At 38.5% G+C, this 288,358-nt stretch overlaps 2 protein-coding genes across 3 annotated transcripts; one reads left to right on the top strand and one right to left on the bottom strand.

Moving 5' to 3' along the window:
- The first annotated feature begins 72,757 nt into the window (after positions 1-72,757).
- On the top strand, positions 72,758-95,731 carry EIF3M (eukaryotic translation initiation factor 3 subunit M). 2 transcript variants are annotated; one of them, NM_001132681.1, is given in 12 exon segments: positions 72,819-72,902; positions 75,989-76,121; positions 77,566-77,704; positions 78,327-78,450; positions 78,865-78,959; positions 83,177-83,260; positions 84,224-84,323; positions 85,273-85,354; positions 90,180-90,323; positions 91,244-91,304; positions 91,760-93,301; positions 94,485-95,731. In NM_001132681.1, coding segments are annotated over 11 exon segments (1,125 nt in total). In that variant the 5' UTR covers positions 72,819-72,860; the 3' UTR covers positions 91,881-93,301; positions 94,485-95,731.
- Positions 92,190-278,461, bottom strand: CCDC73 (coiled-coil domain containing 73). Its single transcript, XM_054524520.2, has 18 exons — positions 277,874-278,461; positions 243,391-243,540; positions 206,974-207,045; positions 191,728-191,799; positions 189,646-189,681; positions 188,109-188,183; positions 172,377-172,415; positions 164,701-164,836; positions 164,380-164,459; positions 143,603-143,731; positions 142,738-142,797; positions 141,867-141,971; positions 130,655-130,765; positions 124,329-124,463; positions 105,116-105,302; positions 102,605-104,125; positions 100,269-100,402; positions 92,190-92,499 (listed from the first exon to the last, which is right to left on the bottom strand). The coding sequence occupies exons 2-18, from the start codon at positions 243,523-243,525 to the stop codon at positions 92,311-92,313; spliced, it is 3,216 nt and encodes a 1,071-aa protein (XP_054380495.1). The 5' UTR covers positions 243,526-243,540; positions 277,874-278,461; the 3' UTR covers positions 92,190-92,310.
- Between the last annotated feature and the right edge of the window lie 9,897 nt (positions 278,462-288,358).

Raw genomic sequence — 288,358 nt, 5'->3', positions numbered from 1 at the left:
GGGTTCAAGCAATTCTCCTGCCTCAGCCTTCCAAGTAGCTGGGACTACAGACGAGTGCCACCAGAGCAGGCTGATTTTTGTATTTTTAGTAGAGACGCGGTTTCACTATTTTGGCCAGGCTGGTCTGGAACTCCTGACCTCGTGATCCACCCACCTCAGCCTCCTCAAGTGCTGGGATTAGAGGCATGAGCCACTGTGCCCGGCCCCCATATTAATTCCTTTTTTCACATTAGAATCACCCAGAAGGCTTTTATTTTTCTCTTAGCCTTATTGAGGTATAGGTAACAAATAAAATTGTATAAATTTCAATTGTACGATGTGATGATTTGATATACATATACACTGTGTAATAATTACCACAATCAAATTAATTAACACATCCATCTCCAAGCATAGTTACGTGTGTGTATGTGTAGTATGTGTAGTACACTTAAGATATACTCTTAATAAATTTCAAGTAAACAATACATTAATTGATTCTTTTATTCTATACATAGTAATTGAATTTCCAAGTACTGTGTCAATAACTGAGTTTTAAAAGATTAATAACATCTCTGAATCCACCCAGATATAGAGAGAATTTAGGCTGGGCACGGTGGTTCATGCCTGTAATCCCAGAACTTTGGGAGGCCGAGGTGGGAGGATTGCTTGAGCCCAGGAGTTCCAGCCTACAGTGAGCTGTGATTGTTCCACTGTACTCCAGCCTGAGTGCAATGAAAACTCAGGTAACTGTGGAAAACAGTGTCTTGACTGAATATTGTCAGGGTAAAGACAAAAAGAACTATACATAAATGCTGTACTCTATTTAGTAAATGTGTTCCTCATTAAGCATTTACACGACACGAACAAATAAGTAAACAGATTGTAAATAATTGCAGCCAGGTTTCTCACTGTTGGAGAAGGAAGTTTTAAACAAGGAAAGGAGAAAGGTTAAAATGAACTCTCTGATGTTGGACTGGAATCGAAGGAATCAGTATTAACTCATCATTATCATTACATATATAAATTGCATATTAATATATGAAATTATGTTAGTATATATTAATAACAGATACTAATATATTTATATATACATATGTATACACAAATACAGAAAGATAGGTGGCACTGATGGGTATATATGCATAGTTTATACATAGTTTTATAGCTTTGTCTGCTGGAAGTGTCTAGAAGCAATGATACCCAGTCTCATGTCTAGATCTCAGTTTCTTTCTTTTTTTTTTTTTTTTTTTTTGAGACGAAGTCTCACTCTGTCATCCAGTCTGGAGTGCAGTGGCGCAATCTTGGCTCACTGCAACCTCCGCCTCCCCAGTTCAAGCGATTCTCCCGCCTTAGTCTCCTGAGTAGCTGGGACTACAGGCACCTGCCACCACGCCTGGCTAATTTTTTGTATTTTTAGTAGAGACAGGTTTTCACCATGTTAGCCAGGATGGTCTTGATCTCCTGACCTCATGATCCACCCGCCTCGGCCCCCCAAAGCTCTGGGATTACAGGTGTGAGCCACAGCGCCCAGCCCCAGATCTCAGTTTCTAAACACCATCCTTCAGTAAAAGGAACCAGAGCTCCTTGGAAAAGTGGCAAGCCAGGAGTAGGGAAAACACAAGATGAGTCTGGAAAAATCTGTAAAGCCAGAAAGTAAGAATGTGCTCAAAATCAGATGAGGCATAGCAAAAGAAAACACAAACCAAGCTGAGGAGCTCCTTATGGACAAATTAGAACAATTTGAGCAACAAAATAAAATTTGATACTATTGAATTTTGCCTACAGAATAAAATAAACTTTCATGAGTCCATACTGATATAAATGTATAATTGAATAAACAGATGGCTGATCTTAGTGCAGTGGCTCATGCCTGTAATCCCAGCATGTTGGGAGGCCAAGGCAGGAGGATCACCTGAAGTCAGGAATTGGAAGTGAGACCTCATCTGTATACAAAATTTTAAAAATTAGTCAGGTGTGGTGGCACACACCTGTAGTCCTAGCTACTCAGGAGACTGAAATGGGAAGATTGCTGGAGTCCAGGAGTTGGAGATTGTAGTGAGCTATGATCGTGCCACTGCACTCCAGATTGGTCGACACAGTGAGGCTCTGTCTCTTTAAAAAAAAAAAAAAAAAAAAATACAGTTAATCATTTTCAGGCTGCAATGCTGCAGAACACCAGAACTTATTTCTTCTATCTAGCTGTAATTTTGTATCCATTAATCAACCTCTCCCCATCCTCCTCTCCCGCTCCCTTTCCCAGCCTCTATCACCCACAATTCTACTCCCTACTTCTACGAGCTCAATTTTTGTTTAGCTCCTACATATGAGCAAGGATATGCAGTCTTTGTTCTCTGTGCCTTACTTATTTTACTTTAACGTAATGTGCTCCAGGCTCATCCATGTTGCCACAAATGACAGGATGTTTTTCCTTTTTATGGCTGAGTAGTATTCCATTAAGTATATATACCACATTTTCTTTATCCATTTATCTGTTGATAGACCTTTAGGCTGATTCCGTGTCTTAGCTATTGTGAACAGTGCTGTAATAAACATGGGAGTTTTTTTGATATGCTAATTTCCTTTCCTTCAGATAAATATCCAGTAGTGAGTAGGATTGCTGGATCGTATGTTAGTTCTATTTTTAGTTTTTTGAGAAACCTCCACACTGTTTTCCATAATGGTTGAGACAGCTCTTCTTTACAGTAGAATTCCAACAAAGAAGGGAAGAAGGAAGTAGAAAATCACCATTAGTCAAATATCACAATAATACTTGCTGCAGACAACATCCACAAATGGATGCCATAAGCAGCAGGCAAGAGTGTGAGGTGTTTCAAAGTTTCAAAGTGTCTCTCCCAAGATATTTATTAACTACAAAGGGAAAGATAGTAACTCTACAATGGAGAAATCTCGCAGACAACGCCTTAACCAAATGAACCAAGCTTAAGTCACCAACAATAAGAACTGACATCCTGAACCCTTTGATATTAGAAGGCACGACATCATTTCTGAAGTATTCTGGCCAAAAATGAATAACGTCATTCCAATCATGAGAAAACATCCGAAAGCCAAATGGCGGGACACTGCATAATGGTAGGATAGGCTTCAAGAGTATTGAGGTCACGAAAGCCATGGAAAGAGCAAGAAATTTACAGACTGGAGGAGACTGAGGAGACCAAATAACTCGATATGACGGGCCTGTTGGGTAAGAACTTGGAACAGAAAAAGAAATTAGAGAAAAAAACTGGTGAAAATTAAATTGTCTCAATGTTAATTTCCTGGTTTTGATAACTGTGCTATGGTTATATAAGACATTAACAATCTGGCTGGGCACAGTGGTTCCCACCTGTATTCCCAGCACTTTGGGAGGCCAAGGCAAGTGGATCACTTGACGTCAGGAGTTCGAGACCAGCCTGGCCAACATGGTGAAACCCCGTCTCTACTAAAAATACAAAAATTAGCCAGGCGTGGTGGAGTTCCATGACTTATCAATAGATATATCTATATTGACTTATACAACACTAAAGGTGCATAAAACTAAATTTATTTGTTAGCTACTCGGGAGGCTGAGGCAGGAGAATCACTTCAACCTGGGAGGCAGAGGTTGCAGTGAACAGAGATGGTGCCACTGCACTCCAGCCTGGGTGACAGAGAGAGACACCATCTCAAAAATAAAAATAAAAAATAAAAAAATCGGTGTTAAGATGCCCCACTTACATATCCCACTGCCACTGACTGCTCCCCACCGTTTTCCCATAGCACTTACCATCTTTTTTTTTTTTTTTTTTTTGAGACAGAGTCTCGCTCTGTCACCAGGCTGGATGGAATGCAGTGGCAGGGTCTCGGCTCACAGCAACCTCCGCCTCCCAGGTTCAAGTGATTCTCCTGCCTCAACCTCCCAAGTACTGGGACTATAGGAACATGCCACCATGCCCAGCTAATTTTTGTATTTTTAGTAGAGACAGGGTTTCACCATGTTGGCCAGGATGGTATCGATCTCTTGACCTCACGATCCACCTGCCTCAGCCTTCCAAAGTGCTGGTATTACAGGCGTGAGCTACCGCGCCCAGCCGCACTTACCATCTTCTAACATATTATATAATGCACTGCTTTGTCATGTGTATGTTTTACTGTATGCTCCCCCACTAGAAGACAAATTTCCTGAGGTTCTTTGTTTTGTTTACTGGTTTATCCTGAGCTCCCAGAAAAATATCTGGCACAGCGTGAGCAATCAATATATATGTGTTTAATAGATGAATGAGTAAACATTTGCAAAAAAAATAAATACAAGAAAACATATGTATAGAAAAATGCTGCAAAGTCAAATGCCTTCAGGGCTTGGCCTGGTAACTTAAGTATGTGAAGGGCTGTTTTGTTCACTGATACATCTCATGTGGCCCAAATAGTGCCTGCTACATAGGAGACATGCAATAAATATTTGCTGAAAGAATTAATATAAAATATTTTTGTTAAATGGGTACAAATTACACATCTGAAGTTTTAGTAGTGTTTTAATTGTATAAACACTGCTATGTTGACTTATACAACACTAAAGGTGCGTAAAACTAAATTTACTTGTCAAGGCAAAGATATTCTAAATATCTCTTATTTTATTTGATCCACACTAAATAGTTCACTTTTTTTTTTTTTTTTTTTTTTTGGAGATGGAATTTCACTCTTGTTGCCCAGCCTGGAGTGCAATGGTTTGATCTCAGCTCACCACAACCTCCGCCTCCCGGGTTCAAGCAATTCTGCCTCAGCCTCCCGAGTAGCTGGGATTACAGGTATGCACCACCACGCCCAGCTAATTTTGTATTTTTAGTAGAGACAGGGTTTCTCCATGTTGGTTAGGCTGGTCTGGAACTCCTGACCTCAGGTGATCTGCCTGCCTCGGCCTCCCAAAGTGCTGGTATTACTGTCATGAGTCACAGGACCTGGACTAAATTTTACTTTCTTAAAAAAAAAAAAAAAAGTTTGTTGGAAGAAGATATTTTCAAAAATGCTATAGTAGGCCAGGCATGGTAGTTCATGCCTGTAATCCTAGCACTTTGGGAGGCCGAGGTGGGAGGATCGCTTGAAGCCAGGAGTAACCAACCTGGGCAACAGAGCAAGACTCTGTCTCTACAAAAAAAAAAAAAAGAAAAAAAATAGTAGGACATGATGGCATGCACCTGTAGTTCCCAGCTACTAGGAGGCTGAGGCAGGAGGATTTCTTGAGCCCAGGAGTTCAAGGCTGCAGTGAGCAAGGATGCACCACTGCAATCCAACCTGGGGGACAGAGCAAGACCTTGTCTCAGAAAAAGAAAATGCTTTACTAAGGTGTGGTGACAGTATCATATATTGCTGGTGGCAATATTAATTGCTACTGCCTTTCTAGAGCACAATCCAGCCCAATGTAAAAGATCCTTTAAAAAAATGTGTTTAAGCTTTCACAAAGCAATTCCTCTTCTGGAATCTATCTTCTGAATTGAATCACCCAGCTATAGTCATCTCAGAGTTATACAAATGAGTGACCAAAAAAGTGAATTGACAATGTGAAAATCGGTAAGTAAATAATAATATATCTGAATTATGGACCATTTTGCAGGTGCTAAAATGCATGTCTGTAAAGAGCTTTTAGTACCATGAGAAAGTGCTTGTACTAGAATGTTAAGCGATAAAGAGGAGGATGTACAATTGTATAAGGAGTATTATCATCATAACGTAAAATATGATTTTAAAAAATTGAAATATGCAGGTATGTAAAACCTTTGGAATTTTTTTCTGCTTCTTTTTACTTTTACTTTTCGTTCATCTATAATTAACATATAACACTTAAATTCAGAAGTGACATCAATGATAAAATATGAAAACACTGAATGGATTAATCCTGAAATATGAAATAAACATCAAATGCCAAAATAAAATTTGTTTGAAAAGTTACAGTATTACTGAAATAAATGCTAAATGGATCCAAGACCTAAATGTAACAAATAAAATCAGAGAATTACTAAAAGGAAACACAGGCAAATTGCTTCATAACCTTTCTAACTATGACTCAAAGCCTAGAAACAATAAAAAAATGATAAATTTAAATGCATTAAAAACTTCTTATGGAGAAACAAAAGAACACCATATGCAAACAGCGGCAATAACAACAAAAGACAAATGGTGGGAGGTATTTGCAACTCTTATTACAAAGGGTCAATTTCCCTAATACATACAGGCCTCTTAAAATTGAGAGGAAAAACCGCAAAACCTTATAGAAATATGAACATAAAACATGACCATTCAGTTTATAGAGAAAGATATACAAACAGCTCTTTAATATATGAAAAGATGCTCATCCTCTTTCATAGTAACAAGTCTGCAAATTAAAACTACACTGAGGCTGGGCGTGGAGGCTCACACCTCCAATCCCAGCACTTTGGGAGGCCGAGGCCAGAGGATCTCTTGAAGCCAGGAGTTCCAGACCAGCCTAGTGAACATAGCGAAACCCGTCTCTACTAAAAAATACAAAAATTAGCTGGGCATGGTGGCGAGCCAAGATGGCACCTCTGCACTCCAGCCTGGGCGACAGAGCGAGACTCCATCTCAAAAACAATAATAGTAATAATAAAAGAAAAACAAAAAATAGTTCTGATGGGTTCAGTGTCTCACACCTGTAATCCTAGCACTTTGGAAGGTCCAGATTGGCGGGTCACTTGAGCACAGGAGTTTGAGACCAGCCTGGGCAACATGGCGAGACCTCTTCTTTACAAAAAATACAAAAATTAGCTGGGCATGGGGGTGCAGCCTGTAGTCCCAGCTACTCAGGGGGCTGAGGCAGGCAGATTGCTTGAGCCTGGGAGGTTGAGGCTGCAGTGAGCCATGATTTCACCACTCCACTCCAGCTTAGGTGACAGAGCGAGACCTCGTTTCAAAAAAAAAGACGACTTCATCCCATTTTGCTAAACAGGAAACTGAGTCTCAGGCAGGAAGCCAAGTGATGAAAGCAGAGACTAAGAACCACCAGCTCTGGCTGTGACAGTCTTGGGGACCCTGGATGCATCTCTCCACACACTTGGGGCAAAGCTCACCCTTCCCCAGTCATTCCAGCCCTGCTGCCCCCTTGCCTACAGGTCTGATATGCTCAAGAGCCATTACAACTCACTGCAGCCTTTTATTCCCAGGTTCAGGTGATCCTCCCACCTCAGGCTCCTGAGTAGCTGGGACTACAGGTGCACGCCACCATGCCCAGTTAATTTTTGTATTTTTGTAGAGATGGGATTTCACCATGTTGCCCAGGCTGGGATGAGGTTTTATTATATATATATACACACACACACACACACACATACATATATATTTTATATATATATGTATATAAATATTTTATTATACTTTAAGTTTTAGGGTACATGTGCACAACGTGCAGGTTTGTTACATATGTATATATGTGCCATGTTGGTGTGCTGCACACATTAACTCATCACTTAACATTAGGTATATCTCCTAATGCTATCCCTCCCCCCTCCCCCCACGCCACAACAGGCCCCGTTGTGTGATGTTCCCCTTCCTGTGTCCATGTGTTCTCACTGTTCCATCCCCACCTATGAGTGAGAACATGCGGTGTTTGGTTTTTTTGTCCTTGTGATAGTTTGCTGAGAATGATGGTTTCCAGCTTCATCCATGTCCCTACAAAGGACATGAACTCATCCTTTTTTATGGCTGCATAGTATTCCATGGTGTATATGTGCCACATTTTCTTAATCCAGTCTATCATTGTTGGACATTTGGGTTGGTTCCAAGTCTTTGCTATTGTAAATGGTGCCGCAATAAACATACGTGTGCATGTGTCTTTACAGCAGCATGATTTATAATCCTTTGGGTATATAGCCAGTAATGGGATGGCTGGGTCAAATGGTATTTCTAGTTCTAGATCCCTGAGGAATCGCCACACTGACTTCCACAATGGTTGAACTAGTTTACAGTCCCACCAACAGCATAAAAGTGTTCCTATTTCTCCACATCCTCTCCAGCACCTGTTGTTTCCTGACTTTTTAATGATCACCATTCTAACTGGTGTGAGATGGTATCTCATTGTGGTTTTGATTTGCATTTCTCTGATGGCCAGTGATGATGAGCATTTTTTCATGTATCTTTTGGCTGCATAAATGTCTTGTTTTGAGAAGTGTCTGTTCATATCCTTTGCCCACTTTTTGATGGGGTTGTTCCTTTTTTTCTTGTAAATTTGTTGGAGTTCATTGTAGATTCTGGATATTAGCCCTTTGTCAGATGTGTAAATTGCAAAAATTTTCTCCCATTCTGTAGGTTGCCTGTTCACTCTGATGGTAGTTTCTTTTGCTGTGCAGAAGCTCTTTAGTTTAATTAGATCCCATTTGTCAATTTTGGCTTTTGTTGCCATTGCTTTTGGTGTTTTAGACATGAAGTCCTTGCCCATGCCTACGTCCTGAATGGTATTGCCTAGGTTTTCTTCTAGGGTTTTTATGGTTTTAGGTCTAACATTTAAGTCTTTAATCCATCTTGAATTAATTTTTGTATAAGGTGTAAGGAAGGGATCCAGTTTCAGCTTTCTACATATGGCTAGCCAGTTTTCCCAGCACCATTTATTAAATAGGGAATCCTTTCCCCATTTCTTGTTTTTGTCAGGTTTGTCAAAGATCAGATGGTTGTAGATATGTGGCATTATTTCTGAGGGCTCTGTTCTGTTCCATTGGTCTATATCTCTGTTTTGATACCAGTACCATGCTGTTTTGGTTACTGTAGCCTTGTAGTATAGTTTGAAGTCAGGTAGCGTGATGCCTCCAGCTTTGTTCTTTTGGCTTAGGATTCACTTGGCAATGCGGGCTCTTTTTTGGTTCCATATGAACTTTAAAGTAGTTTTTTCCAATTCTGTGAAGAAAGTCAATGGTAGCTTGATGGGATGGCATTGAATCTATAAATTACCTAGGGCAGTATGGCCATTTTCACGATATTGATCTTCCTATCCATGAGTGTGGAATGTTCTTCCATTTGTTTGTGTCCTCTTTTATTTCATTGAGCAGTGGTTTGTAGTTCTCCTTGAAGAGGTCCTTCACATCCCTTGTAAGTTGGATTCCTAAGTATTTTATTCTCTTTGAAGCAATTGTGAATGGGAGTTCACTCATGATTTGGCTCTCTGTTTGTCTGTTATTGGTGTATAAGAATGCTTGTGATTTTTGCACATTGATTTTGTATCCTGAGACTTTGCTGAAGTTGCTTATCAGCTTAAGGAGATTTTGGGCTGAGACAATGGGATTTTCTAGATATCAATCATGTCATCTGCAAACAGGGACAATTTGACTTCCTCTTTTCCTAATTGAATACCCTTTATTTCCTTCTCCTGCCTGATTGCCCTGGCTAGAATTTCCAACACTATGTTGAATAGGAGTGGTGAGAGAGGGCATCCCTGTCTTGTGCCAGTTTTCAAAGGGAATGCTTCCAGTTTTTGCCCATTCAGTATGATATTGGCTGTGGGTTTGTCATAGATAGCTCTTATTGTTTTGAGATACGTCCCATCAGTACCTAATTTATTGAGAGTTTTTAGCATGAAGTGTTGTTGAATTTTGTCAAAGGCCTTTTCTGCATCTATTGAGATAATCGTGTGGTTTTTGTCATTGGTTCTGTTTATATGCTGAATTATGTTTATTGATTTGTGTATGTTGAACCAGCCTTGCAACCCAGGGATGAAGCCCACTTGATCATGGTGGATAAGCTTTTTGTTGTGCTGCTGGGTTCAGTTTGCCAGTATTTTATTGAGGATTTCTGCATCCATGTTCATCAGGGGTATTGGTCTAAAATTCTCTTTTTTTGTTGTTTCTCTGCCAGGCTTTGGCATCAGGATGATGCTGGCCTCATAAAATGAGTTAGGGAGGATTCCCTCTTTTTCTATTGATTGGAATAGTTTCGGAAGGAATGGTACCAGTTCCTCCTTGTACCTCTGGTAGAATTCGGCTGTGAATCCATCTGGTCCTGGACTTTTTTTGGTTGGTAAGCTATTAATTATTGCCCCAATTTCAGAGCCTGTTATTGGTCTATTCAGAGATTCAACTTCTTCCTCGTTTAGTCTTGGGAGGGTGTATGTGTCCAGGAATGTATCCATTTCTTCTAGATTTTCTAGTTTATTTGCGTAGAGGTGTTTATAGTATTCTCTGATGGTAGTTTGTATTTCCATAGGATCGGTGGTGATATCCCCTTTATCATTTTTTATTGCATCTATTTGATTCTTCTCTCTTTTCTTCTTTATTAGTCTTGCTAGCGGTTTATCAATTTTGTTGATCTTCTCAAAAAACCAGCTCTTGGATTCATTGATTTTTTGAAGGGTTTTTTGTGTCTCTATCTCCTTCAGTTCTGCTCCGATCTTAGTTATTTCTTGCCTTCTGCTAGCTTTTGAATGTGTTTGCTCTTGCTTCTCTAGTTCTTTTAATTGTGATGTTAGAGTGTCAATTTTAGATCTTTCCTGCTTTCTCTTGTGGGCATTTAGTGCTATATGTTTCCCTCTACACACTGCTTTGAATGTGCGCCAGAGATTCTGGTATGTTTTTCTCTTTGTTCTCGTTGGTTTCAAAGAACATCTTTATTTCTGCCTTCATTTCGTTATGTACCCAGTAGTCATTCAGGAACAGGTTGTTCAGTTTCCATGTAGTTGAGCGGTTTTGAGTGAGTTTCTTAATCCTGAGTTCTAGTTTGATTGCACTGTGGTCTGAGAGACACTTGGTTATAATTTGTGTTCTTTTACATTTGCTGAGGAGTGCTTTACTTCCAACTATGTGGTCAATTTTGGAATAGGTGTGGTATGGTGCTGAAAAGAATGTATATTCTGTTGATTTGGGGTGGAGAGTTCTGTAGATGTCTATTAGGTCCACTTGGTGCAGAGCTGAGTTCAATTCCTGTATATGCTTGTTAACTTTCTGTCTCGTTGATCTACCTAATGTTGACAGTGGAGTGTTAAAGTCTCCCATTATTATTGTGTGGGAGTCTAAGTCTCTGTTTGGGTCTCTAAGGACTTGCTTTATGAATCTGGGTGCTCCTGTTTTGGGTGCATATATATTTAGGATAGTTAGCTCTTCTTGTTGAATTGATCTCTTTACCATTATGCAATGGCCTTCTTTGTCTCTTTTGATCTTTGTTGGTTTAAAGTCTGTTTTATCAGAGACTAGGATTGCAACCCCTGCTTTTTTTTGTTTTCCATTTGCTTGGTAGATCTTCCTCCATCCCCTTATTTTGGGCCTATGTGTGTCTCTGCACATGAGATGGGTTTCCTGAATACAGCACACTGATGGGTCTTGACTCTTTATCCAATTTTCCAGTCTGTGTCTTTTAATTGGAGCATTTAGCCCATTTACATTGAAGGTTAATATTGCCATGTGTGAAAATGATCCTGTCATTATGATGTTAGCTGGTTATTTTGCTCATTAGCTGATGCAGTTTCTTCCTAGCATCGAGGGTCTTTACAATTTGGCATGTTTTTGCAATGGCTGGTACTGGTTGTTCCTTTCCATGTTTAGTGCTTCCTTCAGGAGCTCTTGTAGGACAGGCCTGGTGGTGACAAAATCTCTCAGCATTTGCTTGTCTGTAAAGTATTTTATTTCTCCTTCACTTATGAAGCTTAGTTTGGCTGGATATGAAATTCTGGGTTGAAAATTCTTTTCTTTAAGAATGTTGAATATTGGCCCCCACTCTCTTCTGGCTTGTAGAGTTTCTGCTGAGAGATCAGCTGTTAGTCTGATGGGCTTCCCTTTGTGGGTAACCCGACCTTTCTCTCTGGCTGCCCTTAACATTTTTTCCTTCATTTCACGTTTGGTGAATCTGACAATTATGTGTCTTGGAATTGCTCTTCTCGAGGAGTATCATCTTTGTGGTGTTCTCTGTATTTCCTGAATCTGAATGTTGGCCTGCCTTGCTAGATTGGGGAAGTTCTCCTGGATAATATCCTGCAGAGTGTTTTCCAACGTGGTTCCATTCTCCTCGTCACTTTCAGGTACACCAATCAGATGTAGATTTGGTCTTTTCACATAGTCCCATATTTCTTGGAGGCTTCGTTCATTTCATTCTTTTTTCTCTTAACTTCTCTTCTCGCTTCACTTCATTAATTTGATCTTCCATCACTGATACCCTTTCTTCCAGTTGATCGAATCGGCTACGGAGGCTTGTGCATTCATCACGTAGTTCTTGTGCCGTGGTTTTCAGCTCCATCAGGTCCTTTAAGGACTTCTCTGCATTGGTTATTCTAGTTAGCCATTCGTCTAATCTTTTTCAAGGTTTTTAACTTCTTTGCCATGGGTTCGAACTTCCTCCTTCAGCTCGGAGAATTTTGATCGTCTGAAGCCTTCTCTCAACTCGTCAAATTCATTCTCCGTCCAGCTTTGTTCCTTTGCTGGTGAGGAGCTGCATTCCTTTGGAGGAAGAGAGGCACTCTGATTTTTAGATTTTTTACTATACTTTAAGTTCTAGGGTACATGTTCACAACGTGCAGGTTTGTTACATATGTATACATGTGCCATGTTGGTGTGCTGCACCCATTAACTCGTCATTAACATTAGCTGTATCTCCTAATGCTATCTCTCCCCTCTCCTCCCACTCCACAACAGGCCCCATTGTGTGATGTTCCCCTTCCTGTGTCCAAGTGTTCTCATTGTTCAATTCCCACCTATGAGTGAGAACACATGGTGTTTGGTTTTTTGTTCTTGTGATAGTTTGCTGAGAATGATGGTTTCCAGCTTCTTCCATGTCCCTACAAAGGACAAGAACTCATCCTTTTTTATGGCTGCATAGTATTCCATGGTGTATATATGCCACATTTTCTTCATCCAATCTATCATTGTTGGACATTTGGGTTGGTTCCAAGTCTTTGCTATTGTGAATAGTGCCACAATAAACATACGTGTGCATGTGTCTTTATAGCAGTATGATTTATATTCCTTTGGGTATATACCCAGTAATGGGATGGCTGGGTCAAATGATATTTCTAGTTCTAGATCCTTGAGGAATCGCCACACTGACTTCCACAATGGTTGAACTAGTTTACAGTCCCACCAACAGTGTAAAAGTGTTCCTATTTCTCCACATCCTCTCCAGCACCTGTTGTTTCCTGACTTTTTAATGATCACCATTCTAACTGGTGTGAGATGATATCTCACTGTGGTTTTGATTTGCATTTCTCTGATGGCCAGTGATAGTGAGCATTTTTCATGTGTCTGTTGGCTGCATAAATGTCTTGTTTTGAGAATTGTCTGTTCATATCCTTTGCCCATTTTTTGATGGGGTTGTTTGTTTTTTTCTTGTAAATTTGTTTGTGTTCTTTGTAGATTCTGGATATTAGCCCTTTGTCAGATGAGTAAATTGCAAAAATTTTCTCCCATTCTGTAGGTTGCCTGTTCACTTTGATGGTAGTTTCTTTTGCTGGACAGAAGCTCTTTAGTTTAATTAGTTCCCATTTGTCAATTTTGGCTTTTGTTGCCATTGCTTTTGGTGTTTTAGACATGAAGTTCTTGCCCATGCCTATGTCCTGAATGGTATTGCCTAGGTTTTCTTCTAGGGTTTTTATGGTTTTAGGTCTAACATTTAAGTCTTTAATCCATCTTGAATTAATTTTTGTATAAGGCGTAAGGAAGGGATCCAGTTTCGGCTTTCTACATATGGCTAGCCAGTTTTCCCAGCGCCATTTGTTAAATAGGGACTCCTTTCCCCATTTCTTGTTTTTGCCAGGTTTGTCAAAGATCAGATGGTTATAGATGTGTGGTATTGTTTCTGAGGGCTCTGTTCTGTTCCATTGGTCTATATCTCTGTTTTGATACCAGTACCATGCTGTTTTGGTTACTGTAGCCTTGTAGTATAGTTTGAGGTCACGTAGCATGATGCCTCCAGCTTTGTTCTTTTGGCTTAGGATTGCCTTGTCAATGCAGGCTCTTTTTTGGTTCTCTATTAACTTTAAAGTAGTTTTTCTAATTCTGTGAAGAAAGTCATTGGTAGCTTGATGAGGATGGCATTGAATCTATAAATTACCTTGGGCAGTATGGCCATTTTCATGATATTGATTCTTCCTATCCATGAGCATGGAATGTTCTTCCATTTGTTTGTGTCCTCTTTTATTTCATTGAGCAGTGGGTTGTAGTTCTCCTTGGGATGAGGTTTTAATAAAACAAAATGATGACAGTAAAGTGCCTGGCATGTAGCCAGGAATTTCTGCAAATGTTTAGGCTAACTCCACCCACGTCTTTATTTTACTTATTCTTTACCACTACCCTAGGAGGTAGGTGTTATTATTATCCCCATTTTACAAAGAAGGAACCTAAGGTTCAGAGTGTTGGGGCTATTTGACTAGGGTCACACAACTATTAAGTGTGGATCAAGAATTCAAACCCAAGGCTGTCTAAGCCCAGATTTTATGTTCTTGGGTTTTATGCCATGATGCCTGTGGGAAGGGGAAGGTCTGAAAAGGGCTCTTTGTTCCTTGACCCAAAGGAATGCAATGACCTATAAAGATTTTTCTTTTGACAGTTTGAGTTTATTAAATCTTCGAATTTCTTAACGTTATTTCTGTAAACTAGGAGTTTCAAACTCTTCCTGTGGCGATTGCCATAATCCCTACCATTCCCTCTTGTCTTACACCCAGCCTGCTTCCCTCACTTACATTACCTGCTTCTCTTGTTTGACATCAGAACTATGGCCTTTGCGTAAGATTTTTAGGTTTCTTGTATTTATTCTTCTTTTTTTTTTTTTTTTTGAGACAGGGTGTGGCTCTGTCACCTAGGCTGGAGTGCAGTAGTGCGATCAAAGCTCACTGTAGTCTCCAACTCCTGGGCTCAAGCGATTCTCCAGCTGTGGCCTCCAAAGTAGCTAGGAATACAGGTGAGCACCACCATACCTGCCTAATTTTTTTAATTTTTTGTGGCGATGGGGGTCTCACTATGTTGTCCAGGCTGGTCTCAAACTCCTGGCCTCAAACAACCCTCCTGATTCATCCTCCCAAAGCGCTGGGATTACAGGTGTGAGCCATCAGGACTGGCCTACTTATTCTTTTAAAAAAGATGTGATTATCCACAAAAAGACTTACAGCAGCTTTATTCAAATAGCACAAAAAGGCCGGACACAGTGGCTCATGCCTATAATCCCAGCACTTTGGGAGGCTGAGGCAGGTGGGCCATTTGAGGTTAGGAGTTCGAGATCAGCCTGGCCAACATGGTGAAACCCTGTCTCTACTACAAATACAAAAAAATTAGCCAGGCATGGTGGCAGGTGACTGTAATCCCAGGTATTCAGGAGGCTGAGGCAGGAGAATTGCTTGAACCTGGGAGGCAGAGGTTGCCGTGGGCCAAGATCGTGCCACTGCACTCCAGCCTGGGTAACAGAGCAAGACTCTGTCAAAAAAAAAAAAAAAAGAATTGGCAACAACACAAATGTCCACCAATGGGTGAACGAATAAACAAATTTTGGTCATTCACACAACGGAATACTGCTCAGCAATCAAAAAGAAGAAACTACTGATGCATGTAGCAACACGGATGAATTTTAGAAAACATTTTTGCTGGCCGGGCGTGGTGGCTCATGCCTATAATCCCAGCAGTTTGGGAGGCTAAGGAAGGCAGATCACTAGAGATCAGGAGTTTGAGACCAACCTGACCAACATGGCAAAACTCGATCTCTACTAAAAATACAAAAATTAGCTGAGCGTGGTGGCGGGCACCTGTAATCCTAGCTACTAGGGAGGCTGAGGCAGGAGAATTGCTTGAACCCAGGAGGTGGAGGTTGCACTCCAGCCTGGGTGACAGAGCGAGACTCTGTCTCAAATAAAAATAAAAATAAAAAACATTTTGCTGAATGAAAGAAGTCAAATATTGAAGAGTACACACCCTGTGATTCTATGTATATGAAATTCTAATTTATCGCAATGGAAAACAGGTTCGCTGGGGCTGAAAAGTGGGTGGATTGTGGGGATTGACTGTGACAGACACCAGGAGGTTTTGGGGGTGACAGAAATGTATTATATCTTGATTGTACCAGTGGGTACACTACAGTGTGCATAAGTGTCAAGACTGAGAACTACACACCTAAAATAATGCACTTAATTAAATGTCAATTATGCTTCAATAAAGTTGAATTTTTTAGAAAGCACTCTTGAGTCTCTTTTTCTTTTTATTCTCCCTTGCTGCCAGAGACATGCATATGATTCGTGTTCATGTGTTGTGAAGGTGTTCTGAAGAGACTGAGTGTTGGAGTCGCCACATCCTATAATAACCCACATCCTTCTGGGAAAGATCAGATGGGTCTGTTTGGAAGTCGGTGCTGTTTTCCATCACCAAGGGGACTGCTGCGGAACGCCGCCCCCAAAGTTCATTATCTCAGCACTTAATGTTTTGTTTTTGTTTTTTCAAAATACAGAAAAGTAATTAGAAGACATGATGAGCAATAACCTCTGTGCCAAATTACCTTGTTTTAATTTGATTATGCTTTTGAATTGTTCAAGCTCAAATAATTAATTTTATAAGTGTCAGGTCTTGATAGGATTTTTCTTTTTTTTTTTTTTTTGGAATGTGCATGCCAAGAATCATAAGGAATGTTTTTCACGGTAAAATCTTAACCCCCTAAGACACACAATGACCACCGGACCACTGAACTACTTCAAATATTTGAAAGATAATAGGCCACAAGTTCACAGGAGGAAATTATTGCCTGGCCAAACTCTAGCAGTTGAGGTTTGACGATTTCTTTAGTGACATTTATAAAAGTGCATTGTTTTAATCAGACCGTAAGAAGACTGAATCAGGTTTCAGATTCACTCGGGGTTGATAATTGAGCTCATTCCTGAAAGGCCTCAGGAGCACTAAAGCACTGAAGTGAAACCATGGAAATTAGGGATTTGAATAGGAGAATCGTGAACTTTGGTAAAGAAAACATTCCCCATGGAGAGTGCTGATGGAACAAACTTTGCCAAAACCTATTAATAAGATTAATGAAGATAAAATTAGGGAAAACACCATGAATCTTGTTGTCTATGGGAGGAAAGAAGAGAAAGGGGAAAAAAAAATCAGGCTCATTTACACCCTTGACTATGTCATCATGAGCCCACATGGAGGGGCCCGACACACCATCTTCCTTTTTGCAGAGAGAATGCAATGTCCAGTTCTTTCTTCTGCTGCTGCTAGGATTTGCCTTTGGCATAGTTGGCCTGTCTAAATGAAACTGGAACAAAATTCCAGGCCATCTTTTACAAATGTTTGTTCTCCACAAGGGCAGGGGAACTTCCTAAGTGGGTAAGCTGGCTGAAGATCTGAGCCAAGCTTAGAAAAGAGGAGCCAGGCCTGCCCTTGAACTCACAGAGCTGAGCACAGCAGCACACACATGGTCCACCCTGGCTTGGAGCCCCGAAATAGAGCCCAGCCCAAAACTTCTCTGGAAAGGTTATGGTGCGTTCGAAGCACAGGCCTCACATCTACCTCTAAGTCTTGGCCATTATTGGTAAAGGCAAGTAGGGGGCAAGCCTTTTTAAATCATGTTTTTACTGATACAACCTTAGAGGATGGCTTCCCAACCCCTAGACACTGCTATTAACTGAAAGAGTGGCCAAGTTTTAATCTCACCTAGAAGATGGCTGACAACCACCAGGGCATCTCATGAAAAATGGATCTGTAAGCCACATGCAATCCATTACACTTTCAGACTATTCATCTATTCTATTTCTTTCTTTTCTTTTCTTTTTTTGAGACGGAGTCTTGCTCTGTCACCCAGGCTTGAGTGCAGTGGTGCAATCTCAGCTCACTGCAACCTCTGCCTCCCAGGTTCAAGCGATTCTCATGCCTCAGCCTCCTTAGTAGCTGGGATTACAGGCGCACAGCCACCACGCTGGGCTAATTTTTTGGATTTTTTGTAGATACAGGGTTTCGCCATGTTGGCCAGGCTGTTCTCGAACTCCTGACCTTAAGTGACCCATCCACCTCGGCCTCCCAAAGTGCTGGAGTTACAGGTGAGAGCCACTGCACCCGACCCACTGGCTTTTTTCTATTTTTTTTATGCATATAAGGCATATTTGCACCATAGGGCCTTTGCACATGCTGTTCCCTCTGCAGACAATTCCTTTGCATTGGGTCTTCAAATGTCACCCCCTCAACCACCCCATGGCTTTGAGGCCACATACAAATGGAGGGAAAGGATAAGTTCATATTTTGGTATTGGTTCCACGCCCAAAATTTGATTATTTCTAAGGATGGATAAGTTAATGTTAGATAAGGAAAAAACAGTCCTACTTATAATGGTCTATCCCATTGTTAGATCATTTTATTCTAGTATGGGATTCAGAAATCTTAGATGTATTACTTCAAAAATCATAAGATCATTAAGATCTACAGAGGTGATAAAAATCACAGAGTTGAATAGATGTCTTTTATGGAGTCAGAATTGACTGAGTAGTCTCTGCTCTTTTATTCAGAGCCTTTATCTAAATAGATCGCTATCATGGTTTCTAGCAGTGGATGCCTGCATGACCAACCAAGACCTCTTGAAACAATGGACTGAACTTTTGTCAGCTTTCACTTCAGGGGTAAGAATGGCTTAATTTTAAAAGCACCTCAGCAAGATGCTTTAATACTCTTTTCCTTGATTCATATTTTTAATGTTCTCACTTCTTTAAGAACTTGTGAACATTTGGCTTTGATAACTCTGCACTGCCAAACCTACCAATTTCTTGGTGGGCCAAGGATGCCCAAGTTTTACTGATTCTATGTTTTCAATCATTGAAGTATTCTGTAGCTGACCACATTCTGTTTTCTGTTTTTTTCTAGTCATCTTAACTAATTCAGAAAAAGCTAAGTTTAAGTGGCTTTTGCTGGCTGGCTGGTCCTGGAGCCACTTCCCTGGCTCCTCCAAATCATCAATCCTGTCCTATGCTGTGTCACCAAGCACCACTAAGCAGCCTCTGGGGGATGTGGACAAGTCTCCTTAGACAGGGTGGCCTATCCCAGGTTGGATCCAACCCAGAAATGTCCTGTAGAGGCTCAGCCAAGTTGAGGATGGAGCAGAAGCAATGTTAGACCGGGTGGTCTGAGGGTGTGACATTTGAAGACCCAAAGCAAAGTAATTATCTGCAGAGGGAACAGCATGTGCAAAGGCCTTACAGTGCAAACATGCCTCATATGCAAAAAAAAAAAAATTGAAAAAGGCCAGTAGGCTGTGCACAGTGGCTCACGTCCTGTAACTTCAGCACTTTGGGAGGCTGAGGCAGCGGATCATTTGAGGTCAGGAGCTGGAGACCAGTCTGGCCAATGTGGCAAAACCCTGTCTCTACTAAAAATATAAAAGATTAGCTAGGTGTGGTGGCATGCACCTGTAATCTCAGCTACTCAGGAGGTTGAGGCAGGAAAATTACCTGAACCCGTGAGACAGAGGTTGCAGTGAGCTGAGATTGCACCACTGCACTCCAGCCTGGGCAACAGAGTGAGATTCCATCAAAAAAGAAAGAAAGAAGGAAAGAAGGGAAGGAAGGAAGGAAGGAGCCAGTGAGACTGGTATATGGTGAGTAGAGGTCACATGGATGAATCAATCTAAATACGTTCTAATACGCTTAATAATAATACAGTCTTGATACAGATGACAGCACCGGCAATAACAGAACTGAAAATTTTGCACTCAGGTTGGGACTCCCCAAGACAGTGACTGGGTCAAAATCCTATTTCTGGACTTCCTGGATTGACTAATCTTTAACTGGTGGTTGTTAAAATAAGGTTTCTCTATCATGGCCTCACTTCTGATAGTCCCATCGCATTCTGATACCTGCCTCCCTTTTTCCACCCTGGCCACTTCGGGCTTCCAGCATCCCTACAACGTTCTCAATTCCAGAACCACTCAGGACATCTTGTATCTCTCTCTTGACCTGCCAGAGCTTCTTATGGCCTAGCAAGTCATTTTCCTGATTATTATCTCTCCTTATCCCTAATATCTAGTAGTTTCTACCCATTGTTCAGTTTCCACTTCTTTGGTTTTTCTCCCTAGCTCCACACCTCTGGAGCGACATAAATACTCTACCTGACCCAGCCTGCTTCTAGATATACTACTCTACACCTGATGGAGAGCTCGTGCCTAGAGCTCACTACCCAACCCTTAGGACCAGAAAGATGGCAAAACACTTAGGGAACCAGTAATGGCTTATAAGCATGTCAGAATCAGGATAAAGAATTTGGGCTGTAAGGCCGGGCGCGGTGGCTCACGCCTGTAATCCCAGCACTTTGGGAGTCCGAGGTGGGCGGATCACAAGGTCAGGAGACCGAGACCATCCTGGCTAACACGGTGAAACCCGTCTCTACTAAAAATACAAAAAAATTAGCAGGGCTTGGTGGCAGGCGCCTGTAGTCCCAGCTACTTGGGAGGCTGAGGCAGGAGAATGGCGTGAACCCGGGAGGCGGAGCTTACAGTGAGCCGAGATCGCGCCACTGCACTCCAGACTGGGCAACAGAGCGAGACTCCGTCTCAAAAAAAAAAAAAAAAAGAATTTGGGCTGCAATATCCAAATATGTTCTCAGAAACAACCTGCACAATATTTGCTGACAAATGAATACCAGCCACCTCTACAGCAAAACTTTATTCAGCTCAATCAACTTCTTCTCTAAACTCAGCACCTCCTTATTTTCTGAACCACTCAATTCAATATTGTGTTATTTATAAAGTTTTGCATTTTTTATCTTGTGAATATTTTAGTATTAGTCCTGAAAAGATTTAAAGTTCTCAAAGAGCAAGAATGGTGTGCTGCATTTTATTTGTAAATTTTGTAAGTTTCACAAGAGTGTTGCACACATATACAGTTGGTGCCTGACAAACACTGGCTGACGGATATTTCATTGTTTTAATTCAGCTTTAAGTTTTTGGCAGTAGAGCAGAGGTTATGCAAAGTGTAAGCGTCATTGGTAGATTCGTGTCACTGGAGCTAAATGCCACCTCTAAAGTGGTGGCTAAAGTTAGAAAGATGGGAGGCAGAGCAGGACAGCACTCCCACATCCCTGGAAGCCCGCAGTTTCACAATTCTGGACAAAAGGGCAGCCCTTCCTGCTTTATGTGATGATTAGATTGTTCATTCATTTGTTAATTCAGTGAATTATTTTTGAGTCATGAGCATGCACTACGTATAAGGCAATGTACACATTATGGAGGATATACAAAAAAATTCCAAACCATGATGTCTGTGTGCCCTAGCTCAGCCTGAATTATGATCAGATAAAATCCCAGCTCTTCCCCGTGAAGAACCTTGGGAACAGGATCTGCAAACAATGGGCATCCCACGTCCGTGTCTGGGCTGTCGTCCGGACCCCTGCCTCCGCGCTGGAACGGGTTGTCCTGGTGGCAGGAGAAACCATGGATCAGGACCTTTGAATCAGGACACTTCAGAACTTTCCTCTTCTTTTGTACCAGGATGTCAAAAGCATTCTAGTAAACCACAAGAAATAGGAAGGAGTGAGAAAGAAAGATTTTAAGCTACTCCATGTACACCGACTTTATCTTAAGTTGTATTTGGGAATTAACCAATGATCATAAATCAAGGGTGCCAATAGATCAAAGGCAGTGGTAACTACACTCAGCACGCGTGCTAAATAGAGTTTTATTTTATTTTATTTATTTTTTTTTTTTTTTGAGACAGAGTATCGCTCTGTCACCCAGGCTGAAGTGCAGTGGTGTGATCTCGGCTCACTGCAACCTCCACCCACCAGGTTCAAGCAATTCTCCTGCCTCAGCCTCTCGAGTAGCTAGGATTACAGGTGCATGCCATGACATCTGGCTAAATTTTTTTTGTTTTTTCTTGTATTTTTAGTAGACAGGGGGTTTCACCATGTTGGCCAGGCTGGTCTTGAACTCCTGGCCTCCAGTAATCTGCCCGCTTCAGCCTCTCAAAGTGCTGGGATTACAGGAGTGAGCCACCTAGAGTTTTCATTCATGATTCATTCATTCATTTGTTGGTTCCTTTGCTCTTTCTTTCACATATTCATTTATATAACAAGTGTCTATTGAGTGCATACTCAGTGCCAGGTACTATAGTAGGACCTGAGAGTGATATAAAGACGAATAAAATACTATTAATATCCCTGGCCTTAAAGCACTTGGAGGAAAGAAGAGGTGATAAAATATGCATTTAAAAAATAGGGATTTAAAATGTGATAAGTTAAAGAGAATTAAAGTGCTACGGGGACAAAGATCTGGCTAAAAAGAAGGGCTTCCCACTTTGGGAGTCTGAAGCGGGTAGATTGCCTGAGGTCAGGAGTTCGAGACCAGCCTGATCAACATGGCGAAACCCCGTCTCTACTAAAAATGCAAAAATTAGCTGAGTGTGGCGGGCACCTGTAATCTCAGCTACTCCGGAGGCTGAGGCAGGAGAATCGCTTGAACTCGGGGGGCAGAGGTTGCAGTGAGCCAAGATCACGCCACTTTGCTCCACCCTGAGAATAAGAGTGAAACCCCCTCTTGGGAAAAAAAAAAAAGGACTTCATAGAGGAGTTAGCTGGGACCTTCGAGAAACGGTAGGAAATGGTTATGTGGAAGTGGGAATGGGGCTGAGGAATGCTTACTTGGATGTGGAAAAGTCAATAGTTCCATTTGACAGGAGCAGAGTGGGTATTAAAAAGCAGAGATTCATGAATACCCAACTATGGAAGTTTGTGTTACATTCATAGATGAGATGACTATATAATATAGTATCCAGATCATGACACATTTGAAAGTGAAAACGGTCATAAAAATAATTAAAATTATATATATAAATTTATTGACTAAAACATTTTTATTATATTGGTAAATCTTTTTTAAAGATCTATTTGAAAACTATTTTCAAAAATGAAATTATTTTAAAATACTAAAACTTATCTATCTACATCTAGATATGTAGATAGATAGTGGTGGACATTCAAGCAAAATTTTTTAAACTTTTAATATGTTGATCACCAAAACATTAACAAATAACATCATCAGAACAATCATCCTTGGTGAATATCACATACTTGAATCAATTCCTTGGGTGGATTTGTTTTTAATACCACAGCACTAGTATTTTTCTGAAAAAGGTATTATTTTTAAATTTTTCAGAAAATTGTTCTTCAAAGTTGCGTTTTAAAGTTAGTTTGAAACTTTTGAACTTTTAATTGATTACTTTTTGTAGACTACAATGTTTTTTTAAAAACATGCTTTCTCGGCTGGGCACAGTGGTTCACACCTGTAATCCCAGCACTTTGGGAGGCCAAGGCAGGCAGATCACAAGGTCAAGAGATCAAGACCACCCTGGCCAACATGGTGAAACCATATCTCTACTAAAAATACAAAAATTAGCTGTGTATGGTGGCACACGCCTGTAGTCCCAGCTACTCGGGAGGCTGAGGCAGGAGAATCAGTTGAACACAGGAGGCAGAGGTTGCCGTGAGCCGAGATCACGCCACTGCACTCCAGCCTGGCAACAGAGCAAGACTCCATCTCAAAAAAACAAAACAAACAAACAAATTTAAAAAAAAAATGCTTTCTCTGCAGGTCCTGAGGTGCCTGTTAAAGCACAGAATAAAGTATACTAAATGGAAGATATTATCAGTTATATTTTTTAAAGTAAATCTTGTGAATATTTTATCCCTATTTTATAAAATTAGCAATTTATAAAATGCCTTTTTAATCAACTTCAATGAGGTGCAGTTTACCTATAATAAAAGAACCTATTTTAAGTATACAGTTTGATAAATTTTGACATATGCACCCACCCATGACACTACCAACACGATTAAGCTATAGAGCATATTACAAATAATTTTTTTTCTTTTTGGATGGAGTCTTGCTCTATTGCCCAGGTTGGAGTGCAGTGACGTGATCTCAGCTTACTGCAACCTCTGCTTCCCAGATTCAAGTAATTCTCCTGCCTTAGCCACCCGAGTAGCTGGGACTACAGGCATGCACCACCACGCCCAGCTAATTTTTGTATTTTTAGTAGAGAGGGGATTTCACCATGTTGTCTGGGCTGCTCTCGAACTCCTGACCTCAGGTGATCCACCCTCAGGTGATCCACCCACCTCAGCCTCCCAAAGTGCTGGGATTACAGACATGAGCCACCAAGCCTAGCCATATTACAAATAATTCTTTTGAAAAGTCATTTCCATAATTAGTTTCATCACCGCATGTCCCCCTCTCAGAACCATTATTTCCTTTCCCTTACTGTAAATAAGTTTTGCCTATTCTGGAACTTCATATAAATGGAATTATACACAATATAGTCTTCTGGATCTGGCTCCTTTCACTCAACATAATTTTTTTTTGTTTTTGTTTTTGTTTTTTTGAGATGGAGTCTCGCTCTGTCACCCAGGCTGGAGTGTAGTGGCATGATCTCAGCTCACTACAACCTCTGCCTCCCAGGTTCAAGCGATGCTCCTGCCTCAGTCTCCCGAGTAGCTGGAACTAGAGGTGCCGGCCACCACACTCAGCTAATTTTTTTATTTTCAGTAGAGACGAGGTTTCACCATATTGGCCAGGCTGGTCTCGAACTCCTGACCTGGTGATACACCCACCTTGGCCTCTCAAAGTGCTAGGATTACAGGCATGAGCCACCACGCCCAGCCAACGTAACATTTTTATTTTTCTCTGTCCCCCAGGCTGGAGTGCAGTGGTCTGATCATGGCTCACTGCAGCCTCAACCTCCTGGGCTCAAACGATCCTCCCACCTCAGGCTCCCAAGTAGCTGAGACTACAGACATAAGCCACCGTGCCTAACTAATTTTTGTTTTATTATTATTATTTATTTATTTATTTTTTTTTAGAGACTGGATTTAGCCATGTTGCCCAGGCTGGTCTCGAACTTCTGGTCTCAACTGATCTGCCTGCCTCAGCCTCCCAAAGTGCTGGAATTACAGGTGTGACAACATAATGTATTGAGATTCTTTCATGTAGTTGCATACTCCACTAGTTCGTTCTTTTTTATTGCTGAGTTGTATGGATACCGCACAATTTCTTTATCCATTCACTCATTTTCCAATTTTGAACAACTATAAATAAAGCTGCTATGATTATGGATAACAAATACCTAGGAGCAGAACTGCTGTGTCATAAAAAAAAATGAATGTTTAATTTTGTAAGCAACAGCCAGACTATCTTCCAAAGCAGCTATACATTTTACACCCCCACCATCAGTGCACAGGAGGAGCGAAGAGAATTCCAATTACTTCACCTGCACTCACACTTGGTATTGTGAGTCTTTCTAATTTAGCCCTTTTAACAAAAGAGTAATGCCATATCATTGTGGTTTTAATTTGCTTTTCTTTGATGCTAATGATGTTGAGTATTTTTTCATATGCCTGTTGGCCATTCATATATCTTCTTTAATGAGGTTCCTATTTTGCCTTTTTTGTTTGTTTGTTTGAGACGGGGTCTACTTTCATTCCCCAGGAGTGCAGTGGCACAATCACAGCTTACTGCAGCCTCGGCTTTCTGGACTCAAGTGATCCCCCAACCTCAGCCTCCCAAGTAACCAGGGCTAAAGTCATGCACCATCATGCCCGGCTAATTTTTGTATTTTTAGTAGAGATAGGGTTTCGTCATGTTGCCCAGGCTGATTTTGAACTCTTGGGCTCAAGTGATCCACCTGCCTTGGCCTCCCAAAGTGCAGAGATTACAGGGGTGAGCCACCACATCAGGCCATTTTTGTCCATTTTAAATTGTTTTCTTGTCTTATAATTGAGTTCCAAAGGCCCATTATGTATTTTAGATACAAGTCCCTTTTCAGGTATATGTATTATAAATATTGTGTGTTAGTCAGTGGTTTATCTTTTCTTATTTAATTTATTTACTTATTTATTTATTTATTTTTGGAGACAGAATCTCACTCCATCACCCAGGCTGGAGTGCAGTGGCACAATCATAGCTCACTGTCATCTCAAATTCCTGGGCTCAGCAATCTCCCACCTCACCCTCCCAAGTAGCTAGGACTCCAGGCATATGTCACCACACTGGCTAATTTTTTTTCTAGCGATTCGATCTTGCTATGTTGCCCAGGCTGGTCTTGAACTGCTGGCCTCAAGCAATCCTCTCACTTCAGTCTCCAAAGTATTGGGTTTACAGGCATGAGCCACTGTGCCTGGCAAGTTCCTTAATTTAACACAAGTTTTGTTTCTACCTCAATACTGTGCTCCACCAAAATTCTTATTTGTATTATCACCAGAAACATAAATAATTTTATCTTCAATGATGGATTTTTAAACTTAATTTTAAAAATATTTAGAACAATGGCAGATGTTTCACCTTTGACCAAATGAACTTTCAAATATTTTACTGATTTCATGAATTGAAGAGTGGAACCACCATTGAAATGAATTTAACTGGGTTTCTATTTGAAATATCTGATTCATGCTTGAACCCAGGAGGCGGAGGTTGCAGTGAGCTGAGATCGTGCCACTGCACTCCAGCCTGGGCGACAGAGCAAAACTCTGTCTCCAAAAAGAAAGAAAGAAACTAAAAGAAAAATAAATATCTGATTCAGTCCCTAACATCAGGTATCATCACTTGACTGTAAAGTTTTTATTCATCTAATGGAGCCAACACATTAACAGATTTTGCTGTATAGTTCTTACACATGCACAAGAAAAAAAAACATATATATATGCCACGTACCTGTTGTGCACTACTTCAGTTTTCTCAGCCTCATCAGTTCTGCTCAGTCATCACATCGGAGCATCTTAACAGTCTTTCCCCTCAGCTCTGCACCTTTGGTTTCGGTTTCTTACTTTCTTTCCCAAAGCTTCTCTGTGAACATCTGGGCAGAATGTTTGGCATGCACGCACAGCCTGGAAGTGAGAGGAGGTAATGGTCCCTGGAAGGAATCTTTAACCAACGGGGAACAGGGGCCAGTTTTTTGTTTTGTTTTTGTTTTTTTATAGACGGAGTCTCTCTCTGTCGCCCGGGCTGGAGTGCAGTGGCGCGATCTTGGCTCACTGCAAGCTCCACCTCGCGGGTTCACGCCATTCTCCTGCCTCAGCTTCCCGAGTAGCTGGGACTGCAGGCACCCGCCACCACGCCTGGCTAATTTTTTTGTATTTTTTAGTAGAAACGGGGTTTCACCGTGTTAGCCAGGATAGTCTCGATCTCCTGACCTCGTGATCCGCCCGCCTGGGCCTCCCAAAGTGCTGGGATTACAGGCGTGAGCCACCGCGCCGGGCCAGGGGCCAGTTGTTAAATGTTACCTCTTTCTTCATCTGAAGGGCTGCCTGGAGATGTGTTGAATGTGGCTCTTCAGGCAGTCCCATGAGATTGAAAGACTCACATGTAGTGGTAATACTTCTTCATGTTGATGCTCCCTCTTTTCCTCCTTTGCTCTTTCTGTCTCTCATTCCTGCTGGCAAACTAAATTCACCAGTGAAATATCTGAGTGTAAGTATTTATCTTAGGTGCCACTTCCTGGGGAACCCAGGCCGAGATAGCTCAGATCAAAAGAAGCAAAATTCGTTTAACAAAATGAAAAGTCATGCTTTAAAGCAGTGACTCCTCTCCGCAACCTTTGGGCATCAGGCACCCATTCTGTGGAAGACAATTTTTCCACGGATGGGGGTCGGAGGATGGTTTCTGAATGATTCAACTGCATTCCATTTATTGTGCACTTTATTTCTACTATTATTACATTGCAATATATAATGAAATAATTATACAATTCACTATAATGCAGAATCAGTGGGACCCCTGAGCTTGTTTTCCTGCAACTAGACAGTCTCATCTGGGGGTGATGGGAGGCAGTGACAGATCATCAGGCATTAGATTCTTTTTTTTTTTTTTTTTGAGACAGAGTTTTGCTCTTGTTGCCCAGGCTGGAGTGCAATGGCACAAACTCGGCTCACTGCAACCTCCGCCTCCTGGGTTCAAGTGATTCTCCTGCCTCAGCCTCCCAAGTAGCTGGGACTACAGACAGGCACCACCATACCCAGCTAATTTTTTGTATTTTTAGTGGAAACAGGGTTTCTCCATGTTGGTCAGGCTGGTCTCAAACTCCTGACCTCAGGTGATCCACCTGCCTCGGCCTCCCAAAATTCTAGGATTACAGGCGTGAGCCACACCACCCAGCCTAGATTCTATAAGGAGCGTACAACCTAGATCCCTGGCGTACACAGTACACAATAGGGTTTGCACTCCTGTGAGAATCTAACGCTGCCACTGATCTGACAGGAAGTGGAGCTCAGGCGGTAATAGTGATGAGGAGCAGCTGTAAATATAGATGAAGCTTCACTTGCTCAACCACTGCTCACCTCCTGCTATGCAGCCTGGTTCCTAACAGGCCATGGACCTGTACTGGTCCATCAGGTACTGGTCCATGGGGACCCCTCCTTTGAAGAGTGACGCATAAATACAACTTCCACAATTGCCTGTGTTATCGTCTTAAAATAATCACTAACTTTTCTTTAGCAGAGTTGTATCTTCTGGTTTTCATTAGTCAATGATATCACTACGGACTCGATAATAGTAAATGTTCATGGACATTATGTGCAAGTTATAAGTTCATCAACTTTCTTGAAATGCAGAAACTCAGTATTTAATTTTTCATGAAACCTTCCTTCCTTTCCTTCCTTCCTCTCTTCCTTCCTTCTTTTCTTTCTTCTCACTGTTACTGTAGTGAATACTGTGGTACACTGCCCAGATCCCCGCTGCAGGACCGTGGCAGCTGCTGAGAGTGATGGCTGTTGGCAGCTCACAGTTGATTCCATCTGTAGGAATTGCCCTGGGCCAAAACAAGCTGCCTTATCTAAATATGCTCCCTCCCTGGGGGCAGCCTCCATCCCATAATGAGTCAATGGTAGGGGTGGGAGGTGGTGATAAAATATAAAGGCCTGGCTCACGTGCCTTATTTCGGGACAACCCTGAAAGGCCATCCCAGATCTGCGACTCCCATAGGATCAACGGAGGCCTCTGCAGCACCAGCACTGCAGGTCAATTTCTCCCTCTGCCCAATCTGGCTACCCTCACCCCCTCACAGGTGTTGTTCCCAAGAGTAATCCCCAGTAAACTTCCTGCAGGCAAACCTCCATTTCAGAATCTACTTCTCAGAAACCCAATCTAAACAACTGCTGAAAAGGTTTATTGCAACATTTTATTTTTTATTTATTTATTTTTTGAGACGGAGTCTGGCTCTGTCACCCAGGCTGGAGTGCAGTGGTGTGATCTCGGCTCACTGCAACCTCTGCCTCCCGGGTTCCAGCGATTCTTGTGCCTCAGCCTCCCAAGTAGCTGGGATTAGAGGTGTGCACCACCACACCCAGCTAATTTTTGTGTTTTTAGTAGAGACACGGTTTCACGATGTTGGCCAGGCTGGTCTCAAACTCCTGACCAATGGTGATCCACCCGTCTCAGCCTCCCAAAATGCTGGGATTACAAGCGTGAGCCACCAAGCCCAGCTAATTTTTGTATTTTTAGTAGAGACAAGGTTTTGCCATGATGGCCAGGCTGGTCTCAAACTCCTGGCCTCAAGTGATTGCCTGCCTTGGCCTCCCAAAGTGCTGGGATTACAGGGATGAGCCACTGTGCCCAGCCAGTTGCCCACTTTTTAACAGGATTGTAAAACAACCATTTTAGATGAGATTTAATTAAACAGTTAAATGTGCTGGGTTGAATTCTATTGTTGTTTGAAAAATAGTAAATACTTCAAAGTGCCAAAAAATCAAGCAGAGTTTGTTTTAACATAGGTTCTGGGCCTCTGTACTAAGAATTTGAATTGCTTGTTTAAAATCAAAGCCCTCTGTAGTAATTGTAGAAATATCTAACTTACACTCTTAGAAGACTAGGAAATAATGTCATTCCCCAGTCTCAAATTTAGAAAGGTATCAACTAAGTCTTTTAACTTAATTCTAGATATAGATTTCCATGTTTGTGTAAGAACTTTACACACTTTTATTTTATTTATTTATTTATTTATTTATTTGAGACAGAGTCTCGCACTGTCACCTGGGCTGGAGTGCAATGGCGTGATCTCAGTTCACTGCAGCCTCCACCTCCCGGGTTCCAGCGATTCTCCTGCCTCAGCCTCCTGAGTAGCTGGGATTACAGGTGCCTGCAACCATGCCCAGCTAATTTTTTGTCTTTTTGGTAGAGACTGGGTTTCACTATTTTGGCCAGGCTGGTCTCGAACTACTGACCTCGTGATCTGCCCACCTCAGCCTCCCAAAGTGACACTTTTATCTTTATAGTAATCCCATAGTATTGTGAGAATTACTATTATTAGTTTTGTGAGAATTACTATTATTAGTTTTCTATTTGGAAGATTTAGAAACAGTGACAAATTTCGGAATAGACATAGTTTACTGGAAACTTTTCAAGCAACTATTCAGACATCTGTTTGGGGTTTTTCTACTCATTATTCATTTACCCAGCAAGCATTTGTTGAGCACCTATTCATTATAACTATTCTGATTATTCAAAGTTGGTTGTCATGCTATCAATATAGTTTAATCACATCAACATATGATCAGTACAATTCTATTGTTGCATCTCATTCTTTCACCAGTCTTAACTGAATCAGATAAACCATATAATAATAAAAACTTAAGAAATTAGTTTTTAAATTAAATGAACTCACTCTGATGTTCAATTTCCGGACAATAATTGCCCTTCAGAAATGCCAGCAGGGCACAAGAAGCTGTAAAGTCAGAGAAATGTGAATATTAACTGAACAGCCGGGTCAGTTATGATGTCATTAAATAAAACACCCACTAACATAACCAAAGCCAAATAAACCATAAAACAGCTGATTTCTTTTCACATAGAAAGACCAAATGCATCTACTTTAAGAGTGAGCATTGTTTTTACCAATTAGGTCGTATAGGGTAATTTCCATAAATTAAATGAGTATAATCTGAAGCTCCAAAGATTTGGTAAAAATATATTGAAAGCATGTGGCAATATAAAATAATTTTAGACCAAAAAAAATTAACAAAGGAGTATTGAAATAGAAAAATTGATATTCCCAACCCTTTCTGAATCTGATGGTTGAATAGGATATGCCATAACATCATAATCAAGAGAATAACAAATATAATTAATAATCATTTGATAAATTTTGGCCAAACTTTGGGTTTACCTCCCAAACTAAGAAGTCAAATTATTCTAACAGCTGAAGCATAAGTCCTTCTACGGAATTAAAATGGATATAATCTAGTTGTTGGCCAATAGAACAGTTTTTAAAAAATTTTGATGCTAGATAATTATGTTATTTGTAACCTGTAGTTTGGAAAGAGTTTAAAGTATTGAAAGACTTTGCCCAAATAAAACTTCTTTTCTTCAATTTGTAAGTGAAGTTTTTTGATGCTTACATACAAAAGAAAAATTAGAATAGAAATATTGCAAAAATTCTGTTTCATTTTAGTAATAAGTAATAGTCATCCATGGATCTATAAATTGTTATAAAAGTCTATCTGGGTCAGGCATGGTGGCTCACGCCTGTAATCCCAGCACTTTGGGAGGCCGAGGCAGGCAGGTCACCTGAGGTCAGGAGTTTGAGACCAGCCTGGCCAACATGGCGAAGCCCCATCTCTACTAAAAAAAATACAAAAATTAGCTGGGCATGACTACGTAATTGTAATGAAGCCTTTATCGAGAAGAAAAATGTTAACTCATAGAGGTTTATGATTATAGGAATTTTAAAAATGTTTTATTTCAATTTACCTATTTCTATGGTAGAGAAATATGAAGTAATGATCAATGAAAGAATTTTGAGGTTAAAATAATTTGCATATGATGAAATTCTTTGGGGGGAAGTAGAACGAAATAAAAGTTCAAAGGCCTGGCGCGGTGGCTCACGCCTATAATCCCAGCACTTTAGGAGGCCAAGGGGGGGCGGTGGATCACTTGAGGTCAGGAGTTCAAGACCAGCCTGGCCAACATGGCGAAACCCTGTCTCTACTAAAAATACAAAAATTAGCGCAGCATGGTAGCACACGTCTGTAGTCCCAGCTACTTGGGAGGCTGAGGCGCAAGAATCACTTGAACCCAGGAGGCAGAAGTTGCAGTGAGCCTAGATCACAATACTGCACTCCAGCCTGGGCAAGAGAGCAAGACTGCATCTCAAAAAAAAAAAAAAAAAAAAAAAAAAAAATCCATTGGATACACTTACGAGAATAAGTTTATTTTTAAATGCCAATGTTTACAATAAGTCAGAAATTATGTTCTTTGCAACTATCTAAATGTATGATAACACTTTCTGATGATCAATCAACATAAATTGTGCAAGGGATGTGTTGCTTTTCAAAATAAATTCGGTAGATATGAGAGTAAAAGTATTGGAAGATCCCCGCTGTGGGACATAATATCCACCCTGAGTCTGAAAAGGTGAGGGAAGGCTAGCCAGGGAAAAGAGGCTGGGGGCTCGGTGGCAGTCCCTGTAGGGCATGAGCCAAGGCTGGGAGACTGAGGAGAGAGACTGCTGACACTTTTAAGGGAACAGGATTTTAGTACGGCTTGGGGAGGCCTCAGACAGGTGGCTGATGCCTTGGGAGCAGGCAGATCATCTGAGTGAAACGTTAGAATAAGCAGAACAGCAGTCAAAGAACAGAGCCTAGAGCCACAGGTGGACAGGAACCCCTGAGAACGCTAAGTTATAGTTCAAGGGGTGGAAAGAGAATGGGGAAGGATATCCAAGAAGCGCTGAATCTGCCAATTCAGAACCCCACATAAACAGAGGACTTAGCTAGTAAGTGACAGGATCAGGACCGACCCAAGATTTCCTAATTTTTCCTAATCTTGTGTTCATTCCATTTAGTATGCTACTTCTAGTATTTGACTTATGTGTCGAAGTATAACATGCTATTTCTTCTATATCATATGTAATTTTTTTCCAGTCTTTCCATTACAGTCAAATCTACTTCTTTGGAAGTAAAGAGAGGTCTATACTGCATAATCTCAAATGGGAAGAGAAATTTCTGTTGGATCACAGAGTCCTTGCCTTCCAATTAGAAGATAGAGAAATCACTGGTATAGCTAAAGGGCATGGCTACTCAGGGCCAACAGCAGCCCCAAAATATACAGCCTTCTTGGGAACACCGGTCTGAATCTCGGCAGGGTCAACATGAGAGCTTAACCTTTTAAGACAGATAAATTGGGTCCTTGGAATCTCCCTGTTTAGTGGCTCATAGGAGTCTTTTGGATGAGTCCCTTGCTAAGTAAAGCTCAGTCTGTTTTGTGTCAGCTCTACACAGTCTCAAGATAATCTCAGACTGGTTTTCATGAAGCCAAAGCCAGCAATAGGAAATTCAGTCTATCAACTCTTTATTTGTCATGACAGAAATTGCTATACTGTTCGCTGCAACACAACTTATCATAGTGAAGTTTGGAAACTGCCTACACATCCAAAAATTAAGAAATGTTTGAATAAATTATGATCCATTTATAGGAAGAAATATCATGCAGCCAGTGAATATTAGACTTTCTGAGAATCCCAGAATCTTACATGGCTAATTTTTAAAATGACTAAACTTATATATATGTATATATATGTTTTAAACAAGGTCTTGCTCTGTTGCCCAGGCTGGAGTGCAGTGGTGCAATCATGGCTCACTGTGGCCTCAGCCTCCTGGGCTCAACTGATTCTCCTGCCTCAGCCTCCCAAGTAACTGGGACTACAGGCACTTGCCACCACACATGGCTAATTTTTGTATTTTTTATAGAGATGGGATCTCCCTATGTTGCCCAGTCAGGTCTTGAACTCCTAGCCTCAAGTGATCCTTCTGCCTCAGCCTCTCAAAGTCCTGGGATTATAGGCATAAGTCACCCTGCTCAGCCCCGAACTTACATTTTTGACACATATTGTTAACAGTATTTACACAGCATTGGTGAGTACCTTTATAACATCTCCATTTACCAAACATGGTATTAATTTGGCACATCCTGTAGCCTCTTAACCATGACTACGACAGCAAACGTCTAGGTTCCAATGGATTCAGGGAATGGGAGGGGTGTAGTTAACTCTAGAAGTGGGCTTTTAATCCTTTACAGTATGCTGAAAGATGTGAAACTCTTGAAAAGTTAAAAGTGCCATATAAATGTGTTATCTCTGTTAAATGTGTTTTCTAATCTAATTAAATAATTTTTTCTGGCCAAGTAAATACTTTTTCTAGCCTAATGCTTTTTCAGTGTCCAATTCTGACATTGTAACAATAGCACAAGTGAAGTCAGAGAGGCTGTAATGAAAAAGACTGTAATGAGTTTCATGGAGGATGTGGAGAAATTGGAACCCTCATACATTGCTTGTAGGAATGTGAGATGGTGCAACTGTTTTGGAAAACAGTTTGGCAGTTCCTCAAAATGTTAAACATACAGTTACTGTACGACTTGGAAATTCTACTCCTCAGCATATACCGAAGAGAAATTAAAATGTATATCCACAGAAAACCTTGCATATAAATGTTCACAGCAGCATTATTCATGATAGCCAAAAAGTGAAAACAACCTAAATTTCCATCAACTGATGAATGAACAAACAAAATATGGTCTATCCATACAGTGGAATATTATTTGGCCATAAAAAGGAATGAAATATCAATGCATGCTACCATGGATGAACCTTGAAAATATTATGTTAAATGGAAACATCCAGTCGAAAAAGACAACATGGCTGGGCGCGGTGGCTCACGCCGTAATCCCAGCACTTTGGGAGGCTGAGGCGGGCGGATCACAAGGTCAGGAGACCGAGACCATCCTGGGTAACACGGTGAAACCCTGTCTCTACTAAAAATACAAAAAATTAGCCGGGCGTGGTGGGCGCCTGTAGTCCCAGCTACTCGGGAGGCTAAGGCAGGAGAATGGCGTGAACCCGGGAGGCGGAGCTTGCAGTGCGCCAAGATTGCACCACTGCACTCCAGCCTGGGCAACAGAACGAGACTCCGTCTCAAAAAAAACAAGACAACATACTGTATGATTCCATTTCTGTGAAACATCAAGAATAGTGAATTTATAAAGACGAAAGGTAGATTAGTGATGTGTTAGTCTGTTTTTCTTGCTATAAAGGAATACCTGAGGCCGGGTGTGGTGGCTCATGCCTGTAATCCCAGCACTTTGGGAGGCCGAGGCGGTGGATTACTTGAGCCCAGGAATTCAATACCAGCCTGGCCAACATACTGAAACCCCGTCTCTACTAAAAATGCAAAAATTAGCTGGGCGTGGTGGTGGGTGCCTGTAATCCCATCTACTCGGGAGGCTGAGGCAGGAGAATTGCTGGAACCAGGGGGCAGACATTGCAGTGAACTGAGATTGAGCCACTGCACTCCAGCCTGGGTGATAGAGTGAGACTGTCTCAAAAAAAAAAAAAAAAAAGGAATACCTGAGACTGAGTAACTTATAAAGGAAAGAGGTGTATCTTGGCTCACGGTTCTGCAGGCTGTACAGGAGGAGTGCTACCAGCATCTGCTTCTGGTGAGGGCCTCAGCAAGTTTATAATCATAGCAGAAGGTGAAGGAGGAGCAGGCATCACCCGGCCTTAGAGGAAGCAAGAAAGAGAGGTGGGGGAGGGGCCACAGGGCCAAACTCTGTATGTATGTATGTATGTATGTATGTATGTATGTATGTATTTATTTATTTATTTTTTCCTGTTACCCAAGCTGAAGTACCATGGTGCGACCTCAGGCTCACTGCAACCTCCGTCTCCCAGACTCAAGCGATCCTCCCACCTCAGCCTCCCAAGTAGCTGGGACCTCAGGTGCACACCACCATGCTTGCTTAATTTTTGGCTTTTTTTTTTTTTACAGGGATGGGGGTCTGGTCATTTTGCCCAGGCTGGTCTCAAACTGTGGAGCTCAAGTGATCTGCCCACCTCGGCCTCCCAGGCGTGAGCCACTGCACCTGGCCTCACTCTTTTGAACAACCTGCTCTTGAGTGAACTCTGAATGAAAACCATAAAGTGAACTCATTACCGTGAGAAAAGCACCAAGCTATTTGTGATGGATCCTCCCCCATGACCCAAACACCTCCCACCAGGCCCCACCTCCAACACTGGGGATTACATTTCAACATAAGATTTGGAGGCGACAAAACATCCAAACCACGTCAAGTAGTTGCCCAGAGCTGGGGGAATCTGGGGAAAAATGGGAGTGACTACTAGTGGGTATAGAGTTTCCTTCTGAGGTTATGACCTGTTCAAAAATTGATTGTGGTGATGGTTACACAACTCTGTGAATACATTAAAAATGATTGAATTGTACACTTTATTTGGGTGAATTCTGCGGTATGCAAACTTGGTAAGAAATAAACTCAGAGACAAAATGCTCTTTGATTAAATGCAATGGAAAGTGAAGCATTTGTTTCTTCTCTGAACTTGAAAGGTTAGAAGTCCACGAAAGCCAAGATTTCAAAGGAATGGGAAAATGTATATTTGGAGCCACCAACAATTGGGGACAATACTCTCTCTAGAACTTGGATCAGAAATGCAACACATTCAGACTAATTTTTTTACTTATTTATTTTTTGTTTGAGACAGAGTCTTGCACTGTCACCTGGGCTGGAGTGCAATGGCATGATCTTGGGTCACTGCACCCTCCACCTCCCACATTCAAGTGATTTTCTTTGCCTCAGCCTCCCAAGTAGCTGAGATTACAGGTGCATGCCACCACCCCTGGCTAATTTTTTTGTATTTTTAGTACAGACGGGGTTTCACTATGTTGGCCAAGCTGGTCTCCAACTCCTGACCTTGTGATCCGCCTGCCTTGGCCTCCCAAAGTGCTGGGATTACAGGCATAAGCCACTGTGCCCGGCCATTCAGACTAATTTTTAAGGCACCATCCACAAAGTTGATGCAATTAAACATACTAAATATAAACCAAAACTGAAGTTTTAGACCTCTCCAATAAAAATAATTTAAACTATCACCCAACTCAGTGGAAAATCATAATTTGCATGGTATTTAGAAATGCCAGCTCTGCCTATCAAGAGAGCCTAATCTGCCTATCAGAAGTGGATGCAATTTTGATATATCTTTGGCTTTAGCCAGGGGGAGGAAGACATTCCCACATAATAATCACATCCTTATAGAAATTGAAAACGTATGTTCAAGCCATGGTGGTCCTGCAGAAATATAAACTCATAAAGGGTCTCTTGATTCATTGTCACCATTCATTTTGTTCACTGGAATAACCAGAGTTTTACCAGCCTTGTACCATGACTGATAGCTCTTTCATAAAAGGATATTTTACAAAATATTGAAATGTAGCCTATTTCTACCTGATAAATGCCTGGACCTGTAAACTTTGAACCCTCGTTGGCCTTTGTTGCTTGTGACCTGGTTTAAATGATTAATGTTCTTTTAACGACTGCAGGCTTTAGAAGGCAGCATGCATTCACCATGCGCAGATCCTTTATTCGAGGCAAAATGAAGTTGTTCAAACACAAAACCGCTGATAATATGCACTCTAGTACACAGTTGCACCATTTTTAAATTTCAGATACCCTACTAAAGAGGAAGGTTTTGTAGGTTATATATTCTTGAGATACATACTTTTTATTTTAAAAAGTTGTAAAGGGTCCCTCGGTTTTTTAATTTCTGAAAAATTTATGAACACTATGTTGACACAACTTATTCATTAGCTCTAAACTCAAAATGAATGGATAATTAGGATTACTTTATCATACTTTTTTTTTAAAGACAGGTTCTCACTCTGTTGCCCAGGCTGGAGTTCAGTGACGCGATCACGGCTCACTGCAGCCTTGACCTCTCAGGCTCAAGTGATCCTCCCACCTCCATCTCCCCAGTAGCTGGGACTACAGGCTGTGCGACCATACTGGCTGATTTTTGTACTTTTTGTAGAGACGGGGTTTCGCCATGTTGCCCAGGCTGGTCTTGAACTCTTGGGCTCAAAGTATTCTCCCATCTCAACCTCCCAAAGTGTGGGATTATAGTCACGAGCCACTGAGCCTGGCCTTATCAGACATTTTAAATTTGTATTGTTTGGTCAAGGTTTTGCAGCATTTTGTACCACTTTGGTATTATCATCAAAGTTGGTGAGTTATATGATTATTGAACTATGTAAAGTCTCAATCCCCTGCCCAACTCCACCTCCTGTTAAAATTCAAAACTTAAATATCAAAGGTCTGCATTTATCAGAAGTCAATAGAATTACTTTCAGGGACGGGACAAAAAAAGGGACTGGATCTTTCTTAACTAACATCACTCTGGAAATGGTGAAGACATAACAAATTTTTGTCATTGGCTTTATACCAGCCTTGAAAACAAAAGCCAAAAAAAAAAAAAAAAAAGGAAAAGTAAAGAAAGAAAAAAGAAAAAGAAGTTCTATCAGCCTACTAAATGTTTTATGAGCCCTGTGTCCCCTGAAAAGGTTCACAGGAAATTTTTTTCATATAAAATAAGTCTTTAGCAACGTGCTTGGTATATGTCATTATTCTCAGTGGGTAAAAGGAAATTTGCAGCTCTGAAAACGAATGTGTTTCATAAAATACATTTTCTTTTAACTATGGTAAGGAAAGCCCTTTTGTTTATGGATGGCAAGCTGGGTGGAGAGAAGCAAGGGGGTTACCCTATCACAATTAGGGAGAATGGCTTTGTTTTAAAGAGCCCATTTCCCCTGAAATCAATAGATTATTACTTCAGCACTACAAACAAGGTATTTCCTACCTCATCCAGGATCCACACCACTATTTGTAGGGTTTTTTTTTTTTAGCAGTTTACATAAAATATTACTGGAGGTAAGTTTTTTTTTCCCTAATGGCTCCAAGGTTAAAGTTGAAAATACCAGCTTGATGTTGTGCAGAGATGTGGTTATACTGAATGTCATTTCTACAGTTTCCAGTAAATCAGTTCATTATCCATAATAATAATCTTCATTGGCTTTACAAATAATTGCTTTGCTAAACTTAAAGGAAGTCTGATTTTAATTTGCTATCTACATCTACATTCTTATATTCTTTTTATAGATTTTTAACAAGTTATCAGTAGAATCTTCCTTCACTCAACCATAAGTGAAAGTTTTATCTATCTTGAGATATCACTGAAATAATTTATTGCTGGGGAAACAAAACCTTTTGTCTCAAAATATATTTCTTCCCGACAGCTGTGGTATTTCAGGGAAAGCACCAAAGCTATGATGGTCTGGACTGCAATCAACTGTTCTTAATAGGAAATTTTACAGACTTTTAATAAGATATCCTCAAATAATTTATGGAGAGAGGTTTTGAAGTGAAGAGGCATTGTTTGGCAATATGTTCTTCCTCTAATCTCAGGAAATTTAAATAAAAGAGTACTCATTTCCTCTGAACTCAGCAGTTCTCCTTTTATGAAAATTAAAAAAAAACACCTGCTGCAACAGTCCAAAACATGGTTTACTTGCTTCAAACAAAATTGTACTGAGACAAACAAATAAACAAACAAACAAATACATCAGCACTGGAATTCTCCTATAGACTTCCTGATCAGTGACAGGTTAGGAATTTTCACTAAGGAATCCAAAAGGACAGGGCTGTTTGAAAATCAGAAGAGAAACATCCTCTGTTTACAAACTGTATGTAATCATCCCCAAGTATCCTGTTCCCTTGGAACAGTGGTTCCCAATCTGTCCCATATGGCAGGGGTCCCCAACGCCTGATCTGTGGCCTGTTAGGAACCAGGCACCACAGCACGAGGTGAGCAGCAGGCAAGCGAAGCTTCATCCGTGTTTACAGCCACTCCCCATTGCTTGCATTACCACCTGAGCTCTGCCTCCTGTCAGATCAGTGGTAGCATTAGATTCTTATAGGAGCATGAACCCTACTGTGAACTGTGCATGAGAGGGATCTAGGTGGCATGGTCCTTATGAGAATCTAATGCCTGATGATCTGTCACTGTCTCCCATCACCCCCAGATGAGATTGTCTAGTTGCAGGAAAACAAGCTCAGGGGTCCCACTGATTCTACATTATGCTGTGTTGTATAATTATTTCATTATATATTACAATGTAATAATAATAGAAACAAAGCACACAATAAAAGTAATGTGTTTGAATCATCCCAAAACTATCCCGGCACCCTCTGCACTCCAAGCCATTGGTGGAAAAATTGTCTTCCACGAAACTGGTCCCTGGTGCCAAAAAGGTTTGAGACTGCTGCTATATGGGGATCCCTATCCGCCACCAAGCTGTTTGCTTGATGTTATCTTGAGACTATTGCTAATTCTTCCCATCAAAGCTTCTACACTCATCTTATTTGATTTATCATCATTTTGTTGTGCATTTTGTTTGTTTAGTTTGGTTTGGTTTTTGGCTTATAATGTTGTTGTTTTCCTACTTAAAAATTGAACTTTAAACTCTTTTTACCTGTATTTATAATGATAATTTCATTATCAGGTTAAGCCAACATTCATTCCATTTGGTTCCTGAATGATGTAGCCAGCAGATGGACTAGATCTGTGCCTGTCATGCTTTAACATAGCATGTGTGCACAAATCACTTAGGCCTTGTGTTTAAAAAGGTGATTCTGTCTTAGCAGGTCTGATTTGAGGCCAGAAATTTCCCATTTCTAACAAGCTCTTGAGTGATGCCAATGGTGCTGGCCCTTGGACTGCACTTGGAGAAGCAGAGAAAGGTCCCTTCCAACTTTAGATGTCATATCCTAGGGTTCCAGTGGGGTTCTTGTAGGGTCACTGGAGAGTTTATGAAATAGTCCAAAATCCTGATGAGAAAAGTTAAAGTTTTGGCAGCTACATATATTCCCCTTCTTTAGGAAATGCAATCAGGAGAAGAAAAAGAAGCCCAGCATTCACTGATGAGCAGCAAGGGTGATGTCTTGGGTTAAGAGAAAACGGCTTTGTTCATTTTCATGTTATCGCCTTCTCTCCCTCTCTCCCTTTTCTTCCAATAACCTTGACCTCTCTCCCCCACACACATTCAGTTGGGTAGCTCCTATACCTACATAAATTTGGCTTTTATTCACCAACCATCATTCAGAAACTCAAAACTGTACTGTTAAAAGAAAAGAAAAAAGATACTGAGCTGTGCCTCTGACAAGATATACACAAAGTTACTCAAAGCATCACTGTGTTCTCAAAGAAGGATGGGAGGCAATGTGGATTCACCATATATGTTCCCATATCCTGAGGCTTTAGCCACTAATCCAGGAGGCTTCTTTCTCCAATGTAAATCATTCCTACCTCATTCATGGTATACCTGTAGCTAGGGATGAATGATTCTTAAACCTGCAGCCAAGATATGAATCAAAAAGTTTCCCCAAGTTTAAAAAATAATTGGCTAGCCTAGAAGCTATTGTTGTGGGCCAGGTTTCATGGATTATTCTTTTTTTCCCTTTAGGGCAAGAGGTATACTAATTTAGAAAGGTAGAAAACTGGTATCTTAGTTTTCTGATATCTTGTTTCCATTTTTCAAAGGTACAGGTCAAGTGGCCGGGTGCAGTGGCTCACGCCTATAATCCCAGCACTTTGGGAGGCTGACGCGGGTGGATCACCTAAGGTCAGGAGTTCGAGACCAGCCTGCCCAACATGGTGAAACCCCAACTCTACTAAAAATACAAACATTAGTTGGGCATGGTGGCGGTCGCCTGTAATCCCAGCTCCTCGGGAGGCTGAGATGGGATAATTGCTGGAACCCAGGAGGTGGAGGTTGCAATGAGCTGAGATTGCACCACTGCACTCCAGTCTGGGCACAAGACTCTATCTGAAAAAAAAAAAAAAAAGGCTGGGCGGAGGCCAAGGCAAGTGGATCACAAGGTCAAGAGGTCGAGACCATCCTGGTCAACATGGTGAAACTCCATCTCTACTAAACATACAAAAATTAGCTGGGAATGGTGGTGCATGCCTGTAGTCCCAGCTACTTGGGAGGCTGAGGCAGGAGAGTCACTTGAACCCAGGAGGCAAAGGTTGTAGTGAGCCGATATCACACCACTGCACTCCAGCCTGGCCACAGAGCGAGACTCCGTCTCAAAAAAAAAAAAAAAAAAAAAAAAAAGAGTACAGGTCAAAGATAATGACCTGAATTTCCCACTCCACTTTGTAGTTGAATACCCAGTTTAATGAAATAAGAGACTTCAAGAACATTCATGTTACATTGGGTAAATGTAACTGGAAATAATTTTTAAATCTTTCAAGATACTATTTTTTCTAAAATTCCAAATCCATTCATGTAAGCCTTAGACCAGGTCATTTGAATCATTGAGAAACTAAAACAACTAATGTCTGACATAAATTCGAAAGCCCTTCAGCAACTGCAACAAAGCAAACAAAATGATGGAGAATGCAGCAGGGAACGAGGGAGGGGAGAGCAGGCTAGAGCTAAATAGTTGTCTCTTTCTGGGAAGGTTTCCTGTTGGAGGGACATTTAGAGCTATGAGCAAGAGAGGGAATGCCCACTCAGCCGGTATAATCAATTCAAAGGGTCAGTAGTGTGGCAAAGGATACCGACAGATGACCCTCAGTTCCAGTTATTTATTGCTGCATAACAAGCAATCCCAAGACTCGGTGGCTTAAAACAATAGCCCTTTTTCTTACATCTCACAATTTTGTGGGTCAGGATTTCGACCAGGGTATAGCTGTTCCATGTGGTGTCAACAGAGGTCACTTGGAAGTATTCAGCTGGTGGGTGAGCTTATCTGCAGGATCCAAGATGGCGTCACTCAAATGTCGGGAGACTTGACATGAAGATATGAGGGATGGCTGTAAGGCAAGGCTCAGCTACATTTGTTGACCAAAATGCCTTCATGGGGCTTCTTCAGCATGGAAGCTTGAAGGATGGAACTTCTTACAAGAGCCACTGCATCAGTGATCAAGGGGGAATCTATATGATCTTTTATGATGTAGCTTTGGAGGTCACATACCATCACTTTCCTGCACTTTTTGTCAAAGCAGTGATAAGCCTGCCCATTTTCAAACAGAAGTGATACAGACCCCATCTCTTGAAGGGATAAGTGTCAAAGAATTTGTGGCCATCTTTAAAAACTGCCACACCATAAAACTCATGAAATATTTCTAGAAATGGTGGAGCTCAGTAATTAACTACTGGTTACCAAGTGAATGTAAACTCAAACAAATGTACCTTATTTCTCAGTGTATATATAAAAATACATATTTGAAATAAAAGCTTCTTCTTCCTCCTCTTCTTCCTCTTCCTCTTCCTCTTCCTCTCCTTCTCCTTCTCCTTCTCCTTCTCCTTCTCCTTCTTCTTCTTCTTCTTCTTCTTCTTCTTCTCATTCTGTCGCCCAAGCTGGAGTACAGTGGAATAATCATAGCTCACTGCAGCCTCCTACTCCTAGGCTCAAGCAATCTTCCCACCTTAGCCTCCTATAGAACTAAATAAGAATGTGCCACCACACCTGGCTAATTTAAAATTGTTTTTTCTAGAGATGGGGCTCCCTATGTTTGCCCAGGCTGGCCTCAAACTCCTGGCCTCAGGCAATCCTCTGGCCCTGGCCTCCAACAATGATGGGATTACAGGCAAGAGCCACCATGCCCAGGCAAAAGTTGGATATTCTTATTCACATTATATTCAGATGTACAAAATAAGTCCTTTAAAATTTTGTTACTCAACTTGGCAAAAATTCAGTTACTTTTTTTAATATTACACCACAGCCATGTCTTATTTTATTGCCATCTACTTTGTAAAATAAGCAAACAATGGTATCTACTGTCAACTACATGACAATAAATTGTAGCTTTTGCTAAGAGCAATATACTATCGCTTATTGTAAACTATTTTTCATGTTAGGATTTTATGCACTTCCTCTGAAAAATAGATAATGAGTGGATTACAAATGTTTCCGTATCTATGAATTTCATTACATGGGGGAACAAATTAGTGCTGTTAGAAGCAGCAGTCATAGCTCGTTTAATGGCTTTGTACCAGATATCACCTTCGTTTCTTTACTTAACACTTCCCAAATCCTGCCCACAACTTTGCAAGTAGGTTATTAAATTTTTATTAACTAATAAAATAAATTAAAATTTGGAAAGATTTTTTTGAAAAAGAATGATATAAAATGAGGTTCTTACACATTAAGTTATTCACTGTCCATATTGATCTCTCTGCTCTGGCAGCAGCTGTGATTTGCATACAGTTAATAAAAATAAAATTGGCAAGAATTTGAAAAGTGGAGACCCTGGAATAGTCTGGCTCATCAGAGAAAGTGGCAGCCTCACACTATCTTAAGGGGACTTCTTAAGCACTTGATTCTCTTAGATGATGTGTTCCTGGATAATCTCTCTCTAGCCTTTTATATGTAGGTCAATTAAATATAAATATTTTTGGGGAGTGACTGCTAATGGGTACAGGGTTTCTTTTAGGGGTGATGAAAATGAAATTAGATAGTGGTGATAACTGCACAACCTTCTGAAAAAAACACTGAACTGTACATTTTTAAAAAGTTAATTTTATAGTATGTGGATTATATCTTAATAAAAATACAAACATGCTATTAATAATACATGATCCTTATATAAAAATGTGGAAAAGAAACGTTAACAACTGAAAACCTTTAAAAATACTTTAACAAACGAAATTATTATATACAATCTGTGTAGAGCACAATCTAATTTATATTTTCTACCACGTGTTGACAGTACCAGCAACAGTGAGGTATTAAATTCTGCAGTCAGGCAAAATGAATAGTGAGTTAATCTTTGCCACTTGTCCCCACTTACAATCACCACGCCAACCACCCTCCCTAAACTGCTCATTAAAATGTCATGGAAAGAATGTGACCTGGCCTCTACAGCCTTGCTTTAATAAGACTATCAGCACCACCAAATCAATATGTAAACCCACGTACTCCATTTTTATCAACTATTCAAAGTAGTGTTTATGTTGAAACTCATTTGAAGCCACAGCTCCAAAAAAATGCCCACTAACCTGAGAATTGCTGCTCGTAGCTGTTAGCATTTGCTTATTTAACATGGATAGCTTCCTTTTTTGTCTTTTCTTCACTTCAATGGTTTTACCCATTATTAAGGCTCACCTTGTGTTAAAAATACATTTTTATTGGTCTCTTCACTCCAAAAAGGCCACAAGAATGCCTGCCATAACTAGTACTTAGAGAATATGATTTGCTACTAAAATACTGAGATGATCACAAAAAAGTCTTTCAGATTCCAAGCATAAATTGTCAAAGAAAAGTTCATGAATTAAGTCATCAAATACTAGCGTTGTAGCCATAATATAATAGCCTCCACTATACTCTTCCATCACAAAAACATTGTCCCATTTTCACCACTGGAAATCAATCTATGCTGGATTTGCCTCTGAAAATAGAAGGGACCAAGGTGCTGCTAAGGGCACTGAGAGAGCAGATCAAAGTCATATACAGCAGCGCAGCAAATAGGGCAGCAGCTCACTGTGAGTCGGGGGCACAGACACTGAAGTAGCGAAGTCATCGGGGGTGTGCTCTTGTCTGCAGCGCTCCCTCTCTGGTGTTCTCAGACCCCTGGTGGCTCTGACTACCCTTGCGATGCCTGGAGCCCTTTGATGTGTCTCCCCAGCCAAGCTGTCACCTCTGACCATGCCCCCATGCTTCCAAATTAGTCCTCCCATAACCCTATCAAAGCTCCAATTTCCTCATTGACCCCTCCCCATAGATGTTAGAAAAGTGATATAGAACACATACATGATGACGCTTTGAAAACTGCACAGCTCTATATAAATGGCCTTTGTTATTGTAACCAACATGTTAATCCTCAGTGTGGTTTATGTGCATATTAAAAAAGGCTGCTTGCGGTGATACCTTGACCCAAGGAATAAATCTCTAGTGGTAGAATGGTAAATGGGGGGAACATTTTGGGAAACGGAGGTTTCCCAGCCAGCCAGCCAGCCAGCCAATTAGCTATAAATCACAAGGTATAGGTGTTATCTATTCTGCAGCTTTGTTAAACATACAAGGCTTCTGAATTTCATTGGTTTGTAGTTAGATGTTGAACTTAGCATCCTGAGTGTTAAATTGCTTATTATTGGGTGGATACTATCCACATGGCTTAAAAAATGTCTGTCACCTCAGTGAGTTTTCCACTATATTTATCAAAAATTTATTATTTTATTGGAGCATTGGTTGTCCAAGGGTGTCCCTTCTACCCCGGCCCTTTGTTTAACCCACCAGGCACCATGACCTAACTCTTCATGAAAAGAAGGCACAAACAGCAGTAGCCTCCTGGGTCCCAGATTGTCTCATCACTTGTGTCATCTTTCGCTCTACGGTCTCAGACTCTCGGCTCCATATCCTGACTTCAGTTATGTTAGTTACGCTACTGTCTCTTCTGTTTCAAGATCCACCCACGCATATCTCCTGGCTTTCTGAATTTTGGATTTTCACAAGATTCTAAACTCCATTCCTTCTCTCAGTTTTGGTACCCCATTTAGTTTCTGATGAGAAATTCCTTTAAATTCACTCCTTTAAATTCAGTCTTACCTTGGCCTGGCACAGTGGCTCACACCTGTAATCCCAGCACTTTGGGAGGCCAAGGCGGACGGATCACCTGAGGTCAGGAGTCCAAGACCAGCCTGGCCAACATGGTAAAACTCTGCCTCTATTAAAAACACACAAAAGGCCAGGAGAGGTGGCTCATGCCTGTAATCCCAGCACTTTGGGAGGCTGAGGCAGGTGGATCACCTGAGGTCAGGAGTTCAAGACCAGCCTGGCCAACATGGCGAAACCCTGTCTCTACTAAAAATACAAAAATTAGCCAGGCATGATGGCACATGCCTGTAATCCCAGGTACCAGGGGGCTGAGGCAGGAGAATCACTTGAACCTGGGAGGTGGAGGTTGCAGTGAGCCAAGATTGTGCCACTGCACTCCAGCCTAGGCAACAGAGCGAGACTCTGTCTCAAACACACACACACACACACACACACACACACACGCAACTAGCTGGGTGTGGTAGTGCATGCCTGTAATCCCAGCTACTTGGGAGGCTGAGGCAGGAGAATCACTTGATCCTGGGAGGCAGAGGTTGCAGTGAGCCAATATCGACATGGTGCTGCTGCATTCCAGTCTGGGTGACAGAGCAAGACTCTGTCTCAAAAAAAAAAGGAAAAAAAGAAACAAAATCTTACCTTTAACACTACTGATGGTTACATGAGATAATAATTTGTTATATAATGGCCTACTTAACCTCATTTTACTGGGACAACCTGAGAAAATGATTCTTTTATTTTGTAACATTATAAACACTATTTAATCATATGTTATTTAATGCCTCACATTTAACTTCAGGAGACATTCTGTCATTACCATTGAAGCTTGCTGTGCAAGTAGCAGTGGAAATAAAGAATGCCCATGATTTTTTTTTGTTTGGCAAAAATAAGATGCTTTTTGATACTTCAAATATCCAGATAAATTCAGCCAATTTAGACTTGGCCCGTCTTTATACAACATTTTTAAAGGAAGAGGGCACTGTTACTGGTATTGTACTTTATGTGTGTGTGGTTGGAGGCAGTTCAATTAAGGGGTAAACATCAAGGCTAAATCTGTGGTTTTATAAATGTAAACAAACTGGTTTGATTTTAGCTATGACCAAACAGATATGCTCGGAAGAAATCTTTGTTCCATCCCGATCCATGTAACTTCCAATTTCCAAGTGGTAGACATGATAGATTAGCACTCAGCATCAGTCCAAGTTCTTTCTAAATAGTAGCATTCTTATACAGCAGAGGCCAGGAAGCAGAAATGACACCTCCTAGTGTCACTTGAAGCTAAGTTTGTGATTTCCTAGCATTGCTGTAACAAATTACCACAAATTAGGTGGCTTAAAACAATAGAAATGGCCCAGCGCAGTGGCTCACACCTGTAATCCCAGCACTTTGGGAGGCTGAGGTGGGTGGATCACGAGGTCAGAAGTTCAAGACCAGCCTGGCCAAGATGGTGAAATCCCGTCTCTACTAAAAATACAAATATTAGCTGGGTGTGGTGGCGCACGTCTGTAATCCCAGCTACTCGGGAGGCTGAGGCAGGCGAATCGCTTAAACCCGGGAGGCAGATGTTGCAGTGAGCAGAGATCGCCATTGCACTCCAGCCTGGGCAACAGAGCAAGACTCTGTCTCAAAAAAAAAAAAGAAAAGAAAACAAAACAAAAGAGCAGAAGAGAAAAGAAAAGAAAACAATAGAAATGTATTATCTCACAGCTCTGGAGGCCAGAGGTCCAAAATCAATGTGTTGGCCGGGCCGTGCTCCCTCTGGGGGCTCTAAGGGAGATTCCTTCCTTGCCTCTCCCAGTTCCCCATGCCGCTAGGCATTCTTTGGTTTGTGGCTGCATCACTCCAATTTCCACCTCTGTCTTCACATGATCTTCCCTTCTCTCTGTGTCTTGTCCTCTTCTGTCTCCTGGAAGGACACTTATCATTGGATTTAGGGCCCACTCAGGTCATCAGGATGATCTCACTTGAAATCCTTAACATAAATGCATTTGCAAAGGCCTTTTTCTCCCCAAATAATGTCACATTCTTGGGTTCCCGGTGGACCAGTCTTCTGGGGAGCCAGCCTTCAACCCACTGCACCAGGGCTTCTGGATGTGAACTAGGCTCTGTCCATGAGAAGCACTGTGTGGAGTTGCAAGGCAGAAGTGAGGAGGGAGCCATCTTTCTACTGCTCTGGCTGAAGCTGTTGGCCATCACAGGTATGGAGACCTTGGGATTTACTGAAGCAAATTAATGAGGGACAGCCTTTAAATTAGTGAAGGTCAAAGGCAATTGCAGGGTTGTGCAGTGGCTTCTTGATTTCAAGAGTGCAGCTCCAGCTCTGTGTTCTTCAAATCAACAGGGGCCTGATGATCCCCACCTTCCAGAGTGGAGCAGATGCAGCTCTCTTTTGAGTCAGTTCTTCGGTGTTGTGCTGGGAGCTTCTAGGGTCCAACCTAGAACCTGCAACTTTAGTATATAATTCCCTGTATTAAATCCCTTTCTGCTTAAAATAATAAGTTAGTCCTGTTTCCTGCAACTTAACTCTGCCAATACATTTTGTTGTTGTTGTTGCAGCTGAAAGTAAATTTTAATATTTAAAATAGTATAATTTTACCCAGCACTTTGGGAGGCCAAGGCGGGTGTAACACTTGAGATCAGGAGTTCGAGCCAAACCTGGCCAATGTGGTGAAACCCCGCCTCCACTAAAAATACAAAAATTAGCCAGGCGTGGTGATTTGCACCTGTAATCAGAGCCACTCAGGAGGCTGAAGCAGGAGAATTGCTTGAACCGGGGAGGTGGAGGTTGCAATGAGCCAAGATAGTGCCACTGCACTCCAGCCCGGGTGACAGAGCAAGACTCTGCCTCAAAAATAAATAAAATAAAATAAAATAACATAAAATAAAATAACATAACTTTAGATTCAGCTCTATATACTCTCTTAGGTTTGGCTCATGGTGAGTAGGCCAAAAAATGATTTGAATAATGAAGCACAAGAGTTTCTTTTTTTTAAGACGGAGTCTCGCTGTGTCGCCAGGCTGGAGTGCAGTGGCACAATCTCAGCTCACTGCAACCTCCACCTCCATGGTTCAAGCAATTCTCCTGCCTCAACCTCCCAAGTAGCTGGGACCACATCCAGCTAATTTTTGTATTTTTAGTAGAGACAGGGTTTCACCATGTTGGCCAGGTGGGTCTTGAACTCCTGACGTCATGTGATCTGCCCACCTCGGCCTCCCAAAGTGCTGGGATTACAGCATGAGCCACCGTGCCCAGCCTAGGAGATTTTTTTAGGGTGATAAAACTATTCTGTATGATAGAGTAATTGTGGATACATGATGCTATACATTTGTTAAAACTCACAGAATTTCACAGCACCAAGGGTGAAACTTAATGTATGCAAATCTTTAAAAACTCACTTAGGAAGCTGGGGATCTTCTGAAGAATATGACCAAAGAATCTGATCTATTGCAATCATATAAAACAAGCCCAGGCACGGTGGCTCACGCCTGTAATCCCAGCACTTTGGGAGGCCGAGGCTGGCGGATCACCTGAGGTCAGGAGTTCAAGACGAGTCTGGCCAACATGGTGAAACCCTGTCTACAAAAATACAAAAATTAACGGTGTGGTGGCCTGCAACTGTAGTCCCAGCTACTTGGGAGGCTAAGGGAGAAGAATTGCTTGAACCCAGGAGGCGGAGGTTGCAGTGAGCCGAGATCATGCCATTGCACTCCAGCCTGGGCAACAGTGTGAGACTCTGTCTCAAAAAAAAAAAAAAAAAAAAAAAAAATTAGCAGGGCGTGGTTGTGGGCACCTGTAATCCCAGGTACTTGGGAGGCTGAGACAGAAGAATCCCTTGAACCTGGGAGGCGGAGGTTGCAATGAGCTGGGATCGTACCACTGCACTCCAGCCTGGGCAATAGACCAAGACTCCGTCTCAAAACAAAACAAAATAACTATATGAAACAACCTCACTGAAGGATTGGGAAGGAAACATGCCAACCTAAGTAACTTTGAACATGAGTAGAATCTCTAAAATTAAAGGCAAAAGGAACATTTTTTAAAAAGTATTTTTTTAAATTCCCTTTTAAGTAATTATTTCTTTTCTTCATTCTTACCCGGGGCATTCTGTGTAGAAGATATGAGTCCTGTCTTTTTCTCATAAATAAACTGCATATTCTCAAAAATGTGAAATGTTTTCCTAAGCTAATGCAAGGGTTGTAAAATGGTGGTTCAAGGGCCTGATTCAGCCTACGGATATATTTTATTTAGTCTTCACAATGTTTTAAGAATACTGGAGTTAGTTGTTTATGTTTCAGAAATCTGAGGATTATGTATAGAGATATGGATTCCCAGCTTTTCTGAAGAAAATCAGAAGCTCTAACAGGACTAAGCCCATATTCGCATCTGATAGTGTGCATGGCAACAGCGGTTATAGCTAAGAAGATGCTGGACTCTTTTTTTTTTTAAGAGATGGAATCTCGCTCTGTCACCCAGGCTGGAGTGCAGTGGTGCGATCTCGGCTCGCTGCAAACTCTGCCTCCTGGGTTCCAGCAATTTTCCTGCCTCAGGCTCTTGAGAGCTGGGACCACAGGCGCACGCCACCACGCCCGGCTAATTTTTTGTGTTTTAGTAGAGACGGGGTTTCACCGTTTTGCCCAGGCTGGTCTCGAACTCCTGAGCTAAGGCAATCTACCCACCTCGGCCTCCCAAAGTGCTACGGTTACAGGCGTGAGCCACCGTGCCCGGCCGATGCTGGACTCTTCAGAGGTTTGTTACCCCGTTTGTCACAATTTCCACTGATTAGGCCCACATCACTCACGTAAGTTACCTGCATGCCCCACACGCATCTGACTTTGCAATCACCACGATATTGGGAAGATTCAGGACAATCCAGCACTGCCCCCATCTGACAGCTTCCTCTTACCCCTGTTTCCCAATGCTTCCTAACTTGCTTCCTGTTTTCCCAGAGGAAAAAAACCTGACAATGTGTGACTTCAAATAGCATCCTTTGCATTTCAGAGAACGTCTAAAAAAGACTCTTTAACTGAAAGCAGTGACTTTTTTCTTTTCTTTTTTTTTTTTTTTTTTTTTTTGTTGAGATGGAGTCTCGCTCTGTCTCCCAGGCTGAAGTACAGTGGCGCGATCTCGGCTCACTGCAAGCTCTGCCTCCCGGGTTTTACGCCATTCTCCTACCTCAGCCTCCCGAGTAGCTGGGACTACAGGAGTACACCACCTACGCCAGGCTAATTTTTTGTATTTTTAGTGGAGACAGGGTTTCACCCCGTTAGCCAGGATGGTCTCGATCTCCCAACCTCGTGATCTGCCCGCCTCGGCCTCCCAAAGTGCTGGGATTACAGGCGTGAGCCACCGCGCCTGGCCAAAAGCAGTGACTTTTTAAGGACAACCATCTAAGCACCATAGGCCTATTCTTGCCCACAAGAGTTTACCTCACTATTCTACCTGTTTATGAGCTAGGTGTTAGGCATATTCTCTGTATTGAAGCTTGAGAGGTAGTATGTTCTTAATTAGAATCAAGATTCTTTTTTTTCCTTAACATAGGCGTAATAATAGCGAAACAGACCAACTAGTGAGTCTTTAGTGCTGAAAACTACTCGTTAAATTTATTGGTTCTTTGATGTCCGATTCATGGCAAACTCTCATGGTTATTTTCCCAAAGGAAGTCAAAGTCATCTCGTTGCATTTTTTACTGGGGATTGATACACTTTTATGAAGGAACTTCGTGGGATTTTTAAAGAACATCCATTTCTCTTCTTCCTAAGTACAGTAACCTTGCCATGGCCTCTCCAGGCCACTCAACACCAGTGTGAATTTGTTGTTCTCTCATAAATTGCACAACCCATCTGACAAAGCATTCTGACTTTTTCACCTAAATATCAACAACTTTCAATTATCCAGGAGAAAAAAAAAACATCATTATCAAAAGTCTTTCTCATACTGATTCTACGGAAACCACTGGCCATAGATAGGAAAAATAACAAGCAGCCAAAGTTTAGATTGGGACATTCATCTTTCCTTTGTGATAAAAAGTTAGGCTGTGACTTGGGAACGCACGACACGCTTCATTGGCAGAAATGCTCTCTTTCTGCTTGAAAGCGTGGGTACTTCAGAAGTGCCTCCCCTTGCTAGGATGAGTAAAAACAATATCATTTTCCCTGATAGCTGCTGAATTGAAGTGAAGGCTTATTTATTTAAACTTTTGAAGCATGAAGCAAAATGCAGCCAGTGTGTACAATGTCTGTCTTAGAGACCATAAGTCAGAGATAAGAGTTTATGAAGCGTTAGGTCAGCAGGATGAGTCCTGCTTTCTCATGTAAACCACACAGAGCAGAAGGTTGCAGCATCAGCCTCTGAATCCCCCCTTAAAAAGCAATGGTTTCAGCTCCTTCATTCCCACTATTACACAATTCCATTACTGCTCCTTTCTTTACAAAAATATGTTTTGAACTATTCCACTACTGATTGTTGGTGAAATGCTCTTTTATTACTTCTAACAGCATTTGTTATTACCAAGAGTAGTGAGTCTGAAAGCCTTTGCTCTTCACCCATCCCAAGGTCAACCCCACACAACACCATGGGGTTGCCAAATCCCATCATATCAGCACCTGACTGCTCCTGTGAGCTTCACATATTTCTTAAAACCTGGCTTGGAGGCCTGCAACCTGACCTCCTGCAGCGGAACCTCTTAGCAAGTTATCTGCAGAGCTGCTTGAGCAAAAGTTCAAGTTGCTAAAACAGGTGTAAAAGGTGAAGTTTAACAACCACCTTGTTAATTAGTCCTTTTACTTTCACCTAAACACAAGCCCCGCACTAGATCCCAGGAACCTTCTAAGGTGCACAGTTTTTCTTAATTTTTTTGTTATGCTCCAAAATACACTGCCCTACCTCCCATCTCTCATTTTAGGATGAGGCTCTGCATTCCTTTCCTATTGTGGCTGTAACAAATGGCTACAAATATAATGGCTTAAAATAACAGAAATTTATTCTCTCCTAGTTCTTTGTTTTTATTTGTTTTTTTGTTTTGAGACAGAGTCTCGCTCCGTTGCCCAGACTGGAGTACAATGGTACGATCTTGGCTCACTGCAATCTCTGTCTCCCGGATTCAAATGATTCTCCTGCCTCAGCCTCCAGAGTAGCTGGGATTACAGGCGCCCGCCACTGTGCCCAGCTAATTTTTGTATTTTTAGTAGAGATGCGGTTTCACCATGTTGGCCAGGCTGGTCTCGAACTCCTGACCTTGTGATCTGCCCGCCTCAGCCTCCCAAAGTTCTGGGATTACAGGCATGAACCACCAAGCCCGGCCTAGTCTCTCCTAGTTCTGAAAGACAGAAGTCTAAATTGAATTTTACGAGGCTAAAATCAAAATGTCCACAAGGCTTGTTCTTTCTGGAGGTTCTAGGGGAAAGTTTGTTTCGTGTCTCTCCGGCTTCTGGAGGCTCAGGCGTCCTTTGGTTTGTGGCCACATCACTTCAATCCCTGCTTCCATTGTCACATTGCCTTCCCTTTCTGTTGTCAAATCTCCATCTCTCTCCCTCTTGTAAGGACACTTGGGATTATGTATAACGCCTACCCAGATAATCCAGGATAATTTCCACATCTCAAGATCTTTAACTCAATAACATCTGCAAAATTTCTTTTGTCATATAAAATAACATTTAAAGGTTCCAGGGATTAAGTTATGGACATCTCTGGTGGGAATGGGGGTGTCACACACAATTGGCCTATCATAAGCCCTAAGGGCAAATTAATGTTATTGCTATTATTTTCTTTAATATAGTAAGTTTTCTTTTTAAACTCAGGTGTTCAAAGAATACGATGCTTGATCAAAGTAGTAATTCTCTAAGGAAAAAATCTTCAGGAGTCTGTGGATCCTTACAAATGGATGGGGCTCTATTCAAAGGATTTTATATTGAATCTAAAAAAAAATTAATGCAATGAAGTCCTATTTCCCCTACTTCTCAGATTGTGGTTTCTAAATACCATTTGCCTCTAAAATGACCCAAACCTTCTTGGAGAAATAGCTGATTCCAGGTCCACGGTTGGAAATCTACAAGATGAGCCTGCAACATCTTTCTGTGAAAGTTAGAATGCCTTCAAAGATGCCTGAGGTCTCTTAAAAGGACCCAAGAGACAACTTGGAAAAGCTCCCACTGGCCAATAATCCCAATGGATGGAAATACATCAAATATACATAAATTTGTGAATTTAAACTGATATTTTATTTTATTGTGACAGAGTTTCACTCTTGTCACCTAGGCTGGAATGCAATGGCATGATCTCAGCTCACTGCAACCTCTGCCTCCTAGGCTCAAGCAATTCTCTTACCTCAGCCTCCCGAGTAGCTGGGATTACAGGAGTGTGCCACTATATCTGGCTAATTTTGTGTTTTTAGTAGAGACAGGGTTTCACCATGTTGGCCAGGCTGGTCTCAAACTCATAACCTCAGGTGATCTGCCCGTCTCGGCCTCCCAAAGTGCTGGGATTACAGGCGTGAGCTACTGCGCAGGCCTAAACTGCTATCTTAAAAAGACCTCCCTTGTTATCTTTGAAGAATGTTGGGGAATCAATTTACTATTTAAAATTTGGTAGATAAAGGGAAAGAAAGAAGAATTTATCCTACTTTTCTTGTGTGAACTATATCCCAGAGTAATCAAATAGTTGATGAGAGCAAGTTTCTTTTTACAGAATTATTTCAGCTGATAAATGATGAAGGAATTCTGGAATTAGAAAAATCAAGGTAACCCCTAATTAATTAGAGGATTGCACAATGCCTAATGGATTAATGGATCTAGATAATGTTGATCCATGGCTGCTAATATCACAAAAACTAAAATAACCAGGCATAGGTGCCTCCTGGTAGAAATACATACCCACAAACCATTACCTATAAAACATCCCTCACACCTGTAATCCCAGCACTTTGAGAGGCCAAGGCGGGCAGATCACAAAGTCAAGAGATCAAGACCATTCTGGCTAACACAGTGAAACCCCGTCTCTACTAAAAATACAAAAAATTAGCCGGGTGTGGTGGCACCCACCTGTAGTCACAGCTACTCAGGAGGCTGAGGCAGGAGAATCACTTGAATCCGGGAGGCGGAGCTTGCAGTGAGCCAAGATCGAGCCACTGCACTCTAGCCTGGGAGACAGAGTGAGACCCCGTCTCAAAAAAAAAAAAAAAAAAAAAACCCACTAAAATGAATCTAATCAAAACTCTAGACCTAATAACCATATATATACAGGAAATACAGGGGAGAAACAATACTAGATAGGTGCAATTTATAAAATTCATATGTGAAATACTCTACAGAACCAAATTGCAAGAAAAAAAAGAGATGGAGGGGCAATTTATAAATTAAAAGAGATTCAATGACCAATCAATCACAAGGTTTAAATTCTAGTGCATCTTGTTCAAAAAACTGTAAAAATTGAACAATAAGAAAATCAAGGAAACGTGGACTCTGACCAGATAGTTGATGATGTTAAGGAATTGTGATTCATTTATTTAAGAGGTTTTTTTTTGGTTTTTGGTTTTGGTTTTGGTTTTTTTTCAGACAGAGTCTCACTGTGTCATCCTGGCTGGAGTGCAGTGGTTTGATCTCTGCTCACTGCAACCTTCGCCTCCTGGGTTTAAGCTATTCTCCTGCCTCAGCCTCCCTAGTATCTGGGATTACAGGTGTGCACCACCACACCCAGCTAATCTTTTGTATTTTTAGTAGAGATGGGGTTTCCCTATGTTGGCCAGGCTGGTCTGCAACTCCTGGCTTCAAGTGATCCTCCAACCTCAGCTTCCCAAAGTGCTGGGATTACAGGCGTGAGCCACTGAGCCTTGCCTTAAAAGACTATTTTTTAAGGGCAGTTCTAGGTTCACAGCAAGATCCAAAAAAAGGTACAGAGATTTCCCATATCCCTGCCCATCTCCACACAATCACAGCCTAGTCTGTTATCAACACCTCCCACCAGAGTGGTACATTTCTTACAACTGATGAACCTACATGGACACATCATAATCCCCCAAAGCCCCTAGTTGACTTCAGGGTTCACTCTTAGTATTGTAAATTATATGGGTTTGCACTAATGTATAATGACATGTATCTACCATTATGGTATCATCCAGTGTATTTCCACTGCCTTAAACACTCTGTGCTCTTCCTATTCATCCCTGCCTCACACCCAGCCCCTGGCAACAACTGAGGTTTTATTGTCTCTATTGTTTTGCCTTTTCCCGAATGTCATGTAGTTGGAATCATATAGTATGTAGAGCTTTCAAATTGGCTTCTTTCCCTTAGAAGTATGCATCAAAGTTTCCTCCACGCCTATTCATAGCTTGAAAGCTCATATCTTTTTAGCGCTGAATAATATTCTATTGTCTGCCAGTGCCACAGCTTATGCGTTCACTTACTGAAGAAAATCCTTGTTGCTTCCAAGGTTTGGCAGCATGAATAAAGCTGCTATAAACACTGGTGTGCAGGCTTTTGTGTTTTCAGTTCATTTGGATAAATATGAAGGAACACAACTGCTGAATCATATGACAAGAATACATTCAGTTTCTTAAGACACCACCAAACTGCCTTCCAAAGTAGCTGTAGCAGTTTGCAATGGTATGGAGAGTTCTGTTGCTCCACATCCTGGCCAACATTGGGTGTTGCCAGTGTTCTGGGTCATTCTAATTGGGTGGATCGCCTGAGGCCAGGAGTTCGAGACCAGCCTGGCCAACACGGCCGAACCCCATCTGTACTAAAAATACAAAAATTAGCCTGGCGTGGTGGTGTGTGACTGTAATCCCAGCTACTCTGGAGGCTGAGGCAAGAGAATCACTTGAACCCAGGGGGCAGAGATTGCAGTGAGCTGAGATCACGACACTTCACTCCAGCCTGGCATAAGAGCGAAACTCCATCTCAAAAAAAAAAAAGGATTAAAAAATTAAAAATGTTTGAAACAATAACATGCTTATCAAGTGTAAAGATCTTCCAACTAAAGAGTTAACTGTCTCTCAAGAGTTACACTATTCTCTCAGTAAACCAGACTCAACACCTTGCAGTCATCACTGATGTATCTTGTGTGCTATTTTGGTTAAATATTTTTTAAGTGGTTACTCTGTGCATGGCACTGAGGATACAGAGGGAATAAACACACTCTTGTCGGTGAAGGAGTAAGCCTAGTGGGTGGGAGAGATGGATCAACAAAAATATCTGGCACTCATTTGACTCAAACGCTTATGGGGAGATGTTGATCAAAGGATATAGAATTTCAGTTATAAGATGAGTAAATTTGGCTGGGTGCAGTGACGCACACCTGTTATCCCAGCACTTTGGGAGGCTGAGGTGGGAGGATTACTTGAGGCACAGAATTCAGATCAGCCTGAGCAATGTAGCAAGACCCTGTCTCTACAGAAAGTTTTAAAATTAGCTGGGTATGGTGGCTAGTGCCTGTGGTCCTAGCTACTCAGGAGGCTGAGGCAGGAGGATCACTTGAGTCCAGCAGTTAGAGGTTACAGTGAGTGGCGATCACACCACTGCACTCTAGACCGGATAACAGAGTGACACCCTGTCTCAAAAAAAAAAAATGAACAAGTTCTGGAGATATAATGTACAACATGGGTGGCAATGGATGTGTACAGCATGGGCGGCTCTATCCCAATGCAGGATTTACTTTCAAACACTGAGGGTTCTGCCACTTTTTTTTTTTTTTTGAGGTGTAATCTCACTCTGTTGCCCAGGCTAGAGTACAGTGGCACGATCTCAGCTCACTGCAACCTCCGCCTCCTGGGTTCAAGCGATTCTCCTGACTCCGCCTCCTGAGTAGCTGGGATTACAGGCACACACCACCACGCCTGGCTAATTTTTGTATTTTTAGTAGAGATGGGGTTTCACCATGTTGGTCAGACTGGTCTCGAACTCCTGACCTTGTGATCTGCCAGCATCGGGCTCCCAAAATGCTGAGATTACAGGCGTGAGCCAATGTGCCCGGCCGGTTCTGCCACTTTTACAAAGATATACACCTTGTCATAATCTATAAAGGAATTTACAAATGTACATACAATGGAAAATGTAATAATAGTACATCTATGGAATTACTTGAGGTAGTAGGAGATAGATATTATTCAAAGGATAGTATTACTCAAACTTGACTTCAAAAAGAAACCTAAAGACGTAATTTAATGGGGAATAACTAATTAGTGTAGGCTTTATTTTGAGGATGATGAAAATGTTCTAAAACATAGTGGTGTTCATTGCACAACCCTGTGAATATAATAAAAACATTGAATTGTAAAAAAAAAAAAAAAAGATATAATTTAATATGCCTAGAATCTGTTTATACCCAACAAATTCCAGAGAAGGGAAAAGCACTCGGTAGACTGAGCCAAGGTGTTTCTGTAATGAGGCTTACTCATGTTTGTTACCAAGAAACTCATGATTTTGAAAATATCAAAATGTCATAATTTGTTTATAAAGCATTGCTTTTGGAAAAAAAAAATGGATTGCATCATGCAACCAGTTATAAAGTTTTCTACCTGGTAAAATGTCTTCCTGTTTTCTCCTCCCACTCTGCCTCATCTAAGGGAGTGGAGCAACAGAGGTGTTTTCAGCAAATCATCACCTAATTAGGGCAAATTACATGACCTCCATTTCTTTTTCCTTTCTTTTTTTTTTGAAATGGAGTTTCACTCTGTCGCCCAGGCTGGAGTGCATTGGTATGATCTTGGCTCACTACAACCTCCGCCCCTGGGCTCAAGCGATTCCTCTGCCTCAGCCTTCTGAGTAGCTGGGATTACAGGCATGTGTCAACACACCGGCTTTCTGTATTTTTAGTAGAGACAAGGTTTTGACATGTTGGCCAGGCTGGTCTCAAACTCCTGACCTCAAATGATCTGCCCTCCTTGGCCTCCCAAATTGCTGGGATTACAGGTGTGAGCCACCGCAGCCAGCCAACTCCTTTTTTTTTTTTTTTTTGAGACGGAGTTTCGCTCTGTTGCCCAGGCTGCAGTGCAGTGGTGCAATCTCAGCTCACCACAACCTCCGCCTCCTGGGTTCAAGTGATTCTCCTGCCTCAGCCTCCCTAGTAGCTGGGACTACAGGCACGCGCCGCCATGCCTGACTAATTTTTGTATTTTTAGTAGAGACCGGGTTTCACTATGTTGGCCAGGCTGGTCTCCAACTCCTGACCTCAAATGATCTGCCCGCCTTGGCCTTCCAAAGTGTTGGGATTACAGGTGTGAGCCACCACGCCCGGCCAGGGCTTCAGTTTCTTTTAGGGAGTCCAAATGCCCCCATTCTCCATCCCTCTCTAGCTTCTTCCTCTTGCATTGGATCATGTCTTCATGTACCTGGGTTTTCTTTGAGTGGGTATGTTTTCCTTTCCTCGAGATACTGCATCTCTCCAGACTATAATCTCCCCCGAAGTTGGTTTTCTCTCATTTCTGTAAAACTTCCTTAGTTCTTTGTACAGTGGAGCGATGAAATAGGCATTTACTAAACTAAAGTATCATTGGGTTTGATTCTTCTAGGGGGATAGGAATGGGGTTGTTCCTCTGCTTCTCTCCTTGATTCTGTGGGTTTCCTAAAACCACATTCCCAAACACAGCACAGCTGAAATAACAACAGCACCAGCTTGCCTTTTTACAGTACCATATACTTTTCAAAGTGTTTTCACGTCTCTTATCTCATTTATTTCTCCCCAAAGTCCTAGGAGGTAAGCAGAGCAGATATGGTTCGTCTTCTTTGATAGATGGTAAAACAGAGGAAGAGAGAGGTTAAGTGACTTGTCCAGTCTCTCACCACTACAGTACATCTGCCAGAATTATCTTCCTCAAAATAAATATAAACATGTCATTCCCCTGCATAAAATCATCAACAGGATTCTGGCTGTCTACAGGGTAAAGTGCAAACTCCTTAGCAGGACATGTGAGTCCCTCCGCATCCTGGCCCCTGATCCTCGCCAGTTTCATCTTCCATGACTTCATGCAGCCCTTCACACTCCCCCAGCCTCACAGAGCTCCCACCAGCACCCCCGCATCATCAACTCTCAAGACTGCATGCTTTTGGACACGTGGCTTCTTCCTCTGTCTGGAACACCCTTTTGGGTTTAAACTTCCCACTACCACCTTCAGAACAAAGAAATTCCTGCTGAGTCCCCTACAGGTAGCAAATGAAACCTCCTTTACATTCTCCATTCAGACGTCCCCTCTGCTGGGTAAGTTGGCCCTTAATTGCAACTCCTACTTTGTTGCTTCCCCAGCCCTGTTCTAGTTTTCTCTCCCACAGAAATTACTATCTTCTCACATACTATAGGATTTGCTTGTTTTGTAAGTTTTCTTGTCTGTGTGCCTCCGCTAGAATGGAAACCCCACAAATAATGCAGGGCTCTTTGCTGGTCTTGCCCACTGGTGTATCAAAAGCATCTGGAATAGTATCTGACACATAAGATGTGTACAGTACCTTCCAAAAACAGTCATTAAGGAACTGCAGCTCTGACACTGATGCTACACTGGTGGAACACAGTCCCTTTGGCCTAAGAGAGAGAGAAGTGAATGAAATCATTGCAATACACAGGGTAACGGCAGGATAGAGGCATGATGGGAACCCAGCTAAGGAGCAGCCCAGGAAACGGGCTGGGGGCAGGGTGTGGATGAAAGCAGCAGACAGGAAACACTTAGGCTTCATCCAGGGGGCCATATGTGAAGAGAGGCTTGACAACCATATATAAGTCAACCAACTTCAGAAAGAGATGGAGACAGGCCGGGCACGGTGGCTCACGCCTGTAATCCCAGCACCTTGGGAGGCTGAGGAGGGCGGATCACAAGGTCAGGAGATCAAAACCACTCTGGCTAACATGGTGAAACCCTGTCTCTACTAAAAATACAAAAAATTAGCCAGGCATGGTGGCGGGTGCCTGTAGTCGCAGTTACTCGGGAGGCCGAGGCAGGAGAATGGCATGAACCCGGGGGGCGGAGCTTGCAGTGGGCGGAGATCGCGCCACTGCACTCCAGCCTGGTGACAAAGCAAGACTCCATCTCAAAAAAAAAAAAAAAAAAAAGAGAGAGATGGGGAGAATCTTTGCATTTGAGGAATTACAAGTAATTTTTAATAGCATCATTAGGTTGTATATGGGAGTAGGAGATAAAACCAAAGAAGTGACATGTTTTTATCATTAAGGAAAAGGGAAACAAAACTCCTAAGCAAGAAGGACTGTGTGTTTGCCTCAGATTCAAGTGTAATTGCGTTGTTTCTACCTCCAAAACAACTGTGCTTTACAACACACTTTCTCTGTAATGAAAAACTGCCAGATATTGGGAGGCCGAGGTGGGTGGATCACCTGAGGTCAGGAGTTCAAGACCAGCCTGGCCAACATGGTGAAACCCCGTCTCTACTAAAAATACAAAAATTAGCCGGGCATGGTGGTGGGCACCTGTAATCCCACCTACTCCGGGGGCTGAGGCAGGAGATTCACTTGAATTCGGGAGGTGGAGGTTGCAGTGAGCCAAGATTGCTCCACTGCACTCCAGCCTGGGTGACAGAGCAAGACTCCATCTCAAAAAAAAAAAAAAAAAAGAAAGAAAGAAAGAAAAACTGCCAGATAAGATTAATTCTGATGTTAATAGTTTGGAGAGGAAAACCGTCTGGATAGGGGCATTTCATCTTGATCTCCAGAGACTTTAGAAGAAAATCCTAGAGCGCATATCTTGAAATATTAATCCGGCTTGTTCATGGAGCTTCTGGATCAGCAGAAATTTGATATATTTTGCCTTATTAAGGCCCCTTCTTTTGCCTTTTTTAGTTTGAAAAGAACTTTCATAGCTAGAGATATACTGAGTTAGAGATGAACTGTGGTATTTGGCTTGATTTCAAGAAGGTAATATTTTTATTCTTTGATTGGCCCAATATTTTTAAGCCATCTCATGAATATCAAGCACTGTGCTAGGCCCCTTGCTATAAGGGTGAATAACACAGGGGCACTGCTGTTAAGGGCTCATAGACTGGCAGGGAGAGGCATGCTGTAGAGATCAATTCAGAGGGCAGATAAAACAGGGAGTGCTTCATTCCCCTGGGGAGAGGGAGAGAGGGAAGTGGGCATACAAGGTGTTCTAGAGGAGCATGCTTAATCTGAGTCTTGAAAGTTATTGTGCTTACATCAGTGGACATTGGACAGTGAATGTCACGGTAAAGAGGGAAGTGCAAGCAAAGGCTTGAGGATCTGAACAGGCTGCCGCGTTCGGGGAAGTACAAACAGTTTAACGTGTATGTGTGTGTTTGTGTGTGTGTAGGCACTGAGGCACGTGAGTGCTGTATACACTATGGTAAGGAGTTGGGATTGTATTCAATAGGCCAGTGTTTCTCAAATTGAAATCCAGGAAATACCTGCATCAGGCTCTTTTAGAGCTGCCTCCTTAACAGTGCCACCATGCCCAGCTAATTAAAAAAAAAAATTCTGTAGAGACAGAGTTTCACTACGTTGTCCAGGCTGGTCTCAAATTCCTAGGCCCAAGCGATCTGCCCGCCTTGGCCTCTCAAAGTGCTGGGATTATAGGCATGAGCCACCATGCCCAGCCAGGGATTTTTTTTTTTTTTTTTGAGACGGAGTCTCACTCTGTTCTGTTCCCCAGGCTGGAGTGCAGTGGCACAATCTTGGCTCACTGCAACCTCTGCCTCCCAGGTTCAAGTGATTCTCCTGCCTCTCAGCCTCCCGAGTAGCTGGGATTACAGGTGGCTGCCACCACGCCAGGCTAATTTTTGTATTTTTAGTACAGACGGGTTTCACCATGTTGGCTAGGCTGGTCTCGAACTCCTGACCTCAAGGGATCCACCCGCCTCGGCCTCCCAAAGTGCTGGGATTACAGGCGTGAGCCACCATGCCTGGCCCTCTATACTTAAACTTTTTTTTTTTGAGGCAGAATCTCACTCTGTCACCAGTCTGGAGTGCAGTGGTGCAACCTTGGCTCACTGCAACCTCTGACTCCCTGGTTCAAGTGATTCTCCTACCTCAGCCTCCCAAGTAGCTGGGATTATAGGCGCCCGCCACCACGCCCAGCTAATTTTTGTATTTTTAGTAGAGAAGGAGTTTCACCATGTTGGCCAGGATGGTCTCTATTTCCTCACCTTATGATCCGCCTGCCTTGGCCTCCCAAAGTGCTGGGATTACAGGCGTGAGCCACTGCACCTGGCCTATACTTAAATTTAATAACAACACAGGAACAATCACAAGAAAATTCTCCCATCTAACATAATGCAAGCATGCCTCATACAAATAAAACACGCTCACTCTCTGTCTAAAAGGGAGACAATCTTAAAAAAAAAAAAAAAAACTCATCCAAGTATTACATCTGGCTCATAATCTTAGTGAACGATGTGCAGATCCAGATGTGTTTCCTCAGGGCATAGTGAACTTAACACTAAAAGATAAGGTAACTGTCTCCAATACACTGACTGGATAAGAGGAAGGAGCAGGAAGGAGTCACAGCTCCAAGTGAGAACAAAACACTGGGAAACGCATGGCAGTCACAGCAAATCTCAAACCATGGCTTCTGGCAGAGAGAATGAGGAATCCTTGCCTTGGTGGTGATAAGATCTTGGTTAGTATATTAGGCTGTTCTTGCATTGCTATAAAGAAATACCTGAGATGGGGTATTTCTAAAGAACACAGGTTGAACTGGTTCACAGCTCTGCAGGCTGTACAGGCATGGCACTAACATGTGCTCTGCTTCTGGTGAGGGCCTCAGGAAGCCTTCAATCATGGTGGAAGCTGAAGTGGGAGCAGGCATGTCACATGGTGAGAGCAAGAACAAGAGAGAAGGAGAAGGGGCAAGTCTCACGCTTTTACACAACCAGATCTCGTGTAAACTAATGGAGCAAGAACTCAGTGATCACCAAGGGGATGGTGCTAAACCATTCACGAGGGATCCACCCCATGATTCAATCGGCTCCCACCAGGCCCCATCTCCAACACTGGGGATTACATTTCAACACGAGATTTGTAGCAGACAAAGATCCAAACCCTATCAGTTAGCATGTCTGGTAGCCCGTGGTTCTGCCCTCTGAAGGAATCCTGGGAGTTCGTTATTATCCATGACCTCATCTGATAAGAGCTTTGGAAAGGATGCCTTTCCCAGGGGTGTCACGGAGCCTTCACAGCCTACTTCTAATTAGTGTGAGTTTAGGGGCCTGGTGTGGCCTTAGGTGTTGAAAAACCAAAGGCTGTTGCCCAACAAATCTGGAGTTTCTTTGCTAATATGCTGCAGGGAGACAATTTTCCATGGGTCTCTTTTATCTCTACGTATCTTGAAATCAGAATCACTATTTTTTGTTTCGGACTATGTTTTCAAGGATGTTTGTACAGCAGACAGCCTAGGATGATGGAAATGTTTTCATACCGAGCAAAGGGCAGGCAAACTTACTGGTCATCATAAAACATTTGGGTTCCCTAAGCTTGTGGCTCCTTATCTGTAATGCAGCCTACAGTGTGTGTGGACACATGTCTGGGCACACCCACATAGCCCCTGTGGGACTTGGGGATTAGGGAAACTGATGCAGTGTACTGTTGTGCTTTGTTGCTTACTCCGCTGTAATAAAGCCCTTTGTCTCTGATCCATGGATCTTTTGTCTTCTACCAACATCCATTAAAAATCAGCCTTGGCTGGGCACGATGGCTCACGCCTGTAATCCCAGCACTTGGGGAGGCCAAGGCGGTGGATCACCTGATGTCAGGAGTTCCAGACCAGCGAGGCCAACACGGTGAAACTCCATCTCTACTAAAAATACAAAAATTACCGGGGCATGGTGGCACACACCTGTAGTCCCAGCTACTCAGGAGGCTGAGGCAGGAGACCGCTTGAACCCAGGAGGAGGAGGTTGCAGTGAGTCAAAATCCTGCCACTGCACTCCAGCCTGGGCAACAGAGTGAGACTCTGTCTCAAAAAAAAAAATGTACAAAGCTTCCTGTAAGCTTCACGCAGCACTAGCCATAGCCAAAGATCTTTCCTAGAGTCTTTAAGTCTTTTCTTCTACCTACCAGACAATGTGTTCTGCATTCCTCTTGCCCTTAGATTAACAGTTTTTGGGGCAATTTGAAACCATAGGCCCTGGTGGGAAAAGATGTTTAATCTAATTGTTATTAGTAGGTTCAGATGTATTCTGGCTGAGAACTCCTACAGGGAGATTCTTTAGAAAGGCCTGAAGCCCTGTTTTTATCCGCTTGCTGCAGCTAGCCTTGCCAATTTCAGGCAGGGGCCATAAACTGGCATTTCAACCTGCAGGGCTCTAGAGCAAGGAGTTCTCAGTCAGTTGAGATTGGAGGCTCTAGGCAGAGTGGCTCTCACCCTAGCGTATTACTAACCATCTCTGCTTACAAAGTAGCTTTTTACCCCTATCCTTTGGGACTTTGCTGAAAGTGGCAAGAAGTAACCAGGATCTGTCAACATAAATTATATCTACTTTTTCCCCTAACAGCAACATAAAACATCATGGTTTATGTTCCAAGAAACAAAAGGAGACAGGTTTCCATGAAGAATGTTTTGATATCACGTAACAAGGCTCTTTCTAGCCTGTGAAATCCTTGTGCTCATTGTCAAAGCCTGACTTCTTTCACTAAGCCAATGCCAAATTTTATGTTCTATTACTCAAAGCACTCCACTTCTGGTGCCAAATCTGTTGTCCATAACAAAACAAAATTGACATATAGTGACTTAGGCAAATAAGGTGTACTTTCCTTGCAAAACGAGAAATCTAGAGGTAAATTCCGCAAGGCTGAAAAGGTGGTTCTGTAATGAACAGACCCAGGTTCCTTGTAGCTTTCTAGGTGATCCTTTAGCATGCGGAATGCAGCCTCCTCAGCATGTTACCACCAGGCTGCAAAATGGCTGCCCCACCTCCAGCTCCACATCTACATCCAAGGTAGGAAGAAGGGGAAAGGCAAAAGGGTAAAGCGTCCTCCAAGTATACCTCCATTTAAAAGCTTAGCCAGGCGTGGTGGCTCACGCCTTGTAATCCCAGCACTTTGGGAGGCCGAGGCGGGGAGATCACCTGAGGTCAGGAGTCTGAGACCAGCCTGGCCAATATGATGAAACCCCTTCTCTACTAAAAATACAAAAATTAGCCGGGAGTGGTGGCGGGGCCTGTAATCCCAGCTACTGTAAGGCTGAGGCAGGAGAATCACTTGAACCTGGGAAGTGGAGACTGCAGTGAGCTGAGATTGCACCACTGCACTCTAGCCTGGGTGATAGGAGTGAGACCCTGTCTCTACGACAACAAAAAAAGAGAAAAACTTTTATATAATAGCCATTCTTGCTATTGTCTTTAGCACTGTGATTTTCATTTGCCTTTCCCTGATGGCTAATGAATGCTCTTTTTTTTTTTTAAACCTGAATGATGAGTACTTGTGTATGTTCACTGTGATAACTCACCAAAGGGTACGCTTATTATAATTTGTGCATCTGAATATAAGTTATACTTCAATACAAAAGTTTATTTTAAAAGTCTATGTTTTACATAAAGAAGTCTTACATTCTATTTTTAACGTGAAATCACCAAAAAGGAAAAAGACAAGAACAGCAGCTGTTAAATGAGACAGACCTGAACAGGAATTGCTGACCAATGCTCTGCATTTCTTAGTAGCAGAGGTGCCTAACTCCTCTGAGCCTCTATTGCTTCATCTTCACACACACACACATCCACACACACACACCAAAACAACAAAACAACATTAGCTGGGCACGGTGGCTCACACCTGTAATCCCAGCACTTTGGGAGGCTGAGGCTGGTAGATCACTTGAAGTCAGAGGTTCAAGACCAGCCTGGCCACCATGGTGAAACTCTGTCTCTATTAAAAATACGAAAATTAGCTGGGCATGGTGGTGCATGCCTACAATCCCAGCTACTTGGGAGGCTGAGGCAGGAGTATCGCTTGAACCGGGAGGTAGAGGTTGCAGTGAGCTGAGATTGCGCCACTGCACTCCAGCCTAGGCGACAGAGACTTCGTCTCAACAACAACAAACTCTCACAGAGTTGTGGTTAGTATGGCACCTACAGGAGCTCAAAATAATGAAGATTTTTTCCCAAAAACATAAAAATTATTAACTCATAAAATTACTCTTGCATTTGCATTGTTTGCAGTTGCTAAACCTTTTCCCTAGCGCATTAAGTTTTCTACTCTGGTATAGACAAGCCTTGCTGAAATCATTTTAAAAGCGTGAATGATGAATATGTCTTCCTCGGATTCAACAAATTTATGAATGTTTCAATAAATGCCTATATCACGTGAAGTGAGGAGGTTAACCTTATGAATTTTAATACAAAGACTAATGTGAAGAAGAATGCTTTCTAATAGTCAAAGTGTTCGAAATTTAAGGTGCTGCATGAGTTCTACTGCTGGATCTACTGCTCAGGTGCAATATATTTCAGTAAGTCACCAATCAACTGACTTAAATATCCTTTGTTTCACCTATAAAGTCAGCGCAATCATATGTTGCATCGCTAGTATACAATTTAATTATTAGCTATAAATCTCTGAGATCCTAAGATGGTAGCTTTGTAAATTCAATGTTACATTGCAACAGCACTAAGAGAAATTCCAAGATTCCCACCATCAATATGCATTATACAAATTTGTTAACTTGCACTAACATAAACCTTTTATTTACAAAATTATGACTTTAGACTTCAAACTTTTTTCTCTGTGTCAATCAAGATTAGTTTCATCTGTATATAAGAAAAAAACAATATAATAGTGCATTAAACAAGATGGAGGTTTATTTTCCTCTTAGGTAAAATAAATTCATGGGTAGGCCGTCATGGGCTGGCATCACACTTTCCTAATGTCATCAGGGATATAGGCTCCTTCCGTCTTTCCTCTCCACCACATGGCTTCCACCAAGGCCACGTCTTGGTTTTAATTTGGTTGCTGTAGCACCCACCATCAAGTCCATGTTTTAGGCAGAAAAAAAAAAAAAGCGGAGGGTGGGGGTGGGGGGCAAGGGCAAAAGAGTCAGTTCCAAGAAAGAGCTTTCCCAGAAGCTGCTCTCAAAATTTCCATCCACATCTCACCAGCTACACCTAGCTATAAGAAGGCTGATCAATTTCACATCATAGAAGGGTGCATTGTGGCACCTACAACTACACCTTAGTTCTGCTGCTAAGGAATAAGAGGGTGGATGTCAGGCTGACAGTCTTTGCCACGCTTAAAAAAAATCTTTTCCATGTGTTCCTAGAATGTTGTGATCACTCATTTTGATTCAAAATAAAATTTTTTCATTCAAAATTAAAATTTAAAGTAATTTTCAGAGGTTTGTCGCAAATCAATCTAGTGAGTTAACATTTAGAGTATCATTCACTAATACAACAAATACTTATTGCACCTTCTATCAGGCACGTTGATAAAAAAGGGATGGGATGCAATAATGAACACATCCCCACTTTTTCAGAGCTCATAGTTCATTAACTCAGTAAAAGTATGATGTGCTAATATACTATAAATGACACCTATTTAGAAAGAATTACCCTCTATACATAGTCTTAGTATTTAGGTCATCAACTACGCATACTATTTTTTTTTTCGAGACAATCTTGCTCTTGTCATCCATGCTGGAGTGCAGTGGCACGATCTCAGCTCACTGCAACCTCCCCCACCCAGGTTCAAGAGATTCTCCTGCCTCAGCCTCCCAAGTAGCTGGGATTACAGGTACCCATCATCAAGCGCGGCTAATTTTTGTATTCTTAGTAGAGATGGGGTTGCCCCATGTTGGCCAGGCTGGTCTTGATCAAAGTCCTGACCTCAGGTGATCTGCCTGCCTCAGCCTCCCAAAGTGCTGAGATTACAGGCATGAGCCACCGCGCCTGGCCACATATACTATTTTAGCATAAAAATATACTTTCATTTATCAGATGAATAATTGCATCATTCTGAGATGCTGATACAGACTTGAAAACAAATTTTAGATATTACTGTCATGCAAAGCGTTCTTGTAAAAAAAATATAGCTTTGTTCCAATAATACAATTTCAAGCGAATATATTAATATGGCTCTTGCAAATAGAATACTTAAAAACATAGTTAAATCCACATTTTCCAGAATTTTTAATCAGGAAGGAGATAACAAAGGGAACATAGACAAACAATAAAGAAAAACTGTACATATTTGGTTGTATTTTTCAGCTAAAAATTAAACTAACAGAATACTGCCTTGCAGATGATGGGACTTTGTTCAACATCCTGGTGATTCCTTTTCCTTTTTTTTTTTTTTTTTGATGGAGTCTCACTCTGTCGCCCAGGCTGGAGTGCAGTGGCATAATCTCGGCTCACTACAACCTCCACCTCCTGAGTTAAAGTGATTCTCCTGCCTCAGCCTACCAGGTCCCGGCTAATTTTTGTATTTTCAGCAGAGACAGGGTTTCACCATGTTGGCCAGACTGGCCTGGAACTCCTGGCCTCAAGTGATCCACCTGCCTTGGACTCCCAAAGTGCTGGGATTACAGGCATGAGCCACCGCACCAGCCAAGGTTTTAAAGAATTAAAGTTAGTTTTATTCAGAGGTCTTACTGAGGATTGCAATCCAGGAGAGTCTTCCAGAGAGTTTCAGTGTTTCCGCACACGGTTTGTGTACGTCAGTGGTGGCTGTGCCTGTGCTCAGAAGTTACATTAAATGTGCTCAGAAGTTACATTAGAGCGAAATCACACCATGGTTTGGGTGCCAGGGTCCATCTGGTTATAGATTATGGAGACATAATCATTATTGCTGTCAGACATGGGTGTGCATTATACCCATGCACATGAAGAGGCAGAGGCTAGGATCATTGAACTTATCTTTTCTAAAACTGCAGTGATTCAGGCAAGACAATGGGGACCTGTGCTCTATCCTGTTTATCTTTAGGTTATTCTTCCAGAGGGTTGCCCTCAGTCACTGAGTCAGGGGCTTTACGAAATTCTCTGGCAAACAGAATGAGCAAACATACCTTCTTAGGTTTGCTACTTTGTCTCACAAGATTCATCCTGACCTAGGTGAGGACAGGCATTTCCTAATCAAATGTTGCATTTCCCACTCAAATGTTGCATTTCCCAAGACTACTGGGGCCTGCCACACCCCCATCCTGTGTTTGTGTGTGTGTGTGTATGTGTGTGTGTGTATTTTGAATGAATGAAAGTTTAAAGTTTTAAATAACTGTCCATATCCTCTCACCACCCCTCTCAAGAATTTCCCTGGGTGTTCTTTTACTTCACAAAGGATCACAGAATGAAAAAAAAAAAAAAAAAAACAATAGTAAAAAAGAGACAAGTCTTTTAAATATTTCATGAAATGGTATTGTATTGTTGAGTTTGTATTCCTTGAACTTTGCAATAATAAGGGGAGGGGAGGAGCCCAGGGATTATTCCTTCAGAATCAACTGGTATTTCCGGACTATCCGCTCTGGGCTGGGCACTGAGGTGGGTGCAGAAATGCAGGGTGACTCAGGTTCCCTGCCTTCAGTTTCACTTTCCACATTGTTAAGGCTATTCCATGCAAGAATGTATCCTTTCAAATTTAGTCTAGCCAGATGTTTTGTGTCCTCTATCCCCTCAACCTTGTTTTTTTCCTTTGCTTGCCATTTATTTTATATTGAAGTACAATTGCGGTATCAATAAACTGCACGTTTTTAAACTGCACAATTTGAAAAATTTTATATATGTATACAATCATGACACAATCACAATCAAAATAATGAACACATCCATAACCCCCAAAAGCTTCCTCAAGCCCCTCTGTATCCATCTTTCCCTCCGCCTTATCCAATCCCTGCCCCCAGGCAACAGCAATCTATAATGCTGTCATTATAGTTTCTATTTTCTAGAGTTTTATATAAATGGAATCATACAGTATGATGATTAACTGAGCAAAATTATTTTGAATTATTTTGGGATTGTCAAATAAGAAAAAAATCAAGCTTTTATTTTAAGAGATGGAGTCTCACTCACTTTGTCACCCGGGCTGAAGAGACTGAAAAAAAAAAAAGATTCATCTGTGTTTTTGCATGTATCAATAATTCATCCTTTTTTGTTGCACAGCAGTATTCCATTAAGCAGATGTATAACAATTTCTTGATCCACTTCATTCATCTGTTGATGAACATTTGGGTTGTTTCCTTTTTTTTGGCTATTGAAAATAAAGTGTTAACTTTTTGGAAACTATCTCCTGAAAAAACAAAACATAAATTTACTATATAAGCCACTGATTCCACTCATAGGTACATACCTAAGAGAAATATACGTACACACAAAATCTTGTGCACTAACGTTCATGGAAACATTATTCATAATAGCCAAAAAATGGAGACAACCCAAGTGTCCACCAACTGATGAACAGATCAACACAATGTGGCATATCCATAACAAAGCAATATTATAAGCAACAAAAAGGAATATAGGAGTGATACATGGACGAACCTTGAAAACATTATGCTAAATGAAGTAAGTCTGACTTAGGCCACCGTGTATTTTGTGATTCCACTTACATGAAATGTCCAGAAAAGGCAAATTCATAGAGACAAAATGTAGTGTTTGCCAGGGGCTGGAGAGCGGTGGGGCCAGGGGGTCTGGGGAGTGATTGCTGATGGGTACACTTTCTTTTGCAGGTGATGAAAATGTTCTAAAATTAAATAATGGTGATGGTTGTGCAACTCTGAAAATACTTAAAACTACTGAATTGTATATTTTATTTATTTTATGAGACAGAGTCTCGCTCTGTCGCCCAGACTGGAGTGCAGTGGCATGATCTGGGCTCACTGCAACCTCCTTCTCCCAGGTTGAAGCGATTCTCCTGCCTCAGCCTCCCGACTAGCTGGGATTACAGGCGCGCGCCACTATGCCCCGGTAATTTTTGTAATTTTAGTAGAGACGGGTTTTGCCATGTTGCCCAGCCTGGTCTCCAACTCCTGACCCCAAGTGATCCGCCCGCCTCGGCCTCCCAAAGTGCTGGGATTACAGGCGTGAGAGCCACTGCGCCCAGCCAAAGCTGCTATTTTTTAAAAGCGGCAATGAACATTCTTGTACAAGTCTTCGTACGGACATACAGTTTGGGAAAATACTTAGTAGAAGAATAGCTGGGTCATATGCTGGGTGGATGCTGAACTTTTTCAGAAACTGCCGCTCCTCTGCAAAGTGACTGCACCATTTTATGTTCCCAACAGCAGTACAGGAGAGTTTCAGGTCCACACAAACCCATCCATACTTGGTAAGACCCAACAAGCTTAACATTTCAAGGGAAGGTGGACTTAGGGAGGCGCCAGCGGGAGGCAACATCAATGCAGATAGCTACAGGGGCCTGAAAACTGGAGGCCGCTACAAGCGTCGCTGGGTGGACGCCCAGTAAGTCCCACCCACTAGGCCAGCCCGAGCGCGTCCGCCACGCCCTGCTGCACTCCGCGGCGAGAGCGCGCGATAGGATTGGCTCTTAAGGCCCCGCCCCAACAGGTCGCCGCGCAGAGTGACCCGGAAGCACTTGCGCCGGCAGCGTCGCGCGACCCAGTTCCCTTTTCCGGTCGGCGTGGTCTTGCGAGTGGAGTGTCCGCTGTGCCAGGGCCTTCACCATGAGCGTCCCGGCCTTCATCGACATCAGTGAGGAAGATCAGGTGTGCTTCGGTCTACGGGTGCCGCCACGGTGGGGTGGGGGATGTCCTAGTAGCGCAAGGGACCGCTGCCGAGCCTGGGCCGGGCGGCCGGAGCTGACGCCCGCAGCTGTCCTACACGCGAGAATGGGGAGGCCGGTGGCTGGGGTGCGCGTTCCTGGCCTCGATTCGCACCAGCTCGCTGGCCGGCGGTCCCAGCGCGGGACCCGACGCCTCACCGCCAGCTCCCTGGTCGGCGTCGGGACTCATTTCTGACGACATAGTATTTTCTAGGAATGATGTCCGCTTCCGTCCGTCAAATGCAGCCACATTCGGGGTGGGAAGTGGCGAATCTGTAGTTAGTATAAGCAGGGTAGGGAAAAGTAATTTTGTGCTAAAGATCAAAATGCCGGGCCGGGCGCGGTGGCTCACGCCTTTAATCCCAGCACTTTGGGAGGCCGAGGCGGGCAGATCACGAGGTCAGGAGATCGAGACCATCCTGGCTAACACGGTGAAACGCCGTCTCTACTAAAAATGCAAAAAAATTACCCGGGCGCGGTGGCACGCGCCTGTAATCCCAGCTACTGCGGAGGCTGAGGCAAGAGAATCACTTGAACCCGGGAGGCGGAGTTTGCAGTACGCCAAGATCGCGCCGCTGCACTCCAGCCTGGGCGACAGAGCGAGAGTCCCTCTCAAAAAAAAAAAAAAAAAAAAAAAAGATCAAAATGCCCGTATTACTGTGCGATCACAGGCGAAGACGACCCGTATTTTACACTTGCTTTCTATTCCTACTTGTATGAGGGTGAGAGTTGTTCTGTACCCCGGAAGTATGGTATCAGTTTAGCTCTTAAATTCCGTGAGGCATTCACCTGATGGACCATCCTGATATTTTTAAATTTCTCGTTTGGCGTTTGCTCTTTGGTATACAGGGCTGATGGTTCTCATTTTCCCCACAACAAAAGTTTAACCTTATTTGGTGGGAGTTGAAAACGACATGGTATTCTTTAAGTTAATTTTGTATTACTGAAAATTCTTCTGTGAAGTCCTAACTTTGTCGTTTTTTTTCTGTTACTCCACTAACACGGAAGTAACTTCCAAATGATTGGGTATCATATAAACTTCGCATGGAAGTTTACTTGTCTAAGACAACTTACAGAATTGCGGGAGTGAGTTCCCCCTTTCTCCTCCCCCCTCCCCGTGGTAGGAATGCAGTTCCGATGCTCTGAAGAGCAAAATAAGAAGGGAAAAAGCAAAAGGCGGAGAAAAGGTCAAGGATGGGGAGGGGGTTAAGCACAGATAGGAAAATATGAAAGGCAGAAGAAGATACCTGATTAGAAATGGAAGCATGTTACCAACAGTTGGCTGTTAGGTTAACTGAGAAAGTGTTTGGATTTTTTTTTTTTTTTTTTAACATACAAAGTGAATGGAGGAAATTCTTATCATTGATCGTATCTTAAAGTGTCTTTTCTCAGGCTCTGCTTCTGTTCTTGTAACATCAGTATCGCTGTAGACAGTCGTTTCAGGGAAATATGAAATTGCTCAGGATTAGTTTAACTTTGATGAAATTCTCAGCTTGATTAGAGTTAAATGGAATTCTTAATCTTTTTTTGTTTTCCTTTGCTTGTGCTGCTTCCACAACCACTTGTGGCAGTGAGGATGACAGAAAGACAGCAAACGTGGTTGAATAGTTCTTAGAAAAAGTTTGCTGTGTATCTGTTTCCTCCATAGAGAAGCATGAAGCATGATTTCTGGTGGTATTTTTGTTTTCTCTGACATGGTGACAGCTTGTTTTCTTTTTTTAATTTTGCTTATAATACCAACTCTTCTATGAAATTACTGTGTTCTTGTTACCTGAAAGGATAGTACCGTCAGATGTGCAGGTTTAATACTTTCCTGAGGCAACTAAATATACTTGGGGGTTTAAAAATCTTGATGGCTTTTTTTTTTGGCTTGGTCTAGAAAATGTAATGCCTGTGCATTTACTAATGGTATCCTTTCATCTTCCTGTTGCACATCCTCATTTTATTATCTTTAAAACCAGGCTGGGCACGGTGGCTCACGCCTATAATCTTAGCACTTTGGGAGGCCGAGGCCCGTGGATCACCTGAGGTCAGGTGTTCGAGACCAGCCTGACCAACATGATGAAACCCTGCCTGTACTAAAAATACAAAATTAGCTGGGCATGGTGGCGCATGCCTGTAATCCCTGCTACTTGGGAGGCTGAGGCTGGAGAATTGTTTGAACCCCGAAGGCAGAGGTTGCAGTGAGCCGGGATCGCTCCATTGCACTCATGCTATTGCACTCCAGCCTGGGCAATAAGAGCGAAACTCCATCTCAAAAAAAAAAAAGAAAAAAACTGCCATTTGTTTGGCTGCCATAGATAAAGAGTCCCAGAAGAAAAATGGAATAAATATATATAATTCGGTAGTAGGGTAGGAAATGTCCAAGTGACTGAATGTGCTATTGTAGTTGTGTTTTTATAGGTCCGAAGATGCATGCTGACTCAGATATGCATTTTTAATTTTAAGAGATTAGTTACATAACAGATCCAGTTCGATGTAATTTTAAGGCAGCATTCACCGCATTGCCCTTTTGTGAACCAAAATGCTTATCTCCAATAGATTCTCAACTAATTAACAAATGATTACCTTTTTGCCAAGGTAATGTCTGTAACTTTTCTAGTAGCTGTGGTTATGTGTGTACTTGAGAGCAATACTATTGTTCATTTTTTTCAAAAAAGTGAAATCTGCCAAGTCAGACTGATTTCTTCTCCCCAGCAACCACACCCCCACCAAACCCTTTGGGTTATATTATCAAAAAGATTTTTGCTGTATGCTGGAAGTCCAGCAGGGTGCAGACTACATGAGAGAAATTCTAAAGGTGATCCATGGGGGCCGTAGCGTGTCTAAGGAGCCACTGGACCTCGTGGAGGAAAACCTGTGGCTCTTGTGGGATTGCCAAGATGGATGAGGTGAGGGAGGAGTCTTCAACATTATTTGAAATAGTTGTTGAATACAGTATTTGCATTTTAGTTTTTCAGAAAGAGGACAGAATTTGAGATTGTGCTTTGTCGTTCGTAGTCAGTTTTATAATAGAGCAATCCTCAACAGGCTGCTGAGCTTCGTGCTTATCTGAAATCTAAAGGAGCTGAGATTTCAGAAGAGAACTCGGAAGGTGGACTTCATATTGATTTAGCTCAAATTATTGAAGCCTGTGATGTGTGTCTGAAGGAGGATGATAAAGGTTTGTTTTTAATTTTTTTCTAATATTTCCTAATAAAATCTTTTAAATTTTTCTTGTGAATTATACAGTCGTCCCTCATTATCTGAGGCAAGGAGGATTTGGAACCCTCAGATACGAAGGCTGACTCTATTTGTATGTTTTGAATTTCAGACTTCAGGATGTTTAAATAGATGGGTAGTGGTTGTATGTATTTTGGGGGCACAGGTGATATTTTGATACATGTATGCAATGTGTAATGATCAAATCGGGGTAATTAGAATATCACACATCTTTTCTTTATGTTGGAAACATTCAACAGTTCTCTTCTAGCTCTTTCAACTATACAATACATTGTTTACCAGAGTCTAAGCACTGTTGTTTTCAATCTTACCTTCACACATGCTTTCAGTTTGTGTAATCTATTATGCCTATAAAGTAAACCTATTTTGAGAAAACCTCTATTTTATACACAGGTATATTTCTTAAGTGTTATTACACTAAATGCTGATAGTCTTAGAATAAAATGAAGAAAAAAATGAAGCTCTTTCCTGTTCATAAGTTTCAGATTAACATCAAGTGAGATACAATTTCAAGTAATCTAATAGCCATTTAATTATTAGGCCAGTTTCCTGTTTATTGAGATAGAATGGGAAATTTTCAGAATTGTGAGTTCAGAAATCTCTAGTTAAGATTTAGAGATCAAACTTGGATGCTGATTTCGGCAGCACATATACAAAAAAATTAGATTAAATTTGGGATATGATTTATATCTGTAATACTTAAAAATAACTAATTCAAGCAGAGAGCTGACAGCTTTAATTTCTGATTTCCTATATGTATACATAAAGTTTTCCTTAATTAAGAAAGTATCCTAGCCCCAAATCATACCAGTAACTTCCAAATGATTGAATATCATGACACTGAAAATTAAAACTTTATATACATGTAAATCAGTCTCTGTTTTACTAGTTAGAAACCACATCATAGGCCGGGCATAGTGGCTCATGCGTATAATCCCAGCACTTTGGGAGGCCGAGGCAGGTGGATCACATGATCAAGAGTTCAAGACCAGCCTGGCCAATATGGTGAAACCCCATCTCTACTAAAAATACAAAAATTAGCCGGGCGTGGTGGCAGGTGCCTGTAGTCCCAGCTACTTGGGAGGCTGAGATGGGAGAATCGCTTGAACCTGGGAGGCGGAGGTTGCAGTGAGCCGAGATCGCACCACTTCACCCCAGCCTGAGCAAGAGAGCAAGACTTCATCTGAAAAAAAAAAAAAAAAAGAAACCACATCTTAGATATCAATTTCCTTCCTCTTTAATAAAATATACAAGTTGCTTTCTGAATGCGAAAGTGTCTTATATTTGATGGTCTTCATTGTATTAAAACACTGGAAATGCATATTTAACTAGACGCATTGAGTATTGTAGTATCATTGTTGATTATGTTATCCATACTTGTGTAGATGTTGAAAGCGTGATGAACAGTGTGGTATCCCTACTCTTGATCCTGGAACCAGACAAGCAAGAAGCTTTGATTGAAAGTCTATGTGAAAAGCTGGTCAAATTTCGCGAAGGTGAACGCCCATCTCTGAGACTTCAGTTGTAAGTTAAGATCTGAAAGAAACTCAGTTTTTCAAGGTGCTTTTTTCATGTTACTAACTTTTAATGGTGCAGAGCAGGAATTGTGGAACTTGACTCTCAGCTGTGGCTCTTATTAGCTGTGACCTTGGGCAAGTGGCTTGACCTTTCTGTGCCCTAGTTTCCTCCTTTGTAATATGAAGTTGTTAACGGTACCTGCCACAGGTTTGTGGTGAGAGCTAACCTCAACTTAAAACTGGTTGCTGATTTCAAAATCATCATTCTTAGTAAACTATCGCAAGGACAAAAAACCAAACACCGCATATTCTCACTCATAGGTGGGAATTGAACAATGAGAACACATGGACACAGGAAGGGGAACATCACACTCTGGGGACTGTTGTGGGGAGGGGGGAGGGATAGCATTAGGAGATATACCTAATGCTAAATGACGAGTTAATGGGTGCAGCACACCAGCATGGCACATGTATACATATGTAACTAACCTGCATATTGTGCACATGTACCCTAAAACTTAAAGCATAATAATAATAAAATAAATAAATAAATAAATAAATTCAGAAATAGGAAAAAAAAAACTGGTTGCTGATTTCAAACATTGTTTATTTGTTTGTTAACCAACCAGGTTAAGCAACCTTTTCCATGGGATGGATAAGAATACTCCTGTAAGATACACAGTGTATTGCAGCCTTATTAAAGTGGCAGCATCTTGTGGGGCCATCCAGTACATCCCAACTGAGCTGGATCAAGTGAGTTACTGTGTGGAATAGTTGTTCTGCTTATAAGAAATGTACTTTTTTTTTTCTTTTGAGACAGAGTTTCGCTGTTGTTGCCCAGGCTGGAGTGCAATGGCGCAATCTCAGCTCACCGCAACCTCCGCCTCCAGGGTTCAAGCAATTCTCCTGCCTCTGCCTCCTGAGTAGCTGGGATTACAGGCATGCGCCACCACGCCCGGCTAATTTTGTATTTTTAGTAGAGACGGGGTTTCTCTATGTTGGTCAGGCTGGTCTCGAACTCCCGACTTCAGTTGATCCTCCCGCCTTGGCCTCCCAAAGTGCTGGGGATTACAGGCGTGAGCCACCATGCCTAGCCAGAAATATACTTTTATATGTTATACTTTTATATGTGTTACTCAGTTTTCTCCTTTTGTCAATCTCTTGTAGGTTAGAAAATGGATTTCTGACTGGAATCTCACCACTGAAAAAAAGCACACCCTTTTAAGACTACTTTATGAGGCACTTGTGGATTGTAAGAAGAGGTATTCAAAAGTAATGAACTAACATCACTTAACAGGCAGTATAAGTAGGTGGGGATGTTTTTTAAAGAGAAGTAGGGCCAGTAATTTTGCTTTACTCTGTTCTCCACAGAGTTGCTATAAATCTATTTCTATAAATTTGACCTACTAAGTTAAAGATAACTATAAAGATTAAAAGTAGTTTTCCTTCATCTTTGAACTTTTTAAAAAGTGAAATTTGGCTTTTTTTCTAAAAAAAGAAAGGATGTGGGGCCTTTCCAACATGGGCTTCAACCTACTGCTGTAGCATGAGCTTGGTGAATGTGGTGAAGCATCTCATCAATTTTGGATGGTGCAGTGGCAGAGACTACAACAAACTTTGTGTTAATGTAAATATTCCGTCTCTCCACCCATGTCCTTCCTCTTGCTTATCACACCCTAGACATAGCGAGCCTATGTCAGGTATAAAAGCACCATGCTCTTTGCCAGTCTGGACCAGGAGCTGGCACTGGTTCTTGTATAGCCCGTGTACTAAGAATGGTTTTAACATTTTTAAATGATTGAGAAAGAAAATCAAAGAAAGGGTAATATTTCATGATATGTGGACATTATATGAAATTCAGATTTCAGGGTCCATAACATTGGTATTACATCTATGCCTATTCATTTACAAGTTGTCTGTGCCTGCTTTTGCCAAGAGTTTAGTTACAACAGATACCATATAGCTTGCAAAACTTAAAATATTTACTCTCTGGCCCTTTACAGAAAGTTTGCCTACCCCTTGTCTAAGTAGTCTTACTACAGTCAGCTTCATTCCTCTGCTAGAAACACCCCTCTCATATTTCAGTTAGTGCCTCCCTTTTACAGCACCCTCTACTTGTATCCTAGCATTTAACACCCTTAGTTGAAAGTAAGGTTGTAGGCTAAGTGAAGGCAAGGAACCTCATCTGTTAACCATTGCATTCCCAAGAAGGTAGCACTTATTGGGCACTGAGTGGATAAATGCTACCTACAGTAGGGAACTGGAAAGGGATACTTGTTTAAACACAACATTTCTGACATTCTGCCGATCTAAATGTTGAGAGTTGGTTTTCTTCTTTAGAACACATAAAATACCTATTTTAATTAGTAAAATTCTGAGATTTTGCCTAGCAGTTAGGTAAAAATGCTTCAAGTTTATGGGTGCCCCCTTCATGACTTCATTTATATTGGTGGTTGATGCACATGGTGTTTGTTGTGCTTTTTTTTTATTTGAGATGGAGTCTCGCTCTGTCACCCAGGCTGGAGTGCAGTGGCGTGATCTCAGCTCACTGCGAGCTCCACCTCCCAGGTTCATGCCGTTCTCCTGCCTCAGCCTCCTGAGCAGCTGGGACCACAGTTGCTGCCACCATGCCCGGCTAATTTTTTGTATTTTTAGTAGAGAAGGAATTTCACTGTGTTAGCCAGGATGGTCTTGATCTCCTGACCCCGTGATCCGCCCGCCTCCGCCTCCCAAAGTGCTGGGATTACAGGCGTGAGCCACCGCACCAGGCCTGTTGTGCATTTTAAAGGGTGATACTGGTAACTGAGCCCTTACATGTCAGACACCATGCTGTGTGCTTCAAATGGATTAAAAAGATTTCTTTAGCTGAGAAGATTGAAGTATACTGTGGTTGCTAAAACTGGAAAATGACTTGCACCTGTGCCTACAGTGTGGCACAAGATAACTAATGAGTAAGATGTGGTTTTTTAAAAGTTTTTCTTTGAATTTTTATAGTTAAGTCATTGTACTTTTTAATTTTTATTTTTATTGAAAAGTTAAAAATCCTTAGTTTTTTATTCCTGGTACCACTACACTACCATAATTTACAGGGCAATATACCTGATGTAATGAAAAGAAAAAGACAAAGCTACAACAGATAAAAGACCTCAGGAATGTACATCTAATTGACACTGCACTGCATTAATCAATAGTGCACTTTTTGCAAACTGTAGCTATGACAGCCCTGAACAAGAAGGCTTTCCTGTTTAAGCTGCAGTAACTTTTCTGACTGTGGATCATCATCCTTCTGCGGCAGATTTGTACAGTTCCTCTAATGCATTTCGATGATTGCCTCAAAGTAACTTGCAGCTTTTCTGACTTCTTGCTTGCACTCCTGCCAAAAACTAGTCCTTTTCTGCTGTGTTTAGAACCTTGTGCTACCATATTTACCACCATAGAGACTGCCCAAGCTTTATCCACCAAAACTGCCCCCTTTCATGCATGGATTCATAATTTGATTGTCATTGTCCACTATAATATCCAAAATCATTATAGTTCCTGCCACCACCGTAATTACCACTCCCCAAATTACCTTCTTCATTGTAACCATCATATCCTCCACTGCTGCCACCATATCTACCACCACCATACCCGCCTTTACTATCAAAACCAGGACAACTGTGGTAGTTGCCACCATCACCTTCAAATCCATTATATCCAGCAACCCCTCCTCCATAACTACTTCTGCTGCCACCACCCCAGCACCATAGCCGCCTCTTCCACCAGAGTTTCTACCCATGGCCAAAACTACCATCTCCAGTTTCCTCCACAACCCATAAAGTTGCTAGATCCTCTCCACAACTGCATCTGTTGTTTAAAAAGGGCCCTTTTCACTTCACTAACGCCTGTTAATAGAGTGTTATTTCTGAACCACAATTTTATCATGATCATCAAAAGTTACACAAGCAAATCCTCTCTTTTTTCCACTCTGCCTGTCCTCCTGTAACTTCCGTGGTTTCAATCTTGTGATACTTTTCAAAGTAGTCTCTCAAATTATGTTCTTCTGTATCTTCTTCAACATCACCAACAAAAATTTTCTTCACTGTTGGATGGGCACTGGCCTTTACAGAACTCTCTCTAGAAACAGCTGTCTTTGGTTCCATTGCACGCCTCAGCCTTGTGTGGTCGAGCACACATTGCTGCATCCACCTCTTCAACACAAGAGTAAGTCACAAAACCAGAGTTTGTAGAACATTTTGTTTGGGGGTCTCTGATTACGACACAACCTGTGAGTGTGCTCCATTTCTTAAAATATTCTCTAAAACTACCATCTCTAGTTTCAAAGCTCAGACCACCAATAAACAATTTTTTTTAGCTGCTCTAGCTCCTTTGGATCATGGCCTCTTCCAGGTTGAGTTCAGTATTAATTTTTTACTTTTAGAGACGGGTCTGACCATGTTGCCCACACTGGAGTACAGTGGGTATGTGGCTGTTCACAGGTGCAATTGTAGTGCACTACAGCCTTGAATTCCTGGGCTCAAGCAAGCCTCCTGGGTAGGTGGGACTATTGGCATGCACCACTGTGCCTAGGCATTTATATCACTACATTTAAGATGTGGGTTACCACTTAGCCATGCCTACAGTGGTATTTCTGAATCTTAGTAAACCTTAGTTTTGAAAGAAGTTTTAGATAGCATTTACCATTTTAAAATAAATGATAACAGTTCCCGCTGATTTTTGCCCAGGCTAAATTCAGATGTGGGGAGTATTTTTAGAAAATGAAAAAAGGAAAAAAAAACCTCTTCCTCTTAGTTAGCAAAGCTTTCTATAAGCTGAAGATTCCACAGTTTGGAGGAAGTCATGAGGAGTAAAGATAAACATTTTCTAAAAGTCCAGTTTGAATGACTGCATTTATTTATTTTGCCTTATTTACTCCAGTGAAACTGATGTGTATAACTGTAAGAATAATTTAATTGGAAGGGTATCTTAAGTAGAGTTATTTAAATATTTGGTATTGTCTCAACCTCAGCCATACTGTCCTAACAGTTTCTGGGACACAAAACTTTTCCCGCCTAGGGCCTTTATACTTGGTCTTCCCTCTGCTTGGAAAGTCATCTTACCCCACCTTTCATGAACCCAGCTCTTTTCATGGCCAAGAAAAATGATATTTTACATCCTTTTGGTCTCAGTTTACATGTCATCTCTTCTGAGGGAGACTTTGCTTTCTCACTGTACATAAAGCGGCCTTTCCGTTTTCTGCCTTTGTTGCTTTGATTACATCACCATTTATTTCCTTTATAGCACTTATTAGTTACTTTTCCTTAGTTGTCCATCTTTCCTACTAAAAGGAAAGTTTCATGACTTTTCCCATAGACAGGGACTTTGTCTCTCTTAGTCACAGTTATAATGTCATCAGCACAGTACCTGCCTCTTAAAAATATTTTTAAATGAATGAATAGCAGTAATACTTTCAAGTTCCTAAAGCAATATTTCTTTTTAGTGATGCTGCTTCAAAAGTCATGGTGGAATTGCTCGGAAGTTACACAGAGGACAATGCTTCCCAGGCTCGAGTTGATGCCCACAGGTAATGTTAAACGTTACTCTAATGAGGGTTTGACAGCAATGTAGAGGTGAGCTACAGTATTAAATTATGTAACTGAAATCATGTTTGCAACCACCAGTGATCCCGAGCCATTTGATAGTGTGTATTTCCTGGCGATTCTAATGTAGATACTGAAATTCAAGGTTTGATATTGGAAAAACTGTGGATTGAATATGAAATAGGTGCATGGTGTTTACTGGGTGGGGGTATTGCTGGTATGGGGATGATGATCCCAACCCAAGAATTAGAACCTAATCTTGGGCCAATTGACCCTAATTTTAAGGTTATAGGTAGAAAGTTGATGGCTTGCCAAAAATTAACCCATTGCTAATGAGAATAAGGGCTTTTAACAGTCTTAGATCTAACTGGTAACAAGAATAGAATCAGTTTTCTAAATCTATGTAATAAGGATTATGAAACTTCTTTATATGGTCATTGCTCTTTGTGTGGACCGCTACATGATAGGAGTTGGTAAAAAGGGAAGTTGGTGGTAAAGGTCCTTGACTTTGAGGTCAGACTGCCTCCATTCACATTCTTACTCCACCTTTTAATGAGCACTTCTGAACTGCTTCGTAGTTGATAAAGGAGGCATAGTAATACTGTTTGTCTCCTAGGTTGTTGTGAGGAGTAAATGAGATGCAAGGCAAGTGAAGTACTTAGTGTCTTGGCATATGGTTCTGCTGCTGCTTGCTATTTGATTACCTTGGTGCTTTCTCTCCAGCTATGTTTTTATCTACAATTAATATATTTCATTTTGTTAAAACAGATGAACCTGATAAATGTATTGGCCTGTCTTAACCCAATCCTGTAGCTTTTTTAATGTTGTATGTATGTTTTGGACTGTTAGATATTTTGCCGAATTAAGTATATTTTATGATCTGCAAAAACTCAGTGAAAAGCCAGGATTTCAAAACCCTGAGCTTACATTTTTGTTCTCTAATTAAGGTGTATTGTACGAGCATTGAAAGATCCAAATGCATTTCTGTTTGACCACCTTCTTACTTTAAAACCAGTCAAGTTTTTGGAAGGCGAGCTTATTCATGATGTAAGTAGTTTATCCTTTAATGTGAAAAATGTTCTCCTTTCCTAAATTTTACATACTGAAGCAGGACTCTTTTTCTTTGCATTAATAAAAGTGACTAATGGCAAGATATGGAAAGATTAAGAACTATGTATTCTTTTTATATCAGGAACAGACATATTTAGGACCAGCTTTTCTTCATCCACTGAACACAGTCCTATTCTTCCTCCCTCCCTTTCTTAATTTCTTTTTTTTTTTTTTTTTTTGAGACAGAGTCTCACTCTGTCACCAGGCTGGAGTGCAGTGGCACGATCTTGGCTCACTGCAACCTCCACCTCCCTGGTTTAAGCGATTCTCCTGCCTCAGCTTCCAGAAGTAGCTGGGATTACAGGTACATGCCATCACGCCCAGCTAATTTTTGTATTTTTAGTAGAGACAGAGTTTTGCCATGTTGGTGTGGTCTCCAACTCCTGACCGCAAGTGATCCGCCCACTTCGGCCTCCCAGAGTGCTGGGATTACAGGCGTGAGCCACTGCGGCCGGCTACCTCCCTTTCTTTCATCTTCTCACTTACTCACCATTATAGACTTAGATAATACAAGTTTCTTTTTTGTTACATATATATTGTTCCTAGCCCCACTTAGGAAGATAAGTCTGATATTTAAAAACACATGAACATTTTTGAAATGCAAGTATAAATATATTTTGGACTGTTGTGCATCTGGACTATGCCATTAGCCACCATCTTTCAGTGTGGATAATTTAGAGCTCAGTGTATTTACTGATTATTTCATTTTAAAAGTGAGCCATGTGAAAGCAGATGGTTTGGTAATTTGATGAAACAATGATATTTCTGCTTTGAACAAAATGTAGGAGTCAGTATCTTTAAAATAATATTTACAGTATCTTAGAATATCTTACAATAAATCTTAATTCTGTATTGATGGTATCTTTTTTGTCTCTTATCTGTATAGCTTTTAACCATTTTTGTGAGTGCTAAATTGGCATCATATGTCAAGTTTTATCAGAATAATAAAGACTTCATTGATTCACTTGGTAAGTTCTGGGGTTTATTCTTTGAGGCACAGAGGTGGGAACATGCTACACTAACAGTTATGTACTATGTGGTCCAGCAAGTATGGTTGTGGCCTTATTTGTAGATTATCCTAAAAGGAGTCATGTATGATAGAACAGCACAAAAATAGGTAGACAGTTTAAAATATTACTTAGAATGAATTGAGAATCAGAAACCAAGAAGGTGTAGGAGGTGGCATTTGTGATAGAAAGAGAATGAAACTGGGAGTATGAAAACAACTTGGGGTCCAGCGCAGTGGCTTATAGGTGTAATCCCAGCACTTTGGAGGCTGAGGCGGGCGGATCATGAGGTCAGGAGGTCGAGACCATCCTGGCTGACTAACATGGTGAAACCTGTCTCTACTAAAAATACAAAAAATTAGCCGGGCCTGGTAGCGGGTGCCCGTAGTCCCAGCTACTCGGGAGTCTGAGGCAGGAAAATAGCTTGAACCCGGGAGATGGAGGCAGAGGTTGCAGTGAGCCAAGACTACGCCACTGCACTCCAGCCTCGGCAACAGAGCAAGACTCCATCTCAAAAAAAAAAAAAAGAAAAGAAAACAACTTGGCATTTGTAATCCCAGCACTTTGGGAGGATGAGGTGGGTGGATCACTTGAGGTCAGGAGTTCAAGACCAGCCTGGCCAACATGGCAGAACCCCGTTTCTACTAAAAATACAAAAATTAGTGGGTATGGTGGCACATACCTGTAGTGCCAACTACTCAGGAGCCTCAGGTAAGAGAACCACTTGAACCCAGGAGGCAGAGGTTGCAGTGAGTTCAGATCGCACCGCTGCACTCCAGCCTGGATGACAGAGTGAGGATCTGTCTCAAAAAACAAAAAAAAAAGAGAGAAAACGACTTGGACCCTTTTTGTCTCATTTAAGAGCTTGCTGAATTTTAGGCCCTTCCAGCTCTTCTGTACCATGATTCTTTGAGGTAAAGTTATATCAACAATCGGGTGCTTGGAGAAGATTGAAGAAATAGTTCCATTGGTACATTTATTTTTAAAATTTAGTGATGGAGGAGTGAGCAGAAAAGCAACTGAAAGAATTACCATTACTTTATTCATAATGGTAACTTTCAGAAATGTTTTAAGAGCTGATCAAATTTGATGATTAAAGGTACTTTATTAAGCTAAACATTATTCTTAAAATTTTCTTTGTAGAAGACCTTACTCCTTAGATAAATGGCGATTTGTATTTTTGGTCCCTTTTTTTAAGCCATAGCCACAGAATGGTAACAAATAGTTTTTCCCCTCTACCATGCTATTTTATGCTTGGATACCCCGCCATTAACAAATTACAAAAGTATATAGTATTGCCAGTTAGATCTGAAAGATGGAATTAGAAATGGAAATGTAATTTTATGTGATAGTAAGACTTTTCTAACTACAGTTTGTTGAAAACAGCATAGTCTTTATTATTTTTATCTTTGAATTTTCTTGTCTAGCGTATCAGTTCAGTAAATGTTTGTCAAATTGAATCAAATCTTATTCATCCTTATTGAGCAAACCCTACATATGTTCAATATTTTAATTTCCTTCTGGAGCATGTTTTTAACATACTAAAATACAAAGAGAAAACTTAGAAAATCTGCAGTTGAACAGGTTTTAAATGTTGTAAACTACCAGTTTCTTTACACTGGAGTCAACTGTGAAACTAAGGTGCTTTGTTTTCCTACTAGGCAATAATCAAAACACATTAGAGATTGATTATATTTTCCATATTAAGACTGAATTTTTTTTGTTTTTGAGACTAGTCTTCCTGGTTCTTGAGAATACAGATGAATGTATGGTCTATTTTGATAGTCTTCAATTTGGTAATCATTAATGCTTGTCACCTGTAAATTGTGTGCCTCCATTGGAATTGGGGAAGATTGACTTATTCTGAACATAATAAGGCGTTTGAAATACACCAAGATAAAGTAGATGTAAGTGTGTTTGTGTAGAAAGCTTTGCCAGGTGCACTAGACCCAGAAAACCACATTCTGTCCCAGTTAATTTGTTTTGTGGCATGAAGCTATGTGATGGAATGTTAATGTCAGCAACCTCTTTATTTACGCACCAAGGAAAAAGGAGTAGTAATTAACACTTTGACACTCCCCCATTGATGTGTAATTGACTGTTTCAAAGGAGCACTGGTTCATAAGCTATTGCATGCATTAAAATTGGGTTTTCTATATTGCAGCATTTTAAGACAGGGGTCAGTGACAGTGCAGAAATTGCTCAATGATGCACATTTTTTTATTACTGCATTAAGGTTTTGACATATTAGTAATGAATAAATGTTTCCATAAAATTAGATTTTTTATAACTTTAAAATTGAAATATGACACAGTACACTGTGACTTCCTCTTTGATGGTAGTATTTTAGTTTTATGAAACAAAGCACAGCTTCCTACAAAGTCTTTAACTCATACTTCACTGCCTTAGTAGTTTGATTTTTCAGAACGAGAGTCCTAAGGGTTTTAAGTTTGGTTCTTTGTTACTTTAAACATCAATTTAAAGTGTTTTTAGATGCAAGTTTTCACATGTAAAATAGATAACGGTTTTATGGAATTCAGCCTAGAAATAATCTTCATTCCTCTGATAAGTTTTTTCATTTATGGTAAGATTGTAACTGCAGAAAAGATGAGCAGTAAAATAGATTTAATTTCAGGAGTATTTAAAATAATAGAAATTTCAGAAGTTTCTATCACTTTATATTGAAAGAGAGTTGTCTGTCTACGCCAATAGAACTGAGAATGTTAAGGACTTTTTGAAAAAAATCTTTAATACTTATTCATTGATAGGAAAAAATTAGTAACATTGCTAATTTATTGTGCCAGCTAGAATTCAAATTCCTTCATTTGCCTTACGTTTCTTGAACATCTGTGCAAATCAGTATTCTATTAGAAATTTGTTTATATGCTTTTCAGAAAACATCTTTATATTAATGTGTATATTTTTTATTTTAATTGTATAATTAAACATTTATTACAGCTGAAAGCCTAGTGACAACTATCTAGATTCCACAAGTTGCAATCAGTTTGTCAGAACATTTTCCTTTATTAACACTGACAACTTAGGCCAACAGTAGCATTATCTTGTGTCAACTGAATTGCCCTAACATGTCCACATGTAATCTGGTGTTATCCAGTTGCTACCTTTTGCTTCAGAAAGTTAATCGGCATCTAATTTGCATTGTTAATTAGGGTTAATGTGCACTAATTGATTTCTTGATGCCTGTAGATTTCCATTAAACCCAGTTAGCAATACTTACTTGTGTACCTCATTCGAGTTACGGTGATCATGTTTTTGTTGAATCTGTGCCAAATAGGAAGCCTGTATCATAATTACAGCTAATTAACAGATGATCATGACCTATGTTAATGGGCTTCCCTAATTTTCCACTAATATATGAATGTTATAAATTTAAAATTTATTTATGGAGTGTTTAGGGAGAGAACTTTTTAAACAATACAGACTTGAAGCTCTGAATTTATTAGAGGGCACTTGATTGATCATTTGCCGATTTTACATAGTTCAAAAGTTCAGAGAAAAGGAACATGTAAATTTAGATTAGTTTTAGAGACTTAGTTTTATAATTAATAAGTTAGCATCAAAACAAGTATATATGATATTGTGTTAGAATTCTGCTCTTACTTAGGACTAGGTTATATATTTAGGATTCCTAATTTTTAAAATTTCTAGCCCTTTATTTTAGAAATGAACCTATTCTAGGCCTAGCACTGCTATTTTTTGACTATAAGTCACCATTTAATCTCTTTGCTCCTCAGAATATGTCTGTTCCTGATATAAAAAGAATACATAGTTCTTAATCTTTCCATATCTTGCCATTAGTCACTTTTATTAATGCAAAGAAAAAGAGTCCTGCTTCAGTATGTAAAATTTAGGAAAGGAGAACATTTTTCACATTAAAGGATAAACTACTTACATCATGAATAAGCTCGCCTTCCAAAAACTTGACTGGTTTTAAAGTAAGAAGGTGGTTTTGTTTTTAAAGTGAAAGGATCAGGACTGGGGAATTCCTTAAGTTTTCTTCTAGGCCTAACACGTTGTTATTTGAATAATTACAACAGCATGTTTCATTAGAAATTATAATGCAAAATTTGAATTATTTGTGCAGTTTTCTACTTTTGTCTTATAAAGAACAAGTATCACTGTTAATGGTATTCTTTAAGTATATCTAGTACTAACTGTATTGGCCTATAAATGTTAAATGACACACACACTTTGACAGTTTTGGTTTGTAAGTAGTTTTGATTTTTAAATAGTGACCTGAAGCAAAATTGAATGTTTTCATAACTGAAAATGTTTGTGAAAGTATTTTAAAACTTAATGTTTACCAGTAATAGTAACACAGAAAAAACTAATAAGTAGATAAGAAATCCTCTGTGTTTAAATGAAGAGCTATTAGTGTGAAAAATAAGCTTAGGTAATTTAACTAAATAGAAATTGTTCTTATGAAACGTACTTTGTAGATTTTATCTCCTAAAATGTATAACTATTTAAAAATGTAAAATGTACAAAACTTTTAGGGTCTAAAAATAATCATTTTATGGCCCATTCTTAATTTTGAATCTATCACCTATGGTACTATAGAAAAATTGTTTTTAATACTCTATGGAGTCAGTTTATAGTTTGCAAATATAAGAAGCTTTGTCAAAATTGTTCTGTATAAGTGCTCAAACAATAATTTCCACAATTACAAAAGTAAAAATAATTTCCACAGCTTAACATGAGATGTAATTGTGCAGGTCTTTAATTAGTATGAACACTCATCAAGCTTCACTATTCTGTTATCTAGGCCTGTTACATGAACAGAATATGGCAAAAATGAGACTACTTACTTTTATGGGAATGGCAGTAGAAAATAAGGAAATTTCTTTTGACACAATGCAGCAAGAGCTTCAGATTGGAGCTGATGATGTTGAAGCATTTGTTATTGACGGTAAGGCAGATAGAACATTTTCATTTATTTCTAGAATTTCTCATCTACTACATGGATCATAGTAAGATTTTTATCTGGAAACTGAGCCTTACACAACAAAGATTTGTTTGTAGCAGATGTATATTTAGTAGTTTAGTGGATATATTTGTTGTAGGGTGAAAATTTAGTAGAAATATAAACTGCTATATTCTATCCCTTGAAATCACATAGAACAAATACATTTAGGCAATATACCACTGTGGTTAAGAGCACAGATTTTAGTATTAGATATGGATTTAAGACCAGGCCCTTCCTTTGTGAAACAGGAATGTAGGGATTCATTTGTGGTTGTAAGGATTAAATGAATTAATACAGGTAAAGCACAGTGCCTGGCACATAGTAAGTGATCTTTCAAGTGTTAACCATTACCAGTTTTTTTATGATTAGCCTAGAAATAAGAACTTCTTCCCCAACAATTAGATTATAAAGCAACTTAACTGCTCAGGAATTTTTTCTGAGCTTTTTAAATTTGAAAGTTGGGATTATGCAATTAAGATTAATAAAAGATACAGAACTACTGACCTTTTTTCCCCTAATGCTCTAAGTTTTCTATGAACAAGTAATAACTTAGTAGGAAGTTAGTTTATTCCCCTATATGAGATGGTAGGGGATAGAATTCTTAAAAAAAAAAAAATAATAAACAGCAAAAAACTGTAGGTAATATTTATTTCATATAGATTGTCCCAGCAGCCATAGGACAAATGCATGACCTTTCTTTTGGTTGCCTCATACTGTTTTGCTTATTAGATTTAAACAGTCAGTGTGTAATGTTGGAAAACAGTATAGTTTTATTATGGCTTACTTGGTGACAGTTTTCATACCTTAGCTATTTTTCTTGGAAATTTTCCATATAACATAGAATATAAAACATCTTTTTTCAGCGGTAAGAACTAAAATGGTCTACTGCAAAATTGATCAGACCCAGAGAAAAGTAGTTGTCAGGTAAGATATTTAATGCTTTGCAGCATTTTATAGAACGATTTAGTTTGTTCCGATTATTTCAGTTAAATGTTTAGAGAACCAAGGTGGTGTTATCAGTTGACTGTAGTTAAATAGTTGCTATTTATCATAATTTTATTAAAGTTCAGACTGAATGTGATTAGCTTATTTAATGAAAGAGTCCTATTTTCCAGCACATTTCATTTAATGGCTGAGCATTGGCTAGAATACTAATGACTTTTATGTCTGCTTTATACAGTTGTTCAGGAGAATTAGAAGGCTTAGGATCAATATGGTAAAGTTTTTTTTAAATAATTATGTAATTCTTAACTTCTCTTACAATTCTAAATTAGGTATATTTAATCTTGCTTTTAACTGGATTCAAATCTGTAGTATTGTAAAAGAATACCAGAGGCTAAAAGGTTGACTAACACTGTGTTTAATTTTTCAATTTTTAGTCATAGCACACATCGGACATTTGGAAAACAGCAGTGGCAACAACTGTATGACACACTTAATGCCTGGAAACAAAATCTGAACAAAGTGAAAAACAGCCTTTTGAGTCTTTCTGATACCTGAGTTTTTATGCTTATAATTTTTGTTCTTTGAAAAAAAAGCCCTAAATCATAGTAAAACATTATAAACTAAAAAAATTTGCCTAGTCTGGACAGTTATTGTCTCAAATTTATACTAAAATCACAAACTCCAGAGGATATGAAGTAATAAATTACAAAGGGTCACAATGTCTGTCATACAATACATAAATTCTGTTCTTTAAAAAAGGATATTGAAGAAGCAATGAGCACTTTAAAGAAAGGATAATATACAGAGGGAAGACAGAAGTAGAGTAATACAATTTCTTCACATTAGAAAAACTTGGAAAAGCAAAGACAAACTGTATAGCTTTAAATACAACAGTCATTTTATTCTAGTAAAAACTATACCAGAATTTCAGTTACATAATTTCACTACTGAAAGCACTTATCTACATTATTTTAATCTGTTGTTTTTATTCCAACATCTCTTCTGCTTTTCTTTTCTTTGGCTGGTTGTCATTTTCTAAACTTAGTAAATTTTCACTTTTATTTAGTTGATTTGTAATGAGGCTCTGCCAGTCATCATCACCAGAAGTATTTTTAGTCTTGATTGCCTGCAAATGGCTTTGTAGTGGAGTTGATATCAGAGGTTTTGTGTTTACCTAGGAAAGATAAACTAATTTTACCTTTGAAATTATTATACAAAAGACTTTAAAGAGTCTGTAAAGCCTCTGCAGTTATGAGTATGTGTTAAAACCACCATCTCTTAGCTGATTTCCACTACCTTAGTAGTTCTGGCACCAGAACAGTATACAATGTGAATGTGTAGGCTTATGTAGTAGATCGTCAAAATCTCTAATATATAACGGAAATAAAATGTACAAAAACTGCCTTTTACTACTTCATGTTTCCTCCCATGCTTCAGAACACCATTGTTGAAGAAACAGGAAGGAGCAGTGAGATATTTGGAAGTTGGCATGTTTTCAAGACACTGTATTGGGTAATTTTAAAAATAGTGTGTTAAATAACTTTTTCATTTTAAGGTTCTTTTCTGATGTTAAAATACTTACTGGAAATTTAGAAAATAGAGTAAAGTAGAAAGAAACTAAAAATCATTAGTAATCCCTTATCCAGAGAGGCTTGTTGACATTTTGGTATTATTTGCTGCTAGCCTTTTTTTCTATTTTTAGCCTATTTGGTCATTCTATAGAATTTTATGTATTTTCCTCTGTGAGCAGTTTCCTAGGTCATTAAAAACAATTGTCTATGGCTGCAAAATACTCCCTTTTATGGATGTTTGATATATCTCCTAATATTGAATGTTTGTTTCCAGTTTATCCCTACCAAAAGTTAATTTGAGTTAATTTTATGTAAAACAATCTTTGATGTTTTTGAGAGATTCCCAGATAAAATTTTCTCTTCAAAAGGAATACTGGGCCAGGCACTGTGACTCATACCTGTAATCCCAGCACTTTGGGAAACTAAGGTGAGTGGATTGCATGAGCTCAGGAGTCGAAAACTAGCCTGAGCAACATGGCAAAACCCATCTCTACCAAAAATTAGCTGGGCATGGTGGCCATGCGACTGAGTCCCAGCTCCTCGGAAGGCTGAGGTGCAAGGATCATTTGAGCCCAGGAGGTGGAGGTTGCGATGAGCCAAGATCGTGCCATTGCACTCCAGCCTGGACAACAGAGTGAGACCCTCTCTCAAAAATAAACAATAGATAAAACAAAAGGAATACTGAATTGTTTTCAAAATAACAATTATGGTGGGCTTTTTTTTAAGATATGGTCTCACCCTGTCACCTAGGCTGGAGTGCAGTGGCACAATCACAGCTCATTGCAGCCTTGACCTCCGTGGATTCAGGTGATCCTTCCACCTTCACCTCCTGAGTACCTCGGACTACAGGCATGTGCCACCACACCCAGGTAATTTTTGTATTTTTCGCCATGTTGCCCAGGCTGGTCTCTCTTAACTCTTGGGCTCAAGTGATCCGACCACCTCGGTCTCCCAGAGTTCTAGGATTACAGGAGTGAGCCATACTGTGTTGTGTTTTAGTTGAAAGGGATATACACGTGTATTTTAGAAATATGGAACAGGATAAGAATTACATTAAAATCACCCAAGATCCCAACCACCATTAAAGAGTTTGTGTAAATCTTCTGGTCTCTTTTCTGTATACGCTTTTTAAATACTGGGGTCATATTTTTATTGGTTTATATGCTATGTTAAACATTTTTAGCATTTCCTCCTGTTCTTAAGTCTGTTAAGAGGATAGCTCCATCATATTCTGTGTTCTGCAATTTATTTATGGACATTTAAATTGTAAGAAAATGGTCACTGTTAACTAGGCTGCAGTGATTATCATTTGTTCATAAATATTTGTGAAGATCTTTGGGTACTGCCTTACATTAAAATGTTTTTCAATTTGACCAGTAAAAGTGGCATGTTAGTAACATTGTCATTTTCAGTGTTAGATTATGTAGTACTAAGTTTATTTTATTTTTGAGACAGAGTCTTGCACTGTCGCCCAGGCTGGAGTGCAATGGCGCCATCTCAGCTCACTGCAACCTCCACCTCCCAGGTTCAAGCGATTCTTCTGCCTCAGCCTCCCGAGTAGCTGGGATTACAGGCACCCACCACCATGCCCAGCTAATTTTTTGTATTTTTAGTAGAGACAGAGTTTCACTATGTTGTCCAGGCTGGTCTCAAACGCCTGACCTCATGATCCACCTGCCTCGGCCTCCCAAAGTGTTGGGATTACAGGCGTGAGTCACCGTGCCCAACCTAGTAATACTTTTTTTTTTTTTTAAATGAACTTAAATGTTTAGAATGGTAAGTTCACAGCTCCCTAAGGAGTGTTCCTTTTGGATTGCTCTGTTTGGTTCCCTCCCTGAAATCCTATAGTCAGCCACTCGTCCCCTCAGAGAGTTTTACCTCTGATCTTTGGGGTGATTCTTTGTTCATATTTGTCTGATTGGCTTTGTTCTTCCAAAAGTGTCTGCACAGGACTGCTAAGAGAACCTAGGCAAGTCATTTAATTTTTCTGGGCTTCAGTTTACTCATTAGCTTCTTTTAGGTCCTAGATGCTATTACTGGAAAGAATAACTAGTAATGGATAAAAATGTACATAAATATTTCCTATTTTGCCATCAAAGTGCTAGGTTCATTTTGGTGTATTTGGCATCCAAGTACAAATTAACAGTTTCCCAAAATCCTGATTGTTTGACTTTTTTATCTTGATTATGGAAAGGAAGGACACATTTACTTGCTTTAGTTTCTTTCCCCTTAACTACCCACTTGCTGAGAGGGGTAGGAGCAGGGATTGGCTTTAGAGAAACAAGATACAGTGTAGATTAGCTAATGTTTGCACTTAACAAAACTTGCCCTGTTTAACTTACCTGAGGGTTCTGCAGCCTACTGCAGTAATTTTAGTTCTAGCTGTTGTCAGATATATTGCCTTGTATCTTCGTTCTTTCGCCTCCTATCCTTTTTAGAAATTTATCACCTGTTTCTCTTTCAGCCTGACTTACAAAATCTAATTTTTGGCCTAAAAATTTCCCCTAGCTTGGTACTAGTCCTTTTATTTCTGCCTGTGATTATATTTTAAAATTAAACTTAAATGAATCTAATTCATTGGATATAAAAAAAAAAAGTAAGTGGCTTGCTTTGCTTACTCTGGTTTTCCATCCTTATTCCTGGATATAATCAAGATTGCAGTAGGCTAACAACCTAATGCCGAAAACAAGAATGAAAAACATACCATCTTTTCAAGTTACTTTGGACCCATGGAGAGAAAGTGGATTGGTACTTAATACCTTCCCTGAATTTAACAGAATTGATGTGGACTGTACATAAAATATGTTGAAAAATAAAACTATTTTTTGGCTATAAAAGTCTTCATAAAATTCGTTTATAACAGAGGTTGATAAACTTTTTCCAAAAAGTGCCAGAGTAAATATTTTCAGCTTTGTGGGCCAAATGGCCTCTTACAACTGCTCAATTCTCAGTGCCATGCCAAAACAGCCTTTACAATATGCAAAGGAATGGGTGTGGCTATGGTCTATTAAATTTATAAGGAGATCGACTTTTGAATTTGCCCCACATTACATGATAATTTGCAATCAAGCTTTAAGCTGGGACAGTGAAGCTTACCATAGTACTTGGCACATAGTAATAAGCACTTAGAAAATGTCTCTTCAGCCAGTGAATTTTGTTTTATATGCATCAATCTTTCAGAAGAAACATTTTTTCTATTGTGAAAGTTAAGAAAGTATAATATAGCATTTGACTAAGAGCCACAATATCTAACCCAGGTCCACCACATATTGTGTCTTAATGACCCTGGAAAGTTATTTCACATTTATGTCACTGTTTCATCTGTAAAAAAATTACCTTGCCAATGAAAAAGTTAAAAATTCTATAAAAATAAATCCTTTTTTTTTTTTGAGACACTGTCTCACTCTGTCACCCAGGCTGGAGTGCAGTGGCACAATCTCGGCTCACTGCAGCTTCAGCCTCCCGAGTAGCTGGGACTTACAGGTGCCTGCCACCACACCTGGACAGATTTTGTATTTTTAGTAGAGACCTGGTTTCACCATATTGGCCAGGCTGGTCTCAAACTCCTGACCTTGTGATCCGCCCGCCTTGTCCAAAGTGCTGGGATTACAGGCGTGAGCCCACCACGCCCAGCCAAAAATAAATTCTTAAAAGCAATATTAGTTGCAGATAGAACATTAGCAATTAGACAAAAAGAACTCCCCTATTAGATTAATTAATTATAAAAATGGGCTTTCAAGTGAGATGTGAAATTTCCACTGCTTGAAAGTAGAACAGCTATCTTATAAGGGTTAAGGATTCACCCTAATTAGAAGTGGATGTTTAGCTTTGATGCCCTCAAGCTTCATGTTTGTTTTGATTCTATGACTTACCCAATTGGGCAAGGTTAAAACTTAGATTTTCCAATGCCAGAGTTACTGCCCTTTAGTCACCATACTTTAATGATACACACATACACCAGTGGAACTATACTGTTGCTTATGAGCTCAATTAGGAAAGTGTGAAAAGGGTGTATTAATCCGTTCTCACACCGCTAATAAAGATACTGGAGACTGGAAAAAAAAGATAGGTTTAATGGACTTACAGTTTCACATGACTGGGGAGGCCTCATAATCATGGCGGAAGGCGAAAGGCAATTCTTAACATGGTGGCAGCAAAAGATAGCTTGTGCAGGGAAACTCCCACTTTTAAAGCCATCAGATCTCATGAGACTTATTCACTATCACAAGAACATTTCGCTATCACAAGAACAGCACAGGAAAGACCGGCCCCCACGATTCAATTACCTCCCACCAGGTTCCTCCCACAACATGTGGGAATTGTGAGACCAATTGTAATTCAAGATGAGATTTGGGTGGGGACACAACCAAACCATATCATTCTGCCCCTGGCCCCTCCCAAATCTCATATCCTCACATTTCAAAACCAATCATGCCTTCCCAACACTCCCCCAAAGTCTTATTTCAGCATTAACTCAAAAGTCCAAAGTCTCACCTAAGACAAGGCAAGTCCCTTCCACCTATAAGCCAGTAAAATCAAAAGCAAGTCAGTTACTTCCTAGATACAAGGTGGGGTGGGGTACAGGCATTGGATAAACACAGCCGTTCCAAATGGGAGAAATTGGCCAAAACAAAGGGTCTACAGGCCCTGTGAAAGTCCAAAATCCAGCATGGTGGCCAGGTCATGCTAATGCAAGAGGTGGGTTCTTATGGCCTTGGGCAGCTCCACACCCCTGTGGCTTTGCAGGGTACAGCCTCCCTCCTGGCCACTTTCATGGGCTGACATTGAGTGTCTGTGGCTTTTCCAGATGCACAGTGCAAGCTGTTGGTGGATCTACCATTATGGGGTCTAGAGGATGGTGGCCCTCTTCTCATAGCTCCACTAGCCAGCACCCCAGTAGGGACTCTATATGGGGGCTCTGACCCCACATTTCTCTTCCACATTGCCCTAGCAGAGGTTCTCCATGAGAGCCCCGCCCCTGCAGCAAACTTCTGCCTGGACATCCAGGCGTTTCCATACATCCTTTGAAATCTAGGAAGAGATTCCCAAACCTCAATTCTTGACTTCTGTGTACTCGCAGGTTCAACACCACATGGAAGCTGCCAAGGCTTGGGGCTTGTACCCTCTGAAGCAATGGCCCGAGCTGTGACTTGGCTCCTTTTAATCATGGGTGGAGTGGCTGGGATGCAGGGCACCAAGTCCCTAAGCTGCACACAGCACGGGGACCCTGAGCCCAGCCTACAAAACCATTTTTTCCTCATAGGCTTCTGGGCTTGTGATAGGAAGGGCTGCCGTGAAGACCTCTGACTTGCCCTGGAGACACTTTCCCCATTGTCTTGGAGATTAACATTCAGCTCCTTGTTACTTATGCATATTTCACAGCCAGCTTGAATTTCTCCTCAGAAAATGGGATTTTCTTTTCTATCACATTGTTCAGGCTGCAAATTTTCCAAACTTTTATGCTGTTTCTCTTATAAAACTGAATGCCTTTAACAGCGCCCAAGTCACCTCTTGAGTGCTTTGCTGCTTAGAAATTTCTTCTGCCCTAAATCATCTCTCTCAAGTTCAAAGTTCCACAAATCTCTAGGACAGGGGCAAAATGCTACCAATTTCTTTACCAAAACATAACGAGTCACCTTTGCTCCAGTTCTCAACAAATTCCTCATTTCCATCTGAGATCACTTCAGACTGGATTTCATCATCCATATCATTATCAACATTTTGGTCAAAGCCATTCAACAAGTCTCTAGGGAGTTCCAAATTTTCCCACATTTTCCTGTCTTCTGAGCCCTCCAAACTGTTCCAACCTCGGCCTGTTACCCAGTTCCAAAGTTGCTTCCACATTTTCGGGTATCTTTTCAGCAACACTCTGCTCCTGGTACCAATTTACTGTATTAGTTTGTTTTCACACTGCTGATAAAGACATACCCGAGACTGGGAAGAAAAATAGGTTTAATGGATTTACAGTTCCATGTGGCTGGGGAGGCCTCATAATCATGATGGAAGGCAAAAGGCAATTTTTTTATTTTTTTTGAGATGGAGTCTGGCTCTGTTGCCGAGGCTGGAGTGCAGTGGCGTGATCTCGGCTCACTGCAAGCTCCACCTCCTGGGTTCACGCCATTCTCGTGCCTCAGCCTTCCGAGTAGCTGGGACTACAGGCGCCTGTCACCACGCCCAGCTAATTTTTTTTTTTTTTTTTTTTTTGTATTTTTAGTAGAGACAGGGTTTCACCATGTCAGCCAGGATGGTCTTGATCTCCTGACCTCATGATCCACCCACCTCAGCCTCCCAAAGTGCTGGGATTACAGGCGTGAGCCACCGCACCCAGCCGGCAAAAGGCAGTTCTTACATGGCAGCAGCAAGAGAGAAGAGAGCTTGTGCAGGGAAACTCCCATTTTTAAAACCATCAGATCTCGTGGGATTTATTCACTATCATAAGAACAGCACAGGAAAGACCCGCCCCCATAATTCAATTACCTCCCACTGGGTCCCTCCCATGACACATGGGAACTGTGGGAGTGACAATTCAAAATTAGATTTGGGTGGGGACAAAGCCAAACCATATCAAGGATAGTTCCTGATTTTTGTCTCAACTCTCCCAGAAGAGTTATACTATCTCACTTGAGGTTTCTCCTATTTAGAAAGGAAAATAAAATACATTGTTAAAAGCTGTTATTTGTTAAGGATGTGTTAGTACTATAATATTCATTTTGTATGTGCTAAAGAGAAAGTTGTTTAATAGTTTGAACACTACAACCTTTTTCTTGCTAAAGTTCTACACACTATGATATAAAACTTACACATTTAACCAGATAACCTTCCTGCTATAGTTAGTTGCTTTCCTTATGACAAATAGACTCCTGGAAGCCATATAATTTCTACAAATACTTTAATACATATATCCATACAGTATCACATGGATACTTGATCCTTTCACACGTATTCTAATTGAAATAGTTTTAAATTCTTTCCATCTTAGTTTCCAAAAATAATGTGAATTAACTTAAGGATTATTAAAAACAATTGGACTTGATTAGCTTACTTTTAGACATAATCTTTTATTAACATAAAATTTTAAATGATCAAATACCACTATTTCCAAATTTAGATGAGTGAAAAATAGAAGTACATATCCGATGCCTCACACTCTCCTTCCCCAAACAGGCTGGATTGTATCTATTTGATTTATACACTGTGACTTTTTCCTGCTGTTTTCTATCAACCTTAATTGTGAAAAATGGTGCCATGTTGCCCTCTTGATATTATTCTGGAGATCAGTTAGGTCTTAAAGCATCCAGATGCGTACAGTTCTACACATATCTGTAGAATTAGCTCACTAAGGTCTGCTTGGCAATATTTTTAATTGACTTACATGTTCTGTGGGAAAAGAGGAATCATAAAAAGTCTTTGCAATTGCATTCTTCTCTTCACTGCGTTCTCCCTTGGGATCTGGATGGATACTCCAGTTATTCAAAGTGTCAGCAACTCTGTTAATGCTGGTAGTATCTGATTGATAAAGAGGAAATGGCAGCAACTGAATTTTTCTCTAGGTACTCATTTTAGTGACTGAACTTGTTTCTGATCCTATGCTTTTGTATTTAAGAAGCAACAAATTTCTATTTTAATGTTGAATATTTTGCAGTTTTCCTAGACTTTGCTCTTAAATTAGGCATTTCATTTCTGAAAACAAACAAGATTTTATTATTGCTACTTTCTAAAACCTGATTACTATAATTCCACATTAAAAGCAGTGAAAGAAATGGTATAAATACCTTCTAAAACAAAATAACTCATAAAATGTTATCATTATTCCCCTGGTTACTGTATTTCCCACACATGTAAGCATTTGTATAGTGAACATTTTACCAACTCAGATTAATAGAAAAAGTCAGAACCAACTACATACCAGATTTATAAACTATTTAAAGAAATTGGCCACAGTGAGAAGTCCAACAAAGGGCTGTTTAGAAGGGGTCACATTGGGCTTTAATAAATTGATAGAAATGAGTTAGAGAAGTATGTAAATTATGAAGGTTAAAAGATACTGATGGCATATTTAAGAGTATTTTACAAGTTGAATTTCTACGGAATTTTAGATATCACCCTTTGTATCTTATATATCACTGAAATTTAATTTACAGGAAAGTACTTCAAAAAAAAAAAAATGGCAGATTTTTAGACCAGCACCTAAAGCAGTACCTAATTAAAAGTTAATGGAATCTTAAGTAATATATTTTGTGACCTTGAAAAATTGCAGTTTGGGAAATGAGGTTATACAGTGTTTTGGTTATTTGATTTTTGCCTACATTAATTCCCATTGGTACTAGTAAACAAGATATATTTTTGTTTTTAATCACCAAATAGTCTCTTTAAATTTTTCTCAATTTCCTTTTTAAAAGAAGCCTGTTAAATCTGAGGGCCATACAAAAGCTATCCTTGGAATCTGCATCTTTGTAAGGTGTCTAAGTGCACAATGTTAAACCCACAAAGTTCCCTTAAAATATAAGAATGCCTTTAACAACCTTAGCAACTTTTGACTATGAGATTGCTATTAAAAGAAAACATGCTGTCCCAAAAATAAAAACAATAAAAAAACCATTTTCCTCGTGATCATACTTCTTAAACTACTGCTTTTTATTTTCAATTTACATTTAGACAGCACCAATTCATGATAATCTAGTATGTTTTTATTTTTAAATACTGTGAAAAATTTTCAGGCCGGGTGTGGTGGCTCCCAGCAATTTGGGAGGCTGAGGCAGGAGGATCACTTGAGCCCGGAAGTTCAACACCAGCCTCGGCAACAAAGTGAGACCTGTCTCTACAAAAAATTTTAAAAATTAGCTGGGTGCAGTGACATGTCTGTACTCCCAGCTGCTCAGGAGGCTGAGGTGGGAGGATTCCTTCAGCCTGGGAGGTTAAAGTTGCAGTGAGCTATGATCACACCACTGCACTCCAGGCTGGCTGACAGAGCAAGACTCTATCTCAAAAAAAATAAATAAATAAAACAAAAAACAAAACAAAAATATAGACAGCCATGTACTTCGATACCCATCAATATTAAGTCATATGTATTTCATCCATTTACCTCTCCCCCTATTTTTTTCTGGAGTATTTTAAAATAAAACTTGGACATTATGCCATTTCATATGGCAGTTTTTAAGAACAGAACAATCTCTCTATTCTCTTTAACATCTGAATGCATGAATATATGCTAAGGGATTCAATTTAAAGTGTTTTCAACTGACAAATACTGGTCATAGGAAATATATTAATGTTATGCCTCATTATTACTTATAAAACAGAAGGAAGAGCCAGATTTCTGGTGTGGGTGAAGGGACAGATAAAAATAGAAAAATTTAGGAAAGGGAGAGAAAATTGGGCAAAGAAAAACAACATAGGAGAGAAACTAAAATGTTCTGAGGGAAGGAAGTTTTTAAGGATGAATGATGAGCATATAGAAAGAAGAGCAATAAATATTCACACCTGGCAGAAGCCTTAACTACTTCACTGCATTTACTCTAAAAGTTAAAAACAAAAGAATATTAAGTAGTTGTCCTAATTTAAAATAATGACCCACATCTGTTGTTTTTGCTATTCCTTAATTAAGACAAACTTTTAAAACAAAATTTACAAAATATGACTGTACACATTTTTCAAGAATAAGTAGAAAAATATTTGAAGAATTAAAACATTACTTTGTTTTCTTACCTGGTCCAATATCCTTTCCAACATCATCCTCACCAATATTTTTACAAAGAGCCATTGAAATGATCTTTTTGTTTTCTGATGGATCTAGTGGTCTCTCCTTCAGCAACAAAGAAATGCGAGGGGTTGAACTGCTCGTTGTTTGACTTTCAATGTGATTTACTTTTGACCAAGGACCAGGGTCTGAAAAATTCATGTATACTGGAGTTTTCTCAGTTTTTTTATCTGAAGTTGAAAGATCAAAGGTTGACCTTCCGCTTCTGTTTACTAAATCTCCAGATGGCTTTATGTGAAATGAATGTGATTCCTCCAGCTGTCCTTCACTGAACATTTTTCCTGAAACGATGTCATTTAATGATTCTGTTTTCTCTGTATTATTTAACAATGTATGCTGTCTTTCATTAATGTTCACAAAAAGGAAGAGGTCATTTTTTGTGGCTTCAGTTACCTGATTCTCATCAATCTGATTCTTTTTATTGGAAAACTCTATTTCTGTGCAAGTTTTCATGTGAACAGCAGTTTTCACATCTTTGGCTTGTGAAGCATGACTATTCTCATTGTTAAGATGAAGACGGGAAATGTTCACATTAGTGTTTTCTAAGTATCCCAAACAGTTATTAAATTGACTGTTTTGCATATCACTCATATTTTTCCACATAGATTTTCCCCCAGGGCTTGAGATGGGTTTCACCAACATAGGCATACTATGAACATTTTTATCTGAGTTCTTCAGAAGTACTTTTGAATTAGCACTAAAAGCAGCATATGAAACATGGTGGTCGATTACTGTATCACAGGGAACAGTTAGTTCAGGTTTCTCTGAAGTATCATTACAGACTTGCAGAAAATCTGAAGTTTGTTTAGAAAGTAATATGCTGCACTCACTTTTTTTAGTTAACAGTTGTATTTGTTTTATTTTACATTGTTTATCATCTAACATAACATTACTTGAATTCTGTAAACTATATTTCTGACATGGAACAGGTTTTTTTTTTATATCTAGAGATGACTCCAAATCTGCTTTGGTTTGGTCACTATTTGTAATTTCCTTCTCTAGAGCACGTTCTCGAGTCCCTGGAAGCAATCTGAATTGTTTGAATGGCTCATTTTCAGAAACATCTTTATTATTATTGTGATATGTATTGTGTGCTGTCTCATTTAAAATACTGTTAAATGATGTTTTGTTATTTTCAACGTCCAGATTTACATCTGTATGGTGAACATCTAATCCTCTGGTTCTTTCTAGATGTATTTTTTCTGTTTCTATCACTGTATCTAACCCTACAAAATGATTATTTGGTGATTTAAATTCTGTACATCCATTGTCTTTTTCCAAGCATATCTTGTCTTTTATTTCTGTAGTAACTGATTTTCTGTCGTCCGTAACATTCGAGGTTTGTCCTTGACTAATTACTTCTTTATCTAAGGAGAGGGTTTTGCTTAAGGAGATTTCACTTTGATTTTCATCCTGAGAAACAACAGTATCAATTTCATTCTTGAAGCTTTTTTCAAAAGGCTGTAAATCTGTCATGATGGGAACACAGTAAAATTTTATATTATACACTAAAGGCTGATTTCATAAAACATATTTATCACCTATTTTTATAAAAACATATTTAACCTTAAATATTTTATGGGTCAATAATTATACAAACTTAATGACATCAATATTACCTAAATACTGGGTTCCCTTTATTATATCAAGTATATCTTTAGCATGCTAAATATTTGGCTTTACCCATATTAAACTTTAATTTCATAATAGCAAAGTATTTTTGGTTTTGTAAATGGAAAGTAAGTTGAGGTATTAAAAATGGTTTATTTTTCTAGTCTGTTTGCTTCATTTAGGACATTTAGTACAATTCCACATAAATACATAGCTGATAAAAATTATCCTAACAGATTATGCTCTAATTTCTATTACGACCTAGGTCCAGCAGTATCTAGAAATTGCTAGCTGGCTTCTTCAGGACTGACAATCATCACTTTTATTCATTACCCAGTGAATATTTTTAAATTCTTGAATAGTTTTGGACAAGTATATAGAATATCTACTTAATCAAGACATTAATTTTATTCATCTATATTCTAACAAAGATTTCAACTTTTTAGTATAGTTAACCTAGAATATAAATTTCAGGTTTTTGAAGGACTTTTTAGAAGTCCCGTCATTCTCTCTACAACATCTCCACCAAGTGGTTGTTTAGCCTGGGTTTGAACACCTCCAATCAGTATCATCTTTAAACAACACTTTTTCAAGATGGAAGAATTAATAAATTATTCCAATGGTTACAGAAAGGTTATCTAAATTAAGAAAAATGCCCTAGGTCTGGTCATGAGAAGGTTACTGGTGACTCCAGGAACATTCTCAGCAAAACAGTGAAGGCAGAAACCAGAATGCATAAAGACTAGGAATAAGTCATGAAGAGGGGAGGCAGAATGTAATTTCCCAAAAATATTTACCGTAAATATCAACATACAAATTAGAAAATATCAATATAATTTTAAGGTTACCTTCTATAATTATTTCCTCTATAAATGAGCCTTTTTTTTCTTCTTTTTCTCTGTATTCAGTATCTGAACAAAAATTCTCCATATTTTCTTCCCTTATTTCTTGCTCAGTTTTATATTTCTGTATAATGGTGTTTTCTGATTTTTCAGTTGACATTTCACTGTTTTCATTATTTACTTCTGGAACATTCTAGTGTAAAATGGAAGAGATTCTTTTAAAAACATTGTTTACAAGTATAAAACATTTGAGCAAATGTGATAAATGTGGAATCTGTGTTTCAGTTCAACCATTCAGCAATTTCTATTTGAAAGTCAAATGATTAGTAAGTTTAATATACCATACTCTTTATAACAATATCACTTTACATTCATTTTATATAGTCTATCATATTTAAGCAAAATGGAGACCTTTATACATTTTCAAACATGCATACCACATTATTATATAATACCACGTTATATGTAATAGAAGAACCACCCCATTATTAAAAACAAGATAGACATGGCAAGCAAATTGTTTTGAGCAGTAGTTTATTTTTTTAAGAGATGAGTTCTTGCTATGTTGCCCAGGCTGGAGTGCAGTGGCTATTCACAGGTGCGATCATAGTGCAAGACAAGCCTCAAAATTCTGGGCCCACACTATCCTCCTGCCTCAGCCTCCTAAGTAACTGGGACTACAGGTGCTCACCACCATGCCAGGTGAAGCAGTATTTTTATGTATCCTTAAAACAGCGAATCAGTCCAACACGCTTTTTCTTCCCTTATATATTGAGCACATGTTACATGTGAAGCACTGTACTGGGCTTTGGGATACAATGATGAACAAAATACAGTCCGTGTCCTCAAAAAACTGACAGTCTGGTATGAAGACAAGAAAATAAGTAACAGGCAACTTTAATAGGATGTGGTAAGTGCTCTGATAGGGATAAATGCAGGTTACTATGGGCACATGCAGGAATTGTCCTGTCCCTGCTTTGGGGAGTCAAGGAAGGTTTCTTGGAGAAGGTGTTAGCTAAACATACCTGAAGTATGATATGGAGTCATAGATGGGGACAAGGAGACACTCCAGAAAGAATAAATGGTATATAGCGATACTTAAGAGCAAGCAAGATTAAGAGTATATTTATGGAACTATGAGTGATTTCGTTTGGCTAGAGCTTACATGCAGGGAGAAGAATGAAGATAAATGAGGCTTGAGGTAAGCTGGGCCTAGGTCATTAAGGGCCTAACATTGCATGTTAAGGAGTTTCAACTCTACCAGGAAGACACTGAGAAGTCACTGAAGGGTTTTAAACAACGAATGAATAACATGATCTGACTGGAAAGACCATTTTGGCTACAGTACAAAAAAAATGGACTAACGTTTTCGAAACTTCATTGATGGAAACCAGCAATGAGAAATATGTTTTATAACTCAATAGGCACATCAAACAGTACCTACTATTATACACTCTAATGTTTTCTATGCTATTTCATTTCATTTTAAAAAGAATTCTGGTCACAACCCACCAAACTAATTTCCATGAACCACTGATAAGTTGCACCTAGAAGTCTGAAAAACACTAAATTAAAGGGAAAGAACACACGGGGCAGAGTGATAGATCAGGAGAGTGCTGCAGCAGTCCAGGTGATATCAGTAAAGACGAAGAGCTGTGAACCCATTGGTGATTTATGGAACTAAAGTTAATAGGACTTGGTCAGTGATTGGATGTGAAGGCTGAGGGAGAAGGTGAGTCAAGATTGACTCCCGTAGTTCAGATTAGGTAAGTAGAGGTGTCTGTTCATGTCTTTTGTCCACTTTTTAAATAGGTTATTTGTTTATTGCTTGTTCATTTGTTTAAGATCCTTATAGATTCTGGATATTAGACCTTTGTCAGATACATTGTTTGCATGGGTTGTCTGTTTACTCTGTTGATAGTTTTGTTTTTTTACTGTGCAGAAGCTCTTTAGTTTAATTATGCTCGACTTGTCAATTTTTGTTTTTGTTGCAGTTGCTTTTGAGAACTTAGTCATAAATTCTTTCCCAAGGCCAATATCCAGAATGGTATTTGCTGAGTTTTCTTTTAGGATTCTAATGCACATTTAGATGTATGGGAAAATTGGCCTAATAAATGCTATAAATGTAGATTTGAAAATCATCAGCAGATAGATGACAACCAAAAATATACAAGTTGGACTGGGTGAAATGGCTCATGCCTGTAATCCCAGTGTTTTTGGAGGCTGAGATGAGAGGATTACTTGAGGCCAGGAGTTTGAGACCAGCTTGGGCCACATAACAGACCCCATCTCTATGAAATATTTTTAAAAATTAGCTGGGTGTGGTGGCACACACCTGTAGTCCTAACTACTTGGGAAGCGGGGGCAGGAGGAGTGGTTAAGCTCAGGAGTTTGAGGCTGCAGTGAGCTATGATTGTGCCACTGCCCTCCAGCCTGGGTGACAGAGGGAGATCCTGTTGAAGAAAGAAGGAGAAGGAATAAGAAAGGAGGAGAATGAGGAAGAGGAGATGAAGAAGGAGGAGGAGATGAAGAAGGAGGAGAAGGAGGAGATGAAGAAGAAGCAGAAGAAGCAGAAGGAGGAGAAGAAGGAGGAGGTGAAGAAGGAGAAAGAGAAGAAGGAGGAAGAGGAGGAAAAGTAGAAGGGAAGGAGAAGGAGGAGGGGGAGGGGAAGGGAGGGAGGGGAAGGGGAGGAGAAGAAATACACTGCTTACAGAGAGTGTATTTTGAGAGGAAAAGAAAATAAAGGATAAAATGCTGATGAAAATCTCCAAGGGAGAGGCAAAGAGAGAGACAATTGTAAAACAGATTGAGAAAAACAGTAAAATTCAGTGGTTTACAACAGCAAACATCCCACAGTTTCAATGGGTCAGGAATTCAGGAGTGGTTGGCTTGATGGTTCTGACTCAGCATCTCTTGTGAGGTTCCAATCAAGCTATCATTTACAGCTCCATCATGTGAAGCCTTAACTGTTGCGGGAAGAGTCTCACTCATATTGCTGGCAGTTGGTGCCAGCTGTTGGCTGGGGTGCCTAAATTCTCTTCCAGGTGGTCTTTATCATCCAGGACCTCTCTTCACAGTATAGCTTAGACTTCTTTTCATTATGGTTGAGAGGGTGGGAGAAGGATAAACACATATGCACCCAAGACAGAAACCACAGTTTTCTTATAATGTAATCTCAGAAGTGACATTGTATCACCTGGCTAACACGGTGAAACCCCATCTCTACTAAAAATACAAAAAAAATTAGCCAGGCGTGGTGGCGGGTGCCTGTAGTCCCACCTACTTGGGAGGCTGAGGCAGGAGAATGGCAGGAACCTTGGAGGCGGAGCTTGCAGTGAGCCAAGATCGTGCCACTGCACACCAGCCTGGGCCACAGAGCCTGGGCCACCAAAAAAAAAAAAAAGAAAAAAGAAGTGACATTGTATGACTTCTGTTATAGTTCATTCATTAAAACCAAGCCATTAATCCAGCTCACACTCAGGTGGAGGGGATTACAAAAGAGCAATGAGTAACAGGAGGTGGGAATCACTTTAGGCCATTTTAGAGGCTGCCTACAACAATATTTAAACTCTGTGAGGCTGTTTTCTCATCTATAACAGAAATGCCATAAAGACAAAATCAATGTGCAAAAAACACAAGCATTCCTATATGCCAACAATAGACAAGCAGAGCACCAAATCATGAATGAACTCCCATTCACAATTGCTACAAAGATCATAAAATACCTAGGAATACAGCTAACAAGAGATGTGAAGGAACTCTTCAAGAACTACAAACCACTGCTCAAGGAAATAAGAGAGGACACAAACAAATCAGAAAACATCCCATCCTCATGGATAGGAAGAATCAATATAGTGAAAATGGCCATACTGCCCAAAGTAATTTGTAGATTCAATGCTATTCCCATCAAACTACCACTGACTTTCTCACAGAATTAGAAAAAACTACTTTAAAATGCAATATGGAACCAAAAAAGAGCCAGTATAGCCAAGACAATCCTAAGCAAAAAGAACAAAGCTGGAGGCATCATGCTACCTGACTTCAAACTATACTACAAAGCAACAGTAACCAAAACAACTTGGTATTGGTACCAAAACAGACATACAGACCAATGGAACAGAATAGAGAGCTCAGAAATAAGACCACACATCTACAACCGTCTGATCTTCGACAAACCTGACAAAAACAAGCAATGGGGCAAAGATTCCCTATTTAATAAATGGTGCTGGGAAAACTGGCTGGCCATATGCAGAAAACTGAAACTGGACCCCTTCCTTAAACCTTATACAAAAATTAATTCAAGCTAGATTAAATACTTAAGTGCAAAACCCAAAACCATAAAAACCCTAGAAGAAAACCTACCCAATACCATTCAGGACATAGGCATGGGCAAAGATTTTATGATGAAATCACCAAAAGCAATTGCAACAAAAGCCATGGGATCTAATTAAACTAAAGAGCTTCTGCACAGCAAAAGAAACTCTCATCAGAGCGAACAGGCAACCTACAGAATGGGAGAAAATTTTTGCAATCTATCCACCTGACAAAGGGCTAATATCCAGAATTTGCAGGGAACTTAAACAAATTTACAAGAAAAAAACAACCCCGTCAAAAAGTGGGCAAAGGATATGAACAGACACTTCTCAAAAGAAGACATTTACAGGGCCAATAAACATATGAAAAAGAGTTCAACATCACTGATCATTAGAGAAATGCAAATCAAAACCACAATGAGAATACCATCTCATGCCAAGTCAGAATGGTGATTATTAAGAAGTCAAGAAACAACAGATGCTGGTGAGGCTGTGGAGAAATAGGAATGCTTTTACATTGTTGGTGGGAATGTAAATTAGTTCAACCATTGTGGAAGACAGTGTGGTGATTCCTCAAGGATCTAGAACCAGAAATACCATTTGACTCAGCAATTCCATTACTGGGTATATACGCAAAGGAATGTAAGTTATTCTGTTATAAAGATACATGCACACGTATGTTTATTGCAGCACTATTCGCAATAGCAAAGACACGGAACCAATCCAAATGTGCATCAATGATAGACTGGATAAAGAAAATGTGGTGGATATACACCATGTAATACAATGCAGCCATAAAAAGGAATGAGATCATGTCCTTTATAAGGACATAGATGAAACTAGAAGCCATCATCCGCAGCAAACTAACACAGGAACAGAAAACCAAATACCACATGTTCTTACTCATAAGTGCAAGTTGAACAATGAGAACACATGGACACAGGAAGGGGAACAACACACACTGGGGCCTGTCCGGGTTGGGGGCAGCAAGGGGAGGGAGAGCATCAGGACAAATAGCTAATGCATGCAGGACTTAAAACCTAGGTGACGGGTTGATAGGTGCAGCAAACCACCATGGCACACATGTAACTATGTAACAAACCTGCACATTCTCCACATGTATCCTGGAACTGAAATAAAATTGAAAAAAAAAAAAAAAGAACAAACCTCTAGGACACAGCTCACTTGGGTGGGGCAGGGGGAATGCTGTAAAGATTAAATTATGTATATAATACACACAGTGCATAGGTGCTCAATTAATGGTGTAACTATTATAATAGTTATTATTCTTACCACCATAAAAAAAAGTGGCCTGAGAGGTAAAGAAAAAAAATCAGATGAATGAAATATAATAGAAGAAAAGGAAAAGATAACTCAAGCAAGAAATAGTATAAAATGCTTCAAAGGGACTGAAAAGTGTAATATCCAAAGGGACTGGATGTAATGTCCATTTTATTTTATTTTATTTTATTTTATTTTTTAATTTATTTTTATTTTTTGAGATGGAGTTTCGCTCTTTCACCCAGGCTGGAGTGCAGTGGTGTGATCTCAGCTCATTGTAATCTCTGCCTTCCGGTTTCAAGCGATTCTCCTGCCTCAGCCTCCTGAGTAGCTGGGATTACAGGCGTGCCACCACATCCGGCTGATTTTTGTATTTTTAGTAGAGACAGGGTTTCACCATGTTGGCCAGGCTGCTCTTGAACTCCTGACCTTGTGATCCACCTGCCTCGGGCTTTCAAAGTGCTGAGATTACAGGCATGAGCCACCGCGCCTGGCCATAATATCCATTTTATGGAGCAGAAGGGCAAAGTCAGACTGCCCTATTTTTTTGTTTGTTTGTTTGTTTGTTTGTTTTGTGACAAGGTCTCCCTTAGTCCTCCAGACTGGAGTGCATTGGTGTGATCATGGCTCATGGTAGTCTCAGCTTCCCAGGTTCAAGTGCTCCTCTTACCTCCCTAGTAGCGGGGACCACCAGTGTGCACTGCCATGTCCCGCTAATTTTTAAAAAAATTTTGTAGAGACAAGGGTCTCATTATGTTCTCCAGACTGGTCTTGAACTCCTGCACTCAAGCAATTCACCTGCCTTGGCCCCCAAAAGTGCTGGAATTACATGCATGAGCCACCATGCCCAGCCCAGATTGCCCTATGTTGAAGGATGAATGGGAAGTAAGAAAGCAAAAAGTATGAGTTTAAACCAATCTTTCAAGAAACTTGGCTCTACAAAGAAGACTTGACTTAGGGTATTTAGAAATGGGTGTGAGATCAAAAAGTTTTTTTGTTATTTGTTTACTTTTTAATATGGGAGGGACTTAAGCATGTTAAATTGCAAATGGGAATATATAAACTAAAACAAAAGGAATATAACTGATAAACATATAAAATATGTTTAATAAAACAAAAATGCAAAGTACAGCTGACAAAGTGTTAAGAAGGCTAGAGAAGACAGGTACTCATACATGGTTGGTAGGACTATAAACTGGTACAACCTTTCCGGAAAGCAATCTGACAATATGTGTCAAAAATTATAAGTGACAGGGCTGGGCGCAGTGGCTCATGCCTGTAATCCCAGCATTTTGGGAGGCCGAGGTGGGTGGATCACAAGGTCAGGAGATCGAGACCATCCTGGCTAATAAGGTGAAACCCCATATCTATTAAAATACAAAAAAAAAAAAAAATTAACCAGGCGTGGTGGCACATGCCTGTAGTCCCAGCTACCCAGGAGGCTGAGGCAGGAGAATTGCTTGAACCCAGGAGGCAGAGGTTGCAGTAAGCCGAGATGATGCTGTTACACTCCAGCCTGAGAGCAAGACTCCGTCTCCAAAAAATAAATTAATTAAATAAATAAATTAAATAAATAAATAAATATAAATAAATTATAAGTGAGAAAGCTCTTTGACCCAGCAATACCATTTCTTGAAGTTTATCCTAAAGAAATAGTCACAAACATACACAAAGATATTTGTACAAGGATACCCAATAGGGAAGTGGGTAGATTAATTATGGCACGTCCTAGTCACACAATGGAAATTGTGATGTAGTTCTATTTTTACGGACTTAGAAAGATATCTACTATTTAGTAAAATTTTTTAGCAGTTCCTCAAAAAGTTAAATATAGAATTATCATTCCTCAAGGATCTAGAGCTAGAAATACCATTTGACCCAGCAATTCCATTACTAGGTATATACCCAAAGGATTATAAATCATGCTACTATAAAGACACATGCACACGTATGTTTGTTGTGGCACTATTCACAATAGCAAAGACTTGGAACAACCCAAATGTCCATCAATGACAGACTGGATTAAGAAAATGTGGCACATATACACCATGGAATACTATGCAGCCATTAAAAAGGAGGAGTTCTTGTCCTTTGTAGGGACATGGATGAAGGTGCAAACCATCATTCTGAGCAAACTGTCACAAGGACAGAAAACCAAACACCTCACGTTCTCACTCATAGGTGGGAATTAAACAATGAGAACACTTGGACACAGGTGTTGTTGAATTGATCCCTTTACCATTATGTAATGGCCTTCTTTGTCTCTTTTGATCTTTGTTGGTTTAAAGTCTGTTTTATCACAGACTAGGATTGCAACCCCTGCCTTTTTTTGTTTTCCATTTGCTTGGTAGATCTTCCTCCATCCCTTTATTTTGAGCCTATGTGTGTCTCTGCACGTGAGATGGGTTTCCTGAATACAGCACACTAATGGGTCTTGACTCTTTATCCAATTTGCCAGTCTGTGTCTTTTAATTGGAGCATTTAGCCCATTTACATTTAAGGTTAATATTGTTATGTGTGAATTTGATCCTGTCATTATGATGTTAGCTGGTTATTTTGCTCGTTACTTGATGCCGTTTCCTTCTAGCCTCGATGATCTTTACAATTTGGCATGTTTTTGCAATGGCTGGTATTGGTTGTTCCTCTCCATGTTTAGTGCTTCCTTCAGGAGCTCTTTTAGGGCAGGCCTGGTGGTGACAAAATCTCTTAGCATTTGCTTGTCTGTAAAGGATTTTATTTCTCCTTCACTTATGAAGCTTAGTTTGGCTGGATATGCAATTCTGGGTTGAAAATTCTTTTCTTTAAGAATGTTGAATATTGGCCCCCACTCTCTTCTGGCTTGTAGAGTGATCAAGTGGGCTTCATCCCTGGGATGCAAGGCTGGTTCAACATACGCAAATCAATAAACGTAATCCAGCATATAAACAGAATCAGTGACAAAAACCACATGATTATCTCAGTAGACGCAGAAAAGACCTTTGACAAAATTCAACAGCCCTTCATGCTAAAAACTCTCAATAAATTAGGTATTGATGGGACATATCTCAAAATAATAAGAGCTATCTATAACAAACCCATAGCCAATATCATACTGAATGGGCAAAAACCGGAAGCGTTCCCTTTGAAAACTGGCACAAGACAGGGATGCCTTCTCTCACCATTCCTATTCAACATAGTGTTGGAAGTTCTGGCCAGGGCAATTAGGCAGGAGAAGGAAATCAAGGGTATTCAATTAGGAAAAGAGGAAGTCAAATTGTTCCTATTTGCAGATGACATGACTGTATATCTAGAAAACCCCATCGTCTCAGCCCAAAATCTCCTTAAGCTGATAGGCAACTTCAGCAAAGTCTCAGGATACAAAATCAATGTGCAAAAATCACAGCATTCTTATACACCAATAACAGACAAACAGAGAGCCAAATCATGAGTGAACTCCCATTCACAATTGCTTCAAAGAGAATAAAATACCTAGGAATCCAACTTACAAGGGACATGAAGGACCTCTTCAAGGAGAATTACAAACCACTGCTCAATGAAATAAAAGAAGATACAAACAAATGGAAGAACATTCCATGCTCATGGGTAGGAAGAATCAATATCGTAAAAATGGCCATACTGCCCTAGGTAATTTATAGATTCAATGCCATCCCCATCAAGCTACCAATGACTTTCTTCACAGAATTGGAAAAAACTACTTTAAAGTTCATATGGAACCAAAAAAGAGCCCACATTGCCAAGTGAATCCTAAGCCAAAAGAACAAAGCTGGAGGCATCACGCTACCTGACTTCAAACTATACTACAAGGCTACAGTAACCAAAACAGCATGGTACTGGTACCAAAACAGAGATATAGACCAATGGAAAAGAACAGAGCCCTCAGAAATAATGCCACATATCTACAACTATCTGATCTTTGAAAAACCTGACAAAAAGAAATGGGGAAAGGATTCCCTATTTAATAAATGGTGCTGGGAAAACTGGCTAGCCACATGTAGAAAGCTGAAACTGGATCCCTTCCTTACACCTAATACAAAAATTAATTCAAGATGGATTAAAGACTTAAATGTTAGACCTAAAACCATAAAAACTCTAGAAGAAAGCCTAGGCAATACCATTCAGGACATAGGCATGGGCAAGGACTTCATGTGTAAAACATCAAAAGCAATGGCAACAAAAGCCAAAATTGATAAATGGGATATAATTAAAGAGCTTCTGCACAGCAAAAGAAACAACCATCAGAGTGAACAGGCAACCTACATAATGGGAGAAAATTTTTGCAATTTACTCATCTGACAAAGGGCTAATATCCAGAAACTACAATGAACTCAAACAAATTTACAAGAAAAAAACAAACAACCCCATCAACAAGTGGGCGAAGGATATGAGCAGACACTTCCCAAAAGAAGACATTTATGCAGCCAACAGACACATGAAAAAATGCTCATCATCACTGGCCATCAGAGAAATGCAAATCAAAACCACAATGAGATACCATCTCACACCAGTTAGAATGGCAATCATTAAAAAGTCAGGAAACAACAGGTGCTGGAGAGGATGTGGAGAAATAGGAACACTTTTACACTGTTGGTGGGACTGTAAACTAGGTCAACCATTGTGGAAGACAGTGTGGCGATTCCTCAAGGAGCTAGAACTAGAAATACCATTTGACCCAGCCATCCCATTACTGGGTATACACCCAAAGGATTACAAATCATTATGCTATAAAGACACATGCACACGTATGTTTATTGCGGCACTATTTACAATAGCAAAGACTTGGAACCAACCCAAATGTCCATCAATGATAGACTGGATTAAGAAAATGTGGTACATATACACCATGGAATACTATGCAGCCATAAAAAAGGATGAGTTCATGTCCTTTGTAGGGACATGGATGAAGCTGGAAACCATCATTCTCAGCAAACTATCACAAGGACAAAAAACCAAACACCGCATGTTCTCACTCATAGGTGGGAATTGAACAATAAGAACACATGGACACAGGAAGGGGAACATCACACACCGGGGCCTGTTGTGGGGTGGGGGGAGGTGGGAGGGATAGCATTAGGAGATATACCTAATGTTAAATGACAAGTTAATGTGTGCAGCACACCAACATGGCACATGTATACATATGTAACAAACCTGCACGTTGTGCACATGTACCCTAAAAATTAAAGTATAATAAAAAAATAAAAATAATAAAAATATCTGCTTTAAGGACTAATTACAGAGCTCTTTAAAAATAGTATACTTCCCTAGAACGTATATTGTATGATCTTTAAAATTTAGACTTCCAGCCATACCAGAGAACTTGACTTGCCTTCCCACTGTAAATTACTAGAAAACTAGATACAGTGTATGAAACAACAGTTTTTAGACAATGAACTACAAACAGGGAAAATTGTGTTCTCTGAGAGAAAGAGGAAAAAGTGAGATGAACCCTATGATTACTCAGGCTTACTGCCTAGACACTTGCTACACCATAGCACAAGGAAGGGGCACTCTTGCAAAGCAAGATGGTCTGAGTTGGGAAGACAAACATCAGAATTTAGAGAGGCTAAACTGGCTGTAATTTGTGAGGCAATGTACTGAAGATGAAGGCGCTACCCAGAAAAAGAGCTCCAGGCATCTGCTATTTAATCTGTTGCTGGATATTAAGTTGGACATGTGAGGAGTAAAAGTCCATGAAGACTTGCAGGGGAGCCACAAGCTGAGGAATTTCCAGAGCTCCCACAGGTCTAGGTAAACTCTGAGTTCCAACACGCCAGAGAGGAATGAACTTACTGAATACCTGGGACATTTTGTAGAGACCCCAGCAGGATCATGCCTTTCTAGGGCTATTCTAGATGCTTCCATAAGTTTAAAAATAAGCCTCAAAATGATGAAGCTTATCAGCAAGTAACTTAACCTCCTGCGAAACTTCGACATTCTTGAAATAAAGATAGCAAAATCTAGCAATCAGCAATGTAAAATTCAAAATGTTCTAATATAATAAAAATTTACTAGACAGGGAGAGAAGCAGGAAAATGTTACCTGTTATGTCACTATTTATAACGTAATAAAACCAAATACAGAAATGACAGAGATAATAGAATTAGCAAAGGAACTTTAAAACAGCTATTAGAAATGTTCAAGGATTTAAAGGACAATGATACGAACATAATGAAGAGAAAAATTTTAAATCCCAAAAGAAAAAACGAACCAAATGGAAATTTTAGAGATGAAACTTACAGTAAATAAAATTTAAAACTCACTGAATAGGCTTAATAGAAGATTAGACATTTTAAAAAGAAATATAAATGAACTTCAGGACATAACAACAGAAACAATCCCAACTGAAGCAGAGAGGGAAAAAAAGACTGAAAAAATATGCAGTAGAGCCTCAGTAACCTGTGGGATAATATTAAGCAGTCTAACATGTGTAACTGAAGTCCCAGAAAGTAGACGAGGGGGACAGAAAAAAAAATTGAAGCAATGACCAAAACTTCTCCAAATTTAATGAAAACTATATATAGCCAAGAAATTCAATAAATTCCAAGCAAGATATGCACCAAGAAAACCATACCAAGGTACATCATAATCAAACTGCTTGAAAACAGACATGAAGGAAAAATCTTAAAAGCTGTCAGAGATATAAAGACACTTTTTTTTTTTGAGGCGGAGTTTTCGCTCTTGTTGCCCAGGCTGGAGTGGCGCAATCTCGGCTCACTGCAACCTCTACCTCCCGGGTTCAAGCGATTCTCCTGCCTCAGCCTATCGAGTAGCTGGGATTACAGGCATGCGCCACCCGGCCCGGGGAATTTTTGTATTTTTAGTAGAGATGGGGTTTCACCGTGTTAGCCAGGATGGTCTCGATCTCCTGACCTCATGATCTGCCCGCCTTAGCCTCCCAAAGTGCTGGTACAGGCGTGAGCTACCGCGCCCAGCCGATATAAAGACACTTAATAAAGATGGGTTATAAATATAAGAATTGTCATAGACCTCTTGCCAGAAGCAATGCAAGAAAAAAAAATGGAATGGCATCTTAAAATTAATGAAAAAAAATTACCTAGAATTTTATATCCAGTGAAAATATTCTTTAAAATTAAGGAGAAATAAACCACCTTTTCAGACAAACAAAAGCTGGAAAGAATTCCAGCAGACATGCAAAAAAAAAAAAAAAATGTTAAAAGGAAGTTCTTCAGGTTGAAGAAATATACCAGGTGGACACATGGATCTAAACAAAGGAATAAAGAGTGACAGAAGTGGTAAATGTGGTGGTGAATATAAAAGATACTTTATCTCATTTTTAATTTTCTTTGTCAGGTAATTCTTTGAAATAAATAATATATGGTAGGTTTTATAACATATAGAAGTAAAATGTATGATAACAACAACACAAAGGACAGGAAGGAGAAAATGATAATGTAGTATTGTAAGTTTCTTACCTTATCATAAACTTTGGTATAATATTATTGGAAAGTATACATGATAAATTAAACTCTAGAACAAGGATTGGCAAACTACAGTCAAATGGCCAAATGCAGCCTGCTGCCTGTTTTTTTGTTTGTTTGTTTTGTTTTGTTTTGTTTTGTGGGGAAGGGGGAGGGAGATGGAGTCTCGCTCTGTTGCCCAGGCTGGAGTGCAGTGGTGGATCTCAGCTAACTGCAACCTCCACCTCCTGGGTTCAAGTGATTCTCCTGCCTCAGCCTCCCAAGTAGCTGAGATCACAGGCACATGTCACCACACCTGCCTAAGTTTTGTATTTTGGTAGAGATGGGGTTTCACCATGTTGGTCAGGCTGGCCTCGAACTCCTCACCACAAGTGATCCACTTGGCTCAACCTCCCAAAGTGCTGGGATTACAGGCATCAGCCACTGCACCCAGCTGTTTTTGTAAATATAATTTTATTGGTACATAACCATGCCCACTTCCGAATGTACTTAATGCCACTGAACTATACACATAAAAATGGTTAAAATAGCAAACAATATGTGCATTAACTACAGTAACAAAATACAATAAACAGTTCTCAAAAAAAGAGAACATTAAAGATTTCCTCATGTTATAATTCAACATAAGAAAAGGAAATGTGACTACTCCCATAAAAAAGTAACAAGATGGAAAAGATATATAATACAAATGTTAATCAAAAGATGAAATAGCTATATTATTATCAGACAAAACACACCTTAAGAGATATTACTAGGATAAATATGGATATTTCATAATGATAAAAAGGTCAATCAGGAAATCAGAACAATAAATGTGTCATAACAATCATAAATCATATAGCTAATAACAGGACTTACAAACACATGAAGCAAAACCTGACTGAACTGAAAAGAGGAAGATAAGTTCACAGTTATGATTAAAGATTTCAACATTCTTCTCCCACTAATTGATAGAACACACACACACATACACACACAATCTGTAAGGATAGAGAAGACTTGGACAATACCAACCAACTTTATCTAATTGCCATTTATAAAACATTCCACCAACCAACAGCAGAACACACATTCTCTTCAACAGCACATGAAATATTCACCAAGATAGATAATACACTTGGCCAAAAATAGGTCTTAGTACATTTAAAAGGATTAAAGTCTTACCTAGAATGTTCCCTGACCAAAACCAAATTAAATTTGAAATCATTAATAGGAAGATATTTGGAATTTTCTCAAATGTTTGGAAATTAAACAACATATTTCCAATGGGTGATACTCATACCCATGCATCAGAGGAGACACCACAAGAAAAATCCTAAAATATTTTGAGCCTGGGCAACATGGTGAAACCTCATCAAGAAAGGAAAGGAAAGGAAAGGAAAGGAAAGGAAAGGAGGGGAAGGGAGGGGAGGGGAGGGGAGAGGAAAGGAAAGGAAAGGAGGGACGGAGGGAAGGAAGGAAGGAGAGAAAGAGAGGGGGAGAGACAGAGAGAGAAAGAAGGAAGGAAGGAGAAAGAAAAAGAAAGAGAGAAAGAAAGAAAGAAAAAAGAGAGAGGGAGGGGAAGGGAAGGGAGGGAAAGAAAAGAAGAAAGGGAAGGAAGGAAGGGAAGGAGGGAAGGAAGGGAAGGAAGGAAGGGAAGGCAAGGGAGGGAAGGAAGGAAGGAAGAAAGGAAGGAAGGAAAGGGAAGGAAGGGAAGGAAGGAAGGGAAGGAAAGAAGGAAAGGAGAGAAGGAAAGGAAGGAAGGAAGGGAAGGAATGGCAGGAAGGGAAGGAAGGGAAGGAAGGAAAGGAAGGAAAGGAAGAAAGGAAGAAGCAAGCTAGCTGGTGTGGTGGTGTGCACCCATAGTCAGGCTGAGGTGGGAGGATTGCTTGAGCCTGGCAGATCGAGGCTGCAGTGAGGTGTGATCACACCACTACACTCCAGCCTGGGTGACAGAGCAAGACCCTGTCTCTCTTTCAATAGACATACAGGCAGGCAGGCAGGCAGATAGATAGACAGACATAGAGATATATAAATGGGGTTTTGCCACGTTGTCCATGCTCAAAAATTTTAAGATTTCTCTTGTGAGGTTCTCTCTGACCCATGGATATGGGTATGAGTATGACCCACTGGAAATATGTCGTTAAATTTCCAAACATTTGAGAATTTTCCAAATATATTTCTGTTAGTGAATTCAAATTTAATTTAGTTGTGGTCAGGGAACATTCTAGGTAAGACTTTAATCCTTTTAAATGTACTAAGACTTATTTTTTGCATATATTGCCTATCTTGGTGAATATTTCATGTGCTGCTGAAGAGAATGTGTGTTCTGCTGTTGGTTGGTGGAAGGTTTATTTTTGTTGTTTGTTTTCTTTGAGACGGAGTCTCACTCTGTAGCCCAAGCTGGGGTGCAGTGGTGCCATCTTGCCTCACTGCAACCTCTGCCTCTGAGGCTCAAGCAATTCTCGTGCCTTGACCTCTCCAGTAGCCGCAACTACAGGCGTGTGCCACCATGCCCGGATAATTTTTCCTATTTTAATAGAGGCGGGCTTTTGCCATGTTGCCCAGGGTGGTCTTGAACTCTTGAGCTCAGGCGATCCACCCGCCTCAGCCTCCCAAAGTGCTGGGATTACAGGTGTGAGCCACCGCGCCCGGCCAGTTGGTGGAATGTTTTATAAGTGTCAATTAGGTCAAGTTGGTCAGTATTGTCCAAGTCTTCTGTATCCTTACAGATTGTGTGTGTGTGTGTGTGCGTGTGTGTGTGTGTATACTTGTTCTATCAATTAGTGGGAGAAGAATGTTAAAATCTTTCATTATAACTGTGAATTTATCTTTCTCTTTTCAGTTCTGTCAGTTTTTGCTTCATGTTTATACGTGTGTGTGTATGTGTGTATACTTTACTAAAATATATATATATAGTTTTTTTAACTGAATGAAAATGAAAAAACTACATATCATAATTTGTAGGATGGAACCAAAGCAGTGCTAAGAGGAAATGTTATAGCTTTAACATTTATATTATATATGCTTATTTATATTAGAAAAGAAGAAAGGTAAATAATCTATGTTTCAAGCTTAAGCAACTAGAAGAAAACCAAATTAAACCCAAAGTAAGCAGATAAAGGAAATAAGAAAATTAATAGCAAAAATCCATGAAATAGCAAATAAATAAACATGGGAGAGAAATGAATGAAATCAAAACCTGTTTTTTGTTTGTTATTTTTTCCTGAGACAGAGTCTCACTCTGTTGCCAGGCTGGAGTGCAGTGGCACGATCTCAGCTCACTGCAATCTCTGCCTCCCAGGTTCAAGGGATTCCCCTGCCTCAGCCTCCCGAGTGAGCCACTGCACCTGGCCCAAAACCTGGTTCTTTGAAAAGATCAATAAAACTGAAAACTTCTAACTCAAATGATCAAGAAAAGCAGAGAGTGAGAGAGAGAAGATACAAATTATAAATATCAAGAATGACAGATGGGCATCAATTTGATCCCAGAGGACTATAATAATAAGAGAATATTATGAGCAACCCTAGCCAATAAATTTGACAACTTATGAAAAGGACAAGTTCTTTGAAAGATAAAAATTACCCCAACTGGCTCTTTTGGGGTCCCACAACACCCCAAATCAGATTCATTAGGAGGACTCATAGGACTCAATATATACCCATACACATGGCTAAGATTTATTATAGAGAAATAATACAAAGAAAAATAGGTAAAGGAAAAGGCACATGAGTTGCAGTCTGGAGGAAACCAGACTTCCAAAAGTCATCTTCTAGTAGAGTCACATAAGATAAGCTTAACTCCTACAGCATTGAATTGTGACAACGTATGTGAATTGCTGTCTACCAGGGAAGCTCATTACAGACTCAGCACCCAAAGATTTTTGGGGGAGGGTGCTGTTCATGCAGGTACCCTCTATGTAGCATGTGCCAAAATTCTAGAATCCCAGAAAGAAAGCAGTTGTTCAGAATAAACCACACTGTTTGTACTAACAGTTTAAGTACAGTGAGCCACTCTTGTCAGGAAATGGTGAGAATCCTCCCAAAATTCAAGTTTCCAGGCATCAGCCAGGGGCCAACTTTACTAGGAGGTCTTTCTAAGTACAGCATTCACAGGGGTGCTATGTTAACTCTTTCCTGCACACCAACATAAGAAGAAATGAGAATCTGCATAGCCCTGTAAATAATTTAAATACTGAATTTGTTATTTAAAATATTCCCACCAAGAAATTCTACATAGCTCCACTGGTGAATTCGACCTAACATTCAATAAAGAAATCATACCAACTCTATACATTGAAAGGAATATATTCCAACTGAGTTTACTTGACCAGTATTACTCTTGACGCAAAAACCAGTTCAAATATTTCAAAGAAAAAACAAACAAAACTTACATTCCTCATCAATACAAAATCCTTAACAAAGCCCTAGCAATTTAAGTCCAGCCATATATAAAAAGGATAATATATAATGATCAACTCAAGTTTATCCCAGGAATGCAGGTTAACATCTGGAAATCAATTGATGTAATTAATATGAAAAGAATAAAAAAAAACCAATCATCTTAATAGACACAGAAAAAAGCATTTGACAAAATTTAATGTCCATTCATGATAAAAACTCATTTGTGATAAAAGTTCAGCAAACCAGATATGAAAGGAAACTTTCTCAAACTGATAAAGAGTATGAACAAAAACATATAGCTAAAATGATAAGAAATGGTGAAAGACTAGTCTCCATTTAAGATGAGAAACAAGGCAAGCATGCCCACTCTCACAATTGTTATTCGACATTAGATTAGAGGGTCCTAGCTAGTGCATAAATTGAGAAAAAGAAAAAGCATACAGCGTTTTAGAAAGAAAGTAAAACTGTCTTAAACTTGCAGACAACACGATCATATATTATAGAAACCCCCAAAGTTCAACGAAAACAACTATTATAACAATAACTTAATTTAAAAATGAGGTCAATATACAAAAACCAATTGTACTTCTAAGCTGGGCATGGCAGTTCATCCCTGTAATCCCAGCTACTCAGGAGCCTGAAGTGGGAGCATCACTTGAGCCCAGGAGTTCATGTACAGCCTGGACAACATAGTAAGACCTTGTCTTGAAAAAATGTACTTCTATATATAAGCAATGAACAATTATAAAAATTGTAAGTACTGTTTACATTAGGATTCCAAGATATAAAATATCCAGGAATAAATTTAACCTAAAATTTCCAAGACCTATATGATAAAAACTACAAAACATTTCTGAGAGACATTTTAAAATATCCAAATAAATGGAAGCTATACCATGTTCATCGACAGACTCAATGCCAAATAAAACCCTACAGACTTTTAAAACAGAAATTGAGACACTGATTCTAAAAGTGATAAGAAAATATAGGACTTACCTTTGTAGGGACATGGATGAAATTGGAAATCATCATTCTCAGTAAACTATCGCAAGAACAAAAAACCAAACACTGCATATTCTCACTCATAGGTGGGAATTGAACAATGGGAACACATGAACACAGGAAGGGGAACATCACACTTCGGGGACTGTTGTGGGGTGGGAGGAGGGGGGAGGGATAGCATTGGGAGATATACCTAATGTTGGATGACGAGTTGGTGGGTGCAGCGCACCAGCATGGCACATGTATACATATGTAACTAACCTGCACATTGTGCACATGTACCATAAAACCTAAAGTATAATAATTTAAAAAAAGTAAAAAAGGAAAAAAAAAAAAAGAAAATATAGGACTTAGAATAGAAAAAGCTTTTTTGGAAAAAGAACAATGTTGAAGGACTTAGCTACGTTTTATAGCTTCTTTAAAAGCTACATTAATAAAGACAGTGTTGTATTGGCTTAAGTATAGACATATAATCAATGGATCATAACAAAGAGTCCAGAAATAGACCCATATATATTTGATCAACTGATTTTCAAAGAAAGTACTAAGGTACAATGGGAGAGAAAATAGAATTTTTGACAAATATTTGTGCTGGGACAATTGGAAATTCATATACAAAAATGACCTTCAATCCTTATGTCATACTGTATACAAAAATTAACTAAAAATGTATTAGAGACCACATGCATATACTCATTTTTTTAAAGTTGAGAAACTTAAAGTATAAAACAGGGAAAGAAATCATGGTGACAGTCTTAATTTTTTTGATAGTTTGTACCCCACAACATACTTAAATTTTACCTGAAACTTTTTGTCTTCCTCAAACGTTTTTTGATTGCATAATTTGTTATAATGTTCTTGTAACTTAATATGAGTTTCTTTAAGGGATGATAATTCATTTTTAATCTTATTAATTTCTCCATTAAGTTCTTCGGCCTATTATAAAAAAGGAACCAGAATAAACAAGTATATCAAGTATATAAATATGTTTTGTCTGAAAATATTTCATTAACAAAAGTTTCAGGAAATAGTCAAAGAATCAAAACAATCACAAAGTCATTACTAATATTAAGAGCTACCATTTATTGAATTGGGCTGACTACTTAATAAGCATAATTGCATACTCATCAAAACCCTATGAGGTATTATTATGCCCAATTTACAGGTAAGAAATGTGAGGCTCACAGAAGTTAAGTAACTTGTCCCAGATCAAGTAGATACAAAATTGCAGTGAGGATTTAATTCCAAAGCTAAATCTGAGGACTGTGTCCTTTATGACAATATTAAACTACCTCTTGTCTCATAAAAAAATTTATTTAAATTCATAAAAAACAAAAAATTAAATTCATAAATAAGAATTTATGAATTTTACATTCTACAAACATTATACTTCCATTGTTTCCTTAAAGTTTAATTTTCTTGTTACAAATTGCACACACAGATTTGAATTCCGCTAGATGAGTACTAAGCACTAAGTGGTACCACAGAAACTGACATGTCAGCCGTATATTTTTATCTATAAATTAGACTTTCACTCCCTATAAAATTTCATAAACTTTATTTTGGGGGAAAGGAGTACTCTCACAGAAGCCTCAAATATGAGACAAGGTAAGTTCCACTGAGGAGAAAAATATTCTTTTGTCATGGAAAAGTATATTTGTGGTTTTATAAAAGTTTAAAAGTTTCTTATAAAAGTTTCTCTTGAACAATTTTAAAACTCCTACCACAAATTCCACTAGTGCTTGTAATATTCCTTATTATAAATACTATAATTACTATTCCTAATATTTTTATAATCAATATTCCTCTATAAAGCCCTATATAGAGGCCAGTAGATGTAAACTCATGTTACTTTCTGTTCATTTCATCTATTTTTAATCATCTTTAAATCTATCTCTGCAAGGTATTTCTTTTCCAAGGCTAAACTCTCCATGTATTCTTCATTCCTTCCTCTCCTATCTTTCTAAGTCCTAATTCTAGGAATTTTCTCTTTTCTTCTGCCTGTTCTCAATCTCTCACACCTACATCAGCATCTTCTCGTCAGCCTACAAATATGCTTTACGCACATTCCTAATATTTTTCCTCCTTGACCCAGTTCCTCTGTCTGTTTCACTTTTTCTTTCTTTTTCTTTTTCTTTTTTTTTTTTTGAGAAGGAGTCTCACTCTGTCGTCCAGGCTGGAGTGCAGTGGCATGATCTTGGCTCACTGCAACCTCCACCTCCGGGGTTCAAGCAAGTCTTCTGCCTCAGCCTCCCGAGCAGCTGGGCTTACAGGCTTGCACCACCACGCCCAGCTAATTTTTGTGTTTTTAGTACAGATGGAGTTTCACTATGTTGGCCAGGCTGGTCTTGAACCCCTGACCTTGTGATCCGCCCACCTCGGCCTCCCAAAGTGCCGGGATTACAGGCATGAGCCACCAAGCCTGGCCCTGTCTTTCTCATTTCTTAAAATAAAGTCTATACTTGCTACTTTCAAATTCTAACCTCCCATCACTCCTTAATAGCCTGACTTCTGCCCTCATTGTTCTACTGTTTTCTCAAATATCACCTGCAAATTAGCAAAAGGATTTTTTCCAAGTCTCACATCATTTAATAGCTCTGTAGCATTTGACCATGTTGACTACTCTGTTCTTGAAACAGCTTCCTTTCTTGACTTCCATGCTAGTACTCTCTCTTTATCCTCCTACCTTTCTTACCGGCTCCCTCTCCCCTCCTGCCCCCAAACACACACACACACATACACACACACACCCCTCTCCTCTCTCTCTCTCTCTCACACACACACACCACTCACGAAATGTTGGCTTTTCCCAAGGTTCTTTCTTCTTTTTTCTTGGCTCCTGGGATAAGAAACCCAAGGTTCTTTCTTCTTAAGCACTCTTCCTTCAAGTGTTCCACTCTTTCCACAGATTATCTTATTTAACCTATAACTTCAAATTTCACCTTTATGCTAATAAATCTTAAATCTATATCTCCTCCCCAACCTCTCTCCTAGGAGTAGATTAACATCTCCAAATGGATAGTATGCACTTCAAGCTAGATGTTCTGAAATTACCATAAATTCTACAGTTCTCAAATTAAACTCATTGTTTTCATCCACAAAATCTGCTTCTCCTTTTACATTCCTTAACCTAGTTAATGATATTATCATTCTATGAGTTATACCAACCTGAGAATATTTGGTGTCTTTTCCCCTCCCAATATCCATTATATATAAAATGTCACTAACCATACCAAGTCTACTTCCAAAATTCATCCTGCATCTATCCCTCTTCATTGTGGTATTGTCCTAATTCACACACTCATAGGTTCATGATTAGATTATTACAACATTCTTCTTATTGATTTCTTACCATACAGCCATCCTCCATACTGTTGCAAGAATTATTTTTCTAAAACACAATCTGCCTGTGTCACTTATTTGTTTTAAACCCTTCAATGGCTTCCCATTACTTAAATTCTAATCTCCTAGTAAGGAAGTCTTCAAAAGCTGATCTCAACCTGTATTCCAATGTCACATTTCACACATCCCATTTTTAATTCAGAGTAGACTATTCATGGTCCTTGAAAATGGACTTTCATGCCTCCATGATTGTTCTATTCTTTTTTTTTTTTTTTTTTTTTTTGAGACAGAGTCTCGTTCTTTCACCAGGCTGGAGCGCAGTGGCGATCTTGGCTCACTGCAACCTCTGACTCCCGGGTTCAAGCAATTCTCCTGCCTCAGCCTCCCGAGTAGCTGGGATTACAGGCACCCGCCACCATGCCTGGCTAATTTTTGTATTTTTGGTAGAGACAGGGTTTCACCGTGTTGGCCAGGATGGTCTTGATCTCCTGACCTCGTGATCCGCCCGCCTCAGCCTCCCAAAGCGCTGGTATTACAGGCATGAGCCACCGTGCCCAGCCGATTGTTCTGTTCTTTTTTAAATGAAATGCTAACAGGATGGAATGGGAAGGGTGGAGATGGGAACCTTATGCTTAAATCCTATTTCATCAGCCAGGCACAGTGGCTCACGCCTGTAATCCTAGCACCTTGATAGGCCAAGGCAGGTGGGTTGCCTGAGCTCAGGAGTTCGAGACCAGCCTGGGCAACACAGTGAAACCCCATCTCTACTAAAATACAAAAAGTTAGCCAGGTGTGGTGGCATGCGCCTGTAGTCCCAGCTACTCGGGAGGCTGAGGCAGAAGAATTGCTTGAACCCGAGAGGTGGAGGTTGCAGTGAGCCGAGATTGCACCACTGTACTCCAGCCTGGGCGACAGAGTGAGACTCCATCTTCCCCCTCACCCCCCCAAAAAAATCCTATTTCATCTTTCAAGGCCAAATTCTAGGGTCATCTTTTCTCTAAAACTTTCTCCAGCCCAGCTAAAGAAAATGATTTATTTTGTGCTTTCATAGTACTTTGTTAATAATGCTAAAAAGTACCTTGCACTATTGTGATTAATTCCATAGTTATCTGTCCCTGCGGAGTGTAAGCTCTTTGATAATCCTTGTATTTTAGGCATCTTTGAAAACCCAGTGCCTAGAATAGTGTCTAACACATAGTATATGCTCAATAAGTGTTGTGAATTGAATTCTTTTTTTTTCTTTCTTTTTTTTTTTTTTTGAGATGAGTCTCACTCTGTTGCCTAGGCTGGAGTGCAGTGGCGCAATCCCGGCTCACTGCAACCTCCACCTCCTGGGTTCAAGCAATTCTCTGCCTCAGCCTCCCAAGCAGCTGGGATTACAGGTGCCCACCACCATGCCCGGCTAATTTTTGTATTTTTAGTAGAGACAGGGTTTCACCATCCTGGCCAGGTTTGTCTTGAACTCCTGACCTCAGGTGATCCACCTGCCTTGGCCTCCCAAAGTGCTGGGATTACAGGCATGAGCCACTGCGCCCAGCCGAATTGAATTCTTTTTGTGACCTCCCTTTCCCTAATTTCTGAACATTCTCACTTATTGTCTTTTTGTCTATATAACAACCATTGGTTATATATCTAGTCAAAATAAAAAGATACACATAACATTGTTTTTAATATTTCAATGAATTTTAAATATACTATCTAATAATATGCAAGTTTTATTAGCATAGTATTTTCTTTCACTGTTTATTTTTTTGAATGACCAAATATGAAACAGCAGTTTATATGATTCCAATTTATTTTTATCAGTATCTTTGTTTTTTTAACCTATCTTGATCCAATATCGGTAGCAACACTACTATTGCCCTTCACTCAAGAATGGTGGAAAACTTACAGATAGAAATACAGTTAAAAAGTAAATGTGATCTCCCACTGAAGAAAACTCTTATAGAACCAAGGCAGCTTTTTCTTACTTATCTATATTCTGTTGAGTACCAAAGCATAATGGAAGCAAAATGATTGCAGAACTTAAAAATTCTAAGATAAAACCAACTTTATCCACATTTATAGATTGAGGCCTCACCAGTGAAACTGCTTATTTTTCTTAACAGTTTTCTTTTTTTCTTGAGAGAGGAGCATGGTTGTAGTCTCAGAGAAAACGAATGTTTAATTTTCTTAGCTAAACTGATCTTTTTGGGTTTTTTTGCATGTTTGGCATATTTAAGTTTATATTTCCTTTTCACGTAAACAGTTTTCCTTATCCTGATAGCACCATTTCCATGGGCTTTTAAACACTGGGGATGAAAAGAAGGTACACGGATAAAATGTAGATTAACTGATGCTAAAATGAACATTACTATGCTTGTTGCCTAATCATAAACTGTACTAGTGTACCATTTAAGGATTTTTTAGTATTCTGATAAAATTAAATACAAAACTTTTCTTAGATTTAAGTAAATCTTAGCAAAACCATCAGTGAAGACTTGATGTCTCCAAACTATAAATTTAGAAAACATGTTAGTTCCTGCCGGGCGCGGTGGCTCACGCCTGTAATCCTAGCACTTTGGGAGGCTGAGGTGGGCGGATCACGAGGTCAGAAGATCGAGACCATCCTGGCTAACACGGTGAAACCCCGTCTCTACTAAAAATACAAAAAATTAGCCGGGCGTGGTGGCAGGCGCCTGTAGTCCCAGCTACTCAGGAGGCTGAGGCAGGAGAATGGAGTGAACCCGGGAGGCAGAGCTTGCAGTGAGCAGAGATCCGCCACTGCACTCTAGCCTAGGGGACAGAGCGATACTCTGTCCCAAAAAAAAAAAAAAAGAAAAGAAAACATGTTAGTTTCAAATGAATCAAATCAAGAGTTACTTATGTAATAATTTGAATCAAACAAAATAATCTACAGAAAATATTATCAAGCTGGTATTTAGATATCCATTACTATAATATATTGCATAGTATAATTAGCACAATAGTCTAAAACATAATCATACCTTCCCAAAATATAGCTGCATAAACTCATAGTGACTTTCTACTCTGTCACTTATTTAAAAAGAATTTAAAATGCAATTAAAATTGATATTAGCATAGAATAATCAATTTTGGGGTCCACCAGTGTTTAAAGTGAAACTTTATATTTCACAACTTGATTTTACCTCATCTTACACTATTATTTTATCTACCTTGCTGAATTAAAAATTATTATAAAATTTAAAAATGTGATTTAAGGAAACAGCCATGTTTAGAATACAACAACCCTTATGATATGTTGTTAATATGATAAAACGGTAATACTACAGAAGTCAACTACTGCACACATGTTCTAAACATGGCTCTAATATATCTCAACAAAACTGCTGAGGAAAGCAAAATAGATCAGTTAATAATAGTACATATATAATTATTTTAATCATTTACTAAAATAGTATGCAATGGTTTTATGAAAAAGTAAATTAATTTTTCTTTGTCACATATGGGAGCTCAAATTATATATATGTATATATATGTATATATATATGCACGCATATATATAGGTGTATATATATATATGCGTGCATGTATACACAAACATGTATTTGTGTGGTCTTCCATGCATAAAAGCATTACAGGGAATTTCATTAAATTTAGCTTTTAAAAAAGCATTCACCTTTTTGGAAATATGAGACCAAGAAAAAAATGTGTCTGATTTTAGTCCTCTAATATTTTTGCAATATTTTCTTAGCATTTATAGTTATTTTAAATGTCTAAAACTATTTAAAATATTTTAATATTTTACTATTTAATAAACTTACATGTCTTTTCCAAGTTCCTAGTGCTTTTTCATGCTCATTTTGAAGATTAAGAAACTTTTCTTCATTTTCTTTTACCTTCTCCCTTTGCAGCTCATTATCTCTTTCAAGGGTCTGCAATAAAATTAATTATCCAAAAAATAATCAATACCACATTAATGAATTTTGATGTGTTTTATGTTGCTTGGACCTTTGCTTCTAACATGCTGAAAGTGCCATACAGATCAGTGATAATGTGCTATCTCAACAATAATTTTCATAAATTAATGGAAAGGTGCTTATAGTTTAGCTAACAGAAAATAGGGGGAGGTTATGATAAAGAAATGGCTATAAAAGGGTATAAAAACATTGCCATTATTCAGTTTCACTGCATAAGTTTTAATATGCTGAAAAGGTAATATAAAGTACAGCACTGAAAAGTATGAAATGTAGCACGATCCAGCCTAACTCTACTAAAGAAATTTAACTACCATAGAACATTTTTTCCATTATCTGTTTATTTTAGAAATTAACTGGCTAGAAAACTCTTAAATACAATTTTAATTTTAATTTCAAATTAACACTTTTTAAGCATAACTTAAATATTTACCATATTAACTTAATTACTTCATTGAACTAACATAACAGAATCACTACCACACTCTCCCTCCCACAAAATAAACTTACAGAGTAAAAATACTACCACGTGTTTTCTAAGACTAGGTTTTTAAAGCTATTAAATCAGTGTCATCAATATTATTAGGTTTTTCCAATGTCTGCTGATAATCCAAGTAAATTTCTATAAAAAGATAAACAGTGATAGAACTCCTACCTACATGCCTAATACATCTGGAATCTTTAAGTTGTTTACAAAGCTATGTACATTCAGGTTAAAAATGTCAAGCCACACAAAAGGATATTTTTTTTTTAAAAAAGTAAAGTTATTCTCTCAGTTTTCCACCCCAGAAGTAACCACTTTAGCAGTTTCTTGTATATCTTTCCAGAAATTGTCTATATAACCATAAAAGTATGTAAAATATATATATATATTTAAATACAGATGAGACCATATCGTACACTGTTCTGTCATCTGCTTTTCTTCAAAAAAAAAAGTTTTGCTTACTTTCCATATTGCATATATAAATCCATCTCATTGGAATTCCATATTATTCATAGTACTCCCATCTATTTAGAGAATTCTCAATTACATCTAGAATATCAGTATGCAAAGATAAATGATGTAAAATTATGGCAACATATCTAATAAGAATTTTACAATTTTAACATGGAGATTCTCCTCTTGCTCATAAGAAGCTATGCATTTTAAGAGTACCCAATGAATACCTATTTTGATTGCCTCTATTTCAGGATAACATAGATATTTTTATAAAAGTAACAGTTCCTTAATTTATAGGTATATACAGTCATGTGTTGGTTATAGACAGGGATATGTTCTGATAATTCCATCATTAGGTGATTTTTGTCACTGTGTGAACATCACAGAGTGTACTTACACAAACCTAGATGGTATAGCCTACTAATGATATAGTCTACACGTAGACTATATGGTATAGCTTATTGCTCCTATGCTACAAACCTGTACAGCATCTTTCTGCACTGACTAGTGTAGGCAACTGTAACAAAATAGTATTTTTATAACTAAGGATATCTAAACATAGAAAAGGTACAGTAAAAATGAGGTATAAAAGATTAAAAATGGTACACATGTAACTATATTAAGGTACTTACCATGAACGTTGCTCTGGGTGAGTCAGTGAGGGAGTGGTCAGTGAATGTGAAGGTCTAGGACATTATTACTCACCAACATAGGCTTTATAAATGCTGTATACTTAGGCTACACTAAATTTTTTAAATTTTTTCTTTCTTCAATAATAAATCAAGCTAAGTTGACTTTATAAACTTTTTTTCACTTTTTGACTCTTTTGAAATAACACTTAGCTTAAAACACAAAGATTGTACAGCTGTATAAAAATATTTTCTTTCTTTATATCCTTATTCTATAAGCTTTCTTTCTATTTTTAAATTTTTATATTTTTCCTTTTTAAACTTTTTGGTCAAAAACTGAGATACATCATCACAGCACTATTCACAATAGCAAAGGCATGGAATCAACCTAAATGCTCATCAACAGTAGACTGGAGAAAGAAAATTTGGTACATATACACCATGGAATACGACAGAGCCATAAAAAGAATGAGATCATGTCCTTTGCAGCAACATGGATGGAGCTGGAGGCCATTATCCTAAGAAAACTAACACAGGAACAGAAAACCAAATACCACATGCTCTCACTTATAAGCGGGAGCTAAACGTTGAGCACATATAGACACAAAGAAGGGAACAATGGACACCAGGGCCTACTTGAGGGTGGAGGGAGATCAAAAAACTACCAATCAGGTACTATACTTATTATCTGGGTGACGAAATAATCTGTACACCAAACCTATGTGACACTCAATTTACCTATGTAACAAACCTGCACATGTACCTCTGAACCTAAAAGTTAAAAATACATATATGTAACATAAAATTTACCATTTTAACCATTTTTAGGTGTATAATTCAGTGGCACTGAGTATATTCACAATGTTGTGCAACTATCACCACTATCCATGTTCAGAACTTTTTCATCATCTCAAATAGAAATTCTGAATCCATTAAACAGGAGCTCCCATTTCCCCTCCCCAGTTGTTCATTTTAACAAATACATGTGTCCATGTAACTCCCAGAAGATATAGAGAACAGTTTTATTACTTCCAAAAGTTCCCTTGGGCCACTTTGCAGCACCCCTATTCTTCACTGACCATCAATAATCTGTTTTCTGTCTCTCTAATTGTGGCTTTTGTAGAATGCCCTATAAATGGAATCACGGAACAACAGTGTATGTAGCCTTTTGAGTCTGGCTTCATCTACTTAGCAAAATGCATTTGAGATTCATCCATTTTGTTGTGTGAATCAGTAGTTGGTTCTCTTTTACTGCTGAGTAATCTGTTGTATGGATGCACCATAGTTAGTTTATACATTGACCTCTGGGTTGAACATTTATGCTGTTTCTAGTTTTTAATGAATATTAATAAAGCCACTGTAAATATTATTTAAAAAAAACTAACACACAAACACACACATTAGCCTAGGCCTACACGAGTCAGGATTATCAATATTATGTCTTCCGCCTCCACATATTTTCCCTCTGGAAAGTCTTCAGGGGCAGTAATACCCATAGAACTGTCATCTCCTATCATAATACTCCCTTTTCTGGAATACTTCCTGAAGGACCTGCCTAAGGCTGTTTCACAGTTAACTTTTTTTTTCTTTTTCTTTTCTTTCTTTTTTTTTTTTTTTTTGAGACAAAGTCTTGCTCTGTTGCCCAGGCTGGGCTGCAATGGCGCAATCTCGGCTCACTGCAACCTCCATCTCTCAGGTTCAAGCGATTCTCCGGCCTCAGCCCCCTGAGTAGCTGGGATTACAGGTGCATACCACCACACTGGCTAATTTTTGTATTTTTAGTAGAGACGGAGTTTTACCATGTTGGTCAGGCTGGTTTCGAACTCTGGACCTCGTGATCCGCCCGCCTTGGCCTCCCAAAGTGCTGGGATTACAGGCATGAGCCACCACGCCTGGCCAACTTTTTTTTTTTTTTTCTAAAATAATGATAAGTAGTATAGTATAATAAATACATAAACTGGTAACATAGTCATTATTATCATTATCAAGTATTATGTACTATATATAATTGTATGTACTACACTTTTATATGACAGTGCAGCAGGTTTGTTTATACCAGCATTACCAACAAACGTGAGTAATGTGTTGTGCTATGACAATATGATGGGTATGATACTAGCAGATGATAGGAATTTTTACCTCCATTATAATCTTATGGGGCCACCATCTTACAAGTGGTCTGTCATTGACAAAACATTGTTATGTGGTGCATAACTATAAAACAGAGTAGTTTCTAAATATTTATAGTGTGTATAATAGATGCTGAGTACTTTAACATTCTAACAAATTTTTTTTTACTGATAACATACTGTATTTTAGAAGATAAACAAATAAAACTTTAGAGAAGATATGGGAGAATAAAACACAGTCTCTATCCTAGTAATAGTAAATGACCAAGAACATCATGCTCTTAAAACAGTGCACTAGCAATGTCAATCGTTTCTTGTCTGCACCCAATAACTCTATCTAAAGGAAACTGCCTACTTCAGGTATTCTCTCGATTTCAGTTTTTTGGAGACATCCATCCTTCCATTACAATTTTGACCTACTTCTCTCTCTCAGCCATACAAATAGGTTATCTCTGAGGATACCCTTTTTCAGTTCTGTCATGAGTCTCCTCTTTCCCAGATCCCATAGTTTCCTGTCTTGGTTTACTCCCTTGTCTTGGTAGAGCAAACATTCTATTACTTCTTGATAAAGGAGGCATAGGGTGGTAAATTTTTTGAGAACCTATATGTCTGAAGATGTCTTGATTCTACCAATACTTGGCAATTTGTTTGGCTAAATACAATACAACTCTGCTTCAGAAATCAATTTTTTCCCAACATCTGAAGGCATGGTTCTATTGTCTTCTAAGTTCCAGTGTTGCCACTGAGAAGTCTGAAACCTTGTGTTACCACTCTCATTCTTAATCCCTGTACATGACCTACTTTCTTGTACAATTTTAGAATCTTTTCTTTATGTGTTGTACAAAATTTCATAATGATATGCATTGGTATTGGGCAAGACCAACTTACATCTGTCAGGCCTGGATGACTTTTTTGTATTAATTCTTTGGTCATTTCCTCTCCCTCTATTTTCTCTCTTCTCTCTCTGACACTCACCAGACATCTTGAACTGACCCCCCAATTTCCTTTCCTGTTTTCCATCTTTTTGTCTTTTGGTTCTACTTTTTAGCAGACAGTATTATCTTCCAACCTTTCCTTTGCACTTTTTATGTCTGCATATATATTTATCTAAAGGGCTCTCTTTTATTCTCTGAGTTTCTTTATAAACTCAAAATTCTTGTTTTGTAGATTAACATATTCCCTTTAACTAAATATACCTTCTTAGTTTCTACAAGGTTTTTTCATTATCCTATTTGTTTTGTCTGTTTTTCATATTGGAGGCTGTATTAGGTTGTTCTTGCATTGCTAAAGAAATACCTGAGACTGGGTAATTTATAAGAAAAGAAGTTTAATTGGCCCATGGTTCTGCAGGCTGTACAGGAAGCATAGCACTGGCATCTGCTTCTGGCGAGGCCTAAGGAAGCTTTTACTCGTGGTGGAAGGTGAAGTGGGATCTTGCACATCACATGGTGAAAGCAGGAGCAAGAGCAAGGCACGCAGGTGCCACACACTTTTAAACAACCAGATCTTGTGAAAACGAGATCATTCACTATCTTGAGGACAGCACCAAGCCATGAGGAATCCGCCCCCGTGACGCACACACCTCCCACCAGGCCCCACCTCCAACATTGGGGATTATATCTCAACATGAGATTTGGGTGGATAAATATCTAAACCATATCAGAGGCTTTCTTCAAATGTCCAGTAATCCTTAACTACCTAATCATATTTTAAAATGAGGTATTAAAATGCCGGCTGAAAGTTTTGTCAAATGGTAAGTTTCACTGTGGATTGATCTGGCTGAGCTATATCACTGGGAAAGCTTAACTGTAGCAGCTATAGTCTTTTCTCTCAGGCAGGTTAGCTTCCCCTGAAAGGAATCTTCCATTTTTCTGCCAGAGAATTAGGCTAGCTGCCCTCTAAATGAGGATACTGGGCTGGAAGGTCTCACTATTTAGAATTCAGACTTCCAACCTCTTGTCAGTATCATACTCGTAGTAGTAAACTGATAAATTAGCTCTCAAAAAAAAAAAAAAAAAGCCTGATTTGAGGCATTTGCCATTTTCATTCATGTTAAATATTCACATCATAGTTAATTTCAAACTACCATTGGTTTAACAACCAGTTCACAAAATTCCTTAATATCTAACAACCAGCTCCCAATGGCAAAAGCTAGCTCCAGCAAACCACTAGATCCCCTTCCCCCGCAAAACCTCAGCTGTTCCTCAGATTCTCCAACAGAAACCTCCAATCTTCTGCAAAGTAGGAGAGGAGCACTGTCTACTTGGGCAGGGTGGGAAAGAGAATATGGGATTGCAATGGCTTCTTATATAGATTTAGTTTCTGGCTTCAGCTGCATACTGTACTTCTAGAGGCACATGATACTTGCAAATCCTGACCATTTCTGCATCTTTGATTTTGTTTCTACTTCTTCTCTTGTGCTAAGTAAATTACCATTGTCCATCTGGTTCCCACTTTTTAATACTATTACTGTTTCTTCCCCATTTCCTTGTCCTTGTGGATATATTAGTGTCATTTTATTGCCATTTCAAAAATATGTAATGTGGGGTTAAACATGCTTAACTAGAAGTCCTGACCAGGCAATACCTAAACTTGGAAAGACTATGAGTTTATTCATGTTCATCTTTCAGTCATTAAGAAAATTTAATGAGCTCCTACGATGTGCCAGACACTGTTTTAGGTTTTTATGCTACATCAGTGGAAATGTTGCTGTCCTTATGGAGTTTATATATATATATATATATATATATATATATATATATATATATATATATATATTTTTTTTTTTTTTTTTTTTTTTTTTTTTTTGAGACGGAGTTTCACTCTTGTTGCCCAGGCTGGAGTGCAATGGTGCAATGGTGCAATCTCAGCTCACTGCAACCTCTGCCTCCCAGGTTCAAGCAATTCCCCTGCCTCAGGCTCCCGAGTAGCTGGGATTACACGCATGTGCCATGACGCCCATCTAATTTTGTATTTTTAGTAGAGACGGGGTTTCACCATGTTGGTCAGGCTGGTCTTGAATTCCTGACCTCAGGTGATCCACCCACCCAGCCTCCCAAAGTGCTGGGATAACAAGCGTGAGCCACTGTGCCAGGCCATGGAGCTCATATTCTATCAGGGATTGTTTCCTGGCCTTTTGGCTAAGATTAAGTATAGCATATTCTATTAGGAAATTATTTGGGGTATTTTTGCATCTGGATAACAGAGAGAGCTGATCTAGCAATTTTGTTAGATCAGCTACACTAAGACCACAACTCTTAACTTGACCCTTCATGAGCTCTAAGTCCGGTACTTATGTACCATTGAATTCTACAGCGCCTACGGTAGTCATAAATATGTAGTTATGTGTGTCTCTGAGTTAATGGTGACTGTAAATATAATTCCAGGATCTTTTGACTATGACTACCAATAACTTAGATAATCCAAATGCCTCTCTCTTTTGAAAACCATCTCTGAAAAAAATTGATATTGTGAAAGTTCAAAATGAAGCCATTTGCTAATGCTTTAATCTTCCAAAAACTAAATGATCCTAATTAATACTATGAAAAAATACTATGAAAAAAACTAAGTATATTATTCTTGTTAATACTGTGACTACTGGAACATAACTATGCTTATAACTGGACTAAACTATAATTAAATCACAATAGAAAGTATTTCCTATCATGAAAATTTAGCTTTCTATACTCTAAATTTTACTACTAGGAAAGTAAGACAGATGACAGCATGATTGCAGAGCACTGAAAAACAGGTGGCCATTATCAAGAGTAATGATCCCTTTTAGTACAGGTAGAATGAGAATGCTCCTCAAGAAAACACTTGAGATATCTATGCAACATAATCCTCAGCAACAGTTCAACATTAATATTTTGTTATGCTTATTTCAGTGGTTCTCAGATACCAGTCTGCAGACAAGTACTGATCCATGACAAAACATTCACCAGTCCAAGGCAAAAAATGTCAATATAAGGTCATCAAATGTCTTTTCTTATAAAGGACTATCCTTTATCCTGAGATTATGTCCTTAATATATGTTTGATGTTAAAATGTTCTCTTTCATAAAATGATAGTAATGATAGATTGTATTGTTTGCATTTTTAATATCTTTACTTATCAAAATAAAAAGCTGACAATTCTGTTTTTGACAATACTTTAAAATGTTAGTTTATAAAATCTAGCTTCTCTATGTACTATCAAGGTTCAGGTAATACTTGTGGCAGTTAAAGAGAAAGGCATTTGAGAGTAAAAGAGAGAGGCATTTGATTATCTAATGATTGGTAGTCACAGTCAAAATATCCTGGAATTATATTTATAGTCACCATTAAATCAGAGAAACACATAACTGTATATAGGTTCTGTAGAATTCAGCAGTATGTAAGTACTGGACTTAGAGCTCATGAAGAGACAAGTTAAGAGTTATGATCTTAGTATAACTGATCTAACAAAATTGCTAGATAAGCTGCCATAGATCTAGGAAAAATATCTTAACAGTATGTTATAGAAATAGTGCTGGATTAGAATCACGACAGATTTAATCCTAATTTTGCCACTAATTTTGAGGCTTTGAACCACACTGCCTACATTTCCTGGGTCTCTCTTTTCATTAAACGAAATAGTTGGATTAGATGATCTTTAATATTGTGTTTGGCCTACAAATCTATGTTTCAGCTCATTTATTTGGATTAGAAGATGCTCTTGGTAACAGCTATTCATAAAGAACCTAGTTAAATTATATCATATGTTGCTTGGGAGAAGGTTCAACATATTAGAGAAATAGTTCCAATTATCTAACTATAGAGTGGGCAGGGGAGATGGGAGGTGAGTACTTGCTAATAGCTGGACTTTCAGAGAAACTTTTTTTGCTAGTCTTATATTGGAATAGATGAAGGGATTAAAAGAAGGGAGAGGTCTGACACCAGGATACCACCTCTCCCTCCCTCTTCTATAGTATTTGGGACACGTAAGAGAAATAAGGAAGGCAAAACTTTCGTTACATGATAAGCCATAGAACATCAATGGTGAGGAAATAATAAATGTTGCATTGCTCAGGTTCAATTTGGTTCCATTCAATGATAGACTCTGCATAATTTGTTGTGCCTGGTACGAAATGAAAAACACAGGGAAAAAAGTGCTACTAAAGGTACTAAAATATACAACTTTTTCCTTTCTTTGCAGCCCCTCCCTCTCTTTCAATTTGTCATGGTGCTTTTTATTTTCTATTTAATATCATGATCCTCTAGGCTTGGGGATACTCACCAGGCAAATGCAGACCCTCATAAGGTGCCTAAGGGCCTAATCACACAACTCAGCACGAGTGAGAGCCACCAGCTACCAGGTTCCCTGTCCTGCCAGCTGTTAGACCCAACTACTATGTCCTGGACATGGGTGGGGAAGAGAATCTTCCCTTCCCATGGGGCCTTCACCCCAACCCATGGCAAATGGGGGTGACTCTCAAGGGACTGCAACTGCCAGGAGGTATGCACTCAGTACCTGGACGGGGGATTCATCCTCCCTGCAGACCCCCACCAAGTCACCTGCCTAACACTTTAAGGCACTGCCAACCTGCAACAAAGACAACTGTTGTTATGTCTCACCCCAAAATACTGTGGGGTACATGCACACAACCTAGGCCCTCCCTGCCTGCACCTACACCCCAACCAAAGAGTAAAGGTCAACAGTAGAACACAGACCTTTCCCCACAAATGTGACCCAGTCAAACTGCACCAGTGGCAGGACGGGAACGAGGAGTAGGAGGCAAAGCAGGACGTAGGTCCCCAGAGGGTGGAAGAGCCAGCAGCCAAGAACCAGTCCTGGGACGTAGTGGAAATACCTGAGCTGAGGATCCAAGCCCCTAGCACATGCTCCATTACCATTAGACTTCATTTACAAAATGTAAATTCAAAATAAAATCTTCAAGACAGTGACCACGAAACATTAAACCTGAAGCAGAAGGCCATTCTGAGTGTGGGTCCCTATGATGCCGGTGTACTGGTCATACTCATGAAATTGGCCCTGGCCTTGATTGATGGTAGTTTTTATGTGGGAGGTAATTGTAGTTTTCTTGGGAAATGTTCAGCTTTACCCTGAACCCCTTCAGAAGGATAGAAGTATCTTCTACTGGCCACCCCAGTGGAACATATCCCCAACCCCTTTTCTGAATTGGACATCTCATCGCTTGGCCCAGTGGCTTACAGGGCAGTTCCTGCTCCTCCACTAATCTCCATGGTTCCTTCATGTGAAGCCAAAGAACCACTAAGGTTTTTTAAGAATAATACACTTCAAGCTCCATTGGCACAAATTACTCTAAAAACTTTCCTTTTTGAAATTTGTAGGCCAAAACTGGGCATCAGTTGATATGTTCTTGGTAAACTTCCAAACTCCAAGAAACATATGCCTAGTTGGCTGTGGTAGTGGGCACCTGTAATCCCAGTTACTTGGGAGGCTGAGGCAGGAGAATCGCTTGAACCCAGGAGGTGGAGGTTGCAGTGAGCCAAGATCATGCCACTGCACTCCAGCCTGGGTGACAGAGCAAGACTCCATCTCAAACCAAAAAAAAAAAAAGAAAGAAAACAAAACAAAACAAAAGAAATACATGCCAACCGCTTCCACATGAACTTATCACATTTTACTTTACTGGTAACACTAGAGTGGACCTTCACCTTTCTATAGCATTTCAAGCATCTAGCCAGGGAACAAAAGGCAGTCTCCCCTTCTTGTATCTCAGTCCCTACAAGAGATTTTCCTGTACATTTCTTCACTCAGCTTTATAAGGGGAAATCCTGCCTCTGCTAAGGATGTAAGAGAAAAAGCCTCTTTTTGAACTCTGCACTCCCAAATTATCAATGGCCAACAATGTCTTCTCCTTCCCAGTCATTTCCTTATATATACTGGAAAGAGGATGATGAGGTGTTTGTTGTGGTAACAGCGCCAATTTTATCATATTCCTGTGAAGAGAGATCTACCCCAAACTTCGGAGAGCTGGCTGAATGCTCTCTTAAACTGCAATTGACACTTTCACCTTTTATTTTCCATGTTAGATTGTGACCACAATTCTAAGACAAAAAAAAAAAATCCTACTCGTTCTGTTGTAAGAGTGGATTTTTCATTTTGTAAAATTAAGTCAGATACTTGATAAAATTTAACATTTCACTAGTGACATAAATGTTGAATAATATATGTTCATTACTTTAGACACTGAAAACAAGTTGATGAAAGAAGTCAATATCTTACCCCTAGAATTCAAAATAATCTCAATAAAACTGGACAGAAAAATAAACTAAACAGGAATTTAATTAGATGAAAATATACTAAAACACAGATAGATAGATAGATAGATAGATAGATAGATAGATAGATAGAACCTGATTATTTTCTTTTAGCACCTTCAATTCTGCCTCCATTTCAGTATTAGCTTGAATTTGTTGCCGAAGTAACTGCTGCATATGTTGGAAAGAAATGATGATATCCTTTGAAAATACACAAATATGATATATCAATTTAAAAGTTTTAAGATAGGTATGTTTCTAAGATCATTCTTCACATACATTTTCTAGTTTCCTAACTCATTGTATTTATAGTTTAATTTCAATACTTTATATTAAACTAATGGCACATCTAATGGTATCTAAAATAATTTCTATTACATTATTTCCAAGAGTCCCTCAAATAATTAACAAAGTTTTTTGGAATAAACTGTGGATTCTAAGACACATGTGAAGAATTCAAAACTAAAATAAAGATTTTTTGGCTCGCCACCCCCCAACAGTAAATATATCACTACTAAAACGTCATATGAGGTATAATATTATAAAATGTCATAATGGGCTAGGGTGTCATGGCATACATTCAGAGTCAAATGGAGGAAAAGCAGAAGAGAAAAAAGAAACAGGAGGAATATTCTTTCACACATCTTTTAAAAAATGGAATAATTATAAGCATCCAATAGACTCAAATGAGAGTATAATGTCCTGAAAAAGTATGCACTACACATAAATAAACTTCAATAATTATTTGTTAGGGTATCACTGGTCTAATCTATCAAGGAAAAAAATCTAAGGTATTTTTTAATGAAAGTATATTGAGACTGATTTTAAAAAGTATACACATGCACATTTAATACACATTAACTGAGTGCCTACTATGTGCTATGCATGATTCCACTTAACTTATTTTTTACATTTTATCTGATTTTTAGAATATTTACTGGCTTCCAAATATCTTATGATAGCTTACCTGTTTTTCTTCTTGAATACGGGTAATCTCTTCATTAATCTTCTCATTTAATTCCAATTCCTTTAAAATTTGAATAGTTTTAAAGTTATGATATAAAACTCAGCAAATTCTACATTCAATTCAGTACTAAATAAATTTTGGAGTGTTATGACCTATTACTACCCCCAGAGTACCCACATTTGTTTTTTTGTTTGTTTATTTGTTTGTTCGTTTTGAGACTGTGTCTCGCTCTATCACCCAGTCTGGAGTGCAGTGGTGCGATCTTGGCTCACTGCAACCTCCACCTCTTGGGTTCAAGCGGATTCCATGCCTCATCCTCCCAAGTAGCTGGGATTACAGATGCCCACCACTACGCACAGCTAATTTTTGTATTTTTAGTGGAGACGGGGTTTCATCATGTTGGCCAAGCTGGTCTCGAACTCCTGACCTCAAGTGATCCACCCACCTCAGCCTCCTAAAGTGCTGGGATTACAGGCGTAAGTCACTGCACCCGGCCCAAAGTACCCACATTTGTTTGTGGTTTAAACAGTGACTTCAGTGAACTGAAGAAGATATTATATACCAACATAGGTTGGTGCAAACTTGTAAATGTTAAAAACTATAAACTCATCTCCAAAGCTATCCTGGAGATACCATTGTACCACAAGATTACTCAAAACCATATTCAAGTAGAAATAAAGTAGTCCTAGCCAAATCTTATTGTCCTAAAGTCTATGGCAAAAATTAATAAAAAAGCAGATTCATAATACCTTTAACTATGCATATTGACTTTGCAAAGACAGAATATTTTTGTGTTACAATCCTGAAATCTCATAAGTTTTATTGAAAATATTAATGTTATAAACAAATACATTTAATAAAATACCATGTTGAGTCTTTCTTGAAGTTCTTGAAATTTTTGTTCTTTAATTGTTAGATTGATGTTTTCTTCTCCCATCTTATATTGACATGTGACTTTGGACTTTATCAAGTCTGAGGCTGCTTTTTTTAGTTCCTTAATAAGAAACATATCAAACAGAAAATTCAGTACACATATTTCACTAAAACAAGGTACTTTCCTGACAGTTTCAAAGTTCATCCTTAAGCCTATAATTATAATTTGTTATATTTCATATATCAAGATAATACTACTGGTCCATTAAAGTGTATTTTCCCTAGTTCCCTTGCAAGATTAGCCAAGGTGGGAACATAATCTGTGGTTGTGGATCAGGCAAAGTTAATCAATCATAAAGAGATTGACTGCATGACTTTGAATCTTAAAAGGAGTGTACTAACAAAATCAACTAACTAACCAGAAGTACAGTGTTTCCATTATTTATTAAACAAACATCTTCTGAGATAAAAAGATAACAAGGAAATCTCAATTCCCAAATTGATTAGCCTCTAATAGGAAAAATTATGTAAGAAATAATTACAATACAATGTAATGAGTGCTATATTAGAAAAATGTAAAAAACATAAACTGAGTACATCAACAAGGTATTACATGCGAAAGGTGCTATTTGAACTGAATCTTTTTAAAGATAAATTTGCAAAGAAGACAACAAAGGGGTAGGCATTCAGGCAAAAGGTTCTACACGCACAAAGCCACAGAAACATGAAAGAGCATGATATTTTTCAGGGAAACAGAACTAATAAGATATGACTGGAGCTAATGTGTTATTTCAGGGGACAGAGTAGAATATTAGTAGTTGTGGCTAGAAATTTGGCAGGATTCAAATATTGAGAAGGACTTGTATGTTACACTAAAGAGTTTGAATGTTATACTATAAAAAAAAAAATGGGGAATTAACCACTGAAGGATTCTGAGTAGAAGAATGACATAACAAAATTTGCATTTTAGAAAAATAACTCTGGCAGTGTTGTGGAGGGTGGAACTGAAGGATGTAAAAGCAGTCTTCATTTATGAAGTTACATGTTCATTGAGTTTAGCAGATACCAATCAAACACATTAAAATCTTGAAATACCAACTTTTGAATTAGTGTGCAATTGATTGTGCTGTTCTTCTGTGTATATTGACTATATTAAATACTCAAGAATCTGATTTTCAGTCTCAGCTACACAGTATCTGAACTCCCTTATAAAGTTAGTACCTGGCATCTTTGCTTCTCTGGTAGGCAGTGGGCAGTTTTTCTTTTTTCTTTTTTTTTTTTTTTTTTTTATTTGAGACAGAGTCTTGCTCTGTCGCCCAGACTGGAGTGTAGTGGCACAATCTCGGCTCACTGCAAGCTCTGCCTCCTGGGTTCATGCCATTCTTCTGCCTCAGCCTCCCGAGCAGGTGGGACTACAGGCGCCCACCACCACGCCTGGCTAATTTTTTTTGTATTTTTAGTAGAGACAGGGTTTCACCATGTTAGCCAGGATGGTCTCGATCTCCTGACCTTGTGATCCACCCACCTCGGCCTCCCAAAGTGCTGGGATTACAGGCGTGAGCCACCGCGCCCAGCCAGTTTTTCTACATTATAAGAGCCGACTGCCTATCAGAGAAGCAAAGATGCCAGGTACCAGCTTTATAAGCATGAGGCTAGGCTCTGCTAATCTGATGCACCTGTCTTGGATACTGGATTAGTTATCACAAAAAAACAAGGACTACTGCAAATCCATCTGTGGGTAGATAGTCAGGGAAGTGTAGTAACTTCAAGCTTCTATGGGTGAGTGATACCGCAGCAGCAGCAGCAGCAGCATCCACTATGGTCAGCAATGATGGTATAAGCTGTGATATACAGTATTCAAGAGTGGAAGCTGGTTTTATGCTATGGTCTTGGATACTGCATAGCCTCCCTTGTTTGTAATCATTTTTCAAGTCCGAGATGACCAATGCCCTTCCAATAAATTCCTTTGCTGACTAAATCAGTGTGCAATTAAGAATCCTGACTACTTCACTTTTTTAAAAGTCTTAAGAACTGGATAAACAACAAACTTTTGACTCTTTTGTAGAAGTAAGTTGATTTATTAGAGTGGTGACATTATAGGAAATTTTTATTTTCTTCATTATGTGATTAGTATTTTCTATTTTTCATAAAATAAAAACATTTTTTGTAGTTTTAAAATCGTATTTAAGCTGTAAAAACAGGTACTATCACTTAGAGAGTTATTGGAGGATAAAAAATGGAAAATGACTCAATCCTAAGAAAAATTCATAGATTAGAGAAGAAGCCAGTATATAAGGCTGAGAAATAAAATCAACTGAGATAGGAGGAAACCCAAAAGGAAGCTGAAAGAGGAGCAGTAGAAAACAGGGCTACTAATACCTTCAAAGTTCTACATGTTACAGCTTTAGCCACCCAGGGAAAAACTCACCCAAGTATATCCTAACTCCAAATTCAAAATCCAGGAGAAAGGACTCATTGGTCTTAGTTCAAATACCACCTTTGGATATGTACACTGCAAAAAATGACTGCTAAAGTAACCATGTGAGTCAAGAGATAGGGCTCTATTCTTAGAAAAGCAGGCAGACAAATTGATGTCTGGCATAAAGAGAACAATTAGTATATATCAAAGGAATGAACGAAAGTTTGAATGAAGGGGGTAGACCTTGAGCTGGGCCTTGAAGAATGAGTAGTATAGTGGATATCCTCCATTTATCACTCCTGATTCACTTCCCACCCTTTCTCCACACTGCTCTGTGCCCTATGCGGCTGATATCTGTGGGTATAGCAAACTCTCTGCCTTCTGGCTCCTGATTGGGTTAAATCTGTGGGAGGTACTAGTAGATCAGTAGGCTATAAAGAGAAACAGAATGAGGTATTTTACCAGCTCCCTCCTTACTAACCACAAATTGGCAATAGCTCTATATCTGTATCAAAGATCACAGCTAATCCTAGTGATTTGGGAGGCTAAGGCAGGAGGATTGCTTGAAGCCAAGAGTTCAAAACTAGACTGGGCAACAAAGCAAGACCCTGTCTCTAAATAAATAAAAAAATAAGCCAGGCATGACGGTGTATGCATCTGGTCCTAGCTACTCGGGAAGCTGAAGCTGGAGGATCACTTGAGCCTAGGAGTTCAAAGCTGCAGTGAGCGATAATTGTGCCACAGCGACCCCCACCACCCCCATCTCTTAAAAATAAAAACCCACCCCCTACCCTCGTCTCTTTAAAAAAAAAGAAAGAAAAAGAAAAAGAAAAAAAAAGCCCGCAGCTTCTGCCTTAGGCTTTCTTCTGCAGCTATAGCTACAGCTCTTTCCAGATTCCAGCATCTGCTTCATTCTCATATCTCTTCAGGTACAGGTGTGTTAATCATTCTCCCACTACTTTTATCTGTGGGGTGCTTCACCATCCCTTGTTGTTTTCCCTTACCTCTGTCTACAACTACGTAAATAGCTTATTCATTAATCTTTTCTCAATTACCATTCCAATGTGCCACCTATTTCCTGGTCCAACCCTGTTTAGTACAAGTACATTGAGAGAAAGCATTTCAAGTATGGGAAGGGATGTAGAGGAAAACAAAACCAAAAGGCAGAAAGAACTAAGAATTATGCTAATGGCAAAAAGAATTTTGGCTAAAATAGAATGGGAGATGCTTGTTAAGAAGCAATAACAAACAATATTGAACACGTAGAATGGACCAGATCATGAAAGCTCTGGAAAGCCAATTAAAGCAGCCTGGGACTTGATTTGGTAGGCAAAGGAGAATTATTTATCATTTCTTCTACATATACCAAGTACCTCCTGTGTGTCAGGCACATAGAAGTTAAATCACTATCTTAGTAAACTTAGTCTGGCAAAAAGAATGAATAAAAACTTGAGAAAAGAACACTGGCTAAGAGGCTATTACATTAATCCAGGCATGAGATGATGAGTATCTATAGTATTGAAAAATGGAGAGTAAAAAATATGAGACATTCTAAAGAAAAATATAATAGACTGAACAAAGAGAATAAAGGAAAAAGATGGGTCAAAAATGAGTCAAAGATGATTCTAGAGTGACTAAGTGAAACTGGAAAAAAGGAAAAGGTGACCATGAAATGTGAAAGGAAGAAACATAAAAATGGAAAGGAAATAGAAAGTGTGCTTCACTAATGGAAGAGACAAAAAGTATATTTAAAATTACACAAAATAAGAGACAGAAAATTTCCTGAGACAGACTCTTTCAAAAGCCAAAAAAATACAAATTATTAAGCCTGAACCATAGGTTAACTATTCTCAGAAAAGTCCTTCATTTACATTTTTTTCAAATTACAAAAGGCTGAACATGAGGAATTCCCTCAAATAAAGTTTCAATGTATCAGTGATGATTCACCTTCACAGGTAGCAAGATAGCTTCCTTTGAAAGGAGAGTTGCATGAATTTTTTTTCAGAGGTAGAGTGGATGGGAGAGTGAAGAATCCAATGTGTGACTTGTTAACCCTGAAGTTACAATAAGTCACAAAAGGAGATGATCTACAGGTAGTTGAACATATAGAACCAGAGATTAAGAGAAATGTGAAACTGAAAAACTATGTATGCCGTCATGCACATGACGTGAATGGTTGACTTAAGAAGTCTGAGCTCACTGAAACAAAGACTTTGAAAAAAGCAAAACTCTATCCCAAAACTCTATCCTTATAGAGTTTTGGAAGAATGGAGGAAAAAGATAATCAGGGAGTCAGAGGAATTTATTTTAGAGTAGACGACCTTGGAAAAGTTAACTATGACATAAATGTCATAAAACCAATCATTTTATGTTTTAAACATCCATAAATTTGTACAAAACACAATATTTGGTAATGAAAAACACAAAGTGTCAGTAACACTTAGGATGCTTTAGCTATAAATATCAGAAAACCATAACTAAACCACAAAATAATCAGGAAATTTACTATCCTATAACAGGGACCACAAAGTTAGGAAGGCTGGTTGACCTGGATACTCGATATAGTTCAATATAGACTAGTTATTTTCATGTCTCCACTTTCCATTCTTGGGCCTCTTCCTTAGACTATTAACAAGAGGCCAATTCAGGTATTATATGGCAACTGTATAATTCTGGGACTCATTAAAGAGAAAGAAAATGTTTCCTTGAACTACTTCTTGCTTGCCAGAATTGGATCACATGCTCATTCCTGAACCAAACACTGCCATGAGGAATGGAGTAATATTAATTGGCTTGGAGACGGAATGAGGTGGAATGAATGCTGGGGAATTATCACAATGTCAGTTACAAGAACAGTTTCAGCTAATGTTATAAAAATTACAGATTGTTTAGAATACTACTGATTACAACCATTATGCAAAACAAAGTGAGGCAAGGTGGAAAATCTTTTTTATAAGCTGCTTGACATTAATTCACCCAGTCTCTTTGGGTCAGTTCGCTCTACAAAAAAAAAAAAAAAAGGTTGGATCCAGTTAACCACTTTCAAATCATGCCCTGAGAAGTTTTAGCAGTTCCATGGTACCCCTCCAGGGCTGCTAACAGAGACGAGAAGCCAACAGGTATAGCTCCAGGATTCTTCCAACCCTTCCTTCAACCACAAAGGCTCTACCTTTATTTGCTTCAGTATTGAGCTTCTACATCTTTTCAAAGTGCTTTTTCATACATTTTATAATTTTATATTTATTATACATATATAAAACAGGAAAGGCAGATATTACTGTATTTCTATTACAAATGAGAATACCGGTTGGGTGTGATGGCTCATACCCATAATCCCAGCACTTTGGGAGGCTGAGGCAGGAGGAATGCTTGAGCCTAGGAATTTAAGACCAGCCTGGGCAACATAGTGAGAACCCATCTCTAAAAAAAAAACAAAAATTAGTCAGGCATAGTGGCATGCCTCTGGTCACAGCTACTCAGGAGGCTGAGGTAGGAGGACTGCTTGAGCCCAGGTGTTCACCAGCACTGCAGTGAGTTGTGATATCGCACCACTGCACTCCGGCCTGGGCAACAGAGTGAGACCCCGACTCAAAAAAAGAGAGAGAGAGAATACAAAGGGGGTAAAGAAGAAAAGCAACACCAGTATGCTTTGGGCCATGTACCTCCTTGGGATGGCTACAGTTGAAAGGTTTAACTTTTAAAGAAAAGGTGAAGTAATGACTTAATATAAACAGAAGAAAAAGAAACATCATGCAGGGAATTCCACATAAGCGGGAACAGTCTAATGGACTGGGTGAAGGTCTAGAGGTAATACGTTTGGGTATGTCATGGTAAAGATGACAGAAAAGGATCCTCTGGTTGGAGAAAGGGGAAGGCTGAATGAAAAAGCCCAAAAGAAGCAGAATATCGAATACCTTCAAGGTGGTGACATGCTAGTCTGCAGTTCTGCAGTGTGAAGGAATATAAGGAGCTGGTAGTTTAGGAGCATGAATTGTCAACAATGTCCCCTTTTATTTTATTTTTTTAAGCTTTTAATTTTTATTCATCTCTTCATCAATTGGAGTGAATAGACAATTTTTTTTATTATACTTCAAGTTCTATGGTACATGTGGACAATGTGCAGGTTTGTTACATATGCATACATGTGCCATGGTGGTTTCCCGCACCCATTAACTTGTCATTTACATTAGGTATCTCTCCTAATGCTATCCCTCCCCCCTCCCCCCACCCCACGACAGGCCCTGGTGTGTGATGTTCCCCTTCCTGTGTCCAAGTGTTCTCATTGTTCAATTCCCGCCTGTGAGTGAGAACATGCGGTGTTTGGTTTTTTGTCCTTCCGATAGTTTGCTGAGAATGATGGTTTCCAGCTTCATCCATGTCCCTACAAAAGACATGAACTCATCCTTTTTTATGGCTGCATAGTATTCCGTGGTGTATATGTGCCACATTTTCTTTTTTTTTTTTATTTTATTATTATTATACTTTAAGTTTTAGGGTACATGTGCACAATGTGCAGGTTTGTTACATATGTATACATGTGCCATGTTGGTGTGCTGCACCCATTAGCTCGTCATTTAGCATTAGGTATATCCCCTAATGCTATCCCTCCCCCCTCCCCCCACCCCACAACAGTCCCCAGAGTGTGATGTTCCCCTTCCTGTGTCCATGTGTTCTCATTGTTCAATTCCCACCTATGAGTGAGAACATGCAGTGTTTGGTTTTTTGTCCTTGCGATAGTTTGCTGAGAATGATGGTTTCCAGCTTCATCCATGTCCCTACAAAGGACATGAACTAATCATTTTTTATGGCTGCATAGTATTCCATGGTGTATATGTGCCACATTTTCTTAATCCAGTCTATCATTGTTGGACATTTGGGTTGGTTCCAAGTCTTTGCTATTGTGAATAGTACTGCAGTAAACATACGTGTGCATGTGTCTTTATAGCAGCATGATTTATAATCCTTTGGGTATATACCCAGTAATGGGATGGCTGGGTCAAATGGTATTTCTAGTTCTAGATCCTTAAGGAATCGCCACACTGTCTTCCACAATGGTTGAACTAATTTAAAGTCCCACCAACAGCGTAAAAGTGTTCCTATTTCTCCACATCCTCTCCAGCTCCTGTTGTTTCCTGACTTTTTAATGATCACCATTCTAACTGGTGTGAGATGGTATCTCATTGTGGTTTTGATTTGCATTTCTCTGATGGCCAGTGATGATGAGCATTTTTTCATGTGTCTTTTGGCTGCATAAATGTCTTCTTTTGAGAAGTGTCTGCTCATCTCCTTCGCCCACTTTGTGATGGGGTTGTTGTTTTTTTTTTCTTGTAAATTTGTTTGAGTTCTTTGTAGATTCTGGATATTAGCCCTTTGGCAGATGAGTAGATTGCAAAAATTTTTTCCCATTCTGTAGGTTGCCTGTTCACTTTGATGGTAGTTTCTTTTGGTGTGCAGAAGCTCTTTAGTTTAATTAGATCCCAATTGTCAATTTTGGCTTTTGTTGCCATTGCTTTTGGTGTTTCAGACATGAAGTCCTTGCCCATGCCTATGTCCTGAATGATATTGCCTAGGTTTTTTTCTAGGGTTTTTATGGTTTTAGGTGTAACATTTAAGTCTTTAATCCATTTTGAATTAATTTTTGTATAAGGTGTAAGGAAGGGATCCAGTTTCAGCTTTCTACATATGGCTAGCCAGTTTTCCCAGCACCATTTATTAAATAGGGAATCCTTTCCCCATTTCTTGTTTTTATCAGGTTTGTGAAAGATCAGATGGTTGTAGATGTGTGGTATTATTTCTGAGGGCTCTGTTCTGTTCCATTGGTCTGTATCTCTGCTTTGGTACTAGTACCATGCTGTTTTGGTTACTGTAGCCTTATAGTATAGTTTGAAGTCAGGTAGCGTGATGCCTCCAGCTTTGTTCTTTTGGCTTAGGATTGTCTTGGCAATGTGGGCTCTTTTTCGGTTCCATATGAACTTTAAAGTAGTTTTTTCCAATTCTGTGAAGAAAGTCATTGGTAGCTTGATGGGGATGGCATCGAATCTATAAATTACCTTGGGCAGTATGGCCATTTTCACCATACTGATTCTTCCTACCCATGAGCATGGAATGTTCTTCCATTTGTTTGTGTCCTCTTTTGTTTCATTGAGCAGTGGTTTGTAGCTCTCCTTGAAGAGGTCCTTCACATTGTTTGTAAGTTGGATTCCTAGGTATTTTATTCTCTTTGAAGCAATTGTGAATGGGAGTTCACTCATGATTTGGCTCTCTGTTTGTCCGTTATTGGTGTATAAGTATGCTTGTGATTTTTGCACATTGATTTTGTATCCTGAGACTTTGCTGAAGTTGCTTATCAGCTTAAGGAGATTTTGGGCTGAGACGATAGGGTTTTCTAAATATACAATCATGTCATCTGCAAACAGAGACAACTTGACTTCCTCTTTTCCTAATTGAATACCCTTTATTTCTTTCTCTTGCCTGATTGCCCTGGCCGGAACTTCCAACACTATGTTGAATAGGAGTGGTGAGAGAGGGCATCCCTGTCTTGTGCCAGTTTTCAAAGGGAAGGCTTCCAGTTTTTGCCCATTCAGTATAATATTGGCTGTGGGTTTGTCATAAATAGCTCTTATTATTTTGAGATATGTCCCATCAATACCTAATTTCTTGAGAGTTTTTAGCATGAAGGGCTGTTGAATTTTGTCAAAGGCCTTTTCTGCATCTATTGAGATAATCATGTGGTTTATGTCATTGGTTCTGTTTATATGCTGGATTACATTTATTGATTTGCATATGTTGAACCAACCTTGCATCCCAGGGATGAAGCCCACTTGATCATGTTGGATAAGCTTTTTGATGTGCTGCTGGATTCGGTTTGCCAGTATTTTATTGAGGATTTTTGCATCAATGTTCATCAGGGATATTGGTCTAAAATTCTCTTTTTTTGTTGTGTCTCTGCCAGGCTTTGGTATCAGGATGATGCTGGCCTCATAAAATGAGTTAGGGAGGATTCCCTCTTTTTCTATTGATTGGAATAGTTTCAGAAGGAATGGTACCAGCTCTTCCTTGTACCTCTGGTAGAATTCGGCTGTGAATCCGTCTGGTCCCAGACTTTTTTTGGTTGATAGGCTATTAATTACTACCTCAATTTCAGAGCCTGTTATTGGTCTATTCAGGGATTCAACTTCCTCGTTTAGTCTTGGGAGGGTATATGTGTCCAGGAATGTATCCATTTCTTCTAGATTTTCTAGTTTATTTGCATAGAGGTGTTTATAGTATTCTCTGATGGTAGTTTGTATTTCTGTGGGATCAGTGGTGATATCCCCTTTATCATTTTTTATTGTGTCTATTTGATTCTTCTCTCTTTTCTTCTTTATTAGTCTTGTTAGTGGTCTATCAATTTTGTTGATCTTTTCAAAAAATCAGCTCCTGGATTCAATGATTTTTTGAAGGGTTTTTTGTGTCCCTATCTATTTCATTTCTGCTCCGATCTTAGTTATTTCTTGCCTTCTGCTAGCTTTTGAATGTGTTTGCTCTTGCTTGTGATGTTAGGGTGTCAATTTTAGATCTTTCCTGCTTTCTCTTGTGGGCATTTAGTGCTATAAATTTCCCTCTACACACTGCTTTAAATGTGTGCCAGAGATTCTGGTATGTTGTGTCTTTGTTCTCGTTGGTTTCAAAGAACATCTTTATTTCTGCCTTCATTTCGCTATGGACCCAGTAGTCATTCAGGAGCAGGTTGTTCAGTTTCCATGTAGTTGAGCAGTTTTGAGTGAGTTTCTTAATCCTGAGTTCTAGTTTGATTGCACTGTGGTCTGAGAGACAGTTTGTTATAATTTCTGTTCTTCTACATTTGCTGAGGAGTGCTTTACTTCCAACTATGTGGTCAATTTTGGAATAAGTGTGATGTGGTGCTGAGAAAAATGTATATTCTGTTGATTTGGGGTGGAGAGTTCTGTAGATGTCTATTAGGTCTGCTTGGTGCAGAGCTGAGTTCAATTCCTGGATATCCTTTTTAACTTTCTGTTTCGTTGAGCTGTCTAATGTTGACAGTGGGGTGTTAGAGTCTCCCATTATTATTGTGTGGGAGTCTAAGTCTCTTTGTAGGTCTCTAAAGACTTGCTTTATGAATCTGGGTGCTCCTGTATTGGGTGCATATATATTTAGGATAGTTAGCCCTTCTTGTTGAATTGATCCCTTTACCACTATGTAATGGCCTTCTTTGTCCCTTTTGATCTTTGTTGGTTTAAAGTCTGTTTTATCAGAGACTAGGATTGCAACCCCTGCCTTTTTTTGTTTTCCATTTGCTTGGTAGATCTTCCTCCATCCCTTTATTTTGAGCCTATGTGTGTCTCTGCACGTGAGATGGGTCTCCTGAATACTGCACACTGATGGGTCTTGACTCTTTATCCAATTTGCTAGTCTGTGTCTTTTAATTGGAGCATTTAGCCCATTTACATTTAAGGTTAATATTGTTATGTGTCAGTTTGATTCTGTCATTATCATGTTAGATGGTTATTTTGCTTGTTAGTTGATGCAGTTTCTTCCTAGCACTGATGGTCTTTACAATTTGGCATGTTTTTGCAGTGGCTGGTACTGGTTGTTCCTTTCCATGTTTAGCGCTTCCTTCAGGAGCTATTGTAGGGCAGGCCTGGTAGTGACAAAATCTCTCAGCATTTGCTTGTCTATAAAGGATTTTATTTCTCCTTCACTTATGAAGCTTAGTTTGGCTGGATATGAAACTCTGGGTTGAAAATTATTTTCTTTAAGAATGTTGAATATTGGCCCACACTCTCTTCTGGCTTGTAGAGTTTCTGCTGAGAGATCAGCTCTTAGTCTGATGGGCTTCCCTTTGTGGGTAACCTGACGTTTCTCTCTGGATGCCCTTAACATTTTTTCTTTCATTTCAACTTTGGTGAATCTGACAATTATGTGTCTTGGAGTTGCTCTTCTCAGAGAGTATCTTTGTGGCATTCTCTGTATTTCCTGAATTTGAATGTTGGCCTGCCTTGCTAGGTTGGGGAAGTTCTCCTGGATAATATCCTGCTGAGTGGTTTTCAACTTGGTTCCATTCTCCCTGTCACTTTCAGGTACACCAATCAGACATAGATTTGGTCTTTTCACATAGTCCCATATTTCTTGGAGGCTTTGTTCATTTCTTTTTACTCTTTTTTCTCTAAACTTCTCTTCTCGCTTCATTTTATTCATTTGATCTTCAATCACTGATACCCTTTCTTCCAGTTAATTGAATCGGCTACTGAAGCTTGTGCATTCGTCATGTAGTTCTCGTGCCATGGTTTTCAGCTCCATCAGGTCATTTAAGGACTTCTCCTAACTGATTATTCTAGTTAGCTATTCATCTCATCTTTTTTCAAGGTTTTTAGCTTCTTTGCGATGGGTTCGACCTTCCTCCTTTAGCTCGGAGAAGTTTGATCATCTGAAGCCTTCTGCTCTCAACCCATCAAAGTCATTCTCCATCCAGCTTTGTTCCACTGCTGGCAAGGAGCTGCGTTCCTTTGGAGGGGGAGAGGTGCTCTGATTTTTAGAATTTTCAGCTTTTCTGCTCTGTTTTTCCCCATCTTTGTGCTTTTATCTACCTTTGGTCTTTGATGATGGTGACGTACAGATGGGGTTTTCGTGTAGATGTCCTTTCTGTTTGTTAGTTTTCCTTCTAACAGTCAGGACCCTCAGCTGCAGGTCTGTTGGAGTTTCCTGGAGGTCCACTCCAGACCCTGTTTGCCTGGGTATCACCAGCGGAGGCTGCAGAACCGCGAATATCACTGAACAACAAATGCTGCCTGATTGTTCCTCTGGAAGCTTCGTCTCGGAGGGGCACACGGTCGGCCGTGTGAGGTGTCAGTCTGCCCCTACTGGGGGGTGCCTCCCAGTTAGGCTACTCGGGGTCAGGGACCCGCTTGAGGAGGCAGTCTGTCCATTCTCAGATCTCAAACTCCGTGCTGGGAGAACCACTACTCTCTTCGAAGCTGTCAGACAGGGATATTTAAGTCTGCAGAGGTTTCTGCTGCCTTTTGTTTGGCTATGCCCTGCCCCTAGAGGTGGAGTCTACAGAGGCAGGCAGGCCTCCTTTAGCTGCAGTGGGCTCCACCCAGTTCGAGCTTCCTGGCTGCTTTGTTTACCTACTCAAGCCTCAGCAATGGCGGGTGCCCCTCCCCCAGCCTTGCTGCTGCCTTGCAGTTCGATCTCAGACTGCTGTGCTAGCAGTGAGCAAGGCTCCGTGGGTGTGGGACCCTCCGAGCCAGGTGCAGGATATAATCTCCTGGTGTGCCATTTGCTAGGACCATTGGAAAAGCGCAGTATTAGGGTGGGAGTGACCCAATTTTCCAGGTGCCAGATGTCACAGCTCCCTTGGCTAGGAAAAGGAATTCCCTGACCCCTTGCGCTTCCCGGGTGAGGCGATGCCTCACCCTGCTTCGGCTCACGCTTGGTGGGCTGCATCCACTGCCCTGCACCCACTGTCCAACAAGCCCCAGTGAGATGAACCCGGTACCTCAGTTGGAAATGCAGAAATCACCTGTCTTCTGCATCGCTCACACTGGGAGCTGTAGACTGGAGCTGTTCCTATTCAGCCATCTCGGAACCGCCCCCACAACAATGTCCCCTTTTTATAAATATATTATTCCTAATGGAGAATACAGGAGAGAAAAAACTTATGTGAATGAATTGCTTGTGCTGCTATTATTATCAGTGGAATGGTTAAGATCGCAGGTTCTACAGACAAAATTTGTCTGTGTTCCAATCTTGGCTCTCTTTTCCTTGTTGTATAACTTTAGGCAACTTACTTAGTAACTTCATTTTGCTTTAAGTTCCTCATCTATAAAATGGAGATAATAAATAAAAAGTCCCTGGCATGTAATAATCCATGCAACCAGTATTTGAGCATCTACCATGTGCAAGGCATTGTTACCTATTACTTCTACTAAGCCGAATTCAAGGGATTCTGTAATTGCTACAGCTGCATTGTGATGTAGAATTATTTTCCCTACTTGTAAAATAAAGTACTCTCAAGTATTAATAAATGGCATGAATATTTAAGTATTCCTTTATGTATTTAAATAATTAAGATTAATTATCTCATAGCTGGTAACAATAAAGGTTTTCCTATAGACCATAAGCTCCTCAAGAAAATGTACCATGTTTCATACTTAAATATCCTGTAGTACTTTTAATAGATTCAAAGATCTAAGAGAAACTAAAAATTATAATAAATGTAAGTAGAAAAGGGTAATGAACATGATATAAAGAAAAACGTGATTTACCTTTGTCTAATATAAAAGTTGATAAAATCAAAGGTTTGATTTACTCAGGATAAAAGTAAATGGCAAAAAAAAAACTACTTGATGAGAGCAGTCATATCACTCAAGCATACTATTGTTAATGACACAAAGGTTCATGGTCAATTAGCAAGGTTGCTTAGAAAGTGGTACATGTAAGTATAGTGAGAGTTCAATCACTGATTGAACTAGCTACTTTACTCCATTCAAGGTAACAACCACAGCCCTTTACATCACCATGTTACACATAGATGTTCCTGATTTAAGTGTGAACAGACAAGTGCGGTTTTATTACCAATACTGCCAAAATAAAGGTTAGTAGACGGTGAGTGGTAAACATTATGTTAAATATGTTAACAGCATATTTTATGGCTAGAGAAAAACCTTTACTGTTGTAACCAGCAGCCCTAAACTGTGAGTTTAAAATAAGTAAATTTTGAATAAGTTCAGATGCAAGTACACAGTAGAAAACAAGTATAATAAATAATTATTCAAGTCCATAGGCCAGATGGTCTTTGACTTAACTTATTGAACAAAATAACTTATTGAATTCATAATTTCCACTGTGGAAAAATATTCAAAAACATGAAATAATTTTAAAAACTATGGATACTGAAGGATATAAAAATAAATCTAGTTGTTTCAGTAATTAACGTCTTAAAAAATTATGAAATTAATTTAAAGGTAAAATACCTGCTACAAAACCCTAAAGATTTCATCCAAATTCATATTTATAGGGTATTTGACTGATATTTGTATTGTTTTGTAGTACAGAGTTTAACATCAGAATAACAAAAGGAAATCTTTTATGCTCAACTGATTTTTTTAATTTTTAATTTTTACGGGTACATAGGTGTATATATTTATGGGGTATATGAAATGTTCTGATATAGGTATGCAGTGTGTAATAGTCACATCATAGAAAATGGGGTACCCATCCCCTGAAGGATTTATCATTTGTGTTATAAAAAAACCAATTACACTCTTTTAGTTATTTTTAAATATACAATTAAGTTATTATTGACAATAATCACCCTGTTGTGCTATCAAATACTCTGTCTTATTCATTCTTTCTAATTTCTTTGTACCCATTAACCACACCCATCTCCCCCCCACCCCGCCCCTCACTACGTTTCCCAGCCTCTGGTAACCATCATTCTACTCTCTATCTCCATGAGTTCAATTATTTTGATTTTTAGATCCCACAAATAAATGAGAACTGTAATGTTTATCTTTCCGTGCCTGGCTTATTTCACTTAACATAATGACCTCTAGTTCTATCCATGTTTTTGCAAATGACAGTATCTTATTCTTCTTCTTGGCTGAATAGTACTCCATTGTGTATGGGTACCACATTTTCTTTATCCATTCATCTGTTGATGGACACTTGGGTTGCTTTCGAATCTCGGCTATTGTGAACAGTGCTGCAACAAACATGGGAGTGCAGATATCTCTTCAATATACTGATTTCTTTTCCTTTGGGTATATACCCAGCAGTGGGATTGTCAATTGAGTCTACTTTTTAAAAAAGATACTAATCATACTGGCTTTAAAGTAATGTATACCTTTCTTTACACAATAGGGTTTCTAACAGCTTGCTTTAAAGGTGCTTTCTTATGCACTAAGATAAGTTTCAAAGGAAAACCAGCAATCATTCCTTGAAATTTTGATTTTCCTGTATTTTTTCCTAAAGCAATATACACCTGGATGAAATAGATATCCACATGACTTAGAAAGTAAATTACTGGATAGCGGCCAGGCACGGTGGCTTACACCTGTAATCCCAGCATTTGGGGAGGCAGAGGCAGGCAGATTACAAGGTCAGGAGATCAAGACAATCCTGGTTAACACGGTGAAACCCCGTCTCTACTAAAAACACAAAAAATTAGCCAGGCGTGGTGGCGGGCGCCTGTAGTCCCAGCTACTCAAGAGGCTGAGGCAGGAGAATGGTGTGAACCTGGTGGGGCGGAGCTTGCAGTGAGCCGAGATTGCACCACTGCACTCCAGCCTGGGCAACAGAGCGAGGCTCTGTCTCAAAAAAAAAAAAAAATTATTGATAGCTTGTTTTACACTAGTGATCTGTTCTAGGTTCACTCCTAAAACGCAATGTCCTATTGATAAAAGGTATATAGGTAAAACTTATATTTGGATAAAATGGCTTTTAATTCTGTACATAAAGATTGGTTTTCTAAAAGTTTTTTCCTCCTCAAGGTTACAAAATGTGACAAATGTCTATGTTTTTCTACATTTTTAAACAGCTGAAAATGTGGAGCTGTTATAATCAGCTAAGTCTTGTAGGAGATACTCTAAAATGCATCAATTCCTATTACAATTATTGCTATGAAACAATAGGGAGGCGGGAAGGAGAAGGGTATAGAAAATCAGTATATGACTGACAAAAGTAAAAACTAGTAATTTCTTACATCTTTATTTTTCTTTTATATATTAATTACTTAATCTCAAGAGCATAATAAATTAAAATCAGAGACCTCAGGAAAAGATCTTCCACTGAAAAATATGCTTTCGATTTTATAGACTTTATAAGCCTTTAAATATCCTGAACTTTTAGTACACTGTCTGTTTTCTAACCATTTTATTCAAAGCTATTAGTGCAGCAAATAAACAGCAATGCTTTGATCTCATTAAATTACAACTTATAGTTCCTGGAGTCATAAATATTGCGCTCTTTTCTCCTTCACCCCTCCCTTTCTGGTATGGGGTAGTCTGTTTAATATCACTATCTCCTTGAGTGCTCTGACATTTACTCAGACAAATAGCAGAGGTTATGAATGCTGCTCATAGATAGTATCAGGAATTCTTCATGATTGCCATAATGGTGAACTCAGCATTCAGAATGGTAATATCTAGTTTTTATCTAACCACTAAGTTTGGTCTGTTTAACTTTGCTCCAAAAAAAAAAAAAAGGAATTCCATCTTATCACAAACCAATAACAACTGTTCTGGACAAAATCATAGAACAGTATAATAAAAATTGAAATTATCTTTGGGAGAATTAGTGATTAGAAGTTTTAAATAACTGATATAACCAATGTTACAAAATTTGATTCTCTTCTGAAAGTTAAAAAAAAAAAAAAAAAACAAGCTTTTCCCAAAGTTAAAAATCAAAGCTACATAAGATACATAAAATTTAAAATTAGTGTACTTAGAATGTCTACAATATTAAAAACTGGATCTGAATATGTATTTTAAAATTCTCCCCCTTTCAGTTACTTGAACTTTGAAGTCGCAAAGGTAATTAAATTTTCTCACTTTACCCTTCTATAACAGTCTGTCTTCCAAGAACAACTTTGCAGCATGAACACTGACACTAATATTTCTAGAGTGACAGAGACCACTACTGCATGACATGTTAGTACATTTAGGTAGCCCTAGCCTAGGCCCCAAGACCTGAGAGAAAGAGGCTAGTGCTCTCATGAGCAACACCATTCTTCTCACGCATAGAAAGACATTCTGCACCTTCTTACATAAATCCACTAAGGGTATCTCTCCATGAATCTACATGAGCCTCATCTCCATCTATAGGTCAGAGTCTTAAATTGTGCATTAGAAATATAATAGCCAGGCCGGGCATGGTGACTCACACCTGTAATCCCAGAACTTTGGGCGGGCAGATCACTTGAGGTCAGGAGTTTGAGACCAGCCTGGCCAACATGGTGAAACCCCGTCTCTACTAAAAATACAAAAATTAGCTAGGCATGGTGGTGCACGCCTGTAGTCCCAGCTACTTGGGAGGCTGAGGCAGGAGAACGGCTTGAACCCAGGAGGCGGAGCTTGCAATGAGCCGAGATTGCACCATTGCATTCCAGCCTGGGCAACAGAGCGAGACTCCGTCTAAAGAAAAAAGAAATATAATAGTCTATTATGTTACAATGAAACATCTGTTTTCATTTAATGCAAAAAATTGGTACAGAATTTATGAGGCATATTTTCATAAGAATGCATAAACTAACTGTATAAAGGCTTATTAATATTTTAATCACCAAATTAATATGAATGTTATTTAATTACTAAAGTCATTGTTAAAAATATTAAAACATAAATGAACCAAAGAGACATCAAGGAAAATGTGTTTATTCACACCCACTGATTTAATAGTTATTTATATTTGTATTTGAAATTTATACTGATAGAAATGAGTGGTCCTTTTAATAATTCTTACTTGGGATTCCAAACAGATTTTTTAAATTATAGCTTTTTCTCTTTATATTAAAAAGAGCCACCTCTAATTTTCGAGGATGTATCTAAAAAGAAATGTTTTCTACATATATATTAATTGTACTCTTAAGTAGTTTGCTAAATAGACATAAGACTTCTAAGGGCCAGAAACATGATTATCACCACCCATCCTAATGTTCTGTACTGAAATACACCTATGCTTTTACTTTCTGATCCCTCAGGTATAAGAGTGAAGTCCAAGGAATATATAACCAATTTATTGGCAGTTGTAACAATGAAGATATACATATCACAGTCAATAGTATTATAATATTAATGGTCTTCAAACTCTGGCTTAGCATTTAGAAGGTACTGCTATCCAAAATATACAAAGAACTCTTAAAACTCAACAATAAGAAAACAAACAACCCAATTAAAAAATGGGCCCAATGCCTGAACAGACACTTTAACAAAAAATATACACAGATGACAAGTAGGTATATGAAAATATGTTCAACATCATATGTCATTAGGGAATTGCAAATCAAAACAAGATACCACTACACACCAATCAGAATGACCAACATCCAAAACACTGACAACACCAAATGCTAGTGAGGATGTGATAGTGAGGGAGTTTGTGCATGTGTGAGGACAGGAAGTATACAGGAACTCTGTACTTTCTACTCAGTTTTGCTGTGAACCTAAAACTGCTCTAAAAATAGTTTATTAATTAAAATATATTAAATTGTATTAAAATAGTGAAAGTCTATGTATATATAAAGGTGTATATGCTTGGATTTTTGGTATTTTTTTCCTTTTAAAGATAGAATCCTTTAGCGTCAAGATGACAACATTGACCCAAATTAGTATTCATTTCATTCATATTCATTTATCCCTTGAGTCCAAAACATACAACTAAAAAATATAGGTGAGGTTTAGAGTGCAATCTTTGACTGTGAAACAACTTTCTCTGTACTGAATCAACTAGCCTATACAAAATTGAATTCCTAATTTTGGCCTCACTAATGTTTTACCCTAAACAAGTGTATGTCAGAATCCCAACAGAAACAGATGGCAAACATAAACTAGGATAACCTGAAGATGGGTTTATTTGCAAAGGTGCACAGAGGATATAAAGGAACCACAAGGGATGGCGCAAGTTCCACTGACTAGCAGCACTGTAGCTGTCACCACCTCTAGACCCAGAAGGTCAAGAAGAGAGGTTACTGGAACCCGAAAAGGAGAGAGTATCATGTAGATTAGGCCAATTTGAGAGAAGTACTGATCTGTTGAGGCACATGGCCAGCCTGAAGTTACCTCAGAGGGAAGGCACAGGGGGAATAAATACCCTGATTCACTCTCTTCTTCCTCCCATCTCCTGCCTAGGCTCTCCACTGGCCCAGCTCAACAGGAAGTCAGAAGATGTGGAAGCCCATTGATGCAACCCATATACATAAGCCTTCAAAAGGTAAGTATAGATCTTGAGGGGCAAACAGAAGATTTTTTTGCATACCAATATAATAAATAACTACAAATTAAGTGCATTTTAAATGGTACTCAGTAAATATTGTTTCAAAATATTTATGGAGTGCCAGTAAGCATAGGTACTTAATTCTCTCAGAGGTAGGGAGGTGGTCCTAAAATGATTCAAAGCAGTATCGAGAGAGGGATTGGAAGGGAGTGGGAAAAGGAAAACAGACATCATTCTCTATAGAAAGAACAAAGCCTTACCTACTTCTTCCTCTTGTACCAACTCTCCCTTTGTATCAGTTGGAATATTTTTAGTTGCAAATCATGGAAAACTGAATTGGCCCTAACCAACCTGGCTTAAATAATGGGAACTTATTGGTTCACATAATTTAAATGTCTAGAGGTAGGACAAGAAGCAGGGTTGGTTGATCCAGTTACTCAATAATGTCATCAAAGAACAGGTTTCTTTATGTCATACCAATCTGGCATCCACATTGTCAGGTTCCTATTTTTTGGCTTTTCTTATGGTTGTAGGCTGACTGCCAGCCATGATAGAGGTTATGTTCTTCCTGGTTTATAATCAGAAGCTAGCTAAAGTCATTTATCCATTCCTGAACCAATGCCTTTGGTCAGAAGAAAGAAATATGTTTGTGTTCTCCTGCCAATTTCGGGCTCAGTTTTAAAGCTGGAGACATCAAAACAAAAATCTAGATAAGGTTAGGAAGAAGGCAAGGGTATACTGAAGCTCAGTAAGCAACAAATAAATGTCCAATTCACAGCTTCATTCATGATGCTCCAGCCATATCAGACTTTTTTTAGTTCCTCAAATATACTAAACTCTCCTGTCTCAAGGCTTTTGCACATGCTATTCCACTTGCCTGAAACATTACTCCCTTCCCTCCTCCACCCTCTTACCCCCAATCTAATAAAGTCACCTGTGATGTCATCACATCTTTTACTTTTTCTTCAGCTCATTTATCATAGTTTCACATTATTTAGTCTGTGTAATTATTTGTCTAACTCTACCACCAGACTCTTTCATAAAAGTGGAAACATGTTTTATTTTCTTCATAGCTGTATCCTTAGTGCCACATAGCACCCAGTATATAAAAGTCACTCAGTAAATATTGAATGAATGGTGCTAATAAGGATGACATACAATGAATCCTTATAAGGTATTCATATCACCATAAAAATGCATGCTACTGGTCACAAGTCAAAGAAATAATATTTTGAATGGATTGCAACAAATGCACTAATTACCTTTACTGGAATCATAACTCAAAATTTATGCATCTGTATTGAAAACAATTTATCCTTCTACCAAAAAATTCTACCCAACTGTCCTCTAGTAATAGCCCATAAGACTATTTTAGATTATAATTTTTACTTAGTAGTGTGAAACTGTATCAATCATACCTTCTTTAAACTGCATATTTCAGCTTCTTGTTTTTTATTTAAAGCTGAAAGTCTTTTGTTTGATTGTACTGCTTCCCGTACTGCAACATGAAAGACACTTAAGAAAGCATTATATTCAATGTATATTTCAAAGAAAGTATCATTAAGATAAACAGGGAAAACAGTAACAATGCAATATATATGTTATTTAATTTAGGTAACAGTTATTAACTGCCATTTACTATTATCAGTATTATCATAGAAATTCAATGTATTCATAGTAAATAAGTCCATTCAAACATTCTCTACTGAATATGTATATTTAAATAAGATAGCACATACCATTTTGTTCTAACTTTTCATGATTCTCTTTTACCAATCCAAATTGACCTGTTATTGTGGCATAATATTTCTCAATTTCACTCAGTTGCTTATGATAGTCTTCTTTAGCCAGAAGATGTAACTGGACCTTTTGTTCCTATTTTGAAGAGTAATTTTAAATGTTATACATATAACACACACACACCCCCACACACAACAAATATGTAAAATATATTGTGGTAAACAACTGTTGTTAGTAATATAACATAAATAAATGTCATTTAAAAGTACTCTCTGAGTAAACTGTAAGGAGGAAATATTAGTTAGGAGATATTTCTAAGTCTATGTAAAACCAAAGCAAACATATTTTTCCTGTAGCAAAATAGTCACTTCAGGTTATGTTTCCCTTATTTGCAATTTCTTTTTCAAAATCTTTTTATAAAAAATGTTAATCAGCCTAACACTAAGAAAAGTAAGGAGAAAATTAAAGCAATACTTTTGGTACTTTACGAGAGATTTTTTCTTTCTCTAAATCATTTGAATAATCAGGACCTATCTAGATCACTGTTTTGATTCTTTGCCCTTTCAATTTGCTAGAATAATTTCAATGTGCATTACCAAAATTCAAGTAAATTTTCTGAGACTGATTTTAATTAATATAGTACCTTCTCACTGCATTAAGAAATGAAATGATGAGGCAGGAAGAATGCTTGAGGCCAGGAGTTTGAGACCAGCCTAGGCAACATAGCAAGACCCCATCTCTACAAAAATTAAACAAGTTAGCTGGGCATGGTGGCACATGCCTGTAGTCCTAGCTACTTGGGAGGTTGAGGTGGGAGGATTGCTTGAAGCTAGAAGTTTAAGGCTTCAGTGAGCTATGTTCAGCCACTGAACTCCAGCCCAGGTGACAAAGCAAGATCCCATCTCTAAAAGAGAAAAAGAAATGAAATGACAAGGATATCTCTCAGTGACAGGGAGGCAACATAGGATAGTAGTCTACTTAAACTGGAGACATAATTGGTAAAAATTAGACCTTACTTATATAATATTATATGGGCCTCTACTGCTTTCAGCTAAAGGAACTACTCTTCCCATACCTGCGAATATGACTTTTAACTCTTAAAAAATAAATATTATGTTAATAAAATCAATAACACTTGTTAGAAGTTTTTTATCTTCACTTGACATTAGCAGAATCATTAATTGGTTTCACAACTTTCATTCATTTTTTTTCCCAACTGCTTCACCTTCTACGATGAGCAGTTCTAAACAAAGAACAGTATAGGCCCATGAACTGGAACTCAATAATTGTTTTCTGAATGAACTGTTGTTGTCTTACAGAGTTTTAATAGTAAAAATTTGATTTTGCCTAGCCAGCATCCATTTCCCTTACCTAACAGCACCACAATTTACTTTACTGAAATACTTTTTCTTCATTACAACATGGACTAAACTTCATTACAACATGGACTAAACATTACAACAGGACTAAAATTCAGGGGTCCTATTCTTCCCTAATTAAGAGAAGGGCATGATACTCAAAATAAACCAATTGATAGCTACTTTCTTGGAATTTGAATCTTGAGCAAAAAGACTATATAAAACTAGAGAAGTTCAGTAGTGATCCTATCCAAACTGATATGAGACCTCTGTTGTGGGTCCCTACAACCTGCCTCACAAACTCTGGAATTACTCTGGGTCCCTGTTCATTCTCAAACAATTCTTTATTCTCTGGTTGATTGTGAATGCCTCCCCTAAATTTCCATTTACATAAGTTAACCAGAGCCACTTCTTATTGCTTAAAACCAAAGTACAGGCCAGGCGCAGTGGCTCACAACTGTAATTCCAGCACTTTGGGAGGACAAGGCGGGTAGATCACAAGGTCAGGAGTTCGTGACCATCCTGACCAACATGGTGAAACCCTGTCTCTACTAAAAATACAAAAATTAGCCAGGCATGGTGGTGCATGCCTGTAATCCCAGCTACTCAGGAGGCTGAGACAGGAGAATCACTTGAACCCAGGAGGCAGAGGTTGTGGTGAACCAAGATCGCGACACTGCACTCCAGCCTGGGCGAAAGAGCAAAATTCCATCTCAAAAAAAACAAAAACAAAAACAAAAACACAACCAAAGTACAGGCCGAGCACAGTGGCTCAGGCCTGTAATCCCAGCATTTTGGGAGGTGGAGGCAGGCAGATCATTTGAAGTCGGGAGTTCGAGACCAGCCTGGCCAACATAGTGAAACCCTGTCTCTACTAAAAATACAAAAATTAGCCAGACGTAGCGGCGGGCGCCTGTAATCCCAGCTACCTGGGAGGCTGAGGCAGCAGAATCGCTTGAACACTGGTTGCAAAGGTTGCAGTGAGCTAAGATCGCACCACTGCATTCCAGCCTGGGCACTAGAGTGAAACTCCATCTCAAAAAAAAAAAAGAAAAGAAAAACCAAAGTATAGGTAGTAGAGCACAGTGGTCAAAAGCTAGTCTGCCTATGTTTAAATCTTGTTTCTGCAACTTAGTGTGACCTTGGGTAAATTATCTACCCTATTTTTAGGAAAAAGTTTATAATAGTGTTTCACTCATAGGGTTGCTGTGAAGATAAAATGAATTAATATAAATAAAGCACTAAAAAACAAAGCCCATCATATAAAAATCACAATAAAATGATTGTTATTATTCCTTAACTGGTAAAAGTATCAATAGTTTTAATTAACTTTTATTTAGAATAAGCATGGCCTTTTAAAAAATATTCATGAAGGGCCGGGTCATGGTGGCTCACGCCTGTAATCCCAGCACTTTGGGAGGCCAAGGTGGACGGATCACAAGGTCAGGAGTTCGAGACCAGCCTGGCCAACATGGTGAAACCCATCTCTACTGAAAATACAAAAATTAGCCAGGCATGGTGGCATACACCTGTAATCTCGGCTACTGGGGAGGCTGAGGCAGGAGAATCGCTTAAATCCAGGAGGCAGAGGTCGCAGTGAGCCAAGATCACGCCACTGCACTCTAGCCCGGGTGACAGAGCAAGGCTCCATCACAAAAAAAAAAAAAAAATACATATATATATATACACATACACACATACACACACACACACACACACACACACACACGAACACACATTACAATTTAAGTTGTACCTAACTATATTATCTTGGCAAGTCTGATGACAGTCTTAACTTTTTCAAAGCTATTTTTTAATGATTTTAAACATGATATATTATAGGTAATAATTATGATATATCAGTTGAAAATTTCTCATGTATGTCATCAGGCTTTTCACTACTTATTTAACTGTGCAGCAGTTATAAATGCAAACAAGTTGATAAATGTACTTATTCCTGGAGAGCTTATGCCTACCTGGGTAGTTACTATTATTAGTAATGGTGAGCAATAATGAACCATATTGCTTTCTTCTAAAATACCCCTTAATTTCTGATTGAGAGAATTATATTAGCTCTCAGCAGATGTCTAGAAACCTAACACAATTTCACTGAAAACTGGGTTAATGTCATTTTTTCAATTCAAGGAAGTTTTTATTTTTTATTTGTTTTTTTGGAGATGGAGTCTCTCTCTGTCACCCAGGGTGGAGTGCTGTGGCACGATCTCGGCTCACTGCAACCTCTGCCTCCGGGTTCAAGTGATTCTCCTGCCTCAGCCTCCCGAGTAGCTGGGACTACAGGCACGATCCACCATGCCCAGATAATTTTTTGTATTTTAGTAGAGACGGGGTTTCACCGTGTTGCCCAGGCTGGCCTCGAACTCCTGAACCCAGGCAATCCACCCGCCTTGGCCTCCCAAAGTGCTAGGATTACAGGTGTGAGCCACTGTGCCCGGCCAATTCAAGGAAGTTTTAATTTTTGATTCTAATCAATATTTATGTAGCCTTCATTAGAATACTCTCTACTACATAATACATGATCCCAGAAAAGCTTTCTTAACCTTTCAGCTAAAAAGTGATGAATAAAATAGGTAGTCAATGCCTACAAAGGTTAACAATTCTGTTAACTAAAAATGTAGCAAAGATCAAAGAAGATTTCATGCATAGAGCTTTATATACATTAGAGTAATTTCTGATACACTCTTCCAACATTCTTTGAGGCAAAAATTGAATTTAATGAAAATGCAGTTTCATTGCATTTGTTTGCATGACACAATTCTGATTTTCAAACACATTAGCCTATTCAATGGCCATGATATATAACATTAAGACTTCTAAATCACATAGGCACCTACAGCTTATTAGCCCATATATGCCTATATGAATGTAGTTTACTACCCTGATTTAGTTTTGAAAATGAGATGAAGAGGTCCATTGTCCAGTTTGCCACTAATTTCATGACTATCAACAAATAGTTTAAATTCTCTGAAAAGCAACAACAAAAAGTAATTGGTAATAACACTTTAGAGATGTAAGAATATTTTAAAGAATACAAATAAATTGATTTTTACTATTATTAAAACTTTAATGTATTATAAGGCTATTTTATTGAGATGATTAAGAAATAGTTAAGTACATATTCTATCTGCATGAATCCACTCAAATTATTTTTTCTTTTACACAGTTTTACTATCAAATGCAAAGACAGTCTACAAAAAATGTCAGCATTCATTGCTTTCTAAACACATGTACACCTCATTTTAAACAAATCTAATCTATGAAAGTCAAGATTAGAGGAAAAATAGCATATCCATAATTATATGTATGTGTGTAGTCTAAAAGCTTACTTTAAAGCCTTGAAGCATTTAAAATGGGAATAATGTAAAAATATTTACACACAGCTTTTTAGAAATATATTTACTGATAAAATGCACAGCTTCACATTTCTCCCTTTTTCTATTTACTTAAGGAGACTGATTTGAAAACTTCTGGAGATAAAATTAGTTTCCCTTAAAACAATCAGTTTGTTAAGAGTAAATTTTAGAGGAAAAGATAAGAATCAAAATATAAATTTAACACATTCATTTCCAATTTTGTAACTAATCTTCTAATTTCTTCAATATGAACCCAAACTAAATCAATGGAGTTATAAAACTCAATTTTCAAAAACCTATGGCATCTTTCTTAAGATATCCTTACCTTTTCAGTTACAAATATAAGGCATAGATTACTTTAACCTAAAGTCATGTTGCTAATATATGTGTGTACACATATACATAATATTTATGATCATGAAGTTACTTCCAGATAAGTCTTCAGTTTAAAAATATTCTACTCTGAAAGAAAGTATGTGGTTATTCTTAATATATCAAAACTTTCAATATTGAAATTGCTTTAATTTCATAAAGAAAAAATCTTTCTTGTAAATCTTTTATTTAGAGGAAAATGATATACAGAAGAGAAATACAATATGACAATGGTCTGATAAGTTTACTTCCTTCATTAAGCTGTATTAGCTATTCAGTTTTACAACACAGACACCTATAAATTCAATTATTACCCAACATGGTCATCTATGTAGTAATCACTAAACACAGCAGGAAAAATTTGTATCAATGACCAAATCACAGTGGTGGTGTATGTAATGTCCTAAGATTTCTCTCTCACATGTTTTTATTGCATCCTTTTAACTGGTAATGATTGTGATTTTTTCAAAGGGGAGGTACTTTTAGGGATGGAAAAATCATTTGATTTGTGATTATGTTAATTTATCTCAGAACATATCACCACCTCTAAAAGAAAATCAGCTTACTGAATCACAGAAGACAGAAACTTACTAGTAGTTAAGGACTCACCTATCGGAGCTCATAAACTTGAAATTTTCTTAATAGTATTTTTCAAGTTATTTCTTTTAGGACCCTAACTTTATGGCTCCCCAAAGTCGTGCCTTCACACTAGTGGCTATCTTGTTTCCTGTCTTGCCCATAGAACCAAATAACATAAAAGAATAATGTACTGCTTGGAATAAAATAAGATTCACTGAATTACTGAATACTATACTGCACTTTGAATAAAGAACAAGTCATCTGAATTATATAATAATAATGTAACAGGAATAATGTAAAACAAATATATGTAAGAATGCTTAGAAAAAGGGGTACTTCTAACTTTTAAATCCAGAATATAAATGTTCTGCCAGAATGAATATAAAATATTAAATATATATCAATATATAAAACTTTTTAAATTAAAAGTGATGCAATGCTTTAAATTGTCAGAAAAAATATTATGACTGTAACTGAAATATCATTTTAGTAAGTATAAATGTTGTAATTCACAATAACAAAAAGCTTAAAAGTGACCAAAAACTAGAATAAGTATATACATGTTACCATGTTTTTTTTTTTTAAAGATTGTAAGTATCTGTTTGATGAAATTTGAAAGTGGAATAAAATAAAACACATTTTATGTTGCCTTTGATCTTTAACTTGTAGCCTTATCTCCCAGGTCAAAGGGCACATTATTCAATTTCACTATATTTTGTGTAAAACCACTGTAGCGTTGAAGATGACTTTCAGTACAAATGTCATGGTACTTAAAGCTAAACTAGAATCTAGTTTTTCAGCTTCTTAATTAAAATCATGGTTTAAAATAGTCTGACAATATTATTTTTATTCTTTCCAGTTGAATAGAAACAGAATTTTCACATCTTTTATTCAATCAAGCTTAGCAGTCTCTCTATGGCTCTTTTATTTTCTAACACACCAAACAATTTCAAGAAGCAAAATACTTTATGTTTTTCTATGTAATGTCAGAAGGGGTGATAGTTCATTTCTTACTTCTCATATATATAATATATAAGCCTTACTCAAAAATTAATTTTACAGTCTGCTCCAAAGAATGAAGACTGAATAGCATAGCTCCACCCAAAAAGCCCTTTGACAATTTAAGTGGATATAGGAAAATTTTGCTCAACCAAAAACACAGATAAAAAATTCTAGCCCTGAATAAAATAGGGCTAGAAGGGAAAAATATCAAAGTAAATATTCCCTAAAATGTTATGCTGTAAAAAGCAAAAACATTAGTTTTTAACAGACTATAAAAGAGGAATGCACAGTAAATAAATACTTATTGAACAATATAGGATCAGTGCCATATCCTAAGTGTACACTGATAAGGGATAAATATTATATCCTAAATACTACTTCATACATTTCAATTTTTTTAGGCTATAATTAATAATTACATGTTTACATAAATATCTAGAAAAGATACCATTAAAATAAGAGGTTTTAGAGTTTTGTTATTTGCTTTTACTATAAGACCCTAACAATAATTTGGGAACTGTGTAAAATTTATTTTAAATATATAGGTTGAATATCTCTAATCAGAAATGCTGGGACCAGAAGTGTTTCATATTTGGGATATTTTGGGATTTTGGAATATTTGCATTATACCTACGGGTTAAGCATCTCAAATGCAAAAATCTAAAGTCCAAAATACTCCAATGAGCATCTTCTTTGAGCATCATGTTGACACTCAAAAAGTTTCCAATTTTGAAGCATTTCAAATTTTGAGTTTTCAGATTTGGAATGCTCAACCTGTATAAGTACTATGTAATCTCGAAATAAATTTGTGAAATAATTCATTTATGCAACATATGAAATTGCAAATATCCCCTTTCATATTACTGGAGACAGTAATATCCAGTTTCAACAATTAATTTTTTCACTATAAATGTCATATTTTATTCACAAAAATACTAATCCCCCTAAGTACTAATCCAGATGGGGGAAAAATATGTTTTGTAATTTCCTTACCATTTCACTCACTTTCTTCTGTAAAGAGTATTTAGAAACCTTGAAAAATAAGGGGGGAAAATCTCATTAAAATACTTTAATTATCTACAACAAAATCCTCTGATATCAAAATTGCGTGCTATAAAATGTGGCATTTATCTTCTATGTACCATTATTGATTTATTCAACACACATTTATGGCACCTACTATATGCTAGATACTTTCCTAGACTCCTGGAATATAGCAGTGAACAAAACAAAGTCCCTGCCCTTAAGAAACTTACTTTCTAGTGGGGGTGGTGATAGACTGACAAATATAAGCAAAAGGTATGCATGTTAGAGAGTGATAACCACCAAGACAAAAATAAAGCAAGAGAGATAGAGCAGTCTAGGGGAGTTTTGTTACTTCATATTAGCTCTTCACTGAGGAAAAGTTTTTAAAAAACAAGCATAACAACTGTTTTAAACAAACAGATCATCTCACGATCCACAGATAACAGTCACTAGCACTTTGGTACTACCAGGTTTTGTTTGTTTTTAAGATAGAGTCACACTCTTTTACCCAAGCTGGATGGAGTACACTGGGATGATCACAGCTCACTGCAGCCTCAATCCCCTGGGCTCAAGCAATCCTCCTGCTACCTCAGCCTCCTAAGTAGCTGGGTACTATAGGAACATGCCACCACACCTGGCTAATTTTTAAAATTTTTTGTAGAGACAGGGTCCCACTATGTTGCCCAAGCTGGTCTTGAACTCCTGGGCTCAAGAGATCCTCTGGCCTTGCCCTCTTATAGTGCTGAGATTACAGGTGTAAGCCACCATGCCCCACTCTACCAGTTTTTTAAAAACATACACTTATACTTTAAAAAACAGCCAGCAGAAACTGACAATAAACATCTATTTTGTAACCTATTTTACTTAATATATAATAAACACCTTTCTGTGACAAATTAATGTACAATATAACTTTTTAATGGCTACACAGTATTCCATTTTTTAACTTTACCATAACTTACCTAATCACTCATGTTTATAGGTTTACTGAATTGAGTTTTTTACTATTATGAAATATTCTGAAATAAACATGCTTATATCTAGACTTTTACAGTTATTCTTTTTATTAGGATAAGTTCCAAGAAGCAGAATTTCTAAGATTTGTTAATTTTTATAGGCTTTTTTAAACTGTTACAAAAGCCAGGGCAGTGGCTCATGTCTGTAATTCCAGCACTTTAGGAGGCTGAGGCTAGTGGATTGCTTGAGTCCAGGAGTTCAAAACCAACCTGGGCAACGTGGTGAAAGTCTGAAAACAAACAAACGAAACTTAGCTGGGTATGCTGGTGTGTGCCTGTAATCCCAGCTACTCCAGAGGCTGAGGCCAGGATGATTGCTTGAGCCTGGGGGGTGGAGGTTGCAGTGAATTGAGACTGCGCCAGTACACTCCAGCCTGAGTGATAGAATGAGACTCTGTCAAAAAAAAAAAAAAAAAAATTGTGGCTGACCAAGTTAAATGCCAACCAGCCATGTATGAGTGTTCATCTTCTTAAATCCTACTTATATTTTTTATATTTTAAGCAAAAGTACAATAATTACTACACATTTCCTATGAAATAAATTTTTTAGCCTACTGCCATGAATGAGCTGATTTTATTTTATTTTAATGGATGGGTTGTATATGATTTATTTCTTCCATAAATGTTGAATGCTTATTGTAAGTAAAGCATTGATATAGACATTGGGGGTACAACACTGGACCAAAAAAAAAATCCTGCCCAGCTTAAATTCTGGGCAAGAAAATAAGCAATATAAGTTAAAATATATAGTATATTAGATATTGATAGGTGTTAAAGAAAAACAATAAATCAGGGAAGACTATTACACAGGACAGTCAGGAAACTCCTTTCTGAGATAGTAAATTCTGAGTAAAGACCTGGATAGAATTAAGAAAGAATATTTCAGCAAGTTCCCTAATGTGGAATAAGGCCTAGTGTGTTTAAAGAAGAGCAAGGAAGTCCATGTGGCTCAAAGGGAGTAAGCAAAGTGAAGAAGAGCAGAGTTCAGAGAGGGGCAAGGGAAGGCAAGGGGACCCAAATCATTGTAGACCTCATTATGTGTGATATGGATTTGGTTTTTACAACTCATGAGATGGAAAGCCACTACAGAGTTCTGAGGACAAATGTGACAAAGCCTGACTTAGCTTTTTTTTTTTTTTTTTTTGAGACGGAGTCTTGCTCTGTCACCAGGTTGGAGTGCAGTGGCGCGATCTCGGCTCACTGCAACCTCTGCCTCCCAGGTTCAAGCAATTCTCCTGCCTCAGCCTCCCGAGTAGCTGGGACTACAGGCGTGTGCCACCACGCCTGGCTAATTTTTATATTTTCAGTAGAGACAGGGTTTCACCATGTTAGCCAGGATCGTCTCGATCTCTTGACCTCGTGATCTGCCTGCCTCAGCCTCCCAAAGTGCTGGGATTAGAGGCGTGAGCCACTGCGCCAGGCCCTGACTTAGCTTTCTAAAGACTCACTCTATTACATTCACATTAGAAGGGAACAGAGGTTGTGGCAAGAAAAATCACTTAATAAGCTACTGCAATAATCCAGATAAAAGAGGATGATGAAGGAGGACTAGGGTGTTAGTAGTGGATGAAATAAGAAGTGGTTGGATGTTAGATACAGTCTGAGGGAGAGCCAAAAAACAAAACAAAAAAACAACAACAACAAAAAAAAAAAACAACCAGTAACTGGAAAAAGAGAGTTGTCATTAACAAGGATGGAAAAGATTAAATAAGCCAGTTTCCAGGAGGCAGGATTTTAGAAACTTTATTTTAAACATGTCAAGTTTGAGGTGTCTTTTAGATATCCAAGCAGAGACGGCAAATAGTTAATGTAGGATGGATTAGGGGTTAGGAGATACACATTTAGAAGTCTTCTTTATGTAGATACCATTTTAAAGACACGAGCCTGGATGAGATCAGAGTACTTTTTAAGGCATTCAGCACAAAAGCAAAGGGAAATGTTTTGAGGTCATCTAGAAAAATAAGAGGAAAAAATAAAAAGACAAAATTCAGAAGACAATATATTACTCTAATCCTGAATTTATTATCTGCTACCATTAGTCAAAGATAAAACTACATCTAGAGCAAATTTACCAATTATTTCAGGCCACTGTTCTTCACACACCTTATTACCTCTGCATTTTATTCTTTCTCAATTACAGTCCACAGCTATATTTTATCAATACCTCTAGAGCATTGCCCAACTAATAAACTCCCACATAGCTGCATTTCTGACACATAGATGAGTTTGAAAATATAATTGGATTGACATGCAGTATTTTTATAGTTGCTATATTTAATATTTTAATTATTTAAAAATTGGTTAATATCACATATAGGCATACTTCTAATATCAGAACAAAACTATACTGATGCTAATGCATTAACTATAGAAGGCAGCTTCAAAAATAAAATGCAAATGTTTTCCTATTATAGTTATCCTTCACTTTATGGAAAATTATAAGAAAAGCTGACTGAAAAGCACACTGCTTTAGAGAAAAAAATCTTATTTTCCCATTAATTTTCCATTTATTGAATTTATTTTAGTTGGGAATAAAGCCCCCCAAATAATATGTTTAAAACATCTAACCCCTTCCTCTTCTTAAACAGTTCAGCTCTGAAGTCCATTAGGTTAGGCAGAATAAGGTACGTGAGGAAGTGGTGAGAGGGTTGTGTCTAGAGCATTCCGGAACAGAATAACAGGCCTGAATGGAGAAAAGAGGATTTTCCCATGTAAGGGAGGGCAGTCTACTGTGGGGAGTCAGAAACTAAGTAAGGTGAGGAGGGTGACCCTGCAAAAGGGCAACCCAGCTGAAGGTGTCAGAATTCAAGCAGGAAAAGGAGGACATCCACATAAGGAAAGAGGGGGCAGCAGAATGGTGGACTGGTTATATAACACGGTGTTTTATGAAATAAGTCAGCGTCTTAGTGATAATGAAAGTCAGATTTCTCATTGAAAGATAAGAAAAGTATAAATACAGAAAAGAAATAAACTAAAATAATCCTTGTAGTTTGGGATTGTAATTTGCAGTAGTTCAAATTAATGGTTTTCAATATACATACATAGATTGATATAAAAATACATATAACTGTAAGTATATGTGTATATGTGTATATGTATGTAAATATATACATATATTTCCTAGCTCTGTCCACTGAGGGGGTGTGACAACAATGACACTCCAACAGTAATAATTGTAATAGCACTCAGATCTTGGTTTCTATATACCTTTTTCTATTAACAGGAACCAGGGTAACATGGAGAAATGGTTTATTCCAGGGCAAGATCAGGTAAAGTATGAGGTGATCCTGGTACATTTTATTTTTATCTGAAAGCAGAAAAATGCTAAAAGAATGATGAAGACATGTCAAAAAATACTCAGCAGCCAGCTTGAATGGGCTCCCACTGGCCAAACCAAGAATAATTTGATAAAAATAAATGATAGTCAAATATTTTAATCCATTGTACAAAACAGGAAACTATGAGTCTTTATTGATATAAATAAATATATTAAAAGTTTGGTGAGAAATGGCGTATTTACATAGTTTCAAAGTTCCCTCCACAAAATACGCTGATTACAAAGGAGAAAAGATTAACTTTACAGTGGAGAAACTTGTCAGATACTACCTTAGTCAAATTATCAGAGTGAACATCACCAATAACAAAACAAATTGAAACCATTAACTATCTGATAGGATTCAATAAGAAGAATATGGCATTACTTCTGTGATATTCCTTCCAGAGATACATAAACTGAATCTAACCATGAGGAAACATTGTACAAACAGAAACTGAGGAACGTTCTACAAAATAATGGTCTGTAATCTTCAAGAGTGTCAAAGTTATAAAAATCAACCAAAGACTAGGAAAGTCTTCCAGACTGAAAGAGATTAAAGAGCTATGACAACTAAATGCAAACATAGGATTCTAAACTAGATCCTTTTGTTATAAAAATACTTTAATGGGACAATTGGTGAAACTGAATGAGTCTTGAACATTCCAGTTATGTACCAATGTTAACTTCCTGATTTTGATTGCTGTGTTATGGTTTTACAGGAGAATGTCCCTGATTGTAAGAACGATATTCTATGGTAATGAGATGATAGAGCATCAGTTTGGGAAATTATTCTAAAATCATTCAGGAAAATAAGTTCTTTGTATTGTAGTTCCAATATCTCTAAAAGTTTATGATACTTTCAAAAGAAAAAAACTTAAGTGATTCTTAAAAACATTGTGGAATGAACTAATATGAAATGTTTGAAAAATATATAGCATCAATAAAAAAAAGTTAACATACAGCTGAAGTTCAAAAGAAAGATAAGGAAATTGTCAGACATTAAAAATAAGACAGAAAACCCATAGTCACAGTTGTAAGTATGCAAGGTGATGCTTTGGTAATCCGGAAACCCCTACATACAGATATAGGCTGTCATGGCAAAGTCAGGGTTTTAATATCCATGTAGGCACAAAGCCAAGGGATCTAGCACACTGGTATAGAGAAAGGACTCTAGAAGAACAGCTAATTCCAAGAAAGGAAGACTAGAAGAACTCAACCTACCAACACAAAAAAATGTCTTTGCCTAGATCACTGGTCCAAAACCAAAAATTATTCCATGAGAAACAGAAAAACCTAAACTTGGAGTACAAAAGGGTATAAAGTCCTAATAATAATATATACTCCCTGCATGGTATGTACATCCTAGATGATAAATTAAGGTAACAATCAGAAACTGTTCTGTGAAACCCTTGAGACTCAGAACAGAAGCAAATGCAAAAGAGCTCTGTAGGAAGAATTCCACAAGTTCATCAGAAAAATACAGCCTCCACTAAAGAGGCTCACAATTTAAAATTTATGAACCACATTAAAAAGGAAGATTTACAATGGAGCATTAGCTGGTAGCCACTGCAAACAAGAAGACTTGTACACACCAATAATTAAAAATAACAGAAGAATCTCAAAGATATTATTAAAAATATTTTAATGATTAGAGACATAAAAGATAAATAAGAAATATGAAAAAATATAAGACACTAGAAAAAGGCAGATTTTTAAAAGCACCAAATAGAACATCTATAAAAGAAAAAGGTTATTATAAATAAAAAACTTAAAACGTAAGTTATATGGCAGATAAAACATAGTTGAAGAATTAGTGAACTAAAAGATATATCTAAGAAAATTACTAACGGCTGTAATCCCAGCACTTTGGGAGGCTGAGGTGGGCAGATCACGAGGTCAGGAGATCGAGACCATCCTGGCTAGCATGGTGAAACCCTGTCTCTACTAAAAATACAAAAAATTAGCCGGGCGTGGTGGCCAGCGCCTGTGGTCCAAGCTGCTTGGGAGGCTGAGGCAGGAGAATGGCATGAACCCGGGAGGCGGAGCTTGCAGTGAGCCGAGATCGCGCCACTGCACTCCAGCCTGGATGACAGAGCAAGACTCCATCTCAAAAAGAAAAAAAAAAAAAGAAAGAAAATTACATAAGATGCTCACAGGCATAAAGAAATAGAAAGTGTATAAGGTATAGAGACATAAAGGATAAATGAGAAGATTCAAAATATATCTTAGGAGTTTGAAAGGAGAAAATATAAAGATTCGTTGGGAAAGGTAATACTTGAAGTGATAATGACTTAAATTGTTCCCAAAAATATATTAATTTTCATGTCACAAAATAAGTCTTAAATTATAAAAAAAGAAAACAGACAAATATTTTAGTAATAAAAATAATTATTGTAATTCAATTTAGAAAGCTGTAGGACTGAGAGTGATTTTTAAAAGAATTTTTTAGAGAAGATTTAGGTTCACAGCAAAATCCAGAGGAAGGTAAAGAGATATACCATATACTCCCTGCCCCATACATATATAACCCCCAATTATTAACATCCCCCACCGAGGGGTACTGATATGGTTTGGCTCTGTGTCCCCACCCAAATCTCATGTCAAATTGTAATCCCCACGTTGTTGGAGGAAGGGCCTGATGGGAGGTGACTGGATAACAGGGGCAGTTTCTAATGGTTAGCACCATCCCCCTAGTGCTGCCTCATGATGGAATTCTCATGAGATCTGGTTGTTTAAAAGTGTGTAGCACTTTCCCCCTTAGCAGTCTGTGTCTCCTGCTCTGCCATGCTAAGACATGCTTACTTCCCCGCCCGCCATGATTTTAAGTTTCCTGAGGCCTCCCAGCCAAGCTTCCTATACAGCCTGCAGAACTGTAAGTTAATTAAACCTCTTTTGTTCATAAATTATCCAGTCTTTATAGCTCTTTATAGCAATGTGAGGATGGACTAATACAGGCACATTTGTTACAATTAATGAACCTACACTGACATCATTATCACCCAAAGTTCACAGCTTACATTGGAATTCACTCTTGGTATTGTACATTCTATGGGTTTGGACAAGTATATGACATGTGTCCACCATTAGAGTATCATACAGAGTATTTTTACTGCCCTAAAAAACTTCTGTACTCTGTCTTTTTATCTCTCCCTCCTTCAAGCCCTGGCAACTACTTTTTTTTTTTCCCAAGACAAGTCTCGCTCTTGTCCCCCATGCTGGAGTGCAATGGTGTGATCTCGGCTCACTGCAACCTCCACCTCTCAGCTTCAAGCGATTCTCCTGCCTCAGCCTCCCAAGTAGTTGGGGCTACAGGCACCTGCCACCACATCCCATCAAATTTTTGTATTTTTAGTACAGGTAGGGTTTCACCACATTGGCCAGGCTGGTCTCGAACTCCTGACCTCTGGTGATCTGCCTGCCTCGGCCTCCCAAAGTGCTGGGATTACAGGTGTGAGCCACTGCGCCTGGCCACAACCACTTATTTTTTACTGCCTCCATCATTTTGCCTTTCCGAGAATGTCATATAGTTGGTGAGTAGTGTATCTTTGTTGTTTTAATTTGTATTTCCCTGATGACCCATGATGTGGCACATCTTTTCATAAACTTATATGCCATCTGTATGTGTATCTTCTTTGGTGAGATGTCTGTTAAGATCTTTGGCCCATTTTAAAATCAGATTGTTTTCTTATTGTTCAGTTTTAAGAGGTCTTTGTTATTTTGGATAGCTGTCCTTTGTCAGAGGTGTCTTTTGCAAATGTTTTCTCCTACTCTGTGACTTGTCTTTTCATTCTCTTGATAAGCCACAGAGTAGCTAAAGTTTTTAATTTTAATGAAGTCCAGCTTATCAACTCTTTAAGAAATCATGCTTTTCATGTTGTATCAGAAAAGTCGACCGGGCACAGTGGCTCACGCCTGTAATCCTAGCACTTTGGGAGGCCAAGGTGGGCAGATCACAAGGTCAGGAGATGGAGACCATCCTGGCTAACATGGTGAAACCCTGTCTCTACTAAAAATACAAAAAATTAGCCGGGCGTGGTGGCGGGCACCTGTAGTCCCAGCTACTTGGGAGGCTGAGGCAGGAGAATGGCGTGAACCCAGGAGGTGGAGCTTGCAGTGAGCCAAGATAGCGCCAGTGCACTCCAGCCTGGGCAACAGAGCAAGACTCCGTCTCACAAAAAAAAAAAAAAAAAAAAAAAAGCCATCAGCAAACCCATGGTCATCTAGATTTTCTCCTATGTTATCTTCTAGGAGTTTTTTAGCTTTGTGTTTTACATTTTGGTCTGTGATCCATTTTGAGTTAAATTTTGTGTAAATCTGTGTCTAGATTCATTTTTTTTCATATGTATGTCTAGCTGTTCCTGCAACATTTGTTGAGAAGGATGCATTTTTCACCTTCTCAACTTTCAAAACTTTGCTTTTTTATTACATTTCCTTCTATCTTTCTCCAGACTATAAAATTACCCAAATATCTAAGAATTCCTCACGCATAAATGTATAAACTCAAAGCTCCAGAAATCTAATTTCCTTTTGTCCATGTGATTAGGTATGGCCTAATAAAATTAGGCTTCAGAACTAGAAATAACATGTTATATATTAAATATCCCTTCAGTTCTACAAGAGGAATTAATATAATATATAAAATTAAGTAAGTTTAAATTTAATGAAATAAAGTAATAAAATAGAGCTTTGGAGCTGAACATCTTAGAGATCATCTATCCCATTACTCCCAATCTGGGTTTTACGACATCTACCTATCCCCTCTTTATTCATGCCTCTTCTGAGAGCGTGAATGAAGCTCTCTCCTCCACTTCCTCACTCCTATTATCCAGGGTAGAGAATGCAGACACTGTTTCACAAAATGTTTGGGAAATGCTGATGGAGTTCAATTCCTTCATTTTACCTAAAGGAAAACTGAAGCTGAGAAAGAAAGCGTCTTACCACAGGACTATGTAATAAGTCATTAACAGAAACAGTTTACTTAAAATCTACAGGACAATCAGCAAAGTGTCTTTATTAAGCCCTCTAAGCATACTGTTTTCATAAACAAAGTTTTATTTGTCAGGTAATTTAGATGTAGGAAGGTTGCCCTGCTCCAAGCCCATCCCTTTGAAATGAACTAACAAGGTACTATGTTTAAATAGAAATGGGACACATTGAAAGAATTCACTAAAGCAAAATTAATTGGTCTTTTTGGAATATGGTTTTTGTGTTCTGTGTTGGAATTCAGTAAGTAGAGTCTCCTGACTATGAGCTCCATAAGAGAGGGCACTATCTGGTTTCTTATTCCTGTGCCTAGCACATACCAGAATATGATCTTATGAAAGGAAAAAAGGAGAAAGAGAAGTAAGTAACTAGCAAACTAAAGAAGGGAGGGAAGTTGCTACACGGTGGTTAACAGGCTTCCTTGCCTAGTGGATTTATATCAGATCTTAGCTGAACAGAAATTTTATTTAAGTTTCAACTTGGGGGGTTGGGAGAAATCACAAGTATCTTCATTGCTCTACTCTATTCATGTATCATGTTCAGCAGACCATGAGGTACCCTATACATCTACCTGTACTATGTTCTGGGTTGAATAAGGCAAAATAAATCCTTATGCCTCTTGCATAGAAAGTCAGCCATATGAAGGAATTTCTTTTGCTTTGAAAATACTCTCTATAGGGAATCATCCCTAACTCATTTTATGAGGCCAGCTTCATCCTGATACCAAAGCCTGGCAGAGACACAACAAAAAGAGAGAATTTTAGACCAAGATCCGTGATGAACATCGATGCAAAAATCCTCAATAAAATACTGGCAAACCAAATCCAGCAGCACATCAAAAAGCTTATCCACCACGATCAAGTTGGCTTCATTCCTGGGATGCAAGGCTGGTTCAACATACACAAATCAATAAACGTAATCCATCACATAAACAGAACCAATGACAAAAACCACATGATTATCTCAACAGATGCAGAAAAGGCCTTTGACAAAATTCAACAGCCCTTCATGCTAAAAACTCTCAATAAACTATGTATTGATGGACCGCATCTCAAAATAATAAGAGCTATTTATGACAAACCCACAGCCAATATCATACTGAATGGACAAAAACTGGAAGCATTCCCTTTGAAAACTGGCACAAGACAGGGATGCCCTCTTTCACCATTCCTATTCAACATAGTGTTAGAAGTTCTGGCCAGGGCAAGCAGTCAAGAGAAAGAAATAAAGGGTATTCAATTAGGAAAAGAGGAAGTCAAGTTGTCTCTGTTTGCAGATGACATGATTGTATATTTAGAAAACCCTATCATCTCAGCCCAAAATCTCCTTAAGCTGATAAGCAATTTCAGCAAAATCTCAGGATACAAAATCAATGTGCAAAAATCACAAGCATTCCTATACACCAATAACAGACAAACAGAGCCAAATCATGAGTGAACTCCCATTCACAATTGCTACAAAGAGAATAAAATACCTAGGAATCCAACTTACAAGGGATGTGAAGGACCTCTTCAAGGAGAACTACAAACCACTGCTCAACGAAATAAAAGAGGACACAAACAAATGGAAGAACATTCCATGCTCTTCCTTCCTGGGGGAGGGATAGCATTAGGAGAAATACCCAATTTAAATGATGAGTTAATGGGTGCAGCAAACCAACGTGGCACACGTTTACCTGTGTAACAAACCTGCACGTTGTGCACATGTACCTTAGAACTTAAAGTATAATTAAAAAAATAAACAATTAAAAATATACTCTCTATATTATCCAGATAATTAAAAATGTATGAATGACAACAAAACAATTTAAGAAGGAATGTTAAAAGAACAAAGTAATTAAGCAAGATGAACAAATTCTCTTACTGACAACTTTTTAGTAGGAAAAAAATGTAGTATTTTTCAAGATACACCAAGAAAAAAAATTAGGCAAAAGATATAAGTATGTCCAGTTCAAGAGACTGTAAAAAAAATTAAGTGCCTCATGTCACTAAGGCCATGAATGGATTTAATGTCAGAAGTCATTCTACAAAGTGGTGTGCCGCAGTGTGTCCAGAGGCTAGAGAACTGTGAAAGGGGGCTACCAACGCTGGGAAGACACAACTGTTGCCGTGAGTGACTTTCAAAGACCCTGATGCTTTGTGGTACCCTTCTGAAACTCAAACAGTAACACAGAAGTGTTCTGTTTTGGAATTTATGGTGTATAATGTTTTTAAAAGAGCTTGCTGTCCGGTTGCAGTGGCTCACACCTGTAATCCCAGCACTTTGGGAAACCAAGGTTGGTGGATCACTTGAGGTTAGGAGTTCAAGACCAGCCTGGCCAATGTGGCAAAACCCCGTCTCTCCTAAAAATACAAAAATTAGCTGGGCATGGTGGCAGGCGCCTGTAATCCCAGCTACACAGGAGGCTGAGGCAGGAGAATCGCTTGAACCCAGGAGGTAGAAGTTGCAATGAGCCAAGATCTCACCACTGCACTCCAGCCTGGGCAACACAGCGAGACTCCATCTCAAAAAAAAAAAAAAAAGCTTGCCTACAGCTGGTTTCCACACCTGAACTGTTGTGCTTGGCAAGTTGCATAGCTGGAAATTAAATGTTCAGTCCTACCTTGGCTCCAATTTAACATTTGGTGCTCTGTGGAGTGAGCTGAATGTGTTGAGGCTTTGCAGTTTCACTTGTGGTAAAGGCGTTAGCATTTTCCATTTCTATGCAGATTTCTTTGAATCAGAATTGATTGCCTCTTTCTTCTCTGCCTTCACAGTAGGTAGAGTTTCTTTCAAACTTCAATGAGGCATCAGTTGCTCTTTGGCAATGTCCCTTACCGTGATTATTAACTCTAAGTATGTGGCTTGAGTTTAAAAGTTTTACTTGTTTGTTGCATTGCTGTTCCCATGTAGTAATTTTTAGTTTGGTTATTAAAAAAAAAAAAAAAAAACCCAGGGCTGAAGTAAGCGTTTAAGTTTTTTTTTTTTTTCTTTTTAACTAGTCCCAGATTTAAAAACATAATAAAATTGAAACTTGAAAAAATGAAAAGAAAACAGAAGAGTTTTTACATTAGCTACAATGGTCATTTCTGTTTTCTCAATTCTAAAATTTTATTTTTAATTTTTCCAAATCATAAGAAAAAACATTTAGCTACTATTATCATTTTAACCTGGATATGTGAGGTATGGTTAGAATCACTAAATTTTATACCTATGTAAACTTCAAATAGTAAACTTCGACCTTTATTTCTTGTTTCATCAGCTTGAAAGATTATTGCTGGATTATCAACCTCAACTTCTTGCTACATTATTATTTTTGTATTAACAAACTTAATAACATTTTAAGTCTTATTTGGTAACCATAATTAAGTTTTCCATGCTTCATTTATAGGTTAATTCTAAAAATGGAAACCAACAGTGTTTACATTATTACAATCAATATAGGTATCATTTAATGCATGAGTCTAACAGGATACTAATACAACATTTCCTTCTATATAGGTCCAGTGTGCTACTTGAAGAACTATTTTATTATGATCAGGACCTAAGTATCTTCTTTTTTTTTTTATTATGGTCAAGACCTAAGTATCTTTTTTTTTTTTTTTTGAGACAGGGTCTCACTCTGTCACCCAGGCTGGAGTGCAGTGGTGCAATCACAGCTCAATGCAGCCTCAACCTTCTGGGTTCAAGCGATTCTCCTACCTCAGCCTCCCGTGTAGCCTGGAGCTACAGGCATGCACCACCATATCTGGCTAATTTTTGTATATATATTTTTTTTGTACAGACGTGGTTTTGCCATGTTGCCCAGGCTGGTCTTGAACTCCTGGGCTCAAGAAATCCATCTGCCCAAAATGCTGGGATTACAGGCGTGAGCCACCATGCCCGGCTTCTTCTCTTCTTATACTCCATCAATTGCTCAGAACCATCCCAAATTTTAACTTGCTTTATACTTTCTCATACAGTTATGTTTTCCCTAGAGTTTCTGATCACTACTTTTTTGTTGATAAAAAACACAAGGAATTTTTTTTTTTTTTTTAACAGAGTGTAGTGGCCTGATCATGGCTCACAGCAGCCTCGACCTTGTGGGCTCAAGCAATTCTTCCATCTCAGCCTCCTGAGTAGCTAAGACTACAGGTGCTCACCACCACACCCAGCTAATTTTTTTTTTGAATTTTTAATAGAGACAGGATCTCCCTATGTTGCCCAGGCTGGTCTCGAACTCATGGGTTTATGCAATCCTCCAGTCTCAGCCTCCCAAAATGCTGGGATTACAAGCGTGAGCCACCACACCTAGCCTAGGATGTACGTTAACATTTTTCCATACTTTTCTTTGGGTTTATACATACACATACTTTTTGTTTTTTTCTGAACTATCTGAAAGTAAGTTGCAGCTAATAGGTGATTTCACCCTAAATACTTCATCATACATTTTCTAAGAATAAGAACTTTCTTTTATATGATCATAATATTATACCTATGATATTATTATATTATTATATTATACCTAGGATATTCAATAACATAATCTAATATATGGTCCTATTCAAATATCCCAATTGTCCTCTCCAATTTTTTATGGCTGGTTTTATTCTTGACCCAGGAGCCAATGAAAGTTCACATATTACAGCACTTAATTGTTGTATCTCTTTATTCTTTTTTTTTTTCTTTTGAGATGGAGTCTTGCTCTGTAGCCCAGGCTGGAGTGCAGTGACGTGATCTCCACTCACTGCAACCTCTGCCTCCCAGATTCAAGCGATTCTCCTGCCTCAGCCTCCTGAGCAGCTGGGACTAGAGGCGCCCGCCACCATGCGTGGCTAATTTTTGTATTTTTAGTAGAGACGGGGTTTCACCATGTTGGCCACGCTGGTCTCCAACTCCTGACTTCAAGTGATCTGCCACCTTGGTCTATCTCTATTATTTTAATCAAAAGTAGCTCCCCTTTCTTTTTTCATGACACTGAAGTTTTTTTTTGGTTTGTTTTGGTTTTAACTTTTAGGTTCAGGGGTACATATGCAGGTCTGTTATATAGGTAAATTGCATGTCACGGGGGTCGGTTGTACAGATGATTTCATCACCCAGGTAATAAGCACAGAAACCAATAGGTCCTTTTTTGATCCTCACCTTCCTCCCATCCTCCACACTCAAGTAGGCCCCAGTGTCTGTTGTTTCCTTGTTTAACACTGAATTTTCTTTTTTTTTTTGAGACGGAGTCTCACTGCACTGCTGGAGTGCAGTGGCGAGATCTCGGCTCACTGCAAGCTCCGCCTCCCGGGTTCACGCCATTCTCCCGCCTCAGCCTCCAGAGTAGCTGGGACTACAGGCGCCCACCACCACGCCCGGCTAATTTTTTGTATTTTTAGTAGAGACGGAGTTTCACCATGTTAGCCAGGATGGTCTCGATCTCCTGACCTCGTGATCCACCCGCCTCGGCCTCCCAAAGTGCTAGGATTACAGGCGTGAGCCACCGCGCCCAGCCAACACTGAAGTTTTTTTGAGTCCAGTCTAGATGTCTTATAGAATGTGCCACACATTGTGATTGTGTCTAATTGTTTTCATCATAATTAGATTTCAAATAATATTTTTGGCAAGAAAATTACATAGGTGAAGTTCGGTCCTCCTTATTGCATAATAACAGTGGATCCACGGAAAAGCTGTTTCATTATTAACATTGCTAGACTCGATCACTTGATTAAAGTGGTGACCTTCAGGATCCTTCTAATGTAAAAATATATTTTGCTCTTTGTAATTAATGTTATCTGTTTGAAATGGCATGAATATCGTTTTCCCAACAATCATTATTTCACTAGTTACTTCATTTTACTTTTTGTCTTCCCCACTAGACTAAGCTTCACAAGGGCAGAGATTTTTGTCTTGTTTATCATTGCTGTATCCTCAATGCTGAGAAAAGTGTTTACACATAGTAGACCCTCAATGTATATTGAATGAATCATCATCAGTTAAATACTTCTGTATTCTCTAAGAGACTATAAACAACTTAAGGGCAAAGGTAATGTTTTCTTAGTTTTTGTATTTGCAGAAAATAAGCACAGTACTTAGCACATAGCAAAAATTCAATGCTATTTTAATTTTTAAGGACCATGGGTAAATCAGTCACAATATATATGCCTGACTCATTTTCCTTATGTATAAAATGTTAAAATTGTATCTATTTAACTATATTAATAAGATATACTAAAAATTATTTTAATATTTCTTTTAAAATAAAATATGGTAAAGCAAAACTAAATTTAAAACAAGGCTCTCAGGAAAAAGTATTAAATTATGTAATATATTAGATATAAACTTTTGTCAGCTTTGCTTTGTAGCTTACATATCTAAAGGCATTTTATTGATACAATGCTAAAATACCAAACTATTTTTTAAACAATATGTAGTTATTTTTACCTGTAGTGATTTTAATGTTTCCTTCAATCCTTCTATTTCTTTTTCCTTTATTTCTGTAGCAAGTTGATATCTTCCCTTTAAGTAAAAAACTGTATTTCAGTACTTTCCAATGTAAATAATAATACAAAGGGTAAAATATAAGAGCTCAAGAACCCTTTAAGTAAAAAACTGTATTTCAATACTTTCCAATGTAAATAATAATACAAAGGGTAAAATATAAGAGCTCAAGAACCAAAATCTCAATGGTAGACTGGATTAAGAAAATGTGGCACATATACACCATGGAATACTATGCAGCCATAAAAAATGATGAGTTTATGTCCTTTGTAGGGACATGGATGAAGCTGGAAACCATCATTCTCAGCAAACTATCACAAGGACAAAAAACCAAACACCACATGTTCTCACTCACAGGTGGGAACTGAACAATGAGACCACTTGAACACAGAAGGGGAACATCACACACCGGGGCCTGTTGTGGGGTCAGGGGAGTGGGGAGGGATAGCATTAGGAGATATACCTAATGTTAAATGATGAGTTAATAGGTGCAGCACACCAACATGGCACATGTATATATATGTAACAAACCTGCACATTGTGCACACGTACCCTAGAACTTAAATTAAAAATATATATATATATAAAAAAAAAAACCAAAATCTCTACTTTAAACCAAATATTTCACAGGCTTTAACCTTCTATCTGTACTACAAATTACATTTCTAATGATTTCAAAATATAAAATTACAATAAGGCCTTTATATGGTTACAATTATCGTGAAATAGAATGTCTTATTATAATGACAAATCATTTTATCAGTAGAGCATCCTACCTGAGAACTTGCAGACACTTTATAATTATTTAATTCATGCAACTAGAATAAATATATTCTAATTAATAAGATACAGGTGGCATTGGTCTAATGAATATAAAAATATGGGAGAATTTTTTACAGAAGACCTTTGGCTAAAAATAAACCATAAGTGATTATTATTAATGGTATGTTCATTGATATAATAAAAAATTTATTAACTATTAAATAGCTAGAGAAAATATTTAGTGTCAGATAAATTTCTAGGTTTGTTGAAGTTTTATCCCCTTTGCCAGTTGGTCTGCACCCAGTTGCAAGTCATTTCCATATTTTTTAAAGACAGTAATTCCATTGAAAAAGCACTAAAAACATATCATGGTTAATAGAAACACTGCAGTGGAATGGGAAGAACATTAATTTGGGGACTGAAGAGGTCTGGGTTCTAGTCCCAATTTTGCCACTTCAAAGTGAGACCTTTGGCAAGTCATTTAATCTTGTTAGGCCTCTGTATTCTGAACTGTAAAATGATAGAAGTGAAGTAACATGATTATCTTGGGTCCTTTCTAAGATTTTAAGCAGTTAACCATCTCTATTAGTTTGTTACTAATGCTCTTTTCTCTTATGGTAAACAATGGATGATAAAACGCATTTAGCTATGTTTTAAATTATTTTGTAAAAATAAATACTTTTTAATAGACAGAAAATTTTAAAAAAATTATAAATACCTTTTCTTCTTCCAGGGCACACATCTTCATCTGCAACTGACAAACAATTTTAAAAATTAAAATAAAGGGATCACTGTTAACAGTGATCTATACTGGTCACTGAAACTAAAGAAACACTTTACACATCTATATTGTTTGAAATGGAAATAATGTGAATATGTTATCTTCAGATTCAGAAAATAAATAATAATGATATAAAACGAAAAACAGCCAGTCACTAAAGTAAATGAACTATTTATTTATTTATTTGAGATGAGGTCTTGCTATGTTGCCCAGGCTATACTCCAACTCCAGGGCTCAAGGGATCTTCCCACCTCAGTCTCCCAAGTAGCTGAGACTAGAGCACACACCACCACACCCAGTTCAAAATTAGCAATTTAATCACACTGATTAGAGATCCAACTATCCTTGAAAGTTTTGTTTTTTTCCTCCAGAAATTTTTCTTAAATATCTGAATATTTTGCCATCCACTCCTAAATCACAGCTTGTATCATTTTCCAAAGGTACAATTTTGTAAATCAGTATCATTTGTATTATCTTTGACAGTATTTATGTTCAAAAATTTTTTTAACTCATGTGCAGCCTAACAAATTATGACCTGTTTAAAAAAATAATGACATTTTAAAGGCCAGGCATGGTAGTTCATGCCTGTAATCCCAATACTTTGGGAAGCTGAGGCGAGAGAATTGCTTGAGCCCTAGAGTTTGAGACCAGCCTGGGCAATGTAGTGAGACTCCCTTGACAAAAAACTTAAAAAAAAAATTTTTTTTAAGCACCTGTAGTCCCAGCTACTTGGGAGGTGGGAGGATCGTTTGAGCCTTGGAGTTGGAGATTGCAGTGAGCTGAGATCACACTACTGCACTCCAGCCTGGGCTACAGGGCAAGACTATCTCTAAATAAATAAATAAATAAAAATAATGACATTTTAAAACAGAAAAACTAAAGTACACACACCAAAGGATAATTATGAAATATTCTAAGCAACACAAGGGTATTAGGCAACATTTTCAAGAAATGAAATTTTTCTTTGGAACTTCCCTATTTCCTTTTTCACACTCCTCACATTCAAGATCCCCTTCTTTTAAAAAACACACACACACACAAAGAAAAAAACAAAGAACCCAAGAGCACTTTCTCCTCTACCCTTCAGATATCTGAGTATCCTTATCTTGCCCAAAGTCCTTTGTGACAGCAGAGATGTGGACTTGCTCTTTCCTAGAGAATACTATGCTACACTTTCGGCTTTTGCTTCCTTAACCTTCAGTTAAAACTCCCATAACCTTGGTTATGCCTATCTCAGATTAAAGGAAGAAAGTCTGTCATTTGCTTAAAAAAATTAACACATCTACACACACTTGTATTATAAAGATGAAGATAAAAATAGGAAAGGAAAAAGGAAGAAAAAATAATGATGTGAGATAGAGATAAGGAAACTTTCAGAGGATATTTTACATGAGCACATTTTCTCAAACTATTATAATATTCTCTTACTAGGAACCAAAGAGAAATTTTAGTCAAGAAAAGCTACAGAATTCAAATGAGCTGAAGGTCTGTACAATGATTCATTTCTTGATTTTTTCCTCATTTTTGTACTACTATTTCTTAGTTACTGATGATTGCTATTTATGGAGGCTACAGTGCATAATAATCATCTCTTCTAATCTTTGACATCTCCCTACTTGCATCTCAGATTTTGATCATAACGTTATAACTCTACTTGGGTAAAGGGGTACTATGGAAGAGGCAAGAGCCTAGGAAGTTCTAATAAAAGAAAGGAAAAGGGAGAGAAAGAACAACAACACACACATCCCATTCACTTAAATTATTTAGGACAGATGAAAATATATCTCCATCCCCAAGAAAATAGTTTTCCCAATTTCCCTCAACAAATTTATGCTACTACTTTATATTCTACTGTCAGTTGTGATTAAAAATGATGTTATTCATTTCCTACTTCCCATAATACCTTGTTCTCCTTTTTGTCTTTGGTGACTATGGAGAACAGCTTGCCATAATATTCATGGGAGGGGGAGGAAATGCAATATTTAAAATGGTAGTGTTTGTCTATCCTTATGAAATTACCTGCTTTTTAAAAACTGCCATCGCTTCCTTGTGTTGCTCTGCCAATGTTTCCTTTTGATTCTGAAGAGTTTCCTGTTTTAAAAATTATGACAAGTTAAAACACAAATTCTAGCAACTCTCTTTCAGCTTTAAATCTTAACTAGGTTCACAATTTAAAGTCAACCACACCTTCTACATATATTATTTTGTGTTCCTGGAATGCAACTTTAAACCAATTTTATGATTATTTTTTGAGACAGGGTCTCACTCTGTTGCCCAGGCTGGAATGCAGTGGCACAATCACAGCACACTGCAGCCTCAACCTTCCCGGGCTCAGGTGATTCTCCTGCCTCAGCCTCTCCAGTAGCTGGGATTACAGATGTCTGCCACCATGCCCGGCTAATTTTTGCACTTTTTGTAAAGACAGGGTTTTGCCATGTTGCCCAGGCTAGTCTCAAACTCCTGGACTCAAGCGATCCACCACTTCGGCCTCCCAAAATGCTGGGATTACAGGCATGAGCCACTGTACCCAGCCCAATTTTATAATTTTTTAATTGTCATAGAATCATCATATAAAAATGTTTGCTTCCTGTTGCTTTTTTCATGGAAAAAAAAACACATTGCTTCTAAAATTTTTAAACTTTGGACATTATTTGCTCCAAAGCTTTCTTCAAGAAAAATATCTTTTAACCAAAAGTAATTAAAATTAACAAATTAACAGTCCTAGTATACAAGCAGACTGTTAGAGTTTCAAAAACAATGACAACAACAACAACAAAAACCAGTTTTATCATCTAAGCAGAAATGCTTACCTGGCAACATATACACCTTTAAGTTCACTGGAATAATTTTTCACAAACCAAAACTACCACAAGAGAATTTCTGAAAAAAACTACATATGATTCCATTTCTTTTTTTCTCCTTCTCCCACCTTTTTGGTGGAAGTTGCATGTTCTGTTCTTTCTATTCTAGATGATTTTAACATTCTTCTTCTATTTTTATCAAAGTTAACAATTCTCATCATTTAAAAATTAGGTCTAAAAGTGGCAACCACTTTCAAATTTTTCTGTTGTTTGCTCCAGATTTCTAAATAATACATTGAGTTAGCAATTTTAAAAGTTTATCTTTTGACCTCTTATTGATGAGAACAGTGGCCCATCTGGTGCCACCATTGTGAGGATGCCAGCTGCAGCAAGGGAGGTGCGGCCAGGGCTACGGCTTTGCGAAGTCAGTGGGGGCTGGGAACAGGTGATCCTAGCAGGAGCCCTGTGCCCTACTAAGTTGGCGGGGCAGGAGCCCGTGCTCCCAGGTGCAGCTACAGCTGCCCAGCCACAGCTCTAAACCCAGGTATCCCCGCACTCTGCCTTCTCTGTGTGGTGGCGGGCAGGTAGCGGAAGCCCCCTTGAAGCTGAAGCTTAAAGTACCTGTTTCCACTCCCTGGCCTCTCCCTGCTCTCCATGTCTGCTCCACTGTGGAGCAAAGTTGTGGACATGTCCTGATAGCCGAGCCTGGGCACTGTCGCAACCAGGACAGGTATGCGCACACTCGGGGCAGTGCTGACATGGCAGACCCTGGCTGCCTTGGCCCCCTCTGGAAGCTGCTTCTGAAGGTGAAACTTAGGGCACCAATGAGCACAGGAGGGAGGCCAGAGGGCTGAGGGTGGCTCAGCGCAGGCCCGCAGGTGCCCCTTGGGATGGACAGCCTGGGCACTACAGACAGCATGTTGATGGTGACAGGAGGTGCTCCTGGCAGGAAGGGATGTCCCCAGTGAAAACCCACCTTCAAGCCAGGGATGGCCTGAAGCCGGGGGGACCAGGGCTGTCAGCTTTGGGTGAAGTGGTGGCAGAGGAGTGAGAACTTCCTTGATGCCTTTGGCCAATCAAGTGGTATTTTCTGGGCCCACCCATGGGCCAATAAGCACACACTTCCTCCACTCTGAGCCAATAAAAACCCTGGCCTCAGCCAGACTGAGACACTCATCTGCACTAACTCCCTGCAGAAAGGAGCTGCCCACTTCAGGTCTCCTCTCCACTGAGAGCTGTTTGGTCACCCAGTAAAGCTCTTCTCTGCCTTGCTAACCCTCCAGTTGTCAGTGTAACCTCATTCTTCCTAGACATGGGACAAGAACTCAGAACCCACCAGACGGCAGGAGCAAAAGAAGCTGTAACACTTTCCTGGCGGGCTTGCCAAGCTGCAGGTGGGAGCTAAAGGGGCTGTAACACTATAGCTCTCCCAGCCTCTGCCAGTGCTGGGTGGCCGCACCATTCAATGGGAAACAGCGGTGGGGCTAGGCCAGCCCAGGAGCCGCGGGCTGAAGCAGGGCAGCAGGACTGAAATAGCTGTAACACAAACAGGCTGAAATACACCCCCACTGCTTGCCACACTGCAGGTGACTAGAGGAAGAGAAGAGCTGGAGCCCTTCTGCAAGCCCAGACCTCAGGGCTCCCCAGGCGAGAGCTGTGAGTGGTGGTAACACCCTCTTTGGGGATCTGTGGTTCCTAGCGTCTCCAAGCTTTTGGGCACCACCACATTCCCCTCATCCAGACACTGGTGCCTGCAGTGGAAGCCACTTGCAGTATGTCTGGTCCAGTCACAACCTCACACAGAGCTGGCACCTGTGCCAGCACCTGGAGCTGCCTGCCCTGCCGCAGCAGCCAGACCCCACGCTCACTCGCTCACACACCCCTCGCCACTATGTGCCTGGCTTGCGTTTGGCAGGCATGGGATCCGGGCCAGTATCGCAAGCCAAGCGCAGCCTGCCAGGTCAAGTGAATGGAACAAGTCCAGCAGATGCGAGGAAAATTCAAGCAGAGGCACTGCCAGCCACAGAGCTTTCTGGCTTGTGAAGTGACACTCAAGGGATCCTGTGACACTATTATGATAGTTGGAAGTTTAACTTTCTCTTACAGCTATTATCCCACAGCTCCTCCTCTATTCTTCCAACAGAGTTATATCAAAATTGGTTTAAATTGATAGTCAGCATTTACACTGTTATGACTATGTAATTATTATGCAATATTGAGCCACATAGTATGCCATGATTACATTTTTATTCTCATACAACATTGTTTTTCTGCAGTTAGTAATTAAAAATATTTTAATTCCCATAGCTAATTTTAAAAAATAATACTGTCTGTACCTAGATCTATATCAGCTGAAAAAAAGAAAACTGAATGAAAAAGGCAAAGTGAGAACATCCCAAGAATGACTTAGGAAGTCTCAAACCATTTAGGAAACCAGGCAGATTTAGAAAAACTGTAGATGTTTGACTAAATCTTTCAGGGGCTATCCCCAAAGTTCTTCCTGTGAAAATAAAGGTGACTCTAACCACATCTGCAAGGAAGGAAGGAAAGAATGAGTCCACTGGAGACTTCAGGGATAGGTTCCTTGAGGAGTAGCTTCTGAAGATGTGACTTCCAGCTCTTTCCTCAATTTTTGTGAACAGCCTTAAATACAGAAGCAGGGAATTTAATATGTAACAAATTTATAATGGGAAATAGCTCTACTACTAGATCTCCAAATCCACATTTTCAAAAAAAAGGCTTAGAACACAAATAAAATAAACTAATGGCTTCGCAAAATAGCTAAATGTTCCCACTGCGGTCATCAAGCACTAGAGGAGAGTGCCTCTTGGTAAAGACACGTATAAATACTTATATTCAGAAAGTACATTAGAAAAATAATTGTCATGGTCTAGCTAAGAAAATAAAGGAAAAAAATCAGTGGGCAAGTCAATGACTCTGCTATGGGGAGAAATCGTGTATCCAACTTCTCATTTTATTCTCAAACTTGCAAAGAGAAATTTCTCTAAATATTAAAAGTAACCTCCCCCTTGAAGTCAATGAGCTACTCAGATACGGGTATCTCGAATAATCCACAGATATTCTCCCTGTTTCAGCCTGTTAACTGCTAACCTCGGTTCCCCAAATGAGAAATATTATTTTCCTTTACAACATCATGCCCATCAAATTAAAAGATAGGGATCTATTATGTAAACAGAATTGCAAAATTAAGTTCTCTCCTGTTTATTTCTTCCTTTTTTTTCCCCCTCAGACCCCTGATGACTTTCCTGTTCATAATCAGATCGTAGCTAATTTGGATGTTGACTTACTGGTAACTTTATGTATGATCAAACCAAATTGAAGATCTCCATGAAGTGGCACTTTGTGGGAAAAAAGTTTTACTGATATTGGCAGTAAGGTTCAGATCCACCCATCTAAACCTCTAACTAAGTTTACAAAATACCTCTAAAACCAGATGCTAAAGAAGAACTAAAGCCAATAGTCCAAAGGCCTAATAGGGAAAAGATGACTCATACCTTATGAGTATAAAAATAGTCACAGTAAAAATGAGTCAGTCTTTAAACACTGTTGTTTCCCAGTCAAAAAACCCAATGAATGAGGATAAAGATTTGTTCAAGACCTTAAGACCATAAATAAAATAAATATTTTACCCACTTCTTTGTATTACTGAGCCCAAGTACTATGTTATCTTCAATGCTACCCGAAGTTACTTTTTTTTTTTTTTTTAACCACTATAGATACGTGTTGTGCTTTCTATAGTGTCCCTTTAGATCAAGATAGTCAACACCTATTTGTTTTTTCCTGGGAAAGTCAAAAATTTACCTGGATAGTGATGCCTCAGGGATTTACTGAGGAACCTTAAGGATATTAAATTTCCCTGTAACACTACACTTGTATAATATGGGGACTAGTTTTTTCTATGTTCTAAAGATGTGGAGAGTTGTAAGACTGATTCCATTTATCAACTTACTCTTTTAGCAAGGTCATGAAAATTCCAAAAAAAGTTTAGAAGTTTGTCAGAACAAAGCACATTATTTATGGTATGATTAATCTCAACGGGGTAAATGTATCACTCCTGATGAATTATAAACCATTCAATACTTTCCAAGGCTGATTACTAAGAGACAATTAAGAATTTTTCTGGGTTTCACTGGCTACTTCAGACAACAGGTTCCAAACATTTCTGAAATCACCCCACCTCTATATAACTTACGTGCTCAATAATGGAACATCTTCCTCAGGAACTTAAACATGAACAAGAATTTTGTGGCTTAAAAATAACTTTGGGTTCTTGTCATGAAGTCTTTGCCTAAGCCAATGTCTAGAAGGGTTTTTCCAGAATTTTTATGGTTATTCTAGAATTTGTATGGCTTCAGGTCTTAGATTTAAGCCTTTGATCCATCTTGAGTTGATTTTTGTTAAGGTGACAGATAAGGTTCTAGCTTCATTCTTTTACAAGTGGCTTGCCAATTATCCCAGCACCACTTGTTGAAAAGGATGTTCTTTCTCCACTTTATGTTTTCATTTGCTTTGTCGGAGATCAGTTAGCTATAAGTATTTGGGTTTATTTCTGGGTTCTCTATTCTGTTCCATTGATCTATGTGCCTATTTTTATACCAGTATCATGCTGTTTTGGTGACTATGGCCTTGTAGAATAGTTTGAAGTCAGGTAATGTGATGTCTCCAGATTTGTTCTTTTTACTTACTCTTGCTTTGGCTATGCAGGCTCTTTTTTGGTTCCATATGAGTTTTAAAATTAGTTTTTCTAGTTCTGTGAAGAATAATGCTGGTATTTTTATGGAAATTGCATTGAATTTGTGGATTGCTTTTGGCAATATGGTCATTTTCAGAATATTGATTCTAGTCATCCATGAGCATGGGATGTGTTTCCATTTGTTTATGTCATCTGTGATTTCTTTCAGTGGTGTTTTGTAGTTTTCTTGTACAGGTCTTCCATCTCCTTGGTTAGGTATATTCCTATGTTTTTTTGGTTGTTGTTTGTTTTGCAGCTATTGTAAAAGGGGTTGAGTTTTTAATTTGATTCTCAGCTTGACTGCTATTGGTGTAAAGCAGAGCTACTGATTTGTGTACATTAATTTTGTATCCTGAAACTTTGTTGAATTGATTTGCCATTTCTAGGAGCTTTTTGGATGAGTCTTTAGGGTTTTCTAGGTATATGATCATACTATCCACAAACAGCGACAGTTTGACTCTCTTTACCAATCTGTATGCCCTTTCTTTCTTTTGTCTGATTGCTCTGGCTAGGACTTCTAGTACTATGTTGAATAGAAGTGGTGAAAGTGGGCATCCTTGTCTTGTTCCAGTTCTCAGAAGGAATGTTTTCAACTTCTCCCCATAAAATGTTGGCTGTGGGTTTGTCATAGATGGCTTTTATTACCTTAAGGTATGTCCCTTCTATGATGATTTTGCTGAGGGTTTTAATCATAAAGGGATGCTGGATTTTGCCAAACACTTTTTCTGTGTCTATTGAGATGATCACGTGATTTTTCTTTTAAATTCTGTTTATGTGATATATGACATTTATTGACTTACGTCTGTTAAACCATCTCTGCATTCGTTGTATGAAACCTACTTGATCATAGTGGATTATCTTTTTGATATGCTGTTGGATTTGTTTTTTGTTTATTTTTGAGATGGAGTCTTACTCTGTTGCCCAGGCTACAGTGCAGTAATGTGATCTTGGCTCACTGCAACCTCCACCTCCCAGGTTCAAGCAATTCCTGTCTCAGCCTCCTGAGTAGCTGGGGCTGCAGGCGCCCGCCACCAAGCCTGGCTGATTGTTGTATTTTCAGTAGAGATGGGGTGTTGCCATGTTGTCCAGGCTGGTCTTGATCTCCTGACCTCAGGTGATCCACCACCTTGGCCTCCCAAGGTGCTGGGATTACAGGTGTGAGACACCATGCACAGCCTGCTGTTGGATTTGGATCGCTAGTATTTTGTTGAGGATTTCTGCATCTATGTTCCTCAGGGATATTGGTCTGTAGGTTTTTTGTTGTTGTTGTTGTTATGTCCTTGCCTGGTTTTGGTATTAGGGTGATACTGGCTTCATAGAATGATTAAGGGAGGATTCCCTCTTTCTCTTTTGAAATAGTGTCAGCAAGATTGGTACCAATACTTTGAATGTCTGACAGAATTCAGCTGTGAATCCATCTGGTCCTAGACTTTTTTTGTTGATAATTTTTTTATTACCACTTCAATCTCACTGCTTGTTATTGGTCTGTTCAGAGTTTCTGTATCTTCATGGTTTAATCTAGCAGGTTTGTATATTTCCAGGAATTTATCCATCTCCTCTAGGTTTTCTAGTTTATGCACGTAAAGGTGTTCATAGCAGCCTTGAATAATCTTTTGTATTTCTGTGGTATCAGTTGTAGTATCCCCTGTTTCATTTCCAGTTGAGCTTATTTGGATCGTCTCTCTTTTCTTGGTTAATCTCACTAATCAATTTTATTTATCTTTCCAAAGAATCAGCTTTTTGTTTCATTTATCTTTTGTATTGTTTTTCTTGTTTCAATTTCACTTAGTTCTATTCTGATCTTTGTTATTTCTTTTCCTCTGCTGGGTTTGGATTGTTCTTGTTTCTCCAGTTCCATGAGGTGTGACCTTAGATTGTCTGTATGTGCTCTTTCAGACTTTTTGATATAGGCATTTAATGGTATGAAGTTTCCTCTTAGCACCACTTTTGCTGTATCCCAGAGGTTTTGATAGGTTGTGTCATTAACTTCTTTCAGTTCAAAGAATTTTTAAATTTCCAACTTGATTTCATTGTTGACCCAATGATCATTCAGGAGCCAGTTATTTAATTTCCATATATTTGTACGGTTTTGAGGGTTCCTTTTGGAGTTGATTTCCAATTTTATTCCACTGTGGTCTGAGAGAGTACTTAATATAATTTTGATTTTCTTAAACTTACTGAGACTTGTTTTGTGGCCTATCATATGGTCTTTCCTGGAGAATGTTCCATATGCTGATTAACAGAATGCATATTCTGAAGTTGTTGGGTAGAATGTTCTGTAAATATACGATAAGTCCATTTGTTCTAGGGTATAGTTTAAGTCCATTGTTTCTTTGTTGACTTTCTGTCTGGATGATCTGTCTAGCACTGTCAGTGGAGTATTAAAGTCCCCCACTATTATTGTGTTGCCATCTATCTCATGACCAAGAACCCAAAGCAAATGCAACAAAAATGAAGATGAATAGATGGGACTTAATTAAACTAAAAAGATTCTGCACAGCAAAAGAAATAATCAGCAGAGTTAACAGACAACCCACAGAGTGGGAGAAAATCTTCACAATCTATACATCTGACAAAGAACAATATCCAGAGTCTTAAAAAAGAGATATACAAATGGCCAACAAGCATATGGGAAAATGCTCAACATCAGTAATGATCAGGGAAATGCAAATCAAAACCACAATGTGATACCACCTTACTCCTGCAAGAATGGCCATAATCAAAAAATCAAAAAATAATAGATGTTGGCGTGGAGGTGGTAAAAGGGAACACTTTTACACTGCTTGTAGGAATGTAAACTAGTACAACCACAATGGAAAATAGTGTGGAGATTCCTTAAAAAAACTAAAAGTAGATCTACCATTTGATCCAGCAATCCCACTACTAGGTATCAACCCAGAGGAAAAGAAGTCATTATACAAAAAAGATACTTGTACATCCATGTTTATAGCAGCACAATTTGCAACTGCAAAAATATGGAACCAGTCCAAATGCCCATCAATCAACAAGTAGATAAAGAAAATATGGTATACACATACCACAGAATACTACTTAGCCATAAAAAGGAATGCAATAATGGCATTCGCAGCAACCTGGATGAAATTGGAGACTTTATGCTAAGTGAAGTAACTCTGGAATGGAAAACCAAATATCATATGTTCTCACTCATAAGAGGGAGCTAAGCTATGAGCACACAAAGGCCTAAGAATAATACATTGGACTTTGGGGAATCAGGCGAAAGGCTGGGAGAGGGGTGAGGGATAAAAGAATATACACTGGGTACAGTGTAGACTGTTCGGGTGATGGGTGCACCAAAATCTTGGAAATGACCACTAAAGAACTTATTCATGTAACTAAACACTACCTGCTCCCTAAAAACCTATTGAAAAAAACAAAAACAAAAACTTTAACAGCACCCCTTTCTGGGTCTTCCGATTGTCATAAAGCTTTCTACCTATTTGTACCTCAGCAGTGTAGACAAGCCCTTAATGCTCTAACAGAACACCATAGGAGTCATCAGGGTCTAATTGTTTATTACAATCTTCCCTTAGATCTAGTGGCCAAAGCCAACTCCTTATCAAGGGCAGTATTAGCAGCTGTCAAACTAGCAGAGGCTTCTACTAATGTGGTTTAAGGATTTATTTAGACTTCATGGTACCTCATGCTGTGCAATCCTTGTTATTTACTAAAAAGACATTTCTCAGCAAGCAGGTTCACCTCCTATGAACTTTTATTACTTTCTCCCCCACACATTTCCACACAGTGCTATAATACCTGAAAGTCTACTAACAGGAAGACAAATACCACATGATCTCACTTATATATAGAACCTAAAAAAGTCAAACTTATACAAGTTGAGAGTAGAATAGTGGTTACAAGAAGCTAGGGAGGTGGAGGCCTGGGGTGGAGGGAAGGGAGATGTTGATTAAGGGTACAAGTTTCCATTTAGATGGAAAGAATAAGTTTGAGATCTACTGCACAGCATGTAGTAAGCATAGTTAATAATAATGTATATTTCAAAATTGGTAAAAGTAGATTTTAAATATTCTCACTATAAAAAAGTAAGCATTGAAGTGATGGATATGTTAATTAGTTTGATATAACCATTCCACAACATATACATACACAGGTATATCAAAACATCACATTGTAGCCCATATATACAATATTTATTTTTCAATTAAAGATCTAAATAAAAAATAAAGAGGCATGAAAACTGAAAAAGAAAAGCTCATTGCTTATTTCTCTTTAATTTTTAATTTGCACAAACTATACAATAATACTATTTGACAATTGCCCCCTAAAATTGCTAATAAGTCTGTCATATAATCTTACCTAAGCTTGCACATATGTACATGTATATACTAATTTACTTTTTATGTTATTCATTATAAATATGTATATATACACTGTTCATTTTATATATAGCATATATAAATGCTTGAATAGAAACAGGTTAAAATGCTTTCATATCTTAATGAAAAAAATATACTAATGTAGTAAAGAGATGTGGATTGAACAGAGCACCCACCAAACTTTCTTTCAAGAAATATTTTGGTAATCAATAACTTCCTATATAAAGTATATCTCTTTGATCTCTATTTCTAATAAGTGTTACTCATAGACAAGTTTAACAAAAAGCCTGGTATTGTTTTTCCATTACCCAAAGAAAGGGAAATCCATGACGATTTAGTCTCTGTCTAAGCAATAACTGTGCTTCAGACAGATTTATTAGAAACTCTCCCCAGATTAAATTTACATGTAATCTTGTTTGTTGATAGGTCATTTTTTGAAAGTGAAATGGAAAAAATATCAGGCAGGATATACTGCAACAGTCTCAGCTGACCCCTAAATCATGACTCCTTACCAGAGGTTAAACCAGCCCAGATGACAGAACTTATTCTACTCAGCAAAGCTTGCCAGTTGTCAAGACATTAGAGAGTTAACATTAATAGCAGCTATGCCTTTGGTGTAGTCCATGATCTTGGAATACTGTAAAAATAATTATGGTTTCTGATCTCAGTAGGAATCCCAATTTCAAGTAATCAACCATTTTAAGTGTTCTAATGCTTCCTTAGGGGATGGTTATCATAAAGCCACACTGAAAGGGATAACGTTAAGGCTAGAGGAAATATCCTAGCTAATCTTTATGACATACAGTCCCGGCCCCCATGATATCCAAAAAGCCAAATCTTTGAAGAAATTTAAAAAGGCTATTTTGGAATGCCTACAACTGGCTCCAGCATCTGAAGAAAAAATGTGATAATGAATTACAAAAAGAAAATCTCTTTCAGGACACTTTCAGGACACTTTCAGGACAGACACTTGGTGGCACCAGAGGACCTCAATGGAACTTTGTAAAAATTTTATAGGAAATTAGCCCTCAGAGCAAGGACAAACTGAACATTATATTCAATTAGCATTGGTGGTGAAATTTTACTAAAATTGCTGAGGATGTCTCTGGTGTACAGCTGTCATTAGCACTGTCCTGGTAAAACTGTTATCCTTGTAAATCCAAGCCTTAGGGTCCCTATAAACACTTTCAAATGGATTTCCTAAAATTAACCCCTAGAACAGGTTTTGAATATGTTCATCGTTGCTTCCATCTTCTCAGGATGAACTAAAACTTCTTGCCAGAGAGCTACAGTTCTGTGAGTAGAAAAACAAATTACTTGATTTTGTGTTTCCAACCTGAGGATCTATCTCCAGGAACAGGGTTACTCATTTTACTGGGACTGTCATTACAGAACTTTGCAAAACCTTGTCATTTATTTAGAAATTCATTGCCCCCATCATCCTCAAACTTGAAGAAAAGTAGAGAGGACTAATGGCACACTGTATCTGACACTCTTAAACTTCCATGACCAAGAAGGTTACCTCTAACTCATAACACCATGAAGTCCATACTCCCCTATATTCATTGGCTTTTACCATATAAACTTGTTAGGAGTTTGCCCTATGAAGTTGGCTACTTCTCCCCTGATTTTGGACATTTCTTTACTTCAGACAAATGTGGCAAAGTACTCCAAGGGACTAATGTAATATGTTTCAGAGTCTTATCACAAACAGATAAAAGTTGCTTTTCTTCTATATGACCAAAAGCTCAGAGGTAGTGTCTTCTAGAAATGACCTCAGAGAGAAAAAACAAACATCCTGAAACCATGTTGGAAATAATCCTACCAAGAACTACTAGCACAGTAGCTAACCCCCAGGGAATAGATCCTTGAGTTCATGTTTCCCAGATGAACAGACACTAGGTTTCACTAATACATGGAATGCCATTCCATCAAGAAATTTAAATCTAAGGAGTCTTGAGAAAGCTTCAGGAGCAGACATATTCAGAAAGAAACAGCTACCATTCAAGAGGTATGGATCAAGACAGCCTCTACCCAAGACCTACAGAGTCTGTTTTTACATGGCCTGTGAGCCAGGAATGGTTTTTATATTTTTAATGGGTTAAAAAGAAAAATTAAAAAAAACATTTCAAATCACCTGAATATTGTATAAAATATAAATCTTAGTGTCCATAACATTTTATAGGAACATAGCCACACTGATTCATGTAAGTACTGTCCATGGCTGCTTTTACACTATAACAAAGTTGAATGGTTGTGACAGAGACCATACTGTCCACAAAGCCTGAAATATTTACTATATGACTCTTTACAAAAAAAGCTTGCTAACACCCTACCTAGATAATCAGAGTTAAAGATTGCAATGCTTTTATTTGCAGGCTTTTGTTCTTTATTTTCTGAGGTACTTTCTTTCCCCTTTCTTAATCCAGCCCCTTAAGTGAGTAAAAGCATATTATTTATTAACCATGATGGTTTCAAAGGTCCTTATCCTTAATATTGCTCCCTACATTCTTGGCCACTCTATGGTGTAAGTCCAATTACTAATGGAAATTTTTGATTTGGGGATGGCCTCTGTTCTCTTGGTTTAATATAGGTATTCCTGGCTGCTGGCTTAAAAGTGATCTACAAGTTCTGATAATAAACTTTTATTTAGTGTTTTTCCACTGGTGTGTTCAGAAGTGTAACTTCTGGAACCTTAAGTACTGTTGCATAGCCACTGTCCTATAAAATGATCCAACAAATTATGATCCAACAAAAGGAAAAATTGATACACACACACACACACACACACACACACACACATATCACCAGAAACCGCCTACATGCCATCATGACTCTTCATCAAGCAGCATAAATCTTGATTGATCACATCCTAAATAATAATAGCTTATTTTATTTTCCAGCTCAGGTTGAAGAAGAAAAACAGGACTGAGAACTGAAACCACCTGCATCAATATAACAGAGATATTCAGAGTAAGAACTGAGAATACCTGTGTCAACACAACTTAGTTTTTTGTTCCAGGAAACCTTTGCCCAGTAAATATAAGACTATAAAAACCGATAAATTATATCACTGTTTGTTTCAGGCAACTGCTGCAAAACAACTTATCTGAGACAATAGTTTATTTGGGTAAACATCTGGTTTATCAAACAACTATTTATTCTCAAGTGTAGCTTCAAGAGCTTCAATGTTGCCACATTCACAATCCTAAAATACTGCATTACAAAATTTGCCCAATCCCCATCAATATCTTCCCTTAAAAGATCTGCCTAAATCTGCTTGCACCTAGACCCTATAACCCTCTACATAGTCCAATACTGATTTGCACCTTTTGAAATACTAAGACTCTGTAAAAGTAGTGTTTTCACTTACTGCAATGAGTTTCAATAAACACACCTGCTTTATTAACAAGTTGTTTGGTGATTTGAGGGAATGCAACCAGGCAGTTCTAATTTACACTGCTAACAACATATGAAAGTTCTTGTTTTTCTAAAAGTTGGTAAAGGTAGGAATCTGGCTTTTTCTTCAGATGGAATCCAGCTCTAATACCATTTCTTGAATAATCTGTTATTCCCCACTGATTTAAAGGCCACCATTAACATTCACTAAATTATCTTATGTATTTGGATCTATTTCTAGATTCTGTTGTGTTCTACTAAATAACTATGTATACTGCACCAAGCTATTTTAATTATGACAGCTTTATATTATGTTTAAGAATCAAGCATGACTATTTCATTCCCTTCTTTTTTAAATTTCCCAGCCACTCTTGTATGTTTATTTCCACATAAACCTTAGAATAAGCTTAAGTACCCAAAATATGTTCTTGACATTTTAAATTGGATTTATTTATTTTTAGAGACAGAGCCTCGCTCTGCACCCAGGCTGGAGTGCAATGGCACAAACATAGCTCACTACAGCCTCAAACTTCTGGGCTCAAGTGATCCTCCCACCTCAGCCTCCCGAGGAGCTAGGACTACAGGCACATACCACCACGTCCTACTAATATATGTATTTTTTAATAGAGACAAGGTCTCACTATGTTGCCCAGGCTGCTCTTGAACTCCTGGCTTCAAGTAACCCTCCTGCCTTGGCCTACCAAAGTGCTGGGATTACAGGCGTGAGCCACGGCAGTTGGTCATTAAATTGGGTTCATTAAACTTACCTTAGGGACTGTGATAACTTTATGCTGTTAGTTCTATGCAAAAACAAGATATAACTTTACATTTTAAAATCTGCTTGAAATTAGTTGTACTCAGTATTTACCTATTCTTTCCCTCCATATTCTTTCCCTCCACAGATAGGTCTGTTTCAGACTTGTCCTTCATATAATTCAACCCTGATTTTACTCCCACAATCTGCACAACCTTGGGATCTGTCTAGCCTCGAAATTCCAATTATTTCATGTTTGGTCTATCCACTATCACCTGACTTCTGATTCTGATGTTACCCCCAATTCCTGTTTCAATATTACCAAACAATGAGAACAGAAATCAGCATAATTACACTTTCAGGTTTTAGTTGTTAAGATTACTCTGATGGAACAGCATGAGAAGCACTATCATAAATGCTTCAATACAGATAAAGCTATGGAGAAAATAAGAGCTGCTACTATTTTTTAATATTTGGTTACATTATGTAATAACACCCTGGAAAAATATGGTACTAGTTATGAGGTTTCATTGCTTTCGAAGTATTTTCACTCCCCTATAACACACAATGTGTTTCTCAGATGTAAAATAGTTTTCAGAGTTATTCACAGTGCCGTATCAAAAAGCCTGAACAAAATTCTTATTCTCAGTTTTCTGGAAGCCTAAATGTTACCAACAGTTTTAGTTGGGATTTTCTTGAGATTTTATTTAAAATAATCTACTAACCCCTGAATATGTTAGAAAATTTAAAAATTAACTTGGCAATAAGGATTAGAATACATTTTAAAATAGATGCTATAAATACTAATCTGAGAGAAAAAAATACTCACTGTATTAGTTAGCTTTCATACTGCTACAAAGAAATGCCCAAGACTGGGTAATTTATAAAGGAAAGAGGTTTAATTGACTCACAGTTCAGCATGTCTGCGGAGGCCTCAGGAAACTTACAATCATGATGGAAGGCGAAGCGAAAGCAAGGCACCTTCTTTACAAGGTGACAGAAAGGAGAAGTGCTGAGCGAAGAGGGAAGAGCCCCTTATAAAACCATTAGATCTCATGAGAACCATCAGGAGAACAGCATGGGGAAACTGCCCAAATGATTCGATTACCTCCACCTTGTCTCTCCCTTGACACATAGGGTTATGGGGATTACAATTCAAGATGAGATTTGGCTGGGGACACAAAGCCTAACCATATCACTCACCTTTTGCCATTTAAGTTCCTGTGTCTCCACAATAATTTTACCAATCTGCTCTTCATAATGAATTTCTGCTTCCTAAGTCAAAAAGAAAAAGAAAAGTGCTATAAAAATAAAGACTTTAAAACTTCCAGTTTCAGCTCTTTCTGGAGAGATATGGAAATAGCATACTCCCACCTTTACAACAAGAAAAAAATCTGGACAAACTGCAAATTAAATAGACAAGTCCATCATAGAACTGAGGTCCCAAATCAATCAAGTACCCAAAATCTGGATAGAGACAGGTGCCTAGAGAAACAGAACCCTGACATTTGCTTACCTGGGACATAAGCTACTGAGGACTGGTAAGAAGCTTCAATGAAAAGTCCTTAATAAATTACTAAAGGTAAAATGTAGGCTACTGTAAAAATATGAATCTCCTGAAATAGGGAGGTTTATACTTTCTAGCAGGCTTTTCTTCTAGGAAACCCACCAGGTGCTTACAGAAAAGGTTGAGAAAAATCCTCATATGTAACTTACCTGCACATTGGGCACATGTACCATAAAACCTAAAGTATAATAATAATAATAATAATAATAATTACAATAAAAGAAAAAAAAAAGAAAAAAAAAAAAAAAAAAAAAGTTTTCCCCTGCAGCGCTGGCTATGTAGGGGAAGAGCAGTCCCAAACCATCTTCCCTATTTCCTCTACAGATCAAAATCCTTAATCTGCAGAGGGGAGGGCAACAGAAACTATAGCTAAAAGCACTAGTGGAAACCCTCTGCAGCTGGGCAAGGGGACCAAAAGTCATCACTAAAAATTCTACCTAGGCAGACCTATCTTCCTTATCTCCTCTAAGCAGCAACTGGGAAGAGGAGGACTGGGAGAACAAGGCAACAACAGTTCTTTCATTGTGGGAGGAGCAAGAATACATGCTAGGCCATTACATACGAAGGAGGGACCAAACACTCATGAAGATCTCATCCTGAGACTCAGGTTCACCTAAGACTAAGGTTTAATGAGAATATCAGAGAATGCCCTTCTTCCGCTATCTTCTACCACCACCACCATGCCAATAAGCATCAAGTAAAAAGAACAAGGAGATACAGCAAGGAGAGCTGCAAAGACAGAGTTTCTCTGGGAAGCAGGACAAAGAAAAGACCCAAAGACAAGTGGGGAGGCCCAATGCCAAGCAGGAAGCAGTCATTTAGAAATACTCTCTGGTTCTGTTTGAAATAATGTAATACTCCTGAATTTGCCCATATCATAAACATAAGGTATCACTAGAGAAATCTGAAGCTTCTGCTGAATAACAGGCAGAGTTGAAAACTGCCTGGTTTAAGTATTGAAGGTATGCCTCAACACACACACACAGAGCCCTTCTGCAAAAACTAGGAGATTTTTTGTTTCCTTTGGTATTTAAAGAAATCTCTGCGATCACTAGCTGATCACTAATATAACAGCAAAGTCAGTAGCCACACACAACAAAGACAACAGACCTTACAAATTAGTTCAAAGACAAATTAGTTCAAAGACACACTAAACAAAGACAAGAAGCAGGAACCCTAGAAAGTGAGAAGAGTCTGATTTCCAGAGCTGCCATATATCCAAAATGTTTCTAACAAAAAGTTACAAGGCATGCAAAGTAAAAGCAAAGTGTAGCCCATTATACAGGAAAAAAATTAATGGAAATTATACTTTAGGAAGCCCAGAAATTAGATGTACTACATAAAACTTTTAATCAAACTATTTTAAATATGGTCAAAGAGCTAAAAGAGACCATGTACAAAAACATAACTATTAAAAAGATAATAAGCAAATGCTACAAAAAAACTTTACACTCAGAAATTCGACAACTTAGACAAACTGGCCAATGTCTCGAAAGCCACAAACTATCAAAACTCAACCAAGATAACACAGACAATCTAAATAGCCCTATAACTATAAAAGGAGTTGAGTTTTTAATAAAAAGCCTCCCAAAAAGAAATCTTCAGGCCCAGATGGTTTCACTGGAGAATACTACCAAATATTTAAAGAATTAACACCACTTTTACACAGTCTCTTCCAGAAAAATAGAAGAGGAGGAAACACATACTAATTGATTTTATCAGACCTATTTACCATAATACCAATACCAAAGACAGCACACAGGGAATACTCTGACCAATACTTCTCACAAATTTTGATGCAAAAATCCTTAATAACATGTTAGCAAACAGAATCCAACAATATAATTTAAAAATTATATGAGTGGAATTTATTGCAGGTATGCAAAGCTAGTTCAACAGTTGAAAATCAATCAGTATAATTTGTTACATCAATACGCTAATCATATGATCGCATCAACCGACACAGAAAAAACACTTAACAAAATTCAACATCCATTCTTGATAAAAACTCTTACCAAGTTAGGCATAAAAATATTATCCTTGCTTTTTGTAAATAACATTTACAAAAACCCTACATTTAGCATCATATTTAATGGTGAAAGACTGAATGCTTTCCCTTTAAGATCAGAAACAACGTAGGGATGTCTATTCTCATCGCTCTTATTAAATATAATACTGAAAGTTTTAGCCACTGCTATAAGGCATACACAAATAAATAAACAGATTGGAAAGGAAAAAATAAAACTACCTATATTTGCAGATGATATGATTGTATGCATAGAAAATACTAAGGTACCTACAAAAAAACTCCCAAAAATAGTAAGTGAATTTAAGAAGGTCACAGGATACAAGATTAACACACAAAAAACAATGTCACATTTCTATATTTTAACAATGAATATGCAGAAACCAAAATTCAAAATGCAACTTATAATCACATCAGAGAAAATGAATTATATAAGTATACACTTTGAAAAGCATTTATAAAATCTGTATGCTAATATATACAACATAGATTAATTTAAAACATGCTGAGTGAAAGCACCCTTACCCAAAAGAATACACAATGATGATTCCATTTAAATGAAATGGTGGAATAAAAAAAACTAATTGAGTATGGTAAAAAATCAAGAGAGTAATTATCTCTTGGGGTGGGCATTAAGGACAGAATTTGCCTGGGAAGAGGCATGAGAGAGCTTTCTGGGTTGATGAAAATATTTTACATCTTGATAAGGTTTCAATTATACAGGTGTATTCACCTGTCAAAACTCACTGAATGTACAGCTAAGATGTATACATTTCATTGTATATAAACTTTAATGTAAGGAAAAAAGCTGTAGAGAAATAGTAAACTCTTTGTAATGATACTTATTTTATTTTTTATTTTTTGAGACACAGTCTCGCTCTGTCACCCAGACCCAGCCTGGAGTGCAGTGGTGCAATTTTGGCTCACTGCAACCTCCGCATCCCAGGTTCAAGCAATTCTCCTGCCTCAGCCTTTTAAGTAGCTGAGATTACAGGTACATGCCACCAAGCCCAGCTAATTTTTATATTTTTAGTAGAAACGGGGTTTTACCATGTTGGCTAGGCTGGTCTCAAACTCCTGGCCTCAGGTGATCTGCCTGCCTCGGCCTCCCAAAGTGCTGCGATTACAGGAATAAGCCACTGCACTTGGCCCATGATATTCATTTTAAATATCAGGAGGAAGTATACTGATGTCTGCAATTTACTTTGAAATCATCAGAATGAAGTCAAAAGAGGGATAGATAGATATGTGATAAAGCAAAAATAGAAAAATATTAATGTTATATGAGTGTTCACTGTAAAATTCTTTCAGTTTTGCTGTATGTTTGACAATTTTCATAACATGTTGGAGAGAAACCAAAGAGTAGATATTAACAGATAAAATATGTGCTTTTTAAATGAAATATTTTTCTATGACTCACTTTTTTTTTTTTTTTTTTTTTTTGAGACAGAGTCTCACTCTGTCGCCCAGGCTGGAGTGCAGTGGTGCGATCTCAGTTCACTGCAAGCTCTGCCTCCTGGGTTCACGCCATTCTCCTGCCTTGGCCTCCCGAGTAGCTGGGACTACAGGCGTCCGCCATGGCGCCCGGCTAATTTTTTGTATTTTTAGTAGAGACGCGGTTTCACCGTGTTAGCCAGGATGGTCTAGATCTCCTGACCTCGTGATCTGCTCGCCTCTGCCTCCCAAAGTGCTGAGATTACAAGCGTGAGCCACCGCGCCCCGCCTATGACTCACTTTTATATCCTTTGCTTTATTATACATACATACACATATATACACTTATGCTATGTTACTCAAAGATAGACTTTCATGAAAGTTGTCTCATTTAGAACATTTTTAGCAGCAAGTAACAACAACAAAATCCAGCTCACAATGGCTTCTGGGAGTTAGCATCTCACATGAACAGGAGGCTAAAGGTAGAGTGCTTCTACAATTGATTATTTCAGTGGCCCACTCAACAATATCATCAATACTATGATTCTGCTCATCTTTCCATTTTGCCATTATCAGTGATTTTCATCATGCTTTCCACCCCTCATGGTTGCAAAATGGTTACTTTCATTTTAGGCATTAATGACAAGTCAGAGAACATCTTGCAGTAGAAAAAGTGTATTCTCTTAAAAAAAAAGGTTAACAAAAGCTTTCCCAGAAGCTTCCCAACACACATTCGCTAATAATTCATTGGCCATAACTGGGTCACATACCCTCTCCTAAGCCAGTCATTGGCAGGGGAAGTACATTGGATCTTTATAGGTGATTAATACCAGTGAGGACTTACCCGACTCACAGTCATGAGAGGTGGACCCTATGACACAATTAGGGTTTTTCCAACACAGAAGAAGGGAGGAAATCCATACCAACAGTATATACTACAAGATACATAAATGAGGAGAGATTACAATCTCTTACAGTAATACCTTTCTATTATTAAAACATATTGAAAAAGGAAATAAATGTACATATATACATTTGTTTTGGGAAGGAGTGTATATAAAACATGCATCTCTTCTCAAAGCAGTTGGACTGAAAATGTACCAGATACTGTTTTCATCACGTAGGTCTGGTTCTCTTTTAACCACTTCTCTTTCAGTGGTTAGAGTGGGTTCTGAGGTCTTACCATGATCTAGATATTGTTCTAAGTACTTTTTATTTATTGATTAATTGAATCCTGGACATAATATAATGAGGTAGATTCTCTTACTATTGCCATTTTATACAGAAGGAACCTGAGATACCAAGAGGGTAAATAGCTTGCCTGAAGTCACACAGGAGGTAAATGGCAGAGCCAGTATTCAAACTCAGATCATCTGTCTCCAAAGTCTGTTAAATGCTGGATTACACTACCTTGAAGAGATTATGGATGCTGCAGAACAGTATGGATTGTTATGATATATATTCCTTTCCTTCAAAAACTTCAGAAGTTAATCTTTATATCCCCTCAAATTTAGGAAACCATTCAAAATCATTTTACCTATGTAAAATATGCAAGCACAATCTGGTTATTTGGTAAAACATCTCAAAATAAAAACTAGAAATATTTGTTGAATGAAAAACAAAAGAATTTAAGAATTGCTACGAATTTTCTAATATTAATAGATACTTTTCTATATCAGAAATCTTTGTAATAGATTAAGTTGACCAAAGTGAAAATCATGGTTCAAATACTATTAAGAAAGAGATTTGTGTAAATATAAACTTTTAGGCTAGCCCATGAGTGTTAGAAATATTTATCTTGAGTACTTTTCAGACCAAGAAACTATCTGGAAGAGTGATTAGTATTTTCTTAGACAACATGAGAAACTGAGTTGAGCAATTTCGTAGGAGGTGGATTATGAGTTTGAAAAGGAATGTACAAGTACCCAGTTACAATTTTGGCTGCTTGGACACGTGCCTGGTGTATGTACCTAAATCTGTTCAGGGTCAAGAATTGAAGAGGCCTGACCAATACATAGCCCATCTTGTAAAACTACTGCCTGAAGCAAACACTTTAAAAAAGGCATGACACTTTCTAAAGGTTATAAAGAGTAAATAAACCATCAAATTACTCCTCTTTTATTGTTTTTGTAAAAACACTTATATCCTTGTAGTCCTAAGGCATCTAATAAAAAATAAACACTTTTATTAAGATTCTGTATTCTAGGTACTTTATTGAAGTTAGAGACAACATTTTTTATTAAATTTAATATTTTTTCTCATTGACATTTAATAAGAATTTTTATAACTTTTAAAAGCTGCTTAAAGATAAATGGAAGAAAAAATTAAAGTTCTAATAAAAAATTTAATAATTTATAATAGAAAGCATAAAGTTAATAAAATCCTACTCTAGTACAAATATATTCTAATGCTATTTTTCTGCAATGTGGCTAACACCCATTTTATCAGTTTTCCATGTGGCATAAAGATATACATTATACAAATCATAATAATCAGAAAGGGGTATGATTCTATCCATACCATTTTTAATTTTATGGGGTATTGAAATGCTGCTTAATGTTATTTACCACATATTATACCATTAATTACCCAGTTTTCCCTCATACTTTTCTTATTTTAAACCACCCAAAACTCCACTGACTTTTATTTACTGCTAATTTAGAATTCAAAAATTTATTCTTTAGATATTTAACAAATTTAATGTGCCCTTTCTGAACTACCCTAATACTTTGCTCATGATTCTATTATGATACATAATACATACTATGTGATAGTATAGTCATTAATTTTCATGGCATGTGATGCCCATTAAATTTTCAATTCTCTTAAGGCATAGATTGAGAAATGGCTTATAAAAGGTTATCAAATTAATGCATAATTTAAAAGCCTAAAAGATTTGTGGTAGAGATCTTTAATCCCCATTGTAGAGATGATTTGGCTCAGAAATATATTTTGTTTTAAAACTTTCAACTTACTTCCAATTTTTAGAATTCAATAGATTTCATGTTGAAATCTGTATTTCTAGTTTTGGGTTTTTTTTCAATAATTGAAAAAGATGGATAGCACAGAGCTTATTTTTCTACATGCCAATAATTACTTGGAGCTGAATGGCAGATGTAGGTTGAACTGAAGATATATGCTTTCCAGGTCAACATAATTCCTACCCTACTCACATCACAAGCGAACTGCCTGAATTCTGAAGGAAGGTGTCTGTGATTTGTTACTCCTGTGCTATTACTGTGCATCCCCACTCCTTATCAGTGATTCTATCTATGTGTTAAGGACATGTATCAAAAACGATGTCTAACTTCTAAAATGCAGACATTGTGGATTCAATATAAACTATTTTGTTGATTCGGACTGTTAATTTGTAAATCATTATAAATTTTAAACATTCCATTGTTTTCAAATATTATTACCATTTTAGGCTCATACAGAAAAAAATGAATAATATCCCCTCTTACTTTTATTAATTACTATACAGTTAAGTAGTGAAATATAGTTTAGTGAAGTAAGAAGATGTCTTTTTTTTTTTTTTTCACTTTATAGTAATCCCTCCTTATCCATGGGTTCACTTTCTGAGGTTTCAGTTACCCACAGTCAACCATTGTCCAAAAATAGGTTAATATAATACAATAAGATATTTTGGCAGAAAGTGAGACCACATTTGCATAATTTTTATTATAGTATATTGCTATAATTGTTCTATTTTTAGCTGTTGTTAACTTCTTATATACGTAATTTATAAATTAAACTTCATTACAGGTATGTACACGTCGGGAAAAACAGTACATTTTGCACAGGGTTTGATACTATCTGAGGTTTCAGGCATCTGCTGCAGGTCCTGGAACTTATCCCCCACAAAATAAGGAGAGACTACTATATCTTGTTGTCCTACCTACTAACTTATAAAACACTTACTGTGTTTTGCTCATTACAACTAAAGACATTTTGCTATCTAACCCTTTACAATATAGCTCAATTTTATGTTAACAACTTTATTCATTTCAGCTAACTTATTATACATGTTAACGGAAGAGCACTGGACAAGGAATGGGGAGATGTGAGTATGAGTCTCTGGGTTTTAGGTTGGTCTAGAAGGTTGGTCTATAATTAGGTCACTTTCATCTCTAAATTTCTACAATTTCATGATCCTGCAAAAAGGCTGATGATGTAGAATACATCTCCAAGATCATACAGAGAAGAGAACCATAAAGAAGTGATCCTGATAATCAGCATCTGATAGTTCACTAGAGGCTGAGAAACGGGCAGATCCACCAGCAGTCTTATGAGGATAGGCTTAGTGTTCAGGGCCCACCAAGGAGGAGGGACTCTGGCAAATATCCTAGAATTTTAGTTGGAACCCCAAAGAGCTACACTCTTAGAGTACAAAGTGGAAATAAATTACTCCTCACAAAGACGAAAACAGCTTCCAGGCAGCTCAATCTCTGACTAGTAAAATAATCTGCCCAACTCCAACTTCCAGAAGCAAAAGTAAATCTCTCTAAAGAAAGATAATACCATCCAAAGGCTCAAATTTCCTTTACAACTTTTCATGCACAAAGTCAGTCATTGAATCAAAATTTACTCTACTTCACTGGAGATAAGGTCAAATGACCAAAAACTAAGACAAAAAGAGAGACAATAGAAATGGATCTACAAGAAGTCCAGATATTGGATTTATTGACATAGACTTTAAAATATATGTGATTAACATGCTCAAGGAAATATATAACAAAATGAATTTCCACAGAGGACTGAAAATTATAAAAGACAAACCATATGGAAATACTAGAACTGAAAAATATAATAAATCAAATTAAGAACTCAATAGATTGAGTTTATCAGCAGATTAGACAACTTGAAGAGAGGATTAGTAAAGTGAAAGGACAGAAAAAATAGCTAGGCTGAAACATGGAGAGAAAAAAATATGGAAAACATAGAAAAATCAGTAATAATATAGAAGATTTTAACAAGATTGACAAAGTTGATCTATATAATTCATATTCACAGAACACTGCACCTAAGAAATGCAGAAAACACATTCTTTTCAAATTCATCAGTGTTAGAATATTTACCAAAATCAATTATATGCTTGGCCAGAAAGCAAATCTCCACATATATTAAGTGACTGCAATTATATGGACTATATTATCTGATACAATAGAAATAAGCTAGAAATCAATTTTTTAAGTTAGCAAAAAATAAAATACCCAAATATTCTTAAAAGAAGTATACTTCTAAGTAGCCCATATGTTGAAGAAGAAATTACAAAAAAATTAGAAAATAATTTGAATAAAAATACAATATATAAAAATTAGGATCCAGCTGAAGCCGTATTGAGAAAAATTTATAGTCTTATAAATGCCAGGATCCAGTCCAGGTTACCACATTGCATTTAGTCATCATGACTCCTTAGATTCCTCCATTCTGTCACAGTTTCTCAGTCGTTCCTTGTTTTTACTGACCTTGACACTTTTGAAGAATATTATTGAGGTATCTTGTAGAATGTCCCTCAAATGGGGCTTGTCTGATATTTTTTCATAATTATACTAGCTGTGGGGGAAGAATGTCATAGAGAATAAAGTTCCCTTGTCATCACATTGCATCATGAATAGTTGATATTCATGTGAATCACTGATACCAACATGAATTATTTCTGGAGATTTTCACTTTAATCACTTAGTTAAGATAGTGTCTTCCAGGTATCTCCACTGTAAACCTAATATTTTTCCCTTAAATATTCTAGTCATTAGAAACAAGTCACTTATTCCACAATAGGGTGGGGTGTTGGGGCACAGAATTAAGCTCTGCTTCCCAGAGGGAGGAATAGCAAACAATTTTGAACAAGATATAAAATCACTACAGTAAATTACTAAATAATTTGGAAAAAATATTCTGTGGCTATGTAACTACCTTGTTTCTCCTTAAAGTTTCAGCCATCAAATTTGGCATTCATCAGTGGATACTGCCTGCAGCAATTTTTTTTTTCTTTTTTTTGAGACGTTGTCTCGCTCTGTCGCCCAGGCTGGAGGGCAGTGGCGCAATCTCGGCTCACTGCAACCTCCACCTCCCTGGTTGAAGCAATTCCCTGCCTCAGCCTCCTGTGTAGCTGGGATTACAGGCACCCACCACCATGTCTGGCTAGTTTTTGTATTTTTAGTAGAGATGGGGTTTCACCATCTTGGCCAGGCTGGTCTTGAACTCCTGACCTCGTGGTTCACCTGCCTCAGCCTCCCAAAGTGCTGGGATTACAGGCGTGAGCCACTGTGCCTGGCCTGCAGCAATTATTACTGTGATTTTTCTAAGGGTGATTTTTCTATTTCTCCTTTTCCTCCTACATTTAGTAGCTGAAATTCTTTTGTAAAATATTTTTCCCAGCTGAGTGCGGTGGCTCACGCCTGTAATCCTAGCACTTTGGGAGGCCGAGGCAGGTGGATTGCTTGAGGCTATGAGTTTGAAACCAGTCTGAGCAACATAAGGAGACCTCATCTATACATAAAATTTAAAATTTAGCCAGGCATGATGACGCCACCTGTGGTCCCAGCTACTCAGGAGGCTGATGTAGGAGGATTGCTTAAGCCCAGGAGGTCAAGACTGCAGTGAAGCATGGTTGCACCATTGCATTCCAGCCTAGGTAGCAGAGCAAGACCTTGTCTCAAAAAAAAAAAACTAACTAAATAAATAAATAAACTCCCCTCTCCCCAATTTATCTATTTATTTAATAATTTATTAATATTAATAGGGGATCCAATAATATCATTATTTTGTGGTTCAAATTGCTCCAGTTTTAACCGTGGGAGCTCTTTCGGGTTGTCTTATATATCCTTTTGACATTAATTTAAGTACTTCCTTACTTTCCAGCACTACAAGATGCCCAGCCCTGAAATAGGTCATGTCTCCTGGTTCCTTTTACTAAGAGTCCTGGTTCCTTTTACTAGATAATAATATTTAGATCCCAAGATCTGGGTGTCAGTTCTTCTAGGCCCTCTCGGCAGACAAAGCTAGAAAATATATGTATATACGCTAACCCATGTATACACGTACGTCTATATTTATCTTTCTATCTGTATACAATTAAACCATGAATTCATACTGATATCTCCAATTCTGTTTTGTTTGTTTTGTTTTGTTTTGTTTTGTTTTGAGCTGGAGTCTCGCTCTGTCACCCAGGCTGGAGTGCAGTGGTGTGATCTCAGCTCACTGCAACCTCTGCCTCCCAGGTTCAAGCAATTCTCCTGCTTCAGCCTCCCAAGTAGTTGGGACTACAGGAGTGTACAACCACACTCGACTAATTTTTGTATTTTTAGTAGAGATGGGGTTTCACCATGCTGGCCATGCTGGTCTTGAACTCCTGACCTCAGGTGATTCACCCGCCTTGGCCTTCCAAAGTGCTGGGATTATATGCATGAGCCACACTGCCCGGCCCAATTCTTTTTTTTTTTTTTTTTCAACTTTAAGTGCCAGGGTACATGTGCAGGATGTGCAGGTCTGTTACATAGGTAAAGGTGTGCCATGGTGGTTTGCTGCACAGATCAACCCATCACCTAGGTATTAAGCCAAGCATCCATTAGCTATTATTCCTGATGCTCTCCCTCCCCATCCCTGCCCTAATAGGCTCCAGTGTATGTTGTTCCCTACCATGTGTCCATGTGTTTGCATCATTCAGCTCCCACTTACAAGTGAAAATATGCAGTGTTTGGTTTTCTGTTGCTGCGTTACTTTGCTGAGGATAACAGCTTCCAGCTCCATCCATGTCTCTGCAAACGACATGATCGCATTCCTTTTTATGGCTGCATAGTATTCCACGGTATGTACATACCATATTTTATTTATCCTGTCTATCACTCATGGGCTTTTAGGTTGATTCCATGTCTTTGCTATTGTGGATAGTGCTGCAATGAACATATGTGTGCATGTATTAATATTTTTATAAAACAATGTTTTAGATTTCTTTGGGTATATACCCAACAATGGGATTGGTGGGTCAAATGGTATTTCTGCCTCCAGATCTTTGAGGAATCACCACACCATCTTCCACAATGGCTGAACTAATTTACACTACCACAGACAGTGTAAAAGCATTCCTTTTTCTCTGCATCTTTGCCAGCATCTGTTGTTTTTTGACTTTTTAATAATCACCATTCTAACTGGCATGAGGTATCTCCAACTCTAATGCAGCAGCAAAGAGCTCATTCTAGCCTTCCCCTTTGCTTATTTGTAAGTTCTTTCAACAGTGAAAAAATCTACCTACCTCTCAGTATCTATTTGCTTATTTGTTCAACTCTAGTATACCTGTAGTTTCAGAATTGCTGACATGCACCCATCCAAGAAACAAATTTATCAAGTAGAGACATTGTTTATGTACCTTTCTTTTTGTCTTTAGCCTTATAGCATCCAGTCAAAATGCCGCTGTCCAAAGTTAAGTCAATTCTTTTCCCCCTACTCTGCTCACTGAAGTTTATGTTACGCATTTGTGAAAGTTTGTTACATTTTCATAGTACAAATTCCACACTAGAGTCCTCCTGCACATCCTTGTAAATTTGCATATAGTACAGTTTACTCCTTCTAGTGTCATTTTACAGGTTTGACAGAAGAATGTTGTGGTAGACCACTACTATATAATACAGAAGAGTTACATCATCCCCTAAATTTCTCATGCGTTCCATATAGCAAACCCCTCTCCTATCCTCCAATACCTAGTAATCACTGATTTATTTTCCATTGCTATAGCTCTGTCTTTTCCAGAATGTCATATAAATGCATTATAATATATAGCCTCTTGAATCTGGCTTCTCTCACTTAGAAAATTTCATTTAAGATTCACACCTCCATTTTTGAGGATTTTTTTGCTGGGAATAGAATTCTACGTTGGTAGTTATTCTTTTAGCATTTTAAAGGTGCCATTCTATTGTCTTCCGGGTTGAGTAATTATTACTGAGAAGCCCACTATCCATCTTCATCTTATTGTTGTTGCTTTGAAAATAATTAATCTTTTCCACTTGTGGCTGCTTTTAAGATTCTGTTTGGTTTTCACTTCTTCCATGATGTATTTGGGTATGATTTTCTGTGTATTCATCCTACTGGGCTTCACAGAGCTTCTTGAATCTCTGGGTGGTATGTTTAATCCATTTTGGATATTTTCTAATGTCATGTGGTTCTACAATCCTATCTTCTGCTGTGTCTAATCAGCTGCTAAATCTATTGAGTTCTGAGGGGGAGGTTCCAAGAAGGACAAATAGGAATAGCTCCAGTCTACAGCTCCCAGCGTGAGCGATGCAGAAGATGGGTGATTTCTGCATTTCCAACTGAGGTACCGGGTTCATCTCACTGGGGCTTGTCAGACAGTGGGTGCAGGGCAGTGGGTGCAGCCCACGGACCATGAGCCAAAGAAGGGTGAGGCATCATCTCACCCAGGAAGCACAAGGGTTCAGTGAATTCCCGTTCCTAGCCAAGGGAAGTGGTGACAGATGACACCTGGAAAATCGGGTCACTCCCACCCAAATACTGCGCTTTTCCAATAGTCGTAGCAAATGGCACACCAGGAGATTATATCCTGCGCCTGGCTCAGAGGGTCCCATGCCCATGGAGCCTGGCTCACTGCTAGCACAGCAGTCTGAGATTGAACTGCAAGGTGGCAGCAAGGGTGGGGGAGAGGCGCCCACCACTGAGGCTTGAGCAGCCAGGAAGCTCGAACTGAGTGGAGCCCACCACAGCTCAAGGAGGTCTGCCTGCCTCTGTAGACTCCATCTCTGGGGGCAGGGCATAGCTGAACAAAAGGCAGCAGAAACCTCTGCAGAATTAAACGTCCCTGTCCGACAGCTTTGAAGAGAGTAGTCATTCTCCCAGCACAGAGTTTGAGAATGGACAGACTGCCTCAAGTGGGTCCCTGACTCCCGAGTAGCCTAACTGGGAGGCACTTCCCAGTAGGGGCTAACTGACACCTCATACAGCCATGTGTCCCTCTGAGACGAAGCTTCCAGAGGAACAATCAGGCAGCAACATTTGCTGTTCTGCAATATTTGCGGTACTGCAGCCTCCACTGGTGATACCCAGGCAAACAGGGTCTGGAGTGGACCACCAGCAAACTCCAACAAACCTGCAGCTGAGGGTCCTGACTGTTATAAGAAAAACTAACAAACAGGACATCCACACCAAAACCCCATCTGTACGTCACCATCATCAAAGACCAAAGGTAGATAAAACCACAAAGATAGGGAGAAACCAGAGCAGAAAAGCTGAAAATTCTAAAAATAAGAGCACCTCTTCTCCTCCAAAGAAACGCAGCTCTTCACCAACAAAGGAACAAAGCTGGACGGAGAACGACTTTGACGAGTTGAGAGAAGAAGGCTTCAGAAGATCAGTAATAACAAACTTCTCTGAGCTAAAGGAGCATGTTCGAACCCATCGCAAAGAAGGTAAAAACCTTGAAAAAAGATTGGATGAATGGCTAACTAGAATAGACAGCATAGAGAAGACCTTAAATGACCTGATGGAGCAGAAAACCGTAGCACAAGAACTATGTGACAAATGCGCAAGCTTCAGTAGCTGATTCGATCAACTGGAAGAAAGGGTATCAGTGATTGAAGATCAAATGAATGAAATGAAGCAAGAAGAGAAGTTCACAGAAAAAAGAGTAAAAAGAAATGAGCAAAACCTCCAAGAAATATGGGACTATGTGAAAAGACCAAATCTATGTCTGATTGGTGTGCCTGAAAGTGACGGGGAGAATGGAACCAAGTTGGAAAACACACTTCAGGATATTATCCAGGAGAACTTCCCCAACCTAGCAAGGCAGGCCAACATTCAAATTCAGGAAATACAGAGAACACCACAAAGATACTCCTTGAGAAGAGCAACTCCAAGACACATAATTGTCAGATTCACCAAAGTTGAAATGAAGGAAAAAATGTTAAGGGCATCCAGAGAGAAACGTCAGGTTACCCACAAAGGGAAGCCCATCAGACTAACAGTGGATCTCTTGGCAGAAACTCTACAAGCCAGAAGAGAGTGTGGGCAAATATTCAACATTCTTTAGAAAAAGAATATTCAACCCAGAATTTCATATCCAGCCAAACTAAGCTTCATAAGTGAAGGAGAAATAAAATCCTTTACAGACAAGCAAATGCGGAGAGATTTTGTCACCACCAGGCCTGCCTTACAAGAGCTCCTGAAGGAAGCACTAAACATGGAAAGGAACAACTAGTACCAGCCACTGCAAAAACATGCCAAATTGTAAAGACTCTCGATGCTAGGAAGAAACTGCATCAACAAAGAAGTAAAATAACCAGCTAACATCATAATGACAGGATCGAATTCACACATAACAGCATTAACCTTAAATGTAAATGGGCTAAATGCTCCAATTAAAAGACACAGACTGGCAAATTGGATAAAGAGTCAAGACCCATCAGTGTGCTGTATTCAGGAGACCCATCTCACGTGCAGAGACACACATAGGCTCAAAATAAAGGGATGGAGGAAGATCTACCAAGCAAATGGAAAACAAAAAAAAGCAGGGGTTGCAATCCTAGTCTCTGATAAAACAGACTTTAAACCAACAAAGATCAGAAGAGACAAAGAAGGCCATTATATAATGGTAAAGGGATCAATTCAACAAGAAGAGCTAAACTATCCTAAATATATATGCATCCAATACAGGAGCACCCAGATTCATAAAGCAAGTCCTTAGAGACCTACAAAGAGACTTAGACTCCCACACAATAATAATGGGAGACTTTAACACCCCACTGTCAACATTAGACAGCTCAACGAGACAGAAAGTTAAAAAGGATATCCAGCAATTGAACTCAGCTCTGCACCAAGTGGACCTAAGAGACATCTACAGAACTCTCCACCCCAAATCAACAGAATATACGTGCTTCTCAGCACCACATCACACTTATTCCAAAATTGACCACATGGTTGGAAGTAAAGCACTCCTCAGCAAATGTAAAAAAACACAAATTATAACAAACTGTCTCTCAGACCACAGGGCAATCAAACTAGAACTCAGGATTAAGAAACTCACTCAAAACCGCTCAACTACATGGAAACTGAACAACCCGCTCCTGAATGACTACTGGGTCCATAATGAAATGAAGGCAGAAATAAAGATGTTCTTTGAAACCAATGAGAACAAAGACACAACATACCAGAATCTCTTGGACACATTTAAAGCAGTGTTAGAGGGAAATTTATAGCACTAAATGCCCACAAGAGAAAGCAGGAAAGATCTAAAATTGACACCCTAACGTCACAATTAAAAGAACTACAGAAGCAAGAGCAAACACATTCAAAAGGTAGCAGAAGGCAAGAAATAACTAAGATCAGAGCAGAACTGAAGTAGATAGAGACACAAAAAAACCCTTCAAAAAATCAGTGAATCCAGGAGCTGGTTTTTTGAAAAGATCAACAAAATTGATAAACCGCTAACAAGACTAATAAAAAAAGGAGAGAAGAATCAAATAGTCACAATAAAACATGATAAAGGGGATATCACCACCGATCACACAGAAATACAAACTACCATCAGAGAATACTATAAACACCTCTACGCAAATAAACTAGAAAATCTAGAAGAAATGGATAAATTCCTGGACACATACACCCTCCCAAGACTAAACGAGGAAGAAGTTGATCTCTGAATAGACCAATAACAGGCTCTGAAATTGCGGCAATAATTAACAGCTCACCAACCAAAAAAAGTCCAGGACCAGATGGATTCACAGCCGAATTCTACCAGAGGTACAAAGAGGAGCTGGTACCATTCCTTCTGAAACTATCCCGATCAATAGAAAAAGAGGGAATCCTCCCTAACTCATTTTATGAGGCCAGCATCATCCTGATACCAAAGCCTGGCAGAGACACAACAAAAAAAGAGAATTTTAGACCAATACTCCTGATGAACATGGATGCAGAAATCCTCAATAAAATACTGGCAAACCGAATCCAGCAGCACATCCAAAAACTTATCCACCATGATCAAGTGGGCTTCATCCCTGGGATGCAAGGTTGGTTCAACATATACAAATCAATAAACATAATCCAGCATATAAACAGAACCAAAGACAAAAACCACATGATTATCTCAATAGATGCAGAAAAGGCCTGTGACAAAATTCAACAGCCCTTCATGCTAAAAACTCTCAATAAATTCGGTATTGATGGGATGTATCTCAAAATAATAAGAGCTATTTATGACAAACCCACAGTCAATATTATACTGAATGGACAAAAGAATTGACAAGACAATTCTAAGCCAAAAGAACAAAGCTGGAGGCATCACGCTACCTGACTTCAAACTATACTACAAGGCTACAGTAACCAAAACAGCATGGTACTGATACCAAAACAGAGATATAGACCAATGGAACAGAATAGAGCCCTCAGAAATAATACCACACATCTACAACCATCTGATCTTTCACAAACCTGACAAAAACAAGAAATGGGGAAAGGAGTCCCTATTTAATAAATAGTGCTGGGAAAACTGGCTAGCCACATGTAGAAAGCTGAAACTGGATCCCTTCCTTACACCTTATACAAAAATTAATTCAAGATAGATTAAAGACTTAAATGTTAGACCTAAAACCATAAAAAACCCCCAAAAAAACCTAGGCAATACCATTCAGGACATAGGCATGGGCAAGGACTTCATGTCTAAAACACCAAAAGCAATGGCAACAAAAGCCAAGATTGACAAATGGGATCAACTAAAGAGTTTCTGCACAGTAAAAGAAACTACCATCAGAGTGAACAGGCAACCTACAGAATGGGAAAAAATTTTTGCAATCTATCCATCTGACAAAGGGCTAATATCCAGAATCTACAAAGAACACAAACAAATTTACATGAAAAAAAAAACCACTCCATCAAAAAGTGGGCGAAGGATATGAACAGACACTTCCCAAAAGAAGACATTTATGCAGCCAACAGACACATGAAAAAATGCTCATCATCACTGGCCATCAGAGAAATGCAAATCAAAACCACAATGAGATACCATCTCACACCAGTTAGAATGGCAATCATTAAAAAGTCAGGAAACAACAGGTGCTGGAGAGGATGTGGAGAAATAGGAACACTTTTACACTGTTGGTGGGACGGTAAACTAGTTCAACCATTGTGGAAGACAGTGTGGCGATTCCTCAAGGAGCTAGAACTAGAAATACCATTTGACCCAGCCATCCCATTACTGGGTATACACCCAAAGGATTACAAATCATGCTGCTATAAAGACACATGCACACATATGTTTATTGTGGCACTATTCACAATAGCAAAGACTTGGAACCAACCCAGATGTCCATCAATGATAGACTGGATTAAGAAAATGTGGCACATGTACACCATGGAATACTATGCAGCCATAAGGAAGGATGAGTTCATGTCTTTTGTAGGGACATGGGTGAAGCTGGAAACCATCATTCTCAGCAAACTATCACAAGGACAAAAAACCAAACACCACATGTTCCCACATATATATATACACATATACATATATATACGTATATACATATATACGTATATATATGTATATACATATACACATTCTAGCCTGGGGAATGTATGTATATGTATATACATATACATATTCAAGTCTGGGGAATATATGTATATGTATATACATATATACGTATATAAGTATATACAAGGACACCCTCTTTCACCACTTCTATCCAACATAGTGTTGGAAGTTCTGGCCAGGGCAATCAGGCAAGAGAAAGAAATAAAGGGTATTCAATTAGGGAAAGAGGAAGTAAAATTGTCCCTGTTTGCAGATGACATGATTACGTATCTGCATGACATGATATGTATATATACATATATGTATATGCATATACATTTATATACATATACATATATACATATATACGTATACATATATATACGTATATACATATATACATATACATATACATATACTCCCCAGGCTGGACTCAACTCTTCCCACCTCAGCTTCCCTAGTAGCTGAGACTCCACGTGTGCACCCACGTCATCTGGCTCTTTATTTTTTTTAATAGCAACAAAATATTCTTCATATTTGATTCAATCATCCAATTCTGCACATTAAACCTCCCCAAAATTTCATGATTTTTTAAACTTTTAAAACATTCTTTATTTTTAATATCTGTGGGTACATAGTAGGGCTGTGTGTGTATATATATATATACATGGTCCATGGGATATTTTGACACAGGCATACATTACATAAAAGTCACATCAGGGCCAGGCACAGTGGCTCACACCTGTAATCCCAGCACTTTGGGAGGCCGAGGTGGGCGGACCACTTGAGACCAGGTCAAGACCAGCCTGGCCAACATGGTAAAACCCCATCTCTACTAAAAATACAAAAATTAGCTGGGGAGGGCATGGTGGCACATGCCTGTTATCCCAGCTATTCAGGAGGCTGAGGCACGAGAATCACTTGAATCTGGGAGGCAGAGGTTGCCTGGAGCCAAGATCGTGCCACTGCACTCCAGCCTGGGTAACAGAGCAAGACTGTGTCTCAAAAAAAAAAAAAAATCACATCAGGGTAAATGGGGCATCCATCACCTCAAGCATTTATCCTTTATGTTACAAATAATCCAATTAATACTCTTAGTTATCTTTAAATGTACAACTGAATTATTAGACTATAGTTACCTTGCTGTGCTATCAGTTACTAGATCTTATTCAGTCTTATTATTTTTTTCATACCCATGAACCATCCCCAGCTCACCCCTAACCCCACTCCCACTACCCTTCCCAGCCTCTAGTAACCATCATTCTACTCTCTATCTCCATGAGTTCAACTGTTTTCATTTTTACCTCCCACGAATAAGTAAGGACATGCAAAGTTTATCTTTCTGTGCCTGGCTTATTTCACTTAACATAATGACCTCCAGTTCCATCCATGTTGTTGCAAGTAATAAGATCTCATTCTTCTTTATGGCTGAATTGTACATTCATATACACTGCGTATATGTGCCACATTTTCATTATCCATTCATCTACTTACAGACACTTAGGTTGCTTCAAAATCTTGGTTACTGTGAATAGTGCTACAATAAACACGGGAGTACAGATATCTCTTTGATATACTGATTTCCTTTCCTTTGGGTATATACCTAGGGTGGGATTGCTGGATCATATGGTAGCTCTATTTTCAGTTTTTTAAGAAACCTGCAAATTGTTCTCCATAGGGGTTATATTAATTTACATTTCCACCAACAGTGTATGAGGGTTCCCTTTTCTCCATATCCTCAACAACATTTGTTAATGCCTGTCTTTTGGATACAAGCCACTTTAACTGGGGTGAGATGGTATCTCATTGTAGTTTTGATTTGCATTTCTCTGATGATCAGTGATGTTGAACATCTTTTCATATACCTGTGTGCCATTTGTATGTCTTCTTTTGAGAAATATTTATTCAGATCTTTTGCCCATTTTTAAATTGGATTGTTAGATTTTTTCCTATATAGATGTTTGAGCTCTTTATGTATTTTGGTTATTAATCCCTTGTCAGATTGATCATTTGCAAATATTTTCTCCCGTTCTGTGAGTTGTCTCTTCACTTTGTTGATTGTTTCTTTTGCTGTGCAGAAGCTTTTTAGCTTGATGTGATCCCATTTGTCCATTTTTGCTTTGGTTCCTGTGCTTGTGGGGTATTACTCAAGAAATCTTTGCCCAGTTCAATGTCCTGGAGAGTTTCCCCCAATATTTTCTTTTAGTAATTTCATAGCTTGAGGTTTTAGATTTAAGTCTTTAGTCCATTTTGGTTTTGTTTTTGTATATGGAAAGAGACAGTGGTCTACTTTCATTCTTCCGCACATGTATATCCAGGTTTTCCAGCACCATTTATTGAACAGTCATTCCTCAATGTATGTTCTTGGCACCTTTGTTGAAAATGAGTTCACTATAGGTGTGTGACTTTGTTTCTGGGTTCTCTATTCTGTTGCATTGGTCTATGTGTTTGTTTTTAATGCCAGTACCATGCTGTTTTGGTTACTATAGTTCTGTCGTATAATTTGAAGTCAGGCAATGTGATTCCTGCAGTTCTGTTCTTTTTGCTCAGGATAGCTTTGGCTATTCTGGGTCTTTTGTGGTTCCACATAAATTTTGGAATTTTTTTGCTATTTCTCTGAAGAATGCCATTAATATTTTCATTGGCATTGTGTTAAATTTGTAGATTGCTGTGGGTAGTATGGGCATTTTAACAATACTGATTCTTCTAAACCATGAACATGGAATATCTTTCCATTATTTTTTGTGTTCTCTTCTATCTCTTTCACCAATGTTTTATAGTTTTCATTGTAGAGAGCATTCAATTCTTTAAGTTATTCCTTAGATATTTAATTTTATTCATAGCTATTGTAAATGAGATTACTTTCTTGACTTCTTTTTCAGATTGCTTGCTGTTGGCATATAGAAATGCTACTGGTTTTTGTATGATGATTTTGTATTCTGCAACTTTACTGAATATGTTTATCAGTTCTAATAGTTTTTGGTGCAATATTTATGTTTTTCCAAATAGAAGATCATATCATCTGCAAACAAGGATAATTTGAATTCATCCTTTCCAATTTGGATGCCCTTTATTTATTCTTGTCTGATTGCTCTAGCTAGGGCTTCCAGTACTATGTTGAATAACAGTGGGCATCCTTGTCATGTTCCAGATTTTAGAGGAAAAGGTTTCAGTTTCTTCCCATTCAGTATAATACTAGCTCTGGGTCTATCATATATGGCTTTTATTGTATTGAGGTATGCTCCTTTTATATCCAGTTTTTGAGAGTTTTTAATTATGAAGGGACATTGAATTTTATCAGATGTTTTCTCAGAATAAAGTGGAATAATTATATGTTTGTCCTTCATTCTGTTGATATGCTATATCACATTGATTTGCATATGTGGAAACATCCTTGGATCCCTGTGATAAATCCCACTTGGTCATGATAAATGATACTTTTAATGTGTTGCTGAATTCTGTTTGCTAGTATTTTGTGGAGAATTTTTGTATCAATGTTCATCAGAGATATTAGCCTGTAGTTTTTTCTTTCTTTTTTTTTTTTGTAATGTGTCTTTGTCTGGTTTGGTATCAGAGTAATAACGGCCTTGTAGAATGAGTATGGAGGTATTCCTTCTGCCTCTACTTTTTTTTGGAATAGTTTGAGTAGAATCGGTATTAGTTCTTCTTTAAATGGTTGATAAAATTCCACAGTGAAACCACTGGGTCCCAGGCTTTTTCTTTGCCGGGATACTTTTTATTACAGCTTCTGCCTCATTACTTGTTATTGGTCTCTTCAGGTTTTGGATTTCTTCATAGTTTAATCTTGGTAGGTTATATGCATCTAGAAATTTATCCATTTCTTCTAGGTTTTCCAATTTATTGGCATATAGCTGCTCATAGCCTCTAAATATCCTTTAAATTTCTGCAGTATCAGTTGTGATGTCTCCTTTTTCATCTCTGATTTTATTTATTTGGGTCTTTTCTCTTGTTTTCTTAGTCTGGATAACAGTTTGTCAATTTTATTTTTTCAAAAAAAGAACTTTCTGTTGCTTTTTTATATTGTTTTTCTTGTTTCAATTTCATTTATTTCTGCTCTGATCTTTACCATTTCTTTTCTTCTACTAACTTTGGGTTTGGTTTGCTCTTGCTTTTCTAGTTCCTTAAGATGTATAATTAGGTTGTTTATTTGAAGTTTTTCTTCTTTTTTGATGTAGACACTTACAGCTATAAACTTCCATCTTACTATTGATTTTGCTGTATCCCATAGGTTTTAGTATGTTGTGTTTCCATTATCATTTGTTTCAAGACATTTTTCAATTTCCTTCTTGATCTCTTCATTGACCAACTGATCATTCAGGAGTATACTGTTTAATTTCCATGTGTTTGCATAGTTTCCAAAATTCTTCATTATTGATTTCCAGTTTTATGCCATTGTTGTCAAAGAAAATGCTTGATATTATTTCAATTTTTTAAATGCTTTGAGACTTGTTTTGTGGCCTAACATATGGTCTAACCTTGACAATGATCCATGTGCTGAGGAGAATAATTTGTATTCTGCAGCTATTGGATGAAATGTTCTATAAATACCTATTAGGTTCACTTGGTCTACAGTACAGATTAAGTCCAGTGTCCCTTTGTTGACTTTCTGTCTGGATGATCTGTCCAATGTTGAAAGTGGAGTGTTGAAGTCTCCAACTATTATTGTATTAAAGTCTATCTCTCTCTTTAGCTCTAACAACATTTATTTTAAACATACGGGTGCTCCAGTGTTAATGCATGTATTTTTACAACTGTTATGTCGTCTTTCTAACTTGACCCCTTTACCATTATATAATGACCTTCTTTGTTTTCTCAAACAAAAACTATTTTGTCTGATATAAATATAGCTACTCCTGCTTTTTTTTGGTTTCCATTTGCACGGAATATATTTTTCATCCCTTTATTTTTAGTCTATGTGTGACTTTATAGGTGAAGTGTGTCTCTTGTAGGTAACAGATTGTTGAGTCTTTTTTTTTAATCTATTCAGCCACTCTACATGTTCTTTATGTATTTATATATTATATATATTTATATACACTTTAAATTCTGGGTTACATGTGCAGAACATGCAGTTCTGTTACATAGGTGTACACGTGCCATGGTGGTTTCCTGCACCCATCAACCTGTCACCTACACTAGGTATTTCTCCTAATGTTATCCCTCCCCTAGTCACCCACCTCCCACAGGCCACTGTGTGTGATGTTCCCCTCCCTGTGTCCATGTATTCTCATTGTTCTACTCCAACTTATGAGTGAGAACATGTGGTGTTTGGTTTTCTGTCCTTCTGATAGTTTGCTGAGAATGATGGTTTCCAGCTTCATCCATGTGCCTACAAAGGACATGAACTCATCCTTTCTTATGGCTGCCTTAGTATTCCATGGTGTATATGTGCCACATTTTCTTAATCCAGTCTATCACTGATGGACATCTAGGCTGGTTCCAAGTCTTTGCTATTGGGAATAGTGCCACAATAAACATACGTGTGCATGTGTCTTTATAGCAGCATGATTTATAATCCTTTGGGTATATGCCCAGTAATGGCATGGCTGGGTCAAATGGTATTTCTAGTTCTAGCTCCTTGAGGAATCGCCACACTGTCTTCCACAATGGTTAAACTAATTTACACTCCCACCAACAATGTGAAAGCATTCCTATTTCTCTACAACCTCTCCAGCATCTGCTGTTTTCTGACATTTTAATGATCACCATTCTAACTGGCATGAGATGGTATCTCACTGTGGCTTTGATTTGCATTTCTCTAATGACCAGCGATGATGAGCATTTTTTCATAGGTCTCTTGGCTGCATAAATGTCTTCTTTTGAGAAGTGTCTGTTCACATCCTTTGCTCATTTTTTGATGGGGTTGTTTGCTTTTTTCTTGTAAATAATTTAAGTTCTTTATAGATTCTGGATATTAGCCCTTTGTCAGATGGATAGATTGCAAAAATTTTCTCTCATTCTGTAGGTTGCCTGTTCACTCTGATGATACTTTCTTTTGCTGTGCAGAAGCTCTTTAGTTTAATTAGATCCCATTTGTCTATTTTGGCTTTTGTTGCCATTGCTTTTGGTGTTTTAGCCATAAAGTCTTTGCCCATGCTTATGTCCTGAATGGTATTGCCCAGGTTTTCTTCCAGAATTCTTATGTTCCTAGGTCTTACATTTAAGTCTTTGATCCATCTTGAGTTGATTTTTGTATAAGGTGTAAGGAAGGGGTCCAGTTTCAATTTTCTGCATATGACTAGCCAGTTTTCCCAACACTATTTATTAAATAGAGAATCTTTTCCCCATTGCTTGTGTGTGTCAGATTTGTCAAAGATCAGATGGTGGTAGATGTGTGGTGTTATTTCTGAGGCCTCCATTCTGTTCCATTAGTCTATATATCTGCTTTGGTACCAGTACCATGCTGTTTTGGTTACTGTAGCCTTGTAGTATAGTTTGAAGTCAGGTAGTGTGATGCATCCAGCTTTGTTCTTCTTGCCCAGGATTGTCTTGTCAATGCGGGCTCTTTTTTGGTTCCATATGAACTTTAAAGTAGTTTTTTCCAATTCTGTGAAAAAGTCAGCGGTAGCTTGATGGGGACAGCATTGAATCTATAAATTACTTTGGGCAGTAAGGCCATTTTCACAATATTGATTCTTCCTATCCATGAGCATGTAAAAGAATAGAAATCACAACAAACTGTCTCTCAGACCACAGTGCAATCAAATTAGAACTCAGGATTAAGAAACTCACTCAAAACCACACAACTACATGGAAACTGAACAACCTGCTCCTGAATGACTGCTGGGTAAATAACGAAATGAAGGCAGAAATAAAGAGGTTCTTTGAAACCAATGAGAACAAAGACACAATGTACCAGAATCTCTGGGACACATTTAAAGCAGTGTATAGAGTGTTTGCTTTTCCATTTGTTTGTGTCCTCTCTTATTTCCTTGAACAGTGGTTTGTAGTTCTCCTTGAAGAGGTCCTTCACATCCCTTGTAAGTTGGATTCCTAGGTATTTTATTCTCTTTGTAGTAATTGTGAATGGGAGTTCATTCATGATTTGGCTATCTGTTTGTCTGTTATTGGTGTATAGGAATGCTTGTGATTTTTGCACATTGATTTTGTATCCTGAGACTTTGCTGAAGTTGCTTATCAGCTTAAGGAGATTTTGGGCTGAGATGATAGGGTTTTCTAAATATACAATCATGTCATCTGCAAACAGAGACAATTTGACTTCCTCTCTTCCTATTTGAATACCCTTTATTTCTTTTTCTTGCCTGATTGCCCTGGCCAGAACTTCCAATACTGTGGTGAATAGGAGTGGTGAGAGAGGGCATCCTTGTCTTGTGCCGGTTTTCAAAGGGAATGCTTCCAGTCTTTGCCCATTCAGTATGATAGTGGCTGTGGGTTTGTCATAAATAGCTCTAATTATTTTGAGATACGCTCCATCGATACCTAGTTTATTGAGAGTGTTTAGCATGAAAGGCTGTTGAATTTTGTCAAAGGCCTTTTCTGCATCTATTGAGATAATCATGTGGTTTATGTTGTTGGTTCTGTTTATGTGATAGATTACATTTGTTGATTTGCATATGTTGAACCAGCCTTGCATCCCAGGGATAAAGCCAACTTGATCGTGGTAGATAAGCTTTTTGATGTGCTGCTGGATTTGGTTTGCCAGTATTTTATTGTGGATTTTCGCATTGATGTTCATCAGGGATATTGGCCTAAAATTCTCTCTTTTTATTGTGTCTCTGCCAGGCTTTGGTATCAGGATGATGCTGGCCTCATAAAATGAGTTAGGGAGGATTCCCTCTTTTTCTATTGATTGGAATAGTTTCAGAAGGAATGGTACCAGCTCCTCTTTGTACCTCTGGTAGAATTTGGCTGTGAATCCATCTAGCCCTGGACTTTCTTTGATTGGTAGGCTATTAATTATTGCCTTAATTTCAGAATGTTATTGGTCTATTCAGAGATCAACTTCTTCCTCGTTTAGTCTTGGAAGGGTGTATGTGTCCAGGAATTTACCCATTTCTTCTAGATTTTCTAGTTTATTTGCGTAGAGGTGTTTATAGTATTCTCTGACGGTAGTTTGTATTTCTGTGGGATCAGTCGTCATATCCCCTTTATCATTTTTTATTGAGACTATTTGATTCTTCTCTCTTTTCTTCTTTATTAGTCTTGCTAGCAGTCTATCTACTTTGTTGATCTTTTCAAAAAACCAGCTCCTGGATTCATTAATTTTTTGAAGGGTTTTTTGTATCTCTATCTCCTTCAGTTCTGCTCTGATCTTAGTTATTTCTTGTCTTCTGCTAGATTTTGAATTTGTTTGCTCCTGCTTCTCTAGTTCTTTTAACTGTGATGTTAGAGTGTCAATTTTAGATCTTTCCTGCTTTCTCTTGTGGGCATTTAGTGCTATAAATTTCCCTCTATACACTGCTTTAAATGTGTCCAAGAGATTCTGGTACATTGTGTCTTTGTTCTCATTGGTTTCAAAGAACATATTTATTTCTGCCTTCATTTCATTATGGACCCAGTAGTCATTCAGGAGCAGGTTGCTCAGTTTCCACGTAGTTGAGCGGTTTTGAGTGAGTTTCTTAATCCTGAGTTCTAATTTGATTGCCCTGTGGTCTGAGAGACAGTTTATTGTGATTTCTGTTCTTTTACATTTGCTGAGGGTGTTTTACTTACAATTATGTGGTCAATTTTAGAATAAGTGCGATGTGGTGCCAAGAAGAATGTATATTCTGTTGATTTGGGGTGGAGAGTTCTGTAGATATCTATTAGGTCCACTTGGTGCAGAGCTGAGTTCAAGTCATGGATATCCTTGTTAATTTTTTGCCTCGTTGATCTAATATTGAGACTGGGGTGTTAAAGTCTCCCACTATTATTGTGTGGGAGTCTAAGTCTCTTTGTAGGTCTCTAAGAACTTGGTTTATGAATCCGGGTACTCCTGTATTGGGCGCATATATAGTTAGGATAGTTAGCTCTTCTTGTTGAATTTATCCCTTTAGCATTATGTAATGGCCTTCTTTGTCTCTTCTGATCTTTGTTGGTTTAAAGTCCAGGATTGCAACCCTGTTTTTTTTGTTTTTGTTTTTGTTTTTGCTTTCCATTTGCTTGGTATATCCTCCTCCATCCCTTTATTTTGAGCCTATGTGTGTCTCTGCACGTGAGGTGGGTCTCTTGAATACCAAACACTGATGGGTCTTGACTCTTTATCCAGTTTGCCAGTCTGTGTCTTTTAGTTTGGGCATTTAGCCCATTTACATTTAAGGTTAATGCAGTTATGTGTGAATTTGATTCTGTCATTATAAAGCTAGCTGGTTATTTTGCCCATTAATTGATGTAGTTTCTTCATAGCGTTGATGGTCTTTACAATTTGGTATGTTTTTGCGGGGACTAGTACCAGTTGATCCTTTCTATGTTTAGTGCTTCCTACAGGAGCTCTTGTAAGGCAGGCCTGGTGGTGACAAAATCTCTCAGCATTTGCTTGTCTGTAAAGGATTTTATTTCTCCTTCACTTATGAAGCTCAGTTTGGCTGGATATGAAATTCTGGGTTGAAAATCATTTTCTTTAAGAATGTTCAATATTGGCCCCCACTCTCTTCTGGCTTGTAGAGTTTCTGCTGAGAGATCTGCTGTTAGTCTGATGGGCTTCCCTTTGTGGGTAACCCAACCTTTCTATCTGGATGCCCTTAACATTTTTTCCTTCATTTCAACCTTGGTGAATTTGATAGTTATGTGTCTTGGGGATGCTCTTCTCAAGGAGTATCTTTGTGGTGTTCTCTGTATTTTCTGAATTTGAATGTTGGCCTGCCTTGCTAGGTTGGGGAAGTTCTCCAGGATAATATCCTGAAGAGTGTTTTCTAACTTGTTTCCATTCTTCCCGTCACTGTCAGGTACACCAATCAAACATAGATTTGGTCTTTTCACATAGTCTCATATTTCTTGGAGGCTTTGTTCGTTTCTTTTCATTCTTTTTTCTCTCATCTTGTTTTCTCACTTTATTTCATTAATTTGATCTTCAATCACTGATATCCTTTCTTCAGCTTGATCGTATTGGCTACTCAAGCTTGTGTATGCTTCACGAAGTTCTCGTACTGTAGTTTTCAGCTCCATCAGGTCACTTAAGCTCTTCTCTACACTGGTTATTCTAGTTAGCCATTTGTCTAACTTTTCAAGGTTTTTTGCTTCCTTGCAATGGGTCAGAACATGCTCCTTTAGCTCGGAGAAGTTTGTTATTACTGGCCTTCTGAAGCCTACTTCTGTCAACTCGTCAAACTCATTCTCTGTCCAGTTTTGTTCCCTTGCTGGCGAGTAGTTGTGTTCCTTTGGAGGAGAAGAGGCATTCTGGTTTTTGGAATTCTCAGCCTTTCTGCTCTGGTTTCTCCCCATCTTTGTGGTTTTATCTACCTTTGCTCTTTGATGTTGGTGACCTACGGATGGTGTTTTGGTGTGAATGTCCTTTTTGTGATGTTGATGCTATTCCTTTCTATTTGTTAGTTTTCCTTCTAACAGACTGTCCCCTCAGCTGCAGGTCTGTTGGAGTTTGCTGGAGGTCCACTCCAGACCCTGTTTGCCTGGGTATCACCAGCGGAGGCTGCAGAACAGCAAATATTGCTCTCTGATCCTTCCTCTGGAAGCTTCGTCCCAGAGGGAGGGGCATCCACCTGTATGAGGTGTCTGTTGGTCCCTACTGGGAGATCTCCCAGTCAAGCTAAAGGGGGTCAGGGACCCATTTGAGGAGGCAGTCTGTCTGTCATCAGAGCTTGAATGCCATGCTGGCAGAACCAATGATGTCTTCAGAGCTGTCAGGCAGGGATGTTTAAGTCTGGAGAAGCTATCTGCTGCCTTTTGTTCAGATATGCCCTGCCACCAGAGGTGGAATCTAGACAGGCAGTAGGCCTTGCTGAGCTGCAGTGGGCTCCACCCAGTTCAAGCTTCCTTGCCGCTTTGTTTACACTGTGAGCACAGAACCGCCTACTCAAGCCTCAGCAATGGCAGATGCCCCTCCCCCTGCCAAATTTCAGCATCCCAGGTCGATCTCAGACTGCTGCACTAGCAAGCAAGCAAGGCTCCATGGGCATTGGACCTGCTGAGACAGGCACAGGAGGGAATCTCCTGGTCAGCCAGTTGCAAAGACCGTGGGAAAAGCGCAGTATTTGCACAGGAGTGTACCATTCCTCCAGGTACAGTCACATCTTCCCTTGGCTAGGAAAGGGAAATCCCCGACCTCTTGCACTTCCCAGGTGAGGCGACACCCCGCCGTGCTTCAGCTTGCCCTCCATGGGCTGCACCCACTGTCCAACCAGTCCCAACGAGATAAACCAGGTACCTCAGTTGGAAATGCAGAAATCACCCGTCTTCTGCATCAGTCTCCCTGGGAGCTGTAGATCGAAGCTGTTCCTATTCAGCCATCTTGGAAGCGACCCACCCTACATGTTCTTATTGGAGAATTTAGTCCATTTACATTCAATGTTATTATTGATAAGTGAAGACTATCTCTCGTCATTGTGTTATTTTTTTTTCTGGTTGTTTTGTGGTTTTCCTTTTTTCTTCCTTCCTGTCTTTCTCTCAGTGAAGGTGATTTTTCTCTGGTGGTATTTTTTAATTCCTTGCTTTTTATTTTTGTGCATCTCTTGTATGGTTTTCGATTTGAGGTTACCATTAGGCTTGCAAATACTATCTTTAACCCATTATTTTAAAGTGATAACAAATTAATAGATTGCATAAACAAACAAGCTAATTACCAAACAAGCAAAAAGAAAACTTATAAAAACTCAATAATTTAACTTTGTCTCCTCATTTTTTACATTTTTGTTGTTTCCATTCATATCTTATTATACTGTCTATGTCTTGAAAAGCTGTTGTAGTTATTATTTTTAATTGGTTCATCTTTTCATCTTTCTACTTAAGATATAAGTAGTTTACACATCACACTTACAGTGTTATAATATTCTGTGTTTTTCTGTGTACCTACTATTACCAGTGAGTTTTGTACCTTCAGATGATTTCTTATCACTGATTAACATCCTTTTCTTTTGGACTGAAGACTTCTCTTTAGCATTTCTTGTAGGACAGGTCTGGTGTTAATGAAATCCCTCAGCTTCTGTTTATCTGGGTAAGTTTATTTCTCCTTCATGTTTGAAGGATATTTTCACTGTACATACTATTCTAGGGTAAAAGCTTTTTTCCTTCAGCACTTTAAATATGTCCTGGCCTGTAAGGTTTCCACTGAAAAGTCTGCTGCCAGATGTATTGGAGCTCCATGTATGTTATTTGTTTCTTCTATCTTGATGCTTTTAGGAATCTTTCTTTATCCTTGACCTTTGGGAGTGTGATTATTAAATGCCTCAAGGCAGGCTTCTTTGGGTTACATCTGCATGGTTTTCTATAACCTTCTTGTATTTGAATATTGATATTTTTCTAAAGGTTTGGGAAGTTCTCTGTTATTATTCCATTGAATAAACTTTCTACTCATCTCTCTCTCTACGTCCTCTTTAAAGCCAAAAACGCTTAGATTTGCCCTTTTGAGGCATTTTCTCGATTTTGTATGTGTTTCTTTTTTCTCCTTTGACTGTATATTTTCAAACAGCCTGTCTTCAAGCTCACTAATTCTTTCTTCTGCTTGATCAATTCTGCTATTATGAGACTCTGATGCATTCTTCAGTATGTCAATTGCATTTTTCAATTCCAGAATTTCTGCTTGACTCTTTTTAAATTATTTCAATCTCTTTATTAAATTTATTTGGCAGAATTCTAAATTCTTCTGTGTTATCCTGAATTTCTTTGAGCTTCCTCAAAACAGCTATTTTGACCTCTCTGAAAGTTCACATGTCTCTGTTTCTCTGGGACTGGTCCCTGGTGCCTTATTAGTTTGTTTGGTGAGGTATGTTTTTCTGGATGGTCTTGATGCTTGTGAGTGTTCGTCAGTGTCTGGGCATTGAAGAGCGGGGTATTTTTTGTAGTCTTCGCAGTCTGGCCTTTTTGTACCCATCCTTCTTGGGAAGGCTTTCCAGGTATTTGAAGGGAACTGAGTGTTGTGATCTAAGTTTTTTGTCACTGCAGCCACATCTGCACTAGGGGACACCACAAGCCCAGTAACGATGTAGTTCTTGTAGACTCATAGAAGTATTGCCTTCGTGGTCTTGGATAAGATCCAGAAGAATTATCTGAATTACCAAGCAGGGACTCATTCTCTCCTCTTACTTTTTTTTTTTTCTTTTTTTTTTGAGACAGAGTCTCGCTCTGTCACCCAAGCTGGAGTGCAATGGCACAATCTTGGCTCACAACAACCTCCACCTCCCGGTTCAAGCCATTCTCCTGCCTCAGCCTCCCAAGTAGCTGGGATTACAGGCACCGACCACTATGCCCAGCTAATTTTTTGTATTTTTAGTAGAGACAGGGTTTCACTATGTTGGCCAGGCTGGTCTCAAACTCCTGACCTCGTGATCCACCTGCCTCAGCCTCCCAAAATGCTGGGATTACAGGCGTGAGCCACCGCTCCTGGCCTCTGCTCTCACTTTCTACCAAATAAATGGATTATCTCTCTGTGCTGAGCTTCCTGGAGTTGGGGGACAGGTGACACAAGCACCCCCGTGACCACCACCACTGGGACTGCACTGGGTCAGACCTGAACCCAGTACAGCACTGGGTCTTACCCAAGGCCTGCTATAGCCACTACCTGACTACCACCAGTGTGCACTCAAGGCCTTAGGGATCTACAATCACCAGGTGGCAAAGCCAGCCAGTCTTGTATCCTTCTTTTCAGGGAAGTGAGTGTCCCTGAGCTCTAGGCAGGTCCATGCCATCCAGGAGCCAGGGCCCAGAGTCAGAAATCTAAGAAATCCACCTGGTGCTCTATTCCACTGTGGTTAAGCTGGCACCAAAACCATAAGACAAGGTTCTTCCCGTTTTTCCTTCAACTTTCCCAAGGCAGAGGAATCTTTCCCCATGGCCACCACACCACCGCGCCCGGCCAGCTTCAACATTTTTTATCAGGATAAAAGCTTAGGAAAATAATTAAGACCTTAAATTATCCTTTCAGAGGCCAGGCACGGTGGCTCACCCGTGTAATCCCAGCACTTCGGGAGGCTGAGGTGGGTGGATCACGAGGTCAGGAGATCGAGGCCAGCCTGGCCAACATGGTGAAACCCTGTCTCTACTAAAAATACAAAAATTAGCAGGGCGTGGTGGTGCACGCCTGTAATCCCAGCTACTCAGGAGGCTGAGGCAGGAGAATCGCTTGAACCCGGGAGGCGGAGGTTGCAGTGAGCTGAGATCGTGCCACTGCACTCCAGCCTGGGTGACAGAGCAAGACTCCATCTCAAAATATATATATATATCTCTCTCCATATATATATATGTGTATATATCTCTCTCTCCATATATATGTGTATATATATATATATATCTCCATATATATATCTTCATATATATATATATATCTTCATATATATATATATATGTATCCTTTTAAAGGTTATTTACAACATCAAGTCCAAGATAATTTATTACAATTGTATATTTTCTCTCTACCATTTGGGAAGAGATAAAGCCTATTTCTATTTATTTAGCCATTACCCTTAAAATTTTAATATTCCTACTTAACTGAAGAACATCTGTAGTTGGTCAGTATCTTTATATCTTCTGAACAATACAAGGACCTAAGAATCAGTCCCATCCAGGCTTAACAGTAACTGTGGTTCAGTGTTTTAATTCTACTTTTTTATCTTCAAAAACTAAATATAATTATTCATTTTTAATTGTATCTTAATCTTTTTGCACTCTGTTTTAAATGCTAAATAAAAAGATCTCTTCAGAAACTTTATTGCAAAGTATTAAAAATTTGCAATAAAGATTTGGGAGGGCATGAGACAAAATCAATATCTCATAAATAGTTCCTGAATAAGATCTGTTCTTGTTTACTTGTCACACATGCCTGCAAAATGTCTGGTACAAGAATATGCACAGCAATATGAATAGCAACTGTATTCATAAAAACCAACAACAGAAAATCACTTAGGTATCCATAACTATGTTAATGAAAACAACAAACTATGGTACATTTATATTATAGATACTACTCAATTATAAAAACGAACTGACTACAAACACACACAACAAAAATAAATCTCAAAAATACTACACTGAGTTAAAAAAACCTTACACAAAAAAATATACTGAATGATTCCCTTTATATGAAAATCTAGAACAGAGATAAGCTAATCCTTAGTGAAAAAAATTAGAACAGGGGCTGCCTCTGGATGAAAAGGGGTGAAGAATTTTATTCTACATAAATTTTATATTGAAAGAAAAAAATAAACAAATATTAAAATCTAGTTAATAATATACATATTGAAGCATATAATTTCCAACTTATTTGGAAATGAATCCCAAAAATAAGACCAATGACAGATAGATATACTATGAGATCAAGCATAGAATCTGATTAGTAGGTACATTAGGTTACTATTACTACTATAACAAATAACAACAAACTTAGTGGCTTAAAACAGCTCAAATTTATTCTGTTGCAGTTCTGGAGGTCAGAAGTCCAAGGTATCTGCAGGGCTGCATACCTTCTAGTCTCTGGGGGAGAATCCATTTCCTTGCCTCTTCCAGCTTCCACTTACATATGCTCCTTGGTTCATAGCATCTTCCACCATCTTCAAAGCTAGCAGCATAACATCTTCCAATTTCTTTCTCTTCGACTATAACATTTAGTTCCACTATCACATCTCTTTCTCAGACTCTGATTCTCCTGTCTCCCTCTTATATGAATGCTTATGAGTACTCTGGGCCTACTCGAATAATCCAGCATAATCCCTCCATCTCAAAATGCTTAATTTAATCACACCTACAAAATTCCTTTTGCCATATAAGGTAACATATTCACAGGTTCTTGAAATTAGGACATGGACATGCTTAGGTGCCATATTCTGTCTACCACAATGGGTATATGAGTGTTCACTGTAAAGTTCTTTCAAGTATTACGTATGTTTGAAATTTTCCTACTAAAATGTCGAGGGGGAAATCTAGGAATGCAAGTCAAGTACTGCCATCAGGGTAAATGTGAAAAACAGTAACTGTCTTTTTCTAATGAAAGTAAGGGATTTTTTCCCCTTTTTAAGAAGAAAGCTCTCTTTTCAATGAGGAATTTGATTGCTAATATTATATACTTTTACATTTGATTATTAAAAACATTTTCCTCTTCATCCAGGGATGGCATCTAGAGGCATTCAAAATGGTCCAGCATTCGATGTATCATCATGGGCTTTCCTACAATACAGCCTCTACCAAAACTAGGCTGTCCCAAACCCCTGGTAATAGAATTGTTTACCTTTATACCAAGAAGGTTGGGAAAGCACTAAAATCTCCACGTGGCATGCCTCCAAGTAGATTTCAAGGAGTTTGTGCTGTGAGACCTAAAGTCCTTATGGGGTTATCTTGAAAAAATGTGTCAGCAGAGCCTATGGTGGTTCCATGTATGCTAACTGTGTCCATGACAGGACCAAACACGCTTTCTTCATCAAGGAGCAGAAAATCCTTGTGAAAGTGTTGAAGGCACAAGCACAGAGTTTGAAAGCTAAATTTTAAAATGAAGCTTGCTTGGGTAATAAAAGAAAAAGCTATTCCTTTTCTAATCTGAAATTTTTCAGAAAATTTTTAAAGGAAGCATATTTTTTAAGTTGGAAATATAAACAGACCAAAGTATAAAATTTAAAACATAATAAAACAGAATACTAAGTTTTAAATAGTGACCAGAAGTTGTTTCACTTAGGAAAGATAACATTTCAAGCTAATTTTACAAAAACAGTTCTTTATAATACTTATCCAAAATGCCATTTTTAGCAGAATTTCATCCTAAAACAGACTTTTATTACAATAATAAGTAGCTTTAAATAGGATGAATACTGTGGTATTTAATTTTGTTATTGTAACAATAAATTTCAATATTTTAAAATCCTAGAACAATATTTGTATTATAATAAAAATGTTGTTTCAGATCTTTTTCTCTCATTTATACCTTATTTTCAGAAAGTCAGTAAATTCTATGGATTCTTCTTTCTGCCTCTTCTGTTCTATCTTCTTGGTCATATATATGTCCTAATGAACTCATTTTTATATTCTTATTGCAACAGTTTTATGGTTTATTTTTCTCTCTCCGGAATCTTCCAAGCTCCAATCTATCCTATATAGAGTTAAAATTTAGACCCATACAAGTCTCAGAAATAAAATGCTTTTTAAGGGGATTTGCACAATATAGATATCCTGCTGAAATCAACATTTTTTCCTTTTTTTTTTTTTTTTTTTCTTGAGACAGAGTCTTGCTCCATCACCCAGGCTGGAGTGCAGTGGCGTGATCTTGGCTCACTGCAACCTCCACCTCTTGGGTTCAAGCAATTCTTGTGCCTCATCCTCCTGAGCAGCTGGGACTACAAGCATGCGCCACCATATCCAGCCAATTTTTTGTATTTTTAGTAGAGACAGGGTTTCACCATGTTGGCCAGGCTGGTCTCAAACTCCTGGCCTCAAGTGATCCACCTGCCTCGTCTTTTACAATTTTATACTAGACATGTCCTTTAAGAAAAAATCACAGTTCTCACTTTTTAAAATAAAGATATTTGATTCTTTCAACCCAGAATATTTACTACATACATTTATTTTGTCACTTAATCATATACTGCCTTGTTTCATTATTTAATCATTTCATAGGCATCTATATAATAACCTTAACAAAAATGTAATCTCCCCAAGAGTGATTATTTTTCATCAACCATGTGTCTAAAGAGGGTGCTATCTGTGCACTCCCAGGGACTCAATAAATACTAGCTGACTTATCAAGTACTTAATCTGAAAACTCCTCTTTTATTTTGTGCTTTAGTTTCCAAATTCTTATTTCCCATTCCCTGATCATTTACTTAATCTGTCCTATTCTCTTTTACTTCATTAATTGGACTATATATTTTATTTCTAAACAAGAGGGATTTTTAGGCTTTTTATTCTTTAAAAAACAATAAACTGAACAAAATCAAGTTTTCTTATTTAACAAAAGCATTTTAAAAAGGAGCTTACCCTTCTCATACGCAATTCTTCTAATGCCTCCAGTAAACTTGTTTTGAAATCTAATAGCTGAATAGAAAACAATGTCTCTGAAGAACTTTGAAGAGTAAAAGTAGATGATGACTCAGTATTGAAGTTGTTTTCCATATTAATATTTATTTCCTGTAATGTAAAAAGGTCTTAACTGAAAAAAAATTATCTAGGTTTTTCAAGAAAAACATAGTTACCATAAAAATATAACAACCTGTATCCCATAATCCTCCAATTTCAGCACTGAATAACAGTTGTGTCATCACTCCACTCTAATGTTGACCAAAAACCACTTAGCAAAAATGGTATTATTCTGTTTCCCTATGGTTGAAGCCTTTTCTGGTAGCTGAGTACCCTCAAAGGCTAAATTTTCTTCCCCTAAAGACCCATCTTCTAAAGGCTGGGTTCATGATGTTGCAGGCAAGTTGCTTCATGCCAAAGCTGGGATACACATTCTGCTTCCTAAACTTTGCCTTGACATAAAGCTTCTTTGCAAAGATGGTATGAATAGTAACATGCAATCTTTAAACTCAACATAGTTGGAAGACAAAGGCTGGAAAAACTGCCTTTTATTAAAAACCAAGATAGTTAAATATCTTTCTCAACCCAGAAAATGTATGAGTCAGGCTGCAAGAAACTTTTCAACTTTTCAATATGAAACAATGATCAATTCACAGGTAGTTGCAAAAGAATGTATAGTGAAGTCCTATACACCATTCTCTCAATAACCCCCACAAATGTTAACATCTTGTATAACAAGAGTACAATATGAAAAATGTGCATCTGACTTTGGTACGATCCACGGAGCTTATTAGCACTTTGCCAGTTATACATGTACTTATTTGTGTGCATGTGTCTGTGTGTATATATGCTTTTGGCAAGTTTATCATATTTATAGCTTCATATAACTATGACGTCAATTTAAGATAAAGAACTCTAGCATCAATACAAGCTTCTTCAAGCAGCTTCTTTGTTGTCATACCCACTCTCTTCCCCCATCCTTAACTCTGAGAAAATACTAATCTGTTATCTATCTCCGTAATTTTGTTATTTCAAGAGTGCTCATAAATGGAATTACACATCATGTAACCTATAGCTTCTTTTTAAGATTCATCCAAATTGTTACATGTATCAGTAATTCATTCCTTTTTATTGTTTAGTACTATTTCATGGTATGAATGTATTATTTACTTAACTACTCACCCACTGAATAACATTTTAGTAGTTTCCAGTTTGTGACTATTATGAATAAAGGTGCTATAAACATTTATGTACACATTTCTCTGTGACCATAATTTTTCTTTCTTAGAGATAAATGCCTAAGAGTAAAATTGTTGGGTTGAGTGAATATTGAGTCCATTTTTAGTTGTAAAGGAAACTGCCACATTATTTTCCAGAGTGGCTGTACCATTTTCCATTCCCACTGGCAATGTACAAGTAATACAGTTTCTCCAAATTTCCACCAGCATTTGCTGTTATCACTATTGTTTTTATTTTAGCCATTCTGATAAGTATTATACTAATAAGCATTCTCCAGAGAAACAGAATAGGATGGGTATGTGTGTATACATATGGGGGTGGTGTATGTATATATGTGAAAAAGACTCATATGCACATATATATAGACACAGACCTACACACACACACAGAGAGAGAGAGAGAGACAGAGAGATTTTAGGGAACTGGCTTACACAATTGTAGGGGCTGACAACTCTGAAATCTTTAGGGCTGACCAGCAGGCTAGAGACTAAGGAAAGAGCGGATGTTGTAGCTCAAGTCCAAAAGCAGTCTGGAAGCAGAATTCCCACTTCCTTGGACAACCCTAATCTTTTTCTCTTAAGGCCTTCCACTGATTGGATGAGGCCCACCCACATTATGGAAAGTAATTTGCTTTACTCAAAGTCTGCTGATTTAAATGTTAATCACAGCCATAAAATACCTTCACAATATTATGTAGACTGGTGTTTGACCCAATATCTGGGTACTACAACCTAGCCAAGTTGACACATAAAATTAACAGCGGTGTGCATGAAAGAAACTTTCTAAAAGGAAAATTTCCATTCCTGAAAATGATGAGGTATGTTATTTGGACCAATCCTCCTACTAAAAATAACTAAAAATTCTAAATAAAACATTTTAAAATCTTCTCAAAAGCATCAAAGACTGAAAAGATAATAAAAAATTATGGAATCAAATTCTAAATTCTGAAAGAGACCAAGAACCAAGAAGCAGACCAAGCACTAACAGCTATCTTTACCCTGTGGGCATTTGGCAAATGAAGCAAAATTAAACTATAGCTCTTATGGAGTCTGATTTAAAATGTATGGAATTCAAACTTAGGGCTTACCAAAGTCTAATAAGAGTCTCACTACATTAAGTAGAATTCAAAAGAGTTAAACTCTCAGGTAAGGCTGAACCAAAAGTAACCCACCTTCTACAGGAGAGGTGCCTTGGTGTCAAGCAAATAAAGTGTAAAGGAAAAGAAAAGGGAGGGAGAGACAAAGAAAGAGAAGAGGAGAAAGATGGCCAAATACGAACAGCTCCAATCTACAGCTCCCAGCGTGAGTGACAGAGAAAACGGGTGATTTCTGCATTTCCAACTGAGGTACTGGGTTCATCTCACTGGGGTGTGTCAGACAGTGGGTGCAGCACACCGAGTAAGAGTGGAAGCAGGGTGAGGCATCACCTTACCCAGGAAGTACAAGGGGTCAGGGAATTCCCTTTCCTAGCCAAGGGAAGCCGTGACACACAGCACCTGGAAAATCGGGTCACTCCCACCCTAATACTGCACTTTTCCAAGGGACTTAGCAAACAGCACACCAGGAAATTATATCCTGCGCCTGGCTTGGAGGGTCCCACACCCACGGAGCCTCACTCATTGCTAGCACAGCAGTCTGAGACCTAACTGCAAGGCGGCAGTGAGGCTGAGGAAGGGCGCCCGCCATTGCTGAGGCTTGAGTAGGTAAACAAAGTGGCCAGGAAACCTGAACTGGGTGGAGCCCACTGCAGCTCAAGGAGGCCTGCCTGCCTCTGTAGACTCCACCTCTGCGGGCAAGGCATAGCGGAACAAAAGGCAGCAGAAAACTCTGCAGATTTCACTGCCCTTGCCTGACAGCTTTGAAGAGAGTATTGGTTCTCCTAGCACAGAGTTTGAGATATGAGAACGCACAGACTGCCTCCTCAAGTGGGTCCCTGACCCCAGAGTAGCCTAACTGGGAGGCCCCCCAGTAGGGGCAGACTGACACCTCACATGGCCGGGTACCCCTCTGAGACGAACCTTCCAGAGGAATGATCAGGAAGCAACATTTGCTGTGCAGCAATATTCGCTGTTCTGCAGCCTCTGCTGCTGATACCCAGGCAAACAGGGTCTGGAGTGGACCTCCAGCAAACTCCAACAGACCTGCAGCTGAGGGTCCTGATTGTTAGAAGGAAAACTAACAAACAGAAAGGACATCCACACCAAAACCCCATCTGTACGTCACCATCATCAAAGACCAAAGGTAGATAAAATCACAAAGATGGGAAAAAAACAGAGAAGAAAAGCTGAAAATTCTAAAAATCAGAGCACCTCTCCCCCTCCAAAGGAATGCAGCTCCTCGCCAGCAAAGGAACAAAGCTGGATGGAGAATGACTTTGACGAGTTAAGAGAAGAAGGCTTCAGATGATCAAACTTCTCCGAGCTAAAGGAGGAAGTTCGAACCCATCGCAAAGAAGTTAAAAACCTTGAAAAACATTAGACAAATGGCTAAATAGAGTAACCAGTGTAGAGAAGTCCTTAAGTGACCGGATGGAGCTGAAAACCATGGCATGAGAACTACGTGACGAATGCACAAGCTTCAGTAACGGATTTGAGCAACTGGAAGAAAGGGTATCAGTGATTGAAGATCAAATGAATGAAATGAAGCGAGAAGAGAAGTTCACAGAAAAAAGAGTAAAGAGAAATGAACAAAGCCTCCAAGAAATATGGGACGATGTGAAAAGACCAAATCTATGTCTGATTGGTGTGCCTGAAAGTGACGGGGAGAATGGAACCAAGTTGGAAAACACACTTCAGGATATTATCCAGGAGAACTTCCCCAACCTAGCAAGGCAGGCCAACATTCAAATTCAGGAAATACAAAGAACACCACAAAGATACTCCTTGAGAAGAGCAACTCCAAGACACATAATTGTCAGATTCACCAAAGTTGAAATGAAGGAAAAAATGTTAAGGGCAGCCAGAGAGAAAGGTCGGGTTACCCACAAAGGGAAGCCCATCAGACTAACAGCAGATCTCTCAGCAGAAACTCTACAATCCAGAAGAGAGTGTGGGCCAATATTCAACATTCTTAAAGAAAATAAGTTTCAACCCAGAATTTCATATCCAGCCAAACTATGCTTCATAAGTGAAGGAGAAATAAAATACTTTACAGACAAGGAAATGCTGAGAGATTTTGTCACCACCAGGCCTGCCCTACAAAAGCTCCTGAATGAAGCACTAAACATGGAAAGGAACAACCAGTACCAGCCACTGCAAAAACATGCCAAAATGTAAAGACCCTCGATGCTAGGAAGAAACTGCATCAACTAACAAGCAAAATAACCAGCTAACATCATAATGACAGGATCAAATTCACACATAACAATATTAATTTTAAATGTAAATGGGCTAAATGCTCCAATTAAAAGACACAGACTGGCAAATTGGATAAAGGGTCAAGACCCATCAGTGTGCAGTATTCAGGAGGTCCATATCACGTGCAGAGACACACATAGGCTCAAAATAAAGGGATGGAGGAAGATCTACCAAGCAAATGGAAAACAAAAAAAAGCAGGGGTTGCAATCCTAGTCTCTGATAAAACAGACTTTAAACCAACAAAGATCAGAAGAGACAAAGAAGGCCATTATATAATGGTAAAGGGATCAATTCAACAAGAAGAGCTAACTATCCTAAATATATATGCACCCAATACAGGAGCACCCAGATTCATAAAGCAAGTCCTTAGAGATCTACAAAGAGACTTAGACTCCCACACAATAATAATGGGAGACTTTAACACCCCACTGTCAACATTAGACAGCTCAACGAGACAGAAAGTTAAAAAGGATATCCAGCAATTGAACTCAGCTCTGCACCAAGTGGACCTAAGAGACATCTACAGAACTCTCCACCCCAAATCAACAGAATATACATTCTTCTCAGCACCACATCACACTTATTCCAAAATTGACCACATAGTTGGAAGTAAAGCACTCCTCAGCAAATGTAAAAGAATACAAATTATAACAAACTGTCTCTCAGACCACAGTGCAATCAAACTAGAAATCAGGATTAAGAAACTCACTCAAAACCGCTCAACCATGTGGAAACTGAACAACCTGCTCCTGAATGACTACTGGGTCCATAACAAAATGAAGGCAGAAATAAAGATGTTCTTTGAAACCAATGAGAACAAAGACACAACATACCAGAATCTCTGGCACACATTTAAAGCAGTGTGTAGAGGGAAATTTATAGCACTAAATGCCCACAAGAGAAAGCAGGAGATATCTAAAATTGACACCCTAACATCACAATTAAAAGAACTAGAGAAGCAAGAGCAAACACATTCAAAAGCCAGCAGAAGACAAGAAATAACTAAGATCAGAGCAGAACTGAAGTAGATAGAGACACAAAAAACGCTTCAAAAAAAATCAATGAATCCAGGAGCTGGTTTTTTTGAAAAGATCAACAAAATTGATAGACTGCTAGCAAGACTAATAAAGAAGAAAAGAGAGAAGAATCAAATAGACGCAATAAAAAATGATAAAGGAGATATCACCACCGATCCCACAGAAATACAAACTACCATCAGAGAATACTATAAACACCTCTACACAAATAAACTAGAAAATCTAGAGGAAATGGATAAATTCCTGGACACATACACCCTCCCAAGACTAAACGAGGAAGAAGTTGAATTGCTGAATAGACCAATAACAGGCTCTGAAATTGAGGCAATAATTAAGAGCCTACCAAACAAAAAAAGTCCAGGACCAGATGGATTCACAGCCGAATTCTACCAGAGGTACAAGAAGGAATTGGTACCATTCCTTCTGAAACTATTCCAATCAATAGAAAAAGAGGGAATCCTCCCTAACTCATTTTATGAGGCCAACATCATCCTGATACCAAAGCCTGGCAGAGACACAATAAAAAGAGAGAATTTTAGGCCAATATCCCTGAAGAACATCAATGTGAAAATCCTCAAAATACTGGCAAACCAAATCCAGCAGCACATCAAAAAGCTTATCTACCACGATCAAGTTGGCTTTATCCCTGGGATGCAAGGCTGGTTCAACATATGCAAATCAACAAATGTAATCTATCACATCAACAGAACCAACAACATAAACCACATGATTATCTCAATAGATGCAGAAAAGGCCTTTGACAAAATTCAACAGCCTTTCATGCTAAACACTCTCAATAAACTAGGTATCGATGGAACATATCTCAAAATAATTAGAGCTATTTATGACAAACCCACAGCCACTATCATACTGAATGGGCGAAGACTGGAAGCATTCCCTTTGAAAACCGGCATAAGACAAGGATGCCCTCTCTCACCACTCCTATTCAACACAGTATTGGAAGTTCTGGCCAGGGCAATCAGGCAAGAAAAAGAAATAAAGGGTATTCAAATAGGAAGAGAGGAAGTCAAATTGTCTCTGTTTGCAGATGACGTGATTGTATATTTAGAAAACCCTATCATCTCAGCCCAAAATCTCCTTAAGCTGATAAGCAACTTCAGCAAACTGAATTTGCAAACTCAGGAATACAAAATCAGTGTGCAAAAATCATAAGCATCCTTATACACCAATAACAGGCAAACAGAGAACCAAATCATGAGTGAACTCCCATTCACAATTGCTTCAAAGAGAATAAAATACCTAGGAATCCAACTTACAAGGGATGTGAAGGACCTATTCAAGGAGAACTACAAACCACTGCTCAATAAAATAAAAGAGGACACAAACAAATGGAAGAACATTCCATGCTTATGGATAGGAAGAATCAATATCATGAAAATGGCCATACTGCCCAAGGTAATTTATAGTTTCAATGCCATCCCCATCAAGCTACCAATGACTTTCTTCACAGAATTGGAAAAAACTACTTTAAAGTTCATATGGAACCGAAAAAGAGCCCGCATTGCCAAGGCAATCCTAAGCCAAAAGAACAAAGCTGGAGGCATCATGCTACCCAACTTCAAACTATACTACAAGGCTACAGTAACCAAAACAGCATGGTACTGGTACCAAAACAGAGATATAGACCAATGGAACAGAACAGAGCCCTCAGAAATAATACCACACATCTACAACCATCTGATCTTTCACAAACCTGACAAAAACAAGAAATAGGGAAAGGATTCCCTATTTAATAAATGGTGCTGGGAAAACTGGCTAGCCATATGTAGAAAGCTGAAACTGGATCCCTTCCTTAAACCTTATACAAAAATTAATTCAAGATAGATTAAAGACTTAAATGTTAGACCTAAAACCATAAAAACCCTCGAAGAAAGCCTAGGCAATACCATTCAGGACATAGGCATGGGCAAGGACTTCATGTCTAAAACACCAAAAGCAATGGCAACAAAAGCCAAGATTGACAAATGGGATCTAATTAAACTAAAGAGTTTCTGCACAGCAAAAGAAACTACCATCAGAGTGAACAGGCAACCTACCAAATGGGAGAAAATTTTCGCAACTTACTCATCTGCCAAAGGGCTAATATCCGGAATCTACAAAGAACACAAACAAATTTACAAGAAAAAAACAAACAACCCTATCAAAAAATGGGCGAAGGATATGAACAGACACTTCTCAAAAGACATTTATGCAGCTAACAGACACATGAAAAAATGCTCATCATCACTGGCCATCAGAGAAATGCAAATCAAAACCACAATGAGATACCATCTCACACCAGTTAGAATGGCAATCATTAAAAAGTCAGGAAACAACAGGTGCTGGAGAGGATGTGGAGAAATAGGAACACTTTTACACTGTTGGTGGGACGGTAAACTAGTTCAACCATTGTGGAAGACAGTGTGGCGATTCCTCAAGGAGCTAGAACTAGAAATACCATTTGACCCAGCCATCCCATTACTGGGTATACACCCAAAGGATTACAAATCATGCTGCTATAAAGACACATGCACACGTATGTTTATTGCGGCACTATTCACAATAGCAAAGACTTGGAACCAACCCAGATGTCCATCAATGATAGACTGGATTAAGAAAATGTGGCACATGTACACCATGGAATACTATGCAGCCATAAGAAAGGATGAGTTCATGTCTTTTGTAGGGACATGGGTGAAGCTGGAAACCATCATTCTCAGCAAACTATCGCAAGGACAAAAAACCAAACACCACATGTTGTCACTCATAGGTGGGAATTGAACAATGAGAACACTTGGACACAGGAAGGGGAACATCACACACCAGGGCCCATCGTGGGGTTGGGGGAGTGGGGAGGGATAGCATTAGGAGATATACCTAATGTAAATGACGAGTTAATGGGTGCAGCACACCAACATAGCACATGTATACATATGTAACAAACCTGCACGTTGTGCACATGCACCCTAGAACCTAAAGTATAGTAATAAAAAATAAAATAAAATAAAAAAGCAAAGAGGAAAAAAAGTCTTATCCCAGAAAGTTGTAAACAGTTTAATTTCATATTAATTTTTAAATAAAAGTTGCTTCATCGGATGGTGAAAGAAACCTCAATCTATTAATATAATTTAAAATGCTTCCAGATTGATAATGCCCATAAGAACTTTGCAGATGCAAATGAAAATTTATTCTGGAAGAATACACTTAGCCAGGTGTGGTTGTGCACCCCTGTAGTCCCAGCTACTGGGGAGTCTGAGGTGGAAGGGTCACTTGAGACCAGGAGTTTGAGACTGTGGTGAGCCTTGATCGTGCCACTGCACTCCACCACAGGTGATGGAGTGAGACTCTGTCTCAAAAAAATAAAAGAAAGAAAGAAAAAAGAAAAAGACAAAGACAAACACATAGAGAAATCTGCAAGATGTCTGAACAAGTACTTCATAAAAGAGGATATCCAAATGGCCAATACACCCAGGAAAAGGTACTAGCTTCATTAGTAATCAAGGATATGCAAATTAAAATGCCAAGATTCCACAACATACCAGGTCAGTCAAAAATTTAAAAGTTTGACATTACCAAGTATTAGTAAAGAAATGAACCAATAGGAACTCCCAGATACCATCAGTGTGTAAACAGGTAAGACCACTTTGGAAAACAGTTTGGTAGTATTACGTTGAAGATATACACCCTTTATCTGTGTAACAAACCTCCCCAAAACATAATGACTTAAAATAACAATGATTTAAATATTTTTTTGTCTCATTTAGCTCAGGATTCTTAGGATTGCTAATTTGTACTGGGCTCAGCTGGATGGTTCTTCTGTTCTCTGCTGGGTTTATTAATGAGTCTGTGATTGGCTGCTTGTCTGAAAAGTCTGTTTCTAGGGATTCACTGTCCACTGTGGTACAAGGACAACTGGACCACATACCTCTCATATAGTAAGGTAGCCTTGGTTTGTTTATATAGCAGCTGGACTGGGTTCCAAGAGGAAGAGCAGAACATTCAAGGCTTTCTGAGACCCAGGTTCAGATATGGAGTAACACTGCTCCTGTCACATTCTATTCATCAAAGCAAATCACAAAACCAGCGAAGATTCAAGGGATGGAGAAATATACTCCATCTTTTGATGTAGGAAGACACAAAAGGAGCATTTCAAAGAGTGTTACTATAGAGAGGGGAGAAATTGTGGCCATTTAAACAATCCACCAGATATCCCTATGACTCAGCAATTGCTCTCTTCCATATATATCCCTACTCTCATTTTTATCTGTTAAAATCTTACCCATCCTTCAAGGATCCACTAAAATATCTCTTCCTCCAAGAAGTCATTTTGATCTCACCAATTAAAGTGGTCCCTTCATATTGCTGAGCAACCATTACAATATGTAACTATTTTATTACACAACACATTTTATATCTGGAATCTTTGTAACCTCCCAAAGCCAGTGGCATATATTTTAGATTTGTATTATGGTATCCTTTCACTTCCAGCACTGATTTCTGTATTAGTTATTGCTGTATAACAAACCACCCAAAACTTAATGGCTTACAGCAGTAATTTATTATTTGTCATCATTTTGTGGACTGGCTGGGTTGTTTGTCTGCTGGTTTTAGGAGGGCTGTTTTATACAAGTTTATTCAGTTGTTAGATTTGCTTAGTTAGGGCTGAACTCAGCTGGAAACGCTGGAACTTCTGGGTCTCTTTCTTCACATGGTTTTCACCCCAGACTTCTTCATAGCATGGTGATCTCTGGGGAGTATTTTTAAAAGTTCAAAGGCAGAAACTGCAAGGCCTCTTGAAGCCTACACTGTAGAGCTCATACAGTGTCAATTCTGCCACATTCTATTAACTAAAGCATTTCATAAAGCTATCCTAGATTCAAAGGGGTGAAGAAATTGATTCCAATTCTAGATGGGAGAAACAAGGTCACATTGTAAAGGGGTGTAGATACACAATGGGAAGAATTTGTGCCCATTAAACAATATGTAACAATATATAAATAATTACCAGGTAAGAGAGGTTCTCGTGTTTCTAGAACAAAACAAGGATGCTATGAAAAAAATTCCACAATCACAAAGAGGGTGGCAGAGAGACTGTTTATGGAAACTGGAAAAGCAATAAAGAAACTGTTACTGGAGTCTGCAAAGACGTCCAGAAATAACTGGACAAAGCATTGTCTGCAGTAACTTGAAAGATAGAAAATTTACCTATCAAATTGTGAATCTGACTAAGGTGACTTCTAGGCAGAATACTGGAAGTGTAAACTGACTTTTTTTTAGCTGAATATTGAAAGTATGGGGAGAGAGATGAAGTCAAAAAGAAATTGTTCAGGTTCATAAGTCAACTTTGGAGGATATACTATACAAAAAGGCCCAAGATGTGCTGAGTTGGAAAATAAAATCATTTAACATCCAATCAACAAAAGTTTTCACAGTAAGAAATAGCTCAAATAAATATCAAAACACAGGTAAGAATGTTAAGAACATTTTAAGACCATGGAAAAATTCAAGGCAGCCTTATATAAGGATCTCAAGGGCGTTATCTTAGAGCATCCTGACATGCCCAAGGTAGGAGAAATCAGTCCTAAAAAGATTGGCTTTGGAGAAAAGATTCATAGAAACCCCAGAAAGTTTTGTGTTTGTTTGGTTTCAGTTTTTTAAAAATTGTACTGGCAGCAGCACTGCCAGCTTGGACTAAAAGGGACTGACACAGTTAAAAATGAAGAGGCCTTTGGACCATCAAAGAACAATGAGCAGAAAACAAGACTAAAACAACCACCCATTTGCAAACAGAGGCCATGTTTTATGGAAAAGGAAAGGCCTTTCAAACAGCTAAGCCAAGAATCCAGAGGTATGGCCAAGATGAAAACAATGTACTAGGGGACCACTCCCGGGTTGCAGAATGGAGACCTAATCAAGAAACATCCCATGCCCCTGATAACTTGTGCCCACTTGCATTTCAGAAATGCCATGAACTAGTGACTGCTAAATGCCACTATTCCTCCCCTTTTTGAATGAAAGCATGTACTGTGATTATCATGTCCCTGTCTCACCACTATGTATTGAATGTGTGAGAGGCAAATAATTTTTTAGTCCATAGATCTCTGGATCAAGAGGAGCTACACTTGACAAGCTGCAGCCAAAGAGCATGAACCACATTCAAACCGATGCAGATCAAGTAACGCTGGACTTTGAGCCCAATACTGTTTGGGGTTGAGATTTTTGGAAGTCTTGGGACGAAGATAAACATGTTTTGCTTGTGTGAGAAATGTAAAAGAGGTAAACTGATAAATTGCTTAATGGTGACAAATTCCTCCCATCATCTCATTTGAAATGTGATAGGGTTACTTCTCCCTTCCAGAGATGAAATCTATGTCTCCACTAGGATTGCCTTACAATTTGTTTTGGTCAATAGGCCTTGAAGTCTTTGCTCTTTGAAAATGTTGCTCTGAATCTGCCATGCCATGTCATACAAAGAACAAGAAGTTCAGAATCAAAGACTACATGGAGAGAGGAGGCCCAGCCATCCCAAATGTCCCAGCTGGGGCTAACCCCTACAACAATCTACAAACTCAGGTGCAGTTGCAACAGAGCCTAGGCAAGACCAGCAGAAAAACATCGCAACAAACTCACAAAATTATGAGAAATAATAAATCACTGTTATTTTAAACCATTAAGTTGAAGGTGACTTACTATGCAGCCACAGATTCAATATTTTTAGTTTAATTTTTTTTATTCTGCTCTCTACATTGTCTCTTTTCTCCAAGTTCCTTTTCTCCCATTTGGTTTTCATCTCTTTCACGGTTTTCTCAAATGTCAGATGATTCCCCAGCTGTCTGTTTATATTTATAAGTAATGCATTAGTCAATATTATAAAAAACAAAAGCAGGGGGACTGTTCTAGATTAAAGGACAACAAAGAGACATGACTACCAAATGCAATGTGGGAACTGTAATTAGATCCTAGATAGAAAAAACAAATAGCTATTGAGGGCATTTGGAGGAAAAATGAGGAAATTTGAATATTGAGTATAGTATATTGAGATAATATTCCTGAATCAATACTAGATTTCTTAGATGGCTATAAAGCAGAACACACTTGTCCTTGTTTAAGGAGATACAAGCTTCAAGTATCTCAGAGCAAAGTATCATGATGCTTACAAGTTACTTTCAACAGGTTCAGGAAAGAGAGGTATATAAAGAGATAAAACAAATGTAGCAGATTTTTAATAACTGGTGAAATCTAGGTAAGGTTATAAAGGTGTTAGTTATTCTATTATTTGAACTATAAGTTTGAAAATAGAATGACACACTATAATCAAAAAGACAAATAATAACAAGTGTTGACAAGGATGTGAGAAATTGGAACCTTCATAAACTGCTGGTGGGAATATAAAATGGTGCAACCAGAAAACAACCTAGGTAGTTCCTCAAAAGGTTAAACATAAAGTTACCATATGACTCAGCAATTCCATTTAGATTCCCAAGAGAACACTACATATAAACATTCATAACAGCATTATTCATAATAGCCAAAAAATGGAAACAACTCAAATGTCTATCAACTGGTGAATGGATAAATAAAATGTAGCCTATCTATAAAACAGAATGTTAGTCCACAATAAGAAGGGATGAAGTAATGACACATGCAACAACATGGATAAACCTTGAAAATGTTACACTAAATGAAAGAAGTCAATCACAAAAGGCCACATATTTAATGATTCAACATATATAAAATGTCCAGAATAAGCAAATCCACAGGACATAAAGTAGATCTGTATTTGCTTAGGTTGGGGGCTTGAAGCAGGATTGCAGGGGAATAGTGAATGACTGCTAATGAGTATGGGGTTTCTTTTTGAGGTATTAAAATGTTCTAAAATTGACTGTGGTGATGGATAAACAACTGTGAATATACTAAAAATTATTGAAGTGCACACTTTGAATGAGTCAACCATATGGTAGGGAAACTACACCTCAATGAAAAAGCTATTTTTAAAAAGTGGAATGATACATTAAAAATTGAATGGGGCCACGAGTGGTGGCTCACACCTGTAATCTCAGAACTTTGGAAGGTTGAGGCAGGAGGATCACTTGAATCCAGGAGTTCAAGACCAGCCTGGGAAATACAGTGAGACCCCCATCTTCACACACACACACACACACACACACACACACACACACACACACACGAAGTCAGACATGGTGGCACACATCTCCCAGCTCCTTGGGAGGCTGAAGTTGGAGAACCACTTGAGCCCAGGAGTTCGAGGTAACAGTGAGCTATGATCGCATTGCTGCCCTCTAGCTTGGGTAACAGAGCAAGATGCTGTCTAAAAAAAAAAAAAAAAAAGAATAGAAGCACTGAGGGAGGGCTTATTGATTGATAGGTTTCACTACTGGGTGATCAGGTAACAAAACAGATTTTTCATTAGGGGTTCACCTCACTAATGTCAATATGTAGACATGTTTTCTCTCAGGTATTTCATTTTCCCCAGAGAACTCTCCATTTTCTTGTCCTGAAGTTTAAGAGAAGAGGGTAGGGGGTTTTATCTGGCAGTATGCCTTCTGATAGAAGATGATAGTAGAAGGTAAGGATTCCACAGTTCAATGAGTAGATTTTTACTTAATTTTCATTTTCAGCCCCATGCCTCATCCCTTTCCCCTGCTTTATCTGGTGTACTCCTAACTAGAATTGCCATAGATCCATTTTTCCAGCACACAAACTTCTCATCTTCTGCAGGGAAGGAGACCTGGAAAGGTTCAAGTACTCTATAGATATATTTTCAACAAGTCTCCCTTTTTATTCCCAAGTCTTATTCCTGCCTTACAAAGTACCTGTTGTTTCCAAGTGCTAAGCAAACTTCTGAACTTTTTTTTTTTCTTTTTTTTTTTTTTTTTTATTATTATTATTATTATTATTATACTTTAGGTTTTATGGTACATGTGCGCAATGTGCAGGTAAGTCAGTCACAATGCTCCTCTATTTGCTTTCTGACAGATTCTATTAAATCATTGTCTATTCTCTCTTGTCTCTGTGTTAAAACCCTTTTTATGTATTTTAATGAATGTGAGAAAAATAAATGGATGTGGTCAATCTATCATGTTTAATTTAAAGTTCTAAAAAGGATTTCAAAACTCACCTCCTATTTAATTATATAAACTCTAGTGCATAGAACACCTTGAATAACATTGGTCCTCAAGAATACATGATGGCATTTCAGAAAACCATGGAAGAGATGAAAAGCAAATATAAGAAAAGGAATTTGGAGAAAAGAAACAATGTGGACAGCAGAATTTAAAAAATTAAAAACATTGAATCTATGGCTGTATAACAAATAATTCCCAACTTAATTATGTAAAACAATGATTTATTATTTCTTATAATTTCATAGAGCAGTTGATTAAAGAAACATTGATTAGCTTCCTAGCATATGTACAGCACAATGCAAGTTTTTCAGGATAGAGTTCACTATCTGGTTGGAGAGACAGACATGGAAACCAACAGTGTGATAAGCACTAGAACAGAAACATGTACAAAGTACCTATAAAAAATACAAATGACAAAGCAATTAATTCTGTCCACAGGAAGGTTTTAAGGAGAGTGTTAAGGAAAAAGTGATATCTATCTAGGCCTTAAATACTCTGACAAAAAATATGAGGAAAAAATAACATTTTAAAAATTATATGTTTATATAGTTTATCATTTACATTAAATACATCAATTTACCAACAGAACTATCTACCAGATGGTGCATCAAATGTAGATTTCTTTGCCACTCAGCTTTGGGAGCCAGTGTTGCCACTTTAGCCACTGTTGTATCCCCCAGAGCCTAGCAAAATATTTGGCACACAATAGACACTGAATAAATCTTTCAGTTCAAAAATATACCAAATTTATTCCAGCTTTAAGGCCTATAGGCTTGCTGTTCCTTCTGGCTGGAATGCTCTATATCCATATCTTTATACAGAATTTCCTTTATGTTTCTGCAGTCTCAGGTCAAATGTTACTTCTTCAGTAAGCACCACACCTAAGCACTCTTTAGCATATTATCTATCCTGTTTTATTTTCTCCAGAGCACTTACCATTATCCTAAATTATCTTAAATTTTGTTGATTATGTGTTAATTTTATTTATTATACTTCCTCCTTTAAAATACTAGCTTTGTGAGGTCAAAATCTCTCCTACTTTGGCCATGCTGTGTCTTCAGCACCTAGGACATGACCAGATATAGCATAATACATGAGATTAAATAAATATTAGTTGAATATTAAATAAATTTATCTCACCTAGTCCCTGAGGGTACTTAGTTAGTGACCTCTGCTTCATTCAAAGAGCAACAGATTGGGAATCCTTTAATATTAACAAATCTGTTAATAGGTAGCTATGTTTTCACATGCTTTGCCCTTTTTGTACCTACTTTATTATTTTATCTCTTAATTTACTTCCAGCTCCAAAGTTCTGTCACACAACTGCCATGTGAAAGACTCCCAATTCATCTTCAGCAATTTCTAAAGTACTCACTTGCATTTTTTCACATCAGATTTAACAAACCAAAATTTGTACTTTTTCTTCTCTCTCAAATCTTTTTAATTTCATTGCGGTCAGTAGTATCATGTATTCTATTTTAATCTCCAATGAACATTCACAAAATCTTTGACATCTTTCTCTTTCTCTCTCTCTGCTTCTCCACCTCTTGTTCACTTTCTCTGTCAACTACACTGTCACTTTCACTTTCTCCTTCATCACCTAAATCTAATCTCTAAATGGACCTGTTTGTTCTTCCTTCTAATTTGCTCTTAGATTCATTCTGCACCACTACTCCTACTGCTATCAATCTAGTCAGACCCTCATTACCTCAGACATGAATTATAATCACCTTTTCCTGTTATCCCTTTATTTAATCTTCTCTCCCACTTCAATCTATTGTGCATATTTTCTCCAGAATTATTTTGCAAAACATCACCTAAACCTCATCAATTTCCAAACTCAAGAGAGTTCTTTTTGTATACAAATCAAGCCCAAATTCCTGTGCCTAATATTTCAGGGTTCCCCGCTTTCTAGTTTCACCCCCCTTTTCAGCTTTAATCTTCTACCCCCAAAAGACTTCGTCTATTACAGTTTCCTTACTGTCTCCTACTAATCTGTGCTCATTTTCACCTCTTACCTAGAATAATTTTTTACTCACTCCACTTATCTATCCATCTTTTATGCCCATTTCAAGGCCTCTTTTCTCCAGGAACCCTTCCCTGGCTATTCTAAACCACAATAACCCTTCCATTTTCTAAATCCATGTTGTGTGCTTAAATTCAACACTATAGTTTAACAAGAATTCTCCAATTCTTTGTATGTTCAATATGCCTCTCCAATGGGATGTTTCTGAAAGGCAAGAACTGTTTTACTCTTCTTTCATTCACTCCCCCAACTCCACAGCATATATTTATATACATATGTATATATACAACCCCTTACCTAACAAAGCAATTTCCCTTATATTTTTCCTTTGATCCTCAAATTGCTTCTCTGAGGTTTATAGAGTATTTCTTCCTACAGAGTGTGGTTAAAAATATATATATATATATTTATATTTATATATATATATTTATATTTTTATATATATATATAATTGAACTTAGAAGTCTTAGACTTGAGAAAAAACTTGACTACTTTCTGTATGTAACCTTTTTTTTTTCTTTCTTTTTTTTTTTTTTTTTTGAGCGGAGTCTTCCTCTGTCACCCAGGCTGGAGTGCAATGGTGCAATCTCAGATCTCAGCTCACTGCAACCTCCACCTCCTGTGTTCAAGTGATTCTCCTGCCTCAGCCTCCCAAGTAGCTGGGACATAGGCATGTGCCACCACACCTGGCTAATTTTTGTGTTTGTAGTAAAGATGGGGTTTTGCCATGTTGGCCATGCTAGTCTTGAACTCCTGACCTCAAGTGATCTGTCCACCTCAGCCTCCCAAAGTGCTGGGATTATAGATGTGAGCCACCACACCCAGCCATCACTGTGTAACCTTGAAGAAATAAAAACCAGTTTTTCTAAAACTGTTTCCTAATCTGACAATAAATGTTAAGTTTAATGCAAAAATACAGGCTCATATTTTAAAAGATCAGCACTGTTGAAGGCTTACAATAGATTTTTAGCTGGATTAACAACCCTAACAGGGTAAATTAATAAATAATTCTGAAGAAAATACAGGAAAAATCTACAACTATGTCAGATTTCACTTTCTATACTATTGAGACTTTTTAGAAGTTATTATTACTTATAATAATACTTTAAACATTACTAATACTTTATAAGAAAGGTATATTTATTTGAATAGATCTTATCTATTACTCATATTCCAACATATTACAAAAGAGATTTAAGGTGGTGATTTAAGAAGTTTGCTACATTTGTATTTGTGATTTTTATTAATAAAGAAGGCTTAATTATTTTCATCAAACTGTTCCTTCTATTTTCTATGGGACATCAGTGTCAAAATGTTACTCATTTATCAGAAATACACTTTAAAGTGCATTTGTTATGTGACTTGGTATGTGTTTCTCGCTATATATACACTATTTATCTTAAATACTCTATATTCAAAATCATTTGCCAAATATCTTTGGAATCTGGGAATAGTATCTCTTTATGTTGACAGCAGAAAACCATATTACTTATCTGCTTAATAATAAAAACATGTTAAAACAACAACAAAAACATTTCATATTATTATGAAATAAATAAGTGGTTTTCAAAGTGCAGTTCCTGGACCAACAATATCAGCAACACTTAAGACCTTGTTAGAAATGCACATTCTCAAACCTTTCTCAGATCTACTGAGTCAGAAAATGGGGTTAAGGCCCAGCAATCCTGTGTTTTAACAAATTATTAAAGTGTGACAATCACTGAAACACATTAACATGAGCATGCAAATGCTCATTTGGTCACTGGATGTTTTTAAAATATGTACTGGAAATTTAAATCTTGTCTAGAAAAATATCTTTTTGTTTTCTTGTTTAATTTATCAAATGCTGAGTTAAAGAACTAGGCAAAACTGTGAGCACTGTAATCTGGCCTTAACAATGGAACTGAGAAACTTGAGGCCAGTTGTAATCTTTTGTATTAAGAATCAGGGAAGGCCGGGAGTGGTGGCTTATGCCTGTAATCCCAGCACTTTGGGAGGCTGAGGCAGGCGGATCACCTGAGGTCAGGAGTTCGTGACCAGCCTGGCCAACATGGTGAAACCCTGTCTCTACTAAAAATACAAAAATGAGCCGGACATGGTGGCAGGCACCTGTAATCCCAGCTACTTAGGAGGCTGAGGCAGGAGAATTGCTTGAACCTTGCAGTGAGCTGAGATCATGCCATTGCACTCCAGCCTGGGGGACAAGAGCGAGACTTCCTCTCAAAAAAAAAAAAAAAAATCAGAGAAAACGGATGCTAAATACCCAAAAATGTGCAAATATTCCCAAAATATGAACCAGGACAAGTAATTAAGAAGATTAAGTATTTCTCCATTTGGTAAACTTTAAAAATGTATAACTGGAGTTATGAGTGTTACGGAAGGAGCAAACAAGCAAAGCATATGGTAATCAATCCTATGGTCTTAAGTAAATAATCTCTGGGCCAGTGTTCCAACTGATGTGCTAGGACAATGTTCCATGAATACATTACAAGTATTCATGTTCCATGAATATGTTACAGGTATTAATAGTCATTGATTCTCTCATTACTGCAAATTGCTAGGCACAGCCTGGGAAGACCAAAACACCTAGGGCTGGTTGCAACCTGTGAAGAGCAGTTTTGTCCACTTGCCTCTCTGCACTATACAAATACTATGTTATCATTTTCTAATTATGCCTTCATGTGGGGCAAAAAAAAAAAAAAGGAGGAAGCACTTTTCTAACCATTTCTGCTAATTCAGTGAGTAGGGTACTTTCAGTTCCAAATACAGAAAACACAACTTAAGCTGGCTTTAAGACAAAAAGTAAATGTATTGGCTTATTTGACTAAAAAGTCTAAAATTAAGTTTGACTTCAGGCCAGCAATGTGACCAGCACCTGGATTGTTATCTTTTAATGTTTGCCTATGCTACCTCAATACTGGCTACATTCTCAATAGGTTGTCAATTCATAATGCCAAAAGGCTATAGGCAGCTACTGGGGCTAAATACTTCCTTGTTCCTTTTTCCAGCAAGAAAAAGAGAGTTTGTGTCCTGACAAGAGTCCTAAAGTTCCCATTTAGGCCTACTTGGATTACCTTCCCATTCCTGAACCAATTAATAAGCTTAGGAGAATGACGGACGCACAGTTCAACAAGAGTAATCTTTGGAGCTAGAAGTGAGGTCAATCCAGGTTAATCTCAAAAATATCACATGCCTGAGAAAGTGAGGAGGACTACTTAAGGAAATGTGAGGTACTGTTATCAGGAAAGGGGAAGAAGGTATGTAGGTTAATAAACAAGAGCTTTCCATAACAGCTTACCATACATCTCTAAATTTGCTAAAATACAAAATAAAAATAATCACTTTTTTATTTGGATTAAAAGTGAACACCTCAATGGTAATCTTAAAAAAAGTATATGTTGGAATAACATGAGGTCGGGTGCGGTGACTCACGCCTGTAACCTCAGCACTTTGGGAGGCTGAGGCAGGCAGATCACTTGAGGCCAGGAGTTCGAAACGAGCCTGGTCAACATGGCGAAACCCCATCTCTACTAAAAATACAAAAATTAGCTAGGTGTGATGGCACATGCCTGTAATCCCAGCTACAAGGGAGGCTGAGGCATGAGAATCACTCGAACCCGGGAGGCAGAGGTTGCAGTGAGCCAAGATTGCACCACTGCACTCCAGCCTGGGCAACACAGGAAGGCTCTGTCTCAAAAAATAATAATAATAATAAATAAATAAAATAACATATTTACCTATAAAATTAGCAGAGGTTTTTTAAAAATAAGAGTACTGTGCTAGTAAAAAGAAAAAAAATTGTAAAAGAGGCATTCAAATAGTTCTGGTAGAAATGTAAATGGAAGCAATCCTTTCAAAAAACAATTTAGAATGTCTCAAAAGTCATAAACTATTCTATGCTGACTCAACTTCTAAGAATCTATTCAAAAGAAAAAAATCCTAAATGCAGAAAAAGTTTTATGTTAATAGATGTTTACAACCAAATATTTACTAATAAAAAACAAGAAAGAAAAGTTGGAAACAACCTAAATATTCAGTAATAGAAAAATAGCCAATTCAGTTATCACTATCTAATTGAATATATGTAGCCACTTAAATAATAACAGCTAATGTTTGTTGAGCACTTAATACATGCAAAACTGTCTTCTAACACTTCATATTTAGTTCTCCAAACAACTTTATGAGATGTTTACTGTTACCATTTTCATTTCTAAATGAGAAAGCTAAGGCATAGAGAGATTAAGTAACTTGCCCAAGGATATACAGGAAGGTGGAACCAGGACATGAACCCAGCAATCTGGTTCCAGGGTTGTACTCTTAACCACTATATTATAGTGCCTCTCAAAAGTTTGTGCCCAGCCTGGGCAACATGGCAAGACCCCATCTCTACAAAAAGTTTAAAAAGTTACCCAGGTGTGGTGGTGCATGCCTGCAGTCCCAGCTACTCGGGAGGCTAAGGTAGGAGGATTGCTTGAGCCCAGAAGGCGGAGGTTGCAGTGAGCCAAGATCATGCCACTGCATTCCAGCCTGGGCAACACAGTGAGACCCAGTCTCAAAAGAAAAAGTGTTTGTGGAGTTTATAACAGAAAATATTTATGTTAACATTTTGTTAGAAACATCAATCATAATAAAAACAGGACTCAGAGTCTTCTAATTAAAGATAGTGGATTGAACAGAGGTATTTAGTTCCACTCCACTAAAATGACAGTGGGTGATTTAAGGCATAAGCCTTAGAACAAACAGAATGGTATCTAAGACAAAAACAATAAAACTCTGTTTTTTGGCAGACAGATAAAAAAGTAGAAATATTTATCACACCTGAGAAAGCTAGGAAAACTGAGAAGCAATTTGATTTACATCACTCTCTCCTCTTTCTCCCCTCCTCTGCCAACAGAGTCTGCTGATACCAGGTACCTCTAAAGGTGAAGGTAAAGGTGAAACCAAAAATAGGATGATTACTTGAAAGTGTGTTTAAGAAGACCCACAGATTCCCTCTCACTTTCTGGTTAGGCAGAACCCTCTCTGACCTGGGCAGAAGATTGGAAGTTGTTCTGATGATGACAAAACTGAGCCTCTGGAATGAGTTTATTGGGATACCAGGTGCAGTTGAGAAAGGGTCAGGGGTGGCTACTATATGGAAAAATGTGTATATTAAATGTTGAGATACCCACCAGTCTTCCTTCTCCACAGCTCCAACAGCTGCTAACAGCCAGATAGCTCTTGAGGCAGCAGATTGGAAGGAAGTGTGCATTTTCTAAGGCAGGAGTCCCCAACCCCCAGGCCACAAACTGATACTGGTCCGTGGCCTGTTAGGAACACCCCAGGCCACGCAGCAAGAGGTGAGCAACGGCACGAGAGCAAGTGAAGCTTCGTCTGTATTTACAGCCATTCCCCATTGTTCGCATTTCCACCTGAGCTGCCTCCTATCAGATCAGGGGCAGCATTAGATTCTCATAGGAGTGCAAACCCTGTTGTGAACTCTGCATGAGAGGGATCTAGGTTGCATGCTCCTTATGAGAATCTAATGCATGATGATCTGTCACTGTCTCCCATCACCCCCAGATGGGATGGCATAGTTGCAGGAAAACAAGTTCAGGGCTCCCACTGACTCTACGTTATGGTGAGTTGTATAATTATTTCATTACATATCACAATGTAAAAATAATAGAAATAAAGTGCACAATAAGTTGTAATGTGCCTGAATCATCCTGAAACCATCCTCCCCCAGGCCCAGTCTGTGGAAAAATAGTCTTCCACAAAACCAATTCCTGGTGCCAAAAAGTTGGGGACCACTGTTCTAGGGAATTTGACCAGACTAAGAGAAAAGACACAAATAATATGATAACAGGAGTTTCCTCACAAAATGTTCTAGTCAGGTAACCCTAAGATGAAGACCATAATCAATAGGCTATATCCATGCATACATAACCTCCAGTTCACTTTCTGGTGCCCCATTCTTAAATACAGAGCAAAGAGTGAAAAACCAGTAGATTTTTAAGGGAAAGTGTCTAATTTAAAAGACAAAGATTAAAACAAACTGAAATTTTAAAAACCAATTCAGAGGAAGCAAACATTAAGCAAACGAAACTCTTTCAAAAGAAATATTACTAACACTCTTTTAAAAATTATTTTCTTATCCATAATGTTCAGTACAGCATCAACTTTCTTATGAAGAGATAAGAGTGTATATTACGTTGATGAAAAAAAGATGCTTCACAGAAACAGTTCTTTTAAAAATTAAGATAGTGGAAATGAAAAATCCAATAAAAGGATTAGAAGACAAAGTTAAAGAAGTCTTGCAAAAAGAAGCAAAAAGCCAAAGAAATAGAAAATCGAAGAAACAAAGATTAGAAAATTAGAGGATTAATCCAGAAGTCCCAATAACTGTACCCTAAAAGTCCCAGAAAGAGTGAACAAAGAAATTGGAGAAGAAATCATCAAAAAGTTTCTAAATCAATTTTCCCAGAATTAAAAAATATAACTTCACATATTAAAAGAGCCCATCAAGTGCCAGCACCAAGACACATCATTGGTGAAATAACAGAACACTAGAGGAAATGAAAAGATCCTATATGCTTCCAGAAAGGAAAAAAAAATCATAAAAAAGATCAAGAATTACACTGGAATTTTCAATATCCATAATGGAAGCTAGAATAAAGGAACTAAGCCCTCAGTTTAAAGGGAAAATGATTACCAGATTGGAATTTTAACAGCCATGTCAACAGTGAAGATAGAAGATATTTTCAGATATGCGGTATCCAAAACAATTTACCTTCTATGCACCCTTTCTCAGGAAGCTCCTTAAGGATTTCTCTAAAGAAGAGAAAGGTGTGGGATCCAGGAAACAGCAGATCCTTGTCTTAATCTGTTCAGATGACTATAACAAAATATCAGACTGGGTGGCTTATAAATAACAGAAATTTATTTCTCACAGTTCTGGAAGCTGGGGAGTCCTAGATCAAAGTACTAGCAGATTCAGTGTCTGGGAAGGTCCTGCTTCCTGTGTCCTCACATGGTGGAAGGGGTGAGGAAACTCTAAGGCCTTTTTATTTATTTATTTTTTTTTTCTGGGGTCTTAGGGTGCTAATCCCACTCAAGAGGACTCTGCCTTCATGATGTAATCACCTCCCAAAGGCCCCACCAAATACTACCACACTGGGGATTAGGTTTCAACGTATGAATTTGGGGGAGATATAAACATTTATTCTATAGCAATCCTATGCAAGAAAGAGAGGAAAGGAACCCTAGCATGGTGAAGGAGGACAGCAAGAGGACACCTGTACGAAGACAGAGAGCAACCAGTCCAGATTAAAGTGGTTTAATAGGCTCTGGCGGCAACTTCCTCAACACAATGATATTAATAATTATCAACTGTTTTTAAGTTACTAATAAAAGTTTTAGGTAACTGAGAGAAGTCTGGAGTTGAATTAGTAATTAATACATTAAAAAGAAAGCAGGCCAGGCACAGTGGCCCACGCCTATAATCTCAGCACTTTGGGAGGCCAAGGTGGGCAGATCACCTAAGGTCGGGAGTTCGAGACGAGCCTGACCAACATGGAGAAACCCCGTCTCTACTAAAAGATACAAAATTAGCCGGGTGTGGTGGTGCATGCCTGTAATCCCAGCTACTCAGGAGGCTGAGTCAGGAGAATCGCTTGAACCTGGGAGGCAGAGTTTTGGTGAGCCAAGATCACGCCATTGCACTCCAGCCTGAGCAACAAGAGTGAAAGTCCGTCTCAAAAAAAAAAGAAAGCAATGGGGAAAAATAAGACAATCCAAGGTGATAAGGAAAAATAGTCACAGAATATTACAATAGTTCAGCTGTGAACCACATTTATGATTACGTTATTACTCTGCTGATATAATCAAGAGTATGCTACAACCGTTTATAGAGGATGTGAAGAAGTAGAAGTTAGAGCAAAAGACAAAAGAAAGTTAAATCCTTAGTTTCCATTATGGGAAGGCATTAGATAATGTGTAAAACTGGAAAATCAAGAAGTATCATTTACAAACATACTATTTAAAGATATGGAAGTAAATGTCTAAAGAATCAGCTAAAATAGCTTGAAGTAATTGCTCTGAAAAGGAAGAAATGGCAGGAGAGATCTCTTTTTCTGAACAAACTTTATTTTAAGAAAAGTATAAATGATTTTGTCCTCTTCATTCTCCTTTTCTATAAGGAGTGTAAATGACTTCTATAATGGAGGAGTAAATTTTATTGTATATGTTTTAAGTTGGTACAGAACCAACCCTTAGACTAAGATATATGAAATCAGTTTAGTTTCTTATAATGATAGAACAGAACAGGCTGGGCATGGTGGCTCATTCCTGTAATCCCAGCACTTTGGGAGGCCAAGGCAGGTGGATCATTTGAGGTCAGGAGTTCAAGACCAGCCTGGCCAACATGGTGAAACCCCATCTCTACTAAAAATTAGACAGGCGTGGTGATGGGCGCCTGTAATCCCAGCTACTTGGGAGGCTGAGGCAGGAGAATCGCTTGAACCCGGGAGGCAGTGGTTGCAGTGAGCTGAGACAGCACTACTATACTCCAGCCTGGGCGACAAAGCGAGACTCCATCTCAGGAAAAAAAAAAGAATAGAACAGTGTAGATTAAACTAGAATAGACCAGCAATCTCCTCACATATGGTAAGTTTTATAAAACTCTTGTTTTAATTTTATGTAAATGTAAATACATATAAGTATACCAGATTACAATGTGAAATGTATTTCTTACAGTGGATCACTGTCAAAAAAAGTTTTACAATGCTGTTATAGACAGCTTGACAAGGTGAGAAATGCACCAGTTTTTCTTTTATTTATTTATTTATTTTTTATTTTTTTGGACACAGGATCTCACTCTGTCACCCAGGCTGGAATGCAGTGGCGTGATCACAGCTCACTGAAGATTTGACCTCCAGGGCTCAAGTGACCCTGCCACCTCAGCCTCCCAAGTAGCTGGGACTGTAGGCATGTGTCACTATACCCAGTGAATTTTTTTATTTTTTTAGAGACAGGCTCTCACTGTGTTACCCAGGCTAGTCTTGAACTCCTAGGCTCAAGCAATCCTCCTGCCTCAGCCTCCAAAGTGCTAGGATTACAGGCATGAGCCACCATGCCTAGCAGAAGTGCACCAGTTTTGAAGTTTTGTGGTAAAGTACAGATTTTTGTTATGTGCTTTTGAAAAAGAAATATGCATTTTTGTAGATTCCTATAACAGAATCCACAACAGATATGGATTAAAATTCTATCTCCTCTTACTAGCTGTGTGACTTCTCACACAGGTGAGGTTTCAGTTTCCTCATCTATTAATACCAGGGATAATGATACTTATTTCACAGGATGTGATGATTAAATTAAGGTAACATATGTAAAGACCTGGTTTTACATGAGGGTTCAGAAACCAGTGAAGAAAAAATGTAAATGCTTACATGTATAAAACATGCTGTTTTTGTCATTTTAAAAAGACATTTAATATTTAATTTGAAGCTTCACCCATATTTTACTTTTAACAGATCAAAATATTCTTACACTTCAGTACTGCTTTTATTACAGAAATATCTAAAAATGCATACGCCTTCCCCTATCCTGAAACACAATTTGAATAAACTCAAACAGTGATTCCATACAGAAGGGCTGCCAATAAGAAATGCTTACTGAATCTTTATTTTTAACATTTGGCATCAAATAGTTACTAATGAACTTTTGTAAGTAGTTCATTTATTTATAGTAATTTATAACAATAAATCTGTTATTTATAATACTCAAGTATTTATTATATAATTATAATATACAATAAATATATTATTTATATTTATAACATACTTGTTATTAATAAATATTTCATTATTAAAATATATTTTAAAATAAGGCCAATATAATATTATAAAATGCTTAAAGCATCATCTGAGCATTCATCATATTATTTATTTTATATATTACAAGCTTTTCTAAATGCTTTTTTTCAAAAGTACATAATAAAAATCTATATTTTTCACAATTTAAGAGATATAAAGGCTTTTATGTCTTTGGAAGTATTTATTAAAAATTACATCTTAAATACTCTACAGTGGAAAGTAAGTTAGCCTATAATCCTGATAGGGGTCAGAGTAATAACACAGAATGGACAAATTACACTGTCATTCTACTTAAATTATTTAAGTTATTTAATTTTACCTGTAGATAGTCTCTTGTCTTCTCATCATGCCTGACTTTTAAGTGGGAGGTCTTCATTCATGATGATCCTTTAATGGAAGCAAAGCTTTCTCCATTTAACCCATGCTGTTATCAATCATGTACAGGGATAAATGAGCCTGTAAGATTTTGTCGGTATCACAAATGACACCGTGACCTGAGGCCAACATCTTTATTTGCTTCTCCAGTGATTCACTTCAGCAGATATTAACCAATTTTATAATCCATGAAAGGCAAAATTAAAGGACACCATCCATAAAACAGAATAATTCCTATCAGCAACAAAGTGATGTGTATTATCTTATAAATTATATGGCCATACAGTGTGGTAATGTAATGAAGTAAAGATGGTAATAACCAAATGCCTAGGGCAAACGCTAATATGCATTTAATCACACAGCATGAAGCCATTTGTCACTACAGTTGAATGCATGTGTACATAAAATACATGAGTCACGTCCTTATTGTTATACTATAACAGCATCAATTTCACACTATCATTTCACATAATAACAACCAGTAGGCTTTGACATTAGCTAAAACATTCGAAGAATATAAACACAACTGTCTTTTTTATATTTACAAATATAAAAAATTTTTGATTTTTCAGTAACTAAAACATTTTTCCCAAAAAAATTATTTGGTAAAGAACCATAAGTTTCAAGTTGCTTTTTTCTTAAATATCACATAAGTTGGTTTCATCATATTGTCTTTTATTCTTGTGAGTACTCTTATAACTTGAAAAGAATGGCAAATTTGTCCTATAAGCCTGTCTCCTTCACACATAATTATTAATTTAGTATGTAAATGTAAAATATGGATGGCATTTGTCACAAAAAGTGAATCTTTGTGTGAAAAATTATACCCATTAATTATACACAAGCTGGTGTATGTGTAGAGTAAAAAAGATACAGAACAATCAAAATATGATCTAAAAACATAGAAACATGAATTATATGATCTGGGATTGCTACAAGATTCATTGAGAACCTCCTTACTCCATCAGGACCTTTTATAATCTAATAAAATTATAACTATTACATTTCCTAAGGTATACCCCCCAAAAGTAAAGAACTGAAAGATCTTTTATGTCCCATATAGCACAAGTGCCAAGCTGGAACTGATTACATTTACACTCATCAGATTCTAGCTTGTAGTAGCAAAAGTTGCCTTATCCATTATACTGCAAATTCCTTGACCAATGGCCAAGTCTTCCACACTTTTGTATTCTCATACTGCCAGATATAATAATTTACAAAAGGCAGGCACTAAATTAATTTTTGTTGCATTGAATATTATACTTAATTGAATAGATCACTCATATCCTTTGGAAAAGGCAAGAGAAGGATACTTGAAAACCATGAATCAAAGAAGGCAGCATGTACAATCAGAGTGCTTCCTATAACTGTGATAGATAAACTTTTAGAAGGATATCACAAAGCTAGAAAGACTAGAGAAGAGCAATAAAGGAAGAGTATCCATATATGGATTTTTAAAAATTAATTAGACTTCTCATATACAGACAATAAAGAATAACGATGTAATTCGATAAATCTTTCTGTTTAAGGAACTACAGATGGTACAAATTTGATGGTACAAATCTTTTTTTTTTTTTTTTTGAGACAGGGTCTTGCTCTGTCATGAAGGCTGGAGTGCAGTGGTGTGATCACAGCTCACTGCAGCCCCGACCTCCGGAGCTCATGAGATCCTCCCACCTCAGCCTTCCAAGTAGCTGGGACTGCAGGCACATGCCACAACACCCAGCTAATTTTTGTATTTTTTGTAGGGATGGGGTCTCAGGCTAGTCTGGGCTCAAGCGGTCCTCCCATCTCAGCCTCCCAGTGCTGGGATTACAGGCATGAGCTACTGCGCTTGGCCAAATTAATCTTAATCTCCAGGTATTTACAACTAGAAAAATGGATAAAGCACTTATACAAATTAGTTTAACTCAAGGCATGGTAACACCAGGCATAATACAAAAGACATGGTAGATAAACAAAAAAGGGTGCTATAAGTGTTCGAAGAGTTCAAAGTCATGGTGCCCAAGCCTCATTCACTTTACCTCTAAAATAAGAATGCTAAACTAAGTTTAATTTTTATATTGCTAATTTTTAAACATGCTATCCCATTGCAAAAATAGTTATAATTTCAACAGCAAATTAGATAAGATAGTATCTAGTGCAATTCTAGCTGTCAAATTCTGATCTAATTAACCTATGGAGATGAGATTTTAGGCTACTTATAATTCCAAAAACAGTTAATGGAGAAGGATTTTTAGAAACATAAAGATTAAATGCTTAGCCTTAGGGGAAAAAAAGGGAATAATACTCCTCTCATTCTTAGTGAGTACAGTGAAGGATAAGGGGAAAGGGCCACAGTACAAAAATCACTGAGTTTCCAAAGAGATCAGTTATAAAATCAAGTGTAAACCTGACCTTGTTAAATAAATTTCAAAATACCAGAACTAAGAAGAAACTTAAATCCTGAAAATATTAATGTAAGCAAATAAAGGAAACAAAGAAAAATGTATTCATTCATTTAACAAACATTTATTGAGTCTCTTCTATATTCAAAACGTAATGATTTTTTTAAAAATACAGACACCCAGGCTGGAGGTGTTGGCTCAGTCCTGTAATCCCAGCACTTTGGGAGGCTAAGGCAGGAGGATCGCTTGAGGCCAAGTGTTCGAGATTAGCCTAGACAACATAGTGAGACCCACATCTCTACAAAAAAAAACAGAAAAATTTGCTAGGCGTGGTGGTGCACACCTGTAGTCTCAGCTACTCAGGAGGCTGAGGTGGGAGGATCACTTGAGCCAGGGAGGTCAAGGCTACAGCTAGCTATGATCATGCCACTACACTCCAGCCTGTGTGACAGAATGAGACCCTGTCTCGACAAAAAATAAATACAGACACCTTCTTCTCAAGGAACTCTAGTAGAGAGATACGGATATACAAAATAATTATAATACAATGTGATCATGTGTGAAGACGGACACCCAGCATGAGAAAATCAGGGGTGGCTTGGGAAGGTCAGTCAGCCTGAGGAAGCTGACTTCTGGGCTGAGATTTAAAATCTTAAAAGACAAGACATTAGTAAAATGAAAAATTAGATAAGTGTATTTTAGAGGGAAAAACAGCATAAGTAAAGGCAGAGATGGAAGAAACATCATTTTAAATGAGGAACTAAAAGTAGTGTAGGGAGATTGAAGTCTAACAGGTAAGGCTGAGAGAAGATGAGATGAGGCTTGAGAAGCAGGCAAGTCTTAGGGGGTCTTTTATGTCATGTTAAGGAGGCTGAACTAATACCATCCCATATTCTGCTCTATTATACCAAATGCCTTGCCATATATTCTCTGTTTAAACATATTTTAAAATCAGATCAAATTCCATCTCCTCTGAAGATTTTCTTACAAATCCCATTCACACCAATTTCTCCTTTTCTGAACTATACTTATTGTCAGATCATATGGTTAGCACTTTATTGTGTATATTGCCCCATTCTGTTATTGTCTATTCCACATAATTTTGCACTTTATTTTATCCATTTATAATACTGCCCATAAATAAGGTTATTTTTTCATTAACAGTTTCATGTTTGAAGAAGGCTTATTAACCTCCAAGTAGGGAAAAACCTTGAGAGCATAGTGAATACTTGATAAACATTTTATTAAATTGCTATACATTATATAAAATTACAAAAACCACTTTTAGTTTCCTAAAATATTTACACTATTATGAGTAAAACATTCTCTGTTCATACTAAAATCTTTACCAAATTTCTCCTTAAGAAACAGAGGGAAGATTATATATATAAATTTTAGAAATTTAGAAACAGTTAAAACATGAATTGTATATGTGCAAAGAGATTGAGAGAATTAGATATTATCTCCATAAAGATCATTATGAAACTATAACATAAAATAAGCTACTAAATGTACTATAAATTCAACCAATCTAAGGCAACATACCAGAGACCTTTGGAACAAGTACATAAACACTAATTTGGGCCACCTTATAAATAAAATGTAGCAAAATGCTTTAAGGATTTTATAAAACACAACTTTTAACTACACTAAACTTCAATTTTTTTCAAATATGAAACAAGAATTGCCAAAATAGCTTAATAAAAGTTGATTCCAACACAGCTAGAAATGTACTGCTCATTGAACTTAACTGAAAATAAGTTTTAGTTTTATATGAAATTAATCAGTGCCAGAAAATTTCATAAAGCTTTTTCTTGTTACTAACAGAAAATTTCCATGGGTCATCAGGAAATTAAGAAAGCTGAATGACTTCCTGATGTGTTTCTCTGTCATGTCAATATTAGCAAATAAATGAATTAGGAAAATGACATCAATAATTTACAATAAAAATTTTCACCTAAATGTACATTACAACAAAAACATTTCTGCCTTAATTATCTACATGATTATTTCCCAAAGTATGTTCTAAGGGGCACAAGGCCCACAAGATACATTTCTAAAAACAGGTTCCACAGCCAAATAAATCTGGGAAATCCCATACACTAACTCCCCATTTCAGAGATAAGCAGTCCCATTAGCTTTGTTAGAGCCTGTTTAACTTTAATCCATATTTCTCAAGTTTACCTTGATCTTGAAACACTTTTTTTCATAATTCATAAGACAAAGCTAATATTCTGGGGAACATGTATTCTAAAGAACATACTTTGGAAAATTCTAATCTACAAAATTGTTATATGTTCTTCCTTCACTAGTGGCCTAAACTGATTGTAAAGAATAATTTCCCAATTAAAGGAACACTGTTCTCAGCCAGGCGTGGTGGCTAATGCCTACAATCCCAGGACTTTGGGAGGCCGAGGCAGTGCAATTGCTCGAGCTCAGGAGGTCAAGACCTCAAGACCAGACTCAGCAACATGGTGAAATCCCACCTCTACCGAAAAACAAAATCAAAAAGTATCCAGTTGCGGTAGTGTGCTCCTGTAGTCCCAGCTATTCAGGAGGCTGAGGTGATGGATCACTTGAGCCCAGGAGGTGGAGGGTGCAGTGAGCCAAGATCACGCCACTGTACTACAGCCTGGACAACAGAGCCAGACCCTGTCTCAAAAAAAAAAAACCACACACACACACAAAATCCCCACCACTGTTCTCATTCAACTGTTACCAGGACTGATAAAAGAACATAATCCATCAACAAAGACATTTACCATTGCATCAATGACTTCTTTCAACTATAGCCCTAACACAATTTCCCAAAGTGTGTTCCATTAATAAGCACAGCACAAAAAAATAGGACCCCATGGTCAAGTACAGTAAAACTGTAGACTGTGACTCATTCATGAGTCAAAAAATCAATGTAATGTGTCTTGACCAGAATTTTTTTTTAATGAAAGGCTAGACTAGTAAAAAATAAAATAAAAAACATAAGTGTACACTGCTTATGGTAAAGGTAAGTATTGACTCACGTGTAAGTATTTACTCATATGGTAAAGCTAAGTATTGACTAATGTCGGCTGTAATCAGAGAAGTTTAAGAATGCTGTGAGTTCAAAAAAAGTTAGGTTAAACAAGTTCCTTTACTGCAGGACATTTTAGAGTCCTTAAATGAATTCCAAGAGTATTTTTGGCCACAGAAACCTTTTTTTATTGAAGCACCTCACAGGAGTAGTGCTCCCTGGAACACAATTTAGGAAATACTGCCTTTTGGAAACGGTGTACCTCCAACTGTCTTGAGGTACACTATATAAATAACAGTGCCCAATTTTCACCTCCTTCAGAAAACTCACAATCAGACTTCTCATCTTAACTATAGCATCCTTCACAGTTTGATCAAACTTGCAATAACTTTAATTTGGTTAGCATGAAGTAGTGGTTAAGCAACTGAGTTTCAATTCTAGCTCCACCACTTGTCGGCTGTGTAATCAGCCTTGCATTGTTATTTAATCTCTTTCCCATGGTTTTCCCATGAAGTGTAAGAATACTGGGAATACCTACGGTACAGGGTTTGGGATTTGTTTTTTTAGGATTAAATGAGATAATTTCCAGCCCCTGGCGTGTAATAAGAATTCCACATGTGATATCTATTACTATTAGAATAACACTACCACCGCACCTGTACAGTTATTACGGGATACATGGCCAGAGAGAAAGAAACTAAAAACCCTATGCTGCCGCCTGGTGGACACTCGGAATTTAAAAATCTGTCATTCGCTTCCTTCCTGACACTACGATGGACTTCCTGAAGCCGTATGGAAATTAAAACGTTTTCTCAAGCTGCATTAACACACTTTATAAAGCATCAAAGTGGGGAATCTAATTTTCCAAAACTTAACAACTACCCCCAAGGCAACCCTGAAACCAGGGAGAGTTGTAAAGACTCAAATTGGCCGACGAAATGGCTGAGAGAAGACACCAGTGAAGGACTACAGAGGAAACTCCATCCACAGCGTATTTGCTGATTCTCAGGTTGGGATATTTCAGTATAGGTTTTTTCTTCAAGGTATAAAACAAAGAGAGCCATAGGAATTTATCACAACTAAAGCAAAATAACCAATAATCATCAATTCGAGGATCTCAATTAATGTAAGCAGAAGACTCCGTGGAATATTCACATTTTCTTTCTAAAAGAAGTGCAGTGATCGTAAACGTTCCCATAAATGACTTAAGGGTTGTCACTTATTTTCAAAAGCAAAGTGAAGTGGCAGATTGCAGCAATGACATTAATATTTTATTTTATTTTATTTTATTTTTTTAGACAGAGTCTCGCTCTGTCGCCCAGGCTGGAGTGCAGTGGAGTGATCTCGGCTCACTGCAACCTCCGCCTCCCGGGTTCAAGCGCTTCTCCTGCCTCAGCCTCCCGAGTAGCTGGGATTACAGGTGCCTGCCACCACGCCCGGCTAATTTTTGTATTTTTAGTAGAGACGGGGTTTCACCATGTTGACCAGGCTGGTCTCAAACTCCTGACCTCAGGTGATCCGCCCGCCTCGGCCTCCCAAAGTGCTGGTACTACAGATGTGAGCCACCGCCCCGACCAAATAATTTATATCTAGAATTCAGCATTATCAGGATTAGCAGGGCAGTCATTTCATTCCCAGTGAGATTCCATTTAAATTTGCTCGTGCAAGGCAGTTTGGGAGAAGCAAAATTACCAGCATAATGAAGAAAAAAGAGAGAAATGTCCTTGGGAATTTACACACTTCTGCAACTGCGCTAGAACTTTTGCACTATACTTAAAACATTCTGCAAAAAGTAACGTTCACCAAAGAAAAAGTCGAGATTCACCAATAACAGTTCCAAATGTTGCTAACTCTGAGCGGTCAGAGTTGTTTGAAAATTTTCAGAAGAACAATCGACATGATTGCATGCATTCATAAGGCAAATATGAGGTTTAAAACAAAAACCACCACCACGCAAGGCACATGTACAGAAGGCGCTTCTCCACGGTGAACAGACGAGACCCTCATGACTCACCCGCAGTCTCAATCCTGCCCAAGCAGAGATCCAGATGGAGGCCTGAGGGTGGCTGCTTCTCCTGGATCGGGAGCGTGGAAGATTCTAGACACAGCCCAGCAGTCAGGAGGCTCCAGGCCAAAGCAGCCCCTTGGCAACCAGAGCAAGGAAGGGTAGGTTAGGCAGCTGGAGGTGCAGGGCAAACCCGTAAGTGGACCCTGGATGAAAAGATTAGGGCTGCTTCCTAAACAGCCCAACTACACGCTTGTGACTGCTCCGAGTTACCTCAGCGAAGCGCGCCTCTAGCTCCTGTTGGCCCTTCCGGTTCACCTTTTCCCGCCCTAGGGCACTTCCGGCTTGAAAGTCATTAGCCTAAGATAGGTGAGTAATCTTGAGCATCTGGGGCAAAATATGATTGATTTTATTTTATTTTTAAATACAAGCTTCGGAAAAGATACCTGGATATTTGATGTTTTTCCTTAAGTACAACATGTATTGGCTTGGCTTATATATTCTTGTTTGTTTTTGTTTGTTTGTTTTCGGGTTTTTGTTTTGTTTTGTTTTGTTTTTGAGACGGAGTCTTGCTCTGTCCCCCAGGCTGAAGTGCAGTGGCGCGATCTCGGCTCACTGCAAGCTCCACCTCCCGGGTTTATGCCATTCTCCTGCCTCAGCCTCCCGATATAATCATTTTTTTGAAAAAGTCTTTGGAAAGATGAAAGAAAAACGAGTAAGTGTTACCTGTGGGGAGCAATGGGAAGTGTGTGGATGGGAACAGGAGAGAGAGGGAGACTTCACTCAATAGCTTTTTATACTTTTTGATGTTTGCTTCATGTGAATGTGTTATTAATTCAAAAAATAAATGTTAGCTGGGTGTGAGGGTTCACTGGCTCATGCCTGTAACCCCAACAATTTGGGAGGCTGAGGTGGGAGGATTGCTTCAGGTCAGGAGTTCGATACCAGCCTGGGCAACATGGTGAGACCCCCGTCTCTACCCAAAAATACAAAAATCAGCTGAGCATGGTGGCGTGCGGCTGTAATCCCAGCTACCTGGGAGGCTGAGGCAAGAGGATAGATTGAGCCTGGGAGGTCAAGGCTGCAGTGACCCGAGACTGCACCACTGCACTCCAGCCTGGGCAATGGAGCAAAACCCTGTCAAAAAACAACAAAAAAAGAAAAGTTGCTTAATTTTTAAAGTGAAATATTAGAAAAAAAAACTGTAGTTCTAATTATACTGATAATCACACCTATTTTAAGCACCTAACTAATGATATGTTTCAGTATGTTATGTTGAATAGTTATTCAATAAGAATGTAATATGTTTCAGGCCTACATTGTTTTTGCATGCTACCAAAATGTGAAAGAAGTGGTCCCTGCCCTCAAATTTTTTTTTTTTTTTTTTTTGAGACAAAGTCTCATTCTTGTCCCCCAGGCTGGAGTGCAATGGCACGATCTCAGCTCACTGCAACCTCCGCCTCCCGGGTTCAAGCGATTCTCCTGCCTCAGCCTCCCGAGTAGCTGGGATTACAGGCGCCTGCCACCATGCCTGGCTAATTTTTGTATTTTTAGTAGAGACGGGGTTTCACCATGTTGGCCAGGCTGGTCTCGAACTCCTGACCTCAGGTGATCTGCCCGCCTCGGCCTCCCAAAGTACTGGGATTACGTGCATGAGCTACCGCACCCGGCCCCCCGCCCTCAAATTTTTAACCACGTTTTCCAGTAAAAATCTGTCTGGAATTCTTTTTACTCCTTCCCTTTCTCCAAGCCTTTGCCCAGATGTCACCTTTTTAGGGAGAGCATTCCTAACTACCCCATAGTAACATGCATGCACATCCCCTACTTTGACCCCACCTTGTTTTATTCTCTGTAGCACAATCACCATCTCGTCTGGTATATTTATTAACTCTATCCTAGGACACCAGCTTCGTGAAAACAGAGATGAATTTTGTTCACTTGCTTACCAGAATCTAGCACAATGCCTGGCATGTAAATGCCAAATAAATTCATATGAATGAATGAATGGACCGTGACCTTTCAATTTGGTATTTACTAACCATAACAGCTATACTCTAATAATAACTAATATTTATGATAATTTACTATGTGCCAGACAATGAGCTAAGTATTTTTACATACATCATCTCATCTTAGTCTCCACAACAATCCTATTACTATGCACTTTTTGCATATCAGAAAACTAAGGTGTAGAGAGGCTAATGAGTTGAATGTAATCACCTCTGAATGCCCTTCTAATTCCATGCAATTTCCCCAATGATCAGTGCTATGGTTTGAACGTTTTTGTCCTGTCCACAATTCATGTTGAAACTTAATCTCCAAAGCAAGTGTGTTATGAGGTGTGGCCTTTAGGAGACGATTGAGTCATGAGGGGAGAATAGGATTTGATGCCCTTATAAAGGGGTTTTTCGGCCAGCTGTGGTGGCTCATGCCTGTAATCCCAATACTTTGGGAGGCCAAGGTGAGTGGACCACTTGAGGTTGGGAATTTGAGACCAGCCTAGCCAACATAGAGAAACCTCAAATCTACGAAAAATACAAAAATGAGCCGGGCATGGTGGCAGGTGCCTGTGTAATCCCAGCTGCTCAGGAGGCTGAGGCGTAAGAATCACTTGAACCCAGGGGGCAGAGGTTGCAGTGAGCCAAGATCACGCCACTGCACTCCAGCCTGGGTGACAGACTGAGACTGCCTCAAAAAAACAAACCAAAAAAAAAGTAACAACTTAAAAAGTTAAAGGACTTAACCATTATTTTCACTTTGGGGATATCACTTTCAAGTCATGGTACATGTGAACATTTAAAGAAACCTAACTGTTTCTATCAGTAGTTAGAAACTGTATCCATGAGCCAGGAATGGTGGCACACATCTATAGTCCCAGTTGCTTTGGAGGCTGAGGCAGAAGGATCACTTGAGCCCAGGAGTTTGAGACTGCAGTGAGCTATGATTGCGCTACTGCACTCCAGCCTGGGTGACAGAGAGAGACCTTGTCTCAAAAAACAAAAAACAAGTTTAGAACTCTGTACATCTTCCTCCACTTGCCTGGCATATCCTGACTCTGCCACAACCAGCAGTTCCCTTCACCTTTCTTTGTACATGCTGCTTCCTCTACCTGGATGCTCTTTACTGTCACTAGGCCTATCTAAAAACACTTTGTCATCCTTTAAATTCCAGTTCACAGGTCACCTCTTTGAAATTTCATCAACTCTCCGCTCCCATCTAAGTAGAACTAATCATTCCCTGCTTGGTGCAATCACTCGACTCTACATATCTTTATTGTAGTATTTATCATAGGCCCTTGCAATTGTCTGTGTACACTTTCTCTCTCCTAATAGACTGTGAACTTTTTGAGGACAGGGACTTTGTCATATTTACTTTTAAATCCCCAATGGCTAGCACAGTAGATGGCACACAGCACAGTGCTTAAGAGCAAATGGCTTGGTTCAAGTCCTGACTCTTTCATTTACTAGCTCAGGACATTGGGCAAGGCATTTGACCTCTCTGTGCCTCAAAATCCACATTGGTAAAATGGGACTAATGATACAGTATGATCATCCCTAACCCAAAAATCTGCAATCCTAAATGTTCCAAAATCTGAAACTTTTTGAGCACCAACATGATGCTACAAGTGGAAAATTCCACACTGGACTTCACATGACAGAAGTCATGTCACATGCTGTTAAAACTTTGTTTCATGCACAAAGTTATTAAAAATATTATATAAAATCACCATCAGGCTATATGCATAAGGTGCATAGGAAACATAAATGAATTTTGTGTTTAGATTTGGGTCTCTAACCCAACATATCCCGTTGTGTATGTGCAAATATTTCAAAATCCAAAAACCCTGAAATCTGAAACACCAAAGCATTTTGGAGAAAGGACACCCAACCTGTAGTACCTACCTCTAAGATACAAATATGACAGATAAGGTGCACAAAGTGCACAGCACTGTGCTTGGCCGATAGTAAGCATTCAAAAAGTATGAGCTGTTATATTAGTATTAGTATTTTAGACGAGGTCTCACTCACCACCCAGGCTGGAGTGCAGTGGCACAATCACCGCTAATTGCAACCTCAGCCTCCTGGGCCCCAGGGGTTCTGGGCCCCAGTGGTCCCCACCTCAGCCTTCTGAGTAGCTGGGACCACAGGCGCACACCACCATGCCCAGCTGTTTTGTTTGTTTGTAGAGACAGGGGTCTCCTTGTGTTGCTCAGGCTAGTCTCAAACTCCTGGGCTCAAGTGATCCTCCTGCCTTGGCCTCCCAAAGTGCTGGGATTACAGGCATGAACGACTGTGCCCCACCTTATTATTCGTTATTATTGTCATTACAATTTTTAGGAACTCAGTATGTATAAATTGGTTAAATGAATTCATGAATGAGTAAACAAAGATATTTTCAGTGGCTAATCAGGCATCTAACTCCAAGCACAAGTAATGGTAAGTTCTTCCTCTTTCTACCACATGCTCTCTTGTTTCCCTTTTTTCTGTCCCCATTTTCCCCTCTTAGTTAATCTAATGTAACTGTACATATAGGCAAATTAAACGCTTTTTTTTTTCACTACAAAGTCTGTGGGGTTTTGCTTTGTTTTTTGCTTTTTGGGTTTTTGTTTGTTTGTTTTGGGGGGGGTGTTGAGACAGGGTCTCATTTTGTCACCCAGGCTGGAGTGCAGTGGTGCAATCTCGGCTCACTACAGCCTTACCTCCTGGTCTCAATCGATCCTCCCTCCTCAGCCCCACAAGTAGCTAGGACCACAGGAGTGCACCACCACACCTGGCTAATTTTTTTTTCTTTTTTTTTTTTTTTTTTTTGAGACAGAGTTTCACTCTGTCACCCAGGCTGGAATGCAGTGGCACAATCTCAGCTCACTGCAACCTCCGCCTCCCAGGTTCAAGCGATTCTCCTGCCTCAGCTTCCCGAGTAGCTGGGATTACAGGCCTGTGCCACCACGCTCAGTTAATTTTTGTATTTTTAGTAGAAATGGGGTTTCACTATGTTGGCCAGGCTAGTCTCGAACTCCCAACCTCAACTGATCTGCCCACCTCACCCTCCCAAAGTGCTGGGATTACAGGCATGAGCCACCATGCCTGGCCCCATTTTTTGTATTTATTTGTATAGACGGGGTTTTGCCATATTTTCCAGCCTGATCTCGAACTCCTGAGCATAAACCCCCACCCCCAGCCTGTGGGTTTTTTTAATGAATAGAATGTGAATCTTTATTACAATTTGGAATTATTTTTACACTTAACATAGATTAAAGCCTCAGACTGTCTTAATCCAGTCCTAACCATAATTGTCAGAGTGAAAGTATGTCATTTTTACTTGATGTAGTAAAGGGAGTAAGCATATTTACATGTCTCCCAAACTAGGTTCTCTGTAATCAGTTTTCATATCCTACACTATTAGACCTACAGCTAGTTAGAATATGTTGTGAATAAGCACAGTGACTCCCTAAGAGAATAACAGGAGATAATATCTACATCAAAGAATAACTTATATGCACGAAGTAAATGAATAGGTTTCTGCAGCCTAATTAAATGCTATAGTAAAAACAAGTGCTTATAACTTGTTATAGTTACAGCACTTACCATATTTCATTATAGTTATTTCTTTCCATGCTTGTGGGCAGAGAATGTATCATATTCATCTTTGTATCTGTAACCTCAGCACAGCGCTTGGCACATAACATACATTTAATAAATATTAATGGATAAATATTTATAGTCAGAGTTGCATATTAAAATTTTCATGTAATAATTGGTAGCACCACAAATTGTAGTTGAAATCTTTCTAAAATTTGCTGTATGTATTGAATTTTCACTCTAGCTTTTTACTTTGTATATAATATAGTAACATGTCAATTAGCTATTGAATTTTAAGGGTCAATATTAGTATGATGGATTAATCAACTACAAATAATTATCTAGAAGACGTACTACATACACCATGGGAGAGGTTTTATGTGAACTTATTATTTATTTATTTTATTTAACCTTATTTTAGATATAATGTACATGGGAGAAAAAGTCAAACATTATTCTTGAATTCAAGGTTGCAGTGGACTATGATCAAGCCACTGCACTTCAGCCTGGGCAACACAGTGAGACTTCATCTATATATTTTTAAAAGTTATTCTTATTATAAAATTGAGATTAGGCATACCCTTAAGACTTTTGCTTTTTTCCTAATAGAATAGGTTTTCTTTTGAGCTTCTAATTCAAAATTTAATGAAAAGCAATGAAACAAACTCAACATATTTATAAAATTTATCTTTTTGGCCCCCTCAACTAATTCTTCTTCTGGACCCCTTTACTTATGTTAATGATGGCACCATCCTTTCAGTTAATTAAGATGGAAACTTCAGAGTAATAGTATACTTTTCTTTCCCTCTCTCTTATTCCTCTCCTCCAAGTTGCAGGCCTAGTCAAGGATTTAGGACGAAGTAGGAGAAGAACAGTGAAGTGATGAGTCTTAGGGTTCCTGCTTAAGCACCTGGGTAGATAGTATAACCATTTAATAAAATGGAGATGGAAAGTCAACACTTTAGGGGCAAAAAAATTGTTATCAGGATGCCTTGGCTGCAAATAACAGAAATATTCAACTTAAATTGAGTTGTCAATAAAGTTATTGTCTCAGATAATAGGAAGTCAAGAGATGGAGGGTTCCTGATGTGGTTTGTGAAATCACTTGCTCTATTCCTTAGTCTCTTTGTTTTGCCCTCCTCCAGTGTTGGCTCTATCCTCACACAGGCAGCGAGATTGCTTTTAGTTCTGAGCATCACATTCATATACAACAACATGAAAAGGAAGAAGAAGGCTGGGTAGTCTAGTGACTACTTAAAAGGGAGAAAAATCTTTCCAGAAACTTCCCGGCAGACATCTGCTCATATCTCATCGGTTCAAACTCATTCACATGCCTATCTTAAACCAATCACTGACAAAGGAATGGGATATCCATGGCTGGCTTATATAAATCAAGAGTTACTCCTAGAGCTGGAGACAGAGCCATCTTCCCCAATCCACATGGTGGGTAGGGGTATAGAAAACCTAACTGGCTGGGCGCAGTGGCTCACGCCTGTAATCCCAGCATTTTGGGAGGCCAAGGTGGGCGGGCAGATCATGAGGTGAGGAGTTTGAGACCAGCCTGGCCAATATAGTGAAACCCCGTCTCTACTAAAAATACAGAAATTAGCAGGTCATGGTGGCACACACCTGTAGTCCCAGCTACTTGGGAGGCTGAGGCAGGAGAATCGCTTGAACCTGGGAGGCAGAGGTTGTGGTGAGCGGCGATCGCACCACTGCACTCCAGCCTGGGAAACACAGTGAGACTCCATCTCAAAAAAAAAAAAAAAAAAAAAACACTAACAAAATTATAACTCTGCCAATAACAAAGAAGGAGAAAATGGAGTTAAGTAGGCAACCAATAGCATCTGCTACAAAAATCAGTGGTTCTATTTTTGCAGATGTGAAGTTTAAGGTATCTATGAGACATCCACATGGAAAAGTCAAAAAGGCAACTGGAAATGTTGAGTCTGAAGCTTAAAGAAGGGTCTCAGCTGGAAATACAAATTTGGAAGTGAATAGCATAATGTGTTTAATCCATGGAACGCGGTTAGATCACCCAGGAAGAGAACATAGAGAAGAGGACTTTAAATTATTCATCTTTAAATCAGAGATAAAACATTACATATATTATTGGATTATTATGAGAGTCAGTTGAGACAATGAATGTAAAGCACTAGATACACAGTGAAAACTCAATATCTGTTAATCATATGCAAATCAATATCTCTGATAGCCAAATTTCAGTCACAGTAACAGCCTATAAGAAAGATATTTTCTATCAATTAGGTCCTTCCAGATATCATACTTCATAGATGACTGCCTGCTGCACTAACATTTATAGTTCTCTCATTCTCTTTTTTTCTGGTATTATTACTATATGAAATATCTAATTAATTCAAAGTTTTATTTATAAAAAGTTACTAATATCATGAAGGCATGACCAAAAAACACAGGAAAATGTTCTTAAAATATAAAAACATACCAACCATAATTTAATCTTAGTGAATCAAAAATGTTGTCATCATCTTCTCATCCCTCAGAGTCTTCATTACCAATTGTGAGAATATTGGTTAATATGACATGACACCATTTTGCTAAGATTGTACACTTCTGTAAAGTGATAGATGATCAAGGAAAAAGCTGTATACCAAAATATAAAAGCAAGTTACAAGCATCAACAAGCAATTGATGGGCTTACATATACTGTATACAGAATTCTTCCTAACAGAAACTCATCCTACCTCATAATTTAAAGATTGTTCTAACAAGCAATTCCCGGTGATTATTACACTAAAGTGTGTGAACCACTCACTAATAACTACTGCTATGGAGGAGAACCTCTTGTACCTGGCTATCACAGCTTCAGATTATCCCTGTTTTCTGAAACTATTTACCATAATTTTTTTTGAGACAGAGTCTTGCTCTGTTGCCCAGGCTGGAGTGCAGTGGCATGATCTCAGGTCACTGCAGCCTCTGCCTCCCAGGTTCAAGCGATTCTCATGCCTCAGCCTCCCAAGTAGCTGAGACCACAGGTGTGCACCACCATACCCAGCTAATTTTTCTTTTTTTTTTTTTTTTGGATTTTTAGTAGAGACAGAGTTTCACCATGATAGCCAGGCTGGTCTCAAATTCCTGGCTTCAAGTGATCTGCCAGCCTGGGTCTCCCAAAGTGCTGGGATTACAGGCCTGAGCCATCGTATTTACCATAAGATTTGTTTATTTGTTTGTTTGTTTGTTTTGTTTTGTTTTGAGATGGAGTCTTGCTCTGTCATCCAGGCTGGAGTGCAGTGGTGTGATCTCGGCTCACTACAACCTCCTCCTCCCAGTTCAAGTGATTCTGCCTCAGCCTCCTGAATAGCTGGGATTACAGATGTGTGCCACCATATCTGGCTAATTTTTGTATTTTTAGTAGACACGGGGCTTCACCATGTTAGCCAGGGTGTTTTCAAACTTCTGACCTCAGGTGACCCACTTGCCTTGACCTCCCAAAGTGCTGGGATTACAGGCGTGAGCCACCGCAACTGGCCAGTATTTACCATAATTTTTGATATTAGTTTGTCTTCACTAATAGCCTAATGTACTAAACAGCATGCACCTTTTATTAAATATTAACAAATCACTTATCAATTTAGTTCATAAGATTCAATTATTTAGTCAATTCCATAAGGGAACATATAAAATTGAATTTTTATACCTTTAGATTGACTAGATCTTGAACTTTGTACAGTGCCATGAAATGGCAGCTATCCTATATTGCCATGCCTGAAATAGTATGCATTAATCAATTATCCTAGATCGTATAATGTGACATAATGCTATAGATTTTTCTTTATATTTGAAGATTAGACTGCTAATCATGTCTGGATATCTTTAACTAAATTATGATCTAAAAGTGCAGTATGTAATCATTTTGTGGGTAATTTATTAAACCTGGTGTTTTGTTTGTTTGTTTGTTTGTTTGTTTTTGAGACAGAGTCTCATTCTGTCACCAGGCTGGAGTGCAGTGGCACAATCTCAGCTCACTGCAACCTCCCCATCCCAAGTTCAAGCGATTCTTCTGCCTTAACCCCCTGAATAGCTGAGACTACAGGCGTATGCCACAGCACCCACCTAATTTTTTTTTTATTTTTAGTAGAAACAGGGTTTCACCATGTTGACCAGGCTAGTCTCAAACTCCCGACCTCAAGTGATCCACCCACCTCGGCCTCCCAAAGTACTGGGATTACAGGCTTGAGCCACCACACCCAGCCTAAACCTGGTATTCTTGTCAAATTGAAGACATCATTTCTTTTTTTTTTTTTTTGAGACACTATCTCACTCTGTTGCCCAGACTGGAGTGCAGTGACACAATTACAGCTCACTGCAACCTCTGCCTCCCAAGATCAAGTGATTCTCCTGCCTCAGCCTCCCGAGTAGCTGGGACTACAGGCGCACACCACAATGCTCCGCTAATTTTTGTATTTCTAGTAGATACGGGGTTTCACCCAAGCAGGTCTCGAACTCCTGGGCTCAGGTGATCTGCCTGCCTTAGCCTCCAACGGTGCTGGGATTACAGGTGTGAGCCACTGGTGCCAGCCAAAGAGATAATTTCTAGTAACTTTTCATAGTCAAGAGTTTTCTTTACGAACTAAAAGTGAGTGCTTAAAACACTAGGGGTGGCCAGGAGATTTGAGTTAGCTCAATTTTCACATTAATAGCCAACTGACCCTACCTTTTGCCTATGGTTTCAAATACTGAACTATTCCTTTGTGCAATAAAACAAGTATTTTCCCAGAAATAGTGAATGGGTTGCCCTGAGCCTTCCATATTCTCTTCCTTCTTCTTATTTTCATACTGTGGTTAAAGATTTCGTCCATTTTTTTATGATAGTCTTTAATGTAAAAACAAACAAAAAAGATTTAGTCTATAACCTCAAAACAAAGGTTTACTTAAG

This window comes from Pongo abelii, chromosome 9 (genome assembly GCF_028885655.2).
Source record: "Pongo abelii isolate AG06213 chromosome 9, NHGRI_mPonAbe1-v2.0_pri, whole genome shotgun sequence".
Lineage (NCBI taxonomy): Eukaryota > Metazoa > Chordata > Mammalia > Primates > Hominidae > Pongo > Pongo abelii.
Note: the sequence above shows the minus strand (reverse complement) of the source record. Positions and strands in the feature narration are given on the sequence as shown.

Coding starts and splice junctions, on each gene's coding strand:
- EIF3M (XM_063727937.1), top strand. CDS start 72,861: ATGAGCGTCCCGGCCTTCATCGACATCAGTGAGGAAGATCAG. Junction 72,903..75,988: donor ACATCAGTGAGGAAGATCAG/GTGTGCTTCGGT, acceptor AATCCTCAACAG/GCTGCTGAGCTTCGTGCTTA. Junction 83,261..84,223: donor GCTCGAGTTGATGCCCACAG/GTAATGTTAAAC, acceptor TCTCTAATTAAG/GTGTATTGTACGAGCATTGA.
- CCDC73 (XM_054524520.2), bottom strand. CDS start 243,525: ATGGAAAACAACTTCAATACTGAGTCATCATCTACTTTTACTCTTCAA. Junction 191,800..206,973: donor AGGAACTTAAATGGCAAAAG/GTGAGTGATATG, acceptor TTTTTAAAACAG/GAAACTCTTCAGAATCAAAA. Junction 189,682..191,727: donor TGGCAGTTTTTAAAAAGCAG/GTAATTTCATAA, acceptor ATTGTTTGTCAG/TTGCAGATGAAGATGTGTGC.